The sequence below is a fragment of the Acanthopagrus latus genome, chromosome 9 (assembly GCF_904848185.1).
Source record: "Acanthopagrus latus isolate v.2019 chromosome 9, fAcaLat1.1, whole genome shotgun sequence".
Lineage (NCBI taxonomy): Eukaryota > Metazoa > Chordata > Actinopteri > Spariformes > Sparidae > Acanthopagrus > Acanthopagrus latus.
The window spans coordinates 13943063-14229761 of NC_051047.1; the positions used below are offsets into that span (position 1 = coordinate 13943063).

Genomic DNA, 286699 nt, shown 5'->3' on the forward strand with positions numbered 1-286699 from the left:
CTCAGACACTGCGTCTTTTGTGAACACTCTATAAGTAGTGCCACCAGAAATGGTTGAAGAAACATCATTTTAACAGAACGAGTAAAGTTGACTTATTGAAAGCCACAGATTCTCCTGTGAATTTCAATTCTGGTGGAGATGGCAACATTTCTAAAGATATCGGAAATGTCGGAATTCATTTTGGGCCCATGTGTATAAAATGAAGAACAAGACATCCAGAACATTTCCATTTGATGACTTGGTATACAGAGAATGGACTTTTAACAAAGAACATACATTATGTTACATTATGCTGTCAGGAACTGTTGAATGAAATAATTCCTCTGACCTTTTCACTCTAACTTTGCATCATAATGAATAAAGGTTTGTCAGTCCCACCAGCTAACAGGGCCAGTTAGCTCATCGGCAAACTGAGCTAATTGCTAGCAGCAGCAGCTGCAACAGAAGGTAGCTGCAGCAAAGCGTACAGTGAGCAGTAGTTAGCGGTAAGTCTGACGCTGCCCTATATAGTTTTGGAGCTCACTTTGAATCCTGGCCATTTCCTACAAATAACAACTTTAATTATCCCAAAACTAACTGACTAAAGGAAATACTGAACATAATGTTGATTACATTTCTTTATTCACCAATAATTCTAAAACAAATTCAACTTACTGTTATACTTTTGGAACAGTTTAGACAAACTGGGCAATAACAGTACTCTCACACAGGAAAGCATACCCTCCTGCTCAGACAAAATGACTTGAATCACATCTCTTCATTGAAATAAGAAAAGACAAGATAAGATAAAAGATAAGTTAATCCTCTACTGGCTCCATAACATGGATGGCGTGGCTGTGACTCAGGGGGTAGAGCCAGCGCCTCGCTATCGGATGGTTGCTGGTTCGATTCTCCTGTAACTAACATGCTGACTTGTGTACTTAATGTGCTGACTGTCTACTTAACGTGCTGACTTGTTTGTGTCTCTGTACAACTACTTCGTGTGCCTTCAACTCCCCCCTGGGAACAATTCAAGTTTTTTTTTTTTTTTTTTTTTAAATTGAATTGGTCTGCATGTTGAAGTGTCCCAAACTGCTCCTGATGTGCCGGTCAGCACCTTGCATGGCAGCCACCGCCATCACTGTATGAACGTATGTATGAATTGCTGTAAGTCGCTTTGGACAAAAACGTCTGCTAGATGTCTAAAATGTAAATATAGAGCATTAATTCAAACAGTAATAATGAATTAGTAGAAATGCAGTAAGAACAATGAAAAACAGTAGACATCAGATAGAAATGAAAAATATTTACCCCATTGTACATTAAAGGCATGTTGCTTGTGATTGCTTTATTTAGAAGAGAATCTGTAACGCAGACATCGCTTCATTGTACAGGGTCACATTCACGCACCGTGGGGGAGTGACTGCTCTGTAACGTGTGCCGCGTGTTGTTCCAGCCGCCGCCGCTAGATGGTGCTGCTGCGCCGCGCCGCGCCGCGCCGCCGCTCAGAAGGTGGAGGTGCTGCACCTCCTTCATTGTCTGAGTGAAGGCACCGGGAGCGGATCCGCTGCTCGCTCCAGTGTAATCCCGTCTCTCTCCCCGGCTCACTCGCTCAGTCGTCCGCCATGGCGACCGCAGAAAGCCTCTTCACCGGCACCAGCAGCATCTAAAAAAAAAAAAAGAAAAACTCCGACTGGGCGTCTTTATTTATTTATTTTTGCACCGCTGGACGTGGATGTATAACACCTCCTTCTGTGCTCGGGAAACACATACGTCTGTGGATAAAGCGTGCGATTTCTAGATAAGGGGGGTAAGTACGGCGCCGGCCAAGTCCCTCTCCCCGTGTGCGTTAGTGTGTGTCAGTGTGCTCCTAAGGGAAGTGGTTCAACTTGTTTGAGGGGATTAGCGTTAAGTCTTTGGGAGTATCTTTTGCCGTGTTGTTTTGTGATCCTGTGGATTTCGAGGGGAGGAGGAAGGAAGAGGGTGAAGAACTGTGGCTCTGCGCGGAAGGAAAAAAAAAAAAATAATGTTACTCTGAGTCTGCAGCCACCGGACTGTCCTCTTCGTCCTCCAGTGACGGGTTGCATCGCACAGATACATAAACCTCCCAGCTCCGGGTGGACGCGTGCAGACGCCGCAGTCGCTGATGTGAATGCTCCATGTCTCTCTCAGTCTGTGTGTGTGTGTGTGTGTGTGTGTGTGTGTGTGTGTGTGTGTGTGTGTGTGTGTGTGACATTTAAAACCATCTCAAGTGTGCGGGGTTTTTTTTTTCTTCTATCTGTCACTTAGTTTTTTCCACAGGCTGTCCATGTGAGTCCAGGGCGGCGGTGCGTTCACGTCACATCTACTGTTATACTACGATAATGTCCTGAGGATCACAGCAGCCTGCTCTATTAACCCACATTACATGATTGGTGTGAACACACTACCAGGCTGTGTGAGGTGGGAAGACCTCACCTCACCATTTTTTTCCCCCCTGCTCTGACAGAAGCCCTTTAACGACAGCCAGGCTCTGGTTTCAACATGCATGCATCCTGTTGGTTGTCATTCTTTTCCACTTAATAGACAGCATGTCACAGTGCCAATAACACGGTGGGAACTAAAAAAGTGATTCATGCAAAGCGTTGCCACACCCAGGTATCAGTGTGTGTTGCAGTGGAAATTGAGCTCTTTTTGTGTGTGTGTGTGTTGTTGCTGTGAAGCTTGCCTCAGGTAGAACACATCTGGCCTTATCAGCCCACCCCCACCCCCACCCTCTGGCCATTCAGCTGTCACTAAAGGATTCCAGCTGTGCCATGTTGGGCCCCTGCACACAGAGGAGCCACTGTTGCAGCCCCGGAGTCTCTTGCGAGCCAGCAGTCACAGCTCAATGTTGCACACTTGTGGGGAATTTCAAGCAAACAAGTTCAAAGGCAGGGCGGTTTACCCTGAGAAACACTCAGGAGGCTGTAAATGTCCCCCGGGCGCTGTGAAAGTGGGCGACTGTGCTTTATATGCGGCCCTCTGGCCCCCACTGGAACCAGCCACACAGCTGGTGGCTGTTCCGTGTGTTTGTCCGGAGCCCCCGAGTATTCAGAGGAGCACTGGTTGATAAGTGATCCCCGGTGCTCGGGAGGGTACATGTCGGCTGGGATAATCACCGTCTCAACTCTTTCACTGTCCTCTGTTTCGCTGCCGCTTTGTTTGAAGAGTGTCCGGTTACGCGGCGTGCATGCGCGGGTCACACAAGCCACGAATTTTACAGACTCGGCATGAGACACTCGGCAATAATCAAGGCGAGGGTGGCTGAGTGATGACGGAGCGAGGATCAGATGTCATAAATGACTGGACTTGAATTGAAAAACGGGCCTGTTTCCATTCACGCCCCCCCGCCCCTCTATGACTGAGGTTAGTCTGGTTTTCGTCAGCCCAAGGGAGTGTTAGTCAGCTGGAGCGCTCTCTAAACACGTTTGGGGTTGAATGGCTTTTTATCAAACCTGAGTCCACTTGTCGGATCCAAGTCCTTAGTTTTGTTCGTAGCCCTAACCCTAACCAAAACTAAAACTAGGATAAAGTATGACGAGGCAGGAGCACAAAAGAACCCGATGCACTTAACACATCTGGGTATTTTGGAACCAGCCATCAGAACAGTCTTAGCCAACAGCGGTAAAATTATCATGATTCATCGACAGAAAATTGGTCGCCAGGAATGTGGACGATCAATTTGCTTGTTCCAGCTTCCAAAATAGGGAGATTTGCTGCTCTTTCCTGTCACACGTCACTGAAAAATGTGCTATCTGTGTGTCTTGGTCAGTTAAAAACAAGCAATGTGAAGACCTCAACTTACAATTCAAGGCTCCGGGGTGCGATTATTGTGGGTAGCATGCACCCATAAAGACCAACAGCAATTTCCTTGGCACCTTTGCACCGGATATGCAGCAGGTCAGATTAAAAAAAAATTTAGCCTATGAGAAACACCAGCTGGGGGTGTGGACAGTCATCTATGAACAAAGCCAATGTCATTTATTTTACATAACTGGTTAAGAAATTAAATAAAATGGTGTCATTCGTCACACCCAAATTTTGTGCTGTCGCTCCAAAATGAAGTAGTTAAGCCACACCAGGGAGAGAAGTTTAGTGTGGAGCCCTGCAATTTATTAATTAGAGACTAATAATTAATATCTGAAGAAAATAACTGACGATTAAATCAATGATGAAAGCAGTTGTTCTTCATAGCCCTGCTTGATGCCTGTAGTGTGCACTTTTTTTTTTTTTTTCACAAGCATCAGTCAGACCACCATCAGACAGAACTCTGTACGTCCACTGTCCTTGGCCTACATTCTCCATCCACTCTGCTGGATTACATTCTCCACTCTCTTCGAAAATGCCTTATTCAGCTTTCAGCTTAAACTTGGCAGCAGTCGTTCACCTCTGCGGCGGCTGAACAACTGCCCACTGGCCTCAGCGCTCTGATGAACCACTTGGTGAGGTCTCAGGATGACATCAGCCTGCTGGAATGTGCAATGAAGAGAGAATTAAGCAGGAGGACAGCAGGGCCTTGGGGGATCTGGCTGCATACACACATTTGGGGGAGGTGGGTTGGATAGTTGTCTGTGAGTGTGTCAACCCAGAGTCCACGATTTGTCCAAACACACACAGTCCCCACCACCTGGGACAAACACTGCCACAGTGTCACTCTGCACATTATTCCAGAGTTTGATTTGAATATCCGAGGGGACCCTCAAGTGTAAGATGTGGCAGGGCAGCGCTGCTTCCCAGCGTTCGCGACCAGACATACCCCCGTCCTGTCAGATCACCTCAAGGGCTGACACCACCATTTATTCCAGTCATTAACCATCACTTTTGGCCAAGATTTTCACAAGTCCACCCAATTGTTTTAGTTGTGTGTACTCATTACTTTTAAACAAGCTGTTTCAACCATGTATCTGTTACTTTTAGCTTTTAGCCTTGTTGCAATCAGAGTGGGGGTTTCTAGAAAGACTTCACCTACTTTCAAGGTGCATGGAGATGGTAAAGAAGTCAAAAAGCTTCAGCAACACTTTGAGTACATAGGACAACATTATTAGACAGACGTGTTTTGGCTTGCGGCCTTCATCAGGGAGATAATATGTGAGGCTTTACCATCTTTGCTGTGTTATTAAAGGAGAACTATTATGTTTTTTCAAATTTTGCTCCCCTTCCTTCAGTGGTTTATATGTTCTTGTGCATGTAAAAGGTCTTGATAATCAAAAAGGTCAAAGTCCGCACGAACAGAAACCCCTGTCTCCCACATAAAACACTGCTCCTGAAATGCCTCGTCATTAGTCCCGCCTTTAATTCTGTGACATTGTGACATCACATTAATGTCATCATGTCTCACCTTTGCATAATTTCTACCTAGTGGCTAGCTCAGCAATTAAGAACTGATTTAGCATAGCTGCTCTGATGTTGTTAGCAGTAATTGGTCAGGTGTGTGTGAGCTGACCAATCAGAGGCCTTATTCAGGAGGCGGGGCCTTTAAGAGACAGGAGAAGGAGACAGAGGGGGACGTCCTCAAATGTCCAGTTTAGTCTATAACCTGAAGATATTCAGTTTACTGACTCTGGATTCAGAGAATTGTTTGATTATCAAAAGAGTTTTCGATTCATGTAATAGTTCCCAACAAATCAATAAGTTAGTGCAGCTGTAATGATCCCTGTTACTGTTTTTTACATTTTGCTCTCTGACTACACTTACCATTCAGTCCACATCTCCTGCAATGTCCTTATAGATAAACCATGATGCCCTTGAGACCTATTAAAACCTAACTAAGTATATATGTCCATGTGTCGTTGGCTCTAATGCTTCACTTTTACGACTTCCCGAATCAATTATCATTGTATTGACCCTTTGATTTTACAATCAGGCCTCCTGATTAGTTTGTCAGATCACATTAGGGCTGCTTGATTTGTACTTTGAAATCAGGGACATGCTTGGATCTTTTTTTCCTTACAGTAATTGGTTCTCCCACAGGCAACAATTACCAGCCATTAGTGGCGAGTGCAAATACTGCATTTGCAAATACTCCATGAGTGTGACACAGAAGGTTGTGCAGTCTGTCCTCTGGGACCTGATTGGATTCATTGTATTTCACCTGCTGAGGGTGGTTTTTTTTTCCGGCTCTGACACATTTTTATAACTCGGTTGCTATATTTTGCATCTTGCCTTTGTCCCCCTGACTTTCCTCTCTTGGCTTCTGTACAGGCTGGGCAGTGAGCATTTCAGTGCATCATGGCAGAGCCAGACCCAGAGCCAATGGCCTCTGGAGCAGGCCAGCGTCTTGGAGCCCCGGAGACTCTTGGCATCAGTACGCTGGACCCCGGGCACAGACCCCCGGCCATGCCCCCTGGACGACATGTCACCATCAGGGTCCGCATGTTGGACGACACAGAGGAGCTCTTTGACATCTCGGTAAGTCGTTAAAGCCTGCTCGCCCAGGCGCGTTTCTTGATGGGAATACTAATGTCGTATTGGGACTCTTCATTATTGCACAGTGGCCAAGAAGCATCTCCCGTTTTTCATCATAGCAGCAGCAGCAGTCTGGTAACAGGTTGGCATGGCAACTGCATGATGTTAAATTGTTGAATGCATGGATGGAAACTGGAGGGATCTTTTTTTGTAATGTCAGGGTTCCTCCAGTTAATGGCGGTGCTATTTATTCACTGCTTCCTAATCTCCCAAACTGTCTCAAACCTGTTCTACAGCTGTCATCTGTGACAACACGTTTTTTTTTTCTCCCTCCGCTGTGCCCTCCTGATGACATATCAGGATATTGTTTGGAAACCACAGACGCCATGGTATTTCACAGCTCTTTCCCACATTATTGTGTTGATGACGTGTGGGAATCCTCGAGCTTTCTGAGATAATGCGGTGAGAGCAGGCAGGTTATAGAACAGACAACAACACTTCATGTCTTTGAATGAAAAGAGCTCCCGTTTGGATTCCATTCATAATAACAGGATTTAGTGGATTAACTTTCTCATCACAGAGATCTATATTTAGACATTCTAGCCTAAGCCATTAGCACAGATTATGGAAAAGTCAAGTTTTAAAATTAGATTCTGATTTAAATGCTGAATAAAGGTGTATTAAAGCTCCAAAAACTGATTGCAGATATTCCATCTCTTATAATTTGGAAATCATAACAAATGCATGTTATGCTCTCAACTTTATTAGGGATAAGTCCGGCAACAAAGTATATTTATCTTAATAAGAAAGCACATGAAAAACTCCTGTGCAAAAGCCAAAATAGTCTGTTCCTTTGTGCCACAGAACTCCATTATTGGCTGACAAGATTTAAAGGGGCAGGTTTGGTCAAAATTACTCCTTAATTCAAGGGGTAAGAAGTGAAAATATTCCAGCTCCATGGGTGCGCTGTAAATCGCCTCCATACCAGGCGTGTTTTCTCTGCTTGGCTGCTGAGCCTCGTTTCCCATGGTGACTCCCCCCTGTGATCAGAGGTTGCGGTTCTGGCAAACTCAGGTCAGTTAATACGGCCACAAGCTCCACAGCCAATTGAGCTAATTAACTAACAGATGCTAGCTACAGTCAGAGATAGCACAGTAAATAGTAAGTAGTATTTTGAGATACCTTTTTAATTCTTGCCATATCTTACAAATTACACCTTTAATAACAGTCCACCCAACATGCAATGTGCTGCTGCCATGAATACTCACCAATCCATTTAATGTGTATAACTCCCTGTCTGAAAATAGTCCCCAACAAAGAAATTGTGTCCTCCAGTTGGAGTAACATTTGCTACAAACTAGCTGCCCATCTGATTTATCAAATTACTGAGCCTGCTGTTTTAAAATCAAATTACATGCTGGAGACCCATTTCAAAAGATTCAAGTCTTCATTAGCAACCAGTGACTTGAGGCCACAGACAAAGTGGGTTGGTAAGTCATAACATATTTAGAAACAGACCGGTGCAGGATTGGTTTTGGTGTTTTTGTTGGATACGCTGAGAGAAAGAAAAACCTCAAATAACACCGGCACTATCCTTTAAGACCGATGAGATACATGGCACACTTTCCCCCAGCATTCCTCCGAAAATGTGGTGTTTTGGAAAGGTGTCCTCAGTCCTTGATTTAATGATAGAAACATGGGGTGGAGTAAGAGAAAAGACTGTTATTTGTCTCAGAATAGAAAAAGCAGCCTCATTCTGTGACCGCAGTCCTTCCTGCCTGGATGAGATGAACGAGATGAGTAGATAGAGGAAAGTGGGAAGTGGTGACGGAGGGAAACAGATACAGCGGCAGCCGCAGAGGACTCGTTTAATGTGTATGAATGGGGCTCGGCGTTCGAGCTGCTGAGCTTTACTGACAGCTAGTGAACGTGTAGCGTGGGGTGGATGTGTCCTTCTGCCTGTTTCCCAAGGCAGCATGGGTAAATGTTGCTTCTAAAGAGGGCAGCTGAGCGGCCTGTGCATGCCTGCTAATCTTTCCAGTGGTATCATGTGTTGTACTTAATGCTTAAGGACGACTTGATTCTCACAGTGAGGTCCTCTTTGATTACCCTGATTTAACCCAGATTATTTATGTCTGTTTGGGATTAAGTGAAACATCAAAGGCTCATTTTGCTTTTAGATTCTCGAGAATGTTCAGATCGCTCAGTACGCGGTTTTTAAGACTGCAAGTGTGTGTGCTGCATCTGCTTTTGGATGTGTCTTTTGTCAGGTTAGAGCAATCAGCCGGGCGATGCCTACATCTGATACGAGAGGTAGAGCAGGTGAGGAAGGGATTTTATTCAGCCTGCTTCAGGGCTCGTAATCTGTAAAAACCTGCAGCGAAACCCGGCACTCCAAGGCTCTCTGAGGAGATATCAACCTCGGTTTTGTAAGCACACAGTAGATTTTAATGGAGTTTTAGTGTTCAGTGTTTAAGGCCGCTCTACCCTCCGAAGAATACACACACTGATGCTTTGTGCTTTTTGACATGATACATTTGTATGTACGACAGGTCTGATCTCGCCCCGTCTCTTTAGCTGTCTGTATCTTCGCTTTTCCTCTTGTGTCAGCTTTCATACAGTTTGATACACATGCAGAGATCATGAAACAAAATCACTGCCATGAGAATAAAAAAAAGCACTGTGGGGAGATAGTCCTGTTGTGTGTTTGATCACATGTGTGCCAGTGCAAATGACAAGGCCCTGGCCCTGCAGGCACTAAGGCACGACCCCAGGAAACATACTCAAAGTGCGCTCTTATGCACTGGTAGAGGCAGTAAACCTCAGTCCTCATGGGGGGGATATATTTTTTTAATATTTTCTGCTGCATTCCTGTCTGAACAAAGAGGTTACACGCTTTCGAACACTGCATTTGCAATATGATTCACAATTGTGTTGAAATGTTCATTTTAGCGTATAGAACTATTAAAATCAGGATAACGTGACGTTTGTTGGAGTCTCCACTGAACAGCAGCGTTTCCTTACATCTGGAGAGCAAGATCTGTAGGCCAGGCCGTCTCTTGCAGCACTACGCTAGTTCATTATAATGTTGTCACACATTTTACCTTCGTCAAAAAATTGCAGCTCCCGTGATTTTGAGATTGCACTCGGCCATATTGCTATTTCAATAACATTCCAGTAATTGTGCAGCCCTACTGACCCGAGACGTCGCTGTCCGTTGATTGGTCAACACTTCTTGGCAAAGAACTCGATGTACAAAGGCGTAAAAGCTCTGAAGTAACATTTTACCAAGCTTTCTCCTCCTTTTTTTGGCAGTGCAGTATTTTTCCTCACTGCCTGCAGCCCTTTCTCAAACAAAGCTTGTCTTCTTGTTGTCATAAACGGCTAGATAACCCGAAGAAAGACCATGAAACATCTGATGTCCTCCATTGTGTTCTTTACATCCCTTTTGTTTAAGGTGTCGCATTAGATATGATGTCACGCTGCTTACATGGTTGATGCGCCTTTTACCGTCCATGCACAACCCAGCCTCCATTTACAGCGAGAGTAGCAGATCTTGGGGTTACGTACGGGTCAGGTGAGGGCTTCAAGGGTACTCCACCGAAAGTCCTCGGTGGGAATGCGTCTTAAATTGTCCATCTTGGGGACACAGCAGGGTGACGGTGAGCTAGAGGCTTTTATCACTGCAGCAGAAATGAGCTGAAGATGCTGCTCAGGAGAGAGTAACAAAAGGCCCCTGCTAACAGAAAGCTTTATTCATGCTCAATTTAACACGCATCATGTCCTTTGTCTCAAGTCAGCACTTGAGATAAAAATCTCAGTGGGCTTGGTATTGTTTTCGCCCAGAGGTGTCCCAAGGAGTACATTTTCCTCAGTCATCGACTCCGGGTGGAAAGATCTGTTATCTTCTCAACAGAAAAAACAAAGCAAAACAGGGAACATGCTCGAGTTTTTGTATCGAGGTCATTGTCACAATCGCTCTGGAAAGATATCTTTTCCTATTTACTGGGTGCTTGGAGCCTCTAACGACAGAAGGGGTATATGATCACATTGAGGCCCGTTTGAAGCTACAGAGGACTACAAAAATGTGATCTGGCAAGTGTGTTTGGCGGTTAGGGGTGAGTTGCTGAACTTTAGCCATAATTAAATTTTGTTTACATCAGTTACACCCAAAAAAACTCTCTGTTTATTTGGTCCAGCTCAGATCCTGCTGATATTAATCTCTCCCCTGCAGCAGCGAAGCGAGATAACTGAATGGTCTACAAAGCACGTTTGTCAAGCAATTATCTACTCTTTTATTTCCCAGCGAACAGGATACAGTTTGGCTCGAGGAGTGACTGTTTATTTCAGGTGTTTTTTTATAGTCAAACTGACTCTAGGCGGGAGTGTTTTGTGTCTCTTTAAGAAAACCGAAAAAAAAAATAACATCTAACGTCATCCTGTAAGTGATACCTAAAGCTTCAGTTCCTGCTCCTCTGGTTCAGTGGGGGTAAGTTTCCACCTCAGCGGACAGAATATCAGATGGTTGAGAAACAAAAAGGGGCCTTCTAGCCATCTCGTGGGTCACATACCATGCTGTGGCCTACTTAGCACTCTGGCTGTGAACACACTTGTGTTGATGTTGATGATGTTTGGCTGCGCAAACCTGGACGACTGTAGACCGGCACTGATTAAACAAGCACACCGAAATAATGGCCTTCCTGTGCTTCTTACATTGGACTACGTTCGAATTAAGACAGTTTGCTTTATGTCCGTCTTTGCTCGTGCAGGGTTCAGTGGGGCAGGAAATCCAGAGTGTGGCGCTCCGTCTGTCTCGCAGTCCTCAGGCTAACATACAGCGACGCTGTCTGTGCTGATGTTTTGACGTTTATGTTTGATGATGGCTGGTGGAGGCTCTGCAGAAGTTTGTCTGCGAAAGATCGCGATGGTAGCATGGATTTAGGGTTTAGGAGAGGGGGGATGGGACGATGGAGACGGAGGAGGGAGGAGAGTCATGTTCATTCCTGTGAATGAAGGCAGCAGTCAGGCTCCATTAGACAAACCTTACTGCTGGAATACTAACGAATACACCCTAACATGCACTGTTCCACTTCCAAGTTTAACACCGACATTAGCAACGCAGGAGCTCGGCATTAGAAATTCAGACACAGCTCTGTCTCTCTCTCTCATGTTGCACTGCTCCCTCTGCTCTCCCTGTCGAACCATAATGAGCCACTGAGGACTGCAGTCCGTCCTCTCCAGCCATCGCTTTGTCCAGTGCCGTCATGGTACGGCCGGCTTTTTAAAAGGCTACCGTGCAGAGAAAATTCTTCAATTCATTAATTACAGAACCCTTCATCTCTTGGCATTTTAATTTGCTTTCCATATGAGATTTTTTTTTACACAACGCAGTCTCATTAGACTGCAATATATTGCTTTTGCTTCCCTAATTGGAGATTAAGTCTACAGCAAATTAATACGCAAGCACAAGTAAAACACATTTTTAGCCAAGCTCGGCTGGACCGTCACGACAGTCCAAGCTAGAGCACCTCAACAAATGTTAGATGGATAACATGAACATTTATGGCTCCCTGAGGATGAATATGAATGACTTTTGTGATCCCCTGACTTTTCCTGTACTGCCAACACATTTCGTCGCCCTCATTGGTTGTTTGTCAGTTTAATTGCATCCAGAGGCATTTCGGTCTGAGCCGCTCGTTCATAATGCCCTTTTGAGAGAGGGAAAATTAAATTCAATCAAATAAATCAAATAAAAATCTAAATTTGTCTAATATTCTTAAGATGTGATTGAATATAATGACATTCCCATGAGCCACGAACAGTTGAGTGTGTTGGTATCAGCTTTTAACCTAACACACCGCTGTTCTTGAGGGCAGACTCCAGGAACCACCAGCATGGATTTTTAGGCCCAAAGACTCTCAGTCCTGTTTCAGACCGCAAAGCTTCAAGATATTGTTGTTGTTGTCAGCAGCAGAACAACAAGTAGAGTGTTCTCAGCATTGTTTTCTGACCACAGCTTGGAGTAGGTGGGGAGCATCAGAGCCGTAGGTGGGGGTGTTGATACTCTCAGCATCAGCTTGTGATCAGCGAGTTCAGGTTATCAAATCAGTGGAGAAAGATTATCCTATTTTTGGACACTGCTTCTGGCTGTTTGGACTCGAATGATCCATCATTATAACTGATAGTACTGATCGGTCCAAAGATACTAGAAAACAGCGAAGCCCACATCACTCTGCAGGATGAGTACATGTGCAACGTGAAGCCCTCTCCTCGTCCTGGCATGCGGCACGTCTGCGGTCGACCCATGCACTCACAATCTTATTAGCTACAGAGTTCATGTGACAGGGTGTAATTCATCTCTTACTGGGAAGCTGACCGCGCTGTCCATGATCTCAATGCATCATTCCCATCGCTGGATCCATAGTTTATTAGAACCATTTCCAACATTTGTCACAGCAGAGCAGATACAGAGGCATGCACTTAGTGAGATACGAGATCGCCTACGTCTGTGACAAGCATTTTTCAACCTATTTTGGGCCACAGAAAAGGCTTCTGAGGCTCAAGGAGATGTTGTTGTTGTTGTTTTATCTTTTCCCCATGCCGTATCTGAAGCATTTTCACAGCTAGAGAAACCAGGGCAGCATGGACCACCCGGTCTAAAGTGGGCCACACCATAAATGGAAAGACCTGCCTGCGACTGGTGTGAGAAAGACTCTCACACCAGTCCAGAGGGTTTATCATCATCCCACCACCATCGCTGTTCTTTCCTCCATAAGCTGTCACCCATTCATTGTGATGGGAAGCAATTAGAAGAGCTCCAGTGCGCCTTGTTGTCAGCTGAATGTCGATGAGGTCCCGACTTAATGAGTAGAAACATGATGAAGGGCTTCTTTCAGCTCTGTCTTCAGCAGCTTCTGTACAGTTGTTCAGCGACCAGCAGAGTGAAGGCCGAACTGGGAAGATTCTGCTCTGTTACTACCTGCGGATCAATGAACAGATGAACCACCCATAACCCACCTTCGGTTATTCTTAGTGGTGTTTAATAGCTACGTTTTAAGCTCAGATCTGAATACCAATGGCTTAATTAATTGAACTGACTAATGCTCTGCATACTGATCAGAGTGCTTATTAAATGTGACATTTACGGTATGGTCTTTAGCATTCAATACAATGGATTCATTACAGGAAGCTGTGTGTCAGTTATGTTTCCATTAAGGTTGTCACTATACCAGGATTGTAAACTTTGATCCATTAATATTAATATTAATTTAAAAAATCAAAACGATACTCGATTATTCTTTCAATACCGAAAACTTAATCATAGGCACACAAATAAGATTGTTGTTTTCTTTCATTTTATTACCAACCTACACACAGTGTTCACACTGAACACATAGCAACACATTTGTAATGATGCTCATATCTGTGTATCCTTGCTTGAAAATCAGTGTGTTTTTACAACAAGTGTAGATATGGTGTTGTGTTATGGCAAAAGTTTCGAAGTATCAGTACTTTTTACAATTTTGGTTTCATACTCACATTATGAAGAATCTCAGTTTCTGTCAGAATCCATGAATCATCAGTTATAGTATTTCAAAGTGCGGCAAGTTACACTTGACACAAAGGAGCCAAGACTGATGCTACCAGGACTAATTAGTTGAATAATCAGTCAGTTAGTTCAGTTCATTGGTTACAATTTTGTGATTCCATAATTTTAGGTTTGTGGTTTGGACGATTATTTCTTTTCATCATAAACTGAGTATTTGGTTTTGGAATGTACGTCAAATGGAAAGCTGTTTTATCCCATCACTTATTATGCTGGGAATTTTTCACATTTTACTGACCAGATAATTAGTCAATTAAATGAGAAAATTCATTTCAGATTAGTCGTTTTTCACTAAAAACCCTTCCTTGCTGAGAATCAGGTTAGAAGTTCAAATACACTCCTGTACGGTAAAGACGAAGCTACAGCTAGCAACCACTTAGCTTAGCTTAGTTTAAATACTGGAAACAAGAAATACAATTACCCTGGACGGTGTAAAGGCTGGAGTGCAGCAACAATGCCAGCAAAATTAGATTTGGTTGGAACTTGCTCTGGCATTAAAATGTCTAAATCCTCTAAATGAAAAGGTAACTGCTGCTAGCTTTTTTAGGGTCATTCTGTTAGCGACCTAGTCAGCGTTAGCCTAGCTTTAGCCTGTAGCTAGCTAGCTTGGAGTTTGTTGTTTGTTTTCTGTAGGGACGGGGGTTTTGAAAATGGTGACACACAACCTGCCACCAGCTGCCCATTTCAGGTGTATACCTACAAATCTACATCAGTAAATCCACTAGTTTGTGTAGTGCAGAAGGCTACAAACTTGATTCACATCCAAACCATGTATTTTTAGGTTATCACTCATCGATGTCCACTTCCACTAGATTTTTGCAACAGATTGTGCACACAGGAGGGAAATCACTCCCTGTCAGTGCTCATTTGCTAAGCCGAATATTCAATACAGCAACACAGGCTCAGTCACATGTATGTGACTCTACAACACTGCCTCTGCGCAGTGGCGAGACAGGTCAGCGTATGTGAAATTCAAGCCACGTATTATTTGTGGCCATTACGGACCACCAAAGGCTCCCAGCGTCTCACGTTTCATGTTGTGCATTTTCAAATCCGACACGTCAACTGTAAAGTTAAGTCGGAGCTCAGAGTGAGGAAACCGGTCTCGTTCCTGGAGCGGTGTGCTAAATCCTGTTAAACTCCGGAGCTGTGGTGGGGACACGGTCTGCTTCCCCAGCCTCGCGGCGCTTTAGAGGGGGTGGGCAGAGCTGACAGAGTTGGTGGTTGAATGATTTGGCCACGGAGGATGATTTGGCACCAATATTTCCTGATGAGCTGTCATTGGCTGGACGTGAATACAAATGGGATTTGATTGGCTGTTAGGGCATTCGGCAGAATCAGGCAAGCAGCTCTGCAGCCCGATGCGACGACTCCAACGCTCTCCTACCTTTAACACCATGTCAATGAGTTTTCTAAACCCATTACTGTCACTCCACAGTCTCTAATTCCAGTCACGCACGAGTAACAGTAACATCTATTTAAATTAGCTGTGCTGTGACTGTGCCATTCCCTCTAATGCCGGTGGTCATTTTTAGATTTATAAAGTGGGGCTGTGTTGTGAAGAGGGATTTTTTTAAAACGGAGCAAACTGGTAGGAAGATGTGAGGAGATGGTGACCATGGCAATCGTCCCCCCCCCCCCCTTAAAGCAAGCCTGTCTTTACAGAGAGTTGTGAATGAAAAGATTGTTTGAGACAGTGTGCAGATAAATAGCGCCTCTCTGATTTTTATCTCCCATGTCACCCCGAGAACGTGTTTGCAGACTGACTGGGGACACAATCAGAGAGAGGCCTTGATGCAGCGCGGAGGCTGGGAATTACTAGCATCCAGACATCTGATGTTTGTCACTGCTGTCTTGTCTGCTAACATATCACATTTGTTCACTTTTGGGAGCCTTAAAATAGAAACATTTCCTGCGTCTGTTCTTGAAGACTGCTCCCTCCCGACGGCATTGCTCCAGCCCTCTTAAATCTGTTGTTCTCTCTGTTATTCTCTGTGGCCTCCTGCCACGGAAAGGAATCATTTGTCGTTCATCATCCCTCCCTCCGCTGGCAGAAAGCACCTCGTCGGCGCGACTGCCTCGGCCTTTGAGCCGCGGCATATATTCCCCCCCATTCCCCGAGGTGCCGGTTTGGATCCGCGTGCGTGGCTATGAATTTCAGCACTACACAAGTTCATCTCTCAGAGGCCACGTGGGATCGCGCCGGCCTTATGTGTGGGTTGCCATGGCTACACATAGAGGTGGATGAGGAGCGTCTGAGCCGTGCTGCAGAGTTCTGTCTTCCACTGATATGTGCCGTGCCAGAGAGGAGGGAAGGAGGGAGGGAGGGAGGTCTCCATGCAGAGCATTAATGTGGCTGAATTTCAATAAGACGGCTTAAAAGGGACCCCCCACCTCTGCTGAGTCCTTAACAGTTCTTAGAAGTGTTTACACAATTGCGAAAATTCTCTACAGTAGAGTATACGGCAAGACTTAAAGAAGTGTTTTTTATAGAGAGATGGACGCCACGAGTGGAGGTAATGGAGGAACGTTGGGATTGGTTACTAATGGATCATATACTTGGTAAGGAAGTAGACTGCAGTTGATATCTGAAGTTGGAAGATTTAGGAGGGTCTATTGGCAGACATGTAATATAGCATTCATAATAACGCTTATATTAGTGTACAATCAGCTGAAACTAAGATCCCTGTATCTTTTCGCTACTCTACAATGAGCCTTTGATATCTACAGTGGGGTGGATCCTCATGGCGGAGTCCACCATGTTTCTACAGTAGCCCACAACAGACACCGAGAGCCTCTCTCAGTTTTGCATTTTTAGTAGTGGTGGTAGACGATTAGTTTCAACCTGCCACCACACTGCTAGATGCCCATAAGTCCTACACCGCTCTGGACCTTTAAATGCTGAATTACACTAAAATTATGAAATTTCCTGAACTTTCTTGACTGCTTTAGTTGTAATACTCTCAATTACCCACCTAGTCATTATATCCACAATACTAATGATAATTTATGGAAACCCTCATTGTGTTAATATTATGTGAAAGTCTCATCAGTCATCCATGAAATACTGTCACAATATCGATAACGAGATGTATGATTAAAAAGACTGCGATATTTGATTTCGTTGCACAGTCTTGCCATTTATGAAGTGCTCTGTCTTGCCTCGCCTTTCACTTTCTTTCTCCCGTCTGTTTTCTCTCTCCCAGCATCGTTATCCCCTGTTTTTTGTCGGCATAGCGTTTTGTCTAGAGTCACTCGAAAGGCGCACCTTGCATTTGGATTATTTTTCTTCCGCCCTCGACTCCCCTGTCGTAACAGCAGGCGAGCCGCTTGTGGAGGTAGCCTGTACCTGATGTTGCCCATCAAAATCAACATGCGGCGAGTGACATGGCAACAACCAGGCGTTACCTACAAGTTTGTGCAAAACAACGGTATAAGTAGGCAGGCATTTAATAGGATAGAGCGCGCCACAATCAGTGAGGAGGGATGTGACACCGGAGAGCTTCCTCTGTGTCTGTCTGCACAGCATGTGTGATTGACAGTAGACAGGAGTGAGAAAACGAGGGCAGATTTTCACCCAAATAAATAATATACATAAATGATAAAAAGGCCAGCGAAGTAAAGCATATGTGTGGGAGACGCCGGGAGAGCTTCTGTCTAACCCATGTTTCATTTCATTTTGATGCATTTGTCTTATTTACAGTGGTTATTTTTCAGTGTTGTTGTTATTATTTCAATTTGTTTTGATTTGCTTTACATGTTTCCCTGCTGAATTATTCAACGGGAATAAAGAAAGACAAATATTGTAACCCCTTGTGAAAGAAACTGTCAACCTGTGCGGAAGTATTTTTGATGTGAAAGAGAATTCGAGAGTTCACCAAATAAACAATCAGTTTCAGAAGTGAGCGTAGCGCACGAGCATGTGGATGCGCCGCTGCACACCAATTATGAGTAACGTATTCATGAGACGCAGCCGACCTCGCTGCTTGCGAGTTTCTTTTTTTGTATTCTGATCCCTTGGCTTTAAATATGACTGACAAAGAGTTTGGAGGGGATTATTAGCTTGTCTTGGTTTCACTGCTGATTGACCCAGTTTCCCTGAAAGATGGCTTTACATTTTGGGTGGCGAGGGTTTTTGGGGGGGGAGGGGGTCATACGCTTGATGTCAACATAAACATATAAATGGAGGATTTGTGTGCTGCCGTAGAGACTGTGCTGTGGTCTCGGCAGATCACACATGCAGTAAGAAGATGAAAGCGCTTTTTTTTTTTAGGTTTTCCAACTGGTGAATGAGCCACAAATAAATGTGTCCGTGGCATTGATGCGCCTTGCATCATTCTTGCACCGAACGACTGTCTTCTGCCAGAAAGGGAAAAACTCTCATACTTTCCTCACATGAACTCTGAACCCCTGGTTGCCTTTCTCTCATGGCATGAAATTGAAATCCCGCAGCGGGATGGGGAGTGCTGGGATGAGGGGTCGGTGGTGGTTTTGTTTTCCCACGTACAGCCATCGTCCTCCCTCGCATCCCGAAATGTAATTGGGTCGTGGAGAGTGAGAGACAGGAGAGAGGAGCGACAGTGGGAATAAACTGGTGGCTGCTGGGGAAGAATACTAACGTACCGTGGGATGCCTGAAATCACACACTTTCACCAGAGTCATAGAGATAAACGGCATTTTCATCTGATCGATGTGTTGAGTCGTTAATTTCAGTGATTCCCGATGTATCTGAAAAAAGACAGTGGGAGTAGTTCAACTAATATTAGAAAGATTTGATTATAAAAGCAATAGAATGAAATCCCTGTATTTGTGTTTAGGTGGTGAATACACTTAGTATAGTGTATTCATTAGATAGTAAGTCAGTGTTGATCTTTAGTATCTCTATTTTACTGCAAAAACCAGGAACCTTCCAGCTACGACGGACCAACTGCACAGGACAAACCTGAGTGTCCCTACTGCAAACCTAAATAAGAGCTCAAGCCTAAACATCCACAGTGTAGGATCACTCTGTCTGCCGTGGATTTGAGTGCAGCCGTGGACCCACCACAGCTGGTGTATTGTCTCCTCATCAGAGTCTATCAAACAATTTCATGATTTTACAGGTCTATGATGGAGTCACTGAGCATATCAGATAGGGGCTTTTTCTCGCAGCATTTTGGCCCAGGCTTTCCCAGGTTGCAAGCCTATTCTTCACGGCTTGCTGAATTTGGATACCCATCATGCATCTGTTAGGAATGTGCATAACCAAACAGTGTGATTCCCCTAAGCAATATTTGTTGCATATTTCCTGTGAGGGATACTTCAACCAAAAGAAAAAAACACTGTCAGAGGGGAGGGGGGGATTTCTACTGCAGGGATGTGAGCAATTGACCATTGTTTAAATGGTAAATTCTTCCATCATATGTCACCTCTCCAATTTTTCCATAAAAAACAAGCAAACAGACCAAGTAGCACAAAAGAAACTGATTTACAAGGCGTCTTTCATGCTTGTTTCCTGGAAGGACAGACTGAACCAGCTCAGAACAGCAGATGAAAGCTGTCACTAACGCTGTCGGGTCATGTCTGATAACATTATGCCGCGCTGCCTTTCTATACTGTGCACAGGTGCTTTGGGAAAAGCGATGCCTTTATAATAAGTCTTGTTCCTATGGTAACCAAGACGGATGTGTCTCTGTGGAAGATCCCCGTGTTTGTTTGGTTCAGACGGCAGCGGAGTCGACTCTATCTGCTCGTGTGACCACTTGTCAATTCACAAAGAGAAAGCATGAGGCGAAATGCAAACACAACCTGTGATCTCTTTGTGGGTGATTTTGTGACTGATGCATGGAGGTGGATCCTCTGGCTCTTCATGCCCGTACACATACATTATTCCATTGAGCGTTGCCCTTTGATGGCAGCGTTCTGATCCTTTCATTAAGCTCTTGAACTGTGGCGCTGCATCCCACTGACTTAATAGCGGCAGGGTAGGCAGACATCACAGTCCGTGGTGGGTGTGGCGGCGGTGCTGCTCCTAGCTAGCCTCCACTCTCTCCCCCTGTTCAATGAATTATGAATTTCTCATTGGGATTCAGCAGGCTAATTAACATGTCAGACCCGACTAGCGGCGTGGTATCATGGGATTTATCCTTATCCTGCGGTGCCTTATTTTACCGCGGGGTGCTCCAGCTTCACCTCTCCATCTCCCGAGCAGCCCTCTTATCAGTCAGGAAGGTGTGCTGCTGCTGCTGCTGCTGCTGCTGCACCACATACGCTGCTCTTCTTTTTCTCATGTTATTTCCCTCCATGCTTCATAGGTAATTAAAAGCAGAAATCGCTGCCTTTTCAACCCCTCGGTTGTTTTTTCAGTCAGTGCCGCGATGAAGTCAAACGCTGGACGTGTTGCGTATCAGAATTCCTCTCAGCTGTACCTGCGCAGCTGCCTCCCACTGCTGCCTGGCAGTAATTGAATTTGGGGTCTCTCGGGCAGATGGAGGAGATGTGTGGGAGGGAGAGTGAGCATGAATGAAGAGGGAGGGACATAAGAGATTGTGTGGAGGAAGAGAAATCTCATACCAGTAGCCCCAGCTGCGCACATGCCTGCTGGCAGAGGTATTGACCCGACAACACACGCCCCCCCTTCTCCCCTTCATTATAAAAGTGGGAACTGTTGCATAAGATACCACAGAGGATCGCAAACGAGACAATTTTCTTCTGTCCCCGGGGCAACTCGCAGAAAAGCCCAGCTAAGTTTTTTTTTGCGCTTTCTCCTCTTTCCAGGCGTGTTGAGGCTCCTCAGAGCTTTAGTGTGGGCATCCACACTGTTGATCTTTTCTCTGCCTGCCTCCATTGATAAGTGATGCGCGGAAGTCCAGCGCTCAAAGAATCAAAAGCTCTGTCAACGGGGGCCAGTGTGGGAATGCCCCTTAATAGATATCAAAGGATTTCTCCCAGGGGACATCCGCTCTCACACAGCCAGTGGGGGGGGGGGTTGGTCTGTTTCAGGGGGCATTTCAGGTCTCTTGAGTGTCTCAGCAGCAGCAAATGAGTTTCAGAGCTTCAGAGTATCTGTCAGGGTAAGGGCTCGCAGAATAGATGGCTGTAGCAGGCTGTCGTCAAAGTCATAATGATTCCTTTCTCTTTCGTGTCCTTGCGAGGTGCATAAGCTGAAAGAAGAGGGTCGGCCATGTTTAAGTGCTGACAAGCTGAACAAACTGTAGCTCACATTACAATTAAAGATGATTATGTTTCTTTTCAAAGGGGCGCTATTTGGTTTTGGAGAAGATATTTAATCTCAGGAATTTAATTTTTGCCTATAACTGAATAAACAAGCTGTTGTCAGAGGAAAATAAGCTCCCCAGAACACTGTTTGTTTATATTTGGCGGACCCTGTCACCTTTCTAGATTCAAAGTAAAACAGACCATCAGTATAAAATACAACATTTTGCCTTTTTTTTTTTGAGAGCAGTGGCATTGGGATTTAATTGTCTTGTTTTCCTCTTACAGTCTAGCTGGAGACACGGGTCTTGTGGTTCCACTCGCTTTATTTCATTTGAACCCATTACATAGTAATGTTGTCTGGGTGCTCAGTTGACCTCCTTTAAACAGCGAGGCAGCATGGAGGCATTTAGCCAAACAGATATATTCGGTTAGGGTAATTACACTGCTCGGACGACTGTGATGTAAGTGAAGTGATTACGCGGGACAGTCAAATGTGAACCATGTGGTTCAGATAAGATTATTATTATTAGTGGAGTCAAAGTGTTAGTGCTGAGCAACCAGTTGTGTGATTTTTAGGTCACCAGTAAAACTAGGTCGCGAGCGCAGCACAAGGTGGATGCACTCCATGCAACTAATGGAAAGACAAGAAAAGGGAATTTGTTATTCAAATTTAAACAGTAGAATAACCTAAAAAGACTGCCGAGGGAGTTAATGTGCCGTGTCTTGATGAGCCGCTGCATAAAGATTATGTAAATAGAAATTAAGTTTCACTGCAGAAAGGTTGATGATGCAGTCGCCATCATTAAGGTAGTTTTGTCATTTTGCACAATCGATAGAAAAGTAAAACTTAAAGGTGCTATATGTAAGAATTTGAGTTTAAAACATTCAAAAAATAAATCATCACCGGAATGTGAAGACAAAAGCTTTGACGTCATTCATTGTGTAACAGAGATATCAGCCAAAGTAGCATGCTAGCCCAGCTAGCCCAGCCCATAAAACCTCCTTCTCCCAGCAGTCCAAAGCTCCTTTGTTAGCAGTGTAAAAAGTCCAGCTAGTTACAAGGCTAACTCTGCTAACAAGCTAACATTTACTGCATTTATAACCAGACCAGAATAGAGTTGGCATCTGTCAGTGGTTACTCTGGTGACATGTTCCCCCTTTTTCTAGCGGTATAAATTCAGCAGGTTGTAAAATCTTACATATTACATCTTTTTATTTATTTGATTTAATTGTTGATGCTTAAAGAATAAAGCTGTGAGAAATTTGGAAACTTTTACTGATGATGCCAAACTTGTTCCAAATTCTGGTTCGACAAAAAATCATCCCCCGCAACAACCATCCCTCTCCATCCCCTGTGGGGGTTACTGATAGGTGGACTGCAGTCCAGGTCCAGATCAAGACACTGTCCTATTCTGAACCAGACTGGCGGAACATTAAACAGTTCATCATTTCATGGCCAATTACATGTGTAGTGAATCATCTCACATGACGCCACTAAATCGCGCAATCAAATCCGGCCATTCACAACTGAAGAGACAGATAAAAACACAGTGAGAGACGAGACAAGAGAGAACAGTTGTAGAAATGAGTCACAGAGAAGTAATTTCCCACAGCATGCTCTGAAAAGAGCTTTTAATCAAGAATTGACAGACTTACATGGCCAGTCTTCCCATGGGCAGTTCAGAACCGGCGTGTCTCATATCTGAAACCGTGGCGATTAATAAAAGTGGCAGTGTGAAGCGCCACTACTAGACAAAGCACAGAGCACCTATTGAGCAAACATACAGTCATGCACAGTCAGCATGGGTACAACAAGATAAAATTAACTCTGAACACTGTTAATAAAACTGGATGCCTTAAAATTTAATTGTTCTCTCTGAATCCCAACCATCTGCCAATTTTTGTCTTGGATCAGTATCTTCCAGCTGTGGGGCGCCTCCTCTGTTAAAAAAAGGAACAAATCGCCTAACCACCGCAGTCTTATAGCATACAGATAGACCTTTCTACAACACTTGAAAGCCTCACACAGATTTGATCTGCTGCTGAATGCTGCAATTGGTTAACTACAAACTGGTTACTGGTGTACATATTGTCACTATTAATCAGTATATTGTTGTTGCGAGGTGAGTAATTGTGATAAATGCACCAAACAGCCTGGACTAAGTTTAGGGTACTTACCCCAGAAATAGCCTATCCCCCATGATACCCAGTGGCACTCATTTCCATGGTAACAGGATGCTAATTGTTGTCCTTAAAGTGAATATTAGTGTATTATTGTAGCTCAGCTCAGTTATGTAACGCCTCTAAAGCCTTGAAAATGCAGCCAGTGCGTCGCTTATCTTGATATTTCCGCAGAGCACCTGAAGTATCCCCCATAATTGTTTCCCCAGTGACCTCCCAAGGAGACTTGCGGATACATTTTCGGAGTTATTATTCCATGAAAATCGTATCGATAGCAAACATGTCCTATTCCACAATCTGTCGGTGGTGCAAGAGCTGGGAACCCTCAGCCCACGTTAACGTATCTTTAAATTGAACTGATAACAAGGTCTACTTGCTCCTACGGTTTGAAGCATTATACTGTTTTCAAGGTACTGTGGTAAGATATTGGACATTTGCTTATCTACAGTATTAAATTCTACTTAATTAGTGTTATAGAAATATACATTTTATACAAAAGTTTATAATAGTGTTTGCTCAACTAAAGACTACTTCTGTTTTCTTTCTATTAAAGGTTATTATGCCAGATAATGATTATGGTAATTGTGCAATACTCTAATACCATGATTTTTTTTGTACCATGAAAATGTCATACTGTTGCAGCCTTATGTGTGGTAGAAGCTCAGTTTCACGAGCAGCTTAAGCAAGTCCTGTCACTTGAATGTGAATGCTCCCTTTGCACATTTTTGATCCGATCCTCTGAACTGAGGCTCGTCCTGAGCAGGGCAGCCATGCTGCATACTGTAGGTTACCATGGAGCCGGCATTGTGTGACTGAAAGCCTCGGTGTTGCACCCAGCGTCGGCTCGCTAACCTCACTTATTGAGAGAAACCTCAGGCCTGCATTCAAACCCAAAAACACTAAAACTCGCTGCTTGTGCTTTAAACCTCTTACTCACAGAAACACTCAAGTTCACCTCTCATCTATTGTTTATGTGTTGTTAAATTAGTCAGAGTGGGGTGTTTCAGTCTCTGAGAACCCTTAAACCCCAGCACTCTAAAGCACCAGTCCAGTGCTCCCATTTCTAGATAGATCTAAGTAAGTGTGTGTGTGTGTGTGTGTGGGTGTGTGTGTGTGTGTGTGTGTGTGTGTGTGTGTGTGTGTGTGTGTGTAGTCTCACCCTTGCTTGTCGGCTTAAAGCCACACTAACCTTATAGTACATACAGCACAAATGGTTCTGGGTGTGCTTGGAGAAGCCAGTGCCTGGGTGTGGCGTTTGCACCCTATGTATTTTGGCTGCCAGAAACCGTGGTCATGGTCACGGTAATTGCATCATTATTGCTCAGAGAAATGGAGCTCAACGCGTGCCTCTAAAAGTAGAGCAGAGTACACATTACACCCTATAATGATCAAAATGGCATCATTTTATGTGAAGATAATTACTCACAGTTTAACCCAGACCACGCGCTTCCCTTCAGTTACAGATGACTCCTCCAGCATATATCTCTTTTTCTCTCAGAGATTAGGAATCACAATTTTTCTTTATGTTGCCATGGTTACTGGTCTTTGCTCTGAATTGGTATTCTGCAGCCACGGAGGCCTGAATTCCTGCTGGACCCGGGTGGCCTGCAGACATCGAGCAACAGCTGCCCTCACAGAGGCCGAGCCTGCTCCTGCATTTGTCTCCTCGGTTTGTGTTTGTGCCCGAGTTCGCCGCCGACAAGCTAAAATGTGAGTTTTCACCTCAGGGCTACGTCCGCATTTGTCACGCTGTGGAGAACGAGCGCTAATGCTCCTGCCACAGGGCGTTTCACGCAGAGTGCTGGAGGTTTAAACTGTGCCGCATTAGAATGGGCAGTGGAATGCTGCAGCGGATGTCATGTGTCAGAATGACCTGACACCTGGACCAAATCGTTCAGGTTAGTGCCTCAGAGTGTCTCTGAATCCCAATCCCATGTTTCTCAACGCAGGACTCCCTCCACCAATCTGACGCTTTTACTTTAGTACAGCTGCTCAGGTGCACACCAGCACTGTCCATGTTTCCATCTCAGAGGAGAGGAGGAGGAGGAACATGACAGCAACACACAGTGAAACTTTTTTGACCAGTAAAAGTTTTGACCGTGTGTTAGATTGATAGGACCAGACGGTAGAGAAGGTAACCATGGTAAACACACAAAAACATGTTGGAGGCAACAATTGATAATTTATCCAAAGTCAGCTATTTTGAGTTTCATTTTCAAGCAAAGAAGTCAAACATTTGCTCACATTTGGTTCCAATCTTCTTAAATGTAAAGAGGTGCTGCTTTTCTATTAATGCCTGTAAATGAAGAGTCTGTGGGTTCTGGACTGTTTTTTCATAAAAAAAAACAAAAAAAAAACAATTTGAAGATGTCACTTTGTGCTCTGGGAAATTTGTGATGAGCTTTTTTCTCATTTTTTTTATTCAATGTAGAAATTATATATTTTGAATTGCTAATTATGATTCGGCATCATCATTGTGGGCTTATTAGCATGCTAGTGTTAGCATTTAATTCTGAGGACTCCTGTGTCTTAGTACACAGGGCAGCTAGTGTGTGTGTGTGTGTGTGTGTGTGTGTGTGTGTGTGTGTGTGTGTTACCCAGGAAAAAAAGCCACTGATCTGCTGCAGTCTCATCCTCCAGCGTGGCCAGAAACACTATGGCAGTATTTTAAAAGATATAATGACACATACTTTGAATTCAAGGAGCATCTCTGTATACGCTGGTGACAGCAGCAGTGTTTTCTTTCTTCAAACCGAGAGTGCTTTCTTGGTAGTTGACCCTAATCCTCATCCACAGGAAGTGCTGCCTCGGTCTAAGGTCAACTCTGACGGGGAAATCCCTGCACACCCTCGCACGCTGTCCGACTTATAATTAGACGTTCGTTGTGAATACATTAAACTTCTTAAATATGGTCTTTGGCTTATCGATTTTCAGCCCTCTGAGCATCCCTGGAGGTGGTAGTTTGCAGCTAGTGACTGAATAATTTGTACAGCTATGTTTGCTTTTTTTGTTTGCTTTTCATCCAGCTGCTTGTAGCCTCACATATCCCTCAAAACGAGTTTGTCAATGCAGGTTTTGCTCAAATGGTCGCCGCGGCTCACAGACTGGGAGGATAAACCTGAACAATGCTGCTGCTGATCGTTACTTTTCATCAGAATGAGTTAAAAGTTTTTTTTCCTGTGTGTGTTTGGGATAAAACTCTGCCACTTCTGACAGTGTTTGGGAGGTCAGGTCACAACAGTTATCATCGTTACAGTAACTCGACTACATCACAGGGCAGAGGGCCTCTGGATTTGCTGCTCTGGGAGCTAAGTAGTTTAAGGCTAATCTCCAGGAGGCCAATTGATTGGCCTCACCAGTGGAGCAGCATGTGCAGCTGTCATTATTTATTACTGGTGGAGATTATGCGGAAGGGAACGTGTGGCAGGAGAGCGCCAGCAACCGACGCATTCCGCGGGAGACCTGGTCGCTCCAGCCATGGAAAGAATCGCTTTTAACACCACATGAGCTCCCGGTCTCGTCTTCCTCGCAGTGTGTCCCGCTGGACGAACCTGTGGTGGTCCGGGGTGATGAGTCGAGGCAGAAAGCTGCTCCCTGTGTTGTTGCCACACACTGAGTGATGTTGTCTGTCGGTAAAAGGCCTCTCTCCGGCACTGTGGCAAGTTTTAAAACAAACACTCGTGTCCTCTTATATATGTATGTTTCACCTGTGTTGGACTGATTCATCCGCTTGAGTCAGACTGTAATTAATCAAACGAACTGAAGAAATATTAAAGAGATTAATCAAAAATTAAGTAAGTCATTAGTGTCAGATGTAATTAGCAGTGGGAAATATGGATAAAATCATCTGTCACACTGTAAGTGGTCTTTAACGCTAAAACAATTGGTTCATTAATCTATTACTCAATCAGCTGAGAGTTAGTGGAAGCTATTTTCATGATTGAGTCATTAGGTGAGGAAAAAAATCACAATAACATTGTGTTCCAGCCTCTGATATGTGAAAATAATCAGCTTTTCTTTACTATACGGTATAAGATCATACATTAGGTTTGGGACATGTGGTGAACAGAGCAAGCAATGTGAATCGTTTGCCTTGTGCTAAAAAAATGTATTATTATTTTAATTATTCGAGCATTTTATGTCTTTTTTTAGCTGGCAGAGTGCAGAGAAATGACAGCAACGGAGCCCCATAATGAGCTTTTTTAGCCATTCGGTCATATTCAAAGCAACATAATGTAGAAATTGGCATGAAACCAAGTAACAACTATGCGACAGGGTAACTCACCAGTTGAGCATGGATTAACTGCATCAGGCTCGGGTCAGGTTTGGACTTGTTAAACAGAACGTCTGTCATGTTTGGACAGAAACTGTGGCCAAAGCTGCCCCTTAGCTTGGTAATAGGGATTTTGTCGAGCTGAAGGCAACATTTCCAAAACATGTTACGCCTTCATACAGATGAATTATCTGCAAGATGTAGCTCTATAGCAAGACCAACAAAAAATCTGACAAAACAAAAGTATCTCCTACCTTACCACCAGACTACAGAGCAGCTTCTCTCCTCAGGCTGTGAGACTCGCCCTCAGCACTCTGTCATCAAAATGAGTTTTAAATTTCAGAACCGACCCAGTGACAGGTATTAAGAATACATTCACATTTACAGAAATAACTATCTCTTCTCACTAATGCTCTCTTTTGCTTATGTAGGTCATATAAAAGCATCAGTATTCCAGTTTAAGCTCCTTGCAACACATTTAAACATAATTTCTTGGCATCAAACCTCCTCATTTTTTTCCCCCAGCCTGTTGTAGCTGCTACCTTTTGCGTCTGTCTGTGTCAGGCTAGTGAATGTCTTTGGCTGCGAATCTGGGAAGCCAAATTAATTATGTTCCCATTAATGCTAATGCACCATATATTAATGACACCCCGTATTATCGCCGCGCTCTCTCAGTTGTCCTCTCCCTTCCTCGCTCTCTCTTGATCTCTCCGGCACATAAGCAACATCACAGTGATTATGTAGATCAGTGTGTCTGCTCCAATACTAGCAAGCTGCTGTTCATGCAGCCAGCGTGGCACATTTACTTACATTTAATTACTGTACCTTGGATATTAATTTTTCGACCGTAATGTGTCCCATCTGTTTTGTATCTGATCAGTGCGTGGGGGGGGGACTATACCTTGCTTGACACTGATCCATCCGAGCCAATATCCCGGCCGCAACTTCAGCAGCTGTTCGGCTGCCTCCTCAGCAAACTCTGACAGAAATCTGAGATGGTTTGTCTTACAGTCCCCGCCGTGTCCGCACTTAAATGATGAAACTGAATATTGAAAAACAGTTGCCCGGGCAATTACAGAGGCGGATGCGGCTGCTTACTGTCCCACAACTGATCTAATATGTAGATCCTCGGAGGAAGTGTCACGCTCAGTGGAGACGTAAATGATCCTAGTGCGCGCTGGCTTGGTTTACTGGGGGGAGGCGAATGAAACTGGAAGGTAGTGCCGCCGCTCGGTTTGGTGTACTGTGACAGACTGTGAATTGGATGTGACTTTTCGGGGTTGCAGTTTTTCCAGCTTGTTATGCAGGGGACTGATGAGGACTTGATTCCATTGCGGAGGCGTTTCTGTTTTCCCCCTCATCTTTTGGTTTTGTGGCCTGCGTCAGTCGCTTTGAGATTAATTTAGATTGCTCTTCTCTCATCCAGACCCCGTGGTGCATGTGTTGTTGTTTGCACTGATTTTTGATCCTTTAGCAAACACAACTCATGGGGTAAAGTGTCAGATGCGGTGACGAAACCTCAGCCCGCAACACTGCCAGAACTGTATTATCCACGAGAAGATCCTTTAGATTCAGCTCCCTGGTGTATCCTGCAGTAAGACCGTCTGTCCTGAGGATCAGGCCAGGCCTGGTTGGAGCCCGCTGACCGTTTAATCAATCCAAATCATTAAGAATTACCTTTCTGACATGGTTTGTATTCAGATTATATATGAAAGGCTTGCCTCCGTCTTGGCCTGACCTTGGGGGAGTTGTCTCTCACAGTTACACTTAATTAATCTCTTAATTAACCTATTGATTGCCTTCACAGTTACAGTGCTCTACAGTATTCACAGCTACATAAGGGACCTGGTGTTCTCTTAATTCTGCAGGTGGTTCCCTTTACACAAAGATGACACACACAGAGAAAGCTGTTGATGGTCTTAATTTTCCTTCAACTCATTTGAAACATATTCCATAATTAAAGATATGATGTCCTTTGTTATTACATATATTTTTTTGTTTTGCTCAGAGATGTGCACTCATCTAATGAGTTAATAAGTTGTACTGATGCCAATACAGTAACATTCTATACCCATCGTGTTAGTGGAAGATTTCAAGTCTGTAAATCGCCGCCACCGCTCCCCTCTTCCAAGTGATTTTTTTTTTTTTTACATGAATAGATTTCGGAAGTGTTCAATCGACTATGTCAAAAATACAATGCTTGACTTCCCCTGCTCCTCACAGACTATATGGGTCATTGCATAGGGGTTCGCATCAACATCTAACATCGCAGTGTGGGCCTGCACAACAGTCACATATCACAAGACGCGTGATGTCAATTTAGGTAAATTAACTCAAACGCATCAATACTACATCTTTTACTGCTGGATACACAAGGAACACATGGACAGTTCTCATTGTCCACGACTGATCTATGACAGAAGTCGGTCTGATGGAGCAGAATTGAGTCCTATTTTTGGAGTTTGTTGCTTGTGAATATCAAACAAGGATACTTTTAATTTTGACTCTGTAATATCAGGTATCTTTTCATTCGATACCACATTTCAATACATAAGGAGTTTTATCTCCTGTCTAACACTGTCAGTGAGCCAAGAAGCATGGAGCACGCTTGTTGTGCCAAGATCTAAGAGTGCTGGTGATTGGCTATCTCTGGGCATGCTGGAAAAACACTATGTTATCACCAGAGAAGACTCACCATGTGTATGTGTCGTGTAATTTGATATTGACAAAAATATTGTTCAGGAACTGGTATACAAGTCAAGGGATTGGTATTGGTTCTGATAGCCCAGCCTGTGATCATATTGCAGAAAACCAACTTATTGCAATGTGAGTTTTTTCCAATATTGTGCAGCCTTCACGTCGAAGACTGAAGATTTCTTACAGTATTTGGCTGCGAGCAACCACAGAAATAGTCATTTGTTTCCCTAGATCTGAGTACAAATACCCCTGTAGGGTCTAATATTATTTATTCAGTGATCAACACTTGATACCTTTCCACGTGATAAAATGCTAATTTAGGCTCAAAATGTTGTACATTTACTAACCGTAATAAAGGAAGTCATTTTGAGGAGCTTTCTGCAGTGTTGTTGAAATGACCATACAGTTTATTAGACCCTTGATTAATTAAAGTATTGAACACCCTGACATCATTTATAACTTAACCAAGTTTGTTATATGGAAGTGTAGGATTCATTTTAGTGGTGAAAATTGCTTTTTATGCAATTGTGAACTTCTCTCCTCATGCCATTTCACTTTTTTTGTTATATTTCCTACAGCGATATGGTAATAGTAGTTTAAAATGTATTATTCAGTTATTCAGTCTGCTTTTTATCGAGCTAAACTAAATGTGGAGTTTGTGCCTAATGTGAAGTGACGCATCCTCCCCCCCGAGTGACAGTAATCCCTGGCTCTGGGAAGGGGTGGCGGTGGTGAAAAACCAGCATGGGTTCAGAATTCGAAGCGCTCTGAAAGGGATTCAGGCAGCTGAAGGAAAAAAGAGGCCAAATTATTTGGTAATTCCAGCTGCCTTAAAGCCCTCTGTTGCACTCTGCTTATTTTAATGATACTCCAAGTCAGACTCAGACGTGATAGAATTTGTGTCATGTTGCATCAGTGTATGTTAAATACGCCGGCATGACTTGTTACTATTTATTTGCAAAAGTGGAGCGTGTTGGCGTGTTTGTTTGAATCTCTGCAGCTGCTTGTTTAGCAGCGCCACTAACGAAGCCAAACCCACGACTATTAGATCCATCTTCTGATTTATGGCGCTCTGACTAACAGTGGGAGGTCCTCGGACAAATGCACGGAGCCATGCACTGTTAAGTATTCGGCGGCACAACGGTCACGGCAAGACTCTTAATTATTCTTTATGCAAGATCAATATGTTGCCAGCAAGCCCAGACGAGGCTGAGAGGAAGGCAGGCAGGGGAAGTGTCCAAGAGAGGAGGAGGAGGAGGAGACATAGAAGGAGGAGGAGATGTAGGAGGAGGAGGAAGCAGCAGCTACCTCGATCTCAGCTTCAACCCCTATTGAATCTAGGGGACATTATTTTCATGGTTGTCCTCCCGGGGCCTGGAGGGCTGGCCCACTGTGACAGAATGACTCTGACAGCTATGGCAGCCCAATCATCACTTTTCCCTTCACTTAGTTGATATTTTTCATCTGCAGCTTGAGGGAGAAAAAAAAAAAAAACACAAACAAAGCAGGGGAAAAAAACGCGATACTTTGAATAACGTAATTACCTAGTGTTTCCTATAAACGCAACACTACTTCGGACAGCCGTAATTTTATTAAAGCTGTCCTAATTATGAACAAGCCACCGCAAACATATGCGCGGTCACACGTCCGTATGTGCAGCGAGGGCGTGCAGGTGATTTGACAGGATTATCAGTGGGCTTGCCTCCCTCCGCTGTTCTCTCTTTGTCAGCTTCCCGCTGTAGTCGAGTCACCCTGGGAACCTCTGCAGCACGAGACCTGAATCTCAATGAGCTTTAGCTGCCACTGACCTCTCTGTCCTACCCTTCCCTTACCATGCGCACCATACACCTGCTCATGCGCCGCCACGCATGTAAAGATGTCGACATGCGCTGAAGCATACTTAAAATAGCTGAGGGTTTTTTTTGTTTTTTTTTTTGCTTTATTGCGATAGAACCTGTGGGAGTACGGGACAGGCAGTCAGTGCAGTCTTCACATATGTTTTCAATAAGAGCATCGGGAGGATCCGCTGTGGGAACGTATCTGCCTGCCTCTGTAAGCAGTTTTGTAACCTCAGCCCAGCCCTGAGCAGCTTTATCAGAGGAGCCACGGCTCACTTAAAAGTATCCAAAATCATTCCCCTGGGGATTTCCACTGCCGCCGCGTCACATGTAAGAAGTTGCAGCGAGAGAAGCCGCGGCATCTGAAGTCAGCTTCAAGTCTCCAGAAGTTGCCGTCTTATCAGATGAGCAGCGGAGACAGTCGGATGCAGTGAAGTGACCTTTTCCCACTTCTGGATTTTTGCTTATTCCCTCCTTTAAATCACACAGTCTCTTTCATCTGTGACCTCGATCAGCTTCCTGTGATGTTGCTGAATGTCACAGGAGGAAAAAAACCTCCCGCTGTGAGATGACTGCTCCATTATCTTTCAAGGTGTAGTTGAACCACTGGGCTAGCCTGGCTGATATGAAAGTATTGATACACTGTAGTATCGTGATCCTGTATCGATTCTTAACAATATTGGTTTTTAATTAATAGTTTACATGCAAAGATTTGCAGCAGTTATTGTTAGTTTGTTTCTTTTCTTAATTTGTTTAATCAAAGACACCTGCAAGAACCCGTTCTTTTATTTTTGATCAGGAAATATACCAATGTATATCATTATCATGATATGAGACTATATATCATAGATTTTGAATGTTGCTACATCACTCCTTGTAGGGGCACCGCCACAAAATTAAGGAGTACCACTGAAATTGATATTATTTTAGGGCTTTTATGTAATTTTTGTGTTTATTTATTTATTTATATATTGGCATGGCAGCCATGGCAAAACATAACCAGCAGAAACACTTCATGATGATTAATAATGAAAGGAGGCACATTTGCAAGTCACACAGGTGCTCCTAGCTATAATATTTAGTAGTATTGTCTCAAACTAAGGTCACAAAATGCAACGAATCGGTCCTGTCTGGAGCCCTGATCACTGATGATTATGATGTCATTGTATTCATATTATATGAAAGAACCAATAGTCATACCAACATTATTGTCACAATGACTACATGGGTATTTGATCAAAATCATCATGATATTTGATTGTGTTGCTTAGTCCTGACATTTATGAGGTGCTTTTGAGCAGATCTCTAAATGTCAAACTATCAATTGTGTATTGCAGTATGCCCTATAAATGCTGTGATATTATTTAAAGGCCATACCTTTTGCATATGGTGGTGTGCTCTTTATATAATGACAGTTTTCCTACAGCATCTATAGCAATGTATGAATTGTAATCTCTGTATCATGGTATATACCATGTTGCCCACAAGTCGCCCAGTGAGCAAGACAAGAAAACTGGAATAAAACATTTGAAGTCCCTTCTTGGTATCCTGTCAAACGATGGCTGACCACTTAGCTTGAAAAACATTACTGCACTGCAACCACCACAACTCCCACATTTAACCAGCCATGATTCCCTTTGTTCTTTCCGTCTATCCAGAGCCTAAAGGCTTTGGCAGTCTTTTCGCCACCCATGCCACCCACCCGCCACACTCCCCCCGGGAGAAGTTTGGTGTGCGCTGCCCGGCCTGGCTTATTACAAGTGAAGTGGGCCATACCAAAATCTCCTGGAGGGGAACTGTCGAGGGAGGGAACACAAGGCTGCTTTGCACCTGACCTTTATGGTGTTTTTTTTTTTTTTTTGGGGTTGTTGTTTTTTGCTGACAGGAGCTTACTAACAAAAGGTGGGGGTTGGGCAGGGGGTGTGGGTATTTGGTCTGCCCTGAAGTGGAAACTCGAACAGACATGTGTGCAGACATCGCTGTCATCTTTATTTAGCCTTCCTCTGTCAGTCGGAGCATGTGGAGGTCAGCGTAGCGATGCGGGCATGCTAGCATTCATACACATGTAAACAGTAGTAGCATCCCATGAGCCTATGTTCCAACCTAATGAACCCAGACAGACCCTTCCCCGCACATCTGACTAGGGACTGAGCCCAGCTGAATCAGGATGCATCGGTGCACTCGGGAATTGGCCGCTCCTATGTAAACGAGCTGCAGTGCTTTTATAGATAGAGGTCATAAAATTGCAGATCGTTGACATATTCCTGGCAATGCGGATGGTGAAAGAAGTGTCAGCTGCTGAGCGTGATGTTTCTTTTAGTCTGTAACCTCTCTGCATGCATGACACTGTTTGAAAAGGGTGAGAAATCAGGTGTCAGCTGCATGTCAGGGTGAACAAGTCACAGCTTCTTCTTTATCTTACTGTGAATGCACATGTGTAATTCACCACTTGCTGCAAAGTATCATCAGCTTTTCCCAGCATCTGCATTTGTGCACAGTTGTCATGGTGGAAGTTTGAATATTTTTCTGTCAGTTGTTGTTTTTCATTTGGAGACTAGTTGAGATGAAAAAAATAAAAAAAAATAACAAAATGCTAAAAATTCACTGCAGCTTCTTCTGTAAGAGGTACAAATGTTTAATAATAGAATTTAAAAACGCCCTCTTGCCTTCAAATCTTCTGGCGGTGTTGCTTCAACTAGCTAAATCAGGCAATTTGCTCAAACCTGGTGCCCACAGTACCCACAATGCAGCTTAGCCACTGAGTGACATCACAGGAGGCAGTTTATCAGATGACATGCAGCTTCCTCTGGAGCCACAAAAGGCTTTACACTACTTGTTCCACATATGCAGTCGTACTCCCCGAGACCTGTAAACACATTTTAACGTGTAAAATTAGTGGAGTTACCCTTTAAATGTTAAATGTGTAGTCTACAAAAAGAAATTGTGACGCTTTAACGTTGTAACTTTGCAACTTGTTAGCACGCTGGAATTAGCATTTATCTCAAGGCGCTGCCTCACACGTCTGCTCGTCTGACTGCAAACCCTGAGTGTTGTGTTTGAGGTCTGGCAGTCACATTTGGCAGCAATTACAAGCTATCAATAAAGTGTACTATTGTGTGATCTCTGATGTGTTAAGAGAGCACCGAAGACGCCCCAACCAGACATTGTGGCTGCATTGATTACTGCCAAGATGCCGTTACATAAACAGACAATAGGTGTTAATCACTGGAGACATCTTTGACCTGTGACAGTAGGAATGCGGTGGTACAAATGATCAAATTCACAATGGCTGAATTCCATTTAGCTGCTTCAGTTTCAGGGTCCTGGCGTTGTGCATGCTGGCTCACTGTCGCACCGTCATGGCTCCTGGGACAGAACAGTACCATCATTTATGTTATGCGTCACGTCTGTGCTCTCCCTGCTGTGATGAGTCCAAATGTCTGATGCAAAAAGGCAGATGAATACAAAACATTTTAAAAAGATCAATATACACAACTCTGTCCTCAAACTTTTTGTTCTGGCTTGGCCCTTTAGTTCAAGTTTAAGGAGAGTCTTAGACAAGCTATTTCAAATAGCGGTGTGTCTTCAGCTTTGTGATCGTTTGGAAAATTCATTTTCCTTTTTGATCCAAGTCTATAAAGTAACAGACTCCCCAGTTTGAATTGGAACCACTTGACCGGTTTGCACCGAGCCCTGACATCAGTGCTTTGGGATGAGCTACAATGCCGACTGTGAGCCAGGTCTTATCACACAACACTTATGCTCTCGTGGCTGATTTGGAGCAAATCCCTGCTGCCTGATTCCAAAATATTGTGGAAAAGTCTTCCTAGAGCAGAACAGGCTGTTAGATAAAGCCCACAGTTTTGGAAAGAGATGTTTAACGACGTTTGAGTATCCACCAAATTGTAAACCCAACATGACGTCACCTACAGTATTGAATTGAAGACCACTGTTTTGAGGCCTCAGGTGTCCTATTACAGTCATTGGACTAGAGTAGCAACAAGCTGTGACGCTGGCATAACGTTATGCTTCTATGTTCTCGGTTGCAAGTTGTAAGGGAACAAAGGGAATCTGACAAATTCTTATCAATTCACAGCTTCCAAATTAATCTGCAACTGTGAAGACAATGGTTAATAAAAATCCGCAGGGACGTCGCTCCATGTTTCAAGGTGAAAACAACACGTCCGATAACCTAATTAGCTAATGTTAGCGTTCAACCACTTCCTAGCTAACATTATCGCCTGATTACATCCAATGCCTTTCACATTGAGGCTTAAACGAATATGTCCACGATGTGTGTTGGTATTTTAGAATTTACGGCTCTCCTATCGCATCATGTAATTATCAGCCAGTAACATTAGCTAGGAAAGGGTTAAATTCTAATATTAGCGTTAGCAAAGGGTTATCATAGATGTCGTTTGACCTTGAAGGGTTAGGGTTTCAGGTTGTCTTTACTGTTGCTGCTATTGCGACGCTGTGAGTCAACACTTTCGTACGACTTGCTAACTTCCCATCCTCAAAGTGAATTCAAAGGCTGCTGATGACCACTACTAATTTTCAGACCCCGAAGCTTTGATAATATTTTATACATTTAACTGTGTCCACATACTTTTTTGGGGGACATTGAAGGGGGTGTTGTGCCCTAGATGAGCGCCCCCTGGTGACATTGTACTGTTAAACCTGCTGTGATGGGCGAGACAGATGCCAGTGTTTCCCCCTTTTCCCATGCAGTGTAACATATTTTGGTCTTTAATCGCGCGAGATGACCGGAGTTCAGTTGCGTAAGACGTCGCATTCAGTCCGGATTGCATCATTATATTGTAGCAGTCGGACCTCAGAGAAGAAGACCGTGTCACGCAGTGTCCTCTGAGTGCGTGCGTCACGGCGGCAGTCAATCTGCGCGCCCTGTGCTTCATTAAGGACAGTGCTGTTATTGTGCCGGCTGCAGCGGTGTCAAGTGGCAACACCATAACTCCGGCCTGCAACAGCTGCATTTAATCAAGCGCTGCCTGGCTCTAATCAGCCTCTGCCTTACCCATCTCTGCTTGGCTCGTGGTCATTTTACACTGACAGCAGATTTATTCGTCTGGATATGAGAGTGCTCCGGCGAGGCCGAAACGCTCCTCGGCCTCCACCACGTTCGGCTCGATTTTCTCTGCTTTTTCTTGCTCCTGCAGCCTCCGCAGAGCACATTTGTTGTAATCGGTGGAGGGAAAAAAAAAGAGAGAGAGAGAGAGAGAGAGACACAGGAATTCATTCAGGGGTTTCTTCGGCTGCTGGTTGCAGCAGTCTATTAGGAAGCTGTGTGCGTGTGTGTGTGTGTGTGTGTGTGGAAGGCTGTGTTCTTGGCTGATGGCCTCTTCCCCCTCCAGCCTCCTTGTGGCTTCCCTCATCAGTGCCTTCACCATATGGAAACAGCTGGTCCTCGGCGGTAGGATGCCCTCTGCGCTGCGTGAGGCAGCCTGGAGAGAGAGATGGCGGTGCTACACACAGGAAGGACAGATAGACACAGGGAGGAGCTGTGAGGGAGGGTGGGAGGCTTGTTTGGTGGAAGATTACGGATTCGGTTGTGAAAGTGTAAACCCCTCTCACTAAGCTGGCGGAGCTTAAGTTTTTTTTTATTCTCTAAGCATAAATGGGAACACAGAGTGTCATTCTTTGCCTTTGAAACACGACATCGATTTACAGGCCGGCGAACGACTTTATTGTTGGATGAAAAGAGGATGTCTACACAGTTCAGGGAATTCTTGTTGTAACTTGGGCCATAGCAACTCACTGTCCTTTTCTGCAGAAACAGAGGAGAAACTGCTTCCTTCAGACGCAGCCCTGGATCATTATCCAGCCCAGCGGCAACTGCCTCTATAAACAATCTCATTCTGTGGCTCATTCTGGCGCAAACCAGTCACGAGGAAGCAGCCAAGCAGAAAGACAAGCTCTGTGTCTCTGTTGGGTGTCCATAACCGAACAAGTGTTTCCGTGGAAATCCCTGACATTTATTTGACCTTGCATGGGAACATTCCCCCCCGCCCCCCGTCTCCAAAGATATGGAGACATTTTGAGGTTTGCATGCTGAGCATTTGTAGGAAAGTGGGCAGTTAGGTTAGTCTTCAAAAAGTGTTTATGTGTGCTGTGTGGGGTGAGTGAGGACAGAGACGGTTCAGGGGGACTCTTTATCCCGTCCTGATACTGTATCAGCCTCAAAGGCTTCTGGTCCATCATCGGTGACAGCAGTGACAGTGAAAACACAGATCAAAGACGGCGTCCAGCCCCCCCGCAGCTGCAGTCGCTGTCTGTGGCCAGCTGAGCTTTTGAATGCCAGGCCTGTGGAAGGAGGGAGAATAGCAGAGGTTGCTGTTGTCCAGTTAGGTGACATTAACTTCCACAGGGTTCGACAGTTCTACAAAGCACTCGGCCTTTTGTCTGTCACTGTTCTTTTGTCTCAAAGTCTTATCATTAGGGTCCACTGAAGTTTAGATGTCCCCCTCGTTTTTTAACAAGACTGTGAAATGTCACTTGGATCGAATTGCCGAGAACAACACCCACAGAAGTGTTATTTTAACCCGAGTCCTTTTGTTGTTGTTTTTTTCTCCCCCTCCTGTTCACAGCAAAAAGCCTCGGGCAAGGTGCTGTTCGACCTGGTGTGCTCCCACATGAACCTCATCGAGGGGGACTACTTTGGCTTGGAGTTTCAGAACCATCAGAAGATGATGGTGAGTGAGGAGAGAGGTGGAAGTGAAAAAGGAGTTTCTTCTTACAAAGCTGGCTACTTAGTAATGTTTGTTTTTCATCTTTTTTTTTTTTCACACAGGTTTGGTTAGACCATATCAAGCCCATTATCAAGCAGCTCAGACGTAAGTTGTTTTTTGTGTTTTTCTTTCAAGGCATCTTTTTCTTTGAATGTGTCACTGTTTTTTTTGGAAAATGTTACCACTGTGTGATTGTCACTACAAGGAGAAAACAGATCTAGTATTTTATGCAACCAAGTCAAATAGGAGATCCACACTCGCCTTGCTAAAACGAATGTAGTCTTATAACAACCATCTGCAGTAAATCCTCTGTTCATGAAGGCTATAACATTCATGCACAATACAACTGATACCGCTAACCACCAATTACCTGCCTCTCATGTCTGATTACTGATGATACAGCTGATCATTTCACGTGTTTGATTTTTAAAAGTTCATAACCTGTAGTTCAGTCACACCTGGGGGAGAGTAACGCCAGTACACAGCAAGCAAAGATGGCTGATTTAATACTCCAAAGCTCTAATAAGATGTTTTTTGTTGAAACTCATTTGTCTCCTCCTTTTGATACACGCTAGATGATATTTCCCGATATCTGATATCTGATACCTACCCTGATGTTCAGTTATGGAGCTGACCTGTTTTTGAGTGGTATTGATTCAACCTCATGGTTATTCTGGAAAAGGCAGCTTGTGGTGCCGTTAAATTACGATACATCATACTAAGAGAAGAGTCTTGTACTAATTGACAACTCATTTATATTAATGAGGGAAGCGGTAATAACATTAATACCTCAGCGCTGCTATACAATTCAGCATCACCACAAACATCCTCGTAAACGATCAGCGTTTAAATCACACACCTGTGACACATCGCAGCCTTCACAAACGTAGGATTTATCTCTTAGTGCACTTAGTTCTGGCTCACCTACACAGAGCCAATGGTGTATGGGCATGTCAGAGTAAAAAAATATCACAAACGGTAAAAACGCAGACTGGTTTCAACCGACACTGGGTTTTCCTCAGGACGTGACTGGAAAGAGGAGTTAGGAATTAGCAGAATTAGTTTGAATTAGCGGCCTGAGAGCTGAACCTCACCAGCACGTCACACAGTAAATATACCACAGATGACATATGTGGAACTGCAGAGGTGGTTGTGTCTATTCAGATAATAAAGATAGTAAGATTGATAAAAGTAACATCGATACACCAACAACAACGCAAGTACGGAGCCACTTTACAAAAATGGACTCAAATCTGTTTCCTTATTAAGATATTGATACACCAAAGCATCACATTTTAAAAATCCAATTAAGAGCCTGTCTGAAGTAATTTATCGAGATGATGGCCTCCTCTAATAGACTGCTCCACAGACTCCACAGTGTCCTTTTCAAAAGCCCGTTGTTGCCATTATGACAATTACGAAAAGAGCGTGCCATAGGCTGATCTATCTTCTGTTGTCACAAAACCCATTGATCCCACACAGGGCCGAAGCACACGATCCTGAGGTTTGCTGTGAAGTTCTTCCCTCCGGACCACGCCCAGCTGCTGGAGGAGCTAACAAGGTGAGCTCCTCTTTCCACGTAATTAAACTCCATTTTATCTCTTGCACCACGCACGCCTTCCAGCGGACACTGAAGTATGTATTTATATATGGTTTCTCGGTGTGCATGTAAACGACTTCAGCCGTGAACGAATGCGATTATAGAGGCATAAATGAAACATGTGCCCTGGTTCCCACAAGATTTATTCCCTCCTCAGCTGTGCAATTCACATGTCATGGCTGCCATGTTTCTGATTTAGCCCTCGGGAGAATTTTGTGGCGCTAATGATTTTCTCGTTTCTCTCTCCTCATTTGTGGAGCAGCCTCATGACTTGCATGTTTCCACTGTCAGAGTGGGGAAACAGTGCGTCTACAGGAAGTAATGTCCCTCTGACACGTCTGTGTGTGTACTGCTCAGCTGAGAAACACACTAACCAATTTTTTTATTTTTAATGAGCTATTCTTTATATTGACATACAACGCAATCATGCAGTGCAACAGGAATAACTGGAATTGTTTTTAATGTGTTAATTTTCCAGCACACAAAATCTGTCTCTTTTATATTACAGATTAAAAATATAGTTTTAAAGGAGACACATTCTGCTCATTTACAGGTCCATAGTTTTATTTGGAGTTACTACTAGGTTAAGTTTACAAGCTATAATGCTCAAAAAAACACATTAGTTTCCTCACACTGTCCAGTGCTGCAGCACTGCACTCCCCCTCTGATGAAACTCTCTGTTTTAGCTCCTGTCTCCTCTTGTCTCCTCTGATAGGTCAGCTCACACACGTCTGACCCAGCACTGCGAATAACAACAGAGCAGCTTTGCTAAGTTATTTATTATGTGCTAAACTACCTGCAATCAATCAAGTCTAATCCAATATTTACATTTATTCAGTATATACTTATTGTTAGTTGGATTTACATAAGATTCTCCTCACTCATAGATACCAGCCACCTAATTTTTTTTTCATCAAGATTCATGCATTATTCCCTGAGAAATAAACAAACATGTCAAAAAACGCTCTATGGTGCACGGTTGCTGGATCAGTCCCTCTGTCTGGATCTGTTTATGGGGTCTGTTCTGGGCCGAGACACGGCCTTCATCCAAGTTTTGCAGAAAGCTGTTCAGTAGATTTCTTGTAATCCTGCTGACAAACCAACCAACCAACAAATGGACTGAAACAAACAAAAGAAAACGCTAAACTCCTCTGTGAAGAAATAACTATAATACCTAATTCTTATTGTTTAACCAATTATTGTATCTTCTATTAAGACCACAATGATTCCTCCTCTGGCTTGGATCCAAGGGAAGCAGAAGTGTAACAAAGGAGAGTCAGTAAATCTTATGTAAATGACATCACTCAACTCATTAATCACTGAACCCAAAATGTGGCACCTGGCCCAACTTCCTTTGGAAGTCTAGTGTATCATTAAAAGCGCCAGGATGTGTAGAATTCGGTCAGACACGATGGCAGAAACTGCGATTCTGTTTCATATTTTCGTGTGATCTCGTTCTTGCACTACAAGTCACACCTGCTCTATTGAATTTGTGAAAACTGTGTTTGCTTCCAGGTACCTGTTTGCCCTCCAGATCAAGCAGGACGTTTCCGTTGGACGTCTGACCTGCAACGACAGCAGCGCCGCGCTGATGGTCTCCCACATTATCCAGTGTAAGTTCCTCGCGGCTGCTTCCTCATTTAGCTCGAGACACCAAAGAGTTGACTGATCAGATTACTGTCTTTGAAGGAACGTTATGCTTTTCTCCCACAGAGCTTATCATCCAACATTGTCGTATAGCACACTGCGCAGCATTGCAAATTGATTATCCGCGCGTTGCTATGGATACCTTTCAGTCGGAACATAATCTTGCGGGACTTGCGTCAGAACAGCCACACAAACATCAAGGTGCCATGCCAGGAAAAACTGAGCCTATACATAACTTGACATTTTTGAGCCACAGTGCGTTACACAAGCAATCAAAGACTGCATGCAGGATGATGGAGATCAGACAGATCAGTCTGTGTAGTATTCTTCTGGTAAAAAACACCCTATAGTAATATCATGGAGTTCATACAGCTGCAGAATCTGTGCCAAGAAGCATTTTGGCTATTTTGGAAGCCTAATACAACAGTTCTTGGGCTTTTCCTTTAGCACTTGTTGTGCTGAAAGTTGGTTGTTAGTGTAGGAATGGAGTCCACCAACATAAAACACTGTTAGCTACTGTTGCTCTCTGTTAGTGCAGTGGAGACGAGCCACTCAAGGAACATGCATAAAGTCACATCCTTTGGACTGTCGCTGTAAATCCAACCTGAGTCCTCCACAGAGAAATCAACAGTCCAGGAGCATTAAACAACTTCAACAAATCGTCCACAGACTTGTATAGTCAACCGAGAGAGACAGAGAAGGTCTCATATGGCCAATAAAAATGTGATTAATACATGCAATTTGCTACAAATTTTAACAAAAAGCTGCTGTAAACCCCTTTAAACTGGATGTGATGACATCAAATAGGCTTCATTATAAATCAGGGATGATTGGAAGCTTTCCTTTCTTTAAGATGCACTTTGTCATTAATCGTGTCTTTCCAGCAACAGCCTGAGAATCAACAATAAGTTGCTGGCTGCTCACAATAGCTGGCCAATAACAACAGCTGCAAAGTGCAATAGTGAACAGTATTAAAGAGGGAGCTGCTTTGAAACATCACAGACGCAAGACAAGCTCAGCATCTGTAAATCAGTATATCCAGACCTTCAAGTGGGTATTCCTGTTGTGATGGAGGTGCAAATCCCTGCCACGTTTGTGTCAATCAGTCAGGTACTTCTAGAATATGTTTACATGCTTTAATGCTCAAAGAACATATACGTTTTCTCAGTGTCCAGTGCTGCAACACTGTATTTCCCCCTCTGAAACATTCTGTATACCCAATCTGCTCTGATTGGTCAGCTCACACATGCCTGACCCTGCACTACTTACAACAACAGAGCAGCTGTGCTGAATCAATTTATAAGCGCCAAACAAGCTGCTATGCATAAATAATGACACTTGGTGTAGTGTGATGTCACAAAGTCACAGAATTAAAGGCGACAAGGCCCGGGAGGCATTTCAGGAGCAGGGTTTTCTGTGGGAAATGTGGACCGTTTTAACTTTCAAGAACTTTAAATGCACAGGAACCTACAGTTTATAAAACACTGAAGGGAAAGATGACAAATACAAAGCACAATAGTTGTCCTTGAGTGTTGGTATCTTCTTTTAAATGTGTCACTTCTCTTTATTTTGTAACAAGTATTTCATCAATAACACAACCTTTCTTCTTTACAGCTGAGATTGGGGACTTTGAGGAGAGCCAGTGCCGGTCACACCTCCTCAACAACAACTACATCCCAGATCAGATGCCCCTGATTGACAAGATCATGGAGTTTCACTCAAAGAATATGTGAGTTTCTGGAGCACAATCTTAAAATGAGGGATTTCTTTTATCCGGTTGTTTCCCTCTTAGCTCTGTGTTAAGTTCTATAAAGCTGTGGTTGAACAACACTTGAACGGGAAAAGTTGTTTCAGAGCTCGGCAAGTCCCAGGGGAAAGTTTTATTACACAGGTGACACATTCAGGAAATCAACCATTGAATGAATGGGTTCTTTCACAAGAGCGCTCTGTGGAATTCTTCATCATGTATCGACCCAGAGAGGCTCGTCTTTGTGATGTGTTTCACAACTTCCGGACTGTACTGCAAAATATTAAATCTGCTGCTCTAGCAACAAAAGGCTGTGCTGAAATCTTCCTGCAGCCCATCGAATGACTCACACAGCTGCTGGCCGCTGGGTTAGTAGGTTAAAAACCCAGATTCTCCTGAAGCAGTCTGTCTGAAGTGAAGCTGGTTATTGAGCTTGGCTCTTTTTTTCCCCAGTACTACTTCTTGCATCAGCCGAATGCATGCAGCTGGGAGTATATTACTGGAAACTTGCCAGATCTCCTCCTGCCTTCCTCCCTCAAAATGTCCTCATCAGTGAACAAATTTGAATATGAGCTCTGCAAGCCCCTGTCTCACCTCCACGCTGCAGCGGGCCGTGCCAGAGATGGACACACCGTGGGCGTCTGCCACATGAAAGGAGTGCCATTAGATTTGACTGCTCCTTTTTTTTTTACTTAGTTGATAACTGCAGTTCTTCTGGCAGCAAGCCACGTGGAGTTAAATCTCTTATTAAGTACCACACACAGGAAACAGGAAGGCTTATCCGCTGATAAGAATTAGGAAAGTTAGTTAGCATTTTGCAACCGCTCCCTAACCTTCCACCGCGGCTCCAAAAAGTCTGATAAACATTAAAAACCTGGATCCACTCGGACTCGGTCTTTTCACCTCAATTAGGGAGACACACAGCCAAGACGATAAGACGGGATTTAATGCATTTGTCCAAAAAAGACAGTTTGCACTTCTTAAGTCGGAGTGTTAACACCTGGAGGTAGGATTAGAGTTTTTAATTTTGGCTGTGTCCTAATTCACACTCCCATACACATGTTGTTTTATGCCAATACACAGATTTACAGATAAGGTGGCTTTTATGTGGTTTCAAAATTGTTCTTAATGTCAACAAATCTCACGAAAAGTCCAAATCCAATAACGAGCCAGTGTATCACTGAGTACTTCCTGACTTCCCTGCCCTTTCTGTGGCTCTCAGCCCAAAGCCCAGTTATTACTCCATGTAAATCTTTAAGATCCCATCGTAAAAAAGATCTGGAGGCCTTGTGATTTCCTAAAACAGTTGGACACTGTACTTTATAGCAAATGTGAGTCATGATTAAATAGTGCATTTGTTAAGTGACTATTTTCAGCTGTGGATTAATTCACATTTGGCCCTCAAGAGAGTTTTTAAAGCAAAGTCGCTTGTTTGTGTGTGTGTTTCTATGATGTTTAATTAAGGTAAATTACACAATTTGATGAATTACATCCAGCTTTGGGGATTGTCATGAATACAAATGAAAATATGAAATACCGCCGTCCTCATTCTTTATCTGGTTATCTTGTGTTTTGCGTCACCAGAGGTCAAACACCAGCAGAATCAGATTATCAGTTACTCGAGGTGGCGCGCCGGTTGGAGATGTACGGGATTCGTCTCCACCCTGCCAAGGATCGTGAAGGCACGAGGCTAAGCCTGGCTGTTGCGCACACTGGCGTCCTGGTGTTTCAGGTTTGTGGGTCAACGCTTGCTGTGTTTAATGATGGTTGGTGTCAGACGTCTTTGGCATGATACAGATGTGATGAGGAAAACTTTGTAGGTGTTCATTTGTGCTTTAGTAACATCAGCATATTATAAAGTAAAAGTTCACATTGATATCAAAAATATATGTTTTTCTTACCTGTAGACCTATTAAATCCATCTGTATTAGTTTGATGTGAGTCACAGGTTTTTTGAGATATTGGCCATAAAAATGTCTGCTTCTCTGTTATATAATGGATACTAGATGGCGCCTGGCTAGTGGTGCTCAAAGCAAAAAAATATAGTGGAAAGTCCAACATTGTTGTGAGCAGTTTCACATGGGAACTATTTTCTCACTGTATCACGGCATAGAAGAAATTTGCATCTACTACTGTTGTAAACAATCACGGCATCATCCTTTACGAAGTTACCTTAGTTAGCTAGCTAGTCCCTGTCCATGAGGAGATGCACACTTCCATCTGCGTGGTAATACGAACAAAAAGAAATTCCTTGACAACTCGCAATCAAACAATAGTAAAAAAACAATAGTAAAAAATAAAAGCCCTACTGAGAAGGGGAATGAGTATTTTTGATTTTGGGGCGAACTGTCCCTTTTAAGATTGAGCTCTAAAGGTTCATTTGTTTTCTGTCACTGCAGGGACACACAAAGATTAACGCCTTCAACTGGTCTAAAGTGCGCAAGCTGAGCTTCAAGAGGAAACGCTTCCTCATCAAGCTGAGGCCAGACCTAAATGTGAGTCCCTGAATCAAGCTGACAGATATAAAACCCATCAGTGTTCGGTGCCTGAGGTGTGTTTTTACATGTCCCCCAGAGTTCATATCAGGACACTCTGGAGTTTCTGATGGGCAGCAGAGACTGCTGTAAAGTCTTCTGGAAGATCTGTGTCGAGTACCACGCCTTCTTCCGCCTCTTTGAGGAACCTAAGCCCAAACCCAAACCCGTGCTCTTCACACGAGGCTCCTCCTTCAGATTCAGGTCAGAGAGAGTTTGTATCATGAAGCTGCTCTCCGTCTATCAGGACTGCAGCGTCTCCCCCGTCCCTTAACAGTCCGACCCGGCTCTCCCAGAATAGCTCATTATCATCTCTCCTGTACTTGTCTCTGCAGCGGTCGCACACAGAAGCAGGTGATGGATTACGTGAAGGAGTCCGAGTTTAAAAAGATCCCGTTTGAAAGGTAAAGGCTGCCGACACGTTTGACACATTTGGTCTAGGCGAGGGGTGCTCGGAGTGTATAACACTGACCTTCAACATCCTGTCTGCCCAGGAAACACAGCCGGGTCCAACACAACAGTCGCCTGTCACCGTTGCCTTCTCCACGCCACCATGAAGTGCCGACAGAAGTGAGTGTCTCCGTTTTACAGATGGCATTTAGCCGCACCTTAGAAATCTCATCATGGTCATCATATTGTTGCTTCCGTTAAGCCTCAGTGGTAACAAGTCAAGTTTTCTTCCAGTTACTCAACATTGAATGTTTCTCACCAAAGACAATAGAATTTTTACTGAATAGCAAAATATTACGTGCAGGATGAGGATGCAATTAAGAAAAGTCACAACAAGAAATTACAAAAAAAGTATTGAAAACTGCAGGTGTTAAAATATCAGAAAAACTCAGATTCCAAAGTACCTGTTGATGTTGTGGTTCATCTCACTTTACACAATGGGGGATTTTTTATTTATTTATTTATTTATTTTTTTACCAAAAACTGAACATTCAGTAAATGCTGAATCCAAAATGTATCACTCGGCCGATCGACATTTGGAGGTCCTGGCTAAAATAGTGCCAGGATGCATCAAATTTGATTCAAAAGTACGGTTTCAGCAACTCCCCTGATTCCCCCAGTGCTATGGACACTCACCATGACAGCTGGAATAAGGATTGTGACACCGCTGTGCACATACGCATGTTCCTGTGCAACAAGCCCTTTCATCAAAACAATGCAACATGACCCCACAGGTGGTCAAAAACTCTGCAGGCTTCCGTCAAGTCAGACAGAATTAATTCAGATCACCAGCTTGTAGATAATAATTATAATCAAATCAAACATAGGCATGAATAAATTGAACTCCTCAGTAATTATCTGCCGCTTTCTCTTTCTGTCAGATTGGTGCTCCCGGAATAGACTCTCCTCCCCGACGCCATTGGAAAGAGTCGGCGTTGGTGAGCGCAGAAGACCCGTCGTGCTCGAGGATAACAAGGGCGAGCCCGTCTCATCACAGAAATGGCCACGATGATAGAAAGGGCTCCGTGTCCAGGACGGAGGACAGACGAGGCTCGACAAGACAGACTCATCCAGAACATCTGAGTACAGGTCCAACATCTCTGTCTCCCAGAGGCAGCTGCTCTTCTGTCCCCTACATTGACTGCAGTGCTTTAGATAGTGAATATACTCTGAGCAGGGACCACACTAGAAGATTGAATCAAGGTTCTAGGGAGCAGCTCCGTCGTGGCTCTGGCTCTAGTATAAACGGGCCTCTGCAGGCACAGCAGGAGCACTTTCTTGGTAAGATGCAGTACAGGGAGTCCCCTTCCTCTTCTAGGCAGTTGTTCAACATGAGCCAGGAGTTGGACAGTTCTTCCAGGCAGTCGTACCAAAAGGTTGACCAGAGTCCTGTCTGTAGCAGTATGGTAGACCCAAGTTCCTTTAATAGAGAGAGGCACTGCAGCAGCCCTCTCACAGTCCAGCATGTGAGTTCAAGGAGCGTCGCCCCCAGTCCCACCATGGAGACATACCATCAGTCAGGCTCTGTCGGGTATGCCGAGCAGAACGGCTACAGCCCTTCACTCCTTCACTTCGACGAAGGCAGATACTCGCCCATCCCGAGTCGCTCCTTTCACTCACAAAAGCCCTCTAAAGCACCCCACCACTCTGACGCAGACCCAAACCAGGGAGCATCCTCCCCAGGGCACGGATCACGTCCTGTCCACGAGTCTCGTCCCGTCCTGTCTCGGGCTGAACGTATGGCCGCTCTGGAGCGCCGCATGGTCGCCAATGGCCTCTCAGCGCCGGGCAGGTCCAGGGCCAGTCCGGGGCATAAGCGCTTAGGGCATGCAGGTGTCAGGCATGTGGGAGCAGTTCAGATGAATGACTGCACCAACACAAGTGGTTCAGAGTCTAGTGAGTCCGAGGTGGAGACTAGCAGGGGCAACTGCAGCAGCCCCGTGTTTGGTAATTCAGTGGAAGCCAATTCCACTTCCCCCATCCCCAGGAACAAGTTTTCCTTTGGCAGCCTCCAGCTGGACGAGGAGGCGGATGAGGACGGGTGCCATGCCTTCAGTGATGATGATGGTGGACAGATTTTCAGCTGTTAGAGAGGTTCTCCACAGGACAATTTGAAGGGTTTGGTTTGGGTCCAGGTAGTGGAAGAAAAGCAGTGTTCAGTGGGCCACAGACCATTTTCTTTCTGTGCCCGGCATCAGCTTCCCTTTTTCAAGTTTTCACGACGGAGGGCATCCTTTCAGAGTTGTCCCGTTTGTCGCATCGGGGAAGTTTTATCTTTCAACCTCCCTCTTCTTTGATTGCATCAGCGCATCCCTGCAGAAACACACAAGTGCCATGTTAGGATTTAACTCTAACTGTAATTAATAGAAAACTGCAGAGGCTGCAGAGGATTATTGGCTCTGTTTGTGAGGATGATCAAAAGAGAATTAATTGTTCCGGATGCACGTTTTCTCACATTTCTTTGCATTCACTGGATGTTGAAGTCTTTAACAGCGTGGGTCGTTGAACGCTTGTCTCAGATGCCTTATGATCTCCTATAGGGAAGCACACAGTTCATTATGATAGGTAGACTTTTCTGTTCTCCATCAGGCCGATTAATTGGTTACAATTCTGTGCATTCTTCTGCATTAAACACTTTGAAGTCATTCTATGTTCTTTGTGTAGCCCACAGTGTATAACTGTGGCAGTAATCGTTGGACTTGCAGGCGTTTACTTGGAGTGGTCCTGCCGTCTTGTTTGATCTGTTGACGCTCTTGATGCTGCACCTGACTTGTGATTGTTGCGAGAGTAGTCAGCTCTGTCCAAAGCGCTCCCCGTGGAAACCAATTAATATGCTGCAGATACCAATTTGAACGTCTGATTTGGTATTCAGTACTGTTTATGTTTACAGTTGCTTTTGCTCTTTGCTAACTTGAAACGGAATCATCCGTTTGCCTGTCGTGTTTTGCTCACAAAGGCGGCGAGAAAAACAGCAACAGGAGTAAATATGACCGCACAGTATGTTTGTGGATGGTTTCTGACGGTGATGGGTAGCTGCAGCAGCGGTTTGGTCAGGCTACGGCGAAGGTAAATGCCTGATGCAGTGTTAGTATAGCCACTCCGCGGCTGTTCACGGCTCTTATGCTCGCCCGTGACGTTCCCCCCCTTGGCTCATGGTCTTTGGCAGTCATTTGGTATAAACCTACGTCCTCCAACAGCTTTTGTGTCCACAAAACTCACGATTTTTCCAAAGATTGAAAAGTTCTCGGTCTTGAGAAAATTGCACCGCACTTTTATTTCTGGTCACTTATTTCACTTTTTCTTTTGCACTTCTGCCATAATGTTTGTTTTGTTTCTTTATGTCGCATTTCTGTTCTTTCTTTTATTTTCCTTTTCTTTGTTCAATGTAAGCACGTGTCTGTCGGCATGAAACTGTCACCTCTTTTTCTGTCCCCCCCCTCCAGCTTTGACTGCATGTTAAACCTGTTCTGTCACTTGCTACAGTCTGTACGGTGGAGAGATTAACCAGTATCTGGGTTCCCCTTCTCTGCAGTGATCCAGCGAACAGTTAATTATTCCGGAGCAGATACAACATCAGGTTAAGGATGACAGGAGCTTGGGAATATGCGGGAAAATAGCGCCAGGGTTTAGTAACTGTGTGTGTGTACTCTATGTGTGAAAGGCAGTTTAAGGGCAACACCTCAAAGCTCTGAGTCTCTTGGCTCATCCGTCACTGTCGACTGCTGTAGCAGCGCTCCCAGACATTTTAAGCATTGATGTCAAGCATCTTATCCACAGAGAGATTTTAGTTTGATTCTATGTGGGCCGGATTGATATCAAGTCGTGATTAGCCTTTTGAATTACTGATCTGTTTTGGATTTCAAAATCATTTGTTACTTATAGCAACGTATCACTTGTTTCTGCACTGTGTAACTTCAGTGAGAGGGCAAACAAACGTGTTTACAATAACATGCAAGTTTTCAACTCATGACATTGTTATGACGTGACGAGTGTTGTTTGTAGTTAGCACCTACATTACGTATGAATAATTGTTACACACCTGGGTTTTGTGTTTACAACAGTGGTGTTGCACTCAGAAACTGTTGGGGGGTGGCTAAAATGCAAAGGTTGCTAATTTCTGCATAATGTTGCTTTAAATGTTATGGCTCACTCCCAGTTGTTTCTGTAATTTAACATAAAATAAGACAGCATTAGAACCACAGTTGGAACCTCTATCCATACACAAACCACAGTGTCCACGGACCTTTGATTCATATCGAGCCTACTGTCAGCTATTCGTTAATGAAAATGTCCCAACAAAAGAAAGGAGGTTAAAAAAAATGCTCTCACTAGACTTTAAACAAGAAAAATTTCCAGGTAAATGTTAAATTAAAGTAGAATTGATAGTCATAATGACAAGCAAAGTATGAGCAAGTAAAAACTTTCAAAAAGCACGATGTTAAAGAAACATCCTGAAGAAATGTGCTGTGCGTGCGCCATGCGCATTGTCAGTGCAAAAATGAGAAACATGCACTGGCATCAAGAAGACATGGTTCTTTGTTACAGTCACTGGATCACTGCAGTGTGAGGGAGCCCTGTACAAAAAGCCCTGCCACAGAAGTGGAATGACTTCCGGCCCTATAAAGACTAATTCATTTAGAGCAGATAGCAAACACCAGTCTGCACTTTTGATCATTTAACTCCAAACCATCTAACATGTTGGCTTGGCTCAAGGTCTGTGGGTCTCAAGGTCTCTTCACGGTGTTTCCTAGGCAGGACTGAAGCGTGGTGCACATTAGGGATGAGCGAGAACGCCGTTAAGTGATCCGTAGCTGTACTTGGAATGGGCGGGGCTTGAAGCAGAAGTGGGTGGCGTTTAAACCACAAGTGGGTTTGGCTTCTCCAAAATTGTTAAAGACTGAAATTGATATATGTTGGTCGGAGGCTATTATCCTTATTATTCATTAGAAAACTATTTATAGAACATCCCCAGAATTGAGCTTCCGATCAATAACATGATCAGAAGAGTAAGACAACTATTGACGGATCAGGTTTATTATAAAGTTAAAGGTGTGATTTGTAAGAATTCCCAACTTTTCAAATAATAATGCTTTGGGATGATGGCGGCCGACCCGACCCACAATCTAGAAGCATCAGTATTTGACAAGTTGGGAATGAGACTCAAAAATCAACTTTCTTACAAATTGTACCTTTAAGTTTTCAACCCAATGAGGATTTTCTTTTATCAGAAGCACGGATGTTGACACATTTTGCTCACGCTCGCGAAAAGTACATTATCTCTACCAGACACTTGCTCATCCCTACTGCACCTCATGCTGTTCTGCCCTGACTGATCTCTGCGTGTACTCTAATGTCAGTTGCTTTACTGTAATTTCATAATTTAGCTTAACTGGAGAATGTGATGTTAGAGCAGATTTTTAAGACTAGGAAATCATGCAGCAAGATTAGGGACTGGATTTTAAAACAGCATTTTAATATAGTGAGTTTCTCTCCGGCTCGCTGTGTCACCGTTACAAGTTAACTGATGTGAAAAAAAACTGATTTGTATTCATGGGCTGAATAATGCATATGTTTCCTCATTACCAAGTGACTTTTTCAGTGCTGCAAAAACAAAATCATGAAAGTGTCACGATGCTGTTTATACAAAACCTGAACATACATAAAGATCTGTTTCATGTTGAATATTAGGTCAGGACTAGAAAACTGCATGAATTCGCACTTCTTCTTCCTTTTCTGTCTCTCACTCACGCTGTTCCTCCAGGCGCTCACCTGGCTCTCACCTTTTAATGCTGCTTTTCTTAAGATTTATATTCACTTTCACGCTGTATATATGTAATTTTAGAGTCAATAAAGATGACCTTCACGACGTGAGATTTTCTGAATCTTCTTTACCTCAGAAGCTGTTGCCTGGTGCTTGTCGTAGGTATAAGACACTTCCCCCTTCATCCCTCCTGTAGTTCTGTGGTGCTGGTTGGTGAGTGTCTGACATTTCTTTTCCGCTGTCACTGGTAGTGATCTTGTAGATGCACACCTCGGTTTCCACTCCTTCCCTCTGTAGAGTAGTGTTGTCGAGCTTGTTGCAACCACTGGTGTGTGCGTGCGCGCGTGTGATCACTGTTGTGTTTGTGTCGACACATCAGAGGACAGCAGAGAGAGAGGTGGGCGGGTTGCAGCTAAAACATAGAAAGTAATACCCAGTGAGATGACACTAAGTAAGCGATTCCTCTTGATGGTCCTGCAATATGCGTCTTAGCTTGTGTATTGATTGACTGCCAGAGCTGTCTGGACTGTAGAGTGAGTCATGGCTGATATTTCATTCTCTGCAGGCGGATCCCCCGGATATACTTCTTTAGATTTTCCTGTGTGGCAGAAGAAGACTCTGATCCAGGGTCGAAGTGTGTTTGTAAATACTCCAAATACTTCACTATAGCCTGGATAGTTTCTCACTGGATGATGACAACGATGATGAATTGATGACACGTTAATGTGTGTTTGCAGGTCTTGGGGAGTACGACTGCATGTGTGAAAAAGCAGCATAAAGCCTTTTGTAGCTCTGGAGGAAGCTGCTTTTAATCCGATGAACTGCCGCCAATGGCACTCAGCGGCAAAGTTGCATTGTGGGTCATTTAGGCACCAGGTTTTGAGAAGCAGTCCACTGGTCTGCATTTACCTCTTGTGACACTGTTGGACAGTTTAGAAACAAATGACCAGAGCACCTTTTTCTATTCCATGTTTCCTCTTTCTTTTAAGTAACTGGTGCCTACATTACCCACAATGCTGAAGTGACATCACAGGAGGCAAATTATCAAAATAAATGCAGCTTTCTCTGGCCACAAAAGGCTTCACACAACTTTATTTACATATGCAGTAGTTCTCCCCAGGACCTGTGAACACACTTTAATGTGTAGAGCTGGCAGAGTTACCCTTTAAATGTCTTTGAATGTCTTCTTTTGTTTGGCTGCAAGTAACGATTATTTCATTATCCATTAATCTGCTGTTTATTTTCTCAGTTAATCTGTTAATCATTTAGTCTATGAAATGTAAAATAAAATGTGAGTGTGCTTCTCTCAGTCCAAAACCCAAAGGCGCTTTATTTTCTGTCATAAATAAAGAAAATCACCAAATCCTTTCATTTAAGAAGCTGACACCAGCAAATATTTAACGTTTTCACTTGAAAAACAGTTTTCAATGCATTTTCTTTCAGCTGACTAATCGTTTAATCTACTAATAATTGCAGCTGCAGTCAAGCCAACAGCCCAAAATCCAAAGATATTCAGTCCGCAGTGATAAAAAACAGAGAACCAGAGAACATTTGGAGCATTTGCTTAAAAAAAACAACATAAAGGATTACTGGATTTTCATAATTGGTGCTGAATTAGTTTTTGGTCAATCAACCAATAAATTCTGTGAGTAATCATCTACTTTTCTGTAACTTATTATACCCCTGGATTCATATTAATTACCACTACACACCAAACTCATTTTGAATTAGGAATATTGGAATAAGAATGTGCTTTGGCACTTTACTTTGATATGAATAACTCACTTTTTCTTTCTCTCCCCTCGCTTCGGGTTCCTGGACGACCCGTTGCAGGAGTGGGGTCCAACAGCCCTCACCTGTCGGCGTCCTCTGGTCACTCCCACGGCATGGTGAACGGCCAGAAGTCACTGGAGCTGTGCAGCCACAGTCCAGACGGCCGGCAGCCTTCGCCCCTCACCAGCCCGCTGCTCAACGACGCCTGCAGCGTTCGCACTGACGACGAAGACGAGGTCCGGAGGAAGGTTTGTGATTCAGTCAGTGGATCGAACATTGTTCTGTTGCACCGGTTAGTTTTTAAGGATTTTTCGCTGGAACAACAACTGTAACATGCTCGAAATAACGTTGGACCTAGATGACCCGTCCTGAATAACTCTCCACAGGGACTGAAGCTGAGCATTTTTTAGGTTAGAGAAGGAAACAGCTGATAAAACACCAAACGCTAGTTGGTTTTTGCCCGTGGTTGGGTACATTTCAGCTGTTTCTCCCCTCACAGTCGCGATTTTCTTTGCAGAGGTTCCCCACAGACCGGGCCTACTTCATCGCCAAGGAGCTGCTGACCACAGAGAGGACGTATCTGAAGGACCTGGAGGTGGTGACCGTGGTAAGAAAAGCCAAGTCCGCCCGCCAGCACGCTTGCTCCTCTTGTTTGTTTTCCCCTGTGCTGTCCTCTGGGGAGAAAACATTGATTATTCCGCTTAGCTGCTCGGTTGCAGAGCGCCCGCCAAAACACAGAGTCAGGCAGTGACACAGGGATATTCTGGCAGATGCCATTTCATTTTTTATTCATTCCCCACACTCGCGCTCTGAAACGTATTTATCTGCTTCACTCGAGGCTGTGAATACTAAACTGTGTTTGTGTTTAAGGAGATGGATTTAGCCGCATGTTCTCTATTTCAGTGTGTACTGTTGGATTTCTCCCTGGCTGAGCATGTGGACGCCGCGTCATCCGATAATATCTCAAATGGGCAGAAAACAGGATATTAAAGCTGCGTCAGCGGCGAAACGAGGAGGATGAGAAAGAAAGCATCGCTCCTCTTCACCGGTGCTTTTAAAGGCTGCAGCTCTTCTCTTCAGAGCCTTTCACACAACTCATAAATATTTGGGTTGGCTTGTGTCCTCGTTCTTTTTACAGCTGTGCCTGGTGTGTGTGTGCGCGCTCTCTCTCACTCTCTTTTACCCCCTCCTCTTCTTCCCATACACTGGTTGGTGCTGCCGTTTGGGGTGAAGTCATCCGAACAACAGCTGGCGCTTCTTCTCAAGCCCTTCTAAGATGCTCGCTTCTCTTAAAACTCACTTCTGTTTCCCATCACGTCAGCGGAACGGGGCTGTTTTCCTGTCTCCGCCGTGGCCACATGCAACGTTTGACTTTGGTCCGACTAAATGGAACGACAGTGTTGGGAGTGATTGGCTATTGATGGTTCAATTTGTCCTCGGGCAATTAGCGGCTTTAAGAGACATCAAAAGAATCAAGCACAGCAGCAAAAACCACAGACAGGTCTGCTGGCAGCACCCAGGGGCAATCTGCATTAACACAGCATTGATCAGTGTCGCTCCTACAATCCTGAACAGTCCGAGAAACTTTTCACAAAACAGGCTTGAGAGCAGAAAATCAGCTCCTTACCAAGCTGAATATATTCGTAATGAAAGCAGACATCTAACTCTGTCAGAGTTGGTGATTATTGTTGGAAAAGCAGAATGAGTTTGAATCAAGCATGTTTTATGTTGATCTTGAAAGTAAAATTACTGATTTTGTCAGTGGAGTCTGGTGGCCTTGAGGAGAGCACTATAACGGCGTACTGTTCGGACTAAACTTTAGAAATGATGTCCAGGTGTGAGTCGGGGACAGTCATAGCAGCTGACATGGTGCTCTCTACTTCTTTTAGTGAAGGGAATAGGCAAACTTTTGTTTTATGTGTGCGTGGAAAAATATCGTTTCACAGTAAACTGTAACACTCTAAACTGTAAATGTCTGTAGTCAGGGTGAACCGGCAAGCTGTAACCATAGTAACAACTGGGTGACATGGTAACACAAACTCACATTAACTGAGTTGGGGTCGGACAGAAAAATGCTTCACCAGCCTCACTTGGGGTTATTAACTCAGTGATGTAATGTTTCTGTGGCGGTGCAGCATCTTTATGTCTTAATTAAATCAACATTTTTTCCCCCTGTTGCTTGAGCCCTGTGTGCTTTTGTGTCCTCAGTCTTTCCAGAACGCCGTAGGACAGGATGAGGCGACCCCGGACTCTCTGAAGGACACCGTCTTCTCCTCCTTCGAGCCTCTGCACAAGTTCCACACAGGTTTTCTCAGGGAGGTGGAGCAGCGGCTGGCCCTGTGGTGAGACTCGTTTCGCCTCCAGACTCCCTCCAAGTAGACCCTGCAGGGTCGAGACCGTGCCCAGTGCGCTCCGATACATCACAAGCTCCCACCCCCCACTTTTAATGAGTTTTATTGGTATTTAGTCCGAGGGGCCGACCCGGTCTTTAGATGACCTGAGGAGTTATTGTTTCCATGGTGAAACCACTGCGCTGCTCCACAGTCTGGCCTTTTCCTGCCTGTGGGTTTCTGCTGTCTGATCTCCTTAATGATGCTCTGAACACTCACACACACACACACACACACACACAAAGAGACATGCAGACAGTGATGCATAAAGCCTGTCAGCCTGTCAGAATTAACGACCATTAACTGCACACATATAATTTTTATTTCAAAGCCTGTTTTGGCCACTAGTGATCGTTAGAAGTCTAAAAGTAAAACTGAAAGCGATGTTGCCGTCGACTGCTGATGAGAGCCACATACAAATGTGTGTGCAAATGATCCATCACTATGTGTCTCTTTGATAGCTTTACATATTCAAATATTATTGTACAGATGCACCTTTGTTGTTGCGCCCATCGTTATTAGAAAGCTGCCCGTCAAAAATTAAGAATAATCATAATCATGATAATATGAGGACTGCTAAATCGTCCCAGATTAATAAATATTCTGAATGAATCCAGTAATGGCAGCTCATTCCACATGCGCCCTGTCAGAGGAAAGACCCGCTCGAGGGAGACACCTGCTGGTGGCTCACTTTCTCCATGTTTAAAGAGCCCCTTATAACTTCAGTGAGGGTTTTTCTTGCATAAGGTGACGCTTATTTGAATAATCAATGAGCTTTAAGTGCCTTTTTTTTTTCTTTTTTTTTTTTTTGGCTCCGGTCAATTAATTCACTGTCTGCAGTGGCTCAATTATATTAGAGAGATAAAAACCTGCTGATGTTAATCTGTTTCAGGGAAGGACGCTCCAACGCTCACATAAAAGGAGACTACCAGCGCATCGGAGACGTCATGCTGAAGAACTTTCAAGGCTTGAAGGTTTATGTCAAACTCTCACATGTCACTAATTACTGGAATTAACTAACGCTCTTATTTGCACTTTGTGACCATAGCGCAACTTTGTCCACAGCCCTTGACAGCAAACCTGCACAAGCAGTCTGAAGTCCTGCTGGAGCTGGAGAAGGCGTGCAGGTCCTCCCGCAGGTTGGAGGGTCTCTGCCGGGACTTTGAGCTGCAGAAGGTCTGCTACGTCCCCCTGAACGTCTTCATCCTGCGCCCCCTGCACCGCCTCATCCACTACAAGCAGATCCTGGAGCGCCTGTGCAAACACTACCCGGCTACTCACGTGGATTTCAGGGACTGCAGAGGTACTCCGCTCAGATCACCGTTTACAGAGGCACACTGAGGGCGTTCTCATTTGATTTTACCATCTGACCCGAGTGATCCGATCACAAGTGGACAGCTTACATCCCCTCAGTTCACACCTGGCATTAAATGTGTCATGACACATTTCGTGAATGATCTTGTCTGATCAGATCTCACTTACCCGCTCTGTATGCAAACATAACAACATCTTCATATACACTGTTTGCCGAATTAACAAGTAGGCCCAAATAGTGTAGAATGTGTAGAAGACAGCATTTCTGTCTACAGCACAGTTTCTCAAAAATGCAACGATCCTCAAATTTAAGTTTTATTTTAAGGGGGTCTGGTAATCTTCTCCACATATGCCAAAGAAGAAGCCCATACTATGTGCTGTTTAACATCATATGTGTCATGTCAACCAGGAGGGGCGTGACTTCACCTCTCCATACTGTATAGGTTATCATGTGCTGCACAATGATAGTCCATCTCCAATAATCTGCCCTCTCTGGTTGGTCTGTAGCTGCTCTGGCGGACGTGTCTGAGGTGGTGGAGCAGCTCCAGGGGAGTCTAATCAAGATGGAGAACTTCCAGAAGCTTCTCGAGCTCAAGAAGGATTTGATTGGCGTTGACAATCTTGTTGTCCCCAGTCGGGTGGGTTAAAATCATAGAAGGTTTTTCTGATCCAATTTCAAAATGTCATCTTTTTGACTTTTTTTTTTTTTTTTTTCCCCTCTCTCTCCCCCAGGAGTTCATCAGGTTAGGCTGCCTCAGCAAACTGTCTGGAAAAGGCCTACAGCAACGAATGTTTTTCCTGGTAACGCCCACTCTCTGAGATTAGGTCATATCGCTATTCTGATTGTTCGGTCCAGTGATCTCAGTGGAAAAATAATCACACTTTTATCCTTTCCAACTGTACTTTACTCAGAAGTTGTTGGCAGATTTAAAAAAAAAACAAACAAACCCATGTTGTGCAGAGCTTTCTTATGGCATGCGAGTGTTTTGCACGTGTGTTTGGTTTTATTGGAAATTGGATAAACAAGCTACTAACAATGTAGAGGGGCTTGTGTACGATGGAGCTCTGGGTAGATTTTCTAGTCGTTATGATGAGTTGTTTATGCTGACTGAGAGTAATGTATTGGATCGTAAAATTATGTGATTTAAACAACGACCACCTTGAATTTGGTTTAAATGATTGTTCATTCACGTTCTCTTTCCCTTTCAGTTCAGCGACGTCATTTTGTACACGAGTCGAGGGATGACGCCGACCAATCAGTTCAAAGTGCACGGGCAGCTGCCGCTCCATGGCATGACAGTAAGCTTCGGCGTCTCTCACTTCAACAAGAAATGCTTCAAACAGGCTGTCACCAGTTTGTCATTACTGCAAATGAGCCTCCTCAAACAGCTGAACTGCACCTCTTTCAACGTCTACCCCCCTAACACACACACACACACACACACGTTGAGGACAACTACACATGTCCTTCTCCATCACTTCCCTTTCATCATCTCTCTCTTTCTGTCTATTTTGGTCGCTGCTGTCCTAGATTCTGCCGCTCTCTAATGTTTTTTCTGTGTCTCCGTGTTCTCCTCCCAGATCAGAGAGAGTGAAGATGAGTGGGGAGTGCCTCACGCCTTCACGCTGGTCGGAGAGCAGCAGTCGGTGGTGGTGGCGGCAAGGTGAGAATGGTGGATGTCAGCGCGCGAGACGCCTTGTACCTGGGCCTGAAGTGAACCTAACGTGGCTGTGTGTGTGTGTGTGTGTGTGTGTGTGTGTGTGTGTGTGTGTGTGTGTGTGTGTGTGTGTGTGTGTGTGTGTGTGTGTGTGTGTGTGTCGGGGAATTTCATGTGGAGACATTAGACAGTCCTGATGCAGCTGAGTTTCTCACAAATGTTGGCAAACACATGTCACACTTCCAGCAAAGTCCAGTAAATTTCCACTCACTCCCTTTCAATTTTACTTTCATTTTCTGCTAAACAAAGTCCTCTGTCCAGCTGCTGTCCTCCAGAGAAGAGAGGAACTGATGAACTGTTGAGAAACTTATCTAGGTCACTTTCAGTCATCACTTTGAGCTCAAAGGTTTTAAGATTCAAGAGTTTTGTTTTGCAGTCTGTCTGTCTATCCCCTGCTCTTTGACTCTCAGTCTGCTACCACTACTACTTTCTGGTTGGCCGAGGCTGGACCTGCAGCCTGAGGCCTTGTCCACATGTACACGGTTATTTTTGGGTAGAAATGACTAAAACAATGATTAAAACAAGAATGATTTCCGTCCAGACGAGACCACCCCACAGAGAGCAGACATAGAATAAAAACTGAACACTAAAATGCAAAGGAAAAGCTTTGTGCTAATAAACTCTTCTGTACGTGTGGACAGGGCCTGAGAGTGCTGCAAAAAGTGCTGCACGTTTCTTAAATACTTAATTTCCCCAAAGTTGCTTTCACACAAGCAGCAATCTGGTTTCCAACGACAATAACTCATGTTAAGGGGAAGGTTTGTGATCACATTTAATCCATATTTTAATTCATAGGCAGGATTGAGATCAGATTGCATTTCCTTTGTAATCCAATGGATTACGTTATTCTAAAAATTGCCTTGTAATTTGTTCCTGTTGAGTGATTATCTTTCAAAGTAATTTGACGCAAACCTGTTTACAGTTGATATGTTGATGCTGGAATCGAACCTCATAAATCATAAATTACATATAATAATAATTAGTATTAATTTATAGTTATATCAATACACTTTGTTAATTATGATAAGAATAATGATATAACACTGTACATAGCATTTCAAGTTTTTTTATTTTTCATAATAAATAACGACTCTCCTGCCTTCAAACTCACATTGTGCTGATCCGCTTTCCGCCAAAGAGCAGATGGTGGCTTTGTGACGTTTTAAGTATCATTGGCAGAACACTTGGACCAACATGGATCCAACTTGTGACTTCCTGCTGTGATGACTGACTGATGATGCACTTCAATCCATTGTGCATTTTTCTCTCCAGTTCACTCACAGAGATGGAGAAGTGGATGGAGGACATAAAGGTGGCGATAGAGACGGCAAAAACCAGCAATGGGCCTTCGCCTAACCTCCTGACCAGCAACCTGACAGACAACAGTAAGTCACCGCATGAACACACAGCTGAATATGAAACGTTTACTTCAGTTTGTAGTGCTGTTTGACAAAAAGTGGAAAATCAACAGAAGATATACAGTAACTGTCAGAAAAATACAAACACTCTGAGTAGAAATGACACCGATTGAAGTCCCAGCTACACCGGACCATGTTTGATTTGTGGATGTACTGACACTGTCTGTGTTTTGGCGCCCCTCTGCCCTCATCAGCCCGCTCATTGTCTAGCAGTAACAACCTCCTGACTTTCCCAGAATGCCCCGAGGACTCCACGGTGGAGGCGGAGTCTGAGGACGACATAACGGCGTCGCACACCTCGCTGGAGAGGCCCGCCCCTCACCGTGGTAACACCATGGTGCACGTGTGCTGGCACAGGAACACCAGCGTGTCCATGGTGGACTTTAGCATAGCTGTGGAGGTACCGGCCCAACCTCAGCACTCAGACCCGCCCCCTCCCCTCCTGCCTCACTGTTTCCTTTCTCTGTGTCTGAGTGTCAGCTGTATCTTAATTCACTTTGATTATCTCTCTGTGAGAACAGTATCCTCCTGCGCTGCACTACATCCTCCTGACTATTCCTCACTATGAATGCTTAAGGGCATACTTTTTGCTGATGTGAGCTAATGAACAGAAGTGATTCGGTTGATTAGCTAAATAATGAATGAATTGACCGACTCAGTCTTTTTATTATTAGGTTTTTTTTCAAACTTTTTTGCACGCCTGTGGAAGACCAGGGGTCGACAAAAATCTGAAAAATACTCATACAGGCTCATCACTTTGTGATTTGATTCAACCACATATAGCTCCTTTAAGTTATCTATATATCTATATATATCAGTTACACCCAGGTTTGCAAGTTAGCATTCTTCCTGTTTTGCGCTGTTGTTGGTGCATTGCTGTGTTTTTTATGCGCATTACTATGTTTTTTTGCGCATTACTGCCACCAGCTGTCAATCAGCAGAATGGCATGAAACCCAAGGCAGGATATGAATGAGGCGTTCATGCTTCTGTCATGCACACTACAAACAAAACAAAGAGTAATGGATGAAAAGTCCTCGACTGCTCCTTTTAAAAACTCCACACAAAAAAACAAACAAAAAAAATGATGAACCTCAAGGATTTTTCTTCATCAAATGAATGTTTACCTGCTCTGTTTATTTGCAGCCGCAGCGAGGATACTGTTCTCGTCCTTCTTTTGGCTAACAGTTGCCAGCGTGACGTCCTTATCTAAACTAAAAACTGTGGCTTTCCTGTGTGTTTCTGTTTCTGTTCCTTTTCTCCTCCCCTGGCACTTGAAATCTCTGACTGTCTATAAATAGAGAGAGAGAGAGAGAGAGCAGTACGTAGATGTGATAAACGTCCTCAGCTCACACTAACAGAACGGATCCTGTTTTGGGACCCTCCACACCTTGTCTCTGATCTAGTTCTGCTCTTCCTCTGTAGCTGTAACCACGTCCTCTTCACAGCCTTTGCCCCGGACACACCGCCGGCCTTCGTGCGTTTTTCCCTGCCACTGCATGCCTGTGTTTCACCGACTCAGTCTCTTTGTTTCTGTCCTTCCCTCCCTGTCTGTTTTTTTTTCTCTTTCTGTCTCTCTCTCTCTCTTTTCCCCATGCGTCTGTGCGTTCCTCCGTGGTAGAGGACCCTAGTCCAGTCAGTGGGAATAAGGCCCCCCTGGTGGGGCCCCCCAGTGGCCAGGGACCAGTGCCTCTGTCTGTTATCTGCTGGTACCGTGTTCAGAGCCTCTCCTTTAGTGAATCCTGCAGGAGTCTAGAGGTAAAGGAGCCAGGGAGACAGGAGAGGCCCACTTAAACTGCAACATAGGAAGATAAGAATAGAAGTTACTGTGGTGCCTCATACTGTACAGATCAGTGATTGGTTGGTTTTACAGAAACCAAATTAAATTAGTAAAATAAGTGCTCTTATCATCAAGAGCTAACACACTGCAATTTGCTCCCAGCTCAGTTCTTTATTTGTAATTGCTTTTTATATTGTTACAAGGTTATAAAAGTTATAAGAAGTTCTTAGCAACAGCAGATTGACAGCCTGTGTAGAAGCACAAAATAAGTACAGAAATTGAATGAATAAGGTAACAAATGCCATGAAATAACTGAACAATATGTCAGTTGATCTCTAAATGCTTCCTGACTTCCCGACCCCGTGTCGGTCAGTCAAAGACAAGCCTGAAGATACAAATCTTCGAAATCAGGTCACACACATATAATTTCAGTTTTATAAAGAGGCTAAGTAATTTCCTAAAACAGCTGGGCACTATTATTTTGTACACTTTTCCCAGTCAGGAGTAAATGGTGCATTTGTGGGGGACTTTCTTTTAGCTGTGGATGAATAAATGTTTCATGCGTTATAAACTACAGTGGTCATGACCATTGTATTTAAAGAACATGTCAGTCAGTATGGTTGTTTTTCTTCAGGTTAATTTTCATTTAGTTGTAATAAACGATAAATATTCCAGGTATTATATTCCACTATTTAGCAAATAAAACATCAACATACAAATGTCCTAATATAAATATCCTCTCCTAAAATACCAAACAAAATATGTAAACAAACCCAGAAAAAAAGGTATTTGTCCACTCCAGTATACAGTAGCATATGTAATAAACGGGTATAATATTAACTCTAGGACAAGATGACAGTGACATCATGTCTGGACAACAAAAATGGAGGTGCAAAAGGAAAACGGCAGTACTTCAGTTCAGTGTTGATTTTTTTTTTTTTTCCTGGATATTTGTTAACAACAAGACAAATATAGACGGTCACCAGACTTATCCTTTAATCTCACAAGTCCTTATCCCACATTTACCGTCGAGAGCCGTAGTCGCGGTAGTGTAAATACTAGTGGTCATATAATGTGTGTAAATTTCTAAAGGTTCAGATTTCAAACTTGCTGTTTTTTTTTCCCTCTCTCTCTAGAATCAGCTGTCAGGAAACTTACTGAGGAAGTTCAAGAACAGCAACGGCTGGCAGAAGCTCTGGGTCGTCTTCACCAACTTCAGCCTGTTCTTCTACAAGTCTCACCAGGTGACGAGCGCTCACTCCCGTCTCCGTTTGTCCAGTGAACACATGGCAGCCTCTCCCGCGGTGTTTACCCTCCTCTGGGACTAAAGGCATCACGTCTCGGTGTAGAATCTCAAATCTGTGTGTCATAATCGAGGTTTACAGGCTGTCCCATGTCATCTCACGTCCGGCCCCAGAATATCTTAGTTAGATGTCTATGAACTCTATACTGTGAGTTTTACATTTTCACCGGCCAGTGTGACTTTTTGAATCAGAGGCTTTTGATTGTTAAACATTGTAAACTGCTGCTTCTTATAATGAAATATAGAGTAATACACCAGTCATCTGGGACAGTTTTCAAGAACAAGTACTTTAACTTTTGTCACTTGAAGTACATTTTTATTGCAGGACACCCATACCACAATATTTAGTCAGATAACACATAGTAGGCCAAATACAGCCTGCCAAAAATACTAAAACTGCTGCATCCAGTCACAGTACGCAAGCCAGCACGCTTTTCTGGCTGTTGTGACCCACAATCCTCTGCCCAGAAGATTATACATCACACTGACTGCGCTGCAGAGCGAGCACAGACAGACGACTGCTTGCATACCTACTGGTGATATGTAGAAAAGATAGATAGTCAGGAATAGTTTAAGTAAATAAAATATTAGATATTACAATGTCAATAAATAAACACAAACAAATGCATGAGTCATTTTACTGTTTGTTCTTGGCGAGGTGGGAGTTGTTTTTGACAGACCAAAGTAAATTTGGATTCAATGCCAATTGTTTTGTCCTTTTTTTTTTCCTCTTTCTCCTCAGGATGATTATCCACTGGCCAGCCTTCCTCTGCTGGGTTACTCGGTCACCGTCCCCTCAGAGTCTGAAAACATCCACAAGGACTACGTCTTCAAACTGCATTTCAAGTCCCACGTCTACTATTTCAGATCAGAGAGCGAATACACTTTTGAGAGGTACGGATGCACGTTGACTAAACGTATCTGCGGCTTTGTTCGGTCACGGATGTCAGAGGGGTTGATTCAAAAACTGTGTTCTCTGCCCGCAGGTGGATGGAGGTCATCCGCAGTGCCACGATCCCCTCCAGTGTCGCTCGTGTCCTGAACAACAAAGAGTCCCATCCTCACTGAAGTCGGCTCACCTTGTTTCCACACACCGTCTCCCTCGGGTGGCACTCTGCCCCTCCTGTCCCCACCCCCACCCCACGGACTCTCTGCTTTTCTTTTCTACGCATATCTGGGACATTTGTACATGTGTCCATGCACATTTGGTGCTTTTTAATGCTTTAATGGTGACATGTCCGCTGGTTTAGACTGCATCAGAGACTGCATTTTTTGGCATTTTTACCCTCAACTCTGAAACCTCTTTTTAAGGATGTCATTTTATACTGTTTTTCTAATGGTCTGAACCACTTCCTATCTTTCTGGTTTTACATTTTGTCCATTGGTTGTTTTTACAGCAGGAACATGTTGATATAGATATCCAGCATTCTTTCTTAGATGGTCAAACTGTCACTGCATTGTCATAACGTTTTTTGGTCTACTTTTTCATTCTATCGAGAAAAAAAAACAAAAAAAACAAACTGCTGCTTTGAAAATGTCCTGCAAACTTCAGTGCCAAAACTGGTTTATACCAACATCCTGGACTTTTTAATGCTATTTTGTTACATCGGGAATGAGGAGCTTGTCTCCTCTACTGCGTTCCATGAAATTTTAAATCATGTAAAAAAACAGGCCACCCTTTAATGGTCAATGCTCTGTTCACATCGGGCCCAGCACAATGTGTTCTTGTTAAAAAAGAAGAAGGTGAAGAAAATATGAAATTATTTTGTTGTATTATTGACGTAAGCCTAGCATTGATCGAAACGTGGCCAGGGGTAGCCGCCATCACAGATTGATGCCATTTCAAGTAAAGTAATTATTCTATTCTCTTTGTTGTATGAATACGTCTTAGACTATTTTGCTTTTTTTTATTATTATTATTAACTAAAGTTCCCCTGCAGCTGTATGAGAAAATGTGAGTTTTGATCATAATCATTGTATTATGAAAGTGAGTGTAATTGAAAGCTTTAAAAGATTATGTGTGAAACAAAATAGAAACTTTCAGTTCCAAGCGCCGTCGCCCTCACTGAACTAGGCTGCCTCCTGTATACAGATGCCAGATCTTTTTATGGTACTAAATGAATGGAAATATGCATTTGACAGGGTTTTGCAGTGAAGTAAATGAGATGGGGAAAAAAAAACAAACTCAGTTCTGCTTTTGAACTGCAGCGGTTTTTTTCCAGACAACAGAGAGCTCTTTGGAAATGAAAGCAATAAAAAAAACAAACTTATTCAAATTTAGATTTGTGTTGTTTGTGTTTTTGTTGAAGCACGAGAGGCAGGAGTGAAGTTTCCACCAGAGGAAAACATGGTCGTTCGCTCGGTGCGAGGCGGCTCTTCGGTGTGTTTACAGCTTTGACCTACAGGTGGCATCGTTGATCAAAATGTTTGGCCGCAACCACAGTGTCTGTACATCAGGGTATGGTTACACATGCGGAAGCCCTCTACCACCAATGTGATGGAAACAAAAGATCCTGAGTCATTATGATGACAACTTTCTGAGAAAAAATATTTCTTATTATCTCAAAATAATGACTCTGTACCAAGTAATGACTTAGTATATCAAAATGCTTACTTGGTATCTCAACTGAATGACTTGGCATCTGTAAATAATGACTCAGTATATAGAGTCATGAGTACCACAAAACATACATCACTCTGTATGTCAAAATAATAACTAATGGCTTAGTATTTTAAGATAAGTTATTTAAGATACTGGCAGTTTCTCAAAATAATTACTAAGTATATAAATTATACCCTGCTTGGCATCTCAAAATAATAAGCTTGCACCTTTAAAACCCTCCTGAAATAACAACCTCATTTTTTCAGCCGGGAAAAACACAGTAATAAAACTAATGAAGTACAAGACTGAAACTACATACTTCGAAAGACTACACACCCAACAGTCGTGTTGGTTACGTCTCCTGTAATGCTCACCAAAACCCATAGCTGGAACCTTGTAGAGCCGGTCCCAGATATTAGCCAGCTAGCTGTGCCTTAACAGAACTGCAGCTCGTCACTATGTTTACCTTTTTAAATACTTTTTTTGTGCTGAGGTGACGGTCATGTTGGTACTGGTGATGTAAATTGATCCCGATGATGGAGCTACACCTCTCTGTTGTGATACAGAGATATTGATTTAAGTTAGCATGCTAGCCAGCTAGCCCCTAGCCACTTTGCTGGGTCATAGCATAGATCTATTACTAGACAGAGAGAGAGAGCCATGCAAAAGCTGCTCTGTGGCACATGACGCAAAAAAATGTCTGACTTCCTGGCCAGGGCTCTTCTGAGCACGTGCACTAGAGGCTGCTGCCAGCTAACTGCCTGTTTAGCGCCCGGTGCACTTGAATAGAGATAAAGTAATGGTGCTGCTGTTCTAGACTTTCCAAATGTTACTGGACCTTATGGCTCAAAAAAATGTATTCATTGTTTTACAGGCACATCTTTCACAATGTAAACTTATGGGAAAAAGTATTTTTAGGCCGAGGTGCATCACCTGTATTACACAGTTTGGCCACTATAAAAAGCCAGGGCAGCTGTTGGTCCTTACTTGCGCTGCCCCCTGTTGGTCTGGAGTATGAATTCAACAGGTGGTCAATTCTTATATATTGCACCTTTAAAAAAAATTTTTCTCAGGACCAAAGAAAGCACCTCAAATGTTTTTAGTAGTAAGTGTAAGCTGACCTCTTGTTATAGTTAATGTCAGTGAACCAGCGGGTAAATCATTCCCTATTAACCCGCCCTGGTCAGGTTGCTCTGTGAAAGTGTTCTCTAGTGTTCATGAGAGTTGTGATTTTTTTAGTGCTAATAGGAAAATATTGATTCAGTCAATGTCACTATAAATGGCTGCTGTCCAAAGTCCAGGCCTGGCAGCTCTCTCTCTCTGTCACACACACACACACACACACACACACACACACACACACACACACACACACACACACACACACACACACACACACACACAGAGCCAGCAGTGGGCTGGCCTTTAAGCCGGTAAGGGGAGGAGTGCGCTGAGGACGCAAACAGATTACACACCTCCTGTCTGGCGCAGGACGGCCGATGAAAGACTCCTCAAGAGGATATTTATCATGACAACAATAAATCCGAGGGAAGGAGCCAGCGCGCCAGAATAATACAACAACAATTTTTTTTTAAAAAGCGAGGAGCATGAGACGGAGAGGTGGGAGTGGATCAGCAGCAGCCACACCACAACATGACCCAGCTTCACACTCGTGGTGCTCACTAGAGGCAGGGTTTGGAGACGCGGACAAACCGGCGATGATCTCCTTGTAAAAACTTCGCCGTTTGAGCGGGTTGATTGATGCCAAGCGGTGCGCGGCGATGGCGACTCCAGCGCACCCGGAGACCAGGAGGTTTACGCGGGGTCTGGGTAAACCTGGCACGGCGGCTGAACTCAGGCAGAGTGTCTCTGAGGTGGTGAGGACGTCCGTGCTGGTTGTAAGTACACACACACACACACACACCTAAAGTCCCCCATTTTCCTCTTCCTCCTCTTCCTCCTCAGCACCTCCTCGGTCAGTGCCGAGACTTCTGCCTAAAACCTGCTTTTACGCGCACTTTCAGCAAAGGTCACCACTGACTTTGGATCAGCTGGGTTGGAGCACATGTGGGCTGTCGGGGTGGAAAAACTACAGGTCAGATGCGTGAGAGGAAGAGTGGTAGAGAGTGATTCGGAGTGAATGAATGTGACAGGAGGAGAACAATTAGGGAAGGGGAGATTTTGCAAATAACAAGATGGAGTTTTGCACATAAAGCACACTATTAAAAACTAGGATTGGTTTTAGTTTATGCAGAACATTTAATGCATGTGAGCAGTGATAAATTGCCCCAACGTTCATGGAAGTCCCTTCAGTTGCATCCTCACCCTGCTGACTTCGGATCAGCTGGGTGGAAGAAGTACGGAGTGAGTGGCCCTCACCTTCCAATGTGAGAAAAAAGAGTAGACTCTTCCATTTATAGTCTCATTTACAGAACATTGCATTCACTTTGAAAACTTTATTATAATGTCTCAAAGTTTGAGAAAAAGTCACTTCCAGGCACGTTTGTTCCATTTTTTTTCTAAGTGTCTCATTTCCTGGAGAGTCTGTAAGGAATCAGTGCTCCAGCAGATCAAGGTGTTTTGTACTTGGTGTCGATGAGGGCTTCGGTTTCATGGGGATGCACTGAGATGACACAAAACCTCTTCGCAAGGGAAAGCGCGTGGCGTCAGTTTCATGCCTCAGACACATACAGAGTGTCCAGTGATGGTGACATAATGCTTGAATTTGACCGTCCACTTTGGAACATCTGGGCGACGAGGACCTGCCGAGAGCGCCTCCTCCTCGGTGTCAGTTTTCCTCCGAGCTCAGGAGGAAAAAGGAGTCGGCCCCTTTTGTTTTGAGTTGTGTTGGGTGTTTGGTGCTCCGTCCGATTGTTCCAGCTTTCCTGGAAGAAGTTGCTAGGTAACAGAAACGGACACCGTCCAAGGCCCTCTGTCAGGGAAATGGAATCCTGAGTCAGGATCCCAGACATCCAACCACACCTTCGTATTATTTATTCATTCTCACTCTGGTGCGCTGCCAGAGACGCCAGAGGGAGGAGAGCAGAAATGGATACAAGTATGCATGTTTGGAAATCAACTTGTTTAAGGAGGACTGAAGTGACTCGCAGAAAAGTCTGCGTGGGACATTTGTTGTTGGTGTTTGTATCAGCAGGCATGCAGCAGTGCAGTTGCCATTAAACTAACGGGCAGATGTGTACAGTGGTGGGTTTAGAAACTTTTGTATGTAGGGGAGCGCCAGGGTTTTAAAGAGGGGGGGCACAACTGTTCTGTGAGTGAGGATGTGTTAAGACTTGTATATAAAACAATGGTTAATTGAATCATTGTCATAAATGCCGAGTAAACAACTTATAATATGAAATGATGCGTTTCTTCCTCCAAAAAGCTTGCAGCCACAGACAGATTGAGAAAAAACAGGTTGCTGGAAACAGAGAAATAAAATGCCACCTACCCGTCCAACATATGAGCAAGACTTTAATCATTTAGTGTCTTTTTGAACTAATTTTATGTTTTTTTATAGACATAATCTCTTCTTTTTTTTTAGTTGATGTTTTCTGGTCATTTAGTGTCTCTTCTTCATTGTTTGTTGTCGTTTTGTAGTTTTTTTGTGGTTGCTTGGTGTCTTTTGTAGTAATTGTGTATTTTCACTCAGTTATTGGTGTCCCTTCATAGTTGTTTGGTGTCTTATTGTAGACATTTTGTTTCTTTTTCATAGTCTTTTTGTGTCTTTGTGTAGTTTGGTTTATTTTGTGGTCGTTTGGTGACTTTTTGTGGTCATATTGTGTGTTTTTGTAGTTGCAGTTGGGAGTCAGTTTGGGTTGCTTCGTAGTCAGTTGATCAACTATCCCAGCAGAAATATTCATACCCACACAGGTTCTGATCCAGAGGCCTTAACTGTATACCTGGCAGACCTGTTCAGTAATCCTTGCATGATACTAGTAATAACCCTCTGGCTCTTGTTAACCAGGCACCAAGTGCACATATGTGAACGCTGTGTTGTTGAGCTTGAGTGTTTGCTGAAGTTTTTCAGTGGGACAAGAATGTGACTGTACACAAGACGGCTGTCCACGCAGCCTATAATGAATTCCTCCACGAAACATGTAAATACCACAGCAGGAATAGAGGGATCTGTTCCAGGAACATAAAGAGGGAATTGTGGCAGTTATCACCCAGTCTGATTGTTATTTCAGCTTGTGCTACACATTTATTATGTCCTTTTGGAACAAAAAAAAACAAAAAAACTTATTGCTTAGTTTCCATTATATAACATACATATAGTACATGCTTGGTGGTCACACAGCAGTTTCTCAACTCTGTTTTAGGGTCAAGTGCACCTCGCTGCTCTCTTCCTCTCCTAACAATTTGTGCATTTTTGTTAAGGCGCACTCTGGCCAGAGCGTCTTTGTTTATTGTTGAAGTGGAGAGCAGAGAGACTTGTAATAGGTCAGAGCCCTCAGCTGAGCCATCCCTCTGTTTCTCCACACTTCAGGCATGCTGAGAGCACTATTAGCTCCATGATGGCTGTCATCAGCTTTGAATTTGTAGCGCAGGTGATGCGCTTGAAAACAACACAGGACACTGACTTTCCCAGCTTTTGCCTCGTGCAGAGTCACGTAAGGAGTCTTGTTTAATCGACATTAAGGTATCAGCTGATGTGTATATAACAAATCAATGGCGGCTGGAAATGTTTATTGTGTGTATACAGTGTATGAAGCAGCTGGGGGGCAGTTGTGTAATTGCAATCAATAGTCCTAACTGCCCTGCCGCCTAATGGTCACACACTAGGACCCTCAGCGTTCCCGCTGTGTGCCAGGCCCGAGGGAGCTGTACACCAGATGGGTGTCATTATATAGGAGTGACGCCATTAGCCGCCCATGGACAGTGCGCACACGGATAGCTGAGTCACCGAGCAACCAGAAGGGGAAAAGTGTGCCGCAGAAATGAACGTCAAAATGTTTGACGACAGAGCACACGTGTTGCCGCTTAACCTCGTTGTCAGGCATTAAACATCATGGAAAAAAAAAATCCCATTTTGAAAGCCAAATTGCTCTGACAAGCTCTCTCTCGTGTCTCTTGAGGGTCTTTGTGCTTGTCAAAATGGCAGATGGACAATTTAGATGCTTCTTAATGTGTTTGGCAGGTGGACAGCGGCTCTTGTCATGCGGTTTCACCCAATTACAATTCTACATCAACATCAACAAGCTGATTCCGCTCGTCCTCCCTAGATGCACATAATCGCCCCCATTTCCCCTCTATCACAATCTCTGACTCCCTCTTCTTCCTGCATCACCTGACAACATTTTACAGCCTGTCCGCTCGAGTCACACAGTGATGAGCTCCTGCTGCAGAAAATGCAGTGTCACGTAAGATGAGATCACCGCACAAACCGCGCCCTCCCCTTCAGCTTTACATGCATAGGTGGAAATTAGGCGGGCGAAGGGGGAGGTCCGTAACCCCTCATCCTGGGGAAAACAGGGATTTGTCCCCCCCTCAATAACCATTAAAATAATCATTGAAAGAATATATGTTTGTGAAATATAATAATATGTACTGAAAGCAGTTGTGCTAATGATGATGTGTTTTGAAGTTATTAAGGATTGGTTCCGATTCCATCACAGTTCTGATCAGTTGGTTCGGTCCACTGCCAATCAGCCTGCGCCTCCACAAACATGAGCCCTCAGTACTGGTGCCTGTGAAGTGGCCTCTGATGGTGGCGCTCGCTGAGCATTGCAGGAAGCTTCCTTGCAGAAGCTAACTTAAAAGTGCAGTTTGTAAGATTTGGCCAACCATTGAATTCATACGCCAAACAAATAGGGGGCAGCATATTGTCAGAGTAACCACGAGCTGCTGCTAAGTCCAGATGCTGTTAGCCAGTTAGCTCAGTTAGCCGTGCAGCTAGTGGTCCTATTATAGATGCTGTATTCTCAGTGTGAAAACAGTGTGGCTGTCTGTAGATGTCCCAAGTTCACATTTAAAACACCCGCTTTTGTTACCACGTGCATGGCTGGAAAATGCCCCAAGGTCTTCTATTGGTGTTACATTTCCAATTTACGAAAGCTCTGTAGGTGTCCCCTTCAGGAATTTTTTCTGAGATTGTGAAATACACACCTCAGTTCACTTGATTAAAAACACAACACCTGCACACCTCCAGCTTTTTTTAACTACCCAGGTTTGGACATTTCCCCAAGATGTGGAAATCCCAGGAATGCCTCAGATAGGTGTGTTCATTGTTTAAAGTCTCTGACACACTATTTAAACGTGTCCGGGACTTTTTTTTCAACTTCCAGCTCTGACAGAACATGTTCCCTCTTTGATTGAGGTTAAATTCACGTCCTCTCATGCCGCGGACACAGATTTATTAGTCATGACGCTAAGCAGGTATGTGCTCTGCAGATTTTAAGAGTCACCTTATCGAGCAGAGATTTTGTAGTACGTTCTTTTTAATCATGGATCATTTTATCTGACATTTCCCAAATTGCAAGAAAGCATCTCCTCCGCTGTTTGTGATCGGAGCAGACATTGGTGGCTGTCACATATGCTGTGGTCTGAAGATTACAGGGCTGTCCGTGGTGTGCAACACCTAAGCAGCTTGACCTCCCTCTGTATTCCTCTGTTTCTCTATCTGTCTGTCTATCTGTCACTACAAGGCCTGATGGTATCCGACTAAAAGGGTGCATAAGCTGTTACTGTGATGGTAAATGGTACTCTACAAGAACAAACCTGCGGGAGGGGGTGGGTTGGAGATGAGTTCTTGGAGATGAGCTCTCTGGACGGGTCAATAATACATGAGGCTGCTCTAGTAACCGACACTCCCGTTAAGAGACTCTCTCTGTCTCCTGGACTGGGGGGCGAAACAAAACCCAGGATTGGTACAAAAATCCTGTAAAACTATCAACTTTCCAACACCTCAGCTGTCTTCAATATGTATAAACCATTGAGCCGCCTCACAGTTCAGAACATTGAGTAATAAAGCCTTGATCAAGTTACATAACGACCAGCAGTTTGTTCGGATGTTGACGAATGTTTTCCCCCAAAGCTAATTTCCCTGAAGACTGCGCCGCGTACACTTAGCTGCCAGTTTATTAGTGCACACAACTGATGCAGGGTAATAAAACGGTCCTGAAATAAATCCTGCCTTCATGAAGGATATAGTATTCAGTTTTTGTTGAAAGGGGTTAACTTCATGATCACTTTAGGGGCTGCAGTTTGTGTTGCTGTTGAACCGTATTGCATTATACTGACAGGTAAACTGCTGAACAGCTGACAGGTGGATGAGGTAACCTGGCTACCGTCCCCTCTTGGCATCTCAAGACTCAAGAAGAAAAAGCAAGCGAGGTCCTCCGTTTTTCCACCTGTCAGCTGTTATATGCTGCAGCAATCAGGCACCGATGTCCTCAAACATCTCAGAGTTAAAGGTGCACTATGTAGTTTTGGGGAAGACATGTTAACCAGATGATAAAATCTTTGTTTTCATGACTGAATAAACAAACTTATCACTTTGTTGGTATGTGGCGGACCCTGCCATCTTTCTGGTTTCAAACAGGGGACCTTTTCTTCCCCTCTGAGAACAGCTTGTTTATTCAGTTATGGAAAAAGGATCTCAGAGTTTGTATTATTGCCTCAGTGATATCATAAATATTAAAATTCTGGGTTTTAATTTCTTGTCCAAAACCACATAGTGCCCCTTTAATGCTCTGTGCCTTAATGAATGTGTGAAGGCTGCTTACAGTCACTGTAATGGAAACATTTAAACTCCACAAGACCCAGATATTAGCGGTGATGCATGGTTCTGTGGAAAGAAGGCTTCAAGGAAAAGTGAGAAATAAAGCACGCCCATCAAACTCACTATAAAATGGGACTGCATGGGCTCGGGCATGGCTCTTGGCAGTTGTGGTTGTAATCTAAACCAGATTTGCCACTCAGAGCGGGAGAGCTTGAGAGAATTCCTCTTCTGAGCGAACGAAGGTCGAGATAATACAGAGCACTTAACAAAGACTGAAATCCAGCCCCGACCGACCCTGGTTAGCACACATCACTAAATACTGTGGCTGCGAAGCCAACCCAAATGATCCGATGGCCAGACAGACACAATTTGTTCCACTGCAAAATGAAAACTGATTAAATATCAGGGACATGCATTGCACTCAGCTTATCTCTGTCGGACAGCTGATAGGCAACCTCTCATTGTGCCAGAATGTATTTTAACCACATGTCAAAATACGTGTTGAATTTGAAATTTGAGTCCCAGAAGTAGTTTTGAGGTCACATTGTGTGATTACCGGAGTTAACAGTTGCCTGACTCAGTGTGGGAAACGGGGATGTATTCAACTGCCATCAAAAAACCCGGTGTGCAGTGTAATCAGCCTTCTATTGATTTTTGTTTCCGGGGATCCATGTCGATTTCATGCCAGTTACATCATTGTCACGTTTCATATTGGCATTTCCATTACACAGATGCGGCTACAGTCATTGTGGAAGCCTCACTGCCACCGCTGGCTAAGAAGGCCCAAAATCTTTCCACCCTGCCTGCCTGAACAGGAAGTGCCCATGACTTCCTGTCCTTCATCTCCTTGTGGGAGAGCCGAGGCCTGTCTTTTCCTAGATAGAGCAGGTTTCCTGTGGCTGTATTTTGGTCCGAGGAGAAGTTTTTATGCAGGGCTCGCCGTTAAACCGCCCACTCTGTCTGAGTGTTCCGCCTGATGGAGCGGAGAGCTGTTTTGTAGCACAGAGGAGGTTACCATAACAGAGAGGCAGCCTGCTAAAGGGCCCGGTCAGTGGGTGTCTTTCCTGTTAGCAAGTGCATGCTCCTCTGGGACTTGTTCTATTCTCAGAACATATACGTTGCTCTGTTCCTACGGGAATCCAGCACTCATAATTTATAAATGCGGAGTGTATTTCTTCCCAACAGCGTCTTTTCTCCTATCAAGGCTTGTTGCTGAGGTGAAGTTTGTTTTGCAGGCTGGAACGTTACCTCTGCGACTCTGACAGTTTGTTTAGTTTTCACGCTCCTTTATGGAGAATCATGCAGAAGGCTGGAGCTGCTGGGTGGTCGCTGTCACGGAAGACTCGTCTAAATCCTTCCCTCATACATTTACAGCACCAATCAAACTTCCTCCTGCTATACATCCTGCAGTGGAGCCATGGCTGCGGCACATTATCATCAGCAGTTTAGCAGTCAAGTGGAGCCATGCTCCGCCTCCATCCTCGGGGCCATTACGGTTGCTATTTTTGAGTCAGCACAGCACACACCTAAGTGCAGCTGTGAAGGATGTACTGAATCACAATTCCCGTAGCTTTGCTTTCCCTCTGTGATTATAATGTGGTTAATCCAGTTTGCCTTCCTCTGTAAACCGATAACGACTCTGGCATCATTGTCTGTGATCCGATCAAGAGCGAGCTTTGAGTAAATGGAGCAAAGATTGAACTTCACATGTTGTGCAACAGACTGCAAAACAGATCTTTGAAATCTTTGAAGCATCTCATCCATCAGAGTCTTGACCTCCCGACTATTGGAGGGAGTTTGGTACACAGATTTTCACCGTCCCCCTCAGGGCCCTGAACTGAATGAGCAATGCTTTACTTGTGCTTTGTTTGAAGCCCCGTTAGTCTTGCTTATAGTGGTTGGACATGTTATATCAAAGTCATAACTTGAAGAGTCATTCTGCCACCTGCAAACGGATATCTTGAGAACAACCCTTTTAAATGTAGACACAGTTTATTCTAATGGCAGTAGTTCTGTGCCATGTTTTTAATGGCCTTGGCTGCATCAGAGCCGTGCGAGGGAGTGCAGGCCTACCAGGGTCCATTAGCCCCTAACAGTCACATGAATGGCGCCACTACAAACAGGTCTTTACATAGCCCCGGCCCACACATGAGCAAATGAATGAGCGAAATATATCATGTGTAGGTGGACGCCGCTCTGCCCGCCACCACTGAGTCATTAATTTTATGAGGGGCCAGCCAGAGTGTTAGCCAACAGATGAAAATGATCAAGCCTAAAAAACTCCAAAAGACAAAATCACTGCACTGCACACGTGCACCGGCCTACAGATTAAGCTCATCGGATTAAGCCCTGAAAAGCACAACACTACTCCTGCATGCACACTGAGCACCACATCCATGTTGGCTGCAGGAGAAATGTCTAGAAAGTGCAGACTAATGAGTATCACATTTCCTTTTTAAGTCCTCCTGTGTTCTTTTTGCGCGGTGCATTTACTCTCCGAGCCTCCTTGATTTGTCTATTAAAGTAACGTTTCCCTCCCATCCGTCGCTGAAACTGACCATTAACTCGTAATTGCGGGAACACGGCTTTTACCATGACAGAGGAGATTGGAGGGTTGGCTGTGTGCTAACACTCCGAACCTTGTCATTATTTTTTCCACCCGATGGATGGCGTTTTCTCCGTTTTTGAATCACTGCCAATTACAGGATTTGCCCTCTCTCTCCTGGGTGGGGGTTTCCTCTTTGGCCTGTCAAGCGTAAAGTTGATTTTATCCTTTGATGTATGCTACACGCCAGCGCTTTGAACCCTCTGAACTCTGATAGCCTTGATAAACTCTGGTTATTTTTAGCTATGCTGGCAGTTTGCTCTAGGAATGAACATGTCAGTCTGTTGGTACACTACTTTGGTCCAGAGTGAAATGGCTCAACAACTATTAGATGCATTGTTGATAATCGTTATTGACGGTCCCTAGGCAATGGATCCCAAAGATTTGGGTGATTCTTTGACTTTTCCTCTATTGCTACCATGAGGTTGACATTTGTGTTTTTTTTAAATCACTGAAATGTCCCAACAACTGGTGGATCAGTTGGCATTACATTTGGTAAAGACATGTCTGTGGTTTATAAACTGTAGTTTTGCGGGTAAACACACTGGCCTCTTCCGTCTTTCTCCTGGTCTTCTGCTGCTCCTGTCTGGGTTACACCCGCAAAAAAGTTTGCTCGCCAGCATGGGAGTTGTTTTCCATTCTGTGAATCTTCTATGAATATCACTTAATATTGTTATCATGAATTCCTTTAGCCAACAATTGTGTAATGATCTGAGGTCGTGACAGCCCTAATGCTGATGTGCATTTAGCTCCACAGAGACAATACAATGTGGACTCTTGTTAGATTTTGAATACTACTTTGTGTTTGCCCTTCACCCTCCCTTAATCAACAGTTTTATAACAGAAACACAAGTCATTTAGCATGTCAACATCAGAATATTTCATTATTTTATGAACTCTTTTTTTTCCCACCTGTTTGCTCCTCTTGTTACCGAGGCTACTCCTGGGATTTAGTGTCAAGCGATTTGTCCCTTCTCAGTAGGTTAATCTGCTTTAAACGTCATCTCTCTCTCTCTCTCTCTCTCTTGCTGCTCTGACATTGCCTCGCCGTGGTCACTGACCTCCCATTCACACTGGCTACTGAGATCACGCCAGGGCAGCGGCTGTCGGATGTGGTGTAACTCAGAGGGACGGATTAGCATACAATTAGCCTATACAAAAGCTGGTTTCCTGTGTAAAGATTTTGAGCTCAAAATAATTTGTCAGTACAGAATACTGGCATGTTTTAGCATTCATAATTCAAGTATCACTAAAAGCAGAGGAGAGGCAGATAAAGATGTGTTTGAGGAGTGTTTATTTGTTTTGTGCTGAGGATGGAGGGCTGCTGTGAAGCGTTTGAGGAACTATTTAAAATTCCGGTCCGACTGCTATCAGACTGCAGGGATGAAAGTGAAAGTTACTCCTGACGTTGTTATCGCTCATCTGGGAATTCCCTGAAAGTTTCGGGCCCTTATTCGAATCCACCCAAGGCACCAAAGCAGAGGCGGATAAACGCATCATTATGTGTGTAAACAGATAGAAGTCAAGCTCTTCAGTGCAAAGTTAGTCCTTCCCTATGATGTTGCCCTCTTTCCCACAGTGCATGCTGTTAGCTTAATTAAACAGGGTCTAAAATCTCTGCAGTTCTCAGCGTTCACTCTTCTGGCTTTTGTGCACTGTGCAGTATGTGGATTAGACCTGCCACAGCCGGAGGGGATAAACTCTAATGACTTTTCACCAAGCCGGCTGCATAGCTGGCATTCCTCACTCTGACACACTGTAGGCCAGAGAAGGGACGAGGGGGAGGGGCACGACCTACAGGAGGCGGGCTGAGAGCTGGGTGGTTATGGGAGCACCTCACCTTTTGGATTTGGATCTGAGCTCGGAACGACAGATGGCACAGGCTTCTCAGACGTTAAAAATGAATTCATGTTAATGTGGAAACCAGTGGTGGGAGAAATTCTCAGATCAGTTATGAAAGTAACAATGCAACAATGTATAAGTGCTGCGTTGCAAGTCAGTCCTCCCTTCAAAATCCAGTGTAAAGGTGTTATTGGTAACGTGTTGATGAGGGTTCTCAGTCACCCAGGTCATGGTAAATAAACAAATGGCACAACACAGGAAGACCGACTCCGCAGGTCAAGACTCTGCTGTCCACTTAGATCTGAAGGAGAGAAATCATTCCTCTGAGGACAACAGTGGAAACACCTTGGCCAGAGAAGACAGATGGTTTGAAAGAGGAGTGAAAGAATCCATCCATGTCAAACTGGAACCGCCGTCTTTGAACAGAGGAGGTGGTCTAAGACATTACTTATCCCCCAGTTACAATGCAGTACTGAGCTCTCTCCCCAGACAGCTTAACAACCATTGACACCTGGGCTTACCTGGCCTTAGTAACCCACATGAAGGCTGGTTTGACCAATGACCCATAAGTGGCCCTGATAACTCAGTGCTCACAGGTGTCCTTAAAGACTCTGTAAGGACAGAGGAGAGGCAGACAAAGATGTGTGGCCTTAAAGAGACAGAAGCTAAAATGGAGACTTCAGACAGAGAGGGTGAACAGAGGCGCTGAAGCAATGGACGGTATGAGAAATAAAAAACTTTTAAATATTAAAGTATGTAGAATGACAATAAAGTATGAACCAGAAAATGAGCATGATATGGGACCTTTAACCTCTTTGGCCCAAAAGTTCAGAGGCCACATCTATCTTTGAAAATGCCGAGCCAAAACCTTTCGCTGGGTCACTGCTTAATCTTTCGCAATGCACGCTCAGTCTTTTTACAAGCTCATGACATGCTTTTGATATAAATTTTGAATTTTAAAAGTTACTCGTAACTTTTAATGTCGCAATAAATGTCTTCATCTAATAATTCCCTTTGAAATGTAGTGAAGTAGAAGCATAAAAGTGGTATGAAATGGAATTATAAAGTATAAGTACCTCTTAACTGTAGATGAGTAAAGTACTTGTGTAAATGTACTGCACCACTGCTGGAGACATTATGTGTGGTGCTGAGCACTTACAATACAGAGTTTAAACAAGCTATCTGATGTGAAATGGATCTTGATAAGCTGCTGTGGTTGCCCATTCAAGAAAAATTTGCATGAAACCGCTGAGCTTTTTTTTTCTTTTTTTAATCTCTGAATGCTGAAACAGGCCCATTGTGCGCTCCCTGCCCACAATAAACAAATGACTTCTGTTTTAAAGTGACAAATTCAGTGAGCTTTATAAAAGAAATTCCTTCGTCTGCTGATTTATTAGCTGACATTCCGAAAAATGAGAGGGAGGAAAGCGGTGGAAGTAGCTTGAAGACATAAATGAAAGTCTTACGCAGGAGGAAATCATGTGACCTCGGTAATCAGTGTTTGGTTTTTCTGTCAAATCCTGTGCATACGGTAGAGACGGAGCTCTCCTTGAGGCTTTGCTTTTGTTTGCTCCCTGTTTGTTTTCCAGGGGACTCGGTGTCAGGAGGGAGGATTGTACGGGGGTGAGTGTGCACTGTGCAGTGGCGGTGTCCCTCGCCTGGATGGATAAATAACGTTAACTGTGGTGTTTATGGGGGAGCAGCGGTGTGGCTGTGTGCCTGAAGGCCTGCTCTCTGTCACACTCGTATGTGATGGAGGGGAACAGTGTGATCCTGGACAGCGCACTGTTGACATTCGGCCATGAGCTGTGTTGTGTGCTGGGCCTCGGAGCAGACGCCGTCGTGTGACGGTGAGCGTTGTAAACATGCAGTATCACATCCCACTTCTTCCCTGTGAGCACCGCTGTGGAGTAAACAGCTCAGCGTCTCGGACTCGACTTAATCTCCTTCTAGTGCCTCAGTATTTAAAGGCCAGCGACACCATCCCCCACTCACGGTGCGGTGTGTTGAATCTGCTACTCCCTTCAGATTAGCCAAGGTAACTTCTGTGCTTCTCAATATATGACAGAGCTGTTTGTTCTTGTCTCGTAGAGTGATTGCATTTGAAAGTCCCCCAAAACATTTCTCCCTCGCGACTAGCAAAAGTTGTGCACTGTTATTTTTGTGCTTGGATTGGTGCATTCTTCATCCTTTTTGTAGCTGTCACCCATTTTTCAATTTTCTCAACTGGCCCTTTGTCAAGCGTCTCACTTGAGACTCCAGAAATGTCAAATCCATCTTAGTTGCTATAGCAGCCACACTGCTCATTTCGGTATTAACCTGAAGATGCCGACAACAGAGACGGGATCAGCGGCAGATAATGAGCTTTCTTTTTCTTGAGAGAGTTCTGCTGCACCTTGTGTGTTCCTGCACGAGGGGCTGACGGGCCTCCGCTACTCCTCGTGTGAGAAAGTGGCCGTGGGACAAAATAGGCAGCTCAGTCCAATATTGACCATCCCAGGCAAGCTATTCTAAAACAGGGATGTATCCTATAACATGTGTTTCCTCTGTCAGGAAGGGTGGGGCCTTCTGAGAGGGGATGTCCGAGAGCAGCTTGGTTGGCTTAGGGAGTGCCAGCTGAGTGGAGCCCCAGGCGCTGTGCCATTCTTGGGTTTCCAAATAATTTCAAAGCCACTGTGCGTGAGGCAATCACTGATAAAGCACTGATTACCGCAGATTTATTTTCACAGTAATGACGCACTGTATCAGCTGTTTAAAGGTGTGCATGCAACTCAGAAACGAATCCTGCAAGCGAACCAGTTTCGAACCTCACCTCTTTAGCGGGTTTGTGTACATCTTGTAGTGCTGCACAATATTTCAGCGTCCTCTTGCAATGTGTGCAATAGTTACATCGCAGGATGTGCCATTTAGAGCAAAGCTGATTAACTCAAAGGATGCCGTGCTACAGCTTTTTTACCGCTTGACACAAAAGGAAAACTCACACGGTTCTCATTTTCCATGACTAATCGAGAAGTTGGTCTATTATTGAATAATTTCATCCAATTTAAGGGTTCTTGGTAACATGGGAGTTTTTTGCTTCTGAGAGACCTCACCTAAGAAAATCACCTTAGTCATTTTAGAACGATTGATCATTTCCAAAAAGAGCTGTTTAAGCTGTTTGGAAGGAAACTTCTGAATGTTTTTCATATCACAAAGACTATTGCAGAAAAACAAATAAATTGCAAATGTCAGAGTTTTTTGGGGGGTTTTTTTCAGCTACACTGCAGCTCTAATATCTTGTCATTCCAGGAATGTTAAAAGAATCCATTAGGAGTTGGAAACATGGCTAAAATCCACTACTTTGTAGATGTAATTTTGTTTTGCAACACTGATATGATTAAAGATAATTCAAAAGCACTTTATGAATATGATAACAGATAGGAATGTCTATTTGTGGCTAATCCACCAAATGAAGTCAGATCACTTGGACCCAAAGATCATATTGACTTCCAACATGTATATTTTTGTCAAATCGCCCAAGTGCACGTCCGAGTTTGTAATACGAAACATTTTCTAAACCTGTTATCATAGGATGACTAGATGGCAATTTACCATACTTCAAACCGTACTAGATTGAAATAACTAGCTATTCTTTTGCTATTCTAAGCTATTCTTTTGTTGTGAATATAAATAAAGTTCCAGACAAAATAAAAACATGTTCCTTTATCTGCACAATTCAGTATTAATCCCTGGCCTCTGTGCAGTCACCATCATGGCTGACACCTTCTTGTAACAGTCTGCTGCCTCCGCGGGAGCTGCGTGGTGCAGTGTTACACTTAAATCCACCGCCACTTCAGCGGTGGTGCAGGTGCACGGACATTCGTTCATCTCCTCCTCCTCTGCTGTTTCCCCTGATTGTCAGCAGTCCTCGGTGAACCAGGCTCAAGAGGATTTCCACTGATTACAAACAAAGAGCCAACTGCGATTAGCTGATCCTTAAAGGTTTCCAAACTCCTGCCCCCCCACCCGGGGCCCCCATTATCCCCACCCCGTCTCACTGCCACACGATGTCTTCCCATCGCTCAGAAACCACAGAAAAACATGTGAATTAATTACCTTTGAGTTGCTCCTTCTGCTTTAATTGCCTGTGTCTGTGTCTTATATTGTGCTCTCTATGACTCATCCTGTCTTTAGTTCCACTTTCACACTAAATCCAGTCTCCCGCTGTTTCGCAGTTTTAGAGGCCGTTAAGACTAATCCCCCCTCTCGCTGTATCTCAGATTGTGTGTGCGCCTCCCTCCCAGAATGCCCCACCTTAGACGACGATAACTTTCTACTATTCTCCCTTTCTTCCCTCTCCTGACCCCCTCCACCATACATCCACATTATCTCGCTCTTGTGTGGCAACTGCTGCGAGGAAGCTGTTATTAAATCAATCTAACAGCCTTCCATTGAGGGATATCTAAGTAAATCCTTGTACGTAGTCTGTTGAGGATGTTATCCATTAGCTGCTCTAAAGAGAAAGCAGTGTACCTGGATTAATGGTTAACTGCTGACCGGCCAGATTTTTATTTAGGAGACACACTTGTGTATTCGCACAGTTAATGACAGACAAGGACCTGATGCCTGCAATTACCACTATATAGATTAAGCATTTGTATAATGTATCAGTGGCTCTGAATATTCTTATAATTCAGTAAGCAAACAGCATCGGGTTTCTTATGTAAGGCGTGGCGCAGTGCATTAAATCATTTGCAACATGCTGTAAATTGATATTAATGTATGCTGTCATAAAAATGCTTCACTTGTAGGCTAGTTTCTTAATTGAAACACTATTTTGGTTGATTTTGCACAGAAATCATGTTGAAATTATGAGGTTGGACCCCGGCAATATAATCAGTCCTGCTGCTGCAGGAAATGTTTAATCAGTGTCGCACAGGCTGATCCAAGGGTGACCGATTCATTTTAACATTAGGGAAGAGGGGCGGGCATATACTCCAGGTGCAGTATGTAAAGATTTTTGTTCAAAAACATGAAAAAAATAAACTAAGATTGTCAACAAAATGTGAAGAAACAACAGTTTTTTTTTCTGTAGTCATGTTTATGCACATTGCAGAGATATTCTGAAGCTAGCATGCTAACCAGGTAGCCACTTGCCCATCTCATTCTAAGGGCTTGGCATAAGCAGTGTAAAAGGTAACACCTCCATGGTGCCCCGAGCTCACAATCCGGACTGCTAACTGCATGGCTAGTTGGGCTAGCAAGCTCATAGCAGCTAGTATTCGCAGCAGTGTGATATACTGCACCCTATTTGTTTTCAGTATGTATTCTACAGTATGTATTCTACAGTATTCCTCAGAACATTTTGAGCAGCAAACACTTATCCCCTGCACTCCAGTGATGTTTAAGCACAGATTTGTACCATTTCTAGGTGAATTAATAATGGATATGTCTTTATTTACATAAAAGACCCAAGTAATTCAGGTGCACTGCAGAAAGGCTCTCTGGAAACAATATAAGTCCTCTGCTATTTTCATGTTTTTATTGTTACAAATATGAATGTGTTCTAAATATAAAGGGAGACCTGAGCCTTACATCCCACCACGAAAATCTGCACACGTAGACTGATCTGTGCAAGCGCAGAGAGAAAAAACACACTGGGTTCTGTCAATGAGCTGTTAAGTTACAGCCTTTTAAACCCATGTCGAGGCTCCACTTGACTAACAGAGCAGGCCAGTGCGGGCTTGTTTCAGGATCTCTCAGCTCTCCGCTTCCGTGCTGCATGTCAGAGCCTGACCGTGATGACAGCGCTCCCCCCAGAAATATCCTTCACACCTGGCCGCTGGCCACTGACCTGTCGAGTGTTGCTTAGACCAAATCATGTGCCACAATAAGTGATGACAGCTTGTCATCGAGGCAACATGTTTTTTTCTTGTTTTTTTTGTATGCTGGTAAACACGATACCTGGATGTTTTGGTTCCCTGTCTAAGCATCAACAAAAAGACGTTTAGTTATCGCTCTGTACATCACGGTCTTATCACGTAGCGTGTGTTGCCTGTGTTTGTTTGTCTTTGCAGGTTTCTCATCCTGGTAAAATACTGTTAGCTGTATGTGTCTTAGTCACTCTTACCCCCTCCCTCTTCCAGTACAGTCCGGTTTGTAAATAGTCACTTCTTCTTCCTGCATGGCGAGTCTTGTGTTGGGAATGATTGTTTTCACACTGAGCTGCTGGAAATGACACCCATGTGACGAACAATGGCGGCATTATACCCAAAGTTAATCTGAGTGCAGGGAGTGTAATCTCACACAGTGGCAGAGTAGTCACTGGAGGAAGGACTGCCACTGCATGAACAGCCCACAGTCATCTTGTTTGTTTCATGCTGTCAGTCGACGATATCTTTTTCATGAGAATACAAGTGAATTTGCTTGCTTACTTTGTGCAACACATGCTGCGTTTTAACAGTGTAGTATCATCATGTGCCTGTAGGTGGCAGTAACAGCATTCACCTCCGAGGAGTGCCTCTCAATGCTGTGTGTGCATGTGTGTGTGTCTATGTGTGTGCACACATGTGGTAAGACAGCACATGATTTGATCCGTCTGCCTTCAGCTGAAATGCGATAAGAAATTAAGTTATTTCTATAATTGATTTTATCTTTATTCCTCCCCTGTGGCTGTTTTCTTTTTAGCTGTGCAGCAATTTACCATTACAAGGACACTATGTTGTTCTGGAGAAGGAAATCAAGCTCAAAATCTTTTTTGTATGTACAATATTAATGAGGTAATAACACAAACTCAGAAATATGTTTCTCTACAACTGAATAAACAAGTTAATCTCAGAGGAAAAGAAGTCCTCCAGAACACTGTTTAGAGCTAGGAGGGTGGCAGGGTCTGCCAAATATAAACAAAGTTTGTTTATTCGGTCATGAAAACAAAGATAAATGGTTTATTTACCTTGTTTAGATATCAAAAAAGAATATCTTTCTCTTCTGATTCAGGTGTCTTTCACAAACATAGTGCACCTTAAACTTTCTTGAAAAGAACAAAAAACTTGACAGTCATGGCAGCTGCATTTTAAATATACAACTTTATCAGTTTTCATGCACTGAGTAAGCAGGAGATTACTCTATGGTGTGTATACTGAAGCCAAAACACAGTTGTCAGGGTTAAGAGGGTGAGTACAGGCCCCCTGGGGCTTGGCACTGCTTCAGACCAGCTCTGCTGGTGCTGCAGTAGGGACTGTAGAGAGGCATCACTCTGTTAGTGGCATCTATTAATGATAAACTGAACCCACTGCAGAGGCCTCACTGCAGACCTGCAAGACCAGCATGCTGCCGAGGAACACAGAGTGCATGCCATATGTGTGTATTCATACTTTGAATTTGTGCCTGTGTCTTTTGTGCAACACATACTTATTCTGCGCCTGGTGGTCCCACTACAAAGAAAAGGAAGCGGTACCCCTCAGGAAAATGGGTCATTTTCTTCTCCTGGGATAAATAAACCATCCCAAAATACCAAGTGAAAGGAAGAGGATGTGGCCCCTGTTGTATTTGGTTTGTACCATACCACAGGATAACCTGGAGTCAACTTCAGGTCAAAGATAGTCTTAAGTCTCTTAAGAAGAGCTCACAAGTAAGATATATCATGTGAAAATAATACTTGGTAAACGTTATGCATGAGTTAAAGTATTCAATAATCTGATATTAAATGTACTTAAAGGATTAGTTCACCCAAAAGTGAAAATGCAATTATTATATACTCTACCACCTGCTGATGGAAAGTTGTTTGAAACGTAGTAGTCCACAAAACATTTCTGGAGCTTCACAGCACAGCAGTGTTGCAGCATTCTCCTGAGCAACTGGGGTAGATGGGGACTTGTTTTAAAATGTGAAATCCAACCAGTAGAGAAAATATGAAATGGCTCCATGCAGTTCATCCAACGTAATCCAAGTCTCCGGGAGCCTGGAGAGCCCAAACTGATTTGAGAACGTAATCGACATCCTCTTTTCAGTTAAACGTGCACGTTTGAAGTGATTGCATGTCCACTGTGTTAACAGCATCTGGTACCGTATCGATGAAGAGAATGCTGAGATTCTGTTTTGCTGCGACGCTCCAGAAATGTTTTGTGGACTACGAAACTTCACCTGACTTTCCACTTGCATCGACGTGACTAAGTAATAAGAGAATTAAAATGTTTTTGTGAACTTCTTCACTTTTGCAGTACTTTCAAAACAGTACTTTCATGAATGTGATTAGTAACATTCCTTCACTGAATCCATTCAAAGCAATATATCCAATAGACCCTCACAGTTCCATGCTGCTGGTATTGACCATATTGACTCACTCAGTTTCACCCATTCTTTTACTGACCATTCAGACAGTGATATGCATCCACTCTGTGCTCAGCTGTATCATGTATCAGGTATTGGGGCATCAGGGATGTAATGTAAACTCTCCATCAAAAATGTGAAGCATTTGGCTTCCTGAAAGTCCAGGCCTATCTTTGGAGCCCACTCACATGTATGAATTCTATTGCACTGCCCACAAAACTTTGCTGTCAGATGTAAACTTATTCAGGTTTTTAGTCCGGGAAGCAGCACACATTTAAAAAAAAACCCTCTCCTGGGTTTCATAGCATTCTCAACTTTGTGTTCCCTTGATAAAATTTGACTTCTTCCATTTGTGTTGTTGAACTGCAGCATCACTCTGACAAAATATCCACAAAAAGCGGTGAGGAGTTTTGATTGCGTTCGAAGGACAGTGGGCAGCGGGAAGGCGGCTTTGTTATGACAGGGTTCACGCACACACATCAGCAGGAAACAGCCACTTCCTTTTCTGAGTCCCTGGAGAGTTCCAGCTGGGAGCCTGCCTGTTTTATCTGCCCTCTACTGCTGGATATGTGGGTGATGTCACTGTGGTCCGCCACACTCTGGCCTCTCCCTGGACAAACACACACACACACACAAAACACACACTTCTCCCTGCAGAGCGCCCCACAGCAGACCCTGGGCATGGAAACACGGCCAGCTGCGGACTTGACCTTCATCCTGGAGAGGCTCCTCAGATGAGATGCCAGCTCCTCCTCAACTCCCCTCTGCTCCTCCGAGCCACGCGGGGACATTTCCGTCTTTGTTGTGTGTAAGATTGTCCACTCCTCTGTGTGAAAGGGGAAACTCGAGTTGACCCTTCTCCGTCCACATGTGCCGGCTTTTGATGTTGTTGCTTCGGCTCCACCCGCCACTTGCGGCTAACAGCTTGAAATTCTTGTATCAGTGCAAGTGGTGTTATTTTGGAGGTTACAGCAGGCCCGGTGACAGCGTCCATATGCAGCAGATGCTGCGACCGTGGCCAGTGAGTGAAGGTAAAGGCGAGAGACAGCTGTTCAGTTTGCTGGTTTCCGACAAGTGAAATTAGACCATCTAATCTGACGTCACTGCCAGTGACCATATTCAAACATCTGCCGTTTTCCTCTGACGTCACGCTCAGGGTGGGAAGCCTGAAATGCTCTGATCCTGTTAAGCTGCTGTGTTGTGGGTTGCACGTTGTTGGAATATGACAAATCGTTGGCATGTCACAGCTTCCCAAGTGATCGGCGACTGAAAAGATGATTGATAGTGAAAATCTGGAGTGACACGAAATACAGCCAGATATCCCTCCAGATTTTCACTACCAATTTTCTTTTCAGTTGCTGGCCAGTGACAAAAACTACATCCCCATAAACCTGTGATAACAACTCTTTCTAATTTAACAACCCTTAAGACAGGAGTGGGTGACCCATCTGCACCTATATCTCAAAACCAAATTGTGAGCAGCTCTTTTTGAGTATTTAATTGAAAGATGTAAACACTGAGCAAAAATATCAGTTATACAGTCCATCATGGGGGTCATACTTAACACTTTGCCAAGAAGTGGAGCCCACTGGGAGAGAGCGGAGCCTCGGTGTAACAGCAGCAGCGTTAATCCGTGCAGCTCCACTCACCCAGCAGTGTTTCAGCCCGGCTCTTATCTCCTCTGCAGCTGCTGCAGATTTGTGCAGAGTCGTGCGGCCGAGCTTCCACATCCCACTGAGGATGTTCACACTCGAGCATCCACAGATAGACCCACGCTGTGCCTCAGCACACTTTATTAACCCTCACCAACACCACCACCGGCTCACCCCGGGCTCGCCTGGAGCTCCAACTCAAGATTTAGCGAGGCTGATGCAGTCCGACTGTGTTCTGCTGGAGGTTACAGAACCCCTTCATTTGTCAGCCGCAGACATGCACAGTATAGATGAACACAGGCGGGCGGTAATATATGCTATATCGTATTGATTATGCAGAGGCAGTATATGTGTCGCAGTCGACTTGAAACTGAAGAAAGGTTTGGTTTTTTTTTAAAAACTTTTCTGGAGTGTTTGTTGTGAAGAAGCCTGTTGTTGCAGACAGCAAGCTGGACACGAGGGCAGCCGAGAGAAACACTCTGCTGCACGTAATGACTCAGCACGGCTCTGTCTGACCTCAATAATTTATCACCAGGGGAATAGACAGTGCAGGTAGGCCTGTTGCAGAATCCAGTGCACAAATTCTGCACTCAAGCAAACATAACGGGGAACAAAACTGTCTGTCTGGTGGTTTGAATTTTCACAGATCGTTTCCACGGGGCATAACCGTAGAGGTCAGGTCTGGATTCAAACCCAGAGCGTACTCGCTACATGGTAAGATGATGCCGACAGGGCGCTTCCTAATCAAATGTTTGGTGGATTGCAGAGCTGCGTTTGCCACTGCAGAATTTAAGCTTTTTGAGAGAACACCCCCCACCCTCCTTTGGCCCTTGTGATTGGCTAGAACGGGTCTCCTCACAATTCAAATAAACAGCTGTAGCTCCTCATGGGAATTCCACTTACAATTTAATTTATGGCCCAAAGTCATGGATTGCATATTTCCCTTAGAGGCTCAATTTTTATTGGATAGTCAGGAAAAGAATATCTTTAGCTCAGCAGGCTTTTGGTTTTTTTTTGCATTTGGCCGAATTTACCCTCAACCAGCTGTTTCTCCTGCAATGTGTGAATAACATAAGCGTAATATTTGTGTGCTTTAATTGGGATGTGTGCAAATAGCGATGCACATATTTTGCAAAACATATAAAATGGAAGGCGTATTCCGGATGTCATTGCTGAGCATACATACTCCTCTGTCTCTCTCTTTGCAAGAGTTTCCTGATTTTATATCTTATGTCTGAATAAAATTAAGGCAAATAAGTGGCTGTGAGTCTATGCCCGCCCTGGAGCATATAGCGAGTGACTGTGAAGACAAGTGCCCCACTCTCTCTTCTTTCTCCTGAGCCACTTACATGCCAGACCCCCCAATGACTGATGTAACATATAAACTAATATATAGTTTATATGTCAGTTTTAAAAGTCCTGAACGCCCTGAGCGCTCATTTTTCTTACTGTTTTATATGCAAGTTAGTTGGGGACCCAGTGTGTTTTCTAGCTAATGGGGGCAGTCACAGGTCATGTACAGGCTAGTTTTTGGCATAAAAAAGGTAGGCAAGATAAATAAGTAATTATTTGTGTTCCTTTTGACATCTTGGGGGTGGAAAAATGGCTTATAACCTTTTCGAAAGAGCGAAAAAAAAAACATGCTGTTACTCCAAATGGCTCAACAACAGCTTTGAATTTACTTTATAGCGTTTTAGGGTCATTTGGTGTGCATATTCCAGTAGTAAGAACAGGTTAAAGCTGGAAAACAACCTGCTGCAAACTCTAATCATATTTTTAGCAGGTATTGTCAGAGCCTCGTCACCTTGTTGGCATGTCCTTTCATGCAAAAGAAGAATCCGTGTCCTCAGGGCAGAAAGATTTATGATCGCCAGCTGTGACACCTCAAACAAAGTCGGCTTCTAGTCGTCCATCATTGTCCATTTGGTCTCACTCCTGTTTAAGTTTGAACCCACTTAGCAATAGCTGGCAGCTGGTTATGAGTCTTACTGCTACATGCTACAGCTGACAACGGAAAATAGATTTATGTCAGTGTTATTCAAAGTGTAATGTAAACACGTGTAGCAAAAGTGTTAATCTGCACTCCCTGTCCAAAAAAAAAAAGAAAGTGAAAGAAAAGTCTGTGTTGCTTCTCGTCTGCACAGCCTCAGAAAGAGGATTTATGACTTTGCAGTTTTACCAGTTTTACACAAGATTGCTTCTTGTTATTCTATATAGTAAGCCTTTAAATCCCCATCGGCAGTGACGGAGGGACGGGGACTGTATCCGAGGAGTGAGAGAGGGGATAAACCAAAGACGAGCAGTATTTCCTAACAGATCAATGGGCATAATCAAAGCCTTGTCCTTCTTTTCCCCCCCTCCAGCATCCAGACACTCTTCCCTTTTCCTCTCTCCTTGCACTGAATCCCCTCGTCTGCGGGCTCAGCTGCTTTTCCTCCGCTGCTCGTGTCATCATCCTACACTCGTATGTAGTTCAGTGTGTCAAGCACTACTGAAATATTAACACGGGAGCGGGCGGGAATGCATGCAGGCATTTATGGCTTAGTGCACCATCATGATGTAAGGGAAGACTTTTATCCAGATGTGCACGTTTGTGTGTGTGTGTGTGTGCTAATGTGTTTGCATGCGTGTCGGCACCTTTTTAATGTTCCTTGAAGAAAGGTGAAGAGGTGTTTCCAGACAGATGCAAGCATAACAGAGTTAAGCAGAGCTGCAGCTGCTGCTGCTGCTGCTGTTGCTGCTGCTGGTGATGGTGGTGATGGTGGTGGTAGTGGGACTTGCTGTATTTCAGTAGCTGCAGCATGTGCGTGCCACTGTGACAAGCCAGATTTTGTTTTTTCATTTTTTGACAATTCCCATGGTGGTCTTAAGGGGTCTTTGAGTGCGCGACATGCAGCTGCAGGAAGGGAAGAGACAGGGATAAATAAACCAAGATGGACACTGCCCTGTTTCCTTGTCTTCCCCCCCTTTTTTCCTCATAATCAGAGGGTGAAACGTGGGCAGGATGTCTTTGACTCGGTTGTAACCCACAGCTGGATGTATATGTACGTTTTTGTAAATGTAAGAGCAGCACATTTTAACAGTGACCTGCAGAAAAACAAACTAGAGGAAAGCTGTTTTGTTTTGTTTTTTTTTACAAAATATTCGCTGCTTTCCTGCTTTTATCTTTCTGTTTCCCTGATCGCAGTCCTGAGACATTTTAATCAAAGGCCACGCTGCTGGCAGATGAATCGCTCATTCCCTGGCATTTTAAAAGCCTGCGTATGATGAAATTTTGTCGTTCCCCTCCCACTGTATCTGTGCACTTGGCAGAGCGGCCAGCTTATGATCAAGCAGCAGCTAATCTTTTGTCGAACAAAAAATAAAACTCTATTTGATGTCTTGGCCCTAAAAGGTTTAAATCCTCCCAAAGTCCTTGGTGTGTTTGGTAAACCTTCTCTGAAGCACGAGGCAGCTCACTGCATTCTCAACCTGATTTTTGTGCATTTAATTTTATTGGAGTAAATATGTGGCAACTTTTTTTTGTTAATGGTATATTTAAAGGACTGTTCTGTGTTATTTTTTCTATTCATATGGCTTCTTATTGCCACAAAGGTTGCATATAACATGTGCCATCCAGTCAGTGTGATTCATCCTCTTGTTTTGCCATAGGCTCTGTTTTTTCAACTGAACTAAAAAGGCATTCAGCCATATTGCTCTTCGCCTGACCATGGAATCAGACTCTCCCTCTGGATATAAGACTGCATTTAGTGTAACCCATTTATTCCACGATTATTCATCCGGCTCCCAAAAGGAGTCTCACTTTGTTGGAGTGGAAATTAAAAAGGATTAATTCGATGCGTAGTCAAATCTTGCGGAATGCAAATGTGGAAATGAAAAGAAGAAGAAAGGAAGGAAAGAGTTTGGAAAATGCACAGTGTGGCTCAGAGGAGAATGAGCGAGTGACTTGGTAAGTGAGACGGATGCAGAGCTTGCGTTTGCACCGAAGCTCGGCATTGGTTGGAGCTGCAGCAGAGCTCGCACAGCATCCTTCATCCCCCCCATCCCTCGTTCTCTGCTCGCTCTCTCTCTCTCACTCACTCACTCTCTCACTCACTCACTCACTGTATCTCGCCTGCTGACTGAGGTATTCCTACAAGCACAGGCTGGGGCAGCGAGGAATTTCAGTGAGCCTCTCCTCTGTGTGTGCGTAAATTCACTCTCCAGTCGTCCTCCTCTCTGGATCCTTTTAGCCTGGACAACGGCGCTCTCTCTCCTCGGGTCAGAAGCTGTGGATTTGCGGGTCAGAGTCAGATCATGGACCAGGGAGGAGCAGTGGACGGACAAGGAAACTGGGTCACCGGCAGGTTCTCCTGACTGATGCCTGAGTGGACCTGGAGGAATGGGGTGCACCACCAGCACAGTTGTGTTTGATGGACTGCGTACTGTCCTAGAGAGGAACTGTAGTGGCTACATCTGTAAGGGAGCAGCTGAGCCCATTGGGCCATCTGAGGCTGAGCGAGCGCTGAGTCGGAGAGAGTCGCGCGTGTTGCCAACACCGAGAGTACTTAAGGTGTGTGTGTGTGTGTGTGTGTGTGTGTGTGTGTGTGTGTGTGTGTGTGTGTGTGTGTGTGTGTGTGCGCAGACACAATACATATTTTACTGGGCTGTTCATTACATTCAAGTTTACAAAACTATATATATATATTAGAGCTGATACGAGCATTGATATTGATCAATTAATTTTATTTTATAATATTTGATTATATTTTTTTAAATATGAAATCAATTAATTGTTATTTTTCTATGAAATATAGGAAAGTAGAGCCTATCACAAATAATCAGAGCCCAAAATAACATCTTTAAATGTCTGGTTGTGCAAAAGCAGCAGATCCTATTTTAGGAAACAGGTTGACCAATCTTCTATGTTTTTTGTTTTTTTTGTTGGTCCAACTACTATTTAATCAATGAGCTGAATGATTTAGCCGTTTACTATATATTATCAAAAAGCAGACCCCTACTGCACTTATGGGGTCATTTATTCTGAAAAAGGCTTATTTTAAATTAGTTTTTCCACTCATTCACTCATCTCATAGTGCTGCTGTCTCTAAAAAAGTATTGATGAGATTAATTAATACAGTGGCTAATGGCAAGTTACATTAAACAGAGAAATGCAACATATCCTCACATTTGAGAAGCTGGAACCAGCAAGTGTTTCGCATTTGTGCTTGATAAATGAATAATCCAAATTGTTTCGGCACATTTTCTGTTTAGTGACTCATCAATTCCTCACAGCACAAGCACACAGTATATACAGCACATTCTGTGTATGGAAGGCTGTCTTTACATGTCTTAAATACATTATTATTCTCACAGAATTGCTCCTAAGTGTGTCGTTTACTTTGACATGTTTGCAAATTATTTATGCTGCATATTGATTCCCTGATATTTTTTTTTTATTTTATATTACGACAGCAAAATGCAGGACATGAACATGATGAATGATTCAGATGGTAATATGTATGTGCAGGATTGTACATGGCAACCTTTTCTCTGTCCGTGACACACAAAACTATACCTGCTGATTTCCTTTCATTGGTTATCGTGCCTTTCATATTTGACAAATTGCAGATGCAAGTGCAGCAGTAATCACCATCATCCTCATTCAGCCTGGTGAATATTTATTCATGAGTGTTAACGGTATAAAATGTAGGGCAGTAGGGGGGCTGGATCTTGCCTCTCACTAAGCGCTGCATGGGTTAAAGCCGCTGTGGGGCTGGGGTGTGGGTGAGGGAGGTTGGTGTAGGGGGGGGACAGTGAGCTCTGTGTCTGCTGGAAATCAATCACCGCTCTTCATCTGGGAACCAGCGGGCTTGGCAGGGCTTCTGCCGCTCCGTACCAGCTTGTCTTGCCCCTTCGTGTTTGTGTTTGCTTACTACTGTGTGTGTGTGATGTCTCCTTCCCCTCTGTCTCTGGTTCATCAGATTCACAGCAGAAAGCTGAGGCAGTGACAGTGGCTCCGGCTGAGTGCAGGGAATTAGGTCAAGGGCACGGTTGCTTCTCTTGGCTCAGGGATGGTCTTATCAGCCAGACGGGGTCAATTAATCCTCTGTCAGCATTTAGCAGTCTTACAAATCAATAGTTAAATGTGTGCAAGGGATGTGGTTTGCTTAACACATTTTTGTCAGAGTGCAACTGTAAGGAGCTTTGAGACCAGCAGAAGGCAGTTTAAGGTCATCAGTCGAGGTAAAAATCAAACTAAATACGTCAATGAATAATGCAGTTAGTTAGGTGGTAATACATTGACTTTTAAAGTGTATTAACTATGACACTTGGATATTTTTAGTAGCTAAGAGTTAGCATAGCGTAGAGTAGAGTTAGCTAGCTAAAATTCTATTTGCATATCATTAAAACAAATAGCCTAATTTTAGTTTGTGTGTGTGTGTGTGTGTGTGTGTGTTTGACATCATTGGAGGACTGTGGCTAGCAAGCTTAACACTAACTGAAAACACTGGCCAGTGTTAAACGCACCCAGTAGCCTAAGCTACCAGACTTTCCAGCTAGCAGCCTTGCTATGGCTTACTTTTTTCCAAAAAATAGAAAATAGAATAGAATAGAAAATGTAAGGGTTAGCCTACAGTAGCCTAATATTAATCACAATACAGCTGAAGCTACATTTCATAAACTGTTGTAACAAAGCAATTTAACTGGCAACTAATGCAAACAAAGTTAGCTAGCTAAAAGTTTACAGCCACACCTATGCCTACTAACTCTTAGCCCATCCTGAGAGTGTTGTGTGGCTAAGATGGAATAGGCTAAGCAGGTGAAAGATATATAGATGTGGGCTACCAGCCTTTACAGCTAGCTTGGCCTTGCTTGGCAAGCTAACTTTCCTCATCAAACTAGGCAACACGAGCCAGTAGCCTACGTGCACAGTAGGCCTAATGTTTATCACAGTACTTCCTCTTACTACACTTCATAAACTGTTGTAGCAAAAAGTAAAGATATTTAGCTAAAGCTAACATCAGCTAGCTGCTGCTAAACGTGTACAGACACACCAATGGCTCTTAGCCTGCCCTGAGAGCTAAAAAGTTGTGAAGCTGAAGAATGACATGAGCTTAGGGAAAAGTCTAAAACTTAGATTTTGTTTACTTCATTTTTATCATAGCTAACCAGCCCATTTAATGATGTGTTCAGTTTTTGTTTCAGGATGTTAAACGATCCACATTTTGTTATTTTGACAGTGACTTTAACTATCTACATTATTGTTTGAAATTAAGCAGAAGTACTCTCAGACCTCTTGACAGGATGCTGTTTCCCATCACTGTTGGCACCTTTGTAATCCATTAGGCCTGGTTACAAAAAGATATAAACCATTAAATTTCCCTTTAATTCCTTTTGATTGCAGCAGGTCATTATGACTGGGGATTTTAAAACAGAGATGATGGGGTTAAAGGTCAGGCACACAAACACTCACACAGTCACAGAGAAAGCTGTCTGTGGGAGGCTGATGTGTTCTCTTGGAGGCATGGAGTAATTACTCGGTCTATTTTGGATGTTTCACTGCTCTGCCTTTTCCTTCCTCATGGAAACTCGCATCTCGTTCTCATCATGAGGTGACCTGCCTTCTCAATTAAGAGTCACTGATTGGAGATAAAGCATTTGTATGTTGTTGCAATTTAATATTCATGTTTCGATGTTTGTGTTCTCGAGAACTATCAAGACTACTTCTTGGATCATCATTCTTTGTTTTCACAAAGGTTCAGTTTCCTTCCTTTATCTCCATCAAGTGTCTGAGGACTGTAGTAATGCTGTAACAGAAGCTCTGAAGTGTCTGTTAGTTTTAACAGAGGAATGTTATTAGAGGGAAAGAAAGAGAAAGCAGTGACGTGAGCTTGGTCACAGATAAAAGTACCTTTATCTGTTGATGAATTGGGAGTAATGCTTCCAACTTTGGCCTGTGGTGGTTTTACTTTCAATGAACCATGGCCAGTGACTCAATTATGCTGTGTTTATAAGTTCCTTGTTTGGAGGAGTCGATTAAATACCTTACCGGGTCTGCATGTCATCAACCAGAAACTATTTACAGATTGAATCCATTTAATAAAGTGAATTACTTTACTAATGCTCACCCTTTGTCCTTGATTAAGATGCCTTAAGCTCTTTATCATGTATGTTTCAAGGTTTATTTATTTGCCATTTCACAGCACAAGGGTTGCAGGCGAAACTGAGTCTGCCTTTATGGTTGTAGAGCGTGAACAGGAGGGGGCTGAGCACACAGCCCTGGGGAGCTTCATTGTTGAGCACTAATAGAGAGGAGGTGCAACTACCGATCTGAACTGTTTGTGAGGAAGTTGAATATCCAGTTGTTGTCAAGTGTTGTACGCAAGCGTGAGAAGCGTGTGATGTTTTCCAGTCACACAGTCTCCAGTGGGTGAGATTGAGCCAACAAATAACATTCTGGTCTTGTTTCTTCTTATAATTTAAGTGCATGAAGACTGAGTGTAGGGCAGTGGATGAACATAGCTGCTGGTGAGGGTCCTGGCTGGCAAGCATGTTGTCTTTGATGTGCTGGAGAACCAGCAAAGCAGTTCATGAGGATGGAGATGAGTGCCACAGGGCTGTAAGACTTTTTTGGTGCAGGGATGACAACGAAACATTAGCACACTGATCAGCAAATCATTTTAGTATATAGCCAGGCATATTATCTGGCCCAGCTACCTTATTTATATTCACTCTCAGCAGGATGGTTTCACAACTAACCAGCATTAATTAGCAGCACATCCTCACCTTGATCATCAGCATATCCCTGAGAACATTGGCAACCAATAAGATCACTGTCCTCCTTGAAGCTTTCATCTCTTTGCTTAATGGACTTCCAGTAAAACAACAGCACACTTTCCTGGCTATGGGACATTTTTTTTCCTGGTGACTGCTTCCTACTTTTCAGCTGCCCTGATGTTGCTCTAAGGAAGGCTTCAGGCATCAGAGCATTGATATGTTTGTGTGTATGTTTTTGTGTGGTTGTGTGGTTGTGTTGTTCACTTGCTGACGGACAGACTGGATCATTATCTCCAGCACTCAGGCTAATGTACTTAAAAGACATTCTGGCAACTGAAGTTTGATTTTCCCACAGATTAGACGGCAGCATTATTTGTGTTCAATACTGTTAGTTACGTTTAAGGTTTGGACTGATCAATGAAGCTCTCCTGCATTCTCCTCTCTATCTGTATTAGCCGTAAGTGTTGGGACAATCTTACCTTTAATTTGTATTGTTGTGTGTTCCGCTGTACAGTTCCTGCGAGACTTCATTTTCTAGCAGTGCTCTGTGAAACGACAAATGCCTCATGATTACATCCTGTTATTTCTGATGCGATTGTATGCCATATCCTACTGCGGTGATGTTATTAACAGAGTGCGAAGTGTCATTATTACCTCCATGTTAAAATCTCCCTCTCAGCCCACAGTCCAGTACAAAGTCCAGTTCTCTGGGGTACGGACTGGAAACAGGCTGCAGGACGGTGGATCCTGGTGGGGCTGCTGCTGTAGCGGGGCGGTGAGGGGTGGGTCATGTTTTTGTTACATTCCAGGATACACCCTGTTTTTCTTTAGCTGGGAAGGCCGAGTGATTGCATCAATCCCTTGTTATGTAATCAAGTAGCCCAGTCGTAGTTCTGTCCAGGATGACAATTACAACTTTATAGATGTGGAAAAATAACGTGTGCGTAACATTGCACAATAATGACATTAAACCAAGTCTGGATGACTATAAGCATTAAAGTTCTTCACAGCGGGCTACTCAAACATGTAGGACCCATGCCATTCTATATTGCGTCTGACCAGAGTTGCGTAAGCGCACTTATCAAGTGGGATGGAGATTTTAAAGGAGCTTTATTACACTCTGAAACACTCACACATGTTCTGTTAATCAAATTTGACCATGCAACAGGACTGTAATTGAACATTTATTTGTGTATAGATAACTTTATTTGATTATTGTGCAAGATGGTTTGGCAACGTCAATATAAAAATGAATTACTTTGTTGGTGTCTCGTCTAATTAAATGAGCCAGTAATGACGCATTCGAAGCCAACAGAGGAAAAGACCAGAACCTTTTAACAAATTCCTCTCAAGAAAGGACATACTGCCTGTTTGGTTCGAGAAACGTCAAAATCAGAAGGCAACAGTATCACAATTGCACTGTGTCGCCATTGATGGAGTGGGGCGATGTCTACTGAATTGAGATGTGTCCACACTGAAGCATTGCGATGTGCGATGATGCCATTGTGTGTCCACTCATAGTTCCCATGAGGCAAGAGTTGCTCATTAGCACACCACTGTAGTCATCGCTGGTCCCCACTGATGTTGCAACGACGGCAACCTCCAGCTGTCTCACCTAGCAGGTCAGAACAGTCTCCTGTCACCAGCAAAGGGCGTCAGATTAACTCTCACGCCCCTGTCTGGCGAGCGTCGGACATACATCCTTGTGCCGGAGTAAACAGGTATTTGTCTCACTACCACATGTCCATAACTGGGCCGTGTTCAGCTTCAGATGCTTGGAAACATGTTTACTATCTAGATGAGCAAGCTAAAGTAGGAAAGCACTAACACCAACGGCATGATTAAAAAAACACCACCGCCAGCAGTCTGGTTTGCCAAACTGGGGAGGTTTATTAAAAGAATGATAAACAGGCCATGGCAACAAACTTCTTTTCCCAAACAACTTTACGGCAAATCAAAGGGGACACTCTACTTTTTGGGGCTTTTTGACAATCTCCACTGTCAATGAATCTACACTGAGAACAGTTGTGTTGGAGCAGAATACACTTTTTCCATAACATCCTGTTGGTCTGCTGCTGGCCATTGGAACATTTTGTTGCCCAACACAAGTATTTGTTTTGCCACTGAAAGGGCTCAGTGTGCCTTCCTGCTCAGATTCCAATGCCAACTTACCCCAAAGAAATATGTTTGAATTGGTTCCCAAGGATAAAACTACAAGGTCTGACTCAGATTTAAGGGGCAAGCCAAAAAAAAAAAAAAATGTGAGCACTGCTCAACAGCGATGTGTCATCTGGAAGTACCATGGCTGCAGTGTAGACAGGAAGTCTCTCTGATGTTAGTTATCTCTCCTTGCTGCAGATATGTCTGGGAGAGGAAGTCTGCCTCTGCACAAGCTCAAGATCAAAGGCAAACATCTTGTACTTGTACATTAAAGGGAATTTTCCAACAATGATATGAGTTATCGTTGTAGCCTGTAGCTAATGGATAGTCCACCAAATTGCATTTTCATTGAACAAGAAAGTGTCTGCTGTTGTCCCTGCAGAGTCTTGTTGGTCAGAATGCAAAAAACAAAAAAAAAACTTCATAGATTAAATTGCGTGACAGTGAACCAGTGTTTAGTCATAAATCAGAGAGTGCGTTACTGTAAACAAGCATGTGTGTGATAAATTAGCCAGAGGATTGTGGTTAGAGGAGGAGGGGTGAGCATCTAAACTGGAATTCTGATTATGACAAACATCCAATGAAATACAGTTTGTTGAAAGGTTTTTAAAAAAGAGATGGTTTTCTTGCCAAATGCGTTGTTTTCTAGATTTACTCTTGAAGGATTTTAATTATGTGTGTGGCATAAGTTACTGAAGAGCAGGCAGGTATCTAAGACAGGAAGTGTGTGACGACTCAATCTGCTGCTTTAAACCAACCCCGACAGCTGACATGCCCCCAGGCTGACAATTATTAGTAACTCACTCCACTATGGTTTCCATCTGATGCAGAGCATTTGTTAAAAACACGCTCAGTCCCATCATTTGTCAAGGTATGTGGATCTGGACCTGTGCCAGAGGGAAGTTCATGCCATACTCAGCTTTTTCCAATGCTGTCATCAGAATGTGTGTGACAGGAGTGACCAGATCTCGTGTCAGACTCTTGTGTTTTCCCTTCAAATAGTGTTTTGCCCTCAGTGGTTGAGGTGAGGGATAGATTGAGTTCACCTCGGGGTGAGGACATTGAGGGTTGGCTGAGATACAAATATAAACATCCCAGGTTTGGTTTCAGCTCTGGACCTCTGTTGCATGTCAGACTTAACCATAAATTGATTCCGAAAACAAGTTTCACAACTCATTGCATGATTTGCCATGTTAAGAAAACGCCCTCCAAACGTAACGCTTAAAAAAAGTCTTTGGTTGCATGTTGTATCTTGTTAGTTTGCAAGCAGCAGGTTGCCTGGGGTTTGAGTGCTATGACATGATGCAAATCTGGCTACTCCAGATTGAGGACAGGACTTGTGAGGCTGCATGCAATCACTTGCCCAGCTTTTATTTGTTGAATAAAAAATTGAAAAATAGAAAAGAGTTGCTTGAATTGGAAGGCATTACTTAATGTATTGTAACTAAGGTAGGCTAACACCAAACATATGCCAGACCTTTCTGTGTGATTAATAGAGGGAGAAGAAGCTAATATTTATTTGACAGCAGACATGAACTTGGCTACCTTGCTTCCAGAAATGGACATGTAATTTCCAAAACTCTTGTACCTGACATGAGTAGTGATGTGTGGTTAACCCAGTGCTAGCTTAAAACACACGACATCCATCACCTCAACCGTGGGTTCACTACAGGATATTACTGTTACTAACATGACTGTGTTTATGGTAAGTGCTGTTCGTTAGTCACTTGTGGTTGTAGAAGGTAGCACACACACTCAACTCATTTATGAATGAGCTCATCACTGTACATGTATCAAATTCTAAAATTAGCATGAAATGGAATATCCTGAGTAAATATAGCCTAGCTAGTTGGTTAGGCTAGCAGGCTAATAGGGTTTCTGACTGAACTTCTGTTTTGTGCTTCGTAACTTTCAAACACAAACAAGTCAATGATAAAACTTATATTGTTTGGTACTAACATAAAAAATAACTGATAATAAATGACCCCCTATGCGCTAGACATTGTGGGCTACTGTGACCTGTGTTGACTATGTTTATAGTGTGAGGCCAAAACAAAAGCTAAGATCTGAATATTCTCTTTAGTTTTGCCTGAGGACATAGTGCTCTGTAACAAGTCATCTGTGGTAGTTGGATGCATGGAGTACTGGAAAAGATATTTGTTTGTTTTTTTACTATCAGTTAATCTGCCAAAAACATTTTATTGATTGGTTTTGTTTAGTCTATGAAATACAACTCACGTTTAAAAAGCTTAAAACAGTTTTGGTTACAGACTCTCTCTTCATCGATCATCAAAAAGGAGATACAGATCACACAGTAAACAAAGTTAGAAAATTGATTTTATTTCTGTTTCAAATTCCTACAGATGTCGTGATGATATCGTTATCCTGAATTTGTTTGGTTTGTTGAACCACGTAGTGAAAATCTGGTGTCGTGACTGCACTAGTTCAAATAAACAGTTCCAACCAACATCCATTTGTATACTCCATATGCAATTCTAGATAGATAGGCATTATTGTTATATAGGCTGATATAAGAAAAATATTCTTATTTTTGATATATAAATATTTGATTTACTGATCCCTGTGTGGGGCCCACAGCGGCATGTGACAGTGGGAGTGGAGCAGCTGGAGAGCTGACCTGGCCCCTCCCCCGCACCTTAAACTCAGATGCAGGCGTAAAAAGATAACATCCTCCCCTGCTGTGGCCCACTGAGGAATCTGTAGGTCGGGCTCACTCACTCCTTGGTGGGTTGAGTGGGGCTGCGTCGTGCTGGAATGCCCCTCGAGCAGTTGCATCAACACACAGCGAGACAGAAGCTGGGCCTAATCTCAAGTCTGTGATTACTAACAGTGTCGATCTCAGCAGCGATGATAGAGTAGAAGCAGGCCAGCATTTAATACTTGCGTGACTATTGTTTGTCTGTCAGAGTTTGTGATGACTAATTTTATACTACTCCTGATTCAGAATGAGTTGAACGATCTGCTCTTCAGCTCTTTAGCTGTTAATGTGGGTCAAGATTTGTTGGAGTTGTTTGTGAAGCTACAGTCTGATGAGCTCAGTCTGGCAGCTTATCTGTCATGTTCACGTGGAAAATCACCCCCCAGATCTCTGCTACTTACCCTGCCCTCATACTGCTTTGCATTATTCTCGAGTGGTTTATTTTCCAAATGAAACCCTTGTGTGACTGAACTTTACGTTATTGTCGCCTTCCTCTCTGTCAGTTTGTTCCTCTTGATAAACTTTAAAACCAGCTCTTATTTCAGCTGTCCCGCATAAGGCGTGGACGGTCCCTGACCAGACTGTAATACTTGAGGAATGTGTGTCTTTTGTTTGCCTTTGTCAACCCTGTGTCACCGTGCAGGTGGATAATGTGGGGTCAGATTGCTTCATTGTGTGTGTGTATGTGTGCGTGTGTGTGTGTGTGTGTGAGGGTGTTTAACTCCCCCGGGCTGCACAGCTGAGTGTAGGAGGGGCCATCATCTCCTCAGCCTGGGTGTGAGTCCGCTGCTTTCAGACAGGCAGAGCAGTCTGAGGAAGGAGGGTGTGAGCAGAAGTCTGTGAGAGTACAAACTTCTCTCCCAGCATCAGGATTTCTCTCTGTTGGATATGCTGGCTGCCCGCTTCTCTTTGGGATCTAGCGCGGAGAAATCTCACCACAGCTGTTGACAATGCAAGGAAGGGCTGGTAAAGCTCCAAAGAAGGAGCTGGTCATTGAAAGTCCACAGCAGTACAGGAGCTTGGCTGCGGCTGAGGCTGAGGTGGACTCGGTGCCACAGGTGGTGGTAAGTCATCCAAGGACTTTACATAAAAATCTTCAAATCTCTGCTGGCTTGTTGTAGCTGAACTGATCTACGAGTGCGCTGTAAAGGTTAACCACAGCCATAAAGCCCCGACGCAGGTGTCATGTGAGCGCCTGTGCTGGCTCGCTTGCCATCTCTTCCATTCTCGCATTCAAAATGTGCAACGTTAGCACCTGGAAAAAAAAAACGATATTGAACTTTACTGGCACTTAACTACCTGGAGGAGAGCAGCACACTTGATCTTAAAGGTGACCTCGGCTTGTAAAACATTTTATTTGGCTCAAAAGTCAACCCTGATGAGAGCCATAACTTCCAGCCCCGCGATGAAGGAGTCCAGCAGTAGGTCGGATCTGAACAGTTGGTGGCAAGAGGTTGAATGTATGAGTTGGTGGAGACGCACTACACAGCACCATTGTTCATTGCTGTGAGAGGGTGCAGTGATGGGAGGAGTGGGTGCTGCGGCTCAACAGCTGCTAGATCACGGTGGAGAGGGAGTGTAGGAGATGGCTTCTTAAGATTCTGTTTTACGCTTTGTCCCGGCATGACTGTCTGTTTGTTGACTCATTTGTACAGATGTGGAAGATGCAACCTGCACTGTTGTGACCCAGAAGCGCCATCATTTTAGTCCATAAGACGTGTTTTTAAAAGGGCATTAACAAGGACTTAATATGATAAAGTTGGGACTAGGACGATCGACTACGGTCAGCACTGTGGATTGAGGAAGTGACAGTGCTCTTGCTTATTATGTATGTTTGTTTTCTTACTCAGTGCTGAGTGTGCTGTGTGGTAGACCACCTTCGGCCACTGACAAAGCAGTGTGGTAGAGCTCAGAGGGGTTTGGAGAAAAACAAAAGTCAGCAGCAACAACAGAACGAGGTTAAGAGTCCATCACTGGTGAGAAGACGGCAGAATCCTCTCAAGAGCTACTTAAAGTTGTGAGAATCACTTTTGATCACAGGTGTCTCTGAGTGAAGGTGCTTCCGCGTTACCAGATAATTTAGACAAAGTTCAAAACGTATCCACAGATGGAGCTGCTACAATTAGCCGATGAATCTATTAGTCAAGTCAAAGAAAATTAGGTGCCGACTAGTTTGACAGTCAGTGAGTCAGTTTGTTTTCTTTGTCATTTGTGATGGTAGATGAAGAGTCTTTGGCAGTAGGTGATTTATCATTTTTTCAAGAGGGGGGATGGACCTGTCTCGTTTCATCCACCCGTGACTAGTTAAATGATTCTTTTGTTTCTTTTGGTTTCAGAGACAAATTTTTGTCAGAAAATTGGTCAAGAATACCCCAATTTGACCAAAGCGAAGTAAGTGCTGGTTCTGGGCTGGTGCGGGTGCTGGTTTAAAGTTAGCTCAACCTGTGAAACTTTTCAGAACCAGTTTGCTTTTCCAGGGGCATGAGCGCCACCATATAGTTACATCATTCAGTCACTGTATACATCTCCAGTTTCCCAGCATAACTTGGAACAACTATGGCGGACTACATCCACTATTTAGTGTTTAGCGCCACTCTTGGCTTTGCATGACTAATTGGATCACGCTACACCAGCTCTGGTTTTTAGAATTTAGGGTCATAAGCAGTTTTACTTGGTCCTTGGTGACGATAACCCCGCCCTCAGCCTCTGACATAAGCAGTTCTTTGCTCCAGAGTGTTGGTGCCACTCTCGAAGCAGTTTTTCTTGGCCGACAGCCAATTCTGTGGCTGTCGAGCTGCAAAGAACCATCACTGGTCCAAACCAGCACCTGAACCTCCTTGGTCGAAAAGAGGTATAAATCAGTCAGACTAGATTAACATGTTCAACTAAACAGTCCTTCTGCCCCTGCCCTCACTCTGCTAGTAAGGAATGGACAAGGGTGGTGGGAGGTAACACAGGGGATGGCATCCCAAGTCACCCCCCCTCAAATCACCTGCTGGTCTTCTGCGTTTGGACTGTTGGTTGGACAAAAGAAGCAATTTGAAGCAAACAGTTACTTGAGAAAGTAATCAGTAGAATGATCGATAATGAAAATGATTGTTAGTTGCCCTACTTGTAGAGCATGTTTGATAATTACTTGGTTTATCTACAGCCAGGTTTTTGTTCTCATGAGATGCTAGTACACAATGACAATGCAGCTGTGTATGTCTGGCATTCTTTAGGTTTACTGTCTGGTACAGACCAGCTGTGTATAGAGATGTAGAGATTTGCCTCAGGCAGACACCAATATGAACACACACACACACGCGCGCGCGCACACATCTTATCTCTCCCTGTCTTAAGTCCTTCCTGACTTACCTGTACTTCTTGCACAAATCTTTGCATTCATCTCATCACTTATGATCTCTCATGGAGAGAATAAAAAAAAATGTTGAAATAGTTTGACTGCATTTAAGCAGAACTACCTTTTGTGTTGCGTTCAGATAAAGCTGCGAAGAAACGGTTGACTAAGAGTGTCACAACCTGCTTCAGCTGGCAGACATGGTGGCACCGTCTCTGCTCTGTTATCCCCTCCTTGTCCTTGAATCCGATTCGAGGTCCTGTCCCCCCCTCTGTGTGAGCCACGCTGTGTTATTAACAAGGTTGCTAGCAACATGTATTTAAGCAGGTCAATATCCATGACTCTCCCTCTGAGATCATGCTAGTATTATCAGTCCCAGATGTGGAGGCGAACATGTGAGCCGTGCTGTCTCTCAGCCCTGAAGTCTGAGGCGATGTGTCACTGTTCATCTTGCACTCTGCCGTCTCTCTGGCTGTGAGATTTATCCTCCCGTCCTGTCAGCTACAAGTGTTGACAGCTTACTCTCCGTCTAATGGCTACTGCATCTTTGCAGTGCATAAGCTCTCTCCAGCATCGGCCACTGGGGTTTAGTGGGTCAGCACTCGAACTTTATGCAGACCTGATGACTGGATGCACCATAAATCCATAATCACCTTTTTGATAACATAGCCACATCTGCCCTAGAGAGTTCACCACAAAACACTGACTTCTGATTAGAGATTCTTGTCAAGTGCACTCCAAGTCAAACCTGATAATGGAGGTTTGTTTGTCCAAAGCTGTAGAGGGTAATTGTGTTGTGTGTAGAGATTGTAATTGAAGTGGAGCGTAATTGTTTCCCTGACAGGCATGTCATGCGTGTTTGCTCTCATGGAGGGATAAGCTCGGCAAGACCTTCCCTCTGCTGAGGCGGATGCATTTTCTGTGGGCAGATGGAGCCCTGATAGACGTAGCGCAGCGTATCTAACAGATAGCATGTGTTGGTGGGGCCCAGTGTGATAGCACAGCAAAGACAGATCCATCACACGCAGTGTAGAGGCCCACCGTCAGTGCATAGCATCATCCCTGCTCTTGTGCACAGTTATAGGTTTCATGTGGTGGATTTGGCTTGGAGAGTCTGTAGCTCTGGACTAAATCAGTTTTTCAGTTTTTGTTTTCTTGCTCATACTTCCTTATTGCCCATTCCACTGTGTTTACACATTCAACGTCATAGAAGTCTTACTTACTTTGCTCTCATTGGTTTTAGTTTTCATTTTCTTGTACACACTAATGTATTCTATTACTCTAATTGAATGAAGGGTTAGACAGTGTTTTTGTGTCTATTTAGAACCCGAGCGACAGCTGCAAGTGAAATAATTCATGATTTTGTATTTTTGGGCATATTGTTTAGCTGTTAGTAACAAAATTAGGTCTTAGTTTTTTGTAATTTAATGACATCAGCTTACACCCTATTTGCAGTCAGTATCTTTCTTCCCGATTAGTATGTTTTGGTGAATTTCGCCTGATGAAGGTGCGATGGATTTTGCATGCATACTGTGGAGTCAGTTATATAATTACTGCCAACCATGAACTGCAACATTCCTGGCATTCATGTCATCACCCACTGGATCTAATAAAGTCTAAAGAATACTAATTGAGGGGGCTTTCATGTGAATGCCCTACTAGTGTTATCTATTCAGTCGTGAACTTATATCAAATGCCCCACTAACACTGTTCTTCGTCTGTGTTCTCCAGGTGAAACCGAAGGTGATAGAGCCGCTGGACTATGAAAATGTGCTGGTGCAGAGGAAGACACAGATCCTCAGTGATGTCCTCAGGGACATGCTGCAGTTCCCTCTGGAGGACTTCGAGGTGAGTTTTACAACTGTTTCATGGGTATGTGGGTGTTGTAACAGGGATTGTTATGGTGAGGTGGAGTACGATTTTAACCACTGAAGTGGTGGTGGTATGGAGTAGAGGGTGTGGTAACGCTGCCAGCATTAGGGCTTTGATTCCACTGGGGCTACTAATGAAACTGTGTGGAAAGTGAGGTAAAAATATCCACTAAATAATGAGTAGTAATGGTCGACTGAGGAGTTATATTTACAGCGTAAGTCATTAAAAAGTGCTCCATGCCCTCGCAAGGTCACACCATTCATTGTCATCTGTCCAACATCATCATTGACCCGCCCACTTGCGTGTTTTTCTTTGTTGTATTTGTTTGGCTTTTGCAGACTTTTCCTTCGGCCCTGGCGTGGCCGCTGTTGTGAGTGCCGGGTGGGGTCGTTCACAGCAGCGCTCTCTCTGTTTACATCCTTCTGTTCTGTAGCGAGAGAGGGGTCAGGGGCCATCTGTTTAATTGGCTCATTCTGTCTCCAATGTTGTGACAGAGCGAGTGTTATCTCCAGCCACATTGTACAGGACGTACGCTCCATTCACACTTTCCACGGTGAGGACGGAAAATCTAAAATGGAAATCTGGCCCAGAACTGGTACTTCAGGAAATGAGACTTCTTTTGTGTCCTTACCAACGGCAGCAATGAGATGTGCAGCATATCCTCAAACCTGACCCTGCCACTCTGTCTCACGATCCTGTGGAAATTTTATGGAGTCTGGGATTTTACTGTTGTAGCTCTCCTCTCAGTGAGAGAAGTCTTTGTTTCACCAGCCATGATGACTTTAACATCTTCTGTCTGAATGCCTACACTGCAGAATAATACAGTGCAAACAAGAATGAGTTTGATGTTTCATATTCTGTAACAAATGTTGTCTAAGGTTACTGTTTATTGTGTGTGTAAAAAAGTTTCCTCTCAGGCCCCTTTCTCACCTGCACTTTAACCTGTCATTGCCATATGGGTAGATGGCATTTACTTGATTTTCCTTGTAAGACACTGAGGACGAAAATATTTCACTACAACTCTAATGGGAGGTAAATTACCAGATAGTGGTCTTTGATTTTGAAGTTAGAATCAAAATGCTATGTTGCAATAGTCCAGGATCCAAAAGATTTAAGACATTTGAGAGACAGTTTTCCTTAAAGAATATTACGTTTGTGCTGCATCATTACAGTCCTTTAAGATTAAAAATGAAGGGGTTAAATTTATGTGTAAACAAGACAAACCTGCCCTCTGCACATTCACCTGCAGCCCGGACCGCCTCTTTATGGAGCTCTCTGTCCTGATTGGATAGAGTGGACAGAGAGACCAGAAAATACATCTTTTTCAAACACCAAATATTCTTTAACAGTGGTGACTGTTGGTAAAGAGCTATTTAACACTAAAATAAGGTAAGAAAATAACACTTACAGCATCGTAAACATTGTGAGATAGGGCAAACGTAAATTATTTTTAAGCATTTGTTGGTGGTTTAAAACCTCCAGATGTGAGGACCTTTCCCATCAATCTGTCATTTCAAAGCATTTCCATGTGACAATAACAGATTCTTAACAACAGAAGTTATACAGAGTTTTGATGATCATTTACAAGAGAGCTGCACTGGTCAATCAATCTATTAACTGATTGAAATTAATTGCCAGCTCTATCATTATGCTGCTTTTCTTTCCATTAATGTAAGAGTCTTTGGGTTTGGGACATTTTGACAAAAGATGCCATTTGAAGATGAATATCTTTCCCAATTTTTTGTAATATTATAGACTCACCGATTCATAAATGTACTTGAAATGCATTGGTTGCAGTCCTGATCTCTGTATATGGCATGATCTTGTCATGTGAGAACAGACTCACAAACACTTGTGATGTTTGTGTGACCAGCTAAAACCACCATCTGACCCAGATACATGAAACAGGCTGTGGTAGTGGTGGGAACTTACTGTAAATGTATTTACTGCAGGTGGCTCTGTGGAACAGAATAAAAGCAAAAAAGTCAGTGTTTCTAAATTTGGGTTTGGCGCTGTATAAAGCCGGGGCTTGTTACAGTTTACAAAGACCTGGCAGCTGGGTCCTTGGTGAAAACGGGCCAGCCTTGACTTTGTCTTCTCTTGTATCATACTCCTCCAGCCTGCTGCCATGAACATAACATACCAGCTTTAGATACAAACAGCACGTTGTTAGGGGCTGACAGGTGATTCTGACTGAGAGGAAAAAAAAAAAAAAACCACCACAGGCAGCACAGTGATTGAACCGAACATCTGTTTCGACCTCCGCAGACTCTTGTTCAAGCAAGGATTCAATCAGCTTCTGTGTCGAGGCCCTTTGCGGTGCTTTTAGTGAAAGGAGGAACCGTCAGTGCGTATGCATACGGAAACCTCAGTAAGCATCGAGACAAGTGGTGGAGGATAGATCAAGGCCAGACGACGCAGAGCAAGTCCTCTGTCTGTGTTATTATTTTTGTATAAATCCTGTTGTGGCTGCTCTTCTGTAATAGGAACTGCTATCAGGTCTGTGCTTTATCTTATCCCCACTGCCATATCAAAAGTCATGAGTTGGTACTGGTCTCATGTGAGCCAGTGTTTATATCACCTCCATCTGTTTTTGATCTGAAACTGTTGGCACAAGGCAGTTCTGTGTAGGTCTCTCTCTTTCTCTCTGTGAGGTTTCTGGAGAAATTTGTCGAGGATTACCAAGAGGGGGCCCTTCCTTCCTTCTTCTCCTCAACTTGTCGTATACTTTAGGTCTACGCCCATCCACGCTGTAAAGCCGACAGATGAAGACATCACCCTTTTTACTTCAACAAATTCACTAAACTATATATGGTTATATATAGTATATGCATGAGCAGATGAGGCAAGGGTTATTCAGTAGTATACCAGTAATGTGTGTCCTATTATGTAACCTGGACCTTTGGTTAAAATTAAAATGTTCTTTTTAAGGGTCGGGCTACTTAGAGTTTGCATGTTGTCCGCTTGCTGTCCTGGGTTTTATCTGGGTCCTTTGTTTCCTTTCGCATTCAAAATACATGTTGCTCAACTGCGAGCTTTAAATTGTGAAATAATCAGGATTTAATCTGCACTTTAATAAATGCTGATTACCTGAAATTAATGCTTCTTAGCAGAGGTAAAATGAGAGTGAGAGTCAGAGTCAGAAGGCTTTCTCTGGAAAGGTAGAAGAGTCAGTTGGTCTCCAGCAGATCCAATTCAAACAATAGATGTTTGTAATTCTCCCAATTGCTCTGGTGTCGGTTTAAAAAAAAAAAAAGGTAAAAAAAAAAAAGGAGAACATAATTGGTATAAAAACATAGAATATTATCAGCCTCAGTGCTGAAGTGGTAATGTCTATGGGCACGCTGGTTTCAGGTTCGGCTGAGGAAGGAGAATGATTTTCCAAACAAAATGTCGATGGAGTCGTGCTGAGTGCAGCTTCATCACAAGCTAGTTTTGGGCTCATTTCGCAAGAGAATACCTCATTTCTCCCTGGTGACTTGTTGCCCAATTAAAAGCTTCCTGTTGCCCACTTCCTGGCTCCCCTCATACCTCCATGTCTGTTTATTTCTGCTGCTTGGATTGTAAAGATTGTCATTACTCCAACAGGAAACCTGGCTAGTAGAGAGGAAGGGGAAACTTCAGGTTCACAAATGCGAGCCGGTGTTGAATTTGTCGTAGCTGCCACAAACGAGCTCTCGGTCAGATGCAAGGTCATTCAGAGGAACAGTGTCAAATGTCAATCCAGGTGTTGAGTTGGACACAAAACTGCTGGTGTCTGTGCATCATTCGTTCATTTGATATTTTATTGAGAATCCCAAATCAGAAATTATAAATGACCCCTTATTTCAGAATTTGTTTATCAGTGTGATACAAAACAACAAATAACACTTTGTCTTCCTACTTTTGTTTTTATGCCAAAATCAAGAATAAAGAATTGAAAAAAAACAAACCACAGGCTCAAATTTGACTCTGATATTTAATGTCTACAATTTCTGTCACCAGGAAATTATTGACTATGACCAAATTTTTCATGGGCCTTGCTGCAGTGATGCTTTTTTTATTTTTTCATTTCTTAAAAGTAGCCAGTTCCTTCAATCATTTTTTGCTGCTTTTATGATCATGATGGATTGAATTAAATGAAAATTAAACCGGACTGTGAAGTAATGACATGGAACATATTTTGGCTCAAAGCAACCTTTTGTTCCAAAAAAAAAAGTGTTGGGAAAAGATAATCTAGGTTTTGTCTGCATCCCTCACAGTCGGAGCTGCGACCCAGATGCACTTGTTTCCTTTTTCCTCAGTCAGCTGAACTGTTATCACTTAATGGTTGTATTTATATTTCACTCTTGCTCGCAGGGATTATGTGTGGTCAAATGCACTTTATTTTTTAAATAGAATTAATCCTCCTGCCAAGACCTGATGGCGATGTTGATGCACGTTGTGGCATTTCACTCAGAGCAAGTATGATGTTGCTCCAGCTTTCAGACTGCTGCTTGTAAAGGCACCAAAACTAAAACTGATCTAATGAAAATATAAGATATACTGTCAACTTTACAATAACTATATATATAAACTTCATTCCACCATCTCCTTCAAAAATTATTTTTAAGCTAGTAGTTTTGAGTTGAGTTTTTATGAATGGGAGTCAAGACAGGAAGAGAGGTTTGTGTTTGGATATATTTATTGGCCACACTTTCTTTCTTTGAGGGAAGTTCTGTTGTGTTTTCTGTTTCTTGTTCTCTAAATCGAGGCCAAATTTCAGGAGGGGGCCCTAAAAGTTGCAACCGTAAGGGAATCAAATGAGGAGATATTGTAATTCAACCTCAGCTCTGAAAGGGAAGTTGAAATGTGGGTTACATTTCTAATGGGGATGAATTTCTCCGTGGTGCGCGTCCTATATGTCAGTTTCAAAGTCGATGTTCTCACGGTGATACTTTGTCAAGGAAAGCTACTGAGTTGTTCTGTATATTATGCAGAAAGAATTAAGTAGAAATAAAGGATAAAGTTTTGACACTGCCTGAAATGCAAGAATCCATATCGAGCGAGGACCGTTCTTGGGTCACAGTATTTTATTATTTTAAGCAATAACGGAGCAACATAACATGTTTCTAATATGATGTGTTGTCATATTATTAAAGTTGCTAAATTGAGTGTTGCTACAACAGGTGCACTATGTAGGTTTTTTTATCAGGTGAGAATCTTTCTAGATTTTTTTATATGACTGACACAAAGTTAAGATATTGGTGTTATTGGAGATATTGAAGCATCTCTGATGTTGCACTGTGGCTTTAACCATACTAGCAGCTTTATAATAAATTAAAATAAGATGGTAAACATATTTGCTTGTTTGCATCGTCACTTTAAGCATCTTAGCTTGTTGACATTATTAACAGAGTACATCTATTATGGCTGTCGACACTTAGTCTCGTATAAGTGATTACTTCGAAAGCAAAGCTGTGACTTCGCTCAGCTGTGAAACTGCTGTTTGGCTCCAGCACATAGTGAACCTGTTGGTCATTAGCGACAGGCTCAAACAAAGCTTTAGAGGTGCTGAGATGCTGATTACTCAGAGTGCGCCGTCTGTACAACAGTGGCAGACAGCCAGGCTCAGGGTGTGTCTGTGGGTCCTGGAGCTGAAAGCATCCTGCCTCCATCACAAGCTGCCCCTTTGAACCCTCACAAACACATCAGTCCCGTCTCAAACATACAATAATATTTAAAGGAACACCCCGAGCAAACTGGGTCCAGCTGAGACCACAAACTGTAGCACTGGGTGAAGGCGTCCAGCTTGAGCAATGTGCTCCCTGTTTTGATTCAATTTTACAATGTTTTCATGTTTGCTGTAGTTTCTCTGTTCTGTTTCTGTTTCTGAATCAACTGTTGCTGTGTTCTGCAGATTTCAACTCTGAGGCGGCAAGGGAGGACGCTCTACCCTACAGTGCCTGAAAATGCAGAGAGGGAGGCCCAGAGTCTGTTTGTCCAAGAGGTAAACTGTTTAAAACGGCCTGAAAGCAGATTTTCCTTAATCAGCCGCTTTGTGTAATTTCAAGCCAAAGTTGGAACAGTTCTGGTTATTTCACAAGAGATTTCTGCATTTGTTGTTCTGTCTTGTTGGCTTTTCTCGCTGGGTTGAAGTGTGGAGGGCTCAACAGTAGTTGGAAGAAAGTGTTGCGAAAATGTTTTGTGTTCAAGTTGATGAAAGTTCTCAGTCATGCAGGTCTTGATAACTCTAAGGGCTCTATCGTAGGCAACTGGACGTGTTTCAGTTTCTTGAGGACGTTTCACCCCATACGCCCCCGAGTGCAGGATGAGTCATCAACATTTTAAATGATATTCCAGGAAGTTACAAACAATGAAATTCTATTAAGATACCAAGGTTTTGAAGGTATTTTCAATGGTATTCAAGGAAAAACAAAAAAAAATCAAAACTTAACTGATTTTCAGCCATTAAAAGGACAGCCGATTTCCATAGTCCCCTTAATAACAGTGTGACATTAGTTCAACAAAAAGGTCAGTAATCATTTTATTAATTGATGACACCAATAAATATACACCCCTACCCTAAACACCCTATACAGTAGCCACACTTAATTTAATTGTAGAATGTCTGGTGGTGCTAAGTACAAAGTCAGGTAAGAGGTTAGGAAGTGGCTAGAAATGTTTACCTGTAAACCACGTGCAGGACCGCGACACTAATGTGAGTCACTGCCAATTTGTGACCTAATATTAGACGGCACGTCACAGAACATTAGGAAGTGGTCTGTAGAGGCTGTTGTGTAAGTGGTATCTGGGCTCATTACAGATCATTACCGGAAGCAGCTGGACTGTTTGTGCTGTTTTTCCTCAGTTATATCTATTTATGCCAGGGGACGTTGGAATGATAGAGAGGAAATAATTTCTATGGTCCACAAGTAAATCAAACTCTAGGTTATTCTCTGTTAGCGTCAGTTCATAGTGCTGTCCGTCTTCAGAATGCCTGCTGTCACACATAATAAGACCGAACAAGTTCTTAAAAACAAACACTGAAGTTCCAGAAATGTGTTTGTTGAGTAAGATAATACAGTTGAACCTCTAAAATGTAGATTGTGAATTATTCTCTGTTGGTGCTGATAAAATGATGAGTTATGGCTACAAAAGGGGAATGTAGGTTCTTCCGAGCATCACAGTGATTTACCCTCCTGCCCACGCTCACCACTGGCTATCTTTTAAAGCCAGAGACCAACTGGCGGCTGACTGTTCACTTCTCAGGTCAGAGTTCAGTGTTTTGAAGTCAGAACGATACTAAAACTCCCGGTCGAGTGCTGTGTGACGTCACCAGGACAGCTGTGTGGATCAGCGCAGCGGGAGCCTCGCTCTGTTTCCGATCGCTCTCCTGATCAGGTTGCACTCCGTCTCCCTGCTGGAGCAGTTCTTGTAAACGGCACGTAGTTCAGCAGAATAGATACCAGCAAGCTGATCCGATCACTGACTCTAACAATGAGCAGATGTCTCCCTTCCACGGAAAAGGGAGACAGAGATACACTCCCTACCGGTTTGATCTGGTGGGTGTTGGTTTGACTGAGGTGGCGTGCCAATGCTCATCATTCGCTCCCTTACCCTCAGGGATGTCACTGAATAGAGGCTTTAATTGTTGCTTAAAACAACCATCGTATTGTCATTGTAATCTCTTAGGATTTATTGAAGTTAAACTGTGAGAAAATAGTGGTCACTGCATTTTATCTTGAGAACAATCCAGCACTTATTTATTTTCTCGAGATGTTGACAGGTTTCATTTTCTGTTCAACGGGATATCTGCTGAAAGCTGAGGATTATCAGACTATCCTCAAATAGAAAACCAAAATTCTTCTTACAAATCAAAGTAGGAACCGAGAACTAGTTCCAACTGAGAACCAGTTCCAAATCGTCCAATCCATTGGCGTCCTCTGCCTCGGAGTTTATCAGTTCCTTATATCGATTCCAACAAGTTTGCACAGCACAACAATGATGTCACACTCAAGCGTCTTTGCTGGAAAACACAAGGGAGTCTTGGCAACAGTCTTCAACATGGCTTCATTTAAGAGAGAAAGATGACAACAGTGCCAGTTGTAATGCAATGTCATTTCAAGTGAGGGTGGAAACATCAACAACATGCTGAATCCTGGAATGCCTTGTATCTCCCACAGCTGAGCTGCTCATCCATTACCAAGGCACAATATCCTCATGTTATAGTAACATCAGCTCCAACCTTGTGGGCTTAGCAGATGTGATCTTAACTGTAAAGTGATGAGAAATGAATAACAGGCTCAATATAGAAATGATAACGGAATTGGTAGTAATGAAATGTAATCAATTCCCATCCTTACAAAGTCTGTTTAAAGGTCTACTGCCAGTAGCTGTGCGAAATTTGAAAAGTTTATAAACTCGCTTTGACTTCAGTCACAATTAAACATATATAATAGCATGCTTCCATTGAGGCTACTGCACTGCACTGTTTTTTTATAGCACCGAGACACCGTACAGTTTGTTATTGTGGTCTGTAATTTGTTTCTGTTGTCTTTTCAGTGCATTAAGACCTACAAGTCTGACTGGCACGTCGTCAACTACAAGTACGAGGACTATTCTGGGGACTTTCGACAGCTTCCAAAGTAAGTCTATGGTTAAAAGCACTACAGTGCACGACACTCACAGAGGTAATGTGGTAGTGTGCCAAGACATTCTTATGATGGGCAAGTAACAACAGCTTCTGCATATAATATATGGATACCAGAGTTTTTAAACTAAAGGACACACGCAGACTTTTGTGCAGGTTTTTTTAGGTCACCTACACAAACTGTTTCCCGCTTCTGACAAACTGTTTGTTGTGACTTAATTACAAGGAAACGTGTGAAGCATGCAAATAATTCTTATTTCCTTGCAACAAAAGAGTGTTTCCTTCTTACGGTGCACTGGATAATTCCTGACCGTAGCCAGTGTGGAAAACACCCTCATTGTCCGCAGATGGTGTCATCAGATCCAGCCTCCTCCCCAAAGAATATCTCTTTTACTGCCAGTATGTTAGAATATGAGTTGACAATGACCTTGTGACTTTGACACTATCAGCGCTGCCAAATGTTCTGTCACTTTTCTGAATGTAGGGAAGTTAAAACAATAGACCGTGACTCGGAACGCCTGTAAAAGCCTCACACAATTTACAGTTGAAGGGATTCTTACCTTTGACACGTTTTCCAGCAGGCAGTATACACCTTAACTCCAGGAGCACTCAAGCACTGCTTTCCAACACTCCTGGAATTTGTATTTTTCCATGATGTTGCTTTTTTCAGACTCCCTCGAGTCGGCTACAAATATGTACAATTACTTATTTTTTTCAAAATGACAAAAACATAAGGAAAAAATCACGTAATGTCAGTCACACCACCTCAGTGGTAGAAACATGTGCTAGAAAGTTTTGCAGAGTGAGAGCAAATCGGCAAAACTGCAGCAGATGCCCTGGACCGCCGCTGCCGTTAAATGTGAAGTGCTAAAATTTATATTGCTGGCAGTAAAATGTACCTAAACATTAAAAGAAAATGATGTCCTTTTCTTTTTAAAGTGGTAATTTAAGATACTATTACAAAAGCTTGTGAAAAAATGTGAAATATTGATGATCTGCTAAGTAACTAGAGGCAAAAGATGACAGATGTGCTGGAGTCAATAACAACAATATATTGTCTAAAGGAGATACAATATCTGTCTTCATTTTTGTCCTTTTCCTTCAGTGTGTTACTTTCTTGAAAGTTAAAAAGGTCAAAGAAAACACTGCTCCTGAAACGTCTTGTCAGTTGTCTCACCTTTGATGATGTGACTCTGTGACATCACACTTCTGTCACATAATGTTGTATAATTCATGTTTAGAGGTTAATTTGGCACATAAGATATAAAATCAGCACAACTGCTTTGTTGTTGTCAGTGGCACTGGCTCAGGCGTGTGTGAGCTGACCACTCAGAGGGGACTGGGTATCGGGTGTGGCCTTAAAGAGAGACAGGAGCTAAAACTGAGCATTTCAGACAGGGCGGGAATACAGAGCTGCAGCACTACAGGATGTCAGCTTATTCTGGTAGTAACCCAAAATAAAACCATGAACCTGAAAATGAAAATGAGCATAATGATGATGATGATGATTCTCATGATTTCTTATTTCAAAGACTAGACGATTAATTGTGAAAATTCTGAGAATTCTGATGAATTTACTGATTATTTTACAGCAAAGTGTCCAGGCCTGATAAACTGGCTGTCCATATATTTGAAGTGGATGAAGATGTCGATAAAGATGAGGTGAGTCTATGTCTGAATTATTCTCTTTTACTTTTCATTAACAATGCCAGCAAAAATCCAGTCATTACTTCAGAACAATGCACATATTTTTTGTAGCAAATCAATGTTATCCTGTTTCTAGACTGCATTCTTAATCAGGATTATTTATTTTACTAGAAAGCTGTCCCAGAAATGACTGCACAGCGCTTAATGTTTCTAATTCCAGTCACCAGCTTTGCCATTCCTGTTTTCATTACATTACAGCTGTTAAGGAGATAAAAGCCATTGTTGTGTCTAATAGCTAAATTTAATGGGAAAATTAAGTGTAATTAGACTTAAAGACTATTTGCTGGCACAATAAAATCTTCAAACAACATTTGGGTCTTTTCACCCTCTTCTAATTCATGTATGATGGAGTGGGTGTGCGTTTGTGCGCAGATTAAACAAGAGATTGTTGTCTTTGGAACGGGCTCGTAGGAGTGCACAACAAGGAGGCTCATAAGTCACCTGACATACACTCAGATCGGGTGGGAGTCTTCAAAGGCGATATGAAGCGGTGGCTGAAATGTTATCTAACACGCTGAGGTCATGATTCCTCGCAAGACATATGATGATGATCCTGACCTTCTCTCCTCACGTGATTTGTCAAACTGCACTGCCTAAAGGCAACAGAATGCTCCTTCACAGTCACTGAAATACACTGTTTAGGATCTCTTTTCCCTTTAGCCGCGTGTTAGCTAATGCAGGTGTGATTGAGGGAGGTCATCACGGGTCAGGGTCCGTCCTGCTCAGCCTCACTGTCACCCTCGCCTCTGACAGGACCCTTCGTTCAGTTTGTGCCTCTCCCTGTGGCCTCCAACTCTTCACCACTGCAAGATTTAAACAAAAAAAAGAAGAAAAAAAAAAATAAAGGGAGGTTGCTTGTACAGATGAAAGAAGAGGATTTGAACTCTTCCTCTAAAATCCCCAGCATAAATCTTTTTTTTTTTTTTAATGTGTGTGTGTTTTGGACTGTATGCAAAATCGGCCGTGTGATTTTGTCCGTCTTGTCTTTCTCTGACTGTATTTAAGAAATACAACTATTTTCAAAAGATTTTCTGCAAGGTAGCGACAAATCTTGTAAGTGCATGAATTGCAAGGTGAAAAAATAAGGCCTTTTTTAAGGCATTTTTTAAAATATACATGGGTCATTGAAAGTGTTTGAGATTTACCTCTCGATTTACAGTCAATTCTCCTCTCAGTTGTGGATCAATCTGGAAGCAGAGAAATTATGACAATTTGTTTTGTTTATACTGTTGTACCACTCTGAAGCTTCCCACACTGAGTGGGGTGTCAGAGAAAAATAGTCAGCTGAATGTGGTCAGTTGGGCCTTGAAAGTCGTTGAAAAGTCCTTGAATTTGATGCTTACAAAAAGTGTGGGAACCCTGTTTCTCAAGCACATTTGGAGCTCAGACAGTGTGAACCCAGTGATTCGCCTGTTGTCTAGACACTGACGAGGAGAGAACAGGTACTGAACCTTACCAGATGCTTTTCAGATCCCTCCACAAGGCACGCTGGAAATATTAGAATTCCTGCCAGCACTTTTAAAAGCCCCTTTTGCTTTATTAAGCTGAGTGAAGAAAAAGAAGAAGTGGTGCTGGATCAAAATGAAGACATCTTGAAAGGCCATTCACTCTTCTCATTGTGTGAAAGCGTCAGGGATACAGTTCCTGAAGGGTGTCAAAGTGGGGAAGTGTAACTGTAAATGACGCGTCTTCTGTTCACGCAGGGCTGATCTAAACCAGGACGGCGCCATCTAGATTTTGTCCCCATCTCTTCTTCCTTCATTTCTGCCCTAATTGGTTTATTTTAACAGATCACAATAGCTGGTGGATCACTGTTGCTTTATCTGTGGAGCGTGCTGCCCGACCTCACAAGCGCGAGATGATCGGGTCCATGTGTCACGGATCTGCTGTGAAGATGGAAATATTTATTTTGTTTAAGAGTCACAGTTTGTTTAATGTTCCTCTGCCTGCTTGTTTGGACTGAGGCAGACCTACCTCACATTGGGCTCTGTGTCGTGTCAGACCTCAACATCAAAAGGTCTTCTGCACAGGGAGGCTGTGGACGGGTGTGGTAAAAGCATTGGTGATATAATATGATGATCCACTGCAAAAATATCCAAATTAAGTCATGCTGAGGCTTCTTTAAGAAAAACCTTCCAATGGATGTGTTGTCTTTTGAACGTATGGCATATTTAGCCCCATTATTCACATGTTACAGTGGATGGAGAATTTGCTTTGGTTTGTTCCCTTGCAGCATGCACAGTATCAGTGTGTTTTAAATTATCCGATGTCTTTTTTGCCCTACAGGATACGGCCTCCTTAGGATCCCAGAAAGGCGGGATCTCCAAACATGGCTGGCTGTACAAAGGCAACATGAACAGTGCCATCAGCGTCACCATGAGGGTGAGACAAGTGTTTATAGCCTCAGTTGGAGCTGAAACAATAATAATAATAATAATCTTTGATCGGCAGAAAAAAATACCAGCAAAAATACCAAATATTTGCTAGTTCAAGCGCCCCCCATCATAATTGTTTTCCCTCAAGTCAAATCACTTCTGTTTAGACAGCCCATGATCATAAATCTGCTTCAAAGCGCTTCACAGTCTGCACCGCATACACTGCCCTCTATCTTTACTATATCCATCTATCGTTTAAGTATGGTAGATTTATTTTTGTACCAGATTTTAGTCATTGATTTTAACATGCAGACCTGTTATCATGAAAGTAAATTTGTCATGGACAAACACTGAATTTCTGCTTTTCGTTTCAGTCATTCAAGAGGAGGTATTTCCATCTGACCCAGCTCGGGGACGGCTCTTATAATCTGAACTTCTACAAGGATGAGAAGATCTCCAAAGAGCCCAAAGGGACCATTTTCTTGGACTCCTGTATGGGCGTGGTTCAGGTATGCTCTAAAATATCCCAGTCATCTCTGTCTGGTATTCCAAGGCAATGCTTTCTGACCCACTGACCTGTGAGGATGCACTGGGTGTGACCTGGTCCTTAATGGAAATGAAAGCATCTCTTGCCAGGAATAAACTGAGGCAGACGTGGCAACTTCCTCTTCACTATTCTTCTCTCTGTCGGTGTATTTCCCCACACACGGGATAAAATGTAAGCTATACTGGGGAAAATTTCAACACAAATCTCTCTAACAATGATGGACCGCTGCCGTGAGACCCTTTGGTGTTCATTTCCCTGAAACCAGAGCTGTCTCCTCCCCAGGGTCGAGCTTTACTGCTGACTCTCAGCTGGCGAAACAAGGTGAATGCTGAGGTCTCACTTCCGCGCACTTCCCAATCGATGCCACGTGCAAAACAGCTGAATGTGGGCCAAGACTTGGTGGGTGCATTATCATCTGTCCGTCATCCCAATAGATGGAAAGAACCCGATCGGACTGATGTGGCAGCCAGCTGGCGTTGATCAGATGCTTATTGGTGAACGAGATCGAAGCGTGAGCGTTTTTCCAGGACTGTCTCCTGTCCTGCGGAGGGGGAGAGTTATCAGGGCGTTTGACTGCTTGAAAGATCAGCGCAGGTTGTGGTGTCTGTGCCGTCCCCCGAGTTCTTCAAACCTCCAAAACCACCCAGTTCTCAACCGCAGACCTTCACTCTGTTACATTCCTCAGAGCTGGAAGAAGTGAAGGAAGAATGTACCTCCTGGTTTACTCCAGTCTGTGCCATAACAAACACTTTAACACAAACGCCACAATATAAGTCACATATTTCTGCATTCAAATGCCTAAAAATATTACATTGAGTTGTGTACTTGTATTAGTCTAAAAATCAAGAAATGTGCTCAAATTGGCCTGTAGTTCTTTTTATCACCTCAAGCTATCAGCATCAAACTATGCCTTTTAGTTTTCTTTATTGTTTTGATTGAGCAACCCCTAGTGGCAGAAATGACCTCAATAGAATACATAAGAATAATATTCTATTTACTATAAGATAAGATGTAAATACTAAAAATTATAAGACAATATTTACAAACTCACATAAACCTGAAATGAAGCAATTTTAAAGAAAGGAAAAATAGCCTCATCATTAATAACCTGCAGGACATTAAGACAACATGTGTATACATACAGCACATAGAAAATCTGGACCGATGCTGTGATGACCAGTTGATTACAGTCTTAACTTTAAACATCCATTGTGTCCAGGATTGGAAGAAATGGGATATGATTTTAGATATCATGCTAGATGCTTCCAAATCCTACACACTGGACCTTTAACTGCAATCAAACATATAACATTTTTCAGGTAGACTCCGACTGATACAGGAGATACAAACACAGATAACTCCAACACTGTCGATGCAGATTACTCAAATATGTTCTAGGAAGAAGAAGCCAAAAATGATCAGTCCAAAAAGTACACGTGGTTTAGATTTTATTTATCTGCGAGTCCATTCAACTTCTAATCTAAAATCTGTCTGTTTCCTCGTACACAATGAGGTAACAGACGGATGTTTGATTATTTTTCTGTCCCTGGCTGATCCCCTTTTGTCCACACCAGTTTTATGTGTCATTCTCCTGTGGCAGTTTCAAGTAAAACATCCACATGGTCTCATGTTCTCAAAACACGTGCCAATTTAGTTAGTTATTAGCTGATTCTGACAGAGCCTAATCAGTAACCCATTCTGTCGGCGATAAAACCCGCTGCTAATGAGCACAGCCTCTCGCATCCCATATATAGCTGAGGACTTTTCTGCTCTGCTCATTGAGACTTAAGCTCAACCAGCAGAAACTGCTGCTCTGTGATTCAACTGCAGATGTTTAACTCTGCTGCTGTAATTGCGTGGAGTGACATCATACTGAGCCTCGAGCTGCTCCTGGTGCTTTGTTAAGATGCCAGCGTATGCTTAAACACACCAAGAATTCACCACATGTTAATTAGGCCAACTGCTGTCCCCTTTTCAGTTAACAAGGAGCAAATGGGCTTGCGACTGATAATTGTGGTTTGAGGTTTTTATTTTTTTCTTTGCTTTCCTTTCCTTTCCTTCTTTGCCGTTCTTTTCTTTGCTTTTCTTTTCTCCTTTTTTTCTGCTCTGAAGGAAAGCAAGAAAAGTAAATTCTGTTATTAAATCTGATCTAGATTGTGTTCTTTCCCTTGTGACATGACCACAAATCACAATGTTTTGTTGTTGTTGTTGTTGTTGTTGTTTTTTGTTGTTTTCCTCATTGGCCTCTCTGGGCTTCTGTAGAAGTCAGACTCATTCCCTCGAGGACATGTGCGGCTGTGTTGTCTAGAAAATTGAGACGGGTCCTCCTTCCCATCAGACTATTAATTCCATTTATCAGGGCCTAATTTCTATTTCTCTCCGCGTTTATTCACCCGGTCTGCCGATAATGAGCCTTCCTTCCCAGTCACTCCCATTCTGCTGTTTCAACATCGCAGACAGTGATAACCATAGCATAACAATCCGCCGCCTGCTGACAATAATAAGATAACATCCCTGTTCCGCTAAAGAAACGCTGCTCGAAAACTTCATTAAACTGTTCAAGCAGCAGACCTCAGCAGAGCGGCTGCATCTCGGACAAACTGCGGCTGAATCAGCAGTTATTGGTTCTGAATGGGCTACGCTGTGAGCCTCAAATGGGACAGTGACATCATGGAGGTCATGGTTCAGCTCTGCAGATTGGGCTCCATCCCATTTTTCGAGAGTCTCTGCTTGCGGTCCTGGCAGAGCTGGAGGCTTTGTTACACAGATGGAAACACTCCGTCCCTCCCTCGCACTCCCGTTGTCCGTTCGCTTTCTGTGAATCTGGTTTTAGCCTCCCATTACTTTCCAAAAACAGTGACTCACACTCCGCAGATTGTTGCTAAATAGTGTCATTTTAAGCCCAACATATTGTGATGAAATCTTTACTTTGTATACACTTGTGTGTTTTTGTGGGCACAAACAGTATAACGATGGGGGGGAAGTGAGAGTGAAGGTGGAGTTGAAGTGAAGTAAGCTTTGTTTTAGATCATAAAACTAAAAGTCTCCTACAGTCTGTTGACCTGGCAGACCGTCAATGTTAACTTTGGAAAGTGAGATGAAACATTCCTTCAGTGCTGCCATATCCACGGTTTGGTATTTGATTTTTAAAATGTGAAAAACTAAACTTAGTCAATCAGTCATTCAGTATCAGGAAAACACACAGAAAGTCTTTGTTCTGTACTGAATTGTTTCTTATCTTTCATGTGTATATAATGTATGTGGTTTCCTGTGTTTTCCTCCTTCTGTCTTCCATCTGATCTCCTCCCGGGTCGCGGCTGCAGAACAACAAGGTTCGGCGGTTTGCGTTCGAGCTGAAGATGCAGGATAAGAGCACCTACCTGCTGGCCTCGGACAGCGAGGGAGAGATGGAGGACTGGATCAACACGCTCAACAAGATCCTGCACAGCAGCTTTGAGATCGCCATGCAGGAGAAGAGGAATGGAGACATTCATGACGGTGCGTGTTTTTACAGTACCTGAAGGAACGCAAACATGAGGTATTATAACTCAAAATATTATTCTGAATTAGTCACAATGTTACACAAGCTCTTGATAAGATGTGATGTATGGGTTTTTACAGTCTCGCTGAAACTTCCATGTTTTGGATAAAGACAACTTTTCAAATTCATCCCCTCCTACACTTTCCTGTTGTATTACTGATGGCGCCACTGCTGCAAGACAGTGTGAGCAACATGGCTACCGCTCATGGCGTGGAAGAATCCAGATTTGACCTAGAAACCTTGAGCGTTGTGTTATGAAAAGACGGCATAAAACACTTTTTCATATAAATAATTAGGCAGGTTTCGCTTCTCGCTGATCTTGTAAAAAGAACGCTGGTTTTCAAACATCTAATGGGGAAACACATATCAGACACGACACCAGAGAGCTCTCCATCGAGTGAACATACATCCGTTCATCACGTTTAACCCCACTTCTACCCTCCGCCTCCTCTGCCTCCTCCATCAGCGGGGTTCTTTTTATTTTGTGGTGTAGAGCTCCCACAGTTCTTCCAGTTGTTACGCCGTTACCTGGGGATAGCGACCGGGTAAAACAATGCTTCTTCCTGTGTTGGTCGCGCAGTAGCAGACGTAGTTCGAACTTCATTTTTTCGCAAAATATAGCCAAGTGAAAGATGATATCTATACCTATATGCAGATGATATCATTTTTCTAAAGCTGTTACACTGTGACATCAGTGTTTTCCTCAGAATGATAAGTTAAAACACAAAGGCAAATCTTCACTTTTCTGAGTCTGGAACCATGAAATATTTGGGGTTTTTTTTTAGAAAATGTTTTCTAATAATTAACAAAATAGTTATATACCTATATAATTATGTCAGCTACTTTATTAAGTGACGTTTTCAGCTTTACTCATGTATACCATTATACTATACTGTAGTTTAATTTATAACAAGCTCCTCATAATGTTTGCTTGCAAAAATGTTAACCTGTAAAATATTTGTAGTCAAGCAAATAGTAAACGATTTCCATCAGAAATGTAAAGCTGTATTATGGCATGAATGGTATAGACTCAAGTTAAGTACAAATCTTTACTTAAATACATTACAGTACTACAGTAAATGCTGCACAGTGGAAAATTTGCTGAGCTGCAAACATCAGACAAGTATTCGATTAGTCGATCAAAAACGGCAACAGAAAAAACGGCAAAAGAAACGGCAACTATTTTTATTATGAATTGATCACCTCGAGTCACATTTTAAGAAAGAAATGTCCAGTTTCAGATTCCTAGATGTGAATATATTCTTCTTTTCCCACTCTTCGGATTGTGAACTGAATATCGTTGGACTGTTGAGGTGTCACTTTGGGAACTTGCGATGGACATTTTTTTGTGATTATTTGAGAAAATGGTAAAGAATATTTGCTACTGAAAATGATAATTATTCATTGTCGCTGTCAATATGTGTCAGACTTAAATTAATATAGAAGCCACAGTGGTGACATTTTGTGAACTAAATTCCTGAGATGAAAAAGAAGATCCAGTAAATCCACTCATCATTATCGTTATATTTACTCTGGGATTCTGTATGTACCTGAGGATGTTTTTAATGACACATTCCTCATTCACACCAACATCCACTCATTACTGGTGGCTCACTTCCTCCTGGCGCCGTGGTTTAGTGTGGTGCAGTGCGTGGCTGTGTGGTAGCAGACCACCCAGGCTTTTAATGCTCACCTCCTGTCTCGAAGGAGGCTTAGCCGTGGAGGAAAGAGGCTGAATGCCTCCACACAAAACGCTCAACTAATCTTTCTTTAACTCCTTGGGTTTTTATTAATCACGCTGTGCACGAGAAGGAGAAAAACATTCTGCTTGAGGAGATCACTGAGCTTTCCTTAAATACACCGCTGGGACCTGCGGTATCTCCATCTCAATCCACTTGAATTGGTGTTTACCAAACGTTCACATGTCAGAAAGCGATTAAGGAGGTTTAACAACACAAGGGTTTTTTTTTTTTTTATTTATGCTCTGCAATCCAATGATTTCTTGTATTTTCCTCTAGATGATGATCTTGGAAAGTCAGACAGCTCCTCTGGCAGTATGGACAGCTTTCAGGTAGGTCCTACTTTCTCATCATTACACAGAGCCGCAGCATTAAGTCTCTGCTCCTCCACTGAAGATGTGAGGGAAACATGTGGCTTGAATTAAGATTTAAGAGTTACTGGTTACACACCTAATTTCTCAGACATCTATTTGTTGTTTTTTGAAGATCTGATCTGACATCAAACAGAGACATCTTGTCATGTGATGAGCTAAACCTCAGATCAGTTTCCACTGGATGACCTCATTCATTCAGTGTTTTTTGGGTTTCATCCAAAAGCACTGCAAGTGAAACGATCAGATGCATAAAATTCTGTGTAGATTCATGACTGAGACTGTCGTAACGCACAAACACTGAAATAGGCATAGCTGTTCTTTTCGTTGGATTTACTGTATTTATTGTGTTTACACCTGATTCTGTTGAAATGTTGGCTGATATACACACACTTTTAGAGACAAAAAATATGTAACAGAAGCGGGATATTTTACTGTTTAGCAATAAACTTTATGGTCTAAGATAACAAAAGTGCACTGAAACAGTAACCTTCACACATATGTAATAATTACAAATCATCTTAAAGTGTCTTTTTCTACACTATGTTCTTTAAAATCTTTCTTCCTTTATAAGTACCATATTCTGTGTGGGAAAAGGCATATGCATGCTTTTTTGTGCATCCACCTTTTCCCATTTTTTATACGTCGGCCTTAAAAAATGCATTCAACAACATTCAACTTTAGATATCCAGTAGTGGAAAAGGCTGACACTTGTTTTGACATAATGAGACCTACATTAGGATTATTCGTGAGGATGGAAACATCTGCATTCTTTAAATGATTTACTGACTGATGACTTACTGGAATGGATGTATTCCTGCTGCCGCATCACAGAGTGGTACGCAGCAGTAAAGCCATATGTGCATGGAAACTGGTGGTAACAGTTAACTGGGAAACAGCTTGACAGGTTACAGTGTGCAGCACTGAAATGTGCACTGGCACCACCTGACTCTGCCCAGAGCGATCAGCCTGTAAAATATGATGACTCGTTTCCAGATGCGCACAATTGACAAAAAATGTTCTAATGTTAAAAACAACTGAGTGCAAATCTCTCAGATGATGTTTCTGGCACATCATCACATCAGTTTCTGGATTCAACCAGTTAAGGACGTGTCTTTCTTCTCCTCAGAGCACAAGAGATATAGAGTCGAGGATGAGGAGCGAGACCAGACTGAAGCTGTTCACTCTGGATCCTGACACGCAGGTAAAACACATTTAAGTTTGATCATCTCATCTGGTGATGAGATCCAACCTAATGCTCTCTATCTAACACAGTGTAATACCTTCTGTTGTTCCGTCTTTAGAAACTCGATTTCTCAGGAATTGAGCCGGATGTCAAGCAATTCGAGGAGAAGTTTGGCAAGCGTGTTCTGGTGAACTGCAACGACCTCTCGTTCAATCTGCAGAGCTGTGTGGCTGAGAACGAGGAGGGACCCACAACAAACGTAAGACAGGCCACAATAGGCCCCTCAATAACAGAAATATCACCATCCGGTCAACTAAAGAGGGATGAGATGGGTTGTAAGAGCGGCCGGATGGACTCCCTTCATTATCGGGGCCTCTGAACAACTCCTGTTGGCCTAGCAACCATGCTACAGACTCAGTAATGATGAATCATCTGTGTAATGGAGTCTGATGTCCTGCTGTCCCTCCCAACAGAATCTGTCTGTTAGAGACTCAACATGATACTCACACACACACACACACACACACACACACACACACACACACACAGCAGATATTCTAAAGTGTGTTCAACCAGCTCCCTCCAGTGAACTATTAATGGAAAAGCTAATGGTTAAGCATCAGAAAGAGGGGCACCAATCCATCTTTTATATGTCCTGATCAATACCTCAATTTAGGAAATTTGCCTATATTGAGTATTAATACAGCAATTACAAACACAATTAGCAAAATTACTGGTTATATATTCATCCATTTGTATTGTATTGATTGTATCCTGTTAGGAATATCCTGTATGACAAAATGTGGAAGGTTTGAAAAAATTGTAACCCTGTAATCTTTCTAAAGCAGATTTGTTTCCCTTCTCCTTCTCCAGGTGGAGCCATTTTATGTCACCCTGTCACTGTTCGACATCCAGAACGGCAGGAAGATCTCCTCTGACTTCCATGTGGACTTAAATCACCCGTCCGTAAGGGGCCTGGTGCCCAGTAACACCAGCCAGTATATGAATGGGGGAGGTGACACCCACCCTGAAGGGCAGCGGTTGGTCCACGGGGTGCCAGAGTCAGCCTTGAAGTATCCAAAACAGGTGAGTCACGAAACTAAGACTGTCTGCAGGTCACCAAAGTTGTTCGGATTCATTCTCTGGGGAACATGAATGTAAAAAGTCTGTGCCAATGCCATTGCCATAAGCACAATTCTTGCTCAGAAACTTGTGTCAAGCTGCCTTTCGTTTCATATTTGTTAATTTCTATGTAAACTAGATATTAAACCTTGAGGAAATCCTAAAAACTTCATTGTCTCCACAGGGAGTATTCTCTGTAACATGCCCTCACCCAGATATCTTCCTTGTGGCCCGCATCGAGAAGGTGCTACAGGGCGGAATCAACCACTGTGCCGAGCCATACATGAAGAGTTCAGACTCCACAAAGGTACTGTGACCCACGCATGAACTTCCATCAGGGCCCTCCTCACGGGGCAGTATGTTCCCTCAGACTCAGCAGATTCCACCAGTTTATTCCACATTATACACAGATAATCATCTGTGTTTTTAAGTGCCGACCGGCTTCGCAAACTCTCAACAGAAGCATTGACTTTGGCTGTACAAATGTGGTTGTGCACCCTGCAGGGACTGTGGTGGGTAGTGATGGGATTCAGGAAAGAAAGAAAATATGTTAAGTGTCTTTTATGTGTGTATGAAAACTTAAGTGTGTGTGTGTGTGTGTGTGTGTGTATGTGTGTGTGTGTGTGTGTGTGTGGATGGCATGTTATCAAGACACATCTGTGTGAATCCGTGTTGAGACTGGCAGCATGCTGAATGTGTTACAGCCCTGCAGGGCTGAGACCAACTTGTGCGTCTGAGTGGTTAAACTGAACTCAAACTGTGTTCCTGTTTTCCACTAGGTGGCACAGAAGGTCCTGAAAAATGCCAAGCTGGCATGTAGCCGGTTGGGCCAGTACAGGATGCCTTTTGCCTGGGCAGCAAGGTACCTCTTTTAACAAATAAAATGATAAACCTGTATGTTCTGCTTGCTTGAATACCTTCTGTGTGCTTTACACCAGTACCAAATCCCGTAGAGATACACACCAACAGAAATTGTGCAGTCGTTTTAAGAAAATACTCATAGGCTGCGTTCAGACTGCAAGGACAAGTGGCCCTAATCAGATTTGTTTTGCTTTTGTGTGAGTCTTTGCACCACTCACCTGTGTGGTGCTAAACCCAGTGCAGGTCTCATATTTTGCGATGCGACCTCAGAACGATGAGTCATGTCGGAATTCCTTCCCATTTACATCACTTCACGGATACTAAGCTACTTTAAAGTAGCCCTTTACACCCTGAAATTTTGGATCAAGCTACACTCACACCAGTCCTGGCTCTAACTCCACATCCACACACACCTCCACTGCAGAAGTATCAGCCAAGAAGCTGTCATAAAAAAATGTGTTAATCTTTCTTCTCATCCTCATACTTCTTATTATCCGTCCATGAAATTGTTGGCTTCCACAGCTCATCAGCTGCAAATTCTGACTTCACTGGCTTTCCATATTTACATCTGTACTTTAGCGACGTGATGCGGGTCATTTCATGATGTGACCTCTGTGACAAGATAACACTGGGATCTGATATGGGCCAGGTTTAAGACTTGCTGCAGCGGCCCGGGGTTCAAATCCAACCTACCACCATTTGCAGCATATCATTCTCTCTCACATGCCAAAGCCATGAAAGCCCACCAAAATGATAAAATAATAAAATAAGATGAAACTGAGCAGTACGATTGAATTGAGCGCTAAGGCTTGCAGTGTGACTCCAGCCTTAATTATCTACAAAATAAACCTACATAGCAAATGAGAATGAAGCAATGACAACAACCATTCATGTTCCTTTCGTAGTTTGTGAAAGTTATTTATCAAGCAAAAATGACAAACTCTACCCTCTCAGATGTGAAAATGTTGTGCTTTTTCAGTTCAGTGTAACTTTAGTATCGGTTGATTGGAAAAATGAATAGCTTAATAAATTATGCAGCATTTGACTTTATCATCCAGGTACAGTATTGTTGTCCAGCGTGGTGCAGAGGATGCAGCAGTGAATTCAGGACAAGAGAAATGATTCTGGCTCTTCTTCTTCTTCTTTTTCTTCTTCTTCTTCTTCTTCTTCTTCTTCTCCTTCTCCTTCTTGCAGGACTTTGTTCAGAGATGCTTCAGGGACGCTCGACAAAAGTGCTCGTTTCTCAGCTCTGTACAGACAGGACAGCAACAAGCTATCCAATGAGGATATGCTCAAGCTGCTGGCTGATTTCAGAAAGTGAGTAATGCTTGTGTGTTACAAACTGCCTGAGTATTCCTGCAGATGTTCTGGGAAGAAAAATATGGAAAATATGCTCCTATAGGTTGCACTTTGGAAAGTGCCGGTCGGTTTTGGAAATAAGATGTTTGCTCACATCTGTGAATGTGGTTTGTGTGTATATACCATTTGTCACTGCCCTCTCTAGTCTTTGGTAGACGATAGCAAAGACTTAACTGCAGTTTATTTTCCTTTCCTCAGGCCAGAGAAGATGGCCAAGCTGCCTGTAATACTAGGAAACCTCGACGTGACCATTGACAATGTAGCCCCTGACTTGACAAGTAAGGCCTCTAAGTTCGCTCCATGCAGCCAACATGAGAGACATGAAAGCTGTTTCTGCTCAGAGCGGATCGGTCGCGTTGTCCACCGCCTGTTTATTTAGTCTTCCTCCCTCCTGCTTCTGTATATAGATTGTGTTACCTCATCCTACATTCCTGTGAAGCAATTTGATGTCAGCGAGAAGACCAACGTCTTCTTTGAAGTGGAGGAGTTTGTGCCGTGCATCGCCAAATGTTCTCAGCCTTTCACCATCTACAACAATCACCTCTATGTCTACCCGAAGCACTTGAAGTACGACAGCCAAAAGTCGTTTGCAAAGGTACCACAAATACGGGACTATGGTGTCTTTGTGACAGAAGCCAGGAGAGGCAAACGTGAAAAATTAATTAGTTTATTCTTTTCTATTTAATTTTAGCCCAATGGTTCACTGTTATACAGTGCACTCCTCTCTCATAGTGTGGTAAACTGGGTCGGTTCTGCTCGTTTGTGTCTGTCCTCAGGCTCGAAACATAGCTGTCTGCATCGAGTTCAAGGACTCAGATGAGGAAGACGCTGTTTCACTAAAGGTAAACTCAGATGTGTCCTGGAAGTGCTTTCAGTTATTCCCCGAGGGACAGGCCCTCCCATCGCAGGAACCATTGTATAACCATTGTTATCCTCCGGCAGTGCATCTACGGCCGACCCGGAGGACCTCTGTTTACCAAACATGCCTTTGCTGCAGTATTACATCACCAGCACAACCCTGAATTCTACGATGAGGTAGGAAACTCTGCACCGAATCTGTCATGATGCAGCGATGAGTGACACTCCCATGTATAAACCAGTAACTGTCTTGTATTTATTTGTGCTTTAGTATAAGATCGAGCTGCCCACTCAGCTCCATGAGAAGCATCACCTGCTCTTCACCTTCTACCACGTCAGCTGTGACAACAACAGCAAGGCCAGCACCAAAAAGAGAGACCTGGTCGAGACCCAAGGTAACAACACTGTTACCTGACTTTTTTCTTTCCTGGCTCAAAGTGCCAGGCTCTCAGCTGACTATCATACCTTCTATCTCTTCCCTCAGTGGGCTACGCCTGGCTCCCCCTGCTGAAAGACGGCCGGGTGATCATGAACGAGAACCAAATCCCTGTGGCTGCCAACCTGCCTGCTGGATACCTCAGTTGTCAGGAGGGTGCCAGCAAGGTAGAGTGCATCCGCAAGCTGTTGAAGTTCTTTTTCATTCTTTATTTAGCTGATCTATGTGCAGACCATGACTATTTGTAAATTTTGTTTTCAGAGATGCCAAGCCATCTGCCGAGATAATGACATGAAAATACGACAGCCGTACTGCTGAATTATTGAGTGAAGAACTGTAACTTTGTCTTTGTATTACAGCATTCGGGTCCTGAAGTCAAATGGGTAGATGGAGGCAAGCCTTTATTCAAGGTGTCTTCTCACCTGGTGTCCACAGTCTACACTCAGGTGAGTTTGTACCAACCTGTAAAGTGCATCTGCATCCTTTACCCTGTTTGTCCATCACTTTAGAATGCTGCCATTACATAGAAACACGGCTTTGTGGGGGAAACGTTTGTATTCTGAATGTCTTTGTGTTTCTTATAGGATCAACATTTGCACAACTTCTTTCATCACTGTCAGAGCCTTGCACCTGCGCCCCAGGTGACAGGAGGAGAGCTGGTGAAATACCTGAAGGTAAAACAGAGAGTGTAAAAGCACCTTTAAAACACAGCATAAAGCAGGTCAAAGTGCTTAACAAGTGATGGAAAAAAAATAAACATGAATTTAGAGACGACTGGAGACCAAGACAGCGATAAAATATGGATACAAAAACAAACATTACATTTTGCAGGTTCGAAGTTTAGGATTACAAGTATGAATATCTTCAGCTCATCTCCTCTTTAGTACAAATACTAACCCAAATACTTGAGTAATATGCTGATAAGCATGTTCAATATTTCAAATTAATTATTTGAATTTTACTTGATTCTGTTTCTATCAAAGAAAATCTACGAGTGGCTGCACATGCTTGACAGAACCTTTAAAAAGACTGTTAACATCACACGGAGTCATATTCAAACCACAATCCACAGTGTTGACATTTCAGCCGTGACTGATACCATGTAACCAAGTGCACACGTTCTGCAAGGATGCATAAATTGAGTATTTGGGTGTTAACTCTGAGGGAAGGACATTTTTTGATGCCTAAAGGGAAGGGTCCGACATGTTTTCACACTAAACCTTCTCTGTATTAACTTGAAACCTTAACGTCGGCTCTTACTCGCCGTGAAACCACAGACTGTCACACTTGGTTGGGGCTGAATCACATGGAGATTAATGCTCCACTTTGTGCTGCGGGTTTGCCAACAGCGCGTCCTTCTGGGCAGTTTGTGCACAACATTTTCTGTAGAATTAAACTGTCCTTTCCTAGAAAGATCAGACTGATACCCACAGCTGCCATGATTCTATCTCCAGTTTCTTCGGGTAGCTCAGTTTGCCCGTCGGTTCCGGTTCACTGTTCCCCTGTCGGACGTTGACATGAACAGCAGCACTTGCTCCAATGCATCTCTCGGGCTCTAATGTCAACACAGCAGTGAACATGAACAATGGCCTGAGGGTCAAGCAGCGATTCTGCCAAATGACTTGGCAGGGCTTGTGTTCTTTTTCTTGTACACACACACACACACACACACAGGCGATGATGCACCCATACTCTTCCATGTTCCAGGCAACTGAGGCATTAGGTGTGGCTGATTAGTACAGAGTTGTTCACGCATTTCCTCCTGTTGTTGTGCCTTTTCTATTAGTTTCTTCACATGTAGTAATTTATTAGCCTTCTGTGGTTTGACTGGAGAAGGAAAAACAACATCACCATGGTCCACATTCATCTCCTCGTTATACACAATAGGCTACGCAGTCAGGATGTACATAAGCATATCGCTGTGATCTTTCACCCCCTCAGAGTCTGCATGCCATGGAGAGTCATGTGATGATCAAGTTCCTGCCCACCACCCTGAATCAGCTGTTTAGGGTGCTAACCAGTGCCACCCAAGAGGACGTGGCAGTCAACGTCACCAGGCAAGTGTCTCCGAGGCAATCCTTAATTTACAGTTCAGATGATATCTTGTAAATTCTAATGAACTACCAGAGGTGGATCTGGAAATATTCTCAGCATTTATTTGTTCAAGAGAACTCAAATAAGTTTGTTTTTTCCGAGGTACAATGCGTCATTAAGACGGCAGTGCACACGATCGCAGCGGCTTCTCCTGTTCCTCATTACCACCGACTCTTTTTATTACTCATAAATGTTTTTACATGTCTGTCTTCTATTTATGCCCAGGGACTTTTTCACTTTCAGTTGCTTTCTTTTTTGGTGTCTTTGTCTACTGAATGTTGTTGCCGTGGAGAACAATATTTTGATCACGTGCATGCCAAAAAACATATATATAATTTTAAAAACATCACTTAAAATGGCGTGTTTTGGTTTCTTTTACTGTCATGAAGTCAGTCTCAACACACCTGATCCTCCTTCGGTGAGACTTTGTGGTGTGCAAGTTCTTGTATGAATAGATTAGTAAAGTTTACTGGACAGGGTAATAGCAGTGTTTGCAGGGCTTCTTTTAAAGTCAAAAGAGAAAAGAAGAAGAAGATAAAAGAAGAACAAAAAAGGAAAAGTAAAACAACATAGGTATTACATTTTAATACAATAACAACACAGATGTGTCTGTACTGGGGTATTTAGTTGTGAGATGTTATTTTTGTGTTAGCTGAGATTTAAAGGGGATTTAACCCAACCCAAACTTTTCCCCATGCATTTGGCGAGCAGCTGTTTCTGGTTAAATCAGAGGGATGTTAAGTCCGTCTCAGCTGAGGTTTGTTGTTGCCATTCGTTACTTGGACACAAAATCGTGGGAAAATAGAGTCCAGGTTGAAAAATATGGATTAAATTTAGAAATTTTAAAACTGAAATTGAATGGATGATGTTATGAATGAAGCATGTGTGTGTCAGAACTGTTATTAGCCGTCTCAGCTCCATTCAGATCCATTCCCTCACATGTGCTTTCCGCTTTCTGTCCACTGTTTCCTTATAGAGTCATGATTCACATCGTTGCACAGTGCCATGAGGAGGGTTTGGAGCACTACCTGAGATCATATGTGAAGGTAAAGATCACATGCCATATATCATAACTCACTATTCCTGTGTTGTGTTTGGACTAATAGATTTCTTTTCATGTGTCTGACACAGTTTGTATTCAAGACCGAGCCACACACGTCCACCACCACCCGAGCCGTACATGAGGAGCTGGCTAAAGCCATGACTGCTATCCTGAAGCCTTCCACTGACTTCCTCACCAGTAACAAGCTCCTCAAGGTAACACATTTGTACTCTCTGAAAAGGATCACACAGTGTGTGATTATAACTGACACGAATTTCCTCTTTATTGTTGTCTGATTGATGTTTGTCTGCCTTGCAGTACTCGTGGTATTTCTTTGAAGCCTTAGTCAAGTCCATGGCTCAGTACTTGATTGAAAGCTGTAAAGTGAAGGTAAGTCTGCCACAGCATGTGTGTTTGACTCAGGGGTGTCTGCTTTATTACAGCTTAGGTGGTTCACGACATGCCAAGTCTTGTGGACAGCCGCAGCACCACAGTCAAAGTATTATGTATCCACAGTCTGTTCCCACACTGTTGTGCAGTTTAATTGGCCGCATTTGTTCATACCCCATAAGAAACCACATCCCTGTGTTTAACCTCCACTGGCACAATGTGGAGCCGGCAGTGGAAGCGAGTACATGCTCCAAAAGAGAAGTCAGACCAGTGTGGAGACTGAAGGCTGACGATATTCTATATTTTTGTTGATGTCAACTAATCCTGTGAAAAAAGACCCAAACTAACAACATGTTAGTCCTTCTCTCGGTCCTTCCCAACTTCTTTACACAACCCATTCTTTTCTGCTGAAGATTTAAATCTTTGAAACTGTGGCACAAATATGTGAAAGTTTAAAAGACATTACTTTTTTTTTTTTTTTTAAACGTTGTAGTTTTTTGCTCACATTACTCAAATGGTAGTATGTAGTGTAGTACACGGTATGGTACATTTGTTTGGGACTGTTTTGAGAGGCAGATTAATTTACATGATATGTACTTGTGAGCATTTTGGTTTGCAGGATGGTGTATATTGGATAAAATTGAAACCGATGTACATCATAATGAAGGAACATGGTCTCAATGCAACAGCATCGCTCACATTGGTGTGTTTTTCATGGTGCTCCTGGACCATCATGACAACTGAGCAATTGCACTGACTTTCACCTAGAAGACTGGGGGTTCATGTCCTTTTTGGAGGCTATTGTTATATCATTGATTATTATTTGTAGACTTAAATGACCTATTATCTTCATTTTTTTCAGTTTTCTTTCACAGTTGGGTTAGGTTTAGGCAACAAAAGTACTTGTTTAGGTTTAAGACAAGATCACAGTTTACATTAAAGTGTTACACTGATTTTCTAATTTCTAACCCATATGCCTATGTCTCCAGGCTCTATCTCACTATATACATCTGAACTATATCAGGCTTTGGCTGCACAAACAATATTTACTATTCACTGACTTGTGGTTTTGATCTTTTCATGGTATTTTCTCATCTTACCAGACCTGATCTATTGAACCCCAGGTGTATTTTCCTGTAGAATAACACTTGTATGAACACTCGTGCTGTGCCCTGCAGCTGTCCAGGAATCAGCGCTTCTCAGCATCCTTCCATCACACGGTGGAGACGCTTGTCAACATGATGATGCCTCACATCACTCAGAAGTACAAAGACAACCTGGATGCTGCCAGGAACGCCAACCACAGCCTGGCAGTATTCATCAAGGTCAGGAGTTACGGCAGGGTGCCAGTGGATGCACACATTAATTCTGATTTGCTACAAATAGTGACATAATTGCTTTTCTCCATCCTTCTCTTTAGCGCTGTTTCAACCTGATGGACAGAGGCTTTGTGTTCAAGCAGATCAACAACTACTTCAACTGTTTCATGCCCGGAGACCCAAAGGTACACACAATACATACAGCAACAGCATGTTATATACACATAAATCCTTGTTTGTAAAAATGTGCAAAGCCTTGTCAGCATCCTGATGGAGGATATTAGGCTGTGCTCCAGATATGTTTTGTACTACCTTAATGGTTTCTGTTGTTTTCTGAATGCAGACGCTGTTTGAGTTCAGGTTCGAGTTCCTGCGTGTCGTGTGCAACCACGAGCACTACGTCCCCTTAAACCTGCCTATGCCATTCGGAAAGGGGAGGATATTGAGATTTCAAGGTGAGCAGATTTCTCTCTCGGTTAAGCAACAACCCTGACGGTAGCTTTACAGAGTGCTCACATCGCCTGTGTTCGATAGAAAACTGAAGTAAAACCATACCATCAACTGATATAACAACTCATACATACACAATTTGGTTGTTGTCATAGCAGTCTTTTATTTTATAGAACATACTTTGTTTTTGTGTTCCTCAATTAGCTTTATTGTCTCCATATGATACGGTGGAGTCAGACGATACTCCAGTAGGTAGGTACATGGGTGTGCTGCTTGCATGTCATCTCCAAAAAGAGCAGACTTTGATCTAATCATAGAACCATGTCTGGAATGGGTAAAAATGATCCAAAATCTAAACTCAGACATTGTAGTGAAAGATGTGTATAGAAGCTGGGATTGGCTCTTTGGGCAGGTGTGGGTGATAACGTGTGCAAGTAGTTTTTTTTTTCCTGTCTGGAGGTGGTTTGGAGTTTGGATGAAGTAGTTTGTTTAATTTGATTTCAGTCATTTTGGGGGAATCTTTGAGTGTGATTTGGGATTTCTTTACCTCTCTTGAATAATGTTGGGAACCATCTGTGAACAGCTGCCAAGATTCAATCACAAGCTTTCATCCTGTTTTTCTACAACGATCACCGTCGACGTGCAGCAGAAGCTCAGTCACACAGCCTGAGCGTGTCGAACATAAATTACAAGTTTTCTGTCAATCTGTTTTTCCCTAGAATAGAAAAAAATCATCAAGAACCACTTTGGTGTTTGAATTGTTTGCCAGGATCTGATGCCGTCAACGATCTTTACACTGTTTGCACTTTTTCCTAATCTCTTCATCGTCCTCTTCCTCTCCTCAGACCTCCAGCTGGATTACTCGCTAACAGATGACTTCTGCAAGAACCACTTCCTGGTCGGGCTGCTGCTCAGGGAGGTCAGTGCAGCTCTGCAGGAGTTCAGGGAGATTCGTCAGAACGCCATCCAGGTGCTGAAGGGTCTGATGATAAAGCACACGTTTGATGACCGCTACACCTCTAAAGTAAGCAGTGCCTTCTCGCCTCTGTGCTCTTTTGCATTTCCACTGCACGTCCGCATCTGCTGTGGATGTGAGTGAGGCTCTGTTGAGAGATTTATTTGTTTTTCAGAGCCAGCAGGCCAGGTTGGCAACGCTGTACTTGCCCTTGTTTGGTCTGCTCCAAGAGAACGTCAACAGGCTGAATGTGAAGGAGGTATCCCCGTTCCCCATCAACCACTCCAACAATGTAAGGGAGCCACCTAGTGGCTAAACCAAGGAAAAGATCTAAACTCAACTCATTTTTTCTGACATCTATAACCATTTCCACACCTTAAGAAACTAATATATGCCATACAAAGATAAAGAAAATCATAGAGAAGATTTTGACATTGGAGAACAGGATCCTCATTATGTATAGCATTAGCATAATTATATTTCTAAACCAACAATAATATGTCAAAGAGCAGCTTACCATCGCAGTGTTCAGTATTCATGAAGTGGAGTACTATCTCTCATCAGCAGGAGAACTTCTCTTCACATCAAAGTACAAAATGCAATAGTACAAGAACAAAATGACCCACCCTACCAGCAACCCTCCTGAGAAGTGTTACCTGATATTGCATTTTAGTGTGAAGTAAAAATGAGTTATCTTCAAAATGAAGTTATCTTGTATATCTCATGGTCATCAGCCACAATGACAATGAATTCCATCCATCGTGTATGTACAAATAGTACTGGAGCACCTTTGTCTACAACTTTTAGATTTTAGGACCCAAGGACCCGTCATCAGACCTGTTCCTCACCTGGGGGCTGAAAGCTACATACATATGCAGGCTTGGGGAGTTACGGAATACATGTACCTGTAACAACAATACGTAATTAGGATACAAAAATCCCAAACCTGCCTGTACAATATGCGGATTTGCGTGCATTAAACTGTTGCCCTGTTTTGTTTTTTTATTCCTCAGAATGGACGAGAAGATTCACTTCTTACCAACGCCTTGATGACACCTCCCAGGTCTAGCACCTTCCTGGACACCAGCTTGCACAAAGACGTGTTCGGAGCCATCTCGGGCACCTGTGAGTGGAAAGACGACGCCCAAAAATGGAGAAAAAAAAACAAACAAGATATTTGTTTCATATTAATATAAAACTGTACTTTTTTTGTGACAGCTTCACCGCACACATCGTCCACCCCCAACATTAACTCCGTGCGCCACGCGGACTCTCGCGGTTCACTCATCAGCATTGACTCTGCCAACAGCCTGCCTGAGAAGAACAACGACAAGGGCAACTCTCTGGACAAGGTACGGCCTGATGCGTGCAAGATGCCCGTAAAGTCAGTTCATACAACATTTATGAGAAACCAAATTTAGGGTCCTTGTCGGGCATATCAGAGGTCCCCTTCTTATGACAGAAGTTATTCAGACACTTCACTCACCCCTCGTTAACTTGTACCATTAACTCCCCCTCCTCACCTCTACGGCTGGCCGTGGCAGACGGAGAGGTTTGTGCGGAGACACTCTGTCAATGTCCTGCGCTTCTTTGCGGAGACTGAGGAGACCATGCTCTCCGTGCGCACCAAGCGTGCCACCATGGACTTCTCCCTGCTCTCTGTGCCCTGTGTGCCAGAGAGCGCCCTGCACGCCAGCGTTTCACTTCAAGTACAGAGCGCCTCCTTCCCTCACACAGTCATCCTCCCTCTTAGGAGTGTCCCACCTGGGAATGTTAGAGTGTGTGTGTGTGTGTGTGTGTGTCCTAAACCCTCGAAGCCCCTTTCTTTGCCAGATGATTCTCAGGCATGGACCTGTTTGTTCTCTGGCCATAAAGCAGACCTGCAGGGGGCCTCACAGGGTTTGTCTCTGCTCTTTTTCCAGATGTTGATAAGCATGCACGCTTCAGGGATTTCTCGCCTGTTGACTTCCTTTCACGTGTGCTGTCATTTTTTTTGCCTTCACTGAAAGTCGGCCTCAAGCAAACTCTGAGATAGGTCCACTAAACAGAAAAGATCGTCTGTGATGTTGTGTGTTTTTATCTTTTGGTGAAGATTTTATTACTCTTTTATCACATTGTGTCTTAACAGCATTAAAGGAAAAGGGCACTCATAAATAATGAAATTGAAGTAGTTTAATTTAACAATCAACTACCAAAAGTGCAAGAAAATAGCTGCACCACAGCTGCACAGTTGACGTTCAACTTTTCAGAAAAGCTAACTTTAGCCTTGAGGTATTTTCTCCGAAACACCCACTGACAAAGCCGTGGCTTCATGCTTTCCATTAAGTCAGCCAGTTTCATAGTCTAGACGAACTGCTGGCAAAGGAACGTGCTTGGTATATCGCCAACCCCTTGCTGTGGTAGAGCTGTTGCTCCACTGCTTTTGGGTCTGTTTTTCTCCCTGCTCTCTGCCTCAGCTGGGAGAAGTGGTGATGGTTTTCCACCGGCAGCTGTTCCACTTCGCATAGAGCCCTGCAACGTCTGAGTGAATGGCTCCGCTAGTGTAGCTTGATCGCTGTAATCCCAGGACGGAAATTGACCGCATCATAGCCAAACACTCAGTTATCTAGACTTTGAACTATGACAAACTGAACTTCCCGAGAAAATGTAAATACATTCGCTGTGATCAGTGCCCTCACGAGAGAGCATTTATCATGGTTTAGCCTCGAGGCAGCAAAAATGAGCTAGACAGAAGGAAGAGCCCTGTTTGTGTGTCTGTGTCTGACCAGAGTGTTTATCCCTCAGAACCAGCCTGCGTCCGCCCTGGGCAGTACCCTTCTGCGATGTGATAAACTGGACCAGGCGGAGATCAAGAGCCTCCTCATGTGCTTCTTACATGTGCTCAAAAGCATGTCTGAGGGTAACACCTAACTCCACCTCTCTCCTGCTCCCTCTGCCTGAACATCTGCACTTTGGTTTGATGTGTAAACACTAAACTTACCTTCATGTCTTTCTAATGTCCATCACTGTCTCTTCCAGATGCTCTGTTCACATACTGGAACAAGGCTACATCTGCCGACTTAATGGATTTCTTCACTCTAATCGAGTAAGAGATTGCTTCATGACAGCCCCTGTAGCTAAAGCTTTACATTTTACTGTGACTGACTTTTTGATTCACCTTTCCTCTTAGAGTGTGCCTCCATCAGTTCAGATACATGGGGAAGAGATACATCGCAAGGTAATGTTGATGACAGTATCTGAATGTGTGAATGCCTTTCTTTTAAAGACTTTGAACTTAAATAAGCATCCCGTCGAATCTGTGATGAAAGGTTTGATTTTACAGCGGTTCCCAGTGTATTCTCTGACTCACTGCTATTATATGACTGTTTAATATTATAATTTTTTTTTCATACATTTGAATTGTCAGTATTTAGGCTTGATTGCATTCATACTACTTTCACTTGGATTAGCAGAGGCAGAATTTTTCGTTCATTCGTTAGCTAACTGGTGTTAATTCAGCTAGCACCTTTAACTTTTTAACAATTTAGCCAATACCCTTAGCTAACTTTTTTCAGTCTATTTATAGCTAGCTAACTAATTCAGTAGTTTAGCCATAACTTTTAGCTATTTAAATCCATTACTTTTAGGTTACATGTCCAACTATTTAGTCATTGCTCTCAGCCATCAATTTAAAACCATCACTATAAGCTAACAATTCTAGCCGTTTATCCATTACTTTTAGCTATTCAAATCCATTACTTTTAGCTATTTAAATCCATTACTTTTAGATATTTAAATCCATTACTTTTCGCTATTATTTCAGTCCATTATTTTTAGCTATTATTTCAATCCATGATTGTTTACAGATTGTAAGATTAGTCTTCAGTCCAAAAACAATGATGTATGTAACCAAGTGGTGTAGGACTAAAGGTCAATATGTCCTCCAGTGAAATGTGTCTGATAGCTACTCTGCCCTACAAAGTTATGAAATGTGTCCGTGATAGAATGTACTCACTGTTTACTCCCACGAACATCAGATACCGAGACAATGTATAGCTACTTTTTGCCTCCATTTTAGATAATACATTGTAAAAATGCATTGTGTTGAAGGGTGTGACTGTATGTTGAGCACAATTATTTAACATGTAACTAAAATGTGCCCAAACACACTCTATTTGGGAGCTGTGGCCTTGACTCTCAGAGGGCTTTGGGTGTTCATGCTCTCTCTCTCTCTAACCTCCCACCACTGTTTCTATCTCTATTCACTGAAATGCTGGCAAGTTTAACATAATGACATAAAACCTGGCTCCTGCCCCCTCCTGCTTGGGTAAGACTAAAGGTGGAAATGATTTTCTGAAAACTAAATGCATGATACGTCCTCATCCTATTGAACTTGCAGTGTTGTGACATAACTACCGCCTCTGAATTCATCTATAGCATCCGTCTCTTTCATTCTTATATGCATGGCATTTGCTGTAACTTGCTGCTTTAATGCTGTTTCTGTTGCTTTGGTAATGATCAAATTTAAATGCATGCCAAACAATACATATGGCATCTCTACTGCATTAGTGCTACAGTGGGTTTATGTGTAAAATCACCCAAAATGTTCAAAACATGTTTTCCAGTTGAATCCCAGAAGCTAAATACTTAGCAAGATGGTGTGACCCAAAAAATCTGCTTTTGCTCCCAAGACATTTGAGTGATATCTACACCAATTCATTGTGTAAATTGGTGTATTACACCCTAACCTGCTTCACTAACTCCGGCCCTGCTACTAATCTGCCCTTCGTCTAACATTGTCCTGTTTCCTCATCAGGAACCAGGATGGGGCAGGTCCGGTAGCACATGAGCGGAAGTCTCAGACTCTGCCTGTGTCCCGTAACAGGGCGGGAATGATGCATGCCCGCTTACAGCAGCTCAGCAGTCTGGATAACTCATACACTTTTAACCACAGTAAGTGCCCCATACTGTACCTCTCATCAAACATCCTCCACCAGAGGACCCCCGCCGACCCCTCGTGCTTCTCAACATCATTTTCATCAACATCACCCTCTTCCTCTTCCTCTGGTTAAACCCAGCCTGCTGTCAAGCTGAAATTGCATCGGAATTGTCCGAAAAATTAAATAAATTGGGGCGAAGGAAGCCGCGTATAGCATTACGTTGATTTTATCTAAAGGGCTGTGTGCTCAGTGTGTTAAATGGCATCATTTAATACAGTTTCTTTGTGTTTTCAGTGTAAGAAAGATTTCAAGTATTCTTGGAATATCTGTAGAGCATGGTAAGAATGTACCAGGTTGGCAGGCAGTTTGCAGACTGTTAATGGCTCTGTTCATTTGGTTGAATTAGGAGCATGCGAACATTAGCTTTCAACATCCTCTCATCCCTCTGGCCAGCTCATCTGCTCTGAACTTAATCTTACATTTCATGCTCTGAAAAAAAAAAAAAAGAATCCATGTAAAATATGAAGGGTTTCATTCCAAAATGCTAAAATAGTGTTGCTTGAAATTCATTCCTGAATGTGAAACAAATCATTGCTGCAGATTGTAAACAAAATGTTTCTGCCTCGCTAACGTTCACGCATCATTCATTTAATGATGGATTATTTTTTGTTTCAGTTTGGAATGAAACTCAGTCTTTTTAACATGATGAAGTTTTCCATTTTTCAAGCAACAGCTTTGCCTTTAACACTCAGGTCTCAGTATCTTCAAGAGATATTTGAATGAGTTTTCTGGAGTGTCGACATTTAGAATGTACTGTTGGGGGTGAAACAGCTACAGCTTTCTCTTTTGTCCTCTTTAGCCTACAGTCACTCGGATGCAGACGTGTTAAATCAGTCGCTGCTGGAGGCTAACATCGCTACTGAAGTGTGTCTGACTGTCCTGGACACGCTGAGTATCTTCATCATGGGATTCAAGGTAACACACAGCATTCATCAAACACTCACTGTACTTTTCATTAAATGCAGTATTTTGGTTATCTAATGATTCATTATTGTGTCTGTCTGTCTTTCTCTATAGGCCCAGCTGTGCTCTGACTATGGCCACAGTCCACTGATGAAGAAAGTGTTTGAGGTCCATCTCTGTTTCCTACGTATCAATCAGTCAGAGACGGCTCTCAAACAGGTCTTCACTTCACTGCGCACCTTCATCTACAAGGTGTGAAGGACGATGGTTCCCTGCCTGACAAAGCTCTGTAACTGTTTGTTACGGTCTTAAGTGTTCACCTTAGCTGATGACCTCTTTGTCTCCTTCAACCTCTAGTTCCCCTGCACGTTCTTCGAGGGCCGAGCTGACATGTGTGCTGCGTTCTGCTACGAGATCCTGAAGTGCTGTAACTCCAAGCTGAGCTCCATCCGCAGCGATGCCGCCCATCTGCTCTACTTCCTCATGAAGAGCAACTTTGACTACACTGGTCGCAAGTCTTTTGTCCGGACACACTTACAGGTGGGACGGTCCTCATGTTGTCTCCATAGAATACGAAAAAAAACGCTTTCCTGTTCACATTATTTAACAATAATCTTCTGGGCTCCTTCAGTACCTTTGCTCTGCTTAATACTTCATGACTTCTATTAATTGCTTTAGGAACTGCATATAAACAGGATTTTAAAGTGCTGACATATACGAGAAGTTTAAAGAAATGGCACATTACCTCTTACTGTTTGGGTTTCCCCAGTTTTCATTTAAAGCTTTGTGAGATACAATACATTTTTATGAGTGCATGGGTGCAAGGAAGGATCTAACAGACTGTCACATAACATTAAACACGCATTTCTTTACCCGTGAAATGACTTTTTGGCAAACAAAAAGAACATGCATTCTGTCCTGAATATTCAATATAACGTATAAAACACAAAAGGTTTCCTTATTTTGTGTAGCAGTAAGAGTAGCTTATGGTCATTTCTATATTCTTAACCTTAATCAAAAGTCCAGTTTAAGGGAACTGAAACTATTCTTCATTTGGATTATGTTGATGCAAATCCCCTATTGTTTTGCAATTACTATCATTGCCGTATTTGCACACATAGATTTTGGTTTTAGGACTTCAAACAGTGACAAAATGAATCCAATTTCAACCAAAACTCAAGGGTTAAACAACATTTAATAAAGGTTCATCTTTCTTTTTCTTCAGGTGGTGATTGCTGTAAGTCAGTTGATAGCTGATGTGATCGGTATCGGAAGTACCCGCTTCCAGCAGTCTCTGTCGATAATCAACAACTGCGCCAACAGTGACAAAACCATCAAGGTTAGGAATTCATTTATGTGCCTAAGAATGTTCTGTTTTCCCGGTAATATTCCTAAAATAGCAATAACACGGCTGATTGTTCTGCGTCATCCTCAACAGAACACAGCTTTCCCCTCGGATGTGAAGGACCTGACCAAACGCATCAGAACAGTCCTGATGGCCACGGCTCAGATGAAGGAGCACGAGAGGGATCCGGAGATGCTGGTGGACCTGCAGTACAGCCTCGCCAAGTCTTACGCCAGCACGCCCGAACTACGCAAGACCTGGCTGGACAGCATGGCCCGAATCCATGTGAAGAACGGAGACCTGTCAGAGGTCTGTGATAAGAGCTCAGTCTGTGTGGCTGAATTGGTTGAACTTTGATGTAATGGTGTGACTCACTTTATATCTGTATCTGATCATGAGTCTATACAGTATCATATATCAAGTATTGATATCGGTCCAGTTTATTTAGTGCTTGTGTTATTGATAATGTCCAATACTGTTCTGTAACATAATAAATACTATGAACATCACTTTGCTTATCTGACCTGAGTTGCTCTTGTCATTTACAGGCAGCCATGTGTTACGTTCACGTCGCAGCACTTGTAGCAGAGTACCTGCGGAGAAAAGGTGCTTCGATAATCTGTTTGCACTTGCAAGCCATGCAGCATTTATGTTATATAGATTCTGCATATTTAGGGCTGATTGTTACAATGACGTCTCCTCTCGTGCTGTGCGCAGGCATGATCAAGCAGGGCTGCTCAGCGTTCCGTGTCGTGACTCCAAACATCGATGAAGAAGCAGCGATGATGGAGGACGTCGGCATGCAGGACGTCCATTTCAATGAAGTATGTGTTACCAATGCAAACACAAATGTCACATGCCATGCTTTGAGCAAATCATGAACAAATCATGAATCCACATACAGTCTGTTGTTTTGTTGGGCAAAAGCATGTGGCAATTAAGTGAAATGTCAGGTTACGTTAGAAACAGGTTTGGTAATGATACAATATTTTGATAACGATTCAACATTGAAAGGTGTAGTACACAACATTTCTGCATTAAAATGTCCAAAAATGACTTGTTGTCATATATTGCACTGAATTGTGTACTTGCAGTATCCCAAATGTTTCCAACAATGTTCAAAACCAGGGAAATATGCTATTTTATTCAAGATAACGCATTTCACTTGGTCGCCTATCAATGCTATGATAGCCCCTTTACCCCCCTCAAGTTGTTTGTGTTGCTCACCCACTCGCATGATCCCACACTACTTTATGATGTCATCAAGTAGCTCTTGATTGAGAGACCCCCTAGTGAAGTATTTTATCAACATAACAGTTGATTCGTCACATGTGAACGCAACACATTTATTTATTTTGAGAACTAATGTGTGTATATTTCTTATAATGATAAACCTTTTTGGGAGGAAGCATTGCTGTCTCCAAAATGATTTGGTTATTTTATTTGATTATCTCAAAGACTGCAGTGTGTGTCTATTTCTACCCACAAGCCAACAGCAAACTACAATGTACGCAGATGTGTCTGAGTTTGTTTTTTTGTTTTTATTTCAGTTCCTTGTAGTCGTCACATTTGGTTGAGATAAAAAATAGGCGACTTTTTTTTTATTTGAGCTGTATTTGTCTTTCTCTCAGGATGTCCTAATGGAGCTGTTGGAGGAATGCGCAGACGGGCTGTGGAAAGCCGAGCGCTACGAGCTCATCTCTGACATCTACAAGCTCATAATTCCCATTTATGAGAAGCGCAGGGACTTTGAGGTAAAAAGGCTGCTTCATCAGGAATTGTATTTCTCCACTAATGTCATCTAGACTGTGACATTAACTCTAATAATATTTTTAATATGATTTTAATTCCTTTGCACAGAAACTGGCCCATCTGTACGACACGCTGCACCGTGCATACAGCAAAGTGACCGAGGTCATGCACACGGGCAAGAGACTGCTCGGCACCTACTTCAGAGTAGCTTTCTTTGGCCAGGTGAGTTCAACTCTAAAGACAGACCTATTGTGTATTTAAAAATTTATTTAAATATTGTTCGTATCATTTCTGAACTAACTTTATTTCAAATTACTCAAAGTTGATTTCACATAAGAGCACAAGTATTACTTCATATTGAGCATGACGGCTGCTGGAGGTGTTTTTATTTTTAAGGGCATGACCAGCTGCAGTGGCACTTTATCATCCACTCTAATATCTTTTTCTGCTTTCTGTCCTCTGTGAAGGCAGCGGTAAGTTGTGCAGTAGCCTCTCTGAGCAGCCTGAGTCTTTGTGTGGTGTTCGTGCTGCTGGAATCCATTGCACTTCTAAGACATTGTCTGCTGCTTCAAATTACAGTAACAATCAGTCACCACCAGTGTTGGGGTCATAACGGCAAAAAATTGTTACTTGTTACGAAAATGAGCACATTACTTATTTACTCCCAGGCGAAAGTAATTTGCTAATGTTAAATGTACTTCCTAATGTTAAACCCTACATAGGCCCATATATCAGCTCTATCCTAAATAGGAGGGCATGTACAACATCGTTTATTAACGCTCTTTGAATATAATACCACAAAGCAAATACACTGTGTAGAGTCTCATGCGTGAACTTAAGTTACACAAGTAACAGCAATACCGCTTTATTAGTAACTGTAGTGTGATTCCTGAATTTTGGAACAGTGACTCAATAGATTGCTGCATAACACACAAAACTGATGTGGTAACAGTAATGTGTTTCTTTGTAATAGTGTTGTCAAAAATATCAGTGTATGGATGTGTATAGATTCTGAAAATTTCAAATGGGTTCAATACTTGTTTTCTAAAGAATCGATAAACCTGCACCGGCTGCACTTTATCACTCTCACTGATGTAACGCGAGAGACACCAGTGCCCACATAGGTCCACCTCATTCCACTCATCTGACTATGATCAGATCACCCGTTGTGTCCAATTGAGTATCAATATTTTTCAAGGTGTTGTATCAAAATAAGAAATTCCAGTATCGTGACGACACCACTTTGTAATGCGTTACCCCCAACACTGGTCACCACACCTGCTTTCTGTTTTTTGGAACTGTGTTGCATGAGGCTCATTCACTTCTGCACTCATGTCAGTGTTTTCTGCTTCTGTGTTACAGATGTGCGTTAGTAAGATTTAGTACTGACCCTCTTTGTTGTCTAATCTTGTGGAGCTTTCTGAATAATTCGTCTGGTGTGGTGGTTCCTTCTGCCTCTGTGCTGTGATAGAGGTCCACGTCTCTCTTGACGTGGTGGTCTAACTAGTGATCAAACAAACAAATCAGAGTGTGTGAAAATGTGTTGATAGTATTTAGGTAGTTTTCATGGAATAACAATGATTTTTGTTTATGTTCTGCTGTCCACACCCCTGTAGCAGTACCAGTTTACTGACTCAGAGGCTGAGGTAAATCAATGAAAGCCAGCGTGGAGTGCAGTGGTGTGTTAGGCTGTGTTGTTGCGCCGTTGCTAATGCCGCCAGTGCTATGTCACGTGCATTGCTTATCTTTGGGCTCTTTAGCTTCCCCTTTACTCTGGCCTCAGTGTCGTCCTAACAATTTTCGGAATAGTAATAGCAGGATTCAGCTCTCCCTGGGTAAATGCATGGCTTCACCCATCAGTCCATCGGACCATTAAAGACAAGACAACCGACTAATCTAAGTGCTCCTACTGACAGTGTGAAATCCGTGCCCCCGCCTCCGTCCTGTGGTCTGTCTCACATCACTGAACTGACACTAGTTGATGTCTTGCAGTGGAGCTTTTCTGTGTTTGGACATTAGATAGAGGGTTCTGTATTTGTGGAGTCCAGAGTTTAAAAGAGGTTTTTTTTTATTTTAGTAGTTTCATTTAACAATCTGTTGGAATGATTCCCGCTCACAGCCCATGTTTGATTTGATGTGGCACTGTTTACTTCTTTATATCTCATTAGATAAACACACTGTTTTTTGTTTTTTTTTAAATTCATTTTGACTTTGTTCTATCTTTTTCAGGGCTTCTTTGAAGACGAAGATGGTAAGGAGTACATCTACAAAGAACCCAAATTCACCCCTCTGTCAGAGATATCGCAGAGGCTCCTCAAGCTCTACTCAGACAAGTTTGGACAGGAGAATGTGAAGATGATCCAGGACTCTGGGAGGGTAAGATTTTGTTGTCATTGCATCTGTCTGTCATTTTTAATATCATTGTTATTTATCAGAATCAGAAATCAGAATTACTTTTGATCCCAGAGGGACAATCAGCACATTACATGTCTGAGACAGAGACACCATTCACCCTATTACAAGACACTATACCATCAACATGATAATGAAGCTGTTATTTTAAGTTAAAAAGTTACATAGTGTGGTTTTAAGAAATTTGAGGCAGACAATGGCCAGCGTACACTGCATTTCATCAAGATATAGACAAGAAACCATGTATTTTAACCATTATTTGAAGCTAACAGGAGGAATTAATCTCCACTCCCTTGGGAGGTTGATATTTAATTTATGATTAGACCCATTATAATTATGAAACTTGGCACGGGCACTGATCTGTTGTAATCTCACATTTACATTCTCCTCAGATTAACCCCAAAGACCTGGACTCTAAGTACGCTTATATCCAAGTGACACACGTCACCCCTTACCTGGAGGAGAAGGAGCTGACAGACAGGAAGACGGACTTCGAGAAGAGCCACAACATCCGACGCTTTGTGTTTGAGATGCCTTTCACCATATCGGGCAAAAAGCAGGGTGGGGTGGAGGAACAGTGCAAACGCAGGACTATACTAACTAGTAAGTTCCCCTACATACTGTATATAAGATAAAATAAGTTCTTAAAGGGATAGTCTAGCTGCTTAGTAGTGCAGTTCCATAATTTTAAAAGATCAATATTGGTGCATTAGGGAGATATCGTGATTTGAAGCACTTTAAGGTAGAATTACGTAATGACGCCGAGCTGTAAATAAACGAGATGTTGGTGTCTTTGCATCAGATGATCTTAACTAATCTAAACTGTGGGCCACCGCCTCCTCTTGTCTGTATATTAACACTTTTGAGTAAAACAATCTTCAGACACACAATGCGCAGGACTGTCAGTTGTTGAGGCCTTGCATTACTCATTCTCATGCATGTGCATGAACAGATTATCTTGATTAGATTCTGAGCCTGTCAGCTGTTCATCAAGGACCTTTCCTATTTCCTAATCAGTTAGATTGTTTTATGGTGCAAAAGCTCCAAAAGTTCAACCTCACATTCTTATCTTTATTATCTCAGAGCTTGCAAAAGATGCACAGTACACAAATGAGTGGCTCCTGAGCTGTAAAAAATGCACATGCAAAGAGAATGATTCATTAACTAACACCCGCCCTCCTCATTGTGTTTCGTCCACGCAGCCACACACTGTTTCCCCTACGTGAAGAAGCGCATTGCCGTGATGTACCAGCACCACACCGACCTGAGCCCCATCGAGGTGGCCATCGATGAGATGAGCAAGAAGGTGGCCGAGATCAAACAGCTCTGCTCGTCCAGCGAGGTGGACATGATCCGTCTGCAGCTCAAACTGCAGGGCAGCATCAGTGTCCAGGTGCCTGCTCTCGTCAGCATGAACCCACACATACACACACCGGACACGCCTAATGAAACCAATAAAGAATTACAGAATTAAAGAATGAAATGGCTTCTGCATCCTCCCTTAGGTTAATGCTGGGCCACTCGCATATGCCCGAGCTTTTCTGGACGACGCGAGCGCCAAGAAGTATCCTGACAACAAGGTCAAACAGCTGAAAGAGGTCTTCAGGTGAGATGAGATGCCAGCAGCTCATAATGCACGTGTGCAAATGTTGATCAGGCTTCATCACAGCTCACCACATGATCCTGTGTTTGAGCAGGCATTTTGTGGAGGCGTGTGGCCACGGCTTGGGCATCAACGAGCGGCTGATCAAAGAGGACCAGCAGGAGTATCACGATGAGATGAAGGCCAACTACAGGGACCTCGCCAGAGAGCTGTCCATCATCATGCATGAGCAAGTGAGTAGAGTGTCGGTAACCGAAGTAACAGTGCACTACTTTAATCAATACGAATGTTGCACCTGTAATCGACAGACCGTGCTCGTTGATAACACCGTTCTCTGTTTTTCCCTTGTGCTGACATGAACAGATTGGATGGTAATGCAAGAAGCACCAATACGAAAGAAAGACTTGAGTTGTTCATTTGTTGGTCCAGCCAGACACAAGCATCCCCTACACTTTCACTTCCTGTCAAACCATTAGAAATGTGATGTGACAATAGTCTTTGTCCCGTCTGTGTATAAACACTGTAAGACCTCTATAACATTCCTAGAATGTTCCCATGTTATTATGGTCTCGTTCTTGTTCTGTTGTGTTTCCACCACAGGCAAAATCTGTAGCAAGCTGCTGAAGCTAAGGTTCATCTCTTGACCTTAGGAAGCACTGAACAGATTGGCTGACGTATCTGATCTGATCACAGACGGGCCTTATCTTTACAGCCTTTGCAATGAATAAGAAATCAGCTTAACATAAAATATCCTCACACATGGAACGACGCATGCCCACTGTCAATAAAAATGACTGGTCCCCCTGATCACGGCCTCCAGGAGCTCTCTTCTCCTGATATTACGAAACTCAAAACTACAAACAGTCCTTTTCTCCCTCTTCTATGAACTCTCTCGATGCTGCAGCTGGCTAGACCAACAGTAACTTATGGATCTGTTTAGGATTGTTGACATGTTATTTTCTCTGCATGTGTGTACAGTTTGTATGTATGCATGCACATATACTGTATGTATATACATGTACATCTGCCTGTGTGTGAACAGCATGTGTGTATGTATGTACATACATCTGAACGTCTGAAATGTGTTTATGCATTTATGTTTGTTTTACACGCACACTTGTTTTACTCTTGGTGCTTTGTGGTTGGATCGGCCTTTTTAAACTTTTCAATTTCCTGTTTTGTGTAACTGTCAAAATTCATGAAAGTTAAAGCATCAAAGGAATAGTTCCACTGTTTTTGAAAGATGAATACATTCCAAATGCTTACCATTTTTTTCTGATTTCTAGTCAGAATATTTCAGTACAGTTAATACAAGACATCTAGAGAGTATAATAACCAAGAAATACCACGTGTTCTTCACTGGTTTTTAACACATTTTTGAAGTTACATTTTTTCTTACCATGTATTGTATTGTTTCTTTATTCTTTTTGTTTTTTATTCCTTTTTTTTGTTCATTCATCATCGTTTTTTAATTGAGTTGTACATTAAACATTAATATTTGAACAAAAAAAAAATGACTATACTAATATTATCCCCAACCCTGGCAAAAAATAAGATGGTATCATGAATATCTGTGAACATCTCCTTCTTCCCTGCCTCCAGATCAGTCCAGTGGAAGATGGCATGAAGAGCGTTCTTCCAGACTCGCTTCACATCTTCAACGCCATCAGCGGCACGCCAACCAGCACCATCATCCAGGGAATCCCCAGCTCTTCTTCGGTGGTATGAGGCTCGCCCGGGATAGCTTTATGCTTGAAAACCCGCCCGACAGTCATGCCAGTGATGCCATATTGTCACTTCTAAATCCTGATCCTGCATCTCTTCTGTCGGCTTAAAGGGAAACGGACAAAAGCACAGACAACTCTGACCACCTCTGACCCTTGTCAGTGAACCATGACCAGGCACTGGACCTATTAAAAGTATATACATGGTATGGTGGCTGTGTTGGATGTCGTTATGTTAAAAAGAGAGGATCCTGCAGGAGACATGACAGACTTTGGCCAGAAATTAATGTGTGATGAAGCATTTTCTGACCACTCCTTCACCCATTTCTACCTGAAAAGACTGGGCTTTGTTTCCACGGACACATTCCTGTTGAGATCTTTAATATGCATGTCATCACGTTACACCCACCGCCCCTTGAAAAAAAAAAAGCCCATTTTTGTTTACTTTGATAATGTTTCACGTTGTTTTTGTATGTACAGCATTCAACTTTTATAAGCCACTGTATTGATGTCTCTGATGAACAGTATATGCTGCAAACATTGACGCTCCATCTCCCTGTACATGAAGTTATATTTCTATAAAATGCAAAAGGGCCTCCTCTGACTCAACCTTAAATCACTTCAATGTCTTAGAATGGGAGCGTTTTTAAATATTTAAAGCCATTGCATACAAAAAATATATTCCAAGTTGTTTATTACTGTATATATAATAGGAGTGTGTGCAATATTTGCTGTGTGGGGCTCATACACTGTAAAGATGATGTTCACCTTCTTGCCAAAGCGATGAGGTGTGGAACCAGACACTATGCCTACTGTGGAAGTAATATGAAGCTTTTACCATGTTAGTGTTCATTGAAATGTTCAAGAAATTGTTTTATATTTGGGAAGCAAATGTTTTCTTTTTTTTATTTTTATTTAACGCAAAGTCACTGTTCTGCTGTAAACAGAGATGTTTCCCTAATGCTTTTCTTTTAAATAAAATACACTCTTTTCTCTGCACATACGAATCCTTATTTCATCATCAAGTGTATTCTTGTTTTTATTCCTACTTTAAAGGTGCACTTTGTAGTTTTTGGGAAGAAAAGCTTAATTCATGGATTTGTCCTACCTAAAGAACTGAATTAACAAACTCTCCTGACTGTCAAGGACAACACAAGTTCATACTGCTGTACTATGTTTGTATGTGGCGGACCCTGCCACCCATCTAGCTTCAAACAGTGTTCTGTGACCTTATTTTCCCCTGAGAACAGCTTGTTTACTGAGATGTTGAAAAGAAAAAAAAAATCTGTGTTTGAATTTCTTTTCTAAAACGACATGCTGCCTCTCTAAATGGGTTACATGTCTCTACACATGAACACAAGCATTGAGAACATTGTTTGTGTACACAGAGTTTACTAAAAAAGAAAGTTTTTGAACAACTTACGTTAGCAGTAGCTTCTTCCTCTAGCCGTCATCACGGCAGCCCAGACGTACTCGGGGATCAACACGTCTGGGTAGAGTGTATGTGGTTCAGTTCAGCTGTGTGTAGAGACCCTGGTGATACTACCAGCAAAGTTTCATGTTGTGTCGAGCCTTCTTAGTGTTTTAGAAATAGCAATTTTGATGCTAGCGTAAAAGTGCCCCATGCACTCCATTGAAAATGAGTTTGAGCCGAAAATGAAAAAATACGGTCAATCTTAAAAGTGCGTTTTTCATCGTAATTACGCTTTTACATGAAGGTTTGACTCATATACATTCACAAAAAAACCTAGGTTGCATTTTGGCGAGAGTTTCACAGAGATTAACGCTAATGTTGGCTATGTAGTGATAGATTGTAAATATAGCTCTTTCTATAACATTACTGACTGTGTTAATGTTCACAGAGTTTTCCAGAAGGATTGGACACCCCAACTTTGTGGTAATGTGCTGCCCCAAAAACAGTTTGGAGAGTGAATGCCAGAGGCGGCAATTCTTACACGTACCACCTTTAAGGTGTGGAGTTGTTGGGAAGGTGTCAGGGACTGAACATAGCTGCCTCTCCATCTCCTATATCTCATGTTCCCTCCCATCACAAAAGTAACGCAGTCAGCAGTGTGGGCAGGGCTAATAAGAAGCAATATTACTGACGCACTCCCACTCCCACGGGTGAACAGTGAAGGATCAATTATCAGCTGCTCCTCGCAGGAATCTCAAAGGAATATCAAACAGCAGCAGCTTCACTCAAACATCATGACCGGTGAGTTTGCAGTCATTTATTTTTGTGTATTTTTCCATTTAAATCCACAAATGGTAATAATCCAGAGTAGAGGCTGCAGTCACCTGAAAGTCGAGTCAGAACAAATAAAGAAAACTTGTTGCTCATGTTTAACTGCTCAGACACTGAGAGACAGAGACAACAGTGGCAGTTCATATGCTACAGTTGTTTCTCTTTATATGCTATACAGCAGGTTATTTAAACTGGTTTAATCTTGTGTGTAGATAAAGAGGATCCCAAAAAAGGGAGGAAAAGCAAAGGGACGGTAAGTACCTAATTTATTTCATGTTAATACAGTGTTTGTTTTAAAGGACCAAAGCAGCCCTCTTCATATGTCTATAGTGTACTGCTGAAGTCAGATGTTTAGCTACTTGTATTTTCCATTTATGCTACTTTATGTTCACCACATTACAGAGGGAAATGTTTGACTTTCAACACCACTGTGTTATCTCACATCTTCATTTAGTTTGTGCATCGAAAACATGTGATATGTATGACTTCATCAGTGTTTTAAAACTCTGATGCAATGTAAACCTCCTAAAATTATTAAAGCAAATTAAAATGAGTTCCAACTACGTCATTAAAATACTGCCTACATGTTAACGCCTCGATAATGATCATCCAATAACACAATTCTAAACACAGACATAGATCATTTAGGATAAATACAATTTTTACTGTTACTGTACAATTTTGAGATACTCATACTTTGCCTGAACTTCCATTTTCTGCTTTAATTCCACTTGCAGGCAACTATTATTACAATTGGATAAAATATAGTTGATCTAATAATTCAGCTGACCCCAGTAAATGAGTGTTGATATTTCAGTAAATGAATTGCCACAAAATTACTTTTGATACTGAAGGACAGTTATTATTGGATACTTTAAGACTTTTACTGAAGTACTTTTTCACTACATTAAATGTACTTTATGTATCAAAAGCAGTGTTGTAAAAAGTACCTAAAATCATGCTTGAGTAAAAGTAAAGACATTGTGTTAATTGCAAATGTTGTGTACTGTACTTAAATTTATGAATGCAGGATTTTGCCTATTACTGGACTATTTTCTCATCGTGTATCAGTAATTTTACAGGTAAATGATCTAAATACTTTCTACACCTCTACTGAACACTGTTGTTGATTCTCCTATCCCTTAGAGTAAAGAGATTTTTGGCTACCCGATCAGCATCTTCTTCATTGTTGTGAATGAGTTCTGCGAGAGGTTCTCCTACTATGGCATGCGAGGTGAGAATATTTGGTTCCAAACATGTGATAGCTTTTTTTTTTTTTTTTTTTTTTCAAATCATCTTCTTTGTCAGAGCTGATGCTGCTCAGTCTTAGAATGATACTGTATAATAAGAGGAAGCCTTTGTCTCCACTGCCTATCCAGCTGTCCTCGTGCTGTACTTTAAGTACTTCCTGCGCTGGGACAATGACCTCGCCACCTCCATCTATCACACCTTCGTGGCTCTCTGCTACCTGACCCCGATCCTTGGGGCCATTGTAGCCGACTCCTGGCTGGGAAAGTTTAAGTGAGTGGCTTCCTCAGTATCCATTGATTAAATGCATGAAGGCTTTAATTGTCATCTGCAACTAACCCCAATAAACACAGATTTAGTCCAAAGAGAAAAATAGTTAGTATAACAGTAGAGTTTAAAAGTTGTTTCTTTTCCTTAAAACTACTTCTAGCTGATGATATTTTGGTATCTTCACTCGTTACATTTTTTTTTCACTTGTAATGTGTTTTTTTAATGCTGAATTAGCACTTTTACGTCACCAGTACTATCTCGTTCCCTCTTCCTCTTACAGGACCATCATCTACTTGTCCATTGTCTATGCGATCGGCCAGGTTGCGATGGCCGTCAGTGCAATCCATGACATCACTGACGTAGACAGAGACGGGACACCAGACAACATGACCTTTCATGTGTGAGTTTCTACTTATTATAGACATATTGAGTTGTTTGCTTCTGGAAGGCAGTACCTTCTTCTCATCCACATGTCCCTCTTCTCATGCAGTGCGATGTCCATGGTGGGGCTCTTCCTTATCGCGTTGGGCACTGGCGGCATCAAACCTTGTGTTGCTGCCTTTGGTGGAGACCAGTTTAGTGAGCATCAGGTTTGAGCATTACCTCATTTCTGTCTATGTATCGGCTTTACTTTTCTCTAATGGTTGGCGGCAACAGAGGCATTGAGCATGTAAATGCTACACCCAGTTCAAATACTTGCAGTGTTGCACTTGCATGTCACCCCTTGTGCTTCCTCAACAAGACTTAGCCTCTAGAGGTGCTGTGTAGCCAGGGACTACCTATTGTTCCAAGGGCCCATTATTCCCAAACCCCAGTACTCCAAAGTCACTCTGACTCATGTTGTTCATCAAATAATAACCAACTTAATTTCAAACCAAAGAAGGTTAAGGTCAAGATTAAGGTAAGGGTTCGGGCATGGGGTGGTCATTAAGGAGTTCCCTGTGAATGGATGATTCCATTGCTCAGTTCTAACATGCTGATGTTTGGCATTTATACTGCTTACCAAGTTTACCATCTCAGTTGAGCGTGTGAGCATGTTAACATTTGCTAATTAGAGCCAGACACAAAGTACAGCTGAGACTGATGAGAATGTCATGAGTTTTGCAGGTAAGTTAGTCATAAATTAAAGAATCTGACAAATTGTACATTTAGATCTCATGATACCGTAAGATGAGAAGTGAAAGGGGAACTGAGTAATGTAGTCTCCAGGATTTGTCACGAAATCTCGACACTTTTTTAAGTCTCAAAATTGATTTATTATTTGCAAATTGGCTTTATTCTGTTTACTCAAGTATTTCGAGTCCAACACTGTAAATTAGGATTGCAGTCCCTAAGAGGACCCTTTAAAGCAGGGGTGTCAAACTGATCCAGTAAAGGGCCATGTGGCTGCAGGTTTTCATTCCAACCAAGCAAGAACACGCCTGATTTGGATCAGCCAACCAATCAGCCAACCAAGCAAGAACACACCTGATTTGGATCAGGTGTGTTCTTGCTTGGTTGGAATGAAAACCTGCAGCCACATGGCCCTTTACTGGATCAGTTTGACACCCCTGCTTTAAAGTAATCTAAGATACTGTGCTTCATCATTAGATCCATGTTGCAAGCATGGCTATAAAATTTGTGCTCTTGTTATCTTTTAAAATCATAAACACAGATATCAATCACTTTGGAATTGATTACACATCATATTCTGCATTGCACAACATGCATGAAACACGTGTTAACAGGTCACTGATTTATTTCTCTGTGCAGGACAAGCAGAGGAGAACTTTCTTCTCCGTTTTCTACCTGTGCATCAATGGTGGGAGTCTCCTGTCAACCATTATCACTCCCATCCTCAGAGGTAGATATGAGAAGGATATAAACTTTATGACTAACAGTGCCATAAACTTCAGTGCACGTGAAAGTCCTTGAGTACAGTTTAAGTAACAGCTGTTTCCATCTGCAGCTCAGGAATGTGGCATCTACACTAAGGAGAAGTGTTATTCTCTGGCCTTCGGCGTCCCTGCAGCGCTAATGGTGGTTGCACTTGGTATGTCTTAACAATATGGAGACTGTGATATGTACACCAGGCAGAAACATAAGGATTTGGTTCACATGATGGTGATGTTGTGCCTGTGATGTCCCAAACAGTGGTGTTCATCGTCGGAAGTGGTATGTACTACAAAGCAGAACCGCAGGGAAACATCATGCTGGATGTGTGTAAATGTATTGGGGTGAGTCTGGTTTACGCTTGCGTCAACACATTCTGCATCAGTGTGTAACGACAGTTGCCCTAAAGAACACATTTCTTCTTTAGTTTGCCATTTCAAATCGCTTAAGGCACAGAGGCAAACAATACCCAAAGAGGGAACACTGGATGGACTGGGCAGAGGACAGATATGATGTGAGTATCACCTCATTTTAATTCTCTAAAGTTGCTAACAATGTGTCTTGTCACCGGAATAACGCCAGTTCATACTGTGTCTGTCTGTGCCACAGAAACTCCTCATCGCTCAAATCAAGATGGTGCTGAAGGTCCTCTTCTTGTACATCCCACTCCCGATGTTCTGGACCCTGTTCGACCAAAAGGTACCTCAGAGTTGCTCTTCCTCTTGAAAAAGGACACTTCGCTTGTTAGCAGTGGAAACTGTGCTAAACTTTGCATCTCTGTTAAAGGGTTCTAGATGGACTCTGCAAGCCACCACCATGGATGGAAACTTTGTAAGTTTGGTGATAAAAACAACTTTAAAATATATTTGAATTCAGTGAAGCAATATGTGTATCAACAAAATCTAATGTTTTTGTTGTGTCTGCAGGGTGCTCTTGTTATACAGCCAGATCAGATGCAGGTAAGTTAAAATGATTGTTTTTTAAAAAAAAAAACTGATTCGTAATGTTGGCTTGCACTGCGCTTTGTGTGAAAAAATACTCACTGTGTTCATTTATGCTTTTGAAAGACTGTCAACCCCATCCTGATCCTGACTCTGGTGCCCATCATGGACAGTCTCATCTACCCTCTGATCCAAAAGTGTGGCGTGAACTTTACGTAAGTATTCCGGTCATGGAAAGATAACTTATTCTTGCATTAAAATGTTTGTGCTGTAATTCTCTCAGATTTTGTGCGGCTCAGTAACAGCAATTGATGTTAATTTAACAGGCCTCTGAGAAGAATGACAGTGGGGATGCTTATGGCAGCCATAGCGTTTGTCTGCGCTGGCTTAGTTCAGATTGAAATTGATGTAAGTAGAAAAAAGTTTATGAAATTAACTATAAAAAAACTAGAAATTAACTCACAGTTAAGGTTCATATGAACTTTGCTTATAAAAGTATAAAAAAAGTACTCTTGGAATTAATAACAAGGACAAGTGCTCGTTTCTAATTTGTGTAAAAATTTTCAGAAAACCTTGCCCACCTTCCCGTCGGCCTCTCAGAGTCAGCTGAAATTACTCAACATGGGCAATAGTCCACTGACAGTTAATCTGACTGGCGTGGGTCCTATTGATCTTCCTGCAAGCCAGGTACGTCCTCGCACAAAAACACACTGGACTTTTATAAAACTGGGAATCGCAGGCTTAAAATTCAGTAAAATTAGTGGCATGCAATCCAAAATTGCAAAACCTTTTCTTTGTTCTGCAGGCCAATGACGAATACGTCACAATTGACGGAGACAATGTCATCATTTCAATGGTCGATTTAGAGAAAAAAATTCCACTGGCAAAGGGAAAACGACAAACGCTTCTCATTCCTTCAAACACCTCTAAGGAATGGCTGTTGGTGAGTTTGAACCAGAGAATGATCAAAATAAAGACACAGAGGCCTTTTAACATTTCAATTAATCAGCGCCATTTCTCCAGACTGATGACTTGATTGCCAAGCCGGAACAAGGCAGCAATGCAGTCCGGTAAGTTGAATTGCAAAAATGTTTTAACAGCAACAAATACTCTGCTATTAATCACTGACTATTTTGATAATTGGGTAGTTGTTTTAGTCTCTTATCAGGTGCAAATACTGCAAATCATATAGGCTAGTTGCGGCAGTAAAGGTTTATCTAAATGGTAAATTGTTGAAAACAAATGAATTACTGCATACATGATGGTGTCAGTGACTGTTTTAAGATTTTCTGGTTTTAATATTTCTGCTCACTGTGTCCCCACTTCAGATTTGTAAATGGAATGGATAGGACACTGAACATTTCCACTCCTGATGTTCACGTTGGCCTAATTGGTTCATCTCTTTATTCTAACTACTCTCTGGTAAAAAATGGAAAGTAAGGATTCATTTTTTTCTTGACTAACTCCTGTTTTCTTTTTTTTTTTTTTACACAAGAATCATTATTTTATGCAAACAGCAACACAGCTCATTAAACAATTTTTTTTCCTCTATCTATCAGGATCATCTTCACCATAATGAGTACTTCACAGGCATGTAATTACTCCAGGGAGTTCGGATTTGGAAGCTCATATACCTTCTATATCCCTGAGAATTTGGTCATTGGAACGAATGTAAGTTTCACATCAGATTTTTTTATTTTATAGATTTCAGTCAGGTATGCAAAGTTAGATCTCATTTAAAGGGTGTAGTGTGTAAGAACCTGTCAAATTCATACTACTTACTTAAGATCTTTAAACATTTAGAAAAGGCCATCAATGAATCGATCCTACAAACAACAAGCCAAAGCCTGACATATCTTATTTTTCTTTGCCATAGAGCTGGATGTTGTCCTAAATCTATAAATAAAACTAAAAAAAAAACATTGGTACATCATTTCACTGGGTGTAGGGCTGTCCCAGATACAATGTCTGTGGCTTTGATTCATCAGTGGGAACATCCCGCAAATATTAAAAACTTTTTAAGTTTTTTAACTGCTGGGGTGTGAGCGAGTGTTGAGTACTGTTATTTCTGTTTTGGGACATAAGGTTTTGAGACTAATTAACTGCAACAGAGGAGCTTTATTTCTCTGCAATTATCAGTATTATTGCCTTTTAATGGTGAGGCAGACACTTCCCTGGAATACTCATTTGGAAGATGATTACCATGGTGACAGCAGAGACTTTTTTGTAACAGTTTTCTTATTTTGTTGTTGGTTTCTCAATGGCTTTTTGGAAATAAGAAAAATATAGAACTAACCAGCATTACACTGGAGTGTACAATTAGAAAAGATATTGTCATCTGCACGCTTTAGCATTATCTATCAAAAACCATCGAGCTACCATCTTTTGAGTCTGCCCCAAACTGAACTTACTTACTAATTACTCTATTTTAGTGTCAGAACGGCATAACTGCAACAGAAGACATCAAGCCCAACACGGCTCACATGGCGCTCCAGATCCCACAGTACTTCTTCATTACTGCTGGCGAAGTGATGTTTTCTGTTACTGGTCTGGAGTTCTCCTACTCACAGGTACAGTTAGTACAGTCCAACAATTTAAGGGCTTTGATTTATGATAGTTCTGTGTAGCACTCTATTTATATTTTATTCCACTTGTGTCATTCTTTGGTGTCTTCCAGGCGCCTAACAACATGAAAGCTGTGCTGCAAGCAGGCTGGTTGCTAACTGTTGCTATTGGCAACTTCATCGTACTGATTGTGGCTGAGGTTGCGAAGATCCCAGAACAGGTAAAAAAAAAAAAAAGTACATCCCAACTGGACACATCGGACACATCTGTGTGTTTGTGCCATGCAGACAATGACCCATGATGCATAACTCCCATGTTTCTCCCTCGTCTCTTCAAGTGGGCAGAGTACATCCTGTTCGCCTCCCTCTTGATCGTGGTGTGTGTCATCTTCTCCATCATGGCGTATTTCTACACCTACATAAACCCTGCCGAAATCGAGGCTCAGTTCATGAAGAAAGGTGATGACGATGACGAGGACGATAAAAAACAGCTACAGAAAGGGATGGAGATGGTCAGGAGAAACTCAACCGGAAGTCATAGCGATGATGATGATGATGATGATGAACGCAAAAAAACTAAAATGTGAACAAAGCGGGTTAATGTCCAGAATACATTCACATCTGGTGTTTAACATTGATGTGAGGTAGAATCGCCTAATTGTGTGTGTGGGTGTGTTTCAAATCTTTTATATTATAATCACCACACAACTATTATGGGTGAAGCACACAAAGCTCTTTAACATTATATTGAATACAACATATATATATATATATATATATATATATATATATATATATATATATATATATATATATATAATATTACAATGCTAGCTATAGTATTAGAACAACAATATCAACAACAATAGCAGATGAATGTTATTATTCTCACATTTTGCATATTATTGGATGTAATTCTTCTTTTGTGTGTAAGTTCTGTTCAAGTAAGCAATAAACATAAATCCTGTTTGTTGTGTGTTTGGGATATATATGCAAATTCTCAACGATTTCTAGCCAGGAGAGCCGCTGCACTATGTTAGAAGAGTATGGACGCTTCATCATTGAGAGTTTGGGTAAGAAAGCTTTTGGATTGTATTGGTCTGGAAAGACTTACCTCCACTGCTAAAAAAACAAAGACTTAATTTTGCTCTGAGAACCACGGAAATGTTGCCTTTACTTGAGAGGAAAGTGTAAACAAGTATTTTGTTTTATTTTTATTCTATCTTTATATCTATATTGATGTAGTTGAGAAGTTGACTGTGTATGTATGTGGAGTGAGTGTCTGTGAGAGGGTTGTTACTGTATGTTTCTTTGATGGAATGTTGTATAAAAAAACAATAAATGTACTGAAAAAACGAAAGAAAAACCCAGTTTCTGTTTTACACTCACAATTAAGATCTTTTGCCAAAAAGCCATTGAGCTTGTCATTCTTGTTCATAGCACTCTGCCAACCCAATATCAAATCTACAGACATACAGTATAAGACTGACTGGTGTTGTTTTTGCTGTAAATGTGTATTAATAGCCATTGAATGTCCAATTATGTGACAGAAAAGAATGCAATGTAGCCTTTTACGCCCTAAAGGGAGCTATGAGCTCCCATACTGGCTAAACAGTTTTCATTATTTGAGCATGAACATTAATTTTTTCATTCATTTTTTTTTATCCCAGGCTCTCATCTGACCGCAAGTCGTGTCATTTACGTTGTGGTAAATAACACTTTAAGGCTATTTAGTTTAACTTGAGCACAATTTCAAGTAAAATCTTGGTGGTGGTGTGAAAAGATAAGTTAAAGAAAATACTCACATACACAATAAAACTATGATTTGGTTGCTATGAACGTCCTGTTCATTTCTGATCCCTGAACACATCCTCCTCTAGTGATGTTCTATGTAATATGTATTTCAGCTATATAAGTGGGCATGTTTAACTGCCAGAGCCACTGCCAATCTTAGTCGTACCCAGAACAAGATAATCTCAAAAGGCCCTCCCAGCATAATATCTTAAGGTTATAGAGGTCTTTCAGGCCTTTCAAGAACAGGGCCCAGGTGAACAGACCTGTGTTCTACCTTTGTTTGTGGCGTTGTTCACTGCTAATAAAGAGTTGAAATCAGGCCCCTGCTGTTTGTTCCATGAGACCTCATTTCAGAAAAAAAAACCTGTATAAAGTATATGGACACAAACAAAAAAATGTTGATCACATTTGTATTGTGCCACTTTCTCAATTTAAAAGATAATTCAAGTCAAGAAAGTTGTCGTTTTTCACAAGACTGTGAAAATACATACTCATAAAGACAACACAGCCATCACTGTTAGTCACAGTTGTCAATTTAATTGAGATTTTCACCTTTGTTTCCAGTGAGACAGTGTAGTTCACCGAGCAGTGATAGATGATAGATGACATTTCACTTTATTTCAGTCAAATTGTTACTTTCTTGTCTTGAAAAATTCTCTTTAAAATTGACCAGTAATTCCTGGCACAACTTGGGTCCACAGGAAGGGCTGTGACTTCAGCTCTCAGTATAAACAGGAGGAATACTTTACACAGCCAAATTAAATTGTTCTCCTGTAGTCATGTGAACGTTGTTTTAAGAGAGACATTTCGTTCCTTTGCCTCGCTGGTCACCCAGCCTTGCTACCTTGACATCAAACCACAAACATGTGAAAGTGGCACCTGTGTGAACTTCCTTCCTCCTCTCTGTGACGCTGCTCTCGATTTACGTGTGACGACATATGCCCGGTCCGCTCTTCTTCATTCTGATTGGTCGTCGGGAAAATGAAAATGACATGAACCAAGATGGCGCTGGACGACAGAGAAAAGTGATGAGAGAATAGAACAACAAGAGATACAACTACATAACAGTGTGCATTTATTCACCCGGCGCGACTGTTTCAAACCAGACTTCTGCATTATCTTCGGGCAACTGTCAAGCATGCGCTGAGAGACCGCGCAGGTCTACAGAGAGATAATTATCCAGCTAACTGTTTGCTTACTGGCTGCTAAAGTAGCTAGCGTAGCTAACGTTCGCTAACTGCGGAAGGCGAGTGAGCAGGAGGCTGGCAGGCAGCTCGAAGTGCGAGCCGACAAGTCGAGCGGATTTTCCTAATAAAAAGCAGGACCGCTCGTTACGGTAACCATCGACACAGAGTTTGGAGCACGGGCGAGTTCACCCGTTCGTTCAGGAAACTAACGTTACACCTCTGATAAGGACGGCAGAAAAAGACGAGGAAAGGCGTCATCTTCGCTGATCTGACGCCATGGCTCATTCCCCTATTCAGAGCGGGCTGCCGGGGATTCAGGTAAATAAAATGTGTTATTCTACTGTTAGCTAACTCTCAGAGACACCTTCACTTCCACCTGGATCCACCCCGACATTTTACCTCAAGTTTCCTCTTAACCTTGTGCTCGGAAGTTTGACTACCTGGTTGTAAAGAACTTTATCAGCAGGAACACTGTATCATTATCGCGTTTAACACTATTGCATTTGCTTTACAATGATAAAAGCACCTATTAGTCAAAGTCCAGTAGTTAGCGGCACGAAGGCTGTAGACTTGCCAAAGCTGAAGTGTAACGTTACTTAATGGTTGACCGGCTGTCAAATCATTAAGGATCTTTATTTTGTCCGAGCTCGTTCTTAATATATAGACAGCTTTTATTGTAGGCTTATCACGATTTTCTAGAGTACAAGCTGAGGTATCCAAGTTGTAATTTGGTCCATGTCCACTGTTGTGTTTTTGGACGACAGTGCTAAAGCATAAGATATATCAGTATATTGTAATGTAAGCCAAGGAGAAGCAGCACATATACATGTTTAAGAAGCTGGAAACAAAAAAGCTAATGCTCTAACGTTACATGCACCATTTACCTGTGCTTTTACTTCTTCCAGGTGGAGACATGTGGCTGAGCAGGGCACGTATCTTGGTTTTAACCAGGGCTGCAGCTAACCTTGATTAATAATTACTGTCATTAATGATTGATCTGGAAATTCTGTAGGTTTATTAACTGCCAGAACATATTGAAAGCCCCTATCAGAATGTTCCAACGCACATAATCTCTGAATTCTTTCAATTTTGAAAAGAAGAAAAATATATTCAGCGTTCAGTAATATAAAAACTTAGCCAATCATTGGTATTAAGTAGGAGTGAGAGGAAAATTTGCATGATAAATCAGTTAAAGGATTCATTCATTATGGAGTAGTCCTCTTTTAGTTAGCTTTCAATCCAGTAATTGATTAAGCAACCAATTTTTCATCACTCCTGGCATCAAATTGCTCATCTTTGCCTATTAAAATTTTTGAAGTTTTTTTTGGACAGTCAATACATGTACTTTTAAATAAGTTGACTTGGTGTAACATACGTCATGTTAAAGTCCATGTAAAAAATACAGCCTCCTGGGGTGACTTAACAAAGACATGCATGATTAGATTGATTGCACACAATACTACTCTCTACTGTCTTGAATTATAAACATTTCATTAGTATGTGAATAGATCAGTTAAATGGACATAAGTCCACAGGTTACTCTGCAGAGGAGTGTTACTGGGTGGAAGTCTGGCAATGAGCCTTCAGTCCTGAGGGTGTGGTGCGTGGATGACACCAGACTACACAGTTGTGTGGTGCAGATGGGAAAGCATCAAACACATGCTTTTAGAGCGATGTTCAGGCAGCTTTAGTTGTCGCAGTAAACCTGCTGACTGTGGATATGGCAAGTACATTCCCATCATGTGTAGTCTGTGGTCGCAGCGACCTTGTTGTTTTTCCCATTGTTTTTACAGAGGTCAGCCTCGACATTATAATTTTCACCTGGATGACTGACCACACCAGTGTTATGATAGTATTTTGGTTGTGTTGTTTCTACTCTGCTTTATTCTGCACCGCTCGGTCACTTTGTCTGTGTTGTAAACTCCCTTTGCTATCAAATTCAGCAGCCGCCTCTGTGCCAGTTTTTCAAAGTGCAGCTGCTGCTCATCTCCCCTCCCATATAGTTTGACCACCATGCATTAGCACTTTTACTGGAAACTGTTCTCTGGGGGGGGGAGACTAAAGCAATAGTGTGTGTGTGTGTGTGTGTGTCAAAGATCATCATCATAGGGTTGGGTTACCTGGGAAATTAAGCATTGGGCCTAATTGCTTTGCTAGTGCAATTATATAATTTTTTGCATTTTCTTTTTTCAGATGAACTTCATAATCAGTCAGTGTGATGCTTTAATAAAAATTAAACTTTTTTCATTCTAAACTTAATGTCTAATGCCTACTATTTTGTCATGGAATTATGTTTAGGCTAATAATTGCGGTACATGAAGGGAAATTGAACTGACCAACTTCAAGACCATTATCTCCACCCTGGTGCTCCACTGGGAAATTAGCCATTTAGATCAGTCAATAAGTCAGGGTGTAGTCCTCTGGTTTCTGTTGAGCTTTTGTGGTGGAGGTCGTTAAACCTCAGGTACTTCTGTGTCACACTGTCTGATGATTTAAGTGATACTCACAGCCACAAATTTGATCAGAGGAGGTTAAACAGCTGGTCTGCATGCATAGGTTGAAGCCAGGCTGAAGTGCACATTTTCAGCAAAGAATGAAGTGAAAGTTTGCATTATACTTATTTCTGTGCTGACATACATGGTCTTTGGCTGTGGAGAATTTTGGTCTTGAATTCTACACATTGCAAGATTAAAGCTACTCAGTTGTTTTTGATTATAGCTTTTGGGAATGTAGCTTTTTCTCTTGAGAAAGAATCTTCTTGAGAAATGGAGGACAGCTTACATTCATCCCATGCAGTTCTGTTATATAGGGATATATTAAGCCTATCCTCAAGATGGGGTTTTAGTTTGATTTTGAGACAAACTTGTGACAGAAAAGCTGAATCACAAACTAAGGAAGTTATATTCAAAAGACTGCAACAATGACCAGGCAGAGAGAGTTGTGTAAGTTGCAGTTTGCAAGGCTGCCTGTGCTCATCTATTCAAGTGCCATACATATTTTAGGTACAGTAGAATTGGTGTCATTGAGACTTAATTTTTCAAGAAAAATGACAAACAGTCTCTGGTTCTTCAATCTAAAAGGTTTGCTGTTTATCGTTAACTAATATTTAAAGAAACTGAATATTGTTGGATTGTTGACCATTGGCTGGCCCAACAAGACATTTTTGAAGTCACTATAAGGGTTGATTTTCATTGTCGAATCATAGTCAGAATATCTGGACTTTAATTTTTCTTCCTCAGAAAAATCACTTAAAATGATTTTCTCTCATTTTGTTGACAAAACAGTTATTTTGGTAAACTTTTAGCAGATTAAACAACAATGAAGATAGTTTCTAGGCGTTGCCTCAATTGTGAGGCTCTGGTTGCAAGATAATTAATTTGTTTTAATTCAAGAAGCCCCTACTGAGTTTGGGATGTTTTGTTTAGTTTTCACTATAAAAACCCACAGGTGCAGGTAAGGTTTCATGTGTCAGGTAATGTTTTGACAGTGCAAGCTGTGATAAATTATTTGATCCACTGATTTATGTGATTGTTACCTTTCCAGAACCATGACTTGGATCTATAGTTAGTACACCTTTGGTTTTATGTAATGTATTTTTTGTGGTCTGGTATTACTAAAAATGTCCTCTCTTCTCTCTTTCCCAACCATCTCTCTGTGACACAGAATTTCAGAGCCGATCCAGAGGAGTACTTCACAAAGCTGGACAGGATAGGGAAAGGCTCTTTTGGTGAAGTTTTTAAAGGCATCGACAGTCGGACTCAGAAAGTTGTGGCCATTAAAATTATTGATCTGGAGGAAGCAGAGGATGACATCGAAGACATTCAACAGGAAATCACAGTTCTCAGCCAATGCGACAGTCCCTTTATCACCAAGTATTACGGCTCCTATCTGAAGGTAGGCTTTAACCTCAGGAAAAATATTAAGTCAGTTTGTAATAGTTCATGCTCAACATAATGCTTATGTCAGTGGTGTGTTCCTGCAAGCTAGTGTACACAATGTAGGTCAATAAATAATGCATATGGCCAACGGAACAAGTATTGCCTGTGTAATAATGCACAGATTGCTGTTGAACACCCAGAAAATAGGCCAACTGTGTAGGAGTATATTGTATCGCTGGTGGGCTTTCAACAGTGCAGTCTGTAAGTATTTGGACATATGTTTTGTCCTACGATATTCATCTAATGTAAATGTTAACACACAGCTCTTTAACATCACAGCCAGTGTTACATGTCAGAGACAATGTACTAAACAGAAGAGGCAAAACAACATCCTGCTCTTTGAATAACCCAATCCAGCTTCAGACACAAAGAAAGATGCAACTTCTCTGGTGTTTGGGTTGTCTGTAAAGGCTGTATTGACAGCATCACTTAGGTACAAACCACATTTTGTTACTGTAGTAGATTTTCAGGCATGCTACATGTGATGGTGCTTAGAGTGCCTCTCACAGCATTTACTGTGGTACTTAACGGCAGTAAGGAGAGAAGTGGTGCTCCATTAGCTCAAGTAATGCTGCTGGCTGAAGAAGAGAATTAGGGCTCATTTGTGTGTTGTATGTAAGCATGGTGTTTGTGCTGTGTGTATGTACCTCTTTACATGTGTGTTACAGAACTTAAAATGATCTTGTAAATAGCTTCAGCAACATCTTTGGTAACACACAGACCTAGACTTCTTCTCTTAATTAGGTCTAATTTAGTTTTTCGTGTCTGGTCAGTTGTGATGGCAGGATTATCAAAGATTTTTCATGCTAATGGCATTTCAGTCAATCCCAAACAAACTGCTAGCATTGCTGCTGAAAACAACTAAAAATAGGTAGATTTCGGGATCAAACTAGAGTTATGATGGCAAAACAAAATTTAAAATTATCACCAAAATAAGTTACTTGCATTCCCTAAAGGGAAGCATGAAGAAACCCAAGCACTGGTTGCTGTGCTGTGCTGTGTTGCAGGTGGGTGTGGGTAGCATCAGTGACTGCAGCACCAGCAGATACTGTCTGAGTTAGTTTGACATTTTAAGGATTCTGTATGCATTTATAAATCACAACATACAGGCTAAGATGACACATCTGCAAGTCTGGAGATGTCTGAGTGACACTGTGGTGGACACCTTCACAGATGATGTTCCATTTGTTCAATTGAAAATATTGCAATTGTGGAAAAAAGGAGACAGCTGCCGCTCAAGTTTGTGAGCACAACTGAATTAGACAGATGAGATGTTTCTGAGTGGATAAGACAGGTGCAGGATTGATGTCAGCCAAGACTAAAACATCTTGCTACACAATCTCCTGTTCCATAGATTTTAATCTACCAACACATTGTCTGTTGATAGTGTGTAAGGTGAAATGGCCATTTTGAGGATTGCCTACTTAACACAGCTGTTACTGTAAAATGTTTTAGATGCATATCTAGCAGCTGAGGACTACTACATATAAAGGTATTAATAGCAGCCGTGTCATTTAATTAACAGACACATATCGGTTTATACTCACTGACTCCTTTTGTCTTATGATATAACAAGTGTCTGTTTCTCCAACTAAATACACATTAGCCTGACTGCTACCCGCAGAGATCAGTGCAATTTCAACCATTTACATTATAATTCTTCAACTGTGTTTCACACACACACACACACACACACACACACACACACACACACACACACATACATATATATATACATATACATATATATATACATATACATATACACATATATATATATATATATATATATATATATATATATATATATATATATATATATATATATATATATATATATATATATATATATACATACCCATATACATGTACATATATATATACATATATATACACACATATATATATACATATATACATACATATATACATATATACATATATACATATATATATATATATATATATATATATATATATATATATATATATATATATATAACACATAACACATATTTTTGGGACATAAAACATTCAGTTTAAAATTAAACATTTCAGAATGTGTTACTATATTTTTCTCATGTCAGCAGCGGGGTTTGCTTGTGCAGCCTTTATCCCTCTCCTAAATAGTAAGTGTGGGGGAACTGTTAAGTCTTAAATGTCGCAAAAAGATTGTTTTAAAATTACATTTTCCTGTTGGATTTAGTGAGTGTAAACTGTGTTTGTAATGTCAACTGCAATTTGAACACTATCTGACTGAATTGCTGATTTCAATTTCAGGGTACAAAATTATGGATTATTATGGAGTATTTGGGTGGAGGATCAGCCTTGGATTTGGTGAGTCTATGTCAAAATAATATAAATGAATAGTTCGATTTGAACTCCATTTTGACTGTTCCAAAGATGTCACAGATATGTAAAGTCTTTTTTCGTCATTTGAAGTGAACTGTACCCTGCAATTGATCTGTTCATCTAGTTGGAACCAGGTGCCCTGGATGAAACACAGATTGCCACAATTCTCCGAGAGATCCTGAAAGGACTTGAGTATCTGCACTCTGAAAAGAAAATCCACAGAGATATCAAAGGTAAAAATGGTGCATACCACCACATTGCTTTAACATCTTGTAAATGGTTTCATCTTGACAACACATTCTCTATGGTCTTGTTAATAAAGCTGAAGTGAGTCTTCAATGTGTATTGGCATCAGTGTTCACCAGCTGTGGAGGAAATGGTTGCAATAAAAGTAAATTCCTCTGCTATCAGGATGTGGCGTATTTAGTTCTTTTCAGTGCATTGTCTGTAATTAATCAGATCAATATAATCTTTTAATGTACATAAACATTTTAATGTAAATCTGTAATCTCTGTTTGAGTGATGAGTAATAAAATGCCCTTTTTATTTGTTTACATTCATAGTACTAAAACAGGCATATGTTGCTGTGGAGAGAGCAGTGCAAAATGAAACTCCATACAGCTATTTTTATCTGTTCTTGTCGAAAGATGTATGTGGGTCCTCTTATCTGAGGTCTCGTACCACTCTCCCTGTCCTGGGTTTCTGTCATTCAAATAAAAAACTCTTAGACAGCTTTTAGGGACCTGATTAATGCTTTACAGGACCAAATTATCTGGTTATTCTTACAGAGACCTTCAATTGATCACAGAAACCAGGTTTCTGCCAGAAGCTGGGATCAATAATACATCTAAAGTGGTTGAGACATTGCATTGTCTTTTTTTAAATGAATGAATTTGCATCTCGTATTCTTGTCTCTCTTGCTTTCAGCTGCCAACGTGTTGCTGTCAGAACAAGGCGATGTGAAGCTGGCAGACTTCGGAGTGGCGGGCCAGCTGACTGACACCCAGATAAAAAGAAACACATTTGTTGGTACTCCATTCTGGATGGCACCTGAAGTCATAAAGCAGTCTGCTTATGATTCAAAGGTCAGAATTATCCCTGACTTTTATTTCTTTTATCACTGTCGAGTTTAATGTTGCAACACTGGTTTGTGTTATACCACACGATGTGCTGGTTTTGGGAGAAAATACTTTTAAGTGGCAACAATAAATTGTATAAGGTCATCTGTCAGAAATCTGTAACAAAACACCACGTATAGTTTACTGCACGCAAGACACTGCAGCAAAATGTTAATGAGTTAATGTGTCCAGCTAGATAACTTTGTGTTTAACTTGGTCTGAAAAGCTGACTGTAGTTTTACCACATCAGCTGGATTGGACTGAACATCTGGAGTAGTGGGGGCTTTTCTAATGGACCAGCAGTGAGTCCAGCAACACCAGTACAAGAAGGAGCGAGGCTTATTATTTGGTGAGAAAGAAAAAGGCAGTGGCATGAGTTTGTCATTTTGGCAGTGGCCTCGAAATGACAAACTCAAGAGTGTAATGCAGTTTACTATCCAGACCAACACAGTGACCACAGTATGTCAAACCTGCTTTGGTGACTTGGTGTCTCTGGGCCAAAAACAAAAATTATTCTACCAACGTCCTGTGGTGGAAGAGAAAGATAAACAGAAAGAGAACAGATGTGGGCAGGTATGTGACAGTGAGCTTACAGAGAGAAAGAAAGAACATGCAAAGCCAAACTTTGCTTTAAAATACAGTACTTACAGTTGCAGACTGGAGTTTCGTCTTACAATGTCAGACAACATACAAAAGGGTCCGAAAGTTGGAGACCACCTGTCATAATAATGTTATTTCATTTCAAATGATGTTGCTATTTTTTAAATAGAGTTGTTAATATCCGCTAAACAATTTGAGAGAAAAATGAAATGTTTGAAAATGTACATTAAATTCAGATTTATTTATTTTTAGATTATTTGTTATGCCTTTTAATTTACTGACTGCAGGCACCCTTGAGTCTATGCCAGCTCTACTGCATGATGTCATTGAAGCGTAAGCGAAGATATATTCTGAAATGTGTGTGTGTTTTCCGTATGACAGGATTATTATTGGTTTTATGTGTTGCTACACCCAGGTGAAATATAACCAGGCTGTGTAAACAGTTAGTGTCAATATAAAGAGCCAACAAATGAAATGATAGTGGAACATTTTTCCAGGAAAAGTGTTGTTTGACATTGAACCCAAATGATCTGTTGTTTTTGTCTTTCTTTTCATTGCCCTTTTGAATGTGTATGCTTTTTTTCTGCCTGTAGCAGTTTTTTAAGACCGGTCTAGACTAGAAACGACCCAAGTGCTTATTTTGGGACAGCCACATCGTGAGTCAGTGTGGCTTGTTGACACGACCACGATGTCACAGTCTTCAGTTTGCAGAGCTTCCTCAAATACACCCATGCTGCTGATGTCAGCCATGTCACTTCAGACAGCATTATGCCAATGCGCGTGTGTGTGTTATTTTGTAGAAATGTGTGAGATTGTGCTGCTTACATAAGAGGATCTGTTTTTGTCCCAAATGTCTTTGTTTTATAGGCAGACATCTGGTCATTAGGAATAACAGCAATAGAGCTGGCTAAAGGAGAGCCGCCCCACTCTGAGCTTCATCCTATGAAGGTCTTATTCCTCATCCCAAAGAACAATCCACCAACACTGGAAGGAAACTACAGCAAACCACTTAAAGAATTTGTTGAAGCCTGTTTAAATAAGGAGCCTAGCTTTGTAAGTTTAAACAACTCTTGGTCATGCTGTTATGAGTGTCAGTGAACAGTACACATAGAAAGAAAGCTATTCTTTTTATACTGACTGTTTGTTTCGTGTGTTTTCTTTAGAGGCCAACTGCCAAAGAGCTGTTAAAACACAAGTATATTGTAAGGCATGCCAAAAAGACGTCCTATCTGACAGAGCTGATCGACAGATACAAGAGGTGGAAGTCAGAGCAGTCTCGGGATGAATCCAGTTCGGATGAATCTGATGAGTAAGTTGTATGCACCATCACAATGCAGTTCACGGGGAGGCAGAGACATGGCAACTTTACACCCTAAAGCAAAATTGAGTGTCTGACTACAGGGATTTTTGTGTCACTGAAGGGAACCAGATGGCCAGGCATCTGGAGGAGATGACTCTGGAAACGATGACTGGATCTTCAACACCATCAGGGAGAAGGACCTAAAAAAGTTTCAGAATGGGGCAGCACAGCCTGCTGAGCTCGAGAGAAAACAGGTGAGACCAGGAAGGCAGTAGTTGACCACCTTATTGACCACCATATGGACTTCAGTTGACATACTATGATGTATTCAGTCATCACGTCAAGTCTGCAAGGGCGCAAGACTGCAAGGCTAACATAAGTGGTAGAAAGGCCTTATTTTTGGCCTTCGTGATTCAAGTAATGTTTGATTTTTTTCACATTCATGCATTTCTTTTTAAATCTGCACAGAACAACTGCAGCAACGCATCCATATTGCAGTGAATTGTGGGCCCGGTCAAGTCTGCACCACAAGCTAACTCTCCACAAGTCTAAAGAAACTCAGCTTGATGATTTGTGGGTTTGGTCAACTCTTGCAGTCTGAGACTGCAAGAGTAGGGGAAGTCCAGGGATTTGGATATAACTTAAGATTTCCCCTTTGACCTTAAAATCTTTGTTTTTTCCAGGTGCAGGAGAGTCCAAAGAGGCCTTTGTCACAAAGCTTATCAACAATCTTTTCTCCACTGTTTACTGAGGTAATGGCACTACCAAATTACCCAAATTAACACAATCATCATCACTGAATAGAAGATTTAAGGTATAACTATTGTTGAAAAAAAGCATGAAAGCTGATCATACTGAATTAAATCAACTGTATGTTCAGATGCATTTATTTTATCAGAGAGTACTGCTAAAATATTTATTATGTTCACAGCTACTGTTATATAAAAACTGTCCTTGTTGCAGTTGAAAGAAAAGGGTGAGACAAGTAATGGCAAACCAGAGGCCGCAGAGGCACTGCGGGAGGCCATTTTCCTGGCAGAAGAAACACACCCAGGGATCTGTGACTCCCTGGTGGCTGAACTAGTACAGAGACTGCAGAGGTAATGAGGGTTCATATTGTCGCTTATCATTATAGTCTAATACATTCTTTAATGTAAGAGCCCTGACAAAATTGAATGTTGTACTTCCTAAGTGTGTTGTACTGTGCTTCCTGCTGAAAATGGCTGTTGGAGCAGGTTATGACGCAGTTGGGATCAATTTTAAGTGTAAACCAATGGAAGCTCAGGTATAGAGAACAATGTATTGTGGTCTGACATGATGGGAAAAAGGGCTTGATAGTACATATCAAGGAGAATTTATCTGTTGGACTTTTTAGTTATATACACGACGACAGCATTAGGTCATTACGAAAGCTGCGCTGTTTTACAGAAAGTTTTCCATGGCCATTTAATGGGATCTTTATGGGCATCTAGGGATGACACTGATGGTCTGTTTGTCTACTGGTTCATGGTCAAAAGTCTTGATGGCATTAAATGGATTGCAAAGTGCCAAACACAAAGTATCATTGAGGCCGAGGTCCAAAGTCATTAACTTTGCAGGTACTTGGTATTAGAACGATTTAAAACTGTTATTAAGAAGTTGTTCTGATGAGAGTTGTGAGATGAAAAGGGTAATGGATCAACTAAATTATTACAGTGCACTCTGAAGGCAACATGGCAGTAATGTTTGTACAAAACTGCACACCATCCAGTTGATTTGAGAAACTTCCTTCCTGGCCTAATTATATATTTTATAAAATATATACATCAATATTGTCAGGAAATGGCAATATCGATGAGCCACACTCTTCCCTAAATATTCCTTGAGAAATAACATAATTTGGGCTCAAACTTTTGACTTCTCTATTGGAAGTAGCTGTATAGATCAGGTTACAGTTTGCCAATGAATAAACTCTGCAGCTTTACCTAAGAAACTCTTATGCTATTGCTATCCATGCTAGTGACGACAACCTTGCTAGAACCAGTGGACGCTACTCAAAAATTAACTGTTGTTAGTATGTTAGCATGCTAATGTCAGCATTAACTATTTAACAGCTGATAGACTGATAAAGGTTCAACTTAATATGACCGGGTAGAGCTGAGTGATACACTGAGTATTAGAGGATTATAGACTGCTGTTGCACAGAAGTTTAACCCTCCTGAATTGGTTAATAATGTGGCCTTAACTCTAGTGCCACTCTCAGAGTAAGCAAATATGTTGTTTTCTAGTAATAACTTGGGCTGCAGCAGTATGAAATCTTCATGGTATGATAGCCATCTCAGAAAACATCACAGTTGCACATTATCAATGCACACAATAAAATTATTATTATGTGTTACAATGACCCTTAACAAATTGAAAACAGAAGGGGCTATCTGGGGTGAACATACCCATCATGGCACATAACATTATGTCCTGACATACGTGAAACTTTGTTTAAAATTGATAAACTTGAATTTTCCTAATTCAACTTATAAAGTAGAAGTCAATAGTGTAGATAAGCAAATGTACATAATATGATAATCATCAGCTTTCATGTCACACTATAACTTGAAAATGATACTGCTGCAACCCTAGTAACAACTTGGATACAGGGATAGTAATGTTAGTGACATTTGTCTTTCATCCATCCTACAGTATGCTGGTGTGCAATGAGCATTACAGTCACTAAAATGACCTTGACTGTAAATATTAACCATTTATTTCTGATGTTTGTCAGGTTTTCTGTGCCACAGGCAGCTGCCACTCAGTGAGAGGAGCGACATCTAGCTCTGCTCTATTTTCCCACCCTTGTGGCAGCAGTCAGATCTTTTCCTCTGACCTCCACAGCCAGGATGAAATCTCCCAGGAAGGTCTCCATCACTCATTTGCCTGAAGCAAATCCTGGCCTACTTAATGTCTGTTTAGTACGCTATTCAGGACAGTCAAGTGGCCAGTCGCTCAACTGCCACCTGCTGTAAGATGTCCCCTCTCAATACCTCCCTCACAACTGTCTTTGTTTTTAGGGCGGAGTTAGCTATATTTCTGCAAGGACTTACTAGTTTTGGTGAGTTTGTGACTTTTTTTTTTTTACGAAGGTCTACACTCAGCACCCTTTCAGAAAAAAAGTACCTTGCCTAATTAATCGTGTGCATGTGTGTGTGTGGCTGTGCGAGATATCCTGTGAAACGTGCAGTGAAGAGTGACGAGTGGGTTGAAACATTCTATTGAAAACTCAGGTATCCTGCTTTAAGTGGATTGGGTCCTCTGGGAGATGGAGAGAGCTCTATAGGGTGGTTGTACAGACTTGTAAATAAGCTAATTTCTACAGATTCATGAAAAAATAATGGAGCGTTTGTAATGGACCCATTGCGTTTAAAATGGCCAAATGCAAACTGTAGATAATGGTTGTGAGGTAAATATTTTGAGAGACTAAAATGGCCATATATGAGATTGCCTTGCCTTTCTACTCGTTCTTTTTGTATATCTGTCATTTTATTTCTCCAGTTGTAAAACTTTTTAAGTTCTCATCCAGTGAATGAAAATGGCTGCCCTCTATCATGTTTTACTATTGATTTATTATGTATTTCTTAATTCTCTTTAACTTTTTTGGTTTCACACTCTATGCTGTGGCTGTAATAATGTTGGAGAATGTAAAAAAACAAACAAAAACAAACAAAAAAAGAAACAGGCTGGATCCCTGAAGCCTCCACCAGTTGTAGACACTGGATGTTTTGTTGCCAGCCCCGATTCCACAAGGCCTCGAGTTTTGTTGGTTTGTAGGACTTTGCCTCAAATTTTTATTTTCTTTCCCTTCCCTCAGCGTGTGTTTTTGACTGGTTAGATTAACTGAGGTTTCGTCCATTCATTCCATTAACAGGGCAGTGCCATCATCTAGTTTATGAATCAGCAGACTCAGTTAGTCTTCCTAGGAGCTGCAGTGGTACTATCTATCTCCTCAGCGTACCTACAGCTTTAATTGCACTTCAAGTATAAATGCCTTTGACTATAAACAAAGTAGCCATAAAACAGTAGCACGAGACTTACAGTATTTTGCAGGTTATGCTACCTGGGGAAAAAAAATAAATAAAAGGTCCACCTGAAGTCTCAGAGCTTGGACTCTGGAGTTGGTCATGCAGTGTGATATTTACCTGGCTGTATCTTTCCACTGGGACTTTAGAGAGGTATTTCGGTTGTACAGCAAAATGCATACAGGCGTAGACTTTTCACCTATGAAACAACACTGCTCTCAGATGTACATATTCTAGCCAGGAGGTGTTCAGAGACCAGCGGCACTGCTACTACTTCTGACTGTAGTTTAAAAGGAATGTGCATGATAGTATAACAGTATAAAGCCTATTGGTTGGCCTGAGCAGTATGCGTTGTAGCACACTGCTACAGGACTGGAGGAATGTTGAGTCCTGAACAGAGTTGAATCAGCCTTAGAGTATTTGTGATGAATGGGATGAATAGTGTGAGCTTTAAAATATTAGATCAAATGTTTTTCTTTTGTTGTGATTTCTTATCCCCCTCCCCCTCTGGCATTATGCGGCAATACCTTAAAGAGAAGTGATTAAAGATAATCTTTTATTCTTTGCCAGAATAATGTGTGCATGAACAAATGGACAATTTTTTTTCTTCTCAGTTGCGAGAAGTTTTGATTAAATCTTTATCAGGTTCAAAATTATTTTTGCCACTGGGCAAAACACGGTACACGATACACCGGGCAAGTTAAAGAAAGAGTTCCACATTTTGGGAAATACAACCATACTTTTTCTAGGAGATTGTTAGACAAGAGGATCAGCGTCTTCTAATCGGTAGGTCCATGTTTTGTTTCCATCAAAGTTTTTTTGCAAACTTTTAGAAAGTTTGCAAAATATTCCTCACAGTGTATTCGTAAAAACAGTTTCCATCAAACATTTTGCACATGAATTCTGATTCGCAAAAACAAAACAAAAAAATGTTTGCAAATCAAAATAGGTTTTTCCAAAGTTAGCAGTTTGAGGAAAATTTCTAATGCGATATTCTTCAAAATACACATAGAAGATGCTTTATGGACCATGGCTAAGGTCAGCCAAACACACGTATATTATAAAAAAATAGACAGAGGGACTGAGTCAGTGGTTGTTATGCCTTTAAGCATACCCTGTGTTGTCATTTTTTTTCTATAAATGGTACAATAGTTTACTAAAAGAACATCTTGCTGTGTTGGAGAAGACTTGAAACTAATGACTGAAACCATGAACTCATCAGGAAACTGTTCACTGAGGTAATGAATCAAGTGAAAAATAGGGTAATTTTCTCATAAGCTTAAACACAATCTTTGCAACCAGCTTATAACTAGAAAAAAAATGACCATCTAAAGAACTTTACGTGTAATGAACTTAAGTTTGTCGGACCCATAAGCTCCATCTGTATTTTATATAGCCATTATATCGAACGACTAGATAGATTAGCTGGCTAGTTAGCAATTTTAGCTAACTCTGCCACAAGGATATTTCCCAAAATGTCAAACTATTCTTTAAGCCTTTGCTTTTATATATTACTTTCAATACTTAAATTTTTTTTCTGCTTGGTGAACATGGTGGAATGCACATTTGAATGAGGAAAAGTCAAATATGTTTAAATGAATATGTAGAAACAGGTTAACCAAATCAAAAGAAGGTACCAGACTCAACAATTTCAATTTTCACTGTTGTCCTTTTGTGTTTTCTGCTCTTCTGTGAACAGTCACTCAGTTCTCCATTCGAACTCCTCATGTCAATTGTGCCATGTCAAGTCCTCCATCCCAGACTGAGATAAATTCAATACAGTTTGCACCTTTTACAGTCTATGACGACTATTTTTCTTTTCATGTGTTGCACTTTGCAGATTTATTTTGGTCTTTAAAAAAAAAAGGTACTTTAAAATGCTACAATATTATGTTGCAATCACACCGTTTTTTTTTCTCCTCCCCTTTTGTGTGTGTGTTGTATGGCAATAAAGCAGCGTGGTCGCCAGGAGTCATTTCTTAGCACAAGTAGGCATATATTCTATTAAACTATTTTTGTAACCCAGAGGAGCAGTATTATGTAATAGAGGGCGTAAAAGTTTGGTTCTGTGATGTGTTCAAATTTTCAGTAAACACTGGATAGCAATCACTTAAAATGTACATTTCATTTTGTGTGACTTTGCTGACAGTTTATAGTCCAGTATACATTTTTGCTAATTCAGGACAGTGCTGTTGGATTTATTAAAAGTTGTCAAATGATTAAGGAAAAAATAAAAATCCAGTTCAAATTTGGTCGACAGTTTTTGCCATTGTTTGACTGAGTCCTATGTCTTAATGTGATGTTATCTGGAATGTGTTTTCCTGCACCTCTTTCTGTGATTCCTGACATTTAGTGCATAATGTCAACCAATGTGACCCTTCTTGCATCTCATGATACTTAATCACATACATCATTTTGCACGGTAAGCCATGTTATTAATGCTGGGATTCTGAAATGCAAATTAATTCAAGGTTAAAAACAAGATTCATGTAAACGGTGCTTCAGGAGATGTTCATTACAAAAACAACACAAACCCTATTCTATATATTTATATGTTAAAGCATAACTCTAACAACTTAACACCTTGTAATTTTCTCACAGGTAAGTAGTATAAAGCCTTTTGTGGCTCCAGAGGATGCCACATGTAATCTGATGAATTGCCTCTAGTGATGTTGCTCATTGGCTAAGATGTTAACATCAAAAGACCGTAACTATCACATTTTTTTCAGGAAAGTAAGGATTTGTCCTCCATGATTGCTGTCATCGCCAATTTCATGGCCATTACAGACTAACTCAGATCTGTTGAAGAGCATGTGATGGGGTCAAAACATTTAAACAGCTAAACCTTATTGTTGGATTGTTGCGTCTATTAGCTGTAATTGCCTATCTGACTTTTGCACAGCTTGACTGTTTTGGTGAATGTGACTCATTGATGTTGAGCCACTCAAATATATTTTTTTCTGATTATTTGGATACTTGAATTTACTACTTTACTTGGAGTTCATTCTGGTGAGATTTTGTCACTTTTTTAAAATCCAGTTTTAGGAATTGTATAAATATATTTTTAAAGAGGGGAAATCGAACCGAACAGACTCGGACAAGAGGGTAGATTAAAATATTCCAGTCCTGTAACGTTAAATGTTGAGTGGCGTTTACACTGGAGTCAGCAAATACCTCACAGCAAGTTTTATTTATACATCCAAAAACAAAGATCAAATTTCTCACACTATATACAGATATTACATACAGTGTTTGTACACATATTACATAATTTGTACACAAGAAAAATATACATAAAAATGTAAACCTTTGTATACAAAAAATACCTTAGACAAATTAAACAAGGACCAATAACAAAAGGTGACTAGATTAGCTCATCCTATCTTTAAAAACAGTAATACAGTACATTCAATGAGTATAGGAATTTGTCAGCCATTTCTGAATTCAAGCAGTTAAATGTGCCTACGAGCCCTGTTCATTTTGTTCTATGTGGTTTTTTGGGGAGAGCAAACTGGTGCAGTGGCTAATCTCATGCTATGGGGGGATACAGCAGTAATGCCTTGCAAGCATTTTCTTCAACCGACCTGATTTTTTTTTTGTTGTCTTTTTTCAAAAACTTTTCGGGACATTTTTGTTTATGACTTTTCGTGATGACGCTGCAGTCAACGAGAAGCCCAGTCGTCTCTGGTGGCGCTACAGGTTTTTTTTTTGTTTTGTTTTTTTTTACACTCTTATTCTCTTTGGAAGGGATAGAGACAGAACTGGGCCTTCTCACAGCTGGAAATGTCGGGGTCTGGTTCAGACTCAGAGCTGGTAATGATGACAGCTGTTCATTTAATGAGCGTCCGAGCAAGAAAAAAGAAAGGCAAGACAGATACGGGACACGTGAAACACAACGGGCCTCATCCACTCCTGTGCAAATCCATGTTAAAAAAGAAAAAAAAAAAAAACAACTTTGTTTTTCTCCACCAAATGAAATGCCAATGCATATATTCCGGTTTCATACTGCCAAGAATCAAGCCAGTGACCATAATCTAATATCGATATTATAATACTCTCACACAAAAAGGTTGCTGCCCCATGCAATCTCTTCCTGGAGTTTAATAGCTATCAAAAGTATTCTCCATCAGGATATTTGTTAAAAACATAATGACAGCGTACACAGCATACAAACATTGATCCCTCCGATTTTCAAAGAGAACTCACGACCATTTTGATAGCCATTAAAAAACAAAGAGACTCTTTCTACAAGACACAGGTTCCACTGAATACATTGCAAATAACAATTTCAATCCATTGCTACTCAATAATTCACCAACAAACCCCAAGATAGAGACTGCTACTCTATATACCTAATACTCAACAATGTCTGACAGATCTGTCTAATATAATATCTATCGAAAGCCATGGTTGTACTGCTGTATGTTAGCAGACAGGAGGTGGAGCTCTTCTTCTAAAATTCATAATTTATACCATTTAATTCACGGCCTTGCGCCTTCTCGGGGCGAGCCTGGCCCTGACGCATTATAGTACGTTTTCTTGGGAGTCCTGAAACTGAACTTTTTTTTAAGTCATGTATGCCATCAAAGACCATTGTCTATGTGGAGCAGAGAGCACCTTTGAGAGTAGACACTTAAAGTCCCTGGATTACGCCGCCATCGCCCCAACCATTAACACTGAAACTCTTTTATGCGCCTTTAGAAAATTCCACTCAGTGTGACCCGAGAGAATAGGTTAGGCTGACCTGATCGCTTGGTCTCTATAGGCTCTAGCTCTGAGTGCTGTAAAATAAGAAAAGTTTACACACCTATAGAGGCCAAAAGTATATTCCTGTCGAGTGAAGCTACGTGTGATGAGACCAATAAAATACCTTACGATGCTAGAGTTATGTTAATGTGTTTATTGCTTTAAGAAACTATATTTACCTTCAAGTGTCTACTAGGCCACTCAGAGTCCCACAACCAATGGTGAGGTCAGAGATTTTGACGTCTGAGCAAACCAATAAATGAGCACATATACAGTATACACAATATAAAAACAGCTGTTTTAAAAGTATTTTGGTAAATTCATATGACTGTGAAATCTGTAAGATTCTATATCATAACAGTTAAATAGCTTGAAATATAATGGGTCACAAATATCACAACCTGTACTCTTATTTTTCAGAAGGGTGACACAAGCAGTGTATGAAACAGGTGAGGAAAATTAGAAAAATAATGCGATGGCCATCTGAGCGAGGCAGGGTACAGTTGATCATTTGGAGACAGGACTTGAACTGGCAAATCAAACAAAGCGACCACTGATTGAGGCTTCTACATCGATGGGTTCTGAGCACTGCACATAATCTCTGCTAAAGGTCCTTCCGCCAATTTTCACCCGTTTATTTCATCACGAGATCTGACTGTTGCGCCACTGCTGACGAAACCACAAGGCATCGAACGAGTGGACTCGCACTGACTTAGGATCCCGGGGGACCGTCGACGAAAGTAGAAAAAAAAAATCGCTAGGAAAGGTAGGGTGTGCAAATTCATTATCAAATAGTGCACGATTACCAAATTGCACGCTTGTAGCAGATGAAGAGGGGTGGTCGATCGTTAGCCAGCCGACTGGGTTCTAAGTGACTGCGAGTCCACGGACCGTCACGCAGCCGCTGCTGGCCGCCTGCTCTCACTTACTCTGCGCGAAGGGTGGTGTGGCGCTGTTGGCACTTGCAGCGGTGGCACTAACAATTGAAAAGCCAGCGGGGGGCGCTGTGGAGCTGTGGCTGGGCTGCACATCTTTCGGGATTCCGCTGTGGGAGGCCAATTGATGGCCAAAGGCCGCGCTGAACTGAGGGAGCTGTTGCTTGGGCTGTGTGGAGGTCAGGAGATCGTGTGAGGCGGACGAGGGGGCCGGGGGTGTTGTTAAACCCGTCAACCCACTCTGAGGCATCGCTGAGAGCGCCGCCATGGGCTGCAGCGTCACAGAGTGGGTGGTGGCCGGAGGAGTGGACAGGGAGGTGGATATGAGATGACTTTCTGACCCTATGAGATTGCCAAACTGCGCGGGGTCTGTGATGGGGAGAGGGAGATTGTTCCATGTGGAGCGCGGGGCTCCTGGTACCCCGCTGAGAGGGACCTCCAGCAGCAGAGGGGGGTCTGTCTGGAAGGAGCTGGTGTGAGGAGAAGATATGTGGTCACTATATGGGGATGGCACGTGCTCACTGCTGTAGTGGCTGCCTTGGGGAGATGACGTGGGGGCGTCCGACTTGGCCAGGACGTGAGATGTGTGTGTCCGGGAAAACGTTCGCTCCGTTATGGAGGTCTGTGTGAGCAGGGAGGTGGTGGCGGGTGCTGCTGTAGAAGAAGATGAGCTCAGGTTGGAACACGACGTCGGGGGCTGGCTGGCGGGCTGAGATGGTGGCGATGGGGGAAAGTGGCCCCCAGTGGACTGCAGTAGATTGTCCTCCAGCTCGAGGCTGGTGAAGTTCTCTGTAGGGATGCGACTGTTGAGCAGGTCCCCCATGCCCCCCGGCTGGACTGGACCGGGGAACACAGTCATGGCCCGGTGGTCCACTGCTTCAGAGGGGGCCAGGTCTCCCATGGAGGTCAGGCACACCAACGAGTCTGGGTAGGATCCCATAGCCTGCAGGGCACGCACCAGCTCCTCAGCCTCCTCCGTGGTGGGCAATAAATCCCCGTTCTTACCTGCGAGCACACATATGAAGAGTTGTCATAATCAAATCACACTGGGATTACTTCTTATACCACTTAAACACTGGACAAAGACACCCGTACCCACCCATCCACCCCTTTGTTGTCAGTGGTTTGCAATTTAGGATCACTTTCATTACCAATTAATTTGCAGATTTAGAAAAACATTGCAGAGTTATGAAAAATATGCTAAACACAATTTTCCAGAGCCAAAAGCAACATCTTCAAAGTGTTTCTTTTTCTAATAGTCCAAAACCCAAAGACTCTTCATTTACTGTCACAAATGACAAAGCACCAAATCCAGACCGTCACCACTTTCAGTCCATCACCATTCAGCTTTGAGAATGAAAGAGAGATTAAAATAAAATAATAATAAAAAGTAACCATTACAACATTTTCATGAGTCTCTGCTCTACTGCGCACATACGACTCCCAAAAAAGATGAGAAAGAAGCAAGATGTCTCACTCCTTGGCTACTTCGATCATCAGTTTCTGAACAAACGATGTGTTTAATTCAGAATGTTATTAAAACTTATTTTTAAAAACAATTTATGAAGTCTAAAAATGTATGGGTAAGACCGCTTCCTGGACTTGAATTAAGTTTATTTAAAGGGTGCAGACATAAAAAAAAAAATACCAGGGAAAAATCCAATATTGAAGTGCTTATAAAAAAGGCATCTTATTTAAAGAGCAAGTGCTTTAAGTTTGTTTTTTTTTTTTTTAGATTGTTTATTCTTAGTGTTTTCTGTATGCAGTCGGATAAGGTATTTGTGCTGCTTTCTACTTTTCCCGACTGGTCTACTAACAGTAGGGACAGGGAGTCAGTCATGTTATTCTAAACAGGTTTACAGACGTTAATAAAACCTGCATACATGTGCTCATTTTGCTGCATGAAAAGTGGTGTTAGTGTGCAGCATAGTGGTGCATAACAAGAGCTGTATGACAACCTTCAAACAAGTCAAAGTCCTGAAGGTCATCAGGTAGTCTGGGTAACACGTCGGAGAAATCCTCCTGGTTTAGCTCAAGGTCATTTGGAATGTCTGCCATTTCATTGGTGATGTCGTCAGGAAGCTCCTCCGCACTCAGGTCTGGAGTTGAGGGGCTGGTGGCAAAAAGATGAGAAAAGAATACTTAGAGAAGAAATACGACATGCTGCTGTATGCTGTGTGGGAGCTGTTGGAAAATGTGTGACACGAGAGTATTCTCCCTGACACTGGATCTGCCTTATGCACACTAAATTTTTAACTCCACGGTGTAGGGGACACAGGTGTAGCGTACCTGATGCTGGCCTGTGAGGGCATCGCTAGGCTCGTCGAAGGCATCCCCAGGTTCCCCTGCGGCAACGCCGGAGGGATGGGTTTCTGAGGCCTCCGCGGCCCTCTCCTCCTCTTCTTCTTGTGTTTTTTGGTGAGCGCCGGTGGTTTGGTCTTTTTACGTGGCTTTCGCTGTTGCTGCTGCTGGTGCTGCACTCGTCGGTTACCATCCCCTCGAAGGAAGTTATCCTGTGGGAATGCAGAGAGATGCATTGCGTCGCTGTAGTGTCAACCCATATAAAATAACCAGAGCAGTCACAATTAACGAAGAGAATACTAAACGAAATGTATTTGGACATCGCTAAGATACGGAGCTGGCTAAATTAGCTTAGCACAAAGCCTGGAAACAAGTTGAAACAGCTAGCCTTGCTCTGTCCAAATGTAACAAAATCCATCCACCTGCACCTGTTTACACTCCTCCTGGTCACCAACATGTCACAACTTGTTAATCAGTGAGCTTACAAATGCTGGTCGGTGGACCGTGTGACCTTTTGGCAGAGACAGGCTCACCTTCTCAACTGTAAAAAAAAAAAAAAAGTACTTTGCCTTTAAATGTTGAACTCACCATTTTTTTGGCATGCTCTTCACAGAGTGGTGTCTGGTGCGTGATGTCAAACACTGGGATGGAGCACTGCTGACCATCTGCAAATTTGGCTGTGCAACTCGCAAAGAGCTGCTGGGAACGATTCAACAGAATGTCTGCAGAGAACAATGAAGGAAAAAAAAACACAATAGAGCAACAGAAAGAGGCCGCGTGACCATCGCGCTCCATCATAATATGGGACTTCGAAAACGTGCCCACAAATTAGAAACAAGAATCACAGCCATTCATCTGCACTTGTAGCGAGCAGCTGTAGCATCAGTGACGTGGTGGAAAGGATACGCTGAAAGCAGTGTTGAGTGAAGGGCAGAGCCCGGTTGTTGCAGGCCTGGCCCTTTGTGCTTCCAGTGCAGGTCCCCGTGTTTGTGTTCTGCTGCCTTGCAGGAGCCACACTGCGGAGACACAGAGACACCGGACTGAACAAACAGACGCGACACTGCACATTTGTTGTGTTGACCACATTTCAAACTAGAAGATGAAGTATGCAAGAATAGAGGAGGAATTTTCTATTTTACAGGTGAGTGATGGGAAGTTCTTGGCTGGTGTGGCGTTCGATCAGACTGTTTTCATATTGGTCCAAAACTGACTGACAACACATTTGTGAGTATACCTTGAAGAGCTTCGAGAGGCACCGCTTAACTCCTGTATCAGCTGCCCGGCGCAGTCGGGGTCGTTACTGGCAGCGTGCAGCAAGGCTTTGCGGAAGGCGTAGCGATATCTCTTTTGGCGGATGCTCGCCCTCTCCTGCCTGCACATGTGCTTGTATTTCTCCTGGAGGTACGAGCAAAGCCTCAGTAGCCGCGACCTCCGCGAGGAACCGCCGTCATCTTCCAACCTGTTCAGGAAACAATTCATAGCATTTATGATGAGAAGCTTGTACATTCTATTTTTCATGAGTATCATTCAAGTGTTTTTAAGCTACTGTACTGATAATTTCCATACTTTAGAAGTATTTATCATCACATCTAAACTGCTACGATAAATGTAATTAAAGACGGAGTTCAGAGAATCCTTCAACAAACACATGACACCAGGATCATTTCATGTAAGATACTGAAAGCTGTGGCTTTCCAAGAGTGAAAGTGAAGTTGAAACTCTAGATTATGCTGAAAAACAATCAAGCCCGCGCTCAAAATCAACCACATTCCTAACCTTACCAAACCGTCTTTAACATGACATTTTACAAACGTTCAAGACTTTCTACAAATCCTGGAGAAGTGCCGGGTCAAATGTTCATGCTGTGGGGTTAGGTGTTAGGATACCGACCCGTTCTGTGGTCTCCAAGAGCTCTGGAAAGGAATAAATGTCTCTGCCTCCTCCTCTTCATCTTCATCATCTTCAGCACTGTCTTCTGACCAGTCCAGTCCTGGAAGACAAGTTGTTGATCAGCTCATCTACTTCTGAATTAGATACATTCGTTTTAAAAACCCACTGAGATTAAAGAGTGGTCGTAAAATTAAAAAAAACTAGGCACCTAAATGTGGAAACAGGTCCCCGTGCTCCCGGTGTCTCTTGGCACAGAGCCGCACCAGATGTTGCAACCTGGCCAGGCAGGTGGCAGAAGGTGAGAAGGCAGCGGGACGCATGACGACCACGTGCCGCTGATTGTTACCGCTGCCGTCCTTGCAACTGGCAGGCAAGTGAGGAGCAGTGAAAGGCGTTTTCCTGTTGAGTGATGGCCCAGAAGGTTGCACGGGACTGGGTGCTGCATTAGCGGGCATCCCTGGAGGCAGAAAGTTGACCGTCTGAGGTGGTGGTGGATTGCATAATAAACCCTGCTGCTGCCCGGGGAATATGAAAGACGTCACGCTCGAGTGCTGGGGCGGCGGAAGAAGACCTGACTGCTGCCTCGGGAGGTGAGCGTTGAGCGGCGAGGAGGGGTGGACATGGGGGACAGGGGAGGGGCTAAAGTGCTCAGGCGGTGGCTGGAAGAGGTCCGTGTCATGGCAGAGTTTCTGGTTGAGCACAAGGCGACTCTGTAGTTTCTTCTTGATGGCGCTGCCCTTCCGAGGAGTGCCCACCTCCTCCCCGTCTGTGTCATCCTCGTAAAAGGCAAAAGGGTCCAGGAGTTCCCCGTCGGGGAGGGGTAACAGGCGTGTACATGGGGGAGACGGCGGAAGTTCATCGAGACCATTGGAAGCTTTCAGAGCTAGTGAGGGCACAGTTATGTTGAGGGCAACGGACTCCAGGTGAGCCCGTGAGCGCATTTCCTCCAAAGCATCATGTTTCTTTTTCCGTTCCTTCTTAGGGATGAAGCCCAGGACCTGCAGGTGGCTGTTACAGTATCTAGAGACAAAAAAACAAACAAACACATCCTCAGCGTACTATGCACATCAGTCAGCAACATCATGGTCTCTACACAGCTTAGCTGAATGTGCCATGTGCAAACAAACACACACCTGCGGTCCTCAGACTTGGGGATGGGGTTGGTACATCGCTGGCTGTTGTACTTGGCCACATATTCACATTGCTTGAACGGGGCTGTCTTATCTTCCAGGACGTGCCGTATGCAGAAAGCATAGCCATTTAGTCTGCGCTGCTTGCACAGCTTTGGGCTGTACGAGCACAACGGCTTATTGTCCACCTCTGAGAAGTGTATGTGTTTGCCTTCATACATCACGTGACTCTTGTCCTTGACAACATCAGCTGATGGGATAAAGTCAGAGAAAACCCATGAATTAGATCAGTGACAGGTCACAGTGAGGAGGTACCCATGCATGTACACACACACAGGTTTGAGAGGCAGGGAAGTGATCGCCTCTGCAGCAGGTGAATCTTCGAAAAGAATAAGTCATCATCATAACTCTGCAATGTAACTTACTGTGTATTTCTTTCTTCTTTTTTTCCAATGACATATTAATACAATATTAATGGCATTTCAAGACTTTGACTTATTTCATTCTTGACTCTGGTTACTAAAACTGCTACATCAGTGTATGCTGTAAATAATAAATAATTATTGTACTAAAATATCTATTTCAGAACTCCATGTTCTGGACAAACGCTGCCTCTGGTTACTGTCATGTTGCTCTTACACTCAATCATTTTCACGTCTCATGGATAAACGAGTGGCACACAGAAAACAGGTCATTTCATTCATCAGTCCATTCAATCATCCATCAAGCTAGCACTTACAAGATCACATGATGGTGGTTAAATAGTATACTGCATGTAAAAAGTTATGAGCTAGAACACACTAGCTACACTAGCTGGGACGTAGACATTACTACAACACTAGTTGAAGACTCAAATAAAAATCTTTTTAAAAAGTCGCCTTTCTCGGTCCGGCACGTACGCTGCCTTTTTTTCATAACAAACACGCAAACAAATATGATGCTACAGGTATATCATAACACTGTAACGATAATTGGAGCGCTAGCTGCCCAGCTTCACTGGGAGCTTAGCTGCTACATTTAACTTTACTGGGGTTAGAAAGTTGCTTTTGAGAGCGCTGCGGTTTTGACAACCGAGGTAAATGCTGGACACACAAGGACTGCTTGGCTAAATGTCATTTACACCAGCCTGCGTTGACGCTAACAACTTTAAGTAAATACGGAGAACAGGACAGGCAAGCAAACTGTGACTAACGTTAGCTAACGCAACTACCACTTGAGTCTGGGGAACTAGCTTAGCTTGTCAGCATTAGCTGGACAGATGAGTAACTTTATTTTGATTTTTTTTACGTATCTACGTGTAATATGCACCTCTTTTCTAACCCACATGACCTATTACTACCCCTCTTCGGGTAGAAATATAGACCATCACCAATGACTAGACACGAAAAGTCAAATTTGCTAGTTAGCTGACAAGCTATCAAAGCTAAAAACACAAATTAGTAGGCGGTAGCTAACCAGGAAACGGAAACATCAGCAAATGGTAACACTATAAAGGTCTACTCTCAGTTCATTTTTATCAAGTAAAGTGCAGGCGTAAACATAACATACGAGCAATAATTGATCGCACTCAATCGTGCTTTTTTGTGTAAATAAACATAACACATTTATGGCCAAATACTTTCAAACAAAGGGTCCACATACAAGGCTTAAGGCCTATCCCCGAAGGCCTCCGTAATAATCGATAAGAATTACAGCCAGTATCGTTACATAATGTGAAATTAGCAGGCTGCGAAACTTAATACGTCTAATAATGTATAATTCCCCATAGGTATTCAAGGCACTGAGATATCTAGTCATATCAGTGGTTATAAAATAAATGAGTCATCAATCAAAGGCCTATTAGCTTCGCCGGCACACCAGGCTCCAGTTGAGCGCTTGGCCGACCGGAGCCTGCGCAAAACGGCAGACTCAGAAATCGCGACCGAGGCTGTAGACGATTTCGCTTACCTTGAATTGGTATGGGCTGTGTAAGGTATTCGCTCCGGATAGACGGCCGAAATGTCTATTAGAATCAGCTAGGCTATTTGTGCATCGATATTCGAGATACGATGGTAACGGCGATCTTCATCGAGCTCGGTATATCTTGAAATAAGGATGCATGTAAATGTAAGCTATACAGACCAAATTACAAGCAGTAGGTAGGCTGCTGAGGATTTTTGTTGGATCCACAGCAGACTCCTCACAGCACCACTACAGGCACTGCGGGGACATGACAACAATCCGTTCAACAACAACAACCTCTCCTACCATATTGGAAATTCAACTTTGTTAAAAGCCCCATAGTGTAAGTGTCATGTAATCTCGTTAGTAAAGAAATCTCAATTTATGTGGAGGACAATGCCGTTGACTTTTTGGTCACATTTACGACATCTGAGGTATGCATTTTGACTGAGGGGTCCAGCAAAGTGTTTCAGTGTAAAATCCACCTGGACCACGCTATCGTCTTCCATATGAATGAGTTACCAGCCCTGCTGCCACACTGTTGCCGGCTGATGATGGACCACGTGCCAGACAGACACCGGAGCTGGAGACTGCAAAAGTTTACTCCCCATCACACCAAAACAGAGGAGTAGCATAAATGTAAACAGAAAATGTAAAGATTATTTTTTTTCTTTTTTAAATAAAACCACAAGTTTGAATAGGGAGGTTTGTAAAGATTCATTAGGCTTCTACAGAAAACTGGTTTATTAAATATCACACAAATGGTTGCATATATAACTCTATATACTTCATATACCTTTAGGAAAATATATTAACACTTTTAATGTTGGTCATTTTACAGGAAGACAAAAAACTAGATTGGAAGGATAGGGATTTTTAAACCTTTGGTCACACCTTAAATGTGAAAACGCAAAGTGTCAGGAGTGCATTTTTGGAAATTTGGTCAATCTAAGCTTACATCTTCAATCTGCACGAAGCACGTACACATATTTCTGCAGGTTAAGTAAGGTATGGTAGCTCCATAATGTGCGCAAATAATGAGGCATCTTCTATAGTAAAACATCTACTATAGCAATACACAGTGCAATATAAATATGTGCAAATAGCAGACTTGTGCGTATTTTTTTTTTCCAAGGACTGGATGGATATCCACTGTGCTTAACATATGGCTGGCTCGTCCACAGCTTGTGCCCCCTCTGTGACAGCTTTCACACACTTCGCCATCGTCTGGGAGGCTCTGCTTATCGGATCTGTGGGTAAAGATTAAGAGCAGATGATGGTGTTGCCACAGCATTATTCCATTTTCAAGGATGAATATGTCAGTCCAAAATACACATAACATGATAATAGCATTTGAGGCTGTATGCTGTTTAATTTTTGTCTTGCAAATTCAGTTAAATTTGTAATTAAAGCAAGAATTTCACAAAATCCAGACTACCAGCTTTTATCTAAGGAGCACCTTCTACAAATTACCTTAAATTCAATTATTGCTACAATTCTGCCATTTTTGTCTATAAAATGTGTCAAGTATGTAAAGCAGGCTTTCAGGAGTGCCATCAAAAGCAGCCAGGCAAAGTAATCCAGATTTTATTTTAATGACTATCAGTGGCTACAATCTATCATGACCTTTACAAATGTCAGCTATATACTGCATTTTTGTCTTTAACCATGACATGATAAAATCAAAATCACTTGCTTGCTTTATCACTACTTAATGTCATGTCATTTTTGATTTCTGGGCAGCTAACTGCACCATCTTTACTTGCATATGAATTTTGCAGATGACACTTAAATGTAATCTGTGGTAATAAAATGTTTTCTGTCCATTGTTTTAATAAAACATTTCCACTCAACAATTGAGGGGTTTGTTTTTTGTGGACTTTTTTGTGGTCTGTAATTAATTTTATTTTACCATTTAGATCCAAAATGAGTCAATACTCAGACTGTTTCAATGAAATGGATGCTGGACACTTATAACACTCTCATGGAAATGTACATTTTCAAATCCTAAGCTGTTTTCTGGAGAATTTTGGTGCAAAAATAACCCTCAGACTAGTTTTAGTGAGAGGAGTACTAACAACCCACCAGTCATATAGAAGTCCTTCACAGTAAGTTGTGGAGGGACTAAAGGTCCAGCAAGGACAGCCTGGTTCACTGCCTGAAAGAGATAGGCCAGATACCACCATCATCACAGAGTATGAAGCATATTGATATAAAGCTTAATTAGTGCCCCTGTGTAATCAGCTAAACACATGCTGGAGTAAGATAACAGCTGACCTTAGAGAGTTCGTTAGCCTGCTTAAAGTAGTTAGCCTCCTCGACATCATCATATCGCACCAGATTAGGGGAAACCTCTGCCAGTCTATCACGCACTTCATCAAGGGTGTCATATGGCAGAGTCACTCCAGCAAGCTTAATTATGGATGGAAAAATACACAGCTTTAAATCTTATTTCTTAATATTCAATATAACACCATTATTACTGATTGTAGTTCACCTCAGAAATGGCTCTGATGATCCTCCAATCCTCCCTAGCCATGCCTGGAGCAGTCACAGCCACTTTGGTCTGCTGGGCACGGCCTTCAGTGTTCACATAGGTGCTACATTTCTCAGTATATGCAGCTCCAGGAAGTATGATATCAGCCATTGGTGCACCAATATCACCATGGTGACCTGGGCAGTTATGGCAAAGAGCATTGAAATTTAGTGCAAAGTAGTTTCACACTTCTAAAACCATTTCACGCCCCCTTGGGTACTGTATGGAAGCATCTGCACTAATTTATTCAGGCTTTCCCTTTTCAACCCATCTATATGTGCAAAAGATTATATGTCAGGAATAGCACTGCCTCCCTCAGATGCCATGCATAAATTAATGTAAATGGGAGGGTTCTGCTGCTGTGAACCAGCTGACCTTGATAAATTATGAAGCTATCCTTTGGGAGGTCTTGGCGAGTAATGCAGCCAGCATCAGCTCCAAGTAGGAACAGAAGTTTGGGCGGGTTCTTTCTGATAGCCTCCACTCCTGGCTTGTACCCAAGATCAAGTGCTGCCACTTGACTGGCAACCCTGAATATGCAGGAAAAACAGCAAACATTACAATAAAAATCCCCCTTAAACACCATCCTGTTACTAAAAGCTTCCCATGTACTTTTCCAAGAGTATGACCTGTGAAGTACGTTGAGAACCTTCCAGGTTTCCTCCACGCCACTGCTGACACGAGCGTTTTGAGCAATGGTTGACACAGCAGCCATTATTGCAGCCCCATCCTCCCTTTGCAGGCAACTGCTTCCAACAACCACAACAGGACGATTCGCTTTAGCCAAGACCTGCGAGAGGAGATAGAGGACATAACCAAGAGGAACAGACATTCATATATCAAGTTCACACTTATTGTATTGCTGAGAGTGTTGACAGTGTTACCAGGGAAAATGGGTGAATCCCTGACGCAATTTCCTGAAGAACCGTGGCAGATTCCCCAAGATGGTCATGTGAGTAACTCAGGTCTACTTCCTTTCCCACAAGAGCCACTTGCAACTCATTGTGAAGCCAGCTGAATAAGAGGTGTGAAGATTAAAGAACAGGCTTTTTTCTATAACATAACTTTACTAGTCTAACATTATTCAACAACCCCAGATACTGTATTTACAGCATTTAACCTACCCTTTTCTGATTCTTGCATTGAAAAGAGGAGCCTCATAGCGTGGGTTTGTGCCAACCAGAAGCAGCAGGTCAGCTTCTTCAATGCCAGCAATCCCAGTGTTAAGGAGATAGTTTGAACGCAGATCAGATCTGAAGAAGCCAATGTTTAAGCAGTTAAAGAAATAACAGTGAACAACCGGTTAACAACAGTGCTAACCGCCTTTATCCCTTCTTCAGTGTTATTCGTTCTATGGTCTTACCCAGCTCCAGCCATTGGGAATGCCTCCTCAGTGCACAGGGTGTCACTATTGAAACGATTCAGCAAATCTTTCAGGGAAATGAGTGCCTCTGCATCCACCAAGCCTCCAACAACAGCAGCAACATCATTTCCTTCCACTCCTTGCAGCTGTCAGATAAAACATATGTATAAGCAGGGTTCAGTGCTGCCTTATGTAGGTCAGACATCCATCCATCCATCTAGCTAGCTAGCTACACTGTTAAAAATTTGTTTCAATCAGAAACTACATACTGCTCCAGCAACTCGAGTCAGAGCATCTTCCCAGGTTGTGGCAACCAACTGCCCAGACTCATTTTTCACCATTGGCTGAGTAAGCCTCTGCCTCTTCAGTCCATCATAAGCAAACCTGTAGGGATGAAAGCAAGGACAAGTTCAGTAATGTTGCAAACATCATACAGAAATCTATGTATATGTAGAAGCAAACTTTGTGTGGCAATAAAAGAACCTGGTTTTGTCTGAAATCCACTCCTCATTAATATCCTCATTGAGACGAGGCAGGATTCTCATCACCTCGCCCCCGCGAGTGCTCACCACAATGTTACTACCTACAGCATCCAGAACATCAATGGTTTCAGTCTTCCTGCAGGACAGTGAAGAGGATGCTTGAGTGTAAAAACAAACCTTTTAAACCTAAAAAAAAAATTTATCAAAATGTAGAGCACAATTAAAAAACCTGGTCTCCCATGGACGAGCAGTGAATGCATATGGTTTTGAGGTCAGGGCCCCCACTGGGCATATGTCAATAACATTCCCTGACAGCTCTGACATGAACATTTTCTCCACATAGGTCCCAATCTGCAGGTCATTGCCTCTGCCAGTGGTGCCCAGGTCCTCCACACCTGCAATCTCACTGGCAAAGCTGTAGCAGCGGAGAAAAAAACACTTACTTTTTAACACTGGAAATTTACACTCAACATACGCTAAGTATTGATCCGACACTCACCGTACACAGCGCGTGCACTGGATACAGCGAGTCATGATGGTTTTGATGAGAGGGCCAATATTCTTGTCCTCAACGGCTCTTTTGCTCTCTGTGAAGCGGCTCCTGTCACTCCCAAACTGCATTGACTGGTCCTGCAAACAAAATTGCATTCAGTCTTATTAGTCAATCTTGAAAAAATAATTCCAAAGAAAACAATGTCTGTCATGCGTACACTTCAAGTCTATGAAAAATACATCTACATAGACATTTTTTTTACCTGAAGATCACATTCTCCACCCTGATCACAGATTGGGCAATCTAATGGGTGGTTAGCCAGCAGGAACTCCATCACACCCTCTCTGTAAACAACAGTTTTGATAAAGATTATTTTAGGTTACTTTCATACAAGGAAATGTTGACTTCGTGGCATTTGTTATGAGAGATGTAGGTCCTTGTGTGGGTCACCTTGGTTTATAATAAGATAAATATTAAACAATATAAATTCTATAATGCAAACATGTAATATCACTGTCTTAGTTTTGAGTATGAGCCTACCTGGCCTTCCTTGTTTTGTCAGAATTGGTTAAAATGTTCCAGCCCTTCATCACTGGCATTGCACAAGCTGCCACTGGCTACAACATGGAAGAAAAATGATCATTATTATTATCTAATCAGGTACAGATGTGTCAACAATTAGTATGAATTTTTCTCAAACCAAAATAGACACAAAAACCTCCCATACCCAATCTAAAACATACCTTAGGAACTTTCTCGATCTCCACAAGACACATGCGACAGTTCCCTGCGACTGACAGGCGCTCATGGTAGCAGAAGCGGGGAATCTGCATTCCTACCTTCTCACATGCCTGTGACAAGATTGAGTCACAGTTTCAAATCTGATGCTAGGAATCAAGCCCTGTGTAGCTGCATGCGCAAGTTTACTGTGTTACCTGCAGCACTGTGGTCCCTGGCTCCACCATGACAGGATTCCCATCCACGAACACCTCCAGGAGGTTAGGGGCAGCTGCTGTTGCTGTAGCTGCGGTGCGAACTTCAAGCACAGACAGAAACCAGCTCAGTGCAGGTCTTATCCTTTTCTTTGCTTTAAATAAATCAAGTAGCTTCTTGGATGAGAGCCGAAACACGTCCAGCTGCCCATGGGATAGCACTTAGAATTATCATGACCTGGATGACTGAGATCTTTTATCAACACTTAAATAAATAAGCAAGACTATTTTTCATAGTTTATAGCACATTATACTACGGTGGTTTCCTGGTATTTCAAAGTAATGAGAAACTACTGCCACTGACTGGAAATGACTATATTGAGCCAGCAACAGCCTGGCACCAAACGTAGAAACTGGCAGTCTGTAATCCTGCCTATAATCCATCAGTGGATCTCAGAGAAAAGAGTTCTGCTTCTTGCGCACAAACAAAACGGGCGTTATGTAGAAATACAACAACAGTATTGTACGTAACGAAGGCAAAACCAATTAACCAGCTGATGAAGTGACAGATTGTTACCATTGTTGGTTGCAGCCGCACCTCCTTTAGAAAGAGCAGCTGGAAAGAGGCTCCGGCTCACAACAGGGAGACGCAACATGCTGGAAGAGAGGCAGAGAGGCAGGATCACGTGTAACTAATATCTAGATCTTCTGGATGACACACTTTTCGAAACTGTCCACAAGGCTGCAAGATGTTCGTGATTTTAAATGGCCCGAGGTCCGCCAAGCTTCCACACGACAATCAAAACAAAAGCAGAAGTCATTTTTAGCTAGCTAGTCAGGAGCAGTCAATGTGCGCTGTGACGTATTTTGAAAATAGAAAGTCGCAAGATACAAACTGACGAGTCTGAATGGGTATAAAGAAAGATGTTATAAAGAGACATGTTCGTATGCCCTGCATAACGTTGGAAATTTGACTTTATAACTTACTTAACGTGATAAACATGAAATGGTGTACCAAGCTAACGTTAGCAAAGATGGATATAAGTTACCGTTAGCCGCCTGGGAGCTCGCGACATTCTTATTTTCGACTGCTACGTCATGATGAATATCTCCTGCCGCTCCAACGGAGAGTTTTCAAACGTTCGACACGTTCAATTTAAAACCACAAACGCAGCACATCCCGCTACAAACAGGCTAACGTCAACGTGACATAACGTCAGTCGAGATGCAGCCGGACAATTTGACCAGTCACATCATTAATAAGGAGACATTCCTAAGGTTTGTTCAGCACACGTGCCCCGACTACACACTGCACACGCCTGATAATGTTAATATCCTATAATAAAATCACGGCGGTGGCCGGTCAGCCTCACTTACCTTATCAGTTTGTCCTAATGAGACTGCCTGCGACGCAGATTGCGCACTGTCCTGTTGTTATTCTGCTGCGTCACGGATTAAGTAATCCTGTAGGACTGTTACCATAATCCCAATGGAAAGGCTAATTTTTGAAAACATTGACTAATCTAATGGTACAGATGTTCAAGACTAGCCACAACAGTGATGTAAGCCTATGTACCTCAGTATGTTCTCATTAGGGACAGGCTGTGGTGATGTGGTACAATCATTGTAAATAATACCCAAGAGTCACACTTGAGTTGGAGTTAAAATAGCTTCATAAATTACAACATTGGTAAACATGAAAGTCAGCCATGCAAATAGTATTGAAAGTCTTAATATATCTGATATTAAGTGTGTTTATTTTAAGTATCAAAAGTCATTTTCAGACATTAATGTACTTGCGTATCAAAAGTAAATTAAGTACATATAAATTATACATATATACTCTATGTTTATACTTTAAAGCCTCCTATCCACCCATCAAGTACCGGTCTGCAGATTATAATATTCACTTAGTCAAATCAAATCAAATCACTTTCAACTACATTCACTCTGAGGCAGCGTGCAATTTACCTGGAAAAATAACTAGTAGCTTCAGTTATCATTATCATAAATGTAATGGAGTAAAAAGTACATTATTTGCCTCCAAAATGAAGCAGAAGTATGAAGTAGCAGTAAAAGGAAATACTTAAGGAAAATACAAGTAACTCAAAATTGTACTGAAGTACAGCACTTGAGTAAATGTACTTTGTTTCATGCAGTCACTGGGCACAATGTGGCTACGCTTTCTTCATCACATTACTTTGCAATGTATTCTAAAGAGCACACAATCCTAAAGATGGAGGTCCACTTGGGCTGTTCCTAAGGTGCCATGAAGACATGCTGAATGTTGTTGTTTGAAGGGGAGGGAAATGTTTTACTTCCCATGTATTCAACCCAGGATGGTAACTAACAATGATGTAATCCTTACATGTCAGAGTTCAACAGAAAGAAATAACAGGAAGTGTGTGAGTTTGTAAACAGCCCCTCAGCAAATGGAAATACATTAACATCTGGGCTGATATCAGGCTAGTGTATACTTATTTTGCCCGTGTAAAGCCACTTGGCGGTCTAGTGTGTGTACATAACACATCAAAGCCTGCTATTACATGCTGTCACAATGACAGACTCTTCAATGACATCAAGTCAAACACAATAAAAAACAAAATATGAACAAGGAAAGGATAGCAGATGTACAGAGAAATACATTTATTGAAATTTATGCTAGGCATTTGTAATATATTAGAATATAACATTTATACAACTCTCAACTAGTTTAAAAATCTTACAATACATTAATAAGTGACTAGCAGCCAGTATAAAACTGTATAACACATAATACTATCAGACTACAAATAGATACAGTATATGCAACATATCTCATCTTTTAAAACTAAAGACGTCATGCTTCATGAGTACAATGAAACATTTGCATTTGATGAAAGCTAATAACAATTACTGTCATCATCGGCTAATCGGTCAGTGTCCATAAAATGATAAACAATAGTGAAACATTTTCATTGCAAATTGAGAGCAACAGTCCAAAACACAAAGACGTTCATGTTATACTTAAATCATCGAAGAAAAAGAACTTCAAGCAACAGATTCTCACAATTTGAGAAGCTGGAACCAGACAATGCTTAAGATTTTTATTTCCAAAGGAAAAGGAACACCTAATTGGTTATCAGATTAGTTTTAATCATCTGTTGATCAACTAAGTGACTGTTCCAGCTTTTAATTTTATCTTGCCTCTTTCTCTTCAAATTGATATATTATATAATACATGGAAAGATAATATCTCTCGTACACATTATACACACTTTGCTCAACTTTTCCATTCAGAGTAATTACACACGACTCTGTCCAAATGTAACAAAATAGGAAAATCTTAACACTACACTTGGAAAGACCAACTATGGTAGTCCCCCACATTTAAGCTTAAGTAATAGTCTTACCCTCATGCATTTCATGGAAAACGACTACAGTCTGAGGATGGTTGTAATCATAGAGTTGATGATGCCACAGGCTCCTCTGGGACACCGTCCTGTTGAACTCCTGGCACAGACTCCGTCTCAGTGGCAGAGATTGACTGGCTGAGCTCTCTCAGTGAACTCTTGGTTAAGTCAAAGCATGCACGCTTGAGGATATGACGCACCTTTTTGCCCAGGAGTATGTACAGCAGGGGGTTGATGCAGCTGTTGAAAAAACCTAAGCTGGTGGCGAGAGGAAAGCCAGCTTTCAGAATGTTGTGTAGGTATGCTGAGGAGTGTATAGTCAACTCCATCAAGCTGAAAGTATGAAAAGGTGCCCAGCATAAAAAGAAGGCCAGGATGACAGCAGAGACTGTTTTGGAGAAGCTGGACAGGCGGACTGAACCCCCGGATTGATTCACTTTGATTGTCAGGAGTATTCCCGTCACACATATGGCAGTAAAAGGCAAGAAGAATCCCACCGTGGTGCGAATGACCACTATTATAATATGCCTCATGGCTGCTGTGTGTCCGTCCCCTGTGTGGAAGTTGTTGAAGCACACCACCTTGTTGTGCAAGCGCATGGTGTCGCGAAAAATCAGCGCCTGGCAGCTCAAGGCAGCAGCTAGCACCCATATGCACCCACACACGACCCAGGCTCTCTCTACGGTGCGATACCTCTGACACCAGTTGAGGTGCACCAGAGAGACATATCTGTCTATGCTGAGCACTGTGAGGAAGAGCACACTGGCGAACATGTTCATCACAGACACAAATGAGTTAATCTTACACAAGGCCACACCAAAGTGCCAGTGGAAGTCCCTCAGGATGTAGTCAATGTAGAAGGGTAGAAAGAGCACGAATACAAAGTCTGCCATGGCTAGATTGAGCAACCAGGTGCTGTTGACAGTCTTTTTGCTTTTGAATGCCGTCACCCAGATCACAGTTCCATTTCCAATCAGGCCGAGCACAAAGGATATAATGTAGATGACCACTGAGATAATGTGTGTAGTTTCGCTCTGCTTGTGTCCAACCTCAAGCTCTTCCAAGTCGCCATACTCCAGGTCATATTCATAGCTGTAATTCCCGTAGTCCTCAGCGGATGCATCCATTGCTGCAAGGATGTAACATCAGTGGTAAAGTTATCTGTGGGAAGCTCACGAAAAGATTCACCTCTTTAAATTATCCATAAACACATTAGCTTATTTAAAAAGATCAGATACTAAATCAGCATTATGATAAACCTCACCTCACCCTCCTTGTGATTATTCCGGGTCGTCCTCCGAAAGGATTAAGTTGCCTGTCTTGTGCCTCTTTCCGATTATTCACTTCCTTTGTTGAAGTTAAGACCGGGTGTGTCCCGACTAACCCTGAAATATGATGTCAACATCCTTTGGATCAACAATGTGGACACTGAGATGCCCAACAGATGAGGCAGAAAAAGCCTTCATAGTATGATTCATATCACAAGTTGTTTTGCAAGTGCAATGTCAGAACTGGCAAATACTGCACTGTTACACAATGTTCATCATTTCCAAGGCTATTAACAACCAAGCAGCTGGGCGGGTATCTTTCCACAATTCATCAATATTTGTATCATTATGGAGCGCAGGCAATGACAGTTTTTACTTGAGCCACTTTCAATCAGACTTACCATGAATCTGTGGTCTGAGGTGAATGTTGTTTGTTTGCTTTGGTTTTACTAGACTATTTCTAGTGTCCATTGCATAACACAAATGTATTAATATGTCACAAATTAACTGTGAAAAACAAATGTCTGATCAAACAATGTAATTAATGTGACATCTTAATCTGTCAAAACAACAGCAATAATATGATTTAAATCTTTATCTGAGTGAGAAAAAAAAGATGTTATGACAAATGTAACTTTGCCAATACAAAGAGCACCATAAGGCCAGTAAGAATCTGTTAGACTGTACAGACAATATGTCAGTAATTATAAGAGATATTACTGTTGGAGTAAGCAATAGACAATAAGACCAACAATAAGACTTGGATATTAAATGGGCGCTATACAGTTTTGGAAGACATTCAAACTCTGAATTGTATTATATAAACTCAGTTTATATGTACAATATATGATGAGGTAATAATACAAACTCATAAATATCTATTTTTGTCATAATTAAGTTAAGCAGCTTACAGCGGGGGAAAATAAGGAGCTAGATAAAAAGCTAGAGAGGTGGCAGGGTCTGCCAAATACAAACAAAAGAAACAAACATTGTGAAATTGTGTTGTACTTTGAGGTCAGTTGGTTTATTTTGTTCATTCAGAGATGAAAACAAAGACAGTTAGTTTATTCAATTTGTTTAGACATAATAATAATAAACAGTCAATGAAGATCTTTCTCTTCTGATTAAAATGTCTTCAACAAAACTACCCAGTGCTCATTTAACCTAATTCTAAAGAAAAAACAAAAATACTCAACCTTCACTATAGAGACAACAACAAAGACTAGAAGCAAAATATACAAAAGGGCAAATCAGTGCAATCAACGCATGGAGAACAACCTCTCTCCTGACTACATCTTTACACACACCTCAGCAAAACAATGCAGAAACATTGTTAATGCATCAGGTACCTTATCTATCGAATAGGAAACAACAGATCTCAAGGTCTCATAACAGTAAGTGCCACATACACAACACTTAATTGAATAAACATGCATCGCTTACCTAACAAAAAAAAGTGCGGCGCTTCCTTTTACAAGTATTTGGATGGGGGGAAAAGTGCTCCAGCTCCCGGATGAAAGTGACTGCTAACTTAGCCTTCTTTTTAGCCTCCGCTTCTGCTGCTGGGCCTCGTCCGTGACTTCTCCTGCAAAGGCTCCTACTTTTTCCTGCGGCATGTGTTGTCTTTCCGTGAGCCCATCCAAGCATAACTCCGCTGTGAGATGTGTGCGGTGTGGGCGCGCCCCGGCTGTGACGCGTCAAACATGGACCGCAGAGAGAAGAGAAGTTATTGGTCACCGGCGCGGAGTGAACAATTCTTTCATTCAAGAGGACCTGCGGCTGCTGCTCGCAACAGCGGGGGAAACCCTCAGCGCACGGTCTACCCCCTCCCCGTCCTTTGCTGCACGTACCGTTTTGTTTTTTTGTTGTTTTTTTTTTCGCAGCCTTAAAAATGCGCACATTGCTTAGGTCAGTGGGAAGGGCCAACAGAGGGGGAAGTTTACTCGAGGCTGTCGTCTTTTTCTTTTTCTTTTACTTCTGCTTCACCCTTGCAAAGGCGTTCAACTCTCTGATGCACTGTTAAAAAACAAAACAAAAAACCGCTTGGTGAATCCAGGGTCACTGCCTCCAGGCATTAAAGCTGAGGCTGGACAGTTCTGCATAAAGCTGCATTGTTTTCATTGCCAGTGTTTTGAAACGTATTTAGAAAGGCGTGGTTGCATTTACTAAGGCACTTACATTAAGTTTGGGGGACTTACAAAAAACTGATTTAAAAGTGAAAGGTCAAAACCGATCCAGCAGGGACTGAACTGTCATGATGCTTCAAAATGGGTAATCCTACTGTACACTTCCTCTTAGCGTCCTTAACTAGAACCTCTGACCCTGCTTGGTAAATTCCCAACATCTTTAAAATGTTATGTTATCACGCAACACCTTCCTACCCTTGCCATCTGCTTTAATAGTTTCATTTTATGCAACTTAATACTTTTGTCTGATATATTTTAGTTACATGCTTCTTTTCATATTGCAGTTATTCATACCCGTCCTCTTCGGTGCAAAGTTTGGTAAATATGATGTTCTTACACTATATAATATGATGCATTGCTTTAGATTATGCTGCCTAATGTGGGGGAATTTTATGACTCTCCCTGGTCACTCTGTCTCCAAACAACAGGAGGTCACACGTGTCTTGTACAGACGTTACGAGCAATCTTCTCATAGTCTCTGCAACCTAGATATTCACATCTATTGTAGATATGTCTACAGAACAATGTCTGATGAGCCAAGCATAAACCTCGTCAGGGGCCTTTGATCTATCTGTGTTTACAAGACTATTGTGGCAACACTCTGTGCAGACAGATGTGATGTTATGTTGCTCTTCCATGGCCATGTTCTGTAAACTATCTCAACATAAGTCATCAGTGTCATTAATATAGCAGTAATATTCATCCAAAAACTGAAGTAAAGCACAGACAGGGAATGTTTTTCATAATCAGTGCTTTTACCTTTCAAATTTTTAAATAAATTTTTGTAGATAATACTTTAACAGTTTTCCTTAACTAACGCAGGCTTTCTTAGAAAAATGAAGCAAAATGTCTGATGGCCAATCTCAGACTTGACAAAGCTCCACCAGAGTCCGAGATGACATTGCACAAAAAATATATTGGCACCGAACTTTAGTAATGAAAGTAAAAATGCCCCAGATGATTGTGATAAAACAAAACAAAACAAAAAAAGCTGTCTGTTCTGCTAATACACAGCTTATCGAGAATAACCTTTGCAGACAAAAAGAGGAATTAGCTTCCACTGAATTAGTCAAATTTAACAGCAACAAAGCACTTTTCCAAACTGTTGAAATGACACATTTCGACCATCCATGTGGACTCTTCTGCTTACTCATCCCCTTTCGTTTCATAAGACAGTCAGACAGCCTTGTCTCAGTTGTCATGATCTCTCCAGCGGCCTAAAGTGACCATCTCATCGCTCTGTGGGTGGACCAGAGAGCCCTGAGGGGGGAGCTGTCTCATCCTCCACTGTGTGTGCAATCTGCAAAGACTTCCAATCAAGTCATGCCGTGCACTGATTACAGTCCACAGCTCGAGCTGCACAGTCCTCCTTGAAGACATGTTTTTATCTCAGACAGAGACTAACTGGGGCAAAGTTCTACACTAGCATTTGTGCTTTTCCTCACTCACCCTGTCTCAACAAGCAGATCCATGAATCACTCATGTCATTTTAATTTAACTGGCCCTCTAAAACACTTTGCACCCATGTGGTAGAGATAGCTCAAACATTTACGTGGCACTTAAAGTTTTTATGAGTCAGTCCTGACACCGATGCTTTCAGAAATAATGTTACAGAGAATCCTCACAAAATATCCTGTGCTAATGTTATCATTACCATTCAACTATATATAATAACTGGTGCCTATATAATGTATATATATCTTATTTTAATTACAAGCAAAATCAAATATTACTACAAAAACCAAAACATTAACCCATAATCAGAAAAAAACATGTGATGGATTAACCCACTTTATTTATTTATTTTACTGAGTGTTTACTGCAAAGTTAGCTATCTCTTTCCTCTGAATTTCAAACCTCCTTAATTTTAAATGCAAAAATAATAATTGTGGATGCTAGATAGCTATATATGCCATATTTAGTGTATAGCTGTATGCAAAGGAATGTTTTCTGAGCTGCCTTACTTTATTTTTAAAATTGTATTTATTTATTGTTTGCTGTGTGTGAAAGCTATTATGATATTAGATACTGTGCAGCTCCTCCACTGATAATTTGTATCATTTGCGCCCCATAGACAAATATAGTTTTAGTTAACTGATTGAATTTGTTACAGGTTAAATCACCCAGAATGCTAGAGACTTAACTGCTTTAACAAGCTAAGTATTTTGTACTTCTACTATGTTTTAACCATACATGCAGTGAATATATTCATGGAAAGTTTTTTTAGGCTGATGTGGTATTACTTAAACATCTTGAGCAGAGGTTTAATGTCAGTTTTAATTTTGAATTCAAATCAGTTATAACCATGAAACTAAAAAAAAGTATTGTTCGCTAGCTACATTTAGCTCACGTTAGCAACAGAGACGTTAGCAAGCCGTCCCGTTTCCTAAAACATACCCTATTTATTTTATCATATATTAACCCTTGATCATAACAAAAAGGGTATTCTATACTTGACAAGCTGATTTTTATTATTATTATTATTATTTTTATTTTTTTTTACTGAATGTGACCAGCATGGTGTCAGTGGGTCATTTCCTGTTTTTTACAGGTTGAAGTGTTTTTTTAACAGCCGTGCCTTTGAGGTCACCTGCACAGGCTTCCTGTGACCCAGCGGGGGAGGAAGGACATGTTTGCACTCACCGAGGAGGAGTCTGCCTGCCGGTCGACTTCCAGTAGCTGCCTGGCCACCGCCTTCTTTCTGCTCCCCTCCTCCTCCTCCCCCCCTCCTGCTCCTCTCCCTCCTTCTCCTCCTCAGCCGCTACTGCAGCAGCAGCAGCCTCCCGGTGCCTCCCGGATCCATGAAGAAAGACCCCCTCGCACGGCACCGCCTCCACGCCACGATGGGCCGCCAGCTATTCACTGCGTTGATGTGTTGATATTGAGATATTTTCAGTTATCAAATATGAATCATGCATTTGATATTTCTGGCCACTTTGCTCGTCAGCATCCTTTCGCCCTGGCTTCATCCATCACTAGCGTCATCCGGTACGTATCGCAAGAGCCCGCTGGCTTCTATTTTGTCACTTCAAACTAAATTAAATAGACATTTGAGTTTGTGCGTGTGGCTTAAAAATGACATCTGACGATGAGCTGCAGCTGTACAGCATCGCCTTGTTTTCCACATGAAAGAGAGGGAAGTGTTTCATTTAATATGCGGCGTCTTCAGCGTGATGGTGCATGAGGCAGACCACAGCATCCCAGCATCTTTTGTTCAGCTTTTAAAAGATGATGTGCTCTTTATTATGTATGATAAGCACATTTAAATTAAAAGTCACTGAGAGTCTCTTTGCTCAAGTGCATCATATTATACACCGTTGTTGTCTGTGGGTATATGTATTAGTATTGCATAATGCTCACTGCATTCATCTGTCTGCTGCAGAGTTTTTTTTTTTATTTTTTTTTTTACTTTGCCAATAAGCATATCAAAAGTACCTCTCAGTGAAATGAAGCAATTTATATTCTGTGTTCTAAATCAATTTCACTGCCTTATGTAGCTGTCAGTACACTGTGGGGTATGTAACCAATCTTACCGAACTGTGTCCTGAAGAATCGCAATGAAGCCGCGGCCACTCGCCTCAGTATTATCAATGTGTTTCATGAATAAAGAATGACAGCTGGCTCTTTGTGCATGCGTGTGTGCATGGGGACCGATCGGGTGTTTTTTAATGCCTGTGCGGTGGGTGTTCTCTTGCAGTTTCTCAAGGAGTAGAGGACAAGGTTGAGAGGGACGCAGTGCCAGCCCTGCTGAAGCAACAGGCAACTGCAGCACCTGCTACAGACAACAGTACACGCCATGCAGTAGAGCATGTGATCACCTATCCCTCGCGGTTGATCTACTACCTAAACGAGGATTCGGAGAGTACCTACCATGACCTGGACACCCGGGCCAAGAACCAAGCCACGGAGGGCAAGGTAAGCCAGCATCGAGGGGGGACGGGTGAGGGCGATTGATACTGGGATGCAGTGATTTTTTGCTGTGTGGTCGAGGCTTTGCAGTTTTTAAGTCCATATTGTGCCTTCTTGAACTCCATCTTTAATTTCATTTTGCTGCACATTGTCAGCCCAAAGCAAAGATAACCCATCCCAGGCGAGCCTAATTTTTTAAATAACTGGAGCGATGCCAGAGCGCCCATGCTGAAGGAAGCCTCGCTTCCAGTGTACCCACTGCACATTACCATCTGCCATTTATCCGCCACATCTGTTATTTGTCCACATCTAGTTGCTTCATCTGCAGTGACAGTTTTTCTTTCCAATACAGGCGGTCCACCTCGCCCAAGCCAGTTTCCAGTTAGAGGCATTTGGCACCAGGTTCGTTCTGGATCTTGCGTTGAACAAGTAAGTCCTCCTCATCTCACTGAACATGAAGCTAACATGATTTATTTCATTGCTAGTCAGCCACTGTGGTTATCAAAGGAATATTGTGGCTGTAGATCTCTTCGCAGTTAACCGTAATGGCTTTACCAGAGGGCTACTTCTGCTTTGGTCTCAGTCAGATTTGGAGACAAGATTGTGATATAATTATATCAAAATTATGTTGTATATCTATAACAGTGTCAAAAGTTAGCACCACCCATAGGGTCTCAGCAGCCACGACCAATAGAGCAACATGCTGACAAGAACAGAATTTCATTTTAATCACTACTAACTCCTTGACCGGTGTTTGAACTACCAGTGAGAGCCATTTGTGTGCCTCAACAGTATCTCCCATCGAGGTCATATTGACAGTAATGTGTGGATTGCCTGAAAATTGCAGATATCTTTACTCATCCTGAGGTTAAAGAGAAGATGTGTAAACATCGCTCAAACATTTCTGTTAGAACAAATTCTCACTCACTCTGGAAGGTACAAAGAATTGTAAGAATCAATCAAAGGAAAATATGTGATTTCGGGTTTAATTTCTTAATGCAAGGCTTTTTAGCTTTAATAATTTAAACCTAGGGCGGATGTCAACTAAATGTGCAATGCAAGTGTTTTATTCTTTAAGGGAACATTGAACAAGAAGAGAATCAATTAAACACTGGATTGCAGAAAGTCACAAAATCACAGTCAGAGGGGAAAACTCTGATTGCTGTGCACCATTCAGGAGAAATCCAGAAGCAAATGAGCCAGATTGTTGTTATATGCTCCAACTCATATCCTAAACATGATCAGTGTGAGAAGTGATCCTCTAGTTATACTACATTAATGGACTACATGTTTTTGATGACATAGCATGAAGCATAATTTGAGTGACTGCTGAGCAGAGATGCATTTAACATCATTACGTGGTTTGAACATAAAAAAGGGAACTGTGGAAGTCTGGCATTAAAATTTACCAGAACCAGCTGTGGATGTATCCGTGAGTAAGCAATGTGTCATAGCTGAATCCAAAAATGACAACACTTGCGATTCCCATCTGTGGACGGCTGTTTGTAAATGATATGTACTATTATATGTTAGGTCAGTGATTAATGCAGCAGCATCCGTCTAAAAGAATGTAATCAGCCAAACTGTATTTCAGCACTGGTTGCCAGATTCCTCTAAGTGCTAGAAGCTGTCTGAGTTCAGCTGCCAGACTAGAGACAAACGGTTTGACCAAATGATTTGGAAAACCTCAGTCTCAATCTTTAATGAGGTTTAATTGCTTTGCATCATACGAAGCAGATAGACAGTTATCCCGTTTGGAGACACGAGGCTCCGGACACTCAATGATATTGATTCGCTCCCTTCACAAAGTAGCCGGTCTACATATGTGAAGGCTTAATGTGCATGTGAACAAGGACTTTGAAATGCTAATTGAATTACAGGTCCCTTAATGTAATTCAAGACTGGATTCTGTAATGAAATATTGTAATATTGCCGTCTACACGGCTGAGTGCTCTTAGAAGTTAAGACTTGGATTTTTCCGTGGTTGGATTGTTAGTCATTGTACTGGTATTCAGTTTCTGGTTAGCAGCCCACTGCATTCCCGTCTAACAATGCAAAAAAAAAAAAAAAAAAACCACCAACGAGGGAGTGTCACGAACCTGGGTGGTAAATATATTTAAGTGTCATAAGTACAAATAAAAGTACATTCTGATACATTTACATGTATGTTCATGCTGTATACTATGGGTCAACTGATCATCACAACTGATTATCAGCCAGGCTATTATCGGATATGACACTCAGCATTTTTCTGACTATAGGAATTCATATCAATTAACTAAAAGATGCACCACCTTGGCTCTGATGCAGTATGCAACTAGTGTAACTAGAAACTAAATTATCAATAAAATGTATCGAGTATCGAGTTGATTGAGGACATTCTTATTTAATTACTTTATCTAATGACGAATAACCAGCCATGTTCTTTGCAGTCTGAGCATCATTTCAATGCCACCGTCGAAAGTGCAGATTTATGCAGCCATGTGCAATTACATTAATGTGTCTCTCAAGGTCAGATGATATAGGAGATTATGATCAATTTGCTGTAAAGCACCATGTTGTTTGGAGACCACATATCTGACTGGGTTTACTGAAGAGTTGACGCTTGTGTGTCAGGAAGGCCAAATAGAGAGTCATCACCTGCTGTGGTATCTTGATATATTCTGTTTGTCTTCACTTGGTTCTAAATTTTATATATTCAGTGTGGTTTTGTGAAAGTTCAAAAAGGCAGAGGTGACTGTTGTCATGTGTTAGTATGTGGCATAAGTAGTGTAGAGACAGATAAGCGTCTTGTCCAGCTCACACAATCTCATCATGTCTAACAGATGTCTCGTCCTTCCCGTTGTCGGACATAATACAACCGGAACTTTTCACAGGAGCAGCAGAGAGGCTTGGAAGTGTGACCTTGATTCGCAGCTGTTTGCGCGTACCGTAGGTTATCTGTGAGATACATGAGCTAACTCCGGTGTGTGCCTTTTTTTGTGTGAGAACAGGGGTTTGAATTCTGCTTGGTGTTGTAGCTGCGACAGTACTGATCTAAATATAGATAGGTCTGCAACCTGCCAATAGGTGCTACTTTATGTGCTCACCTCTCTGACTGCAAAGTAGGAAAGTAGTTTTTTTTAACCCTGACAAGATTTTTTTTTTCTATTGAGTTGGACCTTCTTCAGAGTATCTCCGTTTATTTAGACTCAGATCAGATCATTTCTGTATGTTAGAGGTAGATAACGCCATGTGTCACTACAGGATTCAGAGCTACATTTGATCTGGCGCCAGACGTGAGAACCTCCTGCAGTTTTTTGGTCCTTCCTCTCTGCCTCGCCTCTGTATCCCTTTTCTCTGCTGCTGCTGCTGCTGCATTGTGGCACTCAATCTCCTGTGGGCTGAGAGACCTCGGGGCAGGACTCCCTTCTCATGGTCCTCACACACTTTCACAGCTCTCACAGACATCACACACACATGCACACACGCACATACACACACACACACACACACACACACACACATACACACACACACACACACAAACATTGCGATACACTCGCATTCCAGTGCTTTACCCCATCATGCACTGCAATGCTGTCCACCGTACACACGCACACACACTCATACAAACACCAGTGCACTCTAGCGTGGCCCACTCTCCTCGCCCTGCCTCATCTGGCAGGCTATAAATAGCCCCTCACTCAGGAATCTCTCACAGACGCCGCTCATGCCTCCCCTCATAATGCTGCACTTCCTGCTTGCATGCAGCCGAGCATCACTCATAAATGTCACACTTCTTGTGTCATAAGACAGATCCATCATGACTGTCTTTTTTTTTTTTTTTTTTTGTGCTGCGACGCCAGAGAGGAGGATGCTTTTGATTTGCAAGGTTACTCAGAAAAAAAAGCGCCATTGTGGCAGAAATCCCTTGAAGTCAGCTGTCAGCTAACAGATTGAGTGTGTGGAACGGGTGAGGGACGCTGACTCAGACAGCGGGAAACTGCCGGGAGGACTGTTGTGTTCAAGGTGAAGCCGAGGCCTCACTATCACTTATCACATTAGGCTTTCATTGGCAGCTTTCAGATCAAGTTAGTTGTTTCTGTTCCTGTTATGTGTACTGTTTCTCAACCACTGATCTGATTTTGGGAGATATAAGGAAGAACCGCTCATGTAAAATGCAGTTTCAGTTTGCACTTTGCAAAATTAGTGTGCAGCTTTGCTGTTTGCATCTTGTATACGACCATATTTATTTACATATTTTTGAAAGATTTCTTACTCCACCAAATGTGGTTTGTTTGAGCGGCCTCTGCCTGTGATGATTAATTATCCTCAGAAGTAAATGCATCATAATTTTTCCAGAGGGCAGGCAACATTTAACATCTCCGCTGTACTTCTGGGATGCCACGAGAGTGTTTGTGCAGGCTAATCCAGGCACACAGCGGTGATGAGTATTCTTGTTTGAACGCCAACCAAAGCTTTGCTCACCGCTAGTTCAAAACCACAACGTGTGAGTCAGAGAAAGCAAAAACAGACAGACTCTTGCTTTTATTGTCACTGCATCACATCCTCCCACCCTAACCAGCTTAAATCTCTCTTTTCACAGTGACTTGCTGTCTTCAGATTATGTTGAGATCCACTATGAGGGAGGAAAGCCCGTTCTGTCAAAGGTAACGTCTTCTATAGTCGTGACTAAAAATGCGATGCATCTGTCTTGTTCTGGTGGAGGCTGGTTCTGCATTTCTGTTAGCTGGTACAATGCATCCGGCTGTTTTTTATTTTGTACAGTCATGCACATTGTCTGTGAAGCACAGATATGCTTTGTCTCATCTTCGGGAAATAGGCTTTGAAACAAAAAAAACCAAAACAAAAAGGGACAGGCTGAGAGTTCCTGTAAATCAGTTTGCATGCTATCTGTCATTGCCAGGATTTCTTGTAATCAAATTAACACTGCGACTGTCATGTGTCATCCAAACTACTGCTGCTACATCCAGGAAATGTTCTTTGCAGCTGAGAAAAAGAACAAAATGTACAAGAAGAAGAGTGATGAGATAGATAGATAGATAGATAGATAGATAGATAGATAGATAGATAGATAGATAGATAGATAGATAGATAGATAGATAGATAGATAGATAGATAGTGATGAAAAGTGTATGATTGTTAGAGAGCAGGAAATATAGAGGAGGTAGAGAAGGGGGGACAGGTTGGGAATGAGGAATGGCTTCTGCTGCTGCTGCTGCTGATTCAGGCTGGGCTGGGCTGGGCTGGGCTGGGCATACTGTAGCTGAATCAGCAGGGTTTTGCTCCCCTGCATCCTCCTGCTGGAGCTCTGGTCACGTGACGAGGGAGAGAAAGCCCTCTGCAGTATCAGTGCAGCGTAGGATGGGTGAAGCGAGAATGAGGGAGAGCGATTGAGGGAGCGTGGGGGGGTGAGAATGTCCTCTGCTCACCCTGGATCTGACAGCTGAGTCACAGATAGTGCCAGGACCCACCTTTGCGATGCATTAACTGCACATCTTAACGAGCACCAACCCCCTACAGAAACGCATTGCATATATACCAAAATCGGCATCTGTGAGACAAGCTGTTACCTCCCCGGAGATGTAAGCAGATTCTAACACATGATAATTAAGGAAGAAATATGACACATTCACCATGTTATGTTGAATGTGAGAGATCTGTTGACGTATGCACAGTGGTGTGTGATATGGCTGGTGTTTTGCTGTGTGTTCTGCACTGGCACTGTGTCTTCTTCCCTCAGGGCGGTGAGCACTGTTACTACCACGGCCAGGTGAGAGGGAACGAGAACTCCCGTGCGGCCTTATCTACCTGCAACGGGCTGCAGTAAGTGAACGGCAGAGTTTGTGTATAAACCTCGCCGTGTTCAGAATATCTGTGGATACACTCGTCTCTCTTTCTATTGACTCAGTATCGACTGTCTTCTCTCTCTTTTCTTCCCTCTCTCTGCCCGGCAGTGGGATGTTTGATGATGGAGTCTATATGTATCTAATTGAGCCCTTACAGCAGACTCATTCAATCGTAAGTTATTCCTGTCGCCCAGAGGAACAATATTGTATCACACAAAGGTTTTGTCCTGCTACTAATGTCGCATCACCTTCACCACGTATGCACAACTCCCTCTGCTGTTACTGCTGTTTACATGCTCACCTCAGGAAATCCTATCTGCCAATGAGATGAGATAATGAAGCATGTCTGGAGTGAAATCTAACATGTTGGATGGATGGCTTATGTTCTAGTATACTCTGTTTTGGAGATTGTTTTAAGGTTTCATTGATTTTATAACTGAAGACACTATTATATTAATATTGGTATTTGTAGTAGGGCTGAGCAGTATGGTTGAAAAAAGTATCAAGATACTATTGTCAAACCTCTTGTATATGAAAGAAATGGTCTTGGCCATCACCAGTCGTAAAATCACAACATGTCATGTTTTATGGTATAGATAAATGAGGTACTGTGAGCTTCAGAACTGCACAGACTAGCTGTTTTCAGTGTTCGTGCTAAGCTACAGTAAGTTAACCTTTTGCTGGGGGTACATTCATATTAAGCAGAAAGACATGAGAGTGTTATCGATCTTCTCATCCAGCTCTCAGGAAGAGAGCAAACAATGATGTTTCTTAAAACAGTTCAATATTATTTGTCCGCATCTGTTTAATATTCAGTACACGAAAGCCGTGTTTCCACCAAAGCTCTTTTGGTATAGTACCCTTTGAATCTGTACTTAACTTGTAATTAATGTACCTAAACTTTATATCTGTTTTGTGCAAACAGTACTCTTTATCTGTGCTGGATTGTTACCAGAGCTTGTTCAATTTTCCAGCAGTTAGGAAACAGGCTTAACTCTTGAGAGGCTGATGCATTTATTAGCTGACATATTGTGAAGTTTTCTGTACATTAATGTCAGATTGGCAACATCTACAAACCACTACACCTTCTCTCTTCTGCTCTCTTTGCATTCACTGTCTCTCTTCTGCCACTCTCTCCCTCTTGTTTAACCACACATTCTCTTCACACAGCACACACTTGTGGTTGTTTATTGCAAGTAAACTAGTGAAAACGCTGCAGGCAGCACGACAGAAGACTGCTGACAAAATGAGTTTTGGAAATTTGACAACAGAGTGCAGACGGCAAGATGACTGTTTGTTCCAATTAACCAATCAGCAATCAGCAGTGTTTTAAGTCCGCTTTAGTATAGGATCAGTATGCTAGGCAGTGGCGTGCACAGACTTTTTGAAGGGCAGGGGTGAAAAAGAAGGGCACTTTAGCGTGCGTTTTAGCTCCCAAGAGGGCACTTTGGCGCACATTTTGGCTCCCAAGAGGGCACTTTAGCATGTGTTTAGGTTCCCAAGAGGGCACTTTAGCACATTCTTGGCTCCCAAGAGGGTAGTTTATCATCTTTTAACCAGCCAATGGCGCAGTTTAGTATGTTTTGCCAACCATGAGGGCATTTTAGCACACTTTTTAGGCTCCAAAGAGGGCACTTTAGCACACGTTTTGGCTCCCAAGGGGGCACTTTAGCGCACGTTTTGGCTCCCAGGAGGGCACTTTAGCGCACGTTTTGGCTCCCAGGAGGGCATTTTAGCACACATTTTTCAACAAAGGGGCCTCGATGGGGGGCCCCCCATCCACAACGAAGAAAGGCAAAAATAACCGTTGTAATAAGTTATAAACTGAACAGAACTGTGCAGTGGAAACTAAGTTTTGACATGCTATATGACACGAAAGTTGAATCTTTACACATTTTTTAGTGAGCACTGTCCTTCACAAGTGTCAGTGCCTTCCCATGACGGATCCTGTTCAATATTTTAACACTTGTTTGCCTCACCCGTGCAGGATACAGCTGCAAGGCCACACAAATTAAGAAGAACAGCCACACTTGACTGGAACGATGATTCAGAGGAACCGGGTAAGGGTTTCCATCAGTGTTGTCCACCCTCTTACATAACCCCCTTCATCAGTCTGCCACCTATGACCATCACCACACCTCTCTTGTCCCTGACATTGCCTACCTCCTAGTATATCCATCACAAAGCACTGAAGGATGTCCGCAAGTAGTGAATCATGTGGTTGTAGCAATGGAGCTTTAACTAGTCAGTGGTCAAAACAACACAATTTTGATAGTTTTGATTAGTCAGAAAGTGAAAACAACTGTGGAATCAAGTGGAGGTAATGGTAGAGTGTTAAGATTGATGGGCTAAGTTGCATTTACTTTATTTTTATAACGCACAAGATGTTCTCTTGCTCTGATGTCTGTCGATCTTTTTGCCAAGTTCAGTGTCTGCTTCAGTGGTATTATTAAGCAACACAATACTTAATGGGAAATTCTGGGAAACAATTTTATTTTATATTCTGGGTAAAGACAACACAAGACAAACACATCCCTGTGGGGAGAGGGGCATATCCGGTTGTAAATTCTTAATAAGTGTGTTGAAGTGTCATTCGTTTCTTCTGTGTGTGTTCACAGTCGAGGAGGAGCAGCTCTTCTCGGAGCTCGATGACTTGTCCTGGCTGAAGCGCAGGAAAAAGCGAGCTGTAAGTCCCTGAACGCACTTCTTTATGTTGTAATGCAATAAACTTGAGTTCACCCACCCCTTGGATTCTGATAAACATTTTGAAGGACAAACTTCATAATGGGACTGTTGAAAGAAAACTTCTAATGGTGGTTTTTATTTTACAGATGCCTCGCAGTGTTTTTGAGGAGATGAAGTATTTGGAGATCATGATTGTCAGTGACCACAGCATGGTATGTGTTCTTACTCAAAGCAGCAACAACAACAGATCATCAGCTTTCACTGTCTTTAATCAGTTCATACTGGTTTACTGGTAATTTGTCAAATATATATCTGAAAACTCATTAATATTTCCTACATACTCTGCATTTCATCCCACAAGAGGGAGATAAGATGCGATGAGATGAGATAAGATGAGATAAGCTAAGTTACTCCTTTATTAGTCCCACAACTGGGATATTTGCATTATTAAAGAAGCAAAGGGAATAGCAGAAATAGAGAGCATCGGTTAAAACCAGTAATAAGTGGAAAATAAAATAAAAATAAACTCCAAAGATATTTATGCAATTGCCCAATTGTATGAAAATATTTACACCATTGCATATTTACAGTAGATTCTGAAATTGTCTGTTGGCATGTTGAGCCAGCATCATCAAATCATTGCAGCTTATACATGTATATCTTTGTTTTTCTTTATATGTGCAGTATAAACGACACAAGACCAAGCAGCACACAAGGAATTTTGCCAAGTCGGTGGTGAATCTTGTGGATGCTGTAAGTAACCCTTTGAGAACTGTATAGTATGTGGTTTGTTGATCCATTTCAGAATTAACACTCATACAGTTCTTTTTTTTTTTCGTTTTGTCATTAGCCACTCTAGCACTGTTTGTCTAGAAAAGGCAATGTCGGTGGGTCTGTCCACCAATTTGACTTAGTCTTCAAGTAACTCAACAACTGCCAGGTGGATTGCCATCAAATGCTGTACAGACAAGCATGGTCTCCAGAGGATGAATCCTAATGAATCTGGTGATCCCATGACTCTTCATCTAGTGAAACCAGCAGGTCAAAAGTCAAATTTTGGTACAACCAATCAATTTCCCTATAAAAGACAAACTTTTCCTCTAATGCCACTAGCAACAACAAGTTAGTTGGGTTTGTCTCTTTTCTTTAGCGCTAAGCAGTAAATGATAGCATGCTAACATTTGAACTTTAAACTTTCCTACTAGAATAAGTAGATTGGAAGGCCAGGCAAAGTCCTATTTGTAAACACAGGGCAAATTCAACAACCCCTAACTTCTTGACGAAGCAGTTGTCTTACAGCACACAACGATGGCAGCACACATGAGGAGGCGGTAGGAGACTTCAGTATTTATATTAGGGAAGTGGATAGAATATTTAGACAGTGTAGATTTATCGTGCTAAAATATTACTTTGGTAAATCTTAAGCCTACCCATAGAAATAGTTCTTGAGTTAAAGTCATGAAGTATCTGATTTTAAATGTACTTAACTATAAAAGTAAAAGTAAATGATACAGACATTTAAAATGTATTTATATACTGTGTACTAGGGTTCAAATGATTATCAGTCTGACCGATTATCAGATCTAATATTCAGCATTGTTATTGAAATCGTTGCTGTTAAAAGTAACTAAAGTGATCAAATAAATTAAGTGTAAGTAAATTGTACTGCCTCCAAGTACTTAAGTAGAATTCTTGAGTAAAGGTACTTAGCTACATTCCATCACTGTATTTAGATACTTTCCCAAGTATAAAATAAAATAAGATAAAACATGTAATGGCGCCTGTTACTGCATGTGTGGTTATTCCTACTTTGTTTTGTTTATATATGCAACGAGGCTAGACTGCTGAGGGTTTATTTGTGTGCACACTCGCTAAGGAAACATCCGCTTGTTATGGTCGGTCGTGTTTTTTGTTTACGTTTACGGCATCATGCACCTGGAACGCTTAGAGGTCGGAGGTTGGGGATTTTATCTGGGAAATTCCAGCCTCTGACTTTGACTGCAACAAACCATTGGTTATGTTTCTTGCGGTTTGAAGGCTGAGTACAGCTGACTGTAACTGTTCGTCCGTGATAATGCAGCCCATATGTTGCTTATGTGCATAAGATACAAGACAAGAGGCATTATTAAAAATATCCTTGCAGTGTGTGTAAAGCTGAAAATCTCTTCATGTGTCTTAATGGCGACTGTAATCGTCATTTGGCCCATGGATCACATGTATTAACACTGCCCTGTTCCTCCTTTATCCCAGTGTGCTGCGACCCCTCATCTGCCCTCCTCAGACAGAACAGATTCAATCTCACACCCAGTGTTGCTCTCCTCTCCCTGTGCTGTTGCTTCTACGTCTCTCTGCTCGTCTCTCTCTCTCTGTCTTTCTTTATTCCTCCCATTCACTTTGCACTTCAATGGCAGGTCTTCAAAGAGCAACTGCATACACGTGTGGTGCTCGTTGCCGTGGAGATCTGGACAGACAAGGATCACATCCCCATCAGCGTGCGGCCACTGGAGATGCTGCGGGATTTCGCCAAGTACCGGCAGCAGAGCATCAAACACCACGCTGACGCTGTGCACCTCATCTCGTAAGTTTATTTAAACTAAATCTGTTTCTTTCATGCTTTGATGCGTCTGCTTTATTAATGTGGAAAATCTTTCATTTTTAGCCAAGATTAAAGCTTTAATTCTCTTTCATATCTCAGATTTTTCTCTGATGGTTGTGTAATTTGTTTTTTTAAATAAAAGAAAACCAAATATCATGAACTATTGAAGTACCATTTAAATATCCATCTGTGTTTAAGTTCATTTTGTTATTGTCATTCTTTTGTTGCACCTCATTCCTCCTGGGTGCCATTGTTTCATTGCTATTGAGTAGTATGTTTTTTGTACTCTGCTCTGTGTAATCATAGCCTCGAGTCAATAAAAATATTGACCTGAATCTGCGATTCAACCACCAGAGACCTACAGTGTGTAGGCTGGATGCAATAAACATAACTGCTGCATAAAATAACTGACCAAGATCCAAGTTTGACATCATTTTTAGGCATGCTTTGACCTTGTTCCTATAATATTCTCTCTGTATGCTTTTGCAAGTTCATGGTACATGTGGCTTGCAGCTGCAGCTACCTTTGTTTAAAACAGCACTGTGAATATTCACATCCACTTTTTGACCCTTCTAATCCTCTGTGATTTTTTTTATCAGTGTCTACCTCTGTCTTCCATCATTCTTGTAGGAATGTGACCTTCCACTACCGCAGAAGCAGCGCAGCATACTTTGGAGGGATGTGTTCTTCGAGTCGTGGAGTAGGGGTCAATGAGGTCTGTCTAACATGGAGCGTCACTCTGTCCACGCATATCAAAGTGTGTGTCTGTGTGACTGCAGCTGAATAATCCCTGGTTTCTGCTGTGTTCACAGTATGGCAACAGCTTGGCCATGGCGGGGTCTCTATCCCAGAGTCTGGCTCAGAACCTGGGTATCCAGTGGGACCCTGCATCCAAGAGAAGTATACATGAAAACACATGTTATCTCATATTCTCTGCAAAAAGCACAACAAATAACAGGAATACATGTTTTTTCTGCTTACCCCTAGTTGTATCTGGCCATGCAGATAGTTTTCCCACAGTGGTGGAGTTAGTGCACAGGCAGAAAACCCACAGGTGACAGAGGAAGAGGCAGACAGGCAATAGTGGGAGAGAGGGGTATGACATAGCACACAGGAGCCAGCTGGAATCAAAATGGCCAAAGATGCAGCCATGTTAATAGTCTTTCATGAAAGGCACTCCATGTATCTATTTTCTTGTTGAAAGCATGTACTGAATTTTAAATTAGTTTTATCCCTGTTTTTTAGATTGCAGCTGATTTTTTTTCATTCTTTTTATTTGAAGATTAAAGATTAGTTGTTTGGTAAATAAAATGTCAGAAAATGATGAAAAATCAGTGTTTGTTTGTCAAAGCCCAAGAGAAGCATCAGAAATGTAATTACCTCTCATTTGTATCGGCGTTACAGCAGATATTTTAAAACTGAAGTGTATAAACCAAAGCTGTTGGCATGGCTAGATACAGTTCCTCTGGGCTCCAGTAGGATAATATGTAGTTATTGTGTGTTGTGTTCACTTGCCCTTAAAAATTCACGGTTACATGAAATCAACCAACTTAAAGTTCTAAATGGCCTGAATACAAGATGGTACAATTTTCTATAAATTGCATTTGAAAAGCTGGGGTTGTCTTAGATTTCTGGTCCAGGGGCTTAAATGTCTTTAACATAGCAGATGGAGCCTACAAAACAAAAAAAGATGCCTTCTGATGGGATCAAACTGTCTCTTGTCAACTCTTATCTGTGCCAGAAGTGACAGATGGAGAAACACAGTGATTGTCTTGGAGAATGTGGTCCAAAAGTAGACTTAGCTGAGTCAGACTGGAGAGGGATTTATGCCATTAGTTTTCAGATCATATTTTTATCACAGTGCTTAATGAGGCAAAGTCAGAGTCTTAACGGCTGCCATGTTTGAAGACTGCAAGCTCAACCATCAGAGAGATTCTTTATAAAGTCCCAGAACTGGCAGCACTTGATAGAGGATTGTGTGTACGTCATTGAGAAAGTGCAGGGATTTTAGTTCTAGCTGAAAGGCTTTCAAAATCACGTGCTAAATCTGGTGATTGACTGGTGAATCTTTTTGAGATGATTAAGTGGAAACAATTCAGGTCAACATATTTTATTTGAATAGTTTTTCTTCTGTTCATTTCCTCTGTCGTTTTTTCTCTTCTCTCTTTCCCATTTGCAGAGGAATGTGGTTGTGTTGAGACGTGGACTGGATGCATAATGGAGGACACGGGGTAATGTCCAACACACTCTCTCTCTCTTTCACACACACACACACACACACACACACACACACACACACACACACACACACACACACAGCGTGAGAAGAGAATCAGTGGAACAATTGCTGCAGTTAAACAGTCTGATGTTATCACGAAGGCATTTGATTGCTGCTTTATCAGTAATTAATTTATTCTGTTCACTCTTCAGACGTAACTGGTTGTGTTTTTGTCTATTCCCATTGGCATTTCGTGTTTTTATTGGCGCTCAATTGGGGGCATGTAACACTGGCAGATACTGGCAAATAAATCTTAATTTGGCATAATTAGAATTTGTAGTGACCCTATCACTTAACTGTGATAATATTATGGCAATATTCTCAAAGTGTATGTGCTTTAAAAGTCTTGTTGTAGGCAGTAATGGCAGTTACAAGATGTTTTTGCATCAGATTGCGAGCTGTCAGGAGATGTTACACATATAAACAAGTCGTAATATTGTCCTGTAGGAGGCTTTTCAATTCTATTTTGTGAGTCCTTGAGAAAAAGTACTGTATTTAATTTAAAAGTGCAATATGTAAGAAGTTGTCATCTGTCACATTCATAGTCAAAACAAATAAGGGACAGCATATTATTTGAGTAACTGGTTACTGCTGCTAACTGTAGCTGTTCTTAGCAGATAGTGCAGTTAGCAGTTTGGACTGTGTTGTTAATGTTAACTCCACACGAGCCTTGGAACGGGACAAGGCTAGCTGGTTGACATGCTTACTTCAGTAGATATTTCTGCAATACAATACACTGACATCATTATGTCAAAACTGGTATTTATTCACACTCTGTTGAAAATGTTGGCAAACTTTTCAAGATTTCTTACTGAATTTTGCAGGAGCCTTATTATGCATTATTACTTTGTTTCTTTTTTCTTCAGTGTTTTATATAGTATATGTTTATGTAAAAGGTCTGAAAAGTAAAAGTCAAAAGGTCAATGTACGTGCCAGCTGGAGGTCCTCTCTCCCACAGGAAATACTCCTCCTGGGCAGGCCTTTAATCCTTTAATTTCAGTCAGAGGGGTGATACAGGACAGTATGAGAAAACTGATCTGTTTTTTTAGCTCTACAGCATGTAAAAGCTATTCTACTAGTAACCTAAAACAAAATTCTGAACCTGAATAGAACATAATATGGCTCCTTTAATAGAACCGTCAGAAATCTTGTCTCATTAGTGCGAAGAATTTGTAAAGGTATAAAGTAAACAGTAAAAGACAGCAGCGAGAGTAGTTAGTCATAATAAGCTTGAGAAATACACAAAGTGTAATAAAACCCCACAGAAGTGGAAAAACAAAGATTGTGGGAGTCTCTGCTGTCACACCAGCAGCTCATCACAAACACGGCTCCCCGCAGCATTGTGAACCATGCTTCCATCCTCATCGGACAACACTTTTTTTCTGGTTAATTATCACCCAGTATTCTCTCTCTTCAGGGTCCAACACCCACGGAGATTCTCGAAATGCAGCATCACAGACTACAAAGAGTTCCTTCTGAAAGGTGGAGGCTCGTGTCTGTTTAACAGGCCCACCAAGGTAAGTGTCTCACAGCTCCACACGTCACAGCTGTCATGAGTCACACATCACGCTGCTCTGTCATTTACCCTCCCGTCTTCTTCTGGCAGCTGTTCGAGCCGACAGAATGTGGTAACGGATTTGTAGAGGTGGGAGAGGAGTGTGACTGCGGAGCGAGAGCAGTGAGTGTCTTTGACTTCAGGAAGTCTGTTTGTTGAGGTCTGTTTGTTCAGACGGATGAGACTCCTTCGCTGTTTGTTTTACAGGAGTGCTACAAGGAATGCTGCAAAAAGTGTTCCCTCGCCAATGGGGCGCACTGCAGCGACGGCCCATGCTGCAATAACACGTGTCTGGTATGAGTTGGGTCTTTTCTGGAGAGTTTTATAACACAAAAAATGTACCTCGGAGACCTTAATTTAGACTTTTCTGCTTTCTTTTCTTGCCAGTTCTATCCACGAGGTTACAGTTGCCGTTACGCTGTGAATGACTGTGACATCTCAGAGACCTGCTCCGGGGATTCTGGACAGGTGTTCTTGAGTTGCATTTTTACTTTTTCTTGCTCCAGACTGTTCATTTTTTGCATATTGAAGATAATACAAATGTTTGTTTTTTTTATGTTTGTGACTATCTGCAGTGCCCTCCCAATCTTCATAAACAAGATGGTTACCTCTGTCAGGTGAACCAGGTATGCAGGCTGATGACTTGTAAAAATGTGTTGGTCCAAAAAGAGCAGTGACGCATCGGCAAAACAGCTGACTGAAGGAGTATTTTCTCTCTTTTTCTCTCTGAAGGGCCGCTGCTACAATGGAGAATGCAAGACAAGAGAGAACCAGTGTAAATACATCTGGGGATCAAGTAAGATTTATATTTCTTTGATTCTAGGAGTATCATCACAAAAAGATGCTAAATAAAAAGCGAGGTTTTTTCGTAGTCTGGCTGTGCAGCTCTCCTCTCCTCTCTCTTCCTCAGAATCTGGAGGCTCGGAGAAGTTCTGCTATGAGAAGCTGAACACGGAGGGCACAGAGAAAGGCAACTGTGGAAAGGATGGAGACAAATGGATCCAGTGTAGCAAACAGTGAGTTTGACAGGACATGAACTGTGGTATTTCCACTATGCATGTCAGCACAACAGTGCTTTCTGTTTCTACATAACAGCTGGGCTTTGGTTCTTCCCGATCATCTTTTATTCCTAACAATGGAAGACATTCAAATTGTTTGAAGCCAACCAACAGAGGGCAACAAAGGGCACACACTGTCCTAAAAGCATTTTGATGTATTTTAAGAGCAGGATGCTGAACCCCAAGATGCCAGCCATTAACTGAAAGTCATTCACTGAGCTCGTATGCCAGAAAAGGTTTTGTTTGATCTTTATGCGGCAAACTCCCTAGTAGTGCCCATGGATCTCAGCTTAGAGACTTTGCATTGTGATGACACGCACATAAAAAAAGCTGTCAAGGCTCTGGAGATGTTTTGGAGCAATACTTTACTGTGTTTGAAGTTGGAAGTTTCCCGTCAATGTTTTTTGCAACAGTTTTTATGCCACCAAAGGCCGGGACAGACATGTGTATCATTCTTGAGTCAGTACAATTGGATGCACTGATTGGCTCTTGGCAGTCAAAGAAAGAAAGGACAGCATTTTTAGACAAATATAAACTAGAATAAAATCATGATGTGGTGACATTTTGTATCCAAAAGGTCGAACAGTGACCATTAGGTAACAGAAATCTTGGGTGCCCACCGTGAAAATATGCTGAAAATGGAATTTTACATTTCTTTAGGTTCTATTCTCTGTATTTCTTGTATCAGAACATTGTGATTATGCTCAGGTTTAGGTAACCTTGTTGGCTTGTAATAATGCCACCTTCTTCCTCTTCCCTTCCTGAAGTGAAAGTGTGTTAATAAGTGCATAAAGTGAATGTTTGGTACACATGTCAACAACAGACTGCTAACATTATATCCTGGTGACTGGGCTGTTGTGTTTCTCTCAATCTAATAGACAAACAGCAGTAGTCCACTCTAAGATCATTGGATTTGCTGATACTGAGCTTCAGGTGATTGTCGTTGTTGTTGTGACGAAGCTCTTTATCAATCCTCTGTACTCCTCTGTAAAATTAGACTCCCGGCAAAGACAGCATGTTTCTTACTAGAAATTATTCACTCGAATCACACGTGCAATTCCTCAAAGTCTTCACTGCATTATTGAGCGTGGACAGACATGGATGTAAACTGGAATTTGACTGTTGCATGGAGTTGCATACAATGATGAGGTGTAAATTCTTGGAAAGTTGCATTATTGCATTTTGTCAGCAAGGCCAACATGATTCCAGCTGTCTTAATACATCCATGTTTAAAGTCAGGGCCATATTTTGAACATTCGAACTCTTTCTTCAACTGCTAAATTGAATGGCCTATCATGAAGGAGCCATCAAGTCAAGTCAGTTTATTTACACATTTAAAAACTATGAATATTCAGCAAGAGCTTTACAAAGAAATACAAAATACATTTAAGTGTCTAAAATGAAAAAGTTAAAGGATGAGTCTGAAGAGGATAGGGATTTAAATGTGATAGTTGGGGAAGATCTAACAAGTCAAAATGTGTATTAAGTGGAAGATTGGAAGATCTGTACAGATTTGTCTTTGTTGTCTTTTCCAGTGATGTGTTCTGTGGTTACCTTTTGTGTACCAACATTGGTCGGAACCCACGCATTGGTATAATGAAAGGAGAAATTACTCCAGCTTCCTTCAACCATCAGGGCAGGCTGGTAGACTGCAGGTAAAAACATGTTTACTACAAAATAAGACCTGTTCAAGTCATGGAAACGTATAGAATGTCACATTTGGTTTAATCTTCCTTTTTGTGAGTTTTTATTCCCTCCTCCTCTCCCCACCTCTCCTCTGTCCTTCATGTTTCTCCACCTTTCCTCCCCTCCATGCTTTCCTCACAGTGGTGGACATGTCCTTCTGGATGATGAGACTGATTTAGGCTACGTGGAGGATGGAACCCCCTGTGGGCCGTCGATGATGTGCCTTGACCGCAAGTGTCTGCCCATCCAGTCACTCAACATGAGCACTTGTCCTACTGGACCTAATGGACAGGTGTGCTCTGCCCATGGGGTGAGTCCTGCTGTAATCTAACCCATCATGTAAGCTTTGCCCTTTAGTGTTTGCTTGGGACATCACTTAAATAAGGCTGTACAATAAATAATAGACAGGAGCTTCAGTCAGACTAACAACAAAAAATGATAGAATACCAAAAATAAAATAAAATGTGTTTAAATGCTTAAAAACAAGTATTAAAGTAAGTTGAGATATTCCTAAAAGGACTTGCACTTGGACACAGGTGTGTCTCTGTGTGCTGCTACACTGCCATGATGTCACGTGTGGGAGCTTTTCAGAGTACAATGGAACGCAGCATAAATGCGACAATAAGAGATTGGGGGGTTTAAATTGTCCTGCCCCTGTAACCAAGTAAAAAGGGAGTGATGTAACTATCAATCAAATACAGTGTGTACATGCAGTTCTTAGAGGAGGTCTAATCAGGACACGTAAGTGAAAACACCTGTGTGACTTTATAGAAAATGCCTGTCACATATGAGCAGGCTTCTCCTGCCTGGCTGTGCTTCCTCAATTATCGGTACATTAAATGCTAAAATGAAAAAACTGTTTTTGGGTAACAACTTTTTTTTCCACAGAATATTTGTTACATGTATTAATACACGATGCAGTGTGTGGTACAGTGCTTTTCCTTCTGTCAGCACTAATAATATTTGCTGTGAGAAAAGCTTATTGGACTCCAGCCCTTTCAGTTTATTGGTTCCAGTCATTGTTGTCTAATTCAATTAGTTAGCGACTCCACGGTTAGCATTGTTTGCACAATTACTTCCATCTGTACAAAGCTGTCTGTGTGAAAAATTCTATTGTAGAGCTGTGATATAATTAACCCAGATCAGTTTCCACAATTGTGTCTTTATCTTTATACAGTGTTTGATCATCTTTACACTGCAGTAAGTGTCTATGTGGTAGCCTGTCTTAAAGGTCTAGTGTGTAGGATTTTTGGGGATCTATTGGCAGAAATGAAATATAATATACATAATCAGTTTGTAATCACCTGAAATTAAGCATTGTTATGTTTTTGTTACCTTAGAATGAGACTTTTATATTTACAGAGGAAGAAGAGTCTGCCATGTTGCACTGCCATGTTTCTACAGTAGCCCAGAACAGACAAATCAAACACCGACTCTGTAGAGGGTCATTTTTCAGCCACAGTAAGGGAGGGTGAGGCGAGGGCTGCTCAGTTGTTTCCCATCAGCAGTCACCCCAGTAAATGGCATTAAATCCTACACATTGGACCTTTAACTGTGGATGAGGCATAACCTTCTATAAATACCTGATGTGAAGACAGCTGGGAATGTTGCCAGTGGAGATAGTTGCCAAAAAGTACCTCGGTGTGTCAGCATCTTTATTTACAGCTCTTACGTTCCCCTCGTCACCTCATCTATTTCTGTCTGATCTGTACAGGTGTGCAACAATGAAGCCACATGCACGTGTGACACCACCTGGGCGGGGACAGACTGTAGCATGCCTGACCCGCCTAAAGAGCCTGAGGTCGATCAGGACGAAGGACCCAAGGGTCGGTTTCCACCCCTTTCCCCCTCTCTGGCACCTGATAGAATGAATAACACACTTTTTTTTCGCACACTCAATTAACGATTTTAACTATTTACCGAATGTTCTGCAATATTACTATGTCATTCTCAGTCGACACAGATTCTTAGCCGTGAGTTTCCCAGGTGTACTGACGTCGTAAAGACTGAAGGAGAACATAAGAGTGTTACATTTTGTTGACTTGATTGTGTGTACACCTGACACTTTGACCACAGGGGGACAGGGAGGTGGTTTAAGGGGGACGGGGAGCGTCACAGAGGGAATGGTGCCACTTCATCCATGACTCTTGAAGCAGAAGCCTGCTGTTTGTTTTTGACAGGGTGGTAATAATGCTCCTTTTCCCTCTGCACAGTGAGCGTGGCCACTAACAGGCTGATAGGGGCAGTAGCAGGGACCATTCTGGCCCTGGGGGTGATTTTTGGAGGCACAGGGTGGGGAATAGAGTAAGCATCTTTAACCCTTTCACAGCTCTTCCTCTCATAGTGGTGCCTCAGTGTGCGGGCGGTCTCGTGAGCCGGCCTGAGCCCGTGTGTGCGTCCCGGTGGCTTTGTGTTTTCTTGTGTGTTGGTGATGACCATATAATTGTCATGTGATTGGATGTTTTCAGTGTCGTGTGATTGATTGATGGATTCCTCCTCCTCCTCCTCCTCCTCCTCCTCCTCTCCTGCCACTTCCTGTTGTTCCCCATTATTACAAGCCTCTTTCTTCATCCTCCCCTCTTCTTCTTTTCTTTCTCTGATTCTTAGTCGTTATGTGGTTGCTCCCGTGATCCTCTCCTTTCTGGGGCATGTGGGGCATTTAGATGGAAAAACAGTCCTGAGAAGTGTCCAGTTAGTGACGTGGCTTGTCAGTCCTGTCAGTGGTAGGCTGTGTGGTGACTGGGACCCCTAAAAAACATTTTTCCACTGCTCATACTACAGGCCACATACACACAAATATCAGCTGTCAATCTCTGTTTAGTGACGGACACCCAGGGTCTAGTCTTGTGCACAACTTTAAGAGACAAACCACTGATAATCACTACCTCAGCTCATACATTTAAATATTCCCAGGGCCTCTACCTCATTATCTTCACACTAACAGGGGCTGGAAAAGCATGCAAAAACCTCAGATTCAGTCATTTTACTGTAATAGTATACTTCTGGTTATGTTTTCTGTTCCATGTGAAATCGTCATTGTATAGTTACATGTTATTTTACACAGTAAGTGAGTATAGAAACTCATGTCTTTTTCCCCATAACCCTTTACAGGTCCTAGTGCCACCAATCTAATAATAGGCTCCATCGCCGGAGCCATCCTTGTGGCTGCCATAGTGCTGGGGGGGACTGGATGGGGCTTTAAGTAAGCAACACGCCGCATGCCTCTCCTGCTCTAACTCTAGCATCCCTGCTGCTTCTAGACACCAGGGTTTGAGCTCCTGCTACAGAATATGGACCCTTAGGATTAATGATAAACAAACGATAACGAAGAAGATGTGGATGATGTCCAAGGGTGTAGCTGTGTAAAGGGTGATTTGGAGAGACTGCAGGGGTAATCTGTGGATCTGTAGCAGAACCTCAAACTGATTGGACGGGCAGAGCTCAATGCTTGACATGCATGCTCAGATAACAGAGGGGAAAGAAGACTTAGTTAACAGCTAAATGGTTAAATGTATAATTGTGTTAATACGTTTATATGTTATTTCCCCTCTGAAATCCAAAAATAGACCTCTAACATATCAGTGTAGCCAGGGAACGTACTCTATTGTACAAAAGATTGTGTTAAACAAGTTCCAACCTACCGCTGATTAGCCTGCTGTCTTGAGCAACAGGGGTGTTACACATCTAAATAGGCCTAAGGAGTAACTGAGAGATTACAATCCTGCAGCCACCAAAGCATGCCAGATAGCAAAGCATCATGATTGTCACCAAAACAGAACAATAACAAGTTGAGAAAAAAAACAGACTACAAAACGAAACATTTCTGCATGTTGACTTGTTTGATTTGGAGTATGTCAGTTCATTGCACAAAGGCTGAGCCAAACCTGCAGTGATTTGGTCCAGGGGTTTGTCGTGCTCTCATCACTTCCATAATCTTTTTCTCAATCCATTACTGTTTTGAGGGTGAGACTTTAAATGAAGTAGTGAGAGCGCCAGAGAGAGAGAGAGAGAGAGCGAGAGAGAGAAAGAGAGAGAGGGGGAGAGAGCCAGGACCTTATTGTTGGCCGCAGCCTTTGTGCCATGGCTGGCCGCGCCCGCCTTCGATGGCCAGTCTCCGCCCTAGAGCAGAGCAGGACTCTCGGACCCGCCCACACCAGCTGCCATTGCTGCCTGCTTCACAGACCTGGTACAGACACGGCGCACTGCACTGCATGAACCACGCACAGCAATAGTGCCACCTTCAACTGGCCTACTATTGGAACAGGTGCATGACAGAGTGATAGAAGCCCCACAACAAGCCACAGTACGGGGAGGTTATGCATCACTCCTGTTGTCGTTGTTGTCCCACTGTTGTGGTAGTAGTTATTGTTGCTGCTGCTGCCGCTGTGGTTGTTGTTTATGTGGTTGTGTCCTCTTTCCCTCCTCTATAGAGTGTATATTTTATGCTAGCTCTTTCCTCCCAGATGGTTATGTTTTGAGTGGAACTAATGTCTTTTCCCATCAAAACTGGTAATGAGACGTGTCTCCTACACTTCTTCATCTTGTCAACTGATGTTGCACGCACGAGAAGAGGATGGCAACAGAGGATGTTTATATTCATAGACCTTCAAAATTCAGGCTTCATTCTTTCGCTCGATAAACTGGGTGAAAGTTTGGCTTTCGGTCACTCCCTTTAATGCTCAGTGTCTCAAATTCAAAGTGGAATGTATCCTAAACATAATAATCTCTCGTCATGAATGGGGATGTTAAGGCTTGTGAATATAAATATCTCTGACTGCTTCAAACATGGACCAGCCTTTCCTCACTTTAATGTCTTCAGCTTTTTAAAGTGCTCAAAAAACACTCTTGAATATGACAATAGTAAATTGTTTATGGCATTAAAACTGGAGAGATGAGTGTGGTTGCTTGTCCAGGTTGCTCTAGTTGTGTTACAGATGTACTTATGACACACGCTGACTTCTGTTTCTTGTCTCCTCATAAGAAATGTGAAGAAACGGAGGTATGACCCCAACGCCACAGCCATTTAACCCAAGGAGAGCTGGCAAATCACAGACGGACTCCTCCAAGGCTTCCTTAGTTGGCTACCTGACAGCTGGACTGCACTTATTGCTGCTGATCTTTGGCATTAGATTTACTTGAACAAAGACATAGTGGACATTTTAATAAATTCCATCGTAGTTACATTAGAAACGCAGCCTTTTCAACTCCACCTCCACCCATATAACAAACCCACAACCCCCGACACCCTGATCTCTAGAGTGACAGATCTCCTCTTCCATTCTTTAGTGCCAGTGCACAGGCGTTCAGGCGGAATCCACACCACTCTCTCACCTGGCATGATTATCCGCACAAAGCGTGCTGCTTGCTGGCCCCCCTGGCATGAAGAGCCCTCTCTGCAGGGCTCTGCATGGCTACGAAAGCTATGACTATACCGCAAAAAAACATACAAAGAGAAAAAAAAAATGATTTAACTAAGGCGGCGGAGAGCCTGGTTAAACAACAAACACAGTGGAGAGCCGGTTAAAGCTCCTATAGTTCACGTTTAGGTGCTATAGACGACTAAGGAGGCTGCATGTGAGGACCCATAAGGGACCGTGTATTTCACACAGTGAATGCACGCAAACAAAATTGTACATAAACAAAGAGTTCAGGTTTGGTATTAACAGCATTTTACAAGAACATAAATTGCTTTTGTTTTTTTTGTTTTTTATCTTAGCATGTTGTATAGCGGGTGTTTTTGGCAATGTTATCATAAAAAAATGTAAAGAATAAAAAAATGGTGATTTGGGCCGAAATTGTCATCGCACGCTGCACAGCCTCCAGGTCAAAGGTTAGAAGACAGAGCAGCTGTGGTGTCGAGGAGAAGCATGTCAGTTCTAGAGGGATTCAGACTGATATCGCGTCAGATTAACGTCACAAGATTCCCCCCCTTCCCCTCCCGAAGTATCTTCAACAGTGACTCAAAAGCCAAAGAACCAATCACATGAACATATGGATGTTGTTGCACACAGAGCACTTTCCCCCCCCTCTGTCTGCAGCCAGTGGTGCCTCTCCTTCTGCTGAGGGCATGAAGTCTGTCCACGCAGGCGCTCACCTGTCCAGCCAGGTCTCACGTAACAGTCCTCATCAACACCCACTATACCGGCTTAAAACCTTTTTGCTCTCATAAACTCTTAGTAGAAAATCAAGTTCTCGAGCTCTACTGGAAACGCTGCATGCAATCACTATAGTGGGCTTATAATTCTATAGGCTATGGCAGTCCCCAAAATCTGCAAGAAAAATACGCTACAAAAGATAGGTGCATGTCAACAACAACAAAAAAAAAAACATTTAACTTTTATTTACTATGCAAAGAGAGATATTGCACAAAAGTATGGGTAATAATGATATCAGTGTAGACACGGAATTACTAAAACTCTTGCTAATCAGCTACTCTTTTTGTATTTGGCCACACCCACGTCTCGTTTCACTTCGCTTCAACGTACGCAAACTATGGATGGACAAATAATAAAAAGAACTGAAGTAATATTTCCAACGAAAAGCGAGAGAGCACCCTTTTACATTTGTGGAACTGAAAAAAATAATAAAAAATCATTTTTGTGTGTTTTTCATCTGATCTGATATTTTTAATCACACACATGCACAAACACGTACACAAACACACTGTTATGGTGCCTGTGCATATTGAGGCCTGAACAGTTTCCTTGTGCAGGGCTATTATTTTCCAGTCCAGCTGATAGTTGGTGTGTTCCAGGTGCTGCCATAGCACTGGCATCGTTGTAATCCTCCATGTTACTCATCGTCTGGTGTCCCTCTCTCACTGCATTATGTACAGTTGGACCGATGAATAAACTACTGACAAATTTTAACTTAGCGTGTCTGTGTTTTGTTTTTTGTTTTTTTTGTTTTTTTGTTTTTTTTTACTGACAAACCATCACTAAAAGGATTTTATCTAACTGACATTTAACAGAAATTCACTGGAGCTGACTGCACGATAGACTTTAATATTCTTTCTAAGACAAATGTAAAGTTACATCTTAATTGTAAACATTAGTGAAGACAACAACTTATATATGTATTCGTCAAATACATTTCTGCACTTCATATGGTACCCTGGTATCATTATTTTCATCCTTTTTTTTTGGACTGTTTTAGAGAGGTGTTAATTAAACTGTGTTGCATTACAGCCTACAGAGAGGACTTCTGGTATTAAATCGACCACCTCTGATATAAAAAGGATGAACAAAACAAGAGCACTGTATGTTCTCAGTTACTTTAGCTACCAAAGTAAACATTTATGCTACTTTTAGCTATTCAAACAGTTAATACATCACTTTTAGATAACTTTTTATACTCTTTATCAAGTCAGTTACTTTTAGCTTTACATGGTTTATTCCTTACGTAGAGCTAAACCATTAATGGTAGCTACTTACGTCAAGCTAATGAACTATTTGAACTGTTTGTCTATTACTTTTATCTATGTGAAACACTTACTTTCAGCTATTCAAGCTGTTACGTGCTACATATTTCTACTATAAATTTTAGTTCCAAAGAGAGTGTATGCCTTATTTTGAGATAAACAGTTTATGCATTAATTAGTTAGCCTGCTTACTTTTGACTAATGAACTCTTGCGCTTTTTTCGACTGCTTCTTCGTTAATTATTTGAACTATTTATTCACTTTTAGCTTTTTCAGCCATTTAGATGTTATTTTTACATTACTTTCAGCTAACTCACTATCTGAATATGTACTTACTATTTACATTAACAAACTATTAATCCATCACTTTTAGGTAACTTTTTCTACTCTTTATCATGCCAATTAATCATTTATTCCTTACTTTAAGCTAGACCGTTGATGTTAGCTACTTACTTTTAGCTAACAAACTATTTGAGTTGTCTGTCCATTACTTTTAGCCAACAATTTGAAATATTTAGGATTCTTTTGACTATTCAAAATGTTAGTCCATCACTTTATATGTTGAGTATTTCTACTGTTCTTACTTATTGCTTTTTAGCATCTGAACAGTTTATCCATGTTTTTTTGTTGTCTAAATGGCTTATAAATCACTTCTAACTATTCATTAAACATTTATCCATAACATTTAGCTAACCGAGCCGACTTTTAGCTAACAAACCATTAAAACATGTACTACAGCTGTTATTATCACTTTAACGTGCTATTTATACTGTTTGCTTAGAGCTAGTTACCTTTTTTTCTTCCTCATAGCTAATTATTTCAACAATTTATCATACACTTTATGCTAATGGTAACTATCTGACTGGTTGATCTATTAGTTTTAGCTATTTGTTAGCTTCCCTGCTCACATATGCTTTTGTACAGACTCTCAGTTGCTATATAAAGTGTTCAAATGTTACATCTGACTCAATATGTATGTATATTTTGTCTTTAAATCACATTGTAAAGCATATTTCTCAAAGTCACTTAAACTATTATTACTCAGCCATCTTTCCCCTTAGGCCCCCCATGGCAGTTGCACATGGTGTTCAGGTTCCCTGGCGGGTTGTGAATCACTGATCTGTATGACCAGGATGATCAGTAGAGAAAACCTTTATGGATTTTCTTCCAAATGTTCTTCCGTCATAGAACATGCTCATAAACAATGATCCTTAATAACAATAATTACCTCGCAGCGTCTCTTCCTGTCTAGAAGCTCCCCAACGTTACATTTTGTGTTTCAGATATAAAAATGGTATACACTTTAAAGTCATAATTAAGGCCTTGCAGCGGAAACTGTCATAAAGTCTGCCTCTTTGCATCACCAGAAGAATGAACGACTGAAGAAGAAACCCATCCAGTACATTTAGCGTTGGCCTCTCACTGAGAAAGTAATTATGTTTGAGATCAGCTATGCATGTGACATTTAAGTAAAAGCATAGAAAGGTAACTCATGCACCACTCTCTGAAACACCGTCCATGACTGAGCTTGTTTTTACAGACATCAGAACCAGCCTGGATTCTGAGGTCAGATTGTGAAAGTAGTCTTCACTATTTTCTGACGTTTTATAGAACAAACTGTTAATTTAATAACTGAGGAATTAATTGGCATATTGATAATGAAGTTGTGAAAATAATTGTGAGTTACAGTTCTACCGGTATGTTTATATACATAAACTATATTTTGGCATGACGCAACGATCTGGTGCAATTGCTTTTTGTAATGTGCAATTATGTTTTATATATATATATATATATATATTACAAAACACATTGCGCTTATTACTTTTGCTATGGTTGAAATCATCATGTTTAATTGTCCTTTTAAGTCATATCTTTATGTCAAAGAGTGTTAGAGTGTACATACTCTCCTTTTAAAAATGTTCTGTTTTATTAATCTGGTTTTTTATTTTGCTGGTGAGGATTAATAAAGTCTTATCTTTCATCTTGAAAACTCAGGGGAATGCAAATTAGCTATGAAATACATCTAAATATAATGCAACAAAGATAATAATGATTCAGTAATAATAAAATAATTGCAATCAATCATCAAGCATGATGCAAATGCCGTAAAACAACCAAAATGTCACTGGACAAATAAAGGATTTTCTACAGTGAGAATATAAATCTATAAGATCATGGCAGCAGGGTTTTCATGAAGTTAGGTTGCATATGAGGCTGTATGGGCACATTATTAAACGTGACGAGCAGAAGCTACCAGTGCTCACAAAGGAGGGAGGCACTGACGTCAATTAGGACCCAACAGATATTTACCTGACTTCAATCAACACTAGTGCTGTTAGTCGGCCCAGCTGCAGTGGTAAGTATTATTTTTCAGTGCAAAACTAATAGAAAACGCTCTTTACTTATTCTACTTGTATCTTTTAATCTCTCATATTTGATTCTACATTCAGTGTTTTTTAGTTAATTACGGGCCTAATCTGCATAGTTGTATTTGCGGAATGGATTATTACTGTTAAAAGTGGTTGATTATTGTCCAGATTACACAGATTGTATTTGTTTGTATTTGTATTTGTAACATATGTAAAAGAATAGCAAAACCTTAAAGGTTGTAACTTTAAAAGGGTCATCTGTTTCGACAGTAATGTGTGTTTTTAGTTCTAAATCAACTCGCTCAATCAATGATATTGATTTCTGTAAACTGTCAAATCAATAGCTGACCCGCGCTGTGTCCTCCCGCAGATGGCCACGGTGCTCCTGAACGTACCTGCCGCCGCGGTGTTCATGCTGGGCTGTGTGTGTGCCGTCCCGCTGCAGGGCCAGAAGCTGGGTCAGGCCGTGGTGGACCCGCTCACGGTGCCCAGGGCCAACCCGCAGTGCTGGGACTCGTCCTCGGCTCTGCTGCTGGAGATGCGCTCCCCGAGGATCGCAGACACGGTGCCCGCCTTCTGGGACCTGATGGTCTTCCTCCGGTCGTCAGACGACAACAGGCACACGGCGCTGTTCTGGGACCTGGCCCGGGTCTTCTGGGACCTGTACCTGGACTGTGTGGTGTCCAGGAGTCACGGCCTGGGGAGGAGACACGTCACCGCGATACACTCCCTCATTACTGACAGTGAGAGACTGAAACACATCTATCTATCTATCTATCTATCTATCTATCTATCTATCTATCTATCTATCATCATCATCATCATCGTCATCATCATCATCATCATCATCATCAACATCATATTATTATTATTATTATTATTATTATTATTATTATTATTATTATTATTATTATGTTTTGGTCACAATAACATTCTAAATGAACTATTAATGTTAGTTTCTGCGTCTCCACATTCACAGTCCGGCTTTAGACTTAACACTGAAAACATGTTAAGAATCTGTAAAATGTATTTCGACAGTTTTAACTACTTGACATTATATGAAGTTGGATAGTTATATCTTTAGAAATCATATAAAGTGGTGCAAATGAACTAATCCCTGACTCAAACATGGTTTTAAAATGTTGTTTGCACATGTACAAACAGGAAATATTAAATCATATGATAATGACTCTGGCAGGAACCGCACTGTTGCATAATGAGTGCTTTTACTTTTTACTGTTGTTTTCTTTCTGATTATGCTTCAAGTATTGTATCTTAACTGGTTAATTAAATAAAGGATCTGGCTATTGGTGGGTCTGTCTAAGTGAGGAGTGGCTCCATCAAAAACAAGACTTTAAAGTATGTTTTTAGACAATGTAGTGTGCAGCGCATTTTGATAAACTGTGAGCTTAAATGTTAAAACACACCTCTTCAGTTACTGGAGTCTCTCAGTAAGACAGATTTTTATATTAGACAACAACAAAACCGCCTTTTACTTGTATATATTCTAAGTCCATTCAGGTTATAATGAGTTATTATGAAAGGAAGAGTTTTAACCCTATACACAACGTGGAAGACGTGGATGAATGGATAAATACTGTGTCATAAAAGTTGTGTCATGCTGAACCTAGGTGTGTGTGTGTGTGTGTGTGTGTGTGTGTGTGTGTGTGTGTGTGTGTGTGTGTGTGTGTGTGTGTGTGTGTTTCCTTTATAGAGTCCTTCAGATTCAACAGCTCAGGAGCAAACTCCCGGGCGTGGCTCAGTGTCAGAGTGAGACGCAGAGGACACATCAAGACCTTGAAGATCAAACCCAAACCAAACCACAAATAATTGACATTATTACCACCTCATAGCTTTTATCAGTATTTTCTTACCTACACAAAAACTCAAATGTTTCACCATGATAACATTACAAGTACCTTAAGTCTATTTTGTGGTTCTCAGCAGGTTGTGTTGGTTTTATCTCTGACATCATTTATTAGTAATACACAACAATGTTTTCCAATTAAGAAAACTTTATTTCTTTATTTGTTTTTACAAAACATTTGAACTATGTCTGATGTATAGTTACATTTAAGTGTTTGCTATCACATGTTCTTATGCAATGGATGCATTTGTCAGTGTTTTTATGTTATGTTATGTTATGTTATGTTATGTTATGTTATGTTATGTTATGTTATGTTATTTTATGTTATGGAGGAATCATGTCAAAATAATTGGACAGCTTCCGGTTAATTTGTTTGTTCATTCAATTTGAGTGAAATAAATTCACGTATCATGGCTGTGAGTTCCTTGACTTATCGAAGACACTGTAAAACAATAAAAACCTGAGCATTATGCAGAATGTTAGTATGTTGGGGTTTTTTTTCATGGTCATTTATGGACCGTGTGATAGACACACTGACTGCCATCATTGCCCAAAGTTTAACCAAAACCACATGAGGTCAGATGATTCTTAAATACAGTATGGCAGTCTGTATTTCATGATGACTTTGATTAATTATCCCTAAACATATTCTGTAAATAACTTACAGTCTCAAAAGTTATTTACAAAAGGAGCAGGCATGCTCTGAGAGGCCAACATCTAAATAAGGGCACCACTCCAATAAAGCTCCGTAATTGGTTCTCATGCCGCGCACGCGCTCTGTTTTGCTTTCGATTTCGACTTCCGCCTGTGAGGATTGTTGTTCGGAAACCTCCGCAGACTTCTTGCGATTATAAGTCTTCAACCGCCTATTAGGAGTATGTTGAAGTGGGCGACACGTTTCCTGTTCAGTCTGAGCTGCTGATCTCCGAACAGGTAACACTGCGCTAACAGGTAGTTAAAGCACATCGAGCAGAACTGTCTAATGACAGTTTATGGCTGCTGGATGATGACTGTGGACCGACTGTGAGGTTGTTCTGATTTCTTACGTCAGGCTGTTCTTACAGCGCCAGCACAAGTTAAGACAAGTGTGTCTATTCATGAGTGTGACTTTTTCTTCTGTAAACTGTAGAACAATTTCCTTCTTACCTCTGTAACTTCTGAACAACCCTGCTCTGTTACTCCCTCTCTCTCTCACACACACACACACGCGCGCGCGCGCGCACACACACACACACACACACACACACAGGGATGTAATCTAAGTACATTTATTTACTGTACTTATGTACAGTTTTGAGAATTTCCTTCCACTCTCTGCTACTTTACACGTATTTGGTACTTTTTACTCAGTGTTGTATGAAGTACCCAGAAGTCATATCTTAAAATATTACTTTGATAAAAGAGTTAAAGTATTTAAGAATCTGAAAAATATGTACTTAATTGCCAAGGGTAAAAGTAAATTATACATATATTTACTTACTATTTATATGGTATACTATGTGTCCATCGAGCCTGGCCAGTCATCACCTCCAATGTTCAGCAATAAACGGTCAAAACATGGCATGCAGTATACATGCATGTATCAGAATTAAAGGCCAAAGCAGTTGCAACATGTGGGCAAAAAAAAGAATCACAACAGCACACTACAGTTTCACTACAAGAAATAGTGGAAGTGAAGTAAACAATGAGGGGAAGCATCAGCTGGTGTGATGTCTGCGTCAGGCCTAACTAATCAACAGCAGAGAAGTGAATCCATCTTGCATCTTGTTTTTAGAGCACAACATGAATTTCCAGAAGCTGCTGCTGGAGGTAGCGAACGAGCTGAGTAAGGATGAAGTGAAAGCCTTAGCATTTCTTTGCACCGACCTCCTGGGTCGAAACCCCGCCTCAGTGGAGTCGGCCAATGACCTCTTCGCCCTTTTGAAGGACAGAGACGAGCTGTCTGCCGAACGACCGCACCTGCTGACTGAGCTTCTCCACATCATCCAGCGACCCCGTCTGGTCCATCAACTAAACCTCCCTGACAATGCAACTGCAAATGTCATCTCTCCTTACAGGTGAGCTGTTTTTAGGTACATTATATGATTTAGTTCACAGGAAAACAGTTCTAAACGGCACAGAGCAGGGTTGGAAGGCCAAAACTGAAAGTTAACTGCAGGGTCTGTGTCGAAACCAAACACCTATTGTATTGTATATTATTTATTTGGCCTTATCATGGCTTTTTTGACAGGATAGCTTGAGTGATGACAGAAAATGTGCTGAGAGAGAAGGGGGGTGACATGCAGCAAATGGCCACAGGTCAGACTTGAACCCTGTGCCGCTGCAGCAAGGACACAGCCTCTGTACATGGCTCAAATGCTCTACCAACTGAGCCACTGGGGCGCCCCTTGTGTTGCATTTTCAGGATGCAAAATGTTTCTAGCAGTGACCGAACTTGTAATTATTTTTCTGTAATTCCAGGAAGCTGCTCTACAGCCTGTCTGAAGAGCTGAGTAAAAAAGACTTGAACGATATGAAGTTCCTGTTAAACGAAAATCTCCCGCGGAAAAAACTGGAGGATGTTGTGAGTGAATCTTCAGAGTGTTGATGTTTGGACCAATTTTTTTGGAGAGAAGAGTTAGATGCTGTTTAGTCAACATATATAAAGTACATCTAATAAACCATATTACAACATCTTAACCTGTTTATTTACGAAAAAAAGAATTGTATTGGTTCATTGCATCTGATGTACACCTAAATTTGAATTATATTAACATGCATTATATTACCATACGGTAACAATAAGAGTAACAGTAAATTTGCTCAACCTTTCAGACTACACTGGAGGTCTTTCTGGAGTTGGAGCACAAAGACCTCATCAACGAAACAAACCTTGAATTACTGGAGACCACACTTCAGTCGATCTGTCCCATGCTGCTAGCGAAAATCCACCAGTATAAAGCGCTGCAGGGTAAGCTGCTGAACACCCCCATTGCAAATGTTACTTAAAAGTGGAAACCGTGAACAGGGAGGAAGGTTGTAGCAGGGAGAGCATGAACAGGAAGCGGTGAGGCTGTTGGCAGGAAGTGGTGCAGTAAGGACAGCAGGATAATGTTTAACAATCTGAGGAAACATACCTATTTTATCCAAATGATCCGCCACAGAAAATGAAATTCCTTGTAGTTGCTTTAACTTTAAACAAAAAGGAAGTCCTAAGATTTAAGTGTTTTTGGCGTGGTCGTCAAAATGTGAATGTTTGTACAGTTTACATCCCTGCAGTGTTTAAAGATACAGTACGTACATGTACAGTTTTAATATTTACTGATTGATCTGTCTGTAAATCACATTGCTATTGCTGTCACAGAAACTCACAGGGGCCCTGTAGCTCAGGAAACAAGTCGGCCAAGGTCTAACACTTACCCTTCAGAAGAAAAACAGGTAAGCTCTTTGACATCGCTATGAATCCCGAGCTGAGCTGCAGTGAAAGATTTCTAACATTAAATTGTCATCTGTTGTCTTTATCAGGTCCCTGAATCTCGTGTGAGGACTTTCACAAATGAAATACCAGGTAAAGACAATTACAATTACATCTTACGTGTATTGACATGTTAACTGTATTCTCGGTACTTACTTGTTTCCCCACCGTTTTTAGAAAAATGTTGTTGCCTGAGATGTTTTAAGATAACTTTGGATGCTGATTTTGTGGTACATCTTCCTCTTCAATAATGAGATAAATGTACCTTAATGACAGCAATCTTTATGTAAGAGCAAGTGTGAATTTAACTTTCAGATAACCGACACTGACCCTGTTCACACGGTGGCCATTTTCCTCCTCTAATCTTACAAATGTGTATCATTCCATCACTTCCCAGGCGAGAAGCGATGGAAAAGTTATTGGACAATGAAAGTCCGGAGGAAAATTTGGCCATAATTTGCAGTACAATTACATATTTGATAACCTTTTAGGTAACGTTAGCATTCAGCCACGCACAAGCTAGTGTGTCTGTTTGATCACAGCCAGTGTGTTTCACCTCCAGTCTTAAATAAATGTGCACAAGACGAGTGTTGACATTTTAGAACTAATTTATGCATTTCCTATATTGTCGTGTAAGGCTATCAAACGGTAATGTTTGCTAGGAAGTGGTTGAATGTTAATGTTATCTGCTGTCCAGCAGAAGCTAATGGATCATTAAATATGCTGTTTTACGTTGAAAAATGGCCCCATGTCCCTCTGGATTTTCAATAAACATTGTCTTTTAAGTTGCCGATCATTCTGGAAGCAGTGTCGGTTTGTCAGATTTGCTGTGTTTTTAAGGACTTGCGACACTCTGGAACAAAGCAGTACCGCAGTTGAGCTTCTCACCCTGAGTGTGATGTGAGAAGAAAATGGCTGCTGTGTGAACATTTTGAAATTCCACAAAATAACCTTTAGTTTCATTGTGAAGTGATTTTGTTAGTCGTAATCATTGAAAAACATTAATATATAGATTAATGTGACTATCTTTATTATTATAAATGTTATGTGACTATCCTATATTACTTAAACCATTTGCTCCATGATGCTAACTAGCCTGCTGCTTGCTAGCTGCCTTATCAGCTAATGTTACATAGCAACCAACGCCAGGTTCATGCAGCTCACAGCTAGCTGTCTAACGTTAGCTTGTTTGCTTGCTAGCATGTGTAATGATAATGCTATCACAATACTCAATTGATTCATGTGTAAATGCCTTCAGTCACACTGAACATATATCAGACTTGAAACCGTTTTTCTGAGTGTTATAATCCTAACAACCTTTTGCTTCTTCTCTGAAGGACTGCCACCACTGCCTGAGGTGAGAATCTGTCATTAAACTACAGTTACATGACGAATACATCTCAACATGTCTTTGTGTCTAATGGTCATTCCCTTTGTGTCCCACTCAGTCTAACTTGAATTATTCCAACATCTCTATGGGTGAGTCTTACATCATGTTGGTTCTTTCTTTAACTGAAGCATAATTTTAAGTGTGATGCTGCGAGTGGATTTATTCTGAATCCTGTTGTATCGCTTTCCCAGATGTTCCAAATACATTACACAGTGGAGATGAATTTGATGCCCTGTCACGTGGAGTGAGAGGTTTAAGCACCGCAACAGGTCATTTAAATGATTTTCTGAATTAAAAGACATGTCAGACCAATAATTATTCAATTATAATTTATCTCTCTATCATTGCTCCAAATGAGTACCCCTCTGGTTTGTGATCTTATGTCCCATAGTGAGAAGTGATGCGTCTGCAATGTCTCCTCAAGAACACGAGATGTCCTCTGGAGAGCTGAGGTCTCCGACTGCCACCACAAGCACAGTGAGTGGAAAAGTGCCTCTGAATGTGCTGACTTAAGTATTTGTTGTTTGCCTTGAAACATTTAATTTGTGATTTATATCCGAAGGATTTGGAAACATATCCCATGACTGCAGCAACAAGAGGTATCTGCCTGATAATAAACAACTACGACTTCACCAATTCCAGAAAGACGCTCTCAAAGCGGGAGGGGACCCAGTTCGATTTAAGTAAGCTTTTGTTTAAGTAGCTTTAGAAACCTAAAATGGCAACTGATGCATGTTTTCCATCCCTGCATGTGTTTACATGTATCCTTGTGCCTTACAGAATGTCTGCAAACAGTGTTTACATGGCTCCGCTTTGAGATAGAGACACATCAGGACTGTACGAGCGAGAAGATGCTGTCCGTGATGCGGGACCTCAGCAGCAGAGACCACAGTCAGATGGACTGTCTGGTGTGTTTCATTCTCAGCCACGGCATTGAGGGGAGTGTGTACGGTGTGGACGGCAACACTGTCACTATTCAGGAGCTGATGGAACTTTTCAGTGGACTTAATTGCTCATCTTTGTTACAAAAACCCAAGATGTTTTTCATCCAGGCCTGCCAGGGCAATGATGAGCAGAAGCCCGTCTTCATAGAGTCTGATGGCCCCTCACGAGGTTCTGTTCACAGCGATGCTGTTGCAGTGAAAGACTCCATACCATCTGTTGCAGATTTCCTGCTGGGAATGGCCACCGTCCCTTCTTTCGTCTCCTTCAGAGAGAGGTCAAACGGCACGTGGTTTATCCAGTCATTTTGCCAAAATCTTGTCACGATGGTGCCCAGGTTAGTGAAGCTGAATACTGTCGGTGTTGAATGATGTTATTTTTTCAGTGGTGGGAAGCAATTAAGTACAATTGCTTAAGTTCTATTTTTGAATATAATTTGATTGAAGAATTACTAAGCATAAGAAGCTTTCATAGTTTCTTAGTTCACTATCCATTCACTGTTTGTATTTTTTCCCCAGGAGTTCTGACATTCTGACCATCCTGACAAAGGTGAATGCAGATGTTAGCCGTAAGACTGATTCCAGGGGTATGAAGAAGCAGATGCCTCAACCAACCTTTTCGCTCACGAAGAAAGTGGTCTTTCCGATCCCCACAGTTCCTCCTCCCAACCTGTTGCGCTGATGGCAATAATCTGCTGCTTCTCTGATCGAGTGACACATCAGATGAGTCCTGAGACACAAGTGATTTATTCACTCTTCACAGCTCCGTCTGCTGATGAAGACTGGGATGTTTCTAAAAGCTACGATGGTTATGACTGCCTCCATCCGCTGTTCACTTACATCATTTTACTTGATTCTTAATGTTGAACTTGAATATTGAATGTATGAATGGATGAGTTAGTCGTGCCTTGTGATTTAGACATAGCATAAACATATTTTCTATTCTCTCTACTACAATATACCATTGTTTAATTATTGTCCCTTCATTCATAAAGGCTGTATACATACAGTTGCTGCACATCCAAAATCTTATCTAAAATCTTTGAAGAATGTCAGACACAGCAGTTTGTTGTTATATTTTTTATATAGTAAAACAATAAATCTTTATACGCTGTGATTGTATAATGTTTTAGTTGTTTGTCTGTTCATTTTGTTTGTTTATAGGCATGTGACTGCTAATTTGTTACATCTGTAACTTGCCTAGTCTTCAATGCAGCTCCTCAGCGTGAACACCTTGAAATAATCATAAATCAAAGAAACACGCCGACAGTGTTCCATAGAATGACTTCTCTTTTACCCAAGTAAAGGATCTGAATAGCTCTTCCACCACTGATGAAGCCCCTTCAAAATCAAAAATGAATTCAAGCAGTGTCAAAAAAAAAAGATGTGTCTCTCTTCATTCACTATCATAAAAAGTTTTTACAAAATAAATTCCCACGAGGGAAACCGAAAGGGGCGAGACTTTGTCTCTCTATGAAAGGCTCATTCTAAGGTAACGAAAACATACTGGTTCTTATTTTTTGGTGATTATATAGCCTTCTACATTATCACCGTCCTAAATTCTACACACTGGATCTTTTAAAATAGCCTTTAGATTAATCAGCTCACTTGCGCACTGAGCAATAAAATCTCTATACATAACTCATTGGCAATTTTCATATGCATAGTTACTCTTTATTAATTATAAATCACTGCCCACACTGTTTATGATTACACTGTTTATATTTATGCATATTATATATATATATATATATATATATATATATATATATATATATATATATATATATATATATATATATATATATATATACATATATATATATATATATATATATATATATATATATATATATATATATATATATATATATATATATAAATATGAGTATTTCTATTTCTAACCTTTCTATTAAGTTGTTTATTTTATTGCTATTATCACGGTTTATTGTAATATGACTGTCCTTTGGCTGCAAAGGAATTCTTATTCTGCTTCTGATATGTGCATGTAAAACTTCCCCAGCACCAAACAATATTCAGATCCATTTTTTCCAAAGACAACTCCAAGCCTGAGTACCTTCACTTTCAAGAGTGAAAAGTTCACCTGCAGCCAACTCTGCTCTCCAGGACGCCATGACAGAAACTACACACGTCACCAGTAGGCGGAGCTAAACATTTCGGCTCCACAAACACACTGCAGATGACCCGCCGATCACCCGGATGTTGATATGATGTTAAATTCATTTCCCCGGCCGGGTTTCAATGAAGAGTTGTTACCGTCTTAAGGGCCATTTCATATTCTTCACGATAACATAACCAGATGCCGAGAAAAACATCTCAATTTGTTGTATGAGATTTTTTTTTTTCACTCCACTCACCAGCAGCAGAGACTTTAATCAACCAGCCTGAAAACGACAGAACAAATGTGAGCATGTCGCAAGAAGGATATCAGTCACCAGCAATGCAAACCCCCGCCGACAACACAAGGTTAGTCAGTTAAATTTATGATTGTATTAAAAGCGTGATAACCATATACTGTAAGAGTGTGTCAGTATTTAACAGGTGCGGCTCGCTTCACGTTACGAGTTTAAATTGATCACGTTTAGTGTCAGCGAGGTAAAGTTTCTCAAGTAACTCATAACTTAATATCGCCCGTGAAGCTCAATATATAGAACTGAAAGTAGAAAATACCGTAATTCCACTACCTGGCTATTGTATTAGCCACGAGTCTTAATATTGCTATATTTTGACAGGTGTGCTGGTTGTTCTTCGTTAGCTAGAAGAATTAACGTTGACTGAAATTTTGTTGAACAGGGTCTTAATGATATTTTGTTTTGTCTCTTACCTAAAAGACGCCTTCGTCGTTTTTCATATTGCCAATGTTCAAAATGAATACTCGTGAGTTATCCTACAGAGACCCTCTGTTAGCTTTAGAGAAAATGTAGAGACCTTTAAATAACTGACTCAAGCTAACAGCGTCAACGTCAGTTAACGCTAGCTAACGTCTCTCTCATTAGCTTAGCCTGCTAACACGACGTTATAATATCTTAGGTGTGGTGGACGAGACTCCCTTTTCATTAGTGTCATAACGTACATATCGTTAATTCTCGAGCTAATCGTGGAGAAAAGTTACGCGAATGTGTAGTTTGTGTTGGATCAATATCCTTGTTATGCGTTGCAAATACAGCGTTAGCTGTGACGGCTAGCCAACGATGCAGTCGATGTGAACTGTCACTGTGAGAGTGAAAGCGATGCCGCAGGCAAAGCTTAATGTTTTGATCCAGTAACAGTGAATATGTGATGGTTCAGAAGAAGACAGCAAATTCTTATATCGACCTCAAAGTTGTGCCTAATGACATATGTATGTGTCTTTGTGAATAACTTGAATTGCAAAGCTGCAAAAACTCCATATCTATGTGAAAACTGTCTTATGCAGTAAGTCCAGCCTCTGCAGATCATAGTATGATCATTTTAACTTTCCACTCCATTAGTTATTTGGCCTGTAAATACTGCTCAGCTAAAAATACAAGTGTTGACATATTTGTTTTATTTTGCAGGTTCTATGTTTGCATTCATTATTTCTGTTCCATAAACATTCCTGATATCCAGCTCAGAGCTCAGATAAGTTGGCTCCTAGTTAACTGTGTGTATGCTTATTTTAATACACAGTTTGAATGCAAATGAGTCACAGAGGCCCAGCCCTGGGAAGACCCCCATACAGATCCTGCATGAATATGGCACCAAAACTGGCAACCTGCCTGTGTATATAATGGAGAAGGCTGAGGGAGAGGCTCACCAGCCCAGCTTCGTTTTCAGTGTGAAAGTCGGAGATGTGAGCTGCACAGGTGAGTTACTCTGTTGATAGCTGCCTCCCACTGGATTAAGCCTTGCGTTTGAGTTAGAAACCACACACTGCTAATTCAGAAGCAGAACTCCAGCCTGCAACATATGATTTGTCACTCCTGCTTTGTTGTCAGTTACTCTAGAACAGAGCAAGTCCAAGGAAGAGGATGAGAAGCATTTGCAAAGCTCCTTGTTGAAGTAGTAGTAATACAGTCCTCACATTTTTAAACATTTCTCAAACAGATTTTTCTAAATGTCCATTCCTGCAGCCTCAAAACATCTTTATTTATTTTTTTTTTATTTAAAACTTTGTGAGTGCCTGAGCGGCTTGCGGTTATGGTCCTTTTTTCATCTGACTGATGTTTTTGTAATTCATCAGATACTCTGTAATGTTGTCTGTGTGATTGTGATTGATGTTTTGTTTCAGGTCAAGGTCCCAGTAAAAAGGCTGCTAAACATCTGGCTGCAGAGGCTGCCCTCAATATTCTGCACATAGATGCTGGAACAGTGTGAGTAGAGCTGGAATGATTATGAAAATAAAATTAATCAGCAACAATTATTGCAATTGCAGAAGCCAAGAATGACTGTGCTTTTAATTATATTATATTTTGTTAGTTTTTAATTAGGCCCTTTCTTTGAGATTGCAAGAGTGATAAAATAAGCTTTCTGAGATAAAGAGGATACAAAAACAAATGGTTGTTACATCTTTTTAATTATGTTTATTAGAGATCTGCAGTTGCCATTCCAGGATGTAAAGATAGTGTCTTGATAACTGTAGCAATTGATGATGGATAAAAATGTCAGATCAAGGAGTAACAATTATTGATCAATGCATCAGACCATCAGTGTTACATATTTATATCCATTCTCTATTGTACCATTTAAACAATCACACATATGGGTAGTTTTTTCCAGTTCATCTGTGCCAAAAAATATTCTTTGCTTGTGCTCTTTTGGACAGTAACACATCTGCTTTAAGTTGACTGCTTAATTGATACATCTGAGATAATTACTTGAGTAAACAATTGGTAGATGAGTCTGTAATGAAAAGCATTGTTAGCTGCAGCCTTTGCCCAAACCTTATCCTGTGTCTGCATATTCAGTGTTGAAATACACCAGTACATACATCAAACTGGTTAACATGTAGCGAGCATTGATCTGTTGCAGCTGTGGTAACTGCTTTGATGTAATTCCCAACAGGACTGTGCCCGTGAAGTCTGAGAGGGCTGAGAGTAACGGAGACGCAGCAGAAACAAACAACCATCCCAACTCGGTGGGGATACTGCAGGTGTGTGAATCACGGCTGTGCTGGTTTTTGTTTTCTGTTTTGTGTGTGTTTGTGCGTATGTCATGCCTGTGGTTGTAAATGATCAGATGATCCAGAGATTAAAAACTGTGTCTGCTTACTGAGCTGTAATTGAAACTGGCACAAAGCAATAGCAACATGAACTGAAATAGTAAAATACTAACTGTTTTCCTGTCCTCATTGCTTTCTTGTATTTGGCCTGTGATTTCAGGAGTTGGCACTGCAGAGAGGATGGCGTCTTCCTGAATACTCAGTTTTACTGGAGGCCGGTCCGCCACACAGGAGAGAATTCACCGTTACTTGTCGATTGGAGTCCCTGGCAGAGAAAGGTGTGTGTGTGTGTGTTTTGCGTAAGCAACTGCGTTTTAGCGTTGTCCGCCCCGTTCTTATTCTCCGTCTGATGTTTTCATAGCTGTAGGAAATTCAAAAAAGGCAGCAAAAAAGGCAGCTGCGGAGAAAATGGTGGTCAGGCTCCGGAGTCTCTCAGGCTGTTCTGAAATCACATGGGTACGTCAAAAACTTCCTGCCTGTGGGAAGTGACCACTAGAGGCAGCTACAACATTTCATTTAAAGTCAGTTTTTTAGAGTTGCATCTTATTTTTTATTTTAATTTTCTAGACTCCTAAACCAAGTGTACGATTTGAGAACTTGAGGAACTCGTTATCAGAGAAGATTTCTTTGTTGAGAAGAAACCCGCTGAGCATTCCCAACACAGATTACATTCAGATGATGTTGGAGCTGTCCAAGGAGCAGGGCTTTGAGGTCACATACTTCGACATTGGTGAGAAAACACACACACACTCCACATCCGCTGCTAACATACAGGGTGCTTTACTTACTTCCTCACCAGTATAGGTAAGGCATAAATAAAACTAAAAGTACCATAAACGTGCGTTCCCACTGATGGAACCTTCCCCAGGGACATGGATCATTTGGAAGAACTTAGTTTGTTTCTGTTGCAGGAACCAGGGTGTGAATTACATAATTCCCAGAGACAGTATTCGCCTCCACATAAGTTGATTTCCAAGCTGGAAGATGCATAATTGGCTCAATGGAAAGGACACTCAGGGAACGCTGAATTTTTAAAAAATTTTTTTGCTGCTCATGTCATGTTTTGATGTGCGTTGCTCTCTCCTACAGACGAGCTGACGGTGAACGGTCAGTACCAGTGCCTGGCGGAGCTGTCCACCTCCCCGGTCACAGTGTGTCATGGGACAGGCATTTCCTGTAGCAACGCTCACAACGACGCAGCACACAGCGCCCTCCAGTACATCAAGATCATGGCCTCCATCAAGTAAAACCCATCACAGCCAACATTCGCCTCACCTCTATCGTCACATACATCAGCAGTCATAATGAAGCTGTAGATTGTTCTTCCTTTTAGTCTTCCTGCTCATGGATGACATGAAGTCAAGGTATATTTTTATAATTCCGTATATCACAAAGCAAGATCACACTGACTCTGATGCAGCCAACTTTAGACAGTATTTGTGAGAAGACAACCTCAGTGTTAAGAATCTGATCTAACTTATGTCTTTAGGTTGTGCCATCATGTGTTACGTCAACATATTTAAGCAAATGTACATGTGTAAATGAAATAGGAACAGTAGGAAGCGCTTCTTTGTGCCATTTTTTACATGTATGGTTTGTATGTATGGAAAATGTTTGCCTCTTTTTTTTAATTTTCTTTTGTCTGATATTTTCAGGTTCCAGTTGACTTAATTTAATTTTTTTACTCCACATAGTTTATCCCTGCAGGATCACATTGAGCTGCATGTTGTCTGTGCACAGCGAAAAGAAGATCTTAAACTTTTAAATTACTTGAGAGATACCTGCCCCTCTGTGAACAAAAAAGAGATTATTTTTACTATTTATTTTTTCCTTCTTCCACTTCTCCATCTGTCAGTATGCAATCTGCCGTACAAAACCTGCTGTCTTTATCTGCTTGACTCTGTTTCATTGTAGATATGACGAGTGTCTTTATATTCTTAGTTTGCTGGTTTGTTAGAGGTGTGTGTGTGTGTGTGTGTGTGTGTGTGTGTGTACCTGCCTCACATGTGATATATTTAATAAATTTGTGTGAACTGAAATAAATGAAACAAACTCTAAATGTTAACGAGTGTTGGTTTCACTTGATGGTCACACAGTAGAGATTGCTGCTGTGCTCCCAGGGACGTGTTAAAGTGTTATTGACTGAATCCTCTCTCGCAGGAGCTGACCAATTGACAGCCATTCATTTTTGAGGCTGCACATCCTGCTGTATTTGGCACAAAGACAATTTACATCAGGGCCTGTGCCCTGCTCCGTTCACTCTTGATTTGTGTGGCAAGAGAGAGAAAAGAAAGCTTGTGTTGATTGTACAAAAGGATGTTCAAAGGAGCTGAACGACTTGAGAGGAAATGTCTCATTGAGTGTTTTCTGACCATTACTGTGTCTGCAGTTTAAATCAGGATCATTTTTATTTAAATCAACAACAGGCCCTGTATTTGTGGTCTGTGTTGAATTAGACAAGATACATTTGTACTCAGTATAATAACATTTTCTTTATTTGGAGTAGTCTATTTTGAAGTCATCTTATAGTATAGTATAGTATAGTATAGTATAGTATAAGGAGTTGAACCACATTTATGTGTTTACATAGTTGCTGCTCTATGGTGACAGTGACAAACTTGCAGTAAGTCATGTTTGGCGATGATATGTAACCGATAATATTAGGTTTTAAAAGTCCAAAGTAATGCTTAAGTTGTTTATACATTAAGAGTTGGTTTGTGATTGCAGAAGCATTTTAATAACTGAAGCTAAATCAATTAGTTGATTAATGAGTGACGGACAGAAAAATAATCAGCAACTTTCACTTTACAATTCAGTAATCATTTATAATTACTTAAATAAAAAAATACTGAATATCCCCAGTCATAGCTCCTGTGAAAAATATGCATCTTCATCATTGCAAACTAAACAGATGTAGATTTTGGTTGGTCATTCGAATAAAGCAAAACATTTGAAGATGTCACCATGGACTCTGGGAAATGGTGAAATTTTTAATGATTTTATTTATGACTAAACTAAAGTTGACACAACAAAACCTGACACTGACAACTGTGAGGGACTTTAGGGCCTCGTCTTTCCGTACAAAGAACACACACTCACCATCACTTGAGTTTTACAGTTTTATTAGAACAAGCACTATGTAGCAGCAGTGTACAGTGTTCATGGAAAGATATGTACTTTGTTAAAATTGCACTTTAGAAGGTACCCATCGGGAAATCAATTTGAAAGAAACAGAGCTGACACAGTGCTTCGTGATACATGTCAGTCCGGAAAAAAACAAAAAAAAACAAAAAAAACCCACGAGGCCAATTGAGGAGATAAAAACAAAAAAACCCACTTTTTTTAACTTCTTTTTTTTGTAAGGCATCTGCAACATTCATTGGCAGGCTAAGTTGTCTAGACATGCAGGTAGAACGATGGATGAAGTAAGCATGAGGAGGTTTTCGTGAGTATTTTTTTTTTTTTTCACTATGGTCTCGACTCTAACACGACACAAAGCTTCGCCCCTGCCTCCTCGCACAACCGCTGCGATTCAGTCGCCGATGTAGGAGGGAAAAAAAGGAATCGGCTTCTGCAGTAGTGACACTTTCTAAAAGTGCTGTATTTACAGTGATCACCAGAGATGTATTGGTTACATGTGGGAGTAGCAGAGCAGTGCAGAGTATTTATTTAGAGCACTGCAAGCATTTTACAGTCAAATAAACCTTTTTTCTCTCCTAATGTCAAAGAAGATCTCCGAGACATCTGGACCTAAACGCTGGATATAATCAATCATCTGTAGGCAGGTGGGGACCGGATAATGTGCAGAGTTGTTTATGGCATACCTTCTTGGCATGGGGGTTTCTTCTCAGTAGTGTGTTGGTGAGGCATTAATAAATGCGTTAAGGCACAGCAAGTGAAACTGACGACTTGTAGCATTGAGTTTGTAATCAGGGGATTTAAAATCAAAAGCACATAAATAAGGATATGGATGCAAAGCAGTACTACCTTTTTGGTTTTTCATCTACAGTACCATATGAACAGTGCACACAATGGATTTGCTTCACATAGTTTTCACTCTACATATTTATATTCCCTCTTTTGCTCCGAACAGAGCTGCAACTAAAGTCAGTTAATCAAACAGTTTTTATTAATTGATTCAGTCATTCTTCAGGCATTAAATATGTTATTTTAGGGTGTCACTTTGGGCTCTGGCAAGTTGTGTCTAGTATTTTTTTTTTTTTAAACATTTAAACATTTTTTCACACCTAGACTAAATGATTGCTCAGTTCATCATTTCAGTCATTTTTCCAAGCAGAACATGTCAGACATTTGCTGGTTCCTGCTTCTTGAATGTAAAGATCTGCTGACAGTCAAGAGTGGGGTTTCAGACTGTGGGTTGGAAAAATAAAGCAATTCTGAAGATGACTCTTTGGGCTGAGGAAAACTGTGTTGAGCACTTATTTATTTATTTTTACATGATATAAACTAATTGAATTAATTAATGGTCAAATAATCCTTAATACTTGCACTTGCAGCCATAGCCCCAAATAAGGGGACTCAAGGTGTGACAGTGTGTGACTATTTGTGTGTGTGTGTGTGTGTGTGTGTGTGTGTGTGTGTGTGTGTGTGTGTGTGTGTGACCTCAGTCAGAAGCCCTGTGTTATATTATTTTCTCACTCTGTAACACAAGAGGGGGACACTAGTTAAAACATTAAAGCTAATCTGCTTTGCAATAAAACACACACACTGCAAATAAGTGGCTGGTGCTTTGCCAGAAGCCCAGATCACAGCAGTAAATTCTCCAGGGAATCAGACACATTGATTAAAATCCCATCCTTGATTCGTGTACAGTGTAAGTGTTACTGTACAGACTCGTTTGGATTCAACATCTAAAACATAAAAAGGAAAAAAGAGCAGAGTCTGACCTTCAGTACGCCGAAACTGCACTTTCACAGGCTGACCTGTAGGTGGCTCCAGTGTTTCATAATGGGGTTGATTCAACTCTACTGGCTGATGAAGAAAATGGGAAAGACTTTTATATTATGTAACACATATTAACCATTAACTAGTTGCTTATTATCATGTATATTAATGGAATTTCAGATACTTAATAGTCATTATAAAGCATTTATCATTTGCCTTATTCTGCATGACAATAATCTACAACTAATAGTTTATTAACTAAGAGTGTTACCACAATAACCTCATTTCTACTGAGTAAGCCAAGAACCTTGATTTACATGAATTACAATCTTAATATGCTTTGCTCAATACATGTTCAACAAATTACTATCATCAAAGAGTGGTAATTAGGATAAGTACTTTATAATGAATAATAAACATCCAATATGCAACGACGATGCATCTAGTTTATGGTTGATAAAGGTGCACAGGTGTTTGTAAATATTAGAACAAAATGGAATGTATTTTTGAGTTATTCTGAAGGGAGGAGAATACAGAACTACATGTGATGAGCATTTTTCCAAAAGCAGATTTACATAGTGCATCTTTACCACGGAATGTGACCAGGAAAAGTTTTAAGTTTTTTTTAAATCATAATTCTAATTGATCAATGATTCCTACAGAAAAAATACCAAATAGTGGCCTGTAGTGAAAAGCTTTTACTTTATTTAGTTTTCGGGCATTTTATATTTACTTTTTGGGTTTTTAGAACGGGGATGTAAATTTAAGATATCTCTCTGAGCTTTGGTGAACTTTGATGGAAACAGCAAAAATGTGTTTGTCATTTGTTTGCAATGTGTAATAATTAGCCACCTCTTAGATTCAGCATATCTAGCTAACTGTAGCTGCCGTTAGCTAGTTACCTCGGTTTGCCGTGCAGCACGTGGTCTGGACCGGCAGATCGGAGTGGTTTTGTGAAACACAACAGGCCGGGGCTAGCTGGTTAGCATGATAATTTTTGTAGACATCTCAGCAACTCTGCACATAGATGTCCATCATGACGTTAAATCTATTATTTCCTCCACATTCTTTTGCTTGTTTTAGTTAATATCTTTATATGATATAATTCTTACATATGTCACCTTTAGTGAACACACTGGCTGGGTGTAGATGGAAATATGCGACTGTGTTTCTCATGTTTCACCATCACATGTTACTCATAAAGCTCCGAGGACTTAACAGTCACTACAACCTACTCCACCATCTTTTCTTAGACCTTTGATCCACATGAATGTTTGATGTTTGAGTCCATAACTGCAGTGAGACCCAAAGGTCCATCTGCACCACATTCAGAGAGGGAGTCTGAACGTGTGCCCACTATATATGGAGGGAGTTATGCATGTATTTATGTAACCATGTGATTCAGAGGAGTCGGTCTCATGTAACTATGTTTAAAATTAGATGGTGGGAGGAGGGGGAGGGCCAGTGAGGTCGTCCCTCTATTTACACAAAATCCCACTGCGAGGAGAAACCCGTCTCCATGACAGATCCGTGTTGATGGTTCACAGAAGGAAAACCTCTGTAAAGGTTGTGGGTGTGTCCCGCGTCACATGTCCACAACACCAGAGGAGGATTTACAGTTGAATCTCCTTCCACCACGTGATGAGCTGCGGGAAGATCCTCATTAAATATTCCATCTACGCCTCACTTGCTCTGCTGCGATTTTTTTTAAATGAGTTGTTTCCCGAGAGAGAGTACTGCTATCACACAGATTCAACAGTAATAAAAGGCAAAAAATAAATAAAATCTGCCAATTCACATAATGCTATTTCACTAAATTCTGAGTCCAAGATATTTTATAAAAATACCTCTTTTTTTCTACAATAATCGATGATATAGTAAATACGGCTTAATGCCAGTGAAAGCTGCTCTCTACACATGCATTGTATTGTATGTAATCAAAAGGACTACTTCATAGACTACTCTAACCCAAACGGCTTCAAAGAAAGAGCGCTGAATCGTGTGTATGGGTGTCTTTTTAAGGCAAGGACATACTCAGAAGTCAAAGGAGCCGAGGAAAGATCTACATAGGAGTGGTACGATTGTTGCCCTGACAACCCAGCTTCGACAAGCACGATGAAGGTGATCCTACGGGATGTTTCCATGGATGGGTGACCGCGCGGCGGTGCCACAGAAACCTCAACGGGGTTGCCGGGCGTCGAGCCATCCCTCAGCTCTGCAGTCCATGCACACGGATGTTTATCATTAACATGTTACTCTTGAACACCTCATGGTGCATAGGTAACAGCAGGTAACAGGTAACTTTCTTGTCTGTGATGACGATGTGACGGATGTTGTCGGTCCGTGTGCTACCACAGGCTCACTGTATACTCCATGTTGATGAAGCCGGGGTTTTTGCGCAGCTCCCAGTACGTGTTGTTGGAGACCCACCTCTCCCTGTGATTGGCATCAACCACTTTCCTGGAAGACAAGAGAGAGAAGTTGACAGTGGGAGTAATAAAACCTGAAAGCAATGAAGGGGAAATGTCATTCGCAAAGAAACAGGGGAGACATGATCAGACAGATTAGATCTGAGCTTGTGTCAGGTGTATAAACGAGGCATTTACAAAAACTGAATGAGCATTGACAAGTTGAGAATGGAGATCATAGTTGAGGCTGTCAGCCATGATTTCCTTGATGTTTACACAGTAATATGTAATTTAATTTTCACCAATTATCTGAGAGTGATCATTTTCATCTCTCTCTTTGGATGGATAACTAATTGCCCTAAATATGATTTTTTTTTTTTCATTTCGTGTGATCAGTGAGCAGTACAAAGCAGCACTGAGGCCAGTGACAATGTTACAGTAGTGATTTTTTACTATCTTCTATTTCAGTCTCTCTTTCAGTGTGAGCGCTGCTTGAACAGGAATGGGTGGGAAAGTTATGTTCACACTCCCACACGCATCATAACATCCCATGTTATGTGATATAAGTTCACCCGGGTGTCGTGTTTCCATCTCTGCTGACTGGAGCTGGAGTCGATTGATACCTATCACTGCTGCAGAGTGACCTGGGATTGTTATTGTGTCAGAGTAAATCCTCATATACCATGTTTTACTTTCCACTTCCTGTCTTTGACTTTTTCCCGCAATCTCTTTTGTGTGCACCTGTGTTCTTCATGGTTTTTTTAGTTTTGTATTTCTCTTTAGTTTTTCAGCCTTTTTCCCCCTCAGCTTTGTTGTCTGCATCTGTTTTTTGGGACTTCAGATCATTGAAGCTGTTCTTCTGGCTGCCTGTCTCTATGTGTCTTGCTTTTTATAATCCACAACAAAACCAGGCTCATGCATTTGTGCCCAGTTTCACAACAGTTAACACTGATTAACCAGAACCATGGTTGTCTGCATGGCTTGATAAATGGGATACAAAGAATGTGGATACATAGAATTAGAAAAATATTCCATAGTGAGTATACTGGAGCCCTTAGGTAACAAACTTTAATAGACATCTAATGATTTCAACGCCATGAATGTCTTCATCAGAGTCAAACAATAAAAAGAGTTGGGCACTCTTAGCTTCCCATAATTAGGACATATTCTGCAAAGAAAGGCTTTGAATTAAGTTTGTTATTTCAGCTCGGGTTGTCAGCTCCATGTGAAATGTTGGAAACAGCCCCTCACATCGTCCCTTCACATATTTCTGTCTGCGTTTAAGGTCTCTGTGCTTACTTGAAGAAGCACGGCTCCTGTTTGGCGTCGTTCTCCTCTCTCCACTTCCTCCTGGTTCTCTGCAGGTCCTCGATACGCTGCTTCTCTGAGGAGGCCATCTCCAAGTTCCCCTCCTCCAGATACCTGTGTGACCCAAACATTACTTTTCAGTAAATCAGATGATCAAGCACAGCAGAGCAAAAGCACCAACATCTTATTTGTGGGAACAGAGCTGCTGATTTGACACCGCACCTTTGATCGGGCCTGAATCGGGCATCTGTACGCGGCAGAACATCTTTCAGCTCGGGGCAGAGTTCATTCAGTTCTATGGCAAACCTGGTGAAGCCATAGTACAGCTCGTAGTCTGTGGGCATGGAGCCTGACAAGGAGAGGAAACGACACAAACAAAATCCTCAAATCTAAAATAATCTTATGAATATTGTTAAGTTTCCAAATATATTGTCTATTTACACTGACAATCATCTGTAAAGTCCCTTGAAAACCTCCTCTGGACATTAAGTGACTACTAACAGCCATTTTAAGTCTCGTGTGAAGTCCAGTTGTGGCCCAGCACTCACCTGGCCTCCAGACACATTTGGCAGAAGGTGGGACACCGCAGTAAAGACCCTCGTGCCATTTTCCAAACAGCCTGTGGATCACTTTCCCTTCTTGATCCATCACAAATCCTTGAACCTCATTCACATTAGAGCTCCAGTAGTTTCCCTGAAAGACAAATAACGCAAACTTAGCTTCCCTCAACAACAAATAAAAAGCAACCATAGCAAACAGGTGAATCTTCTTCACACGGATTTCAGAAGGTGTTTACCTTGACAAAGGTAAGTTTGCAGAGGCAGGCGCTGCTCTTTGTGTTTCTGATGGTGATCTCCCCGTAGTGTTCGATCCACCGTCGTCCACTGAGGATGTTGTGTACACAGGTGGTGACTTTGTTCCATTCATAGTGATCTCCAAACCTGCAAATACACAGCAAAATCGCCGATCAGCATGATGTGCAGCCATTAGTCCGGATGATAAAGGCGTGTGATGATCCTTTTCAGTCATCTGTGACGTCTTAATCTGTTTATTTGTTGCATAATACATTCAGTGTATTTTCAACAGGAAAAAAATCTTGATCTAGTTTGATCCCGCAGCTTATTCAACAGCCCCAGAATTTCAGCACTACGGTCTGAATGATTTTGTGTGATAAAAATAGCGCTGCACTCCTCCCCAAATCCCTCTATCGAGGCTGTTAATGGAGGGCTGGAACTCCTTATAGATTCATCTGGCCCACATGGGCACATGGACGGGTTACACATTTGCACATTTCAAACCCGTCACATCATCATCTTAAAAATCTCTTTCCTTTGTTGTTTTATTATCTGTTATTGTTTACTCTTTGATAATTCTCTCTTTTATAAAAATGCTTCTAGTTATTGTTATATTGTTGGATTCTGCTGTTATTACTCTGTCAAGCACTTTATAACTACGATTTGAAAAGTAATTGCAATTTGAAAAGTACTGACTGAGCAGGCGAGGCCTTGATGTCTTTATACAGGGCATAAAGACATAATACGTTTTTTATATGGTATTTGTTTATTAAAGCATTAAATCAAAAACTCACAAAGATCAAATGTTAAATGACATTTTCAGTAAATATTTGATATCAGGAAACCGATACCTCAGAATTACTAAGTTGACTATTAAAGTTTCATGAACTAAAAAGTTAAAATTACTAATTGTTTGGTTTCCTCAATTTTTCTAAGTAAGTATTTAACAGTGTATATATATATATATATATATATAAATCAAAATATACTTAAAGTAAGCAGTATGTCACAATTCAGAGTGTTACAGTGTGTTTATCATATACAGTATATTATTGGCAGCATTAATGTGTCTTTTGTTATGTTTTGTTTACAACTACGCTATTTTTTTAACATAAACTGATCATATATTTTATATAATGATATATCTGCAAAGTAAACAGGGACTTAAGTTAACAAATGAATGCAGTGGAGTCAAAAAATAAAATATTTCCCTTTGAAATGTAGTGGAATAGTGATATATTAAGCAGCATAAAAAAGATGATCTCAAGTAAAGCACAAATACATCACAATTATACTTCAGTGCTGTACAGTGCTTGAGTAAATGTTTTTATGCTGCCATCCACTGCAAGTCGGAAGTGGATGTTGCTCAGCTGGTACTCCTGACCTCCAATGGTCATGTGTCCCAGTGCATTTGCTTAGGAAAACATGGACATGGAAAACATGTTTGTATGGAAAGTCTGTGAACTTCAAAAGAGGCTACAGCAGCTGGTTTAAAAGATCCGGGCGCTGAAAAAGCGAAGGGGGAGAGAAGGCGCGTCCTGCGTGCACGCAAAGAATTCTATCAAGCACAACTCAACTGAATTGAGTAAATACAAAGTTACCGCGTGTTTTACAACATAAACACGAGGCAACATATAATAAAAGATGATAAAAAAGTAAAAGGTAATGGTTCATGTGATGTCAGGTGTGTTTCTGTCAGAATTTTGGCCTGGATGATCATTCCATTGAAGTTTTCTGTGTTGGAGGTTGTTTTTTTTCTTCTTCTTTTTTTTTTTTAGTTCAGAGTACAATGGATTGCAGCATCAGTTACATTCCATCACTGTGGGCTCCTGAATGTCAGCCATATCAGACTGTAAGTGATGAAATATGTGGCATTAGGTTTAATCATCAAAGTTACCTGGGAATCGTGAGATTCACAGTCCCGATTGGTAAAATCTCCATCGACTTTCCCCAGAACTTGTTTTTCCATCTCACATCTGAAGAGCAAATCAGTGAAAAACATCAGAAATGAGAAACAACCTACAGACCAGTCAAATATTTCCATTCTGTCTCAAAATGTAAGAAATAAATCACAATAAATAATTCTGCTGGATATTAAAGATGCTGAACGAGACTGGCAGCCTCCTCTGCTCATGAGGTGAAGACCTCACTAATTAGGGATGTTACCCACCTTGCCAGAAGGTGAAGTTCTTAGACTCACAGTGGCAGGCGGAGACGGGAGGGTGGTGGCTCACCTGTGAGACGAGATCAAACAGTGTGACAGCTGCTGTTGATGAGGTTCTACATCATCACCGTGTCTCTCGACAGAGGACACACGATGGACTTCATGACATGAAGCCAGTGACTTTATTGTAGAGTTCAAACAATGACTTGATTAACTGATTAGTTTATTGAGAGAAAATGTATGCATTTTAATCATTTAAACAATTTTTCAAACTTAAAACAAGATAATTTTCAAGTTCCAGCACCTCTGAAACTTTTAATATCTTATATGAGAGTAACCATTACATAAACAACTACATTATCAAGTTGTCTGATGCTATAGTCAAACCCAGTTTACTGATAGATTCAGACATTGCTTTGTTGTGTGTAAGACAGACAGACTTTACCTGCTCCGAGAAAAAACAGAAGCCCTTGTCTTCCCGAATACATTCATAAGTCTCTCCGAGTAGCGGGTTGAATGGCTTACTTCCTGCTCTGTAGTAGGTGGATGAGTAGCCTGAGACGGCAAAAGCGGCGACGAGAACCTGTCAGAGAGTCAAACAAACACAGCCGACACAAACACAACGGAGCGGATTAGCCGGTTCATATTAGCAGGCTTTGTCACGAATAACCAGAGCATTAGCATGCAGCGGGCACCATCAAAAGGACAGAAGACAGATAAAAATAGGAGGATCCAAGGTCGGCGGCTGCACTGGAGCATACCACTGCCTCGCAGACATGACTGAGTGAGGCTATTTACGTAGGCAATGTCACCTCCTATATAAACAAACACAGGTGTAACAGACACAGAAATACAGCAGGGATTTAAAACCAGCAGGATTCAACATCCAGCATATGAAATAAAAAATCACTTTATGAACAGCAACAAAAGGTCAGTACGTCTTTAGATGTAACCTGATGAGCATGTGATGTGACAGAGTGACAGCTTCTTTACCATGCGTTCAAAGGGATCCTCCGTCTCAGCGGCCTTGTCCAGCAGCTCGCTGTACTCCAGCTCCTCACACATGCGCTGCAGGGTGTTGAGGGGCTCGTTGAGCTCCACCGGCATGGACACTTTGGACAGATCCTTGCCAATGTTGTTTCTCAGGATGTTCCAGAGGTTGATGTTGCTGGTGTCAGGACATGGCGCCGGCAGGCAGGTGCGCCGCCCGTTACGGAAGGCACAGCCAGCAAAGTCTCCGTTGGCCACTGGGAAGAGAAAAATACCTCATCAACCACCCATACCACGTTATCTGTGGCGGTCACTGCTCTCCTTGTTCATAACAGTATAATCTGGCTGCTCACAACTCTGTTTCGTCTTTTAAATAACTCACTTCTCAGGCGATTTTATTACTCTTAGTTTTTATTGCTTTTAATCTATTTTTATTCTCTTTGTTTTTTAACATGTTCTATTTTTATTATAAAGTATTATGTGTATGTCTTGAAAGGCTCTTTGTAAATTGCTATATGTTAACACAGTAATAATCTTCTTAATTCATAAAGCACTTTAAAAGTCCAGGTATCAAGCTGCTTCACACATGGCAACATATTAAAACCACAAAATCATAAAATCGAATCGAATGTGGAAACATCTGTGAACTGATATGGAAGCTGCAACAATGAGAAGATTAAGTGATTAGTTGATTGACAAGAAAATGAATCCACAACTATTCTGAACATCTATAACGTGTCACAAAAATGTTGTCTTTGAATATATGGAGGGTTTTCTACAAAAGTAATTAATTAATCAATAAAAAAAAACCCTTCCTGGCAGCCTTAAATAATAGACATAGACTAGAAAAAACATAAAAAATAAAAATAATATCTGATAAAAGAAATATGGGGGCAAGTCGAGTGAACTTAAGTAAAATCAGGATAAGAGCTCTGTTCTTTGGTTCAGACTTGTCCTTCAATCCCCCCTGACACTCTGTCCCCTCTGGTTATTAACCTGGTGTCTGTGGAGCAGATAAAAAACCTCATGCAGGCTCCGATAGCATGAAAGCTATCAATGAGATTTTTAAACAGATTACAAAATATTACAACAGTCAGTTAGGAGGTTAAAACAGGTGAGATGTAGTCATGTTCATAGTTTTCATTAGAAACCTGGCCTGGATCATTTTAGCGTTTCTTCTTTGTGTAATTTTTGGTCAGTTTGCATAATGTGCACTGGTGTTGGCTTGGAAATACCAGTGTCAACAACCTGGGATACTGTATCGCTGCAGGTTCAGGGTTCACAATGTCAAATACACTGAAATGACAGCGCGTATGTGAAGCACACATTTTCAAATCTTTCTAACAATTACTTCCTGCCATCTGTAAAGTTGCTGCAAAAGACTTGATGTTTAAGACTTTATGTTTCAGTTAGAATAATATGAGTGTTTTCATCTTCGTATATAGTTCTGTATGACGCCATGTTGTATGTGACAAAGATGGAGGAGGGAAGTCCAGTCCGTCCCTTCAGACAGCTTTCATAAAGTCTTGGAGAAGCCCTTGGCACGAAGCAACCCTGCAAAGTCAGCTGCCTCAGCCTAACTGATTAATGAGCTTGCCAGAACCAATGTGCGCCAGTGTGTGTGTGTGTGTGTGTGTGTGTGTGTGTGTGTGTGTGCACGTCTTATAGGAAGCACAGTTGATCCACTGAGTGGGATCCCCTCTTTTATTACATTTTTCCGAATAGGGAACTACAAATGCCTGACTCCAGCTCGTGATGGTGCGGGATTGGACCTACTTTGTCTGGAGACGTTATCAGTCACGCTGGCGTTGTCCTCTGAAATGTTATCGCTCACATCGCTGACATATGACTCATCGTCTGAGCCCTGCGAGAGGAACAGGTACAGAGCAGAGTGAGTCAGTGCAGCGGAATACAACACAAAGTCTGACCAGAGCAGCCTCACACACACACACACACACACACACACACACACACACACACACACACACACACACACACACACACGTTACTGCAGTTCGCCAGTGGCTAACAAACTGCAGCAGTCGTCGGCTAACTGTCCCACTGCAGTAATCACAAGACGAGACACTGCAGCATTTTCATACTTTATATATAGCAAACACAATGGGGCCATTGATGGTGCCAAAGATGAGCATATTGTAGCAACCTGCTGTAACGGCCTCTATAACATCATCCTGCTGCTGGTGGCGATTTGTCCGACATAGTTCTGAATGGGCCTGCCGAAGGAGCTGGAGGATGGGGGGGGGGGGGTTGATAAATTTCCTCAGCGAGTAATCCTTCAACATGGCTCAATGCGTGCCTGGGGTGCTTCAATGCTTAATGGCTCTTCAGAGACCACATATATTTGGAGCAGGGTGTTCACAGGACTTAAAATGGGTACAGACTGCTTTTATAACAAAGCTAGAAGCTACAAATCAAGAGGAGCTGACAGAAGAGGAGTGTTATGATTCTGAGACACAACCGAGACATTAATCCTCAGGGGAAGATTTGGGGAAAAAAAGTCCTCCTGTGTGCCTGAGTTAGTTTAGGTTAAACACGCTATCTCTGCTGTTTATGCTGCCCTCAATAATTGCAGACTAACTCCAGCTCCACACGCAGCCATGACAGCGACATTTTATCTGGCTTCCCAGCAGCAGGGCTAGTTTAACCCCCTCCCTGTCCTTTGTCAAAGCTGCTTCTCTTCTGTCCACTGTTATACCTCATTCTCAGACGAGCTGGCTGACAGAAGCACTTCCTGGGCGTCAAAGAACTCTGAGACGGACTCCGACATGGAGAGTCGGCTCTCATTAGATGCCTGCTGAGTCAGAGGGATCCCCATCTGTTCCCCGGCCTGCAGGCAAACACACAAGATGATGCAACGATGACAGGCCAGAGAACCAAAACAGCCTGAACAAACACAAACACCATCAGAAGACAACACAGAGTCCATTTTTGCAGCATGTGTATCCTTGCCAGAGGGCAAGCTCCCATCCGCTTCTAATTAGTCATTTTTTCCATTAATCTTGATGTCAGGTTCTGCATAGAATAATGATCCTTTAAGCTTACCTACCAGCGCGCACTGGAAACACCATCAATATATAGAAGGACAGGAATCAATAATGCAATTGACAAACGCAAGGAGGCAACCACTACAAGTGCCAGGCCAGCCTTGGAAACCTTTCCTGTTTTATCAATGTAAGAGTCAGAAATTAGCTCTGTCAGTGACGGGCTGACCTCATTGACCTACCTCGTCAGGCGTGGAGATGATGTTCACACTGACAACTTGTTCAGTCAGGACTGATTCAGAGTGGATGCGGTTGAGTCGGGTGCGAAGTTCTGCATTTTGGGACAGCGCCTAAATGATAAAAATGTGGTATTTTCTTTTTACATGAAATAGTATGTTCATATCTAAACAGGATCAACTGTTGACTGCTTCATTTGCTGGTTAAGTGTTTGCTCCATTTCTGTTTATATCTAAACCCCATGCACAGTGACGTTGCTTCATCTACTGTTTTGTAAATATCTTAGACAAAAATGTGAATTATTTTTCTGCAGTGTCTTGTTGTTGTCATTTTTCTGTTTAGAGTGGATGGGAAGATCTTGTGTTTTATTCACCGGATAAAGATAGACAGCTGTACATGAAAGGAGGATTGGTTTGAATCTTTTTCAAGGCCATCTTAATTCTCACAGTATTAGCTGCTGTCACTTATACTCGCAGCAAAGAGATCCCTCCCACAATCCCCCTTCCATGCAAGAATGCAGACATATTTACATCTCTGACGTGTGGTCGAGCTTGTGCACCCTTAAAAAAAACAACACATTTTTAAATCAATTTAGGCTCTGGGGACTTGGTTTATGCCAGATGAGCTGTATAGAGTCACTTCTTGCTTTTTTGGTTGTCTTTATAAAGTTTTTTAAAAAGTCCCCATCGACCTCAGTTGTTTAGGAGAATGCTGCAACGCTGTTTTGCTGTGCAGCTCCAGAAATGTTCTGTGGACTACAAAACTTCATCTGACCGTTCGCATGAGGGTGAGCAGATAATGACTGAATTTTCATTTTTCGGTGAACTTCTCTTTTAGGTCCAATATTCAGTCTCCTGTAAGTGCTGTTTTTGTCAATTCTTGAAGGAAATATCTGGCTCTTAAATTGCTAAAAGCTTCACTGTTCCTTTAATGATCCCCAGTGGGAGAACTTTGCAGGTAACACAGCAGTACAGAGGGAAATAAGCACGAAATAAGTAGCAGTCCCAAAAAATAGAGACTAAAATTGTCTGATGTTTGGAGCCAGCAGTGGGTTCATCTGAGCTGTTTTTACCTGGAAACAGCTGCCTGCTTCTCACCAAACAAAACAAAACCAAAACGACAAGCTGGAAGATGCAAAAACACTCAATTCATCACTATGAACAACCCCTCATGCATGCCAGCAGTCCACTTTTATAAACATTTTCCAGTTACCTAAGTAAAAATGTGCATGGGGAATAAAATTTAAAAAGGAAAGTGATTCCCCACAGAGATTCAAAGAGTTGGAATCAGCATCTGTTTCTTTAACAACCATGACTCCTGACTATCAACTTCACACAGAGCTTTGCTGTAAAAGCCTGACCTCAGGCCTACGACAACATTGTCACACCGGCATCCAATTAGGAACAAAGTGGAGATAAAGCAGCAGAAACATTTCACCGAAATGATGTCAACTGTTAGCAGAGGAAGAGTCCAATTAAATGACTGGAGTAGAGAGACAGCCCCAAGGAGCCGAGTTAATGAACTGCACAATGCATTTCCCTCTCTCACCAATTAATATGGGAGAAGATGATTGAACTTTCACTACTAACTCGCCTGTGCTCTCATCTCCACACACCATCTTTTTCAATAGCAATTACCGTGACCGCTTGGAATGAGCTGTAGCTTGTGTGTTTCATGTGACAGCCCGTCAACGTGAGCACATCTTCTAACATGACAACTACAAAACGGATCCGAGTCTGAAGACACATGGCTCGATTTACTACAGTAATCTCCCCAGTAATGTCCCCGATCACTCCTGGCAATTACACGTTAAAACAGCCACACACTGAGCATTACGAATGTGAAGTAGCCAAATATGACAAACGGCTGAAATTAACTAACCCTGACTAATGGTCGAAAGAAGAAGGCATCATGGGTAACGGTGGAAGAGGGCTCATTACCTGTGACAGAGACTTCCTGAGAGAGTTGATCTGGGCTGACTGGTCCGACTGCTCCTGGTCGGACAGAATCTGTTTTATCTTTTCTTTCTCTATGGCCACGGTGTTGAAGGCAGACTTCAGCAGAGAGTGGACTGCACAGAGACAGACAGGACACAAGGATATCAGTAGCATTCACACTGACTGTACAGTCACATTTATTGTTAAAGGTTAATGTTTTATTTTAATTTAAAAACATTTTCTTCAAAACACTGTTTACAGTACAATACAGTTACATCCAGTCAACCTAGTGACACATTAAGGTGGCCTTTCAAACAATGAAAGGCAGTAAAACCTCACATACAATAAAACATTTGGGATCTTTTGCTTGATGACCTCCTTGATTATCTAAATTATTGTCCATTTATTTTCTACTTAATTCACCAATAATTGTGCCAGTGTGTCAGAAAATGTGCATAAGCAACTGTCAGAGCTGTAGTTTAGGAGGAAAACCCAGTTTAGACGTATACCAACTTTAGCTTTGGTGAAAGTTACACTTACTAAGTTCATATTGATTTCACTTTAAGAACTTTAAGAAGTTCAACAAGGCAGCACAACAGGTCAGGCAGGTGGTTTTGCTAGACTGTCTATGACTTTTTAAGTTGAAACTGATAATGAGCTCATCCATTATGTGCCTAATTAGCCCTCACTGGACAGAAAAACTTTTTACACGCAATTATAGCAAGTATGGCAGGTCAAAGTTCAACCACAGCAAGTCTGTTTTAAACTCTGACAGAAGTTAACAGCAGTTTGTTTAATTACATTTTGCTGCTCATTTTTATTCAATCTTCTAAATAAATTTGGCTAACCTTGAACTTTATTCAAAACCTGTGTGAATGTGTTTCTTGACCCATCTGACTTCTTTTTAACGATGTCACCTTATCTCGGCAATCTCATAATTACTTTTAGAGGCGAATCATATCATAACCAATGGAAACAAAAGGTAAAACTACTGTGAAAAAAACAGAATAATCCTTCAAGATTTTGATATCTCGCCTAATAGCTCCTGATGATGCAGTCATGTGTTCTGCCCGCCCGTCCGCCTGCCTACCTTTCTGGGCGATGGTGCAGAATTCCTCCTGAAGTTTAATGTAGTCACTCGCACACTCTCCGCTGTCTGTCAGCCGCGAGACGGGGGGCTGAAAGTCCACCAGCTCGGCACACAGGTTAGGATTGGATGAATGGAGGCGGACGGGGGACATGCTGGTAGACAGGGGGACCTTCGAGAGAGACGACGACCACAGAGGACCACTGTCAATCAGCTGAGAGGACAAAAGATATGTTGTGTGTCTGACAGCCACAGCCAGCCATGAGAGGAGAGAACCTCGATACGGTAAGGCATATTGTTGTCTCTGAATATACAATTTAACATCTGATGTGTAACACTGAGGAGCAGTAACAGTCTTTTCTCATTACTTCCGTAAAATAACAGCAAAATAACTGCATCTTCGTGGGATAAAACCTGTGAAGATTCAAGTTAATTAGATATCAAGAACTGGCAAATAAACAGCATCTGAACTTGCTGCATCACTTTGCCTTTTGGGATGAACAGCTGTTCAGCCACTACTGAGGAGCCTCTAGATTCTAAATCTATTCATGAGAGAACAACATCTTGCCTCAAATTTCCCTTTAGCACAGTTGGTTGGTTAAAAAGACAAAGCAGCAGAGAATGAAATCACATTTAGCCATTTCAGGTAGGACAGCTGAAATAAATTAGGCAAAATCTGTGAAAATGAGCAAAGATGGAAAAACCATTACTCAGGCTGTGACACACCACACTAATGAGTGCTAGTTGCTGTGCAGACTGACTACAGAACAAAAAAGAAGAAAGAGAAAATGAATACAATTTTGTCTGTACTGTGGATGTGTGCTAGACTTACACACTTAAAGAGGAATCAAACAAGACTTCTCAGTTATATCTAAGACTCTCTGACCACTAACCAACACTGTGAACTTCTCTCACACAGAATAATTACTGTACTTTAAATGGACAATATACCGTGTTTATCTAAATCCAATAAATGTAATGTAATACTTGTTGTTCTATAGATTTTCTTTTCCATATACTCATCTCTTGTGTCATAACTGAATAAAAAACATGTTAAAAAAATAACATTTAATTTTTTTGTTATTCACACAGCGGCCATATTCCTCTGACGTCACGCTCAGCGGAGAAGCTCAAAGGCTAATGTTGCACTGCTGTTGCATGTTGGACTGATGTAGAGAATTTGATATATGTTGTCACTTCACAACTTCCTGATTTATCAGCATCTAAAGAGATAGTGGATAGTGAAAATCTTGAGGGACACTGAGCCATACATCAAGCTTGAAACACATAATGGTTAGCCCATTAGCTGATGTTAGCTTTTAACCATTTGCTAGCTGCTGTTATTGTTTGATTACATCCTGTGTTTCAATTCCAAGCTTAAATACATGTGTCCAAGATGTACAGTGATATTTTAGACTTCATACCATATAACACTATCAAAAAGTAATGTTAGCCAGGAAGTTGTTGAATGCTAAAGTTAACTTTTGTGAAACAGCAGCTAATGGTTTATGAAATGCGTTGTTATATGTTGAACTATGGCCTGATGTCCCTCCGGATTTTCATTTGCCAATTATCATTTTCAGTTGCTGACATATACATACATTAATTATTAATTTAATAATTATAATATAACAATATTAATAATTTTCATTGTGACCTGAATTAATCATATTTGAGTGTGTTTAACGGTGAATGCAAGTCTGTCAATGTTAAAACTGTGTGTCTCAATGTGGGAGAGCAAATCAAAAAACAGATACCTGAAGCTGGAATTTTGCATCTTTGCCGACACTTTTAGTTCTCCATCTTCTGTTCAAGCGCTTTTCTTTCTTTGACAACTCAACACAATTGGTCTTTGTGTCATGCGTGGATCAAAATATGCAAAATGTGGTTAATAGGACAAACAAATCACAAAAAAAGCAAACGTTAAAACAAGCACATTGGTTGCAGTGAAATGGCAACAGAAGACATCTTTACCACAAATGAGTTGCAAATAAAATACTGAGACAAATGAGATTTTTTGTGTAAAAAAAAAAGAATCATAAAAGAATTATAATAATAATTTAATTTAACAGATAGTGATCAGTTAGAGAAGCTGGTAGGTGTTCTATGAGCTCGGCTGACAGGCAATAAGGTGACTGCTGTGGTTTCAAAATACTTTTCCTTTCTCACACTGACACACCTCCATCACTACCTGAGGAATACAGGCTCCTGTGTGTGTGTGTGTGTGTGTACGTGTGTGTGAGTAACTTCTTTACCTGCATTTCTGTGAAGTTGGGCGCTGACTGTGTCCTTTGCAGAATTTCCAGACTCTGCAATAACCGGCTCAGCTCGGTCAGGTTGGACTGGCATCGTGCAAGCTCTGAAAATAAAATTCACACCCACACACAAACAAACACATTCACTGTTAGGTGTCATAAAATGGGTCATCAATCCTCCGCTGAGGGTTCAGAGAATGTATCGTAAGGCATGATTGAATCTACTTCTTTGAGAAATCAGTTTTGGTTCCTGCATGAGAAAAGAAAATAGCACTCACCCTCTGCGCACTTGTCCATCTCCTCTGATTCTTGCAGCCATGCAGCCACCTTGCTCTGGCCGTTACTGTAGGAGGCTGGCAGGCTGCTGTTGCTGCTGTTGTTGGGGGCCACCGGCTGCCACGGCAAGCTGCTTGGCTTCGCCTGCTGTAGGGTCAGATTTGTCTGTTTAGTTTAGTTCACTGTGTGCAACGTGTTTCGGTCACAGTATAGTTCTTAAAGTGGCAATGACATTGTGAAAGAGAGAATATTCTAAATGAATGAAGGACTGAAACTGCCAAAACTGTAAATAATAAAATAAGTTACTATGCCATTAAATGCACCAAAAATAATTGGAGATAAATGTAGGCTTCAAATCATCTTTAAAATGTGACATAAATTTATATTTCTGCTAATTTTCCATTTCATGAATTAATTTATTCTTTTTTTGAAATATGTATGTCTGTTTTATACTTTGCCTTTGCATTTCCTCCTATTTATTGAATTAAATTAATAAATAAAATTGAACATTAAATGGGAGAGTAAATGCATTTAATTTAATGGCATATTTATTTATAAAACCTTTTGTTTACTTATTAGGGATTTTGGCCCTTAGAGTCCTCGTTTCGAATTATGGCTGCAACTTACAATAATGTCCATTATTCATTCATCTATGAATGATGTTTCGATTCATTGGAGAAACATTTTGTCTAGTTTGGGCAAAGTCAAGTACCTCAGATGTAACATGAATGTTATGTTCTGTATATTGCATCAATTAAATTCAAGATCGGGGATCTGGTCTAGAAGTAGTATGTTGAAGTTGGCACAAAGCAAAATAAAGAATAATCACATTTGAGGAGCGAGAGCAGCAAATATTTGCCTAAATAAAATTGGCGTCAATCAATTTTGTGTGAAGTGACGGATCCGTTCTGGGCTCTTCTGGATATAAAAACATCACTGGATGCATCCTTCATTCTCTACTGGAAGGATCTTCTGTCCCCTTGACCCACCAGCAACAGCTGCAATAGATCTAAACTTTAAATGTCAATAAAAGTACTTGTTAAATAAGGTTGAATCAGAAGAATACACTGTTGTATTGTCTGTTTTAAGGAGCACTTACAGAACAAATACTTCCATACAGAAGTTTCCAAATAGACCTTGGCTGTCCTCCCTCCAAAACCAAGTCTTTCGTCTTGCAGTTAATTCTGACTCAAGGACTGGAGTCTCTTATTCGAACTGTTCTACTGGGAGAGCTTGTCATGCTGCAGCCAGATGCCCTGAATCACATCCTACTGATCACCTCTAATGGCCTGCATGAGGCACGGAGCCTCACTCCCTGGAGAACTTGTCGTGGTTGCATCCTCACATTTACTCGCAGTTCGTACATGTCAGCAAGATGCATAGGCTGACACACTGACCCAAAGACAAACTCTTTCTGTTATCCTAATGATCAGAATATAATTACTGGCGCAATCAGCGTTCCTGGGCAGTTCTCCGGCTGCACATTCATGGCCTTTAAATCCGCAATTAGCCACGTATCACAGGGAACAAATTACAACCATTTGGTAGAACAGCACTTGTATGGAAATGCTCTTTTTAAACAGGAGAATTGAAAGGATTGAAAGTGAAAGGTGTAAAATCAGGTAACACTATAAAGCCTTCCTGTCGTTACTGTGAATTTTACTTCCTCTCATCTGGATGACATTTTGATAGACTCTCCCAGTTTACAGTAAAAACGGAACGAGGCAATCTCTCAGTCCCCGTGACATACCCTTCTTGAATAAGTATTCGCGCTCTGCTCAGCACACAGAGAGAGAGAGAGAGTCTGGTTTTAGGCTTGACACAAAGTAGAAGAATGACAAATGTTCAGGCTACTTTGATTAGAAAGACCCATTGTAACGTCACAATCTGTATTGTTAGGTTTGAGTATTTTCAGCTCATATTTGTAAAGATATAATCAGCAATAATTCCAATCATTTATAATCACCTCCGCCAAGGTTATGTTTCCACTTGGGTCCATTTGTTTGTTGGTTTGTTGGGTGATCAGCTGGACAACACAAAAAACTACTGAAGGCATTTCCATGAAACTTCAATGTAGCGTTGGTCTGAACCCAGAACAGACACCATTAACCTTTGGTGTGAATACAAATAAAGGGACAGATCCAGGAACTTACTTTCTGTAACATTAGGGGACATTTGCTGACATTTTCATTCATTTTCCTGCATGGATGTTGATGAAAACAATCAGGCATATTAGGGTGACTGACATCTATGATATAAATAGATCAAACTTGATGGTGATCCTAGATTTGGTGAGCCTAAACTACGGTTTAGCAGTTATACGTGGTTGTAAATTTAGAGTGATACAGGGCTCTAAAGTTTGATATTGGATCTGATGTGACTGAATTTAAGGGGACTGTCGGGTCTTGATGGAGGTATGCACTCCACTGAGTTGCAATTGAGTTTAAAATGTATTTAATCAAAACTGTCAAACAGTGATGGGTTCCAGCTTCTCAAATGCAAGAATGTCTGTTTTATATGATTTAAAATAAAACATCTGTGGCCAGACAAAATGAGAAAATTGAAGAAGAAATATTACAAAAAAATGTCCCTATTTTCATCAGGGCTACACGACATGATAAAAGAAATCATATTGTGATTATTATGACAGATATTACACTTACATAATATGATTCAAAGTTGGTGGAAATGATAAATGTTGCACTAAAAAAAAGATTAAAATCATGATGTGACTTTTGTTGTGGTCTGTATTAAACAACCACATTTTCTTAAAAAGAAAGTTTTTTGGGCCAGAGCATCTCTGCAACTCAACAGCACTTCATCATTATGCTGTTTCCCAGTTCTCATACATTTTTTAAATCAAATGATTGCCCATCAATAAAAATAATCATGATTATGAGGAGGGGGGTGAGACTCACCTTGACTTCCCGTACCACACTCGAAGCAGGTTGGGGGGACTCAATGGCAGCTGGGGGAGGAAACGTTCGCATGGTGGCCTCCCGCGGAGATCGCACAATCTCGTTCTGGCGGTAAAGCCGGTGATGACGCAACTTTGACACCCAGGCATCAAAGATGTCTTGAGATTTGACCTAAATAAGAAGAGGACGGTCAGCGTTTAACTTAACTGACCTCCTGTTCATCAGCTGTGAAATAACAGTATTGACTCTACCCATAAGTATTACCTTGAGGTGATAGATATGCTCCTCGGTGTCCAGGTCGATACGACGAGCCCTCTTCTTGATGGACATGACTGAGAGGCCAACGTCGATGCTGCCATGAAGTTTGCCTTTTTGAATCTAGGGACAAGTTGTTGTTTTTTTTTTCAGTTAACTCAGTTCACCCAATCATTTTTTCTTCCACTGATGTTTCACTTCTCAGACGTTCATCTGGTAAAATGATCGACAGAACTATTGTGATAATCGATAAATTCCCAACAGGGATTCCCAACCAGGGCGAACTGTACGCAAGTGGCTTTTCTGCACTTACAGTGGGTTACAGTAGTGGTATTGTGATTATTTTTGCTAATTTGAGAGAAAAAATTTTTTATAATTTGGTAAAAGTTATATTTATACATATTCACATGTAGAATGAAAGACAAAAATAAGAATGCTAAATGTATTTAACACAAAAAACAACTAACCTAACTTATATCGCAGATAGACAGATATACTGCATCAGTGTATATGGTGTCTGAAATGTCCAGGTATGAAAAATTTTCTTTTAGGGGATTTGAATGGAGAAAAAGATGCTTGTTGTGATTTATAGTTATTAAATTCCCACTGAAGTTTATTGTATCAGCACACTTAATGTCTGTGCAGCATTTTATTCCCACATTTGACGGATAATTGAAGAAAATGTGTGTATATTGGCTGAGAAGTTCTTACTTATAAATAGTCTAGTATAGTATACTTCATGAAAAATAATCCAGAACCACTAATGTCTTGTACAGCAAAAATATCATTTTATGTAGTTAATAGTAACACATTATACTAAGCTTAAACAAACACATTTGCAAGGTGTCAGATGATGTTATTAAGGGCTGCTTGAGCTCACCTGATAGAAATGTGCTGTTGTAGTACACCATGCAGAAAAGATTTATGTAGTTATTATTACTATTGTCATCATTATGCTATTATTAGAGAAGCAGACAGGAAACAAACATAACATAACTGACATTCCAAATACTGAGGATGATACTGGTATTCGTCAGTATTTTGCAGATGGATTAGTGTGTGAAAATAATTCACTTATTATTAATCCAAAGAAGACATTGTGTGGCCTTAAGGTGAGCTCTCATACAGATTGAACAAGTTTCCTCCTATAAATATTTAAGCATGTTTGATCTTTGATCTCAGGAGACTGAGGCAATCTGGAGTAAACAAAAAGATCTGGTGATTGATTTCTCAATCTATGATACAGAGTGTTACACAGTATGGAATCAGTGCCTGGTACAGTTTCTGTCAGTCCAGCTTAAAGCTCAACTGCGACCTATCTGCACAAATCTGTGGGTGAAACGCTTGAGACAGGTTTTCAGGTTGCTTATATTTACAAGATGTTGTTTATGACTAGTATAATCACATCAGACCCTTCTCATATTTCATTTGAAGAATACTGGCTTTATAAACCAAGTCCTCAGTTTTAAATCACAGTTTGCATTCTGAGTAGACCTTAGACTTCCTGTGTGGACCTAGCACTGCAATGCACTGCAGCCATGCATTTTCTAATGTTTTATACACGTTTGCATTTGTTTGAAACAGTGTACATCTCAGGAACGCAGCAAACATTTCTGAATGACCTTCAGATAAGAGATCCTTAACCACTTGGCTAATTGCAGCCCCACAAACAGCACTGACACATGATGAAGTCAGTACAAGTGCTCCACAGTGTGCCCGTTTCCTTGGTCACAGTCATGTGTTACATTTCCATTTGGTCCCGAAAGTTCGAGCTTTCGTGCAGAGGGGCATGGCGTGCACAAAACGCATTCTACATCACGACCCGTGCTGCAGATGTTTCTGCTGACTCATTGCCAGGCTGAGCTGATGTCAGGCCAGGCTGCCCTGTTTCTGCCTGTGGGTTATAGTCAGGGTTACTTACATCAATGGGGGACTTGGAGTACTTCAGGATACCATTGTCCAGAACAAAAAATCGCTGCAGAGAAAATAAGCACAACAATAATGTGTTGGTTAAAGAAACAGGAAGCGCAGACATTGAATATAGATAACACTGTACCAGTTTATATTATTATTATTTATGATGTCATGATTTGCTGCAGGACATCGGATCTGTGTGTTCTGCAGTGTTGCGAGTTCAAGTATGTGAACATCAGTGAGTTGCTTCCAATGGTATTCACGGGTTATGAGAAAACAACAGTTCTGCTGATGCTGAAGGTGGTGACTTTAAAGGAAACAGAAGAGGCCCAGACAGGGTGAGGCTTAAAAAAGGAGAACTTCTTTTCAAGCAGAGGCACTTTACTAGACAGCAAACTGTTTAACATTCAAGCAGCGGCTGTGTTTTAAAGTGATTTTCCAGCAGCAAAAGCTTTTCTGTGTCTCGCTCTGCCTGTGGATCTTACCTTGTGCCAGCCTTTCAGGGGCCATTTCCGCTTCTTCAACATGAAACCCTCGTGCTTATCGGGCCTCTGGACGTTGCTCTGACCGATTTTCAGCCCTTCAATGATTTCCCAGCTGTCTGCCTCCTGGAGAGGAATAAAAATACAGCTTGGTGTCAGAACTAATTCATTCACTCCAGCAGAATAGGGAGGAAACACTGCTGTAATAAAAAGAAAAGATGGTGCCACCTTAATAGACCAACGGAAACAACAGAATATATATATTTATATATATTTTTTTTAGCTTGTACAACACATTAAAAGAAAAACTACCCCATTCAAATTCTCCCTGCTCTCTCAGCATTTCCACTCCATTAGCTTTCTCCTGACTGTGCTCTTCCTGCTACTAGAGGGTCTGTAAATCAAAGTGACGCCTCTGGAGAAGAGGGACGCCAGGGTCAGACAGGGACAGGTAAGATATCACAGTGTCGCTCCCACTGGGGGGGACAGATGGAGTCATGGGATCACAGCAAAATGTCTGGGAATAGACAAGGATCATCTGCATCCTGCTGTACTGGCCCAACATGACCTATTCAGCGTCTCTCAGAAGTTATTTTGTGTACAAGTTTGAAATGCTGTAACTGACACGTTTCCCTGCAGCTGTCGCTTGTTAATCTATGCCAGCAGAGCTGCCCCACCATCATCAATCAGCTTACTACAAAAACTGTTTTGTATATTATTGATTTAAAATCAAAACCAATGTACTCATTCACAACATTTTAAATGTTTTTCTGTTAACAAAAATGTGTTTTCTATGTTTTTCCATTGGTCTCCCAGCAGGTGAAAATTGTAGATGAAGTTAGAATTGTTCAAATATACTGTACATTTACAAACATGTAAATGTGTCTTTAAAGGTGCATTATGTAAACATTTTTGTGCTGAAACCCTTCAGCATTCAAATTAACAGCTGGCAGCAGTTGGCGGTTGCCTTGGTGACATGCTGCCCCCCTGTTTGTTTGATGTATGAGTTCAACACATGGTCGATTATTACATACTGCACCTTTAAAGCAGCATACAACTACAGTACAGTGTGTTACAAACTTTTATTAAATGTTTCTTTACTGCTCATAAATGCTAATCAAGGGGGATATAAGTGTCACGTAGAAAATAGTTTTGTATGCATTACGGTCCACCACTGTCCTCTCTGTTGCAAAATCTCAACATGACATGCGGTCATCTATTTTTGGGTGGTTATCCATCAGATCAAGTCAAATATTATATAATATAAAATGGAATACATCTAAATGCAATGGTGGTGAAACAGGTCCGTTTTTTTCATACTTAAATCAGTAATGGAAGAGCCTGTAGGGTAAAACCTAGAACAAGCACAGACTTCTCTGGGAAACCAGAAAACAGCCTGAGACTCTGCACGGTGTGATGCAACGACCTTCAAGACAGCTCGTCTGGTGAGCATTACGACACCTGACCTTGGTCTGTGGGACACTTAACAGAAGGAGACAGCCGCTTGTTTAATCTAATGACCAGGCAAACAGATCCGTGTGGTAATGAGGTCGTGTTCCTCCCCTCCTCTCGGTGGCCTGTGCGACTGAGGAAGTCGAGGAGCACACTTCATTAGCAGAATGTACCCCGGCATTCAGAGCAATCATATCGTAAATGGTAGCAGTCCTCTTATTGTGCTTGAAACACTTATGTCATTATCAGTTCAACAACTCAGCAGTATAATGTTGCCAGTGAAATTTTCAAAACATCGTCAACAGCTTCTGTATTTAGACTGTAACAGCCTTCCTGACAGGCACTAACAGGCAGAAGCCAGCGAGAAACCCTTCAAACAAACTTCCTGTGTGTTATCTGCAGCGTTACAAACAGACTTTTAGCTGGCTCTAAAATGAGAAATCAATACCACACTAAATAAAGTACGGCTCCAGCTGCAGATATTGCAATTCAATGCACTTTCCTTGGCATTGTATTAAGGTCCAAAACATCAATGAAATAAATCAGAGGAGCAGTTTGTACACAGACTCTGCTTGCACCTAAATACCAAAGTATATGCCAACAGTTTATATGGAAATTACTGCTACAGTCAGAGAATTTGCTTTAGTTATTAGAGCCTGACAATGGAAGAGATTTCCTGCCCTCTGCTCACATTCATTGATCTCACTGCAGAACAGCTTAAAGCTGAATGAGTCGTCCCTCTTGGTGAATTTACTCTCTCTAATGAAGGACCTTGTGGCAGACTCAGTATGAAGCTGTCTGCTTTACTGTGTCAAGATTTAAAAAGGTTTATTCCATGAGCTTGTTCGTTTGACACTGAATAACTATGACTTGTTTTGTGCTGTTCCATGTCTCCCTTGAAAAAGACAAAAAATTTGAGAAGACCATTATTAACGTTGTTCCAGGACCATCACTGCAACTGACCAATAGTGCTGTTGTGATGTCATAGCTTTGCTACTCAGTGTTGTTCCTGGAACATCATAATCAATGTTGATCTGGGACCATTGATTGAACTTAAGAAAAAGCCACACTTGGAGCTAGCTGTCTTGACTGAATGGATCCAGCACAGGACTCACATTCAGCAGACTGTGGTTGGTAAGGTCACCTATTTTCTATTTCTTTATAGTTTTCATCGTTGGTTAAGTTAAGTAAAGGTTAAAATAGAACCTTTCACAACATTAAGCAATTCTGAATAGAAAAACTAAGCATATTTTTCTGCTACTTCATTCATATTCGATGATATGACTGGCTCAATGCAATAATGGCCCTGGAGCAACATTAACCATTATGTCATAGGTATGGTCATCATCATCGTCATTTAAACCAGAAAGCAGAAAATAAGTTGTGTGTCCTCTCAGAGTTGTGACATGTAGCAGTGAAAATCAATAGGAGTATGCTGCTGCTCAGTACACTAATGTTTTAATCTACTAATTTCTATTTCCTGTTTATGACTTTCTTCATCACAACCTGTTGTGTTAGGGGAACCCAAGACGCTCTGTTGCACTGGTTGATCGTTATCTTTTCTGTGGGCTGCTGTAAGTGTGTTTCTTGGTGTTTGCGTTCTCACTTTAGCTTCCTCAGTGTAGCTGGCTGGCTATATTTGTCTCAAGCTTCTGAGATCAAACAAAGATAATTTACAGACGTGTGGTGCTGAGACGATTGTCGAAAAACACCAACACAGTGCTAACAGATTGGGAGCTAGACAGCAGTATATTCTAAAGAAATATAGCAGTGAACAGTTAAGTGACTTTGATTATCCTAAGTCAAGTAAATCAATCTCCTTGTGTCAGCTCTATAGGCCACGTCTGATTGTATCCGCCACCTGCAGTGACACTCCGTCGCACAGAAGATCTTTTAACGCTGCCATGAATCAAACTACTACAGTTAAGGTCTCCCTCAGCAGCAGAAAGGACAAACACTCCTCGGGGACACCTTAGGTTAAATCAGCACAATAAATAACAGTACCCCAGCCCTCTTCTGATGACAAGTTCTCTTACACATCTGATCTACTGTACACTGCTGCTGCTGAAACACTGGAGGACTTGTCTGCGCTGCATAAACAAACATAACCAATTTCATTTTATTTCCTTCTTCGCAGCGCAACAAAACATTATGCTGTAATAAAATGAGCGATAAAACAATGAAACAGACAAAATGTTTCATCATCGATGGGAGTTCTTACAGAATCATTGATTACCCAAAATAAACAAAATGGAGGCCTAGAGAGGACGACTGTAACTGCTTTACCGTATCACTTTATATCGAGCCAACAAGTAAATTATCTTCTTGTCAATGACCTAATGAATGAAATTCATTTTTTTCAAGATCGGTGTCTTATCAAACATATGATGAGAACTATTCAGCAACTATTCTGATAATCAATTAAGTTTAAGTTTATTTATCTATTTTACAGGGACAGTGCACATTAATCAACATCACTGTGCCAATGTTAGCCAGAAGGCTAATTTCCAACTGTTGTCCCTTGGCTAGAAGTTCAGTGAGCCATTAATTCATGTTTTTAGTTCTTTAATGAGCAAAACTACTGAATATTTGCTGCTAAAAGCTTCTCAAATGTGAGGATTTGTTACTTTTAATGTGTCTCTATAAATGCAAAATCTTAAGGTTTTGGATTGCTGGTTGAAAAACACAGGAAAAAATAAAAAATAAAAAATAAAAAAAAAAAAGAAATCTGGAAAAATACAAAGGATACATTCTGAAGACCAAATATTTATTGATAAGAATGAGATTAATTTATACTAAAAATGACTTTTATAGTTGCAAGATTTATTCCTTAATGTTGCTGATACAATGATACAATGATGGCCACAGATGGCAGAGACCCACCGGCCTTTATTTATAGGAGGCTGAAACCCGAGCAGCTCAAGTTTCAGCAACAACTAACTAGCAATTACACAAACATAAAGCTTACAATCTTTTAAAAGCCCCCAATGACTTTTCAATGGCCTTAAATAGCTGGCTTTAAATAGAATCTAAGAGCAACCATTATCGATTTGGTAAAAAAAATATACATTTTGTTCCATATAAAAGGCTCAAATGTCTGTCTAAAGCCTATTTCTGTCTAGATAACAGAATAACTGTAAAATCAGCAATCATGTCTGTGACTGACTATTGAGACATCCTTTATTCTCCTGCTGCTCGCTCTGCCTTTAAACAACGTGATGCCTTTTATCATTGGGCTTCGTGTTTCAATGCAGGTATTAGAGTTTGAGTCTATTTAGTGATAATTTCTACTCAACAATATCTGCAATAGTCATCAACTGACGGGTTCCAAGATCGATTTAGTGTCTGTGATTGGTGCTCTATGTGCTTATGTTATGTCTGGCTATGTTTGTTTTACTTTCTCTTGGTTGTCTCAAGACAAGAGAACTTGATCTTAATAAGTCTATGTGATTAAATAAAAGTTATGTATGGAGGGTGGAGGGAGGGCAGGTGGGGTGCGGGGCAGTAGGTAGAGGTAGTGGAGAGGTGGAAGTGGTAGATATCTGTGAGTATGAATGAATGAATGAATTTGATAGTCTCTAAACAAACACTTAAAAAAAAAGTAGGATTTATGAAAACAAACACTGTGTTCCCACACAACGCTGTTTGAAAATGTCTTCTTCTGTTGTGCTTGCATAAGAATACTGTGCTATGGAACAATATATTCTAACTGTAACATGTAACAACAGCCCCGTATTCCATAATCAACAATGAATGATATTTAACCACAGAGGACGTGTTGTGAGGATGGATTTCACTGCACTGTCTGGCTGGCTCAGCAGTAAAGCTGAAGAGTAGGAGGGGGGGTTTCCACTTGGATTAGAAATTAACACCCTGAGAGACTGCGTATAATCACAGTCTCATGCTCTGTGTCAACGACACAGATTCAGTAACTGAACTACAGTCCACATGTGTGACTTGCTGACTCGAGGGAGAGATGCTGTGGCTGTCTCAACGAAAACACCCTTGGATGACTGAGGTAGAGGAGGGACACTGTGGTGAATGATTCACTGAAATATGAATGTTCATTCCTGACAAGGCAAACTCAGTATCTTCCTTTCAATCTGTTCTTAAATCACATGGCACTTTTCTTACTTTTCTTATTGACACTGAAAACCGCAATTAAACAAACAAAAAAATTTTTTTTAATCATTTCAGGGAGCCTATATAGATGGTTTATAGTGCACAGTCTAGAGCGCAGTGCGCTAGTGCATTTAGGGCATGTCTGAGTCCAGTTAAACAGTGGATAATCTGGGCTGAAGTGTGGCGCATAGTGCAAAGGGGTTGTATGTGGACTCTGAATTGGTCATGGACCCTTCCGTCCCCAGTGAGACGCCGTTTCACAATCATCTATCCCGTTACCAACTCTGCATATGAAAAAAATAAACTGAGGAGGGGGAGGAGCGCTGCTGCTCTGTGTGTAGAAACTATTAGTCAGTTACATAGTTCTGACTAACTGGAGGGGAGTTGCAGGCTACTCCCCTCCAGTTAGTTGGAACTGATGAAGCCTTTTGGATGAGAGGTGAAACGTCTCAAAAAAAAAAGTCCAGTTGCATACGATACAACACTTCTATCTCCTCATATTAAGTGATACTGTAAAGGGATTGAGGTGGTTATTGTCATGGAGAAATAATAGCATAACTTCAGTTGAAACCTCAAATATTCTTGGACAGATTGGCACCACCTGCACACACTGTGTGAAGATTAAAAAACCACCTCTGTGTGCAGTTGTTGTTTTATACACATTTCATTTTCAACTTTATTTCTGTTCTCTATCAAGACCATCGCCTGTTTTTGAGTTGGTCTGTTTGTGCTGAAGATTATTATATCATCAGCCGTGTCAAAGCAGAACATGCGTCACTATAATAACATGGCCATAGAAACAATAAATACATTTTTTAAAAATACAATTTTATGGAAGACGTCTTTACAGGAGATAGTACACACCGATTTATACAGTTGTCTGAACAAGTGCTCCATCATTCTTTCATCTGCAGTGATGTCTGTGTGTTCAGGTCATTACTATGAAAACAGCCACTATCTGACTTTAGAGGATCTGATAATCACTTGATAATCACCCATTTCCCCACTTTCATAAATCAGTGTATCATTTTCCTCATAAATCTATTCCTTCTTTTATCTCGGAGCTGCTACCATCTTATCTCCAGGAAATAACAAGCAGCAAGAGAAAGAAAATGATAATTGCAGCAACATCCTGGATCAACGTGTAAGTGTGTGTGTATGTGTATGTGTGTGTCTGTGCTTACTGCAGGTGGTGCCTCTAATTGCTCTCATGAGGGTCTCCAGAGTGAGAGTGAGAGTAGTCGTCAGCACAGGGGAAAGTGACATGTATTGATTTGAAAATGGGGGCTGGATCTCATTAAGGCTTTCCCCCTAAACAAAATGCCCCGCTCTCATTTTTCCTCAAAAACTGAGGCCCAGCCAATCGAGCAAAGGTCTTTTCTGTGTGTAGTGTGCTTCCTCCAGATATCCCCAGGGAAGACGACCGTACTATATATTCTCTACAACGGTCCACCGTCATTATATCACTGAAAACTCCCTGCAGAGGCTCTGTTGCAGGAAAACAATGCTATTGATGTTAATACATGATGAAGTTACATAACATATATAATCTTCAAAAACATTGATATAAGATGGAGATATCCTCACAATAAAAGTCCATTCTCGACCTGAGGAGGATCCACCAAGATGCTGTTGAGAAGACTGACACATTAAGTTGTCAGGAAGCACATGTAATATAATTGAACGCTTCAGAACGGCTACTGAATAGACTTTGTGGCAATTTTTTTATAATTACTGTCTCCAAAGTCATGATTAAACTTTTAACCAACCAACGACGACAGGGCAAACTCATGATCATGAGATGTGATAGAAAGCCACAACTACCACTAAACAGCCTCTAAAGAGACCTTGTGTCGCGACTGTTTTATCAACAATAATATGAATCTATTTTTAGCCTTTTTTTGAACACCTTCCTTGTTAAGAGGATTACAGGTTGAAATAAAACAACTTTTCCAATTTCTGTGTACCTGTGTTCATTGGTACATAACAGATATGTGACTAAAATCACTCTTTTTTTCTCTTTGTAATAAATGTTTAAACATTTTAGGTGACTCATCTTGAACTTGAGCATTAACTTGTAGTAGTAGCTAGCACAGTGATGTGATGGATCAGAGGTGCATGTTTGGATACTGTCAGCAGAAACATCAGTTAACATTTCCGAAGAATGTGGCTGAAGTTTAATATATTCATTTCTACTTTATCTTGATCTAAAAACACAGTGATGAAGGTGTGGGTGAAGTGCTACACAGCTCTGTATCACACGTATTCATTCGCAACTGTGCTGATCCAATACTGGCTCGTTAATGAATTAATCAGCACTTCAATAGTTCTACAAAGTTTTTCAGGGGTCAATGAGAATGATGAGTTAAGCCCAGGGCTTGTGTGGATGGAAATCCCCACCCCCGTCTGCTTTTTTACACTAAAGTGTGTCTATATTTTGGCCATATTTACTGACATATTTCCTGGAAATCAACACCAACATCAATGTTTCAGAAGCAGAGTGTCTTTTTCTTCAGCAGCCACATTTATATCATAGTTTAGAATAGTTAGAATAGTCTGCATGTGTAAGAAGAATAAATATACACTGGCAGCTCATTTAGATAAAGTATTAGATGCTTTTGGCTTTGCTTAAATATGACAACCTTGTGATGCTCCTCTGTCAGTCATTTCAAACATCAATATATCTGACTCTTGTTCGACATATTATGAGCCATGATCAAATTTCTCACTGGTCTGACAACAGAAAGCAGATGTTTAGTAAAATACAATGCCAAGACCTCTGTGTAAAATCATTACTCTTTACAAATTATAGAAATGGCAGATCTGGATGGGATTAAAATCACAGATGATCTCTGCAATTGTAACAAATTACTGGAGGTCCCCAGTGTGAATAGGGCTTTTGACGTACAGACGGAGCTTGCGCTAAACCATGAACCCGCCATAATGGCATATGAGTCTGCAACTAAATGAGTTACAAACTCTCAACATTTCCTTAATTTGGAGATATTTAAGTATAAACATAACATGAAACGTAGAAAAGCAAGACAACAGCTGGCAATGTGTAAAGCCAACAGCTTGAGGGAGTAGAAGTTGTGTTGGAAGACATCCAAATTTAGGTATCAGAATCAGATTGGAATTGAAAAATGGAAATGTCTAAGGGCCAAACACGCTTTCAGTTCTGCTTTACTGTTACTTTAAAGTCAGTGTCTCTCAAAATGTATTTGCAGGAGATCCTTCTTTTCTTAAATATTTTCAGAGGTAAGCAGTTGTGACCTTAACATCTGAGACAGCTGAATCAAACCAAAGAGGATTTCTGAGGTTTTGAGTGATACACCTGCCTCTGAGGTTGAAACATCAAGTCTCTAGACAGGTAAATCACCACATCATTTAGCAACCACTGCTGAAAACAAAACACAAAACAGCTGCAACAATCAAAAACTAATTCTTCATGTGGCTGCTGATCCTTTCAAAATCCCATTGACTATCTTGAGGGCTTCATCAAGCAGGTGCACAAAAGTAATCTACTAGACTAAGACTTCCATTTGCTGCTATCTCAGTGGCTGCCTCGTTGGCTTGTATTACCTGACTTCATTAAACACATTAAAAGAGATGAATAAGAAAAGAAAAGCAAACAGATAACCTTGCTCTCAGATTAAGCTGTCTTTAAGATTATGGAGTGTCTGAGAATTGAAATGCTGAACCCCTTCACTCATGAAGGCCTTGTTATCAGAAGCAAGTAGGCGACATTAAAGAAAGGGACAATGAACAGAGGGGTTAACAGTCTGCCTCACAAAGATGCAGGCCGTCGAATGCTCGCTTCAAACAGGGCCCCATTTCTCAAACTGACTCCCGGCCATCTCCCGCGGACACAAGCTGGTCTCCCGCTCAGCATACCAGAGCGTGCCACATGTTCAGCGGAGCACCGAGCCTCCGCCTGTCCCTCATGAAATATGCATCACCCAGTGCCGACGGAAAAGCTGTGATGTCAGAGATTCCTGTTTTGGTGTCCTGTTTCTGCGCGGCCACAGTGACACAGCAGCTCGGTGAGGCAAAGAGGGCTGCGGGCTTCAGATGGCTTACAACAGGGGTTAACTTGAAGCGCTTGTCCTGTGAACTGTGAAATGCGAGCGTGTCTCATTGTTTACCATGCCTCTGCCAGGTTTTTATTTACTAACCAGGGAATTAAGAGCAGCTCTCTCTTAGCTGATTAGTGATCTAATCAGTTGATGAGGTCTTGTAGGGTTGATAGTCCATTGGTCTTTTTACTAATGGACTTTTCACAGGAATGAACTATTAATCATTAGTCCTCATCAGATCTTTATCAAACTCTTTATGCCTGAATTCATCTCATTCATCTGAAATAGCGGAACAATTTGACAGATCAAACTCATCAATTGGTCAAAGAAATCCTGTGACCATTAACCTCGACTGACGCTGTACAGATTAAAACAGATTTTATTCCAAAATTAGAATCTGGCGAAATTCCTGGCTGATCAGTCGCCATTTGGCCGTTTGAGGAGGTTCATGACCCTTGATCACCTGACCAAATGATCAACTAGAATGGTACTCAGTCGAGCGCATACCTCCGCCAAGGGCCAATCAAACCTAATCCAATATCAAACTTAAAAGCGCTGTATCACTCTCAATTTTAAACCATCCATTTCTGCTAAACGATAATTTAGGACTGATCTAGAATTATCATCAAACTGCCGGCACGCTTAGATATCAGCCAACTAAATACAAATTATTTTTTTCATGGACATTCGTGGATTAAGAAAATAAAAAAAATGGGCCAAATCAAAATCTCTCAATATATGTAAAATAAAGTCAGATATAATTCCCTAGATCTGCACAATGATGTACTGGCAGCATTTAGTGCAACAACGGTACCCCTGAAAAATAGTGTTGGGGTTTTGCACACGGGAAGGTGAGCCCTGGCATTTAAAGGGCTAAATCCCTGCAAAAGAAAAGGTAACAGCTTTTGTAACTATAGAAACAGCTTCTTGCTGGTTATCTCATTTGCTTGGGGCAACGGCTGCACATGAGGATGCAGTGGCCGGTACTGTGGCTCCTCCAAATGATGCTATGTTTTTTTGGGGGGGTTTTTCTGTCAGAGGAGAGCTTTTTACCTTGTACCTAGTATTAGACTGTTTAGCATTAGTATTAGATTGAGACTGCATTATAACCAATTAAAAGTTAAATTAAAAGTATGTTTAAGA

At 41.7% G+C, this 286699-nt stretch overlaps 12 protein-coding genes and 2 long non-coding RNA genes across 45 annotated transcripts in view; 8 read left to right on the plus strand and 6 right to left on the minus strand.

The window, feature by feature from the left end:
* The first annotated feature begins 1531 nt into the window (after positions 1-1531).
* Positions 1532-66656, plus strand: LOC119026173 (FERM, ARHGEF and pleckstrin domain-containing protein 1). The gene is made up of 27 exons (XM_037110335.1): positions 1532-1789; positions 6202-6408; positions 38803-38907; positions 39006-39048; positions 40426-40504; positions 42059-42156; positions 43805-43919; positions 45522-45669; positions 46337-46432; positions 46512-46675; positions 46807-46875; positions 46966-47041; positions 47803-48010; positions 54516-54703; positions 54973-55062; positions 56664-56797; positions 57738-57819; positions 57911-58148; positions 58667-58797; positions 58892-58960; positions 59369-59458; positions 59741-59823; positions 61150-61262; positions 61532-61695; positions 64210-64317; positions 65119-65270; positions 65363-66656. The coding sequence occupies exons 2-27, from the start codon at positions 6229-6231 to the stop codon at positions 65442-65444; spliced, it is 3105 nt and encodes a 1034-aa protein (XP_036966230.1). The 5' UTR covers positions 1532-1789; positions 6202-6228; the 3' UTR covers positions 65445-66656.
* Positions 23015-24867, minus strand: LOC119026175. The gene is made up of 3 exons (XR_005077062.1): positions 24816-24867; positions 24579-24738; positions 23015-23149 (listed from the first exon to the last, which is right to left on the minus strand). It is a non-coding gene; the product is annotated as an uncharacterized LOC119026175 (long non-coding RNA).
* LOC119026174 lies at positions 64473-67667 on the minus strand. The gene is made up of 3 exons (XR_005077061.1): positions 67445-67667; positions 65018-65179; positions 64473-64909 (listed from the first exon to the last, which is right to left on the minus strand). It is a non-coding gene; the product is annotated as an uncharacterized LOC119026174 (long non-coding RNA).
* An 840-nt stretch (positions 67668-68507) lies between these two features.
* On the plus strand, positions 68508-154638 carry zmp:0000001200 (dedicator of cytokinesis protein 9). Of its 17 annotated transcripts, none has more exons than XM_037109086.1 (55): positions 68510-68876; positions 107818-107934; positions 113837-113926; positions 116482-116564; positions 118162-118231; positions 120563-120658; positions 121026-121160; positions 124522-124696; positions 126758-126810; positions 127979-128053; positions 128154-128294; positions 128909-129121; positions 129342-129464; positions 129937-130019; positions 131213-131335; positions 131576-131655; positions 131785-131972; positions 132154-132219; positions 132320-132412; positions 132507-132630; positions 132720-132838; positions 133031-133117; positions 133256-133345; positions 134613-134728; positions 135742-135811; positions 135897-136022; positions 136126-136197; positions 137376-137522; positions 137618-137701; positions 137860-137971; positions 138812-138990; positions 139097-139213; positions 139935-140046; positions 140140-140273; positions 141706-141820; positions 141940-142006; positions 142091-142138; positions 143717-143853; positions 144700-144815; positions 144918-145055; positions 145161-145343; positions 146029-146142; positions 146242-146457; positions 146697-146754; positions 146866-146972; positions 147780-147902; positions 148009-148122; positions 148368-148373; positions 149517-149546; positions 150130-150276; positions 150705-150915; positions 151515-151705; positions 151818-151918; positions 152010-152148; positions 153518-154638. In XM_037109086.1, exons 1-55 carry the CDS (start codon positions 68760-68762, stop codon positions 153641-153643), a joined length of 6297 nt encoding a protein of 2098 aa, XP_036964981.1. In that variant the 5' UTR covers positions 68510-68759; the 3' UTR covers positions 153644-154638. The 17 variants fall into 17 exon arrangements, with proteins under 17 accessions (XP_036964967.1, XP_036964981.1, XP_036964978.1 ...); XM_037109075.1 differs by lacking the exon at positions 68510-68876 and adding an exon at positions 93474-93659; XM_037109078.1 differs by lacking the exons at positions 68510-68876; positions 143717-143853 and adding exons at positions 93474-93659; positions 144135-144178.
* Positions 154639-155740: 1102 nt separating this feature from the next.
* slc15a1a (solute carrier family 15 member 1a) lies at positions 155741-163566 on the plus strand. The gene is made up of 23 exons (XM_037109087.1): positions 155741-155854; positions 156097-156137; positions 157031-157118; positions 157264-157405; positions 157683-157802; positions 157893-157992; positions 159155-159245; positions 159351-159434; positions 159536-159618; positions 159702-159788; positions 159884-159973; positions 160061-160105; positions 160201-160233; positions 160342-160430; positions 160542-160623; positions 160783-160902; positions 161021-161158; positions 161239-161285; positions 161544-161651; positions 161775-161886; positions 162648-162785; positions 162893-163000; positions 163118-163566. Exons 1-23 carry the CDS (start codon positions 155848-155850, stop codon positions 163364-163366), a joined length of 2202 nt encoding a protein of 733 aa, XP_036964982.1. The 5' UTR covers positions 155741-155847; the 3' UTR covers positions 163367-163566.
* Positions 163567-165572: 2006 nt separating this feature from the next.
* stk24a (serine/threonine kinase 24a (STE20 homolog, yeast)) lies at positions 165573-181370 on the plus strand. The gene is made up of 11 exons (XM_037109618.1): positions 165573-166078; positions 169424-169654; positions 171979-172035; positions 172175-172283; positions 172978-173135; positions 174636-174821; positions 174932-175077; positions 175190-175322; positions 175752-175820; positions 176032-176168; positions 177827-181370. The coding sequence occupies exons 1-11, from the start codon at positions 166037-166039 to the stop codon at positions 177858-177860; spliced, it is 1302 nt and encodes a 433-aa protein (XP_036965513.1). The 5' UTR covers positions 165573-166036; the 3' UTR covers positions 177861-181370.
* Positions 181371-182288: 918 nt separating this feature from the next.
* Positions 182289-192658, minus strand: LOC119025722 (INO80 complex subunit D). Of its 3 annotated transcripts, none has more exons than XM_037109610.1 (10): positions 192546-192658; positions 190123-190369; positions 189198-190009; positions 188990-189089; positions 188334-188558; positions 188006-188115; positions 187688-187821; positions 187088-187311; positions 186757-186911; positions 182289-185803 (listed from the first exon to the last, which is right to left on the minus strand). In XM_037109610.1, exons 2-10 carry the CDS (start codon positions 190338-190340, stop codon positions 184785-184787), a joined length of 2997 nt encoding a protein of 998 aa, XP_036965505.1. In that variant the 5' UTR covers positions 190341-190369; positions 192546-192658; the 3' UTR covers positions 182289-184784. The 3 variants fall into 3 exon arrangements, with proteins under 3 accessions (XP_036965505.1, XP_036965503.1, XP_036965504.1); XM_037109608.1 differs by lacking the exon at positions 192546-192658 and adding an exon at positions 192067-192505; XM_037109609.1 differs by lacking the exon at positions 192546-192658 and adding an exon at positions 190859-192040.
* A 131-nt stretch (positions 192659-192789) lies between these two features.
* Positions 192790-199358, minus strand: LOC119025725 (NADH-ubiquinone oxidoreductase 75 kDa subunit, mitochondrial-like). Of its 3 annotated transcripts, none has more exons than XM_037109617.1 (19): positions 199244-199358; positions 198444-198523; positions 197870-197970; positions 197678-197785; positions 197475-197551; positions 197197-197278; positions 196941-197071; positions 196671-196856; positions 196443-196577; positions 196229-196343; positions 195960-196105; positions 195721-195849; positions 195481-195610; positions 195226-195386; positions 194972-195126; positions 194558-194733; positions 194338-194472; positions 194146-194218; positions 192790-193310 (listed from the first exon to the last, which is right to left on the minus strand). In XM_037109617.1, the coding sequence occupies exons 2-19, from the start codon at positions 198520-198522 to the stop codon at positions 193219-193221; spliced, it is 2211 nt and encodes a 736-aa protein (XP_036965512.1). In that variant the 5' UTR covers position 198523; positions 199244-199358; the 3' UTR covers positions 192790-193218. The 3 variants fall into 3 exon arrangements, with proteins under 3 accessions (XP_036965512.1, XP_036965510.1, XP_036965511.1); XM_037109615.1 differs by lacking the exon at positions 199244-199358 and adding an exon at positions 198916-199160; XM_037109616.1 differs by lacking the exon at positions 199244-199358 and adding an exon at positions 198854-199160.
* A 1132-nt stretch (positions 199359-200490) lies between these two features.
* Positions 200491-207439, minus strand: gpr1 (G protein-coupled receptor 1). Of its 3 annotated transcripts, XM_037109620.1 has the most exons (4): positions 207356-207439; positions 203970-204213; positions 202523-202643; positions 200491-202387 (listed from the first exon to the last, which is right to left on the minus strand). In XM_037109620.1, the coding sequence occupies exon 4, from the start codon at positions 202383-202385 to the stop codon at positions 201306-201308; it is 1080 nt and encodes a 359-aa protein (XP_036965515.1). In that variant the 5' UTR covers positions 202386-202387; positions 202523-202643; positions 203970-204213; positions 207356-207439; the 3' UTR covers positions 200491-201305. The 3 variants fall into 3 exon arrangements, with proteins under 3 accessions (XP_036965515.1, XP_036965516.1, XP_036965514.1); XM_037109621.1 differs by lacking the exon at positions 207356-207439 and having other exon boundaries at positions 202528-202643; positions 203970-204523; XM_037109619.1 differs by lacking the exon at positions 207356-207439 and having other exon boundaries at positions 203970-204520.
* A 122-nt stretch (positions 207440-207561) lies between these two features.
* Positions 207562-233200, plus strand: LOC119025723 (disintegrin and metalloproteinase domain-containing protein 23). Of its 4 annotated transcripts, XR_005076909.1 has the most exons (27): positions 207562-207700; positions 208410-208627; positions 208974-209050; positions 213210-213273; positions 214368-214450; positions 214582-214645; positions 216461-216533; positions 217092-217159; positions 217305-217370; positions 217843-217911; positions 219570-219736; positions 220385-220469; positions 220567-220654; positions 221934-221985; positions 223450-223549; positions 223639-223710; positions 223795-223881; positions 223975-224055; positions 224163-224213; positions 224320-224383; positions 224498-224603; positions 226181-226300; positions 226473-226641; positions 228046-228157; positions 228545-228635; positions 229443-229533; positions 231313-231369. XR_005076909.1 is itself a non-coding variant. In XM_037109612.1 (26 exons), the coding sequence occupies exons 1-26, from the start codon at positions 207625-207627 to the stop codon at positions 231356-231358; spliced, it is 2349 nt and encodes a 782-aa protein (XP_036965507.1). In that variant the 5' UTR covers positions 207562-207624; the 3' UTR covers positions 231359-233200. The 4 variants fall into 4 exon arrangements, 3 of the variants coding, with proteins under 3 accessions (XP_036965507.1, XP_036965506.1, XP_036965509.1); XM_037109612.1 differs by lacking the exon at positions 229443-229533 and having other exon boundaries at positions 231313-233200; XM_037109611.1 differs by lacking the exon at positions 228545-228635 and having other exon boundaries at positions 231313-233200.
* Positions 233201-236020: 2820 nt separating this feature from the next.
* Positions 236021-238347, plus strand: LOC119025728 (protein FAM237A-like). 2 transcript variants are annotated; one of them, XM_037109622.1, is made up of 3 exons: positions 236021-236109; positions 236493-236865; positions 237837-238347. In XM_037109622.1, the coding sequence occupies exons 2-3, from the start codon at positions 236493-236495 to the stop codon at positions 237950-237952; spliced, it is 489 nt and encodes a 162-aa protein (XP_036965517.1). In that variant the 5' UTR covers positions 236021-236109; the 3' UTR covers positions 237953-238347. The 2 variants fall into 2 exon arrangements, with proteins under 2 accessions (XP_036965517.1, XP_036965518.1); XM_037109623.1 differs by lacking the exon at positions 236021-236109 and having other exon boundaries at positions 236473-236865.
* A 426-nt stretch (positions 238348-238773) lies between these two features.
* casp10 (caspase 10, apoptosis-related cysteine peptidase) lies at positions 238774-244896 on the plus strand. Its single transcript, XM_037110201.1, has 13 exons — positions 238774-238922; positions 239764-240046; positions 240450-240552; positions 240804-240939; positions 241333-241406; positions 241494-241536; positions 242781-242800; positions 242892-242922; positions 243025-243102; positions 243225-243310; positions 243396-243516; positions 243614-244112; positions 244294-244896. The coding sequence occupies exons 2-13, from the start codon at positions 239772-239774 to the stop codon at positions 244454-244456; spliced, it is 1629 nt and encodes a 542-aa protein (XP_036966096.1). The 5' UTR covers positions 238774-238922; positions 239764-239771; the 3' UTR covers positions 244457-244896.
* A 1069-nt stretch (positions 244897-245965) lies between these two features.
* prkra (protein kinase, interferon-inducible double stranded RNA dependent activator) lies at positions 245966-251039 on the plus strand. The gene is made up of 8 exons (XM_037110202.1): positions 245966-246261; positions 247444-247619; positions 248045-248126; positions 248818-248905; positions 249135-249252; positions 249336-249430; positions 249542-249704; positions 250064-251039. Exons 1-8 carry the CDS (start codon positions 246206-246208, stop codon positions 250219-250221), a joined length of 936 nt encoding a protein of 311 aa, XP_036966097.1. The 5' UTR covers positions 245966-246205; the 3' UTR covers positions 250222-251039.
* Positions 251040-252079: 1040 nt separating this feature from the next.
* Positions 252080-286699, minus strand: part of osbpl6 (oxysterol binding protein-like 6) — a 47830-nt gene continuing 13210 nt past the window's right edge. For 2 of the 6 annotated variants that reach the window (XM_037109813.1, XM_037109812.1), the window contains exons 3-23: positions 275910-276032; positions 275432-275485; positions 273520-273633; positions 273256-273426; positions 270340-270484; positions 270062-270165; positions 269564-269656; positions 267810-268020; positions 266723-266853; positions 264788-264895; positions 264260-264391; positions 263320-263407; positions 261547-261800; positions 260999-261136; positions 260560-260623; positions 260287-260365; positions 258392-258536; positions 258144-258288; positions 257818-257944; positions 257587-257709; positions 252080-256339 (exon numbers count right to left, since the gene is read on the minus strand). In XM_037109813.1, coding sequence (XP_036965708.1) covers positions 256228-256339; positions 257587-257709; positions 257818-257944; positions 258144-258288; positions 258392-258536; positions 260287-260365; positions 260560-260623; positions 260999-261136; positions 261547-261800; positions 263320-263407; positions 264260-264391; positions 264788-264895; positions 266723-266853; positions 267810-268020; positions 269564-269656; positions 270062-270165; positions 270340-270484; positions 273256-273426; positions 273520-273633; positions 275432-275485; positions 275910-276032 — 2661 coding nt within the window. In that variant the 3' untranslated portion in view covers positions 252080-256227. The remainder of the gene's footprint in view (positions 256340-257586; positions 257710-257817; positions 257945-258143; positions 258289-258391; positions 258537-260286; positions 260366-260559; positions 260624-260998; positions 261137-261546; positions 261801-263319; positions 263408-264259; positions 264392-264787; positions 264896-266722; positions 266854-267809; positions 268021-269563; positions 269657-270061; positions 270166-270339; positions 270485-273255; positions 273427-273519; positions 273634-275431; positions 275486-275909; positions 276033-286699) is intronic. The other 4 variants (XM_037109814.1, XM_037109816.1, XM_037109818.1 and 1 more) reach the window with 4 other exon arrangements.

Coding starts and splice junctions, on each gene's coding strand:
- gpr1 (XM_037109620.1), bottom strand. CDS start 202,385: ATGGATGCATCCGCTGAGGACTACGGGAATTACAGCTATGAATATGAC.
- slc15a1a (XM_037109087.1), top strand. Junction 161,286..161,543: donor CAAGGCAGCAATGCAGTCCG/GTAAGTTGAATT, acceptor TCCCCACTTCAG/ATTTGTAAATGGAATGGATA. Junction 163,001..163,117: donor TTGCGAAGATCCCAGAACAG/GTAAAAAAAAAA, acceptor CGTCTCTTCAAG/TGGGCAGAGTACATCCTGTT.
- LOC119025723 (XM_037109612.1), top strand. CDS start 207,625: ATGCATTTGATATTTCTGGCCACTTTGCTCGTCAGCATCCTTTCGCCC. Junction 217,160..217,304: donor AGCGCAGGAAAAAGCGAGCT/GTAAGTCCCTGA, acceptor TTTATTTTACAG/ATGCCTCGCAGTGTTTTTGA. Junction 228,636..231,312: donor GGCACAGGGTGGGGAATAGA/GTAAGCATCTTT, acceptor TCTCCTCATAAG/AAATGTGAAGAAACGGAGGT.
- casp10 (XM_037110201.1), top strand. CDS start 239,772: ATGAATTTCCAGAAGCTGCTGCTGGAGGTAGCGAACGAGCTGAGTAAG. Junction 242,923..243,024: donor TTATTCCAACATCTCTATGG/GTGAGTCTTACA, acceptor TCGCTTTCCCAG/ATGTTCCAAATACATTACAC. Junction 244,113..244,293: donor CTTGTCACGATGGTGCCCAG/GTTAGTGAAGCT, acceptor TTTTTTCCCCAG/GAGTTCTGACATTCTGACCA.
- LOC119025722 (XM_037109610.1), bottom strand. CDS start 190,340: ATGTATGAAGGCAAACACATACACTTCTCAGAGGTGGACAATAAGCCG. Junction 190,010..190,122: donor CCCAAGTCTGAGGACCGCAG/GTGTGTGTTTGT, acceptor TTTTGTCTCTAG/ATACTGTAACAGCCACCTGC. Junction 185,804..186,756: donor GGACTTTGACTTGTTTGAAG/GTTGTCATACAG, acceptor GTGTGCTCGCAG/GTAAGAACGGGGATTTATTG.
- LOC119025725 (XM_037109617.1), bottom strand. CDS start 198,522: ATGTTGCGTCTCCCTGTTGTGAGCCGGAGCCTCTTTCCAGCTGCTCTT. Junction 197,552..197,677: donor AGATCGAGAAAGTTCCTAAG/GTATGTTTTAGA, acceptor TCCATGTTGTAG/CCAGTGGCAGCTTGTGCAAT. Junction 197,072..197,196: donor GTGGAGAATGTGATCTTCAG/GTAAAAAAAATG, acceptor TTTTGTTTGCAG/GACCAGTCAATGCAGTTTGG.
- stk24a (XM_037109618.1), top strand. CDS start 166,037: ATGGCTCATTCCCCTATTCAGAGCGGGCTGCCGGGGATTCAG. Junction 169,655..171,978: donor ATTACGGCTCCTATCTGAAG/GTAGGCTTTAAC, acceptor TTTCAATTTCAG/GGTACAAAATTATGGATTAT. Junction 172,036..172,174: donor GAGGATCAGCCTTGGATTTG/GTGAGTCTATGT, acceptor CTGTTCATCTAG/TTGGAACCAGGTGCCCTGGA.
- zmp:0000001200 (XM_037109068.1), top strand. CDS start 93,489: ATGGGGTGCACCACCAGCACAGTTGTGTTTGATGGACTGCGTACTGTC. Junction 136,198..137,375: donor TTGAAAGCTGTAAAGTGAAG/GTAAGTCTGCCA, acceptor TGTGCCCTGCAG/CTGTCCAGGAATCAGCGCTT. Junction 138,991..139,096: donor ATGACCGCTACACCTCTAAA/GTAAGCAGTGCC, acceptor TTTGTTTTTCAG/AGCCAGCAGGCCAGGTTGGC.
- LOC119026173 (XM_037110335.1), top strand. CDS start 6,229: ATGGCAGAGCCAGACCCAGAGCCAATGGCCTCTGGAGCAGGCCAGCGT. Junction 43,920..45,521: donor GAGTTTCACTCAAAGAATAT/GTGAGTTTCTGG, acceptor TTGCGTCACCAG/AGGTCAAACACCAGCAGAAT. Junction 46,676..46,806: donor GGCTCCTCCTTCAGATTCAG/GTCAGAGAGAGT, acceptor TTGTCTCTGCAG/CGGTCGCACACAGAAGCAGG.
- LOC119025728 (XM_037109622.1), top strand. CDS start 236,493: ATGGCCACGGTGCTCCTGAACGTACCTGCCGCCGCGGTGTTCATGCTG. Junction 236,866..237,836: donor ACACTCCCTCATTACTGACA/GTGAGAGACTGA, acceptor TTTCCTTTATAG/AGTCCTTCAGATTCAACAGC.
- prkra (XM_037110202.1), top strand. CDS start 246,206: ATGTCGCAAGAAGGATATCAGTCACCAGCAATGCAAACCCCCGCCGAC. Junction 246,262..247,443: donor ACCCCCGCCGACAACACAAG/GTTAGTCAGTTA, acceptor TTTAATACACAG/TTTGAATGCAAATGAGTCAC. Junction 249,705..250,063: donor GGTCACATACTTCGACATTG/GTGAGAAAACAC, acceptor TCTCTCCTACAG/ACGAGCTGACGGTGAACGGT.